The sequence below is a fragment of the Cnephaeus nilssonii genome (assembly GCF_951640355.1).
Source record: "Cnephaeus nilssonii genome assembly, chromosome: 13".
Taxonomy (NCBI): Eukaryota; Metazoa; Chordata; class Mammalia; order Chiroptera; family Vespertilionidae; genus Cnephaeus; species Cnephaeus nilssonii.
This window is the reverse complement of record NC_137084.1, coordinates 31,023,082-31,311,439: the sequence shown is the minus strand read 5'-3', so window position 1 is coordinate 31,311,439 and position 288,358 is coordinate 31,023,082. Positions and strand designations below refer to the sequence as shown.

Sequence of the window (288,358 nt, the reverse complement as noted above, 5' to 3'; positions counted from 1 at the left end):
TAATTCTATATTTAATCATGCATCTTTTTTTGGTATAATATAGCCTCTGTTGCTAATAATTTCAATTAATCACTACAAAGCAATGTCCTTAAAATATCTATAAAATATTATAATTCTAAAAGTAATATTTAGAAAATAAATGAGGACAGTATGTGTGTATTTTTAAATGATAAAAAAATAATCTAAAGACATATACAACTTACTCTTCTTGATAGGATTAAGAGGACTTCAAAGAAGCATTTAAATCCCCAGTTTTCCTAACAATTAGCAATGAAAAACAGATGTTTACAAAGCTGTTTCGTACACTGTCTTAAAAGATGATAAAAGATGGTTTGTGGGTAGCAAGAAGGAAGAGCCAGTTAAATGTTTGCTGGGTGTATATTTAAAAAGCATTTTCATTGGCTTAGTTATTGTTAATAGTGAAAGAAAACATTTTGTGCTGCACATACTGTAGGACTGTGACTATAAAAAACTGCCATCATAAAGTCCTCAAAAACTCTTAAGATGTAATTTACAAAGATAATAATAACACGGAATTATTTCACTTCACTGAATGCTACCCATTTGCATACCAGGACTGTGTACAATATAATCCTAATGCACATTCATAATAACAAGGACTTCTTAACGCCATAACAACAGCATAAGATCTGTGCATTACACAATCTATTCTACCAAGTTTTACTTATTTGGTGTGACAGTATAGTCTGAGCTAGCCAGGTGTTAGCTGTCTACACAATTGAAGCCCAACCACATTAACTACTAAATTACCATTGTGAGAAAATATAATGATAAAATTGAAAATTATGTGACCCTGCAAGGCAATAACAGTATTATCTAGTAGTACCTATCTAGTATTATATTGGAAAATGTCAAATAAATATTTTTAGAGTTGTATTTAACTGACCTATACTACAAAAGAAACCATAAAAACATAACTTATGTTTAATTGTTTTTTATATTATTTTTTCTTGAACCATAAATCATGCTAGGCATTTTAAAAACGTTTAATTGTTAAATATTAGTTTGGATGCTTTATTTTCTGAAAATGAATCTAATAATGAATCTTCATGAAGCATTTATCTCCTGCCTACCTTTTAGTAACTATGTATTGGTGTCCACTACAGATACTAGACAAATTCTAATTTTGTTTATTGTCCTGTTTCTTGTTCTTAGTCAGCAGAAAATAAATATAACCTAGTAAGAAACAGAAATACAGTATTTATGTTGCCCAGATGAATTATTTTCTAAATTTACTCCTGATATTTTTATAGTAGTCAAAATGGAAAAGATATTTTTGAAACAAAGAAAGGAGAAAGGTACAATATTGCAACAAGTACAATATGTAACAGTACCTAGATTGGCACAAACTGAGCAAAAATATCTAATTAGGAAAAATTCCTGAATATGTTAAAACATTTACATTTTTAAATTAAAATTGTGTTTAATATGAAATATGCAACAGAAGATAATTACTTGTCCTTAAAATTTTATTAAATATTCAATAACATATAGGCACTTATTTATGTAAATATTATTATTGAAATTGAACGTATTTTACTGTGAAGCTTCAATTATCTCCCAAGATTATATTAAAGTATGAAAAATATTCATGTAGTTGACTTCATTCAATTAAAAATGTTTTTAAAATGTAAGTTGATTACTTTCATGAACATTACAATTTATATTAGGAGCATGACACTAAAATACAAGGAACTGCCTTAAACCAGTTATATTTTGGTCCTTGGCATTATGTTAGTTAGAAGAATGTTCAAATCAACAGAGTTCTATTACCCTACCCTTACGACTCAAGTTTAATATATATTTTATAAGAAGGAGAAATATGTAAGATGACTTCAGTTTTCAAAATCAACACCAATAGGAAATCTCTTACACATTTTAAGTTTTATGAGTGAGATTACAATGTTTTTCCCCCATTCTCTTTTTAAAATAACATTTTATCCATTAATGTTTAAGAAATAATTTTGCAAAGTCAATAAGAGATTTAATTTTATCACTGATATTTTCTTATGAACATACATTATCTGTTTGGATGTGATGATAAAAATTGCAAGGACTTCCTGGGTGACAGGAAGTAGAATATACTATAATCGTCAGCAGTGGAAAACTCTTTAAGTAAAAGGGGTACTCAAGGTTTTCACCAAAATCAAATAATTATACTTAATATCAACAAAACTGTATGTGTGGGGGATAATCCAATATAGTTGTTTTACTTTTAATTTTTAACCTTTTAAACCAGAATTTTCGCAATTTTGTAACTTTTCCAAATATAGAAATGTAAAAATTAAGTACCAATACACCTTTCCTGAAACAGGGCCACATTGATCTAATCTGGGAATCTATGTATGGGGTGTGCTTATTTTATTTAAATCCATTAACCTTTTTGCCATAATTTTATTTGAGCCACATTAAGCATGACTATCACAATTTTGTAGACTTGTTCTTATTTTTAATATAATTCCCACTGTTTTACTTCTGCATAGTTATTAAAAATACTATTTCCCTTTTACCATTTGACAAATCTGAGCACCTGAAATGTGAACTTTTTCATTCTGCTTTCATCTGTGTGCCTATATTTGGAAAAGCATGCAATCTAATTTCTTTCTATTTGTAAGTAGTATTTCACAAACAAAGTTATACATAAAACAGCTAATACTCTACTGCTCTATAGTTACACAATGAGTACTCGTGTGCTACTTATAACTATGTTTGTGGTGTCCTTAAGTAAACTAAAAATCTTAAAATGAGCTAGGAGCAGTTTATCCAAACAATATCCAAATGTGCAACACATGGGTGCTAAGATCTAAGATAGGTAAAAAGAATTGTGATATCTGGATTCCATGAGCATACAGTTCACAATCACCACATCATTCCAATAGATGCATTAAAAGATGCATCAGACACATTAAAATGAAGGGTCATTCAAATGCCACAAAACACAGTCCACAAGTAGTAGGACTATCATCTTCGTTCTCCAGAGGGTATAGTATTGTACATAAAGATGACTTAGAGTATCGGATTGTCTTAATATTACAATTTTGTTTCTCGTTGACTATGTATACAAGTGATTAGCATATCGTTTAATAATCAGCTTCTAAAATAATTTATAGAAATCATTCAACTGCAGAATTTATTTGATTGCCAAGTTTATAGTACCCTTAACACATCTATCAATAACCCTGCATTTTAAGTCATTTCTACCTCCTAAGTACTACTTCTACATTTACTATTGAGAAAATTAAAGCATCTTATAGCAGATATCCTAAGAATGCCTATACACAGAGATTCCCATGAAATTTAATCAGAATGAAGTAAGAAATCTTCATATTTTAAAGCTAGTGTGATTTATGTCATTCTTTTTTTTTTCTTTTTGTCCAGGATCTGATTTCTTTTAGGCCCTAAGAATATACATATCTTCACTTATTTATGAAAATAACTGAAAGTATTTCTTCTGTTATTTAACTGCATATTTCTGACTAATGTGCTTAGTATATTTTAAGCTTTGTACATAAACTGCTTTTTAATTAAAATTTTTAAATTTTATACATTATCTATTGTCTTCTTGTTTTGGCAGGAGAGTATTTAATTCTTAAATATCATCTCTCCCATCCTCCCAATATAATCATATAACAATTCTTGACTAAATCAAGTCAGTGCTTACATTATCACACAAAGTAAATTTTGTTCATAGCTGAGCCAAGTAGTTTACCACAAATACGTGTCATTTCTTTTATAACATTTTTGTTTCTCCCTAATTAAAGCATAGTTTATAATAATTTGCTTAGTTTTTATTATCACTTTTTTCATGTTTTTGCCTATCAGTATTATTTTTCAAATTGTCAAATATGTAACATTTTTTTCTTGGAAACTGTAATGGTTAATTTTATGTGTTGACTTCATTAGAACACCATGCCCAGACAGTTGGGTAAAACGTTATTCTGGATGTTTCTGGTGTTTTGGGATAAGCCCAGCCAGTGTGGCTCAGTGTTTGAGCGTTGACCTATGAACCAGGTCACAGTTCGATTCTGGTTGGGGCACATGCCCAGTTGCAGGCTCAGTCCCCAGTAGAGGGAATGCAGGAGGCATTGATTCTCTCTCATCACTGATGTTTCTATCTCTCTCTTTCTCTCTAAAAATCAATTAAAAAATATATTTTTAAAAGATTAACATTTAAATTGGTGGAATTGAGTAAAGCAAATTACCCTCCATAATAAAGACCTGAATAGAACAAAAGAACCAACTCTCCTCGGAGTAAGGGAGGATTCTCCAGCAGACAGCCTTCAGATTTGAACTGGAACATCAGCCATTCTGAGTCTCCAACTTGCTGGCTGGCCAACTCTGCAGATCTTTGTACTTGTCAGTGTCCACAATCTCATGAGCTAATTCCTTACAATAAATCTCTTTCTGTATATATACACATCCCATTGGTTCTGTTTCTCTGGTGAACCCTAATGTAGAAACCCTGCCTTTCCTCTCAAATTCTAACTGATTGTTCTCTATGCCTTTACATAATAGTCATCCTGGTATTTGCCTTTATGCTTGCTTGTGTTGGATCCCATATCTTCTTTTTCTTGTTTTACTTAACTCATTTTATGGGAGCACATTCTCTAGTAACTTCTTTAACAAAAAGGATGCATAAGAAGCCCAGCTGGTGTGGCTCAGTGGTTGAGCATCAACCCAGGCACCAATAGGTTAACAGTTTGATTCTTGGTCAGGGCACATGCCTGGGTTTTGGGCTTGACCCCCAGTAGGGGGCATGCAGGAGGCAGCTGATCAATGATGTTTCTCATCTATGTTTCTATCTCTCTATCCTTCTCCCTTCCTCTCTAAAAATCAATAAAGGGGAAAACAATTATTAAAGGATGCGTAAGAAGTAAATTTTAGTTGCTGCATATCTGAAAATTTATGTCTCTTGTGACATTCACTTGAGAGCTTGGGTATAGAATTCTAGGTTGAAATCCTTTTCCTTCAAAAAATTTTGAGCATTATTTCATTGTATTCTAGGTTTCAGGGTTGATATTGAGATGTCTGTTTCCTGATATTACATGACCTGCATTTTTTTTCCTCTTTCTCCCTATGGAAGCTTTTGGGATGAAATATCTATCACTATTGTTTTTAAATTCTACAATAATGTACCTTGGAGCGAATCTTTTTTTCATTCATTGCCCTGGATAATTGGATGCTCTTTCAATCTGAAAAGTCATACCCTTATGTTCTGGACACTTTGCTTATTTATTTTTCTACTCTACTCCATTTTCTATTCTTCTTTTCTGAATACCTAACAGTCAGAAGTTGGAACTAAAATGATTCTCTAACATGCTTACTTTTTCTCTAGTTTTCATTTCTTTCACTTATTCTACTTTCTGGGTGCTTCCAAGAAAGATTTCTTCCCCTAATAAAATGACACAGCTTAAAAAAATTAAATAAAACAAAATGACACAGCTTCCTAAATAAAAGATCTTTTTGTCACTGCACCTCCCAGCTTTCTATTTTAAATGTGGCTGTGATGCCTGGAGTGATGTGGTTGTGATGCCTTAGTCATTTTATAATCATAAGGCAATACGTACAAAGATGAAAAGGTAACTAAACGATTTCAAATCAACTAGAACTGCTCCTGGCACATATCAAGTACTCCATAAATATTTGTAAAATGAACAAATGCTCAATGAATAATAACAGTAGTAGAGCAAAAAGATAGAAAAAGTCTAAGACTTTAATAACATCATTGCACTGCTATAACAGCCCTAAACTTCTAAACTCCACACTTCTTATATGAAACTAGAGGCCCAGTGCATGGATTCGTGTACCAGTGGGGTCCCTAGGCCTGGCCTGCACCCTCTCACAATTCAGGATCCCTCAGGGGATGTTGGAAGCCCGGTGCATGGATTTGGTCCAATCTCCACAGGCCAGACCGAGGGACCCCACCAAGGCACAAATCCATGCACCAGGCCTCTAGTATGTATAGAAGATCTTTGGTTAATCTCTTCCCGCCCTCCCCCTTCCCCTTCTCTCTGAGATTCATCAGTCTGTTCCATGTTTCCATGTACGTGTGTTGAGCATCTGCCCCATGGTGGTCAGTGTGCATCATAGCTACTGTTGAATGGTCGAAAGGTCACTTAGGCTTTTATAAATATAGATAATCAATAATTTTATAACACATGCTGCTCACGTCTCTGAGTTCTCCACATCCCTCTAAATTTGTAGATCCTGGAACTGGGCATTATTTCTAGAAAAAGATTAATCTGTGTTTTCACAAAATGTCACAATGGGAAGATTTTGTCACTGATTCTTTTTCATACAATATTCTTATTTATGCTTACTCACACCTGCTTGTTTGTTCATTTAACAACTACATTAAATGAACATGCTTAGCTTACATTATTCTGATCTCTGGATTATTTTCCTTTTCAATTTTATTTTATTAATTTTAAAAACAATAAGCGTGATAATATTCATTATAACTAGTGAAATAATATTGAAATTATTAGAAAAAAGTTAATAAAAGTAAACTTTCCACTCCCACATCCATAAGATAAGCAAAGTTAATAGCCTCCATGTTTTTTTCATATGTCTTCATGTTTATTCAAATATAAATATATATGAATATTGAATATATATATATTATATATTAGTTAGAAAAATGAGATTATGCCATTTACATTATTTGTAACTAGAGCCCAGTGCATAAAATTCATGCACTCAGGGGGGTCCCTCAGCCCAGCCTGTGCCCTCTCACAGTCCAGGAGCCCTCAGGGGATGTCCAACTGATGGCTTAGGCCCACTCCCCAAAGAGCGGGCCTAAGCTGGCAGTTGTACATCCTTAGCACTGCCACGGAGGCGGAGGCGGGAGAGGCTTCCGCCGCCACCGTTGCGCTTGCCAGCTGTGAGACTGGCTTCTGGATGAGCAGTGCTCCCCTGTGGGAGCGCACTGACTACCAGGGGGCAGCTCCTGCATTGAGCATCTGCCCTCTGGTGGTCAGTGTGCATCATAGCAACTGGTCATTCCATGATTTGGTCGATTTACATATTAGCCTTTTATTATATAGGATTTGCTTTCACAACACTGCATAAACATGCCTTTAAATTTAGATAAAATGCATTATAGTAGTACCTGCATATGTAATAGTTGGTTATTCTATAATAATTTATAACACTATTCCTATTAATGGGCATTCAAATTATTTGCAATTTTTTATTTACCATAAAAATGCTGCAGTAATTAACCTTTATTATTGTTCCTTTTTTTGCTCTAAGTGTGATTTCCAAAAGTGAACTCTGGGTATTCCAAAATGGCTGCAGAGTAGGTGGAAGCTACACCCTCCTGCTCCTGGCCCCAAACCAGATTTACAGCTAAATTATAAAGCAATCAACCTGAATAACAAATCCAAAGGCTGGCTGAACTGAAATATAATAACCAGAGATTAACTGAAGAAGCCACATAGAGCCTGGTAAGGCTGGTCCCTGCACTCAGGTGGGGTGGCAGCTGAAAAGCTGGAGGGAGATCACAACTACAAAACCCCTACCCCTAGGAGCATGGGGCCTCAACTCCATGCAGAGATCTCCAACCCAGAGCAACAGAGATGGAAAAAGGAGCTCTTGCAGCACCTGGTGGGTTCAGGGGATTCAGTCCACCCGGGAGACCCAGACCTCACCTTACCAGACACAAGCATTCCTATTATTACAGCATCCACCTGGGGAGTGCAAGATCCTGACTCTGCCTGCTGATGAAGCCACACTGCCATACTCGGGTCCTCCTGAGGGGTCTGCTGGCTACACCTAGCAGTGACTTTAAGGGGCCTCTTTTTTTCTGAGGAGGCTTTTGGCAGAGACCCAGACAGTGATTAAACTGTGTGTCTTGGAAAAGAGGGCCGGTCTCCCCCACCTTGATTGCACAGCTAGCAACCCTCTCCCCACCTGTTGAATCACTTAGTTGACCCCATCCTGCTGAGTTCAGCAGCACAGGGGACCAGAGTGCCGATGAGATTTTCAGACTGTGTCTCCCAGGGAAACTTTTGTTCAGGAACCAGATGGAGCAAGTGCTGAGCTGTGTGGCTACATTGCAAGGAGGCAAATCTAATCTCCCTGAGAGTTCAACCTGTGCTCCCCAGGAAGAAGCAGTGCCTGCCCCACTCCTACAAGGCTTGTGGGCACCACCCCCAACAGGAGACTGTTGAGGTCAGCCCTGCCAAGTCCCCATCCCACCCTCCTGAGCTCAGTTGTGTGGGGGGAAGGGAGTGGCTCAAAACTGGGACAAAGTGTGAGACCCTTAAGGAGGCTATTGTCTGGGACCAGGATGAAGTGCTTAGCCCCCTACTGCTAGATGGGCCAGTATCATCTCCAATGGGAGACTCTTTTGATTGATCCCCCAAGTTTAGGGCAGCTTAGCTTGCAAATGGGTTTTGTATATGTTGATTAGGGGCATGACTTCAAAATTTAGCCAGGCCCTAGCCAGTTTGGGTCAGTGGATAGAGTGTCAGCCTGTGCACTGAAAAATCCCCAGGTTGATTCTGGTCAAGGACACATGCCCGGGTTGCAGGCTCGATGGCGTGCAGGAGGCAGCCAATCATTTACAACTCTACCTTAGTCCTCACTTTCTACTTGCACAAAGCTTAAACATCAGCCAGAGGTGAGAACTTAGGCCCTTTTCGGGTCTTTTCTGAGAATGTGCTCAGCCTTATACATGTATTTGTCCTTCTAGATTCCCAGGAATATTTATGGTAGATGGGTACATGGCAAAAACAAAGGATTGATCCACAGAACAGTATTGTCTGAGGATTGTTTCTGCAAACTATATAATTTATTATCTAGTCAAAGTTCAGGGGAAGATAGCAAAGAGAAAGAAAAAGGAGCAAAGGTAGAAAGCAATGGAGAAACTGGGGGTGCTCAGTCTTGTTTGTTTTTAGACCTTTTATAAAGGAAAGCAAATTACAGGATATTTTCTTATTATATTAATGAGAAGTCATAGTCAAGAGAGAGGCAACTAAAATGAAACAGAGAAAAATGTCATTTTATTCTTGATCTGATTACATAAATAATAAATTTCTTAAATAAAAAAAACATATAAAGAAGCGGGGGGGGGGGGGATCATCACCCAAGATAACCACTATTAACCTTTTGGATTAAATCTCTCTGGTTTTTCTATACATTTGTAACCCAGATACACCTAGTTGGCTCTGGAGCCTAGAAAATATTTCCCCATTTACTTCCCTCTTCAAATTCATTTTCATCCTCCCTTTCTCTCTCTCTCTCTCTCTCTCTCTCTCTCTCTCTCTCTCTATTTCTCTCTCTCTCTCTCTCTCTCTCTCTCTCTCTCTCTCTCTCTCTCTCTCTCTCTTAAAAAAAACAAAAAACTTTAGTAATCAAGTAGACTTCACTTAAGACTTTTGATGGGCTTTCTCCACAGCTAACAACTTTAGAATGTACCTTAGTCAATTTTGTTCTCCCAAACTCCTCCTCAGAGCAGCCCACCCCAACCTCCTATGCAGCTCCCCTCTCCTGGCTCTGTTTTCACTCCTCCCTCTCTGTAGAGCACTTCTCTAGCTCCCACATTCAAACTTAACACACATACACACCCATTATGGAGATTACCAACTTTTGAAATTAAATATCCAGCTTGGAGTCTTAAACCTCACAGGATTCTCCCCATAATGTTTTGGTAAATATTTTCTTCATATCATTACATATATATAGTCATGCATATATGCACTTTTTTCTTTTACAAAATTAGTTTTATCCTATTATAACATTTTGTATCCTACTTTTACAGTCTATAGTGAGCATTTTTATTTAATTATGAATTCTTTATAAGCACTATTTTATAGCTACATAAAACTCCATCATTCAATAAACCATAATGTTATGCATTAGGTTGAATCATATGAAATCAATGTTTTTGTGTGTCAATAATAGTCAAATATCAGCATTTCATATGATTCAATCTAATAATTATTCCCTTACTATTGGGCATTTAGTGTGTTTTCCATTTTTCCCATAATAATTAATGCTACAATGAGTATCTTTGTACATAAGTCTTAGTTATCTCTGGCTAACATTTTAAGCCCTATTCCTAGATGTGGGATTAAACTAGGTCAAATTGTATAAATGATAATTTTAAATAACTACTTTCCATAAAGGTTGTACCAATTCTCTGGTAGTTCAGAAATATCTCCATTTTACTATAACCTGGACAGCATTATTGTTACTAAAAACTCGAGACTCAATAAATAGCATTTTATTATTATTTATCTTTGCAATTTTTATTCACTAATTACAGTTGTGTTTGTAATTCTTCTACTGATGTCCTATGGCCAGTTCTCCAATTAGTATTATTTTCTAAATAAGAATTCTAATCCTTTGTTTATAATTTCTGCTAGAAATACTTTATCACAAGTTCACATTAATCTTTTAAATTAAGGATTTCTTTGGTGTACAGAGCTTTAACTTTTAATGTAATCCATTCAATCCCAACTATCTTTTTATATTTAAACTAGAGGCCCAACGCACGAAATGCATGCAAGAGTAGGTCTTCCTTCCCCTGGCTGCTGGCACCAGCTTTTCTCCGGCACCCAGGACCCAGGCTTCCCTCTGGCTGCAGCAGGCACCCGGGACCCGGGCTTCCCTCGCAGCCCCGGCTTCGTCTGGAAGATCGTCCAGAAGGACGACTGGTCTAATTAGCATATTATGCTTTTATTATTATAGACTAGAGGCCCAGTGCATGAAATTTGTGTTGGGGGGGGGGGGGTGTCCCCTCAGCCCAGCCTGCACCCTCTCCAATCCAGGACATCCCTCTCACAATCTGAGACCACTGGCTCCTAACTGCTCACCTGCCTGCCTGCCTGATCGCCCCTAACTGACCCCTCTGCTGGCCTGGTCACCCCCAACTGGCCCCCCTGCTGGCCTAGTCGCCCCCAACTGCCCCCCCCCATCAGCCTGGTAGCCCCTAACTGCCCCCCCACACAGTCTGCTGCTCGGTCCTTTGGTCGCCCCTCACTGACGCCCCTGCCGGCCTGGTCACCCCACGCAGCCTGCTGCTCAGTCATTTGGTCGCCCCTCACTGACCCCCCTGCCGGTCTAGTCACCCCATGCAGCCTGTTCAGTCGTGCGTTTGGTTGTGATGATCACTCAGGCTTTTATATATATAGATAGTCCCTTAAGGCCAGAGTCAACTAGGCTTTCCTTTATCACAATTACTTAAACATAATAAAAATTATCTTTATTCTAAAATTGTACCCCCAAAGGTAAACATTATGATTCACAATATCAAAACAGATACACAAATATGATTATATCTATAAATTCCCTCATCATTAAAAAATAAAAAAAGGCCTATGTTCTAATAGTAGAGCAGAAGTATTGGTTCCATATATTATGAGAAAGACACTAACAATTTAATGAAGATACTGACATTCTCCTCCAACTCAAGTATTATTAATTTCATGGTCATGGTATAAGTTTCAGTATTTATTTCAGGATACATTTTGGTCCTAAAAAAATAAGTTCATGTAACTTTCTATGCTAGAAAAAGTAATTAATTGTCCTAGCTGAGCATTACTCTTTATTTTTTCCCAAACCAAATACCTAACTTGTTTTCAACATGAGTATGTATTTCACCTCTTTCTAACACAACAGATGAGTTCTACCTTTGAGAACCATTAATCAGTCCCCCCAAATCTCTGTCTATTCCGTTTTGTCAAACTTCAAAAATGAGAATTTAGTACCTAAAGCCATGATTTCTGTACTGTAGGAAAAATAAAATGCATGCTAAAACTAGGATACTTTACAACCTCATAAAAGTACATATATATTATTTACAACAAAATTTTAATTCTTTACATAATGATATTATATATTTACTATGTGAAAAGTCTTATTATTTATGTTGCCTTATATAATTGACAAGGAGTAACTGAGAATGGCGTGGATGAACCTACAAAATATAGTTCATCTACCACTTTAAAGTCACAGAGCTTCCCCAAAAGCAGCCATTTCTCTATATATAATTCACCAAGAATATGATCTTTAAAGTATATTCTCTGAGGATTTTATCAGAGATAAAAAGAAAACTTTCATCAATATTATTTCCACAGATCCCATGCACTGTTGTATAGAGATAGGTTAAACAAAGGTGAATTCTGCATTGTACACTTACCAAATCTAGAAATGAAGATAAAATTCTATTCAACACAAAAATAAGAAAAATTTACTTTAGCCTGGCCAAAGTTGCTCAGTTGGTTGAGCATTGTCCTGTGCACTGAGTGGTTGCTGGTTTGATTCCAGCACATGCCTGGGTTGTAGGTTCAATCCCCTGTCGGGGCAAATATGGAAGGCAACCAATCTCTCTCTCTCTCTCTCTCTCTCTCTCTCTCTCTCTCTCTCTCTCTCTCCCCTCCCTTCTCCTCTGAAATCAATAAAAATATATTTTAAAAAAGAGGTATTCCTTCATGAAGACATTTTGTATATTTATATATATTTAAAACTGCTTTAAATCTTAAGACCTGTCCTAGCTGGTTTGCCTCAGTGGATAGAGCCTCAGCCTGCTGACTGAAGTGTCCCAGGTTCAATTCCAGGCAAGGGCACGTGCTTGGGTTGCAGGCTCAAACCCCAGTAGGGGGTGTGCAGGAGACAGCCGATCAATGATTCTCTCTCATCATTGATGTTTCTATCTCTCTCTCCCTCTCCCTTCCTCTCTGAAATCAATAAAAATATTTTTAAAATAAATAAATAAATCATAAGACCTGGTAATCTAATAAGTCTCCTAGGTAGCAAAACTAAAATGTAAATTTAATATAGTAGAATAAAATGCAGAGAAACACATCTGAGTGGAGTACATAAAAATCTGAAACAATATTTTCAACCCCAAAGTAAATCACTAGGCATTTTAATTTCATTTTAATTTATATATTGGATAAGTAAGCGCTTTAGAGAGACAGGAAATATTATTATTTCCACCATTATTCTCCAAGAGATAGATTTAGCCCCTTCAATTAGCTTGTGAGTCTACTGTTCTAAGAACACATGATATCTGAATGCTATTTGGGAAGCACTGGGTCTCTGAGGTGATATTTAGAAAGAAATAGAATGCAACAATAACTACAGAGTCTTTTAGTTTTACTTTCTGGTTTACTATTTGTTGTTTTAATGTTTAAGAAGGGAATACTTTAGAAGTTACCACTGATTCCAAATAAAAATGTATGTCAATCTACTTACTTAAAATCTAAATGTAGCCCTTGCTGGTTTGGCTCAGTGGATGGAGTGTCAGCCTGTGAACTGAAGGGTCCCAGGTTCGATTCCAGCCAAGGGCACATGCCGGGTTGCAGGCTCGATCTCCAGTAGGGGGCATGCAGGAGGCAGCTGATCAATGATTCTCTCTCATCATTGATGTTTCTATCTACCTCTCCCTCTCCCTTCCTCTCTGAAGTCAATAAAAATACTTTTAAAAAATCTAAATGTAACCTACTAATCACAAATGGTGGTTAGACAAATCATAATGACCAGATCTTTATTTCACCCTTTAGTTCTGATGTCAGTTCTGCCACTAATTAGATGGTTAGATTTGTAATCTTGGATGAGTCATCTAACCTCTATGAGCTTTAACTTCCTAATATGTAAAATGAAGATGTTGGACCAGATTATTTAAAATGACCTTCTATTCATAAATATGATAATCTTATAACTATACGCCATTCACTTATCAAACATTCACTGAACATCAATTATTTTCTAGGCACCAGGCTAAATGTTGACTACCAAAAATCAATTATACTTTTACTGAAGATTTATATGACAGGCACCTTAATAAATGTTTTACATATACTTTGTCATTTATTTTAATCTCCACAATAGTCTTAGGAGATAGATGTTATTATACCCTATTTTACAGGAAAAAAAAATGAAAAAAAAGAAAGAGAGAGACAGAGATCTAGAAGGTTTAAATAATAGCTACTTAGTATAAGAGCCAAGATTCAGACTCAAGAATCTCTGAATCCCAATTTCATGTTTAACCAGAACATTATGCTGCCACCAAGGAGCTGATGGCCCAATATTTCTCAAAATGCAGTTCTCAAATCACCTGCATTGGAATTACTCAGGGTGCTTATTTAGAATGCAGATACTCAGGCTCTATTCAAGTTCTATAAAAATCAATTGTCCCTCGAGTGGAGCCTCTATTTTAAACAAGTGATTCTGCTCAGATGATTCTTATACATAGTAATTCTGAAACTTACTATCTATATATATAAAAGCCTAAACAACCATTACTACCAGTCAACTGAATGACCAGTTGACCAGTCGCTATGATGTGCACTGACCACCAGGGGGCAGACGCTCAATGCAGGAGCTGCCCCCTGGTGGTAAGTGCACTCCCACAGCCAACTGCCCGTGGCCAGCCAACCTCCCACGGTCCCTCTCCCTAGCCAGCTGGCCCCGATCAGCCCCAATCGCCGGCCAGGCTGAGGGACCCTACCCATGCACGAATTCATGCACTGGGCCTCTAGTATCATTCATAATTTGTCTACATTCATTAGTTAAATATTTAATGAATGACGACTATATACAAGTCATACTACACTAGATGCCATGTTAGATACATTGCTGTATGAGACATTAGTGTCTAATTGGAAGCAAAACACTTGACAGTAAGGCACATACAAATACCTACAGCACAGGATGTTTGTGGAATCTTTGCGATTTTGCCTTACCTGCTATAATTGCTGCTCCGTATTTGCTTTTATATTGTTTTATTTATGCATGTATTTATTATTTTTGTCAAAGAGAATATAAATCCCTGGGAGGCTTCTATTCATCTTTTACTTTATTTTGTTCTTCTGGAAAATATTTATTAAGTACCTACTGAGTACTAAACACTATGTGGACACTAGGACTATACTGGTAAGCAAAAATCAGACTCAGTTCCTTCATGGTGCTTTTGATCTAGCAAGGGAAAAATCCATTAATCTAGTAATCAGACCAAGGAAAACACAAATCACATAAATGTAGGAAAGTGTAAATTACTACTATAATGAATGATATAAAGAAAAGATACACTTGCCTAAAAGAACTTATTAGAAAGGAATTTGGTCTAGTCAGAGAAGTCAGGGAAAGCTTCCCTAAGGAAGCAACTTTTGAATTAAGGCCTGAAAGATAATATAAGCACTACTTAAGTGAAAGGGGAGGAAAGAAAAGGAAGTGCTCAAGAAAAGAGTACAGCATGTGAAAAAGTATTTGTGGTAGATGGCAAAAACAAAGGATTGACCAACAGAAAGTAAAATTGGCATGCACAGAACAAAAAGATGCTGAAACCATCAGGGGCCAAATAGTGTAGGGCTTTGTAGGCCATGTGAAGGATTTTGTTTTTATCCTAAAAGCAATGGCAAAGCAATGAAGGGATAAACTAGTTATTCTCTGTTCTACCCCACCCCCAGACTCATTCCCCACTTAGGCTCCTTGTCAGATGGCTTCTGTTTATATTTAGCCAATGGAAAGTACCTGCATGAGACTGGCAGGAAGAAAGAAAAGTATTTCTTCACTCTCGTTCTGCTTTGGAGTCTCAGCTCTGGTGGTAGTTGCATCCCTGAACACGGACTCCTGCCAGCAGGCACTCACTCCTCTAGGCCTCTGGGCTCCAGTAGTATTCACTGTTTCATCCTCTTGTTCCTTCAGGCCCAAGAATGGTAATGGCTTCCTCCTTTTACTGGTATCTGGGTGCCTCCGCATTTCATGTTGATTTTCTTAACCTTGCCCACATCTTTCATTAAAGCTTTTCCTCTGAGTGGAACATTTTGCTGCTGGGGCCACAGCAAGTGAGGTAGTCCATCCCTAGGGCCTAGTAAAAAGATCTGAACAAAGTGACACTCAATAAATATCTTGTAACCAAATGACCGAACTAACTTACTCCAGTCATAGGACACTCCATGGAATTTTCTTTTGCCTCTTATTTCCATAGCTTACTTTATTCGTAGTAGTTGGTCTTAATTGCTAAAAGATTCTTAGGAGACTGTAACCATTACTACTGACACCAACAGGTTTCTTGCCATCCAAAGGCTTAGGGTGAACAGGCCCTTGCAGTGTAGATACAGAAAGCATGGCCTTGGGTCAAAGAAACCTGCCACTTAATAGTATGCCTGTAGGGTGTTTTATAAACTCTCTAAATATCTGTTTCCTATGTAAAATGGGAATATTAATACTTATCTCTCAGGATTCTGGTGAAATTAAATAAAATTATGTGAAGAGAATGATAGAGGAAAGACACTTTATAAGTGATAGCTACTATCACTATTACATCTAGTTACTCTAAGATGAAAAGGAAAAGACAAGTTCTTAAAATGAACATATTCATGATCTTTAAAAACAGTATGGAGGACTATGAAGTATAAAATAAAAAGCCCCCATTTCTTTTCTTCATCTCCCAATTCCACTTCTCAGAGTGCTGCTATTAAAAGTTGTATATGTATCTTTATAGATTTTCTACACAGATACACTGCATTTGGAAAATGAAGAAGACAAAATCATACATGTTAGGAAGGTGAAGAATCAGCACTCCTCCTCTTCTTTCTGACTGAGATATTCAGAGGAGTGTGTATATCACAACAATCCCACAAAATTCAGACACCACCATAATATCAATGCAGTTCACACAAAAAGCACAATTTTGAAAATGGAATGAGCAGACTGTTATTTTTATTTCTCTGGTTGCAGAATCATTGGACTAATTTAGGACAGGATAGTAAATACTTCTGATTCTTAATACCACCATTTCAGGGAGCTGAAAGGAGAGGAAATAAAGTTGAATGTCCTTAAAGGACTGGTACATAAGGGAAAACACACTGTCAAGAATGGTTCTGATAATTCTACTCAGAACCTGAAGACTCAAGTATCTTTTATCGGCCTCTAGAAGTAAAGCATCAACTTACCATGAGTCAATATAGTAAAGCAATGTTTTTCAAAGTGCAGTCTGCAGACCACTTACTTGCATCAAATCATTCAACATACTTATAAAAAAGATACACCTCTAAATCTGGGGGCGGGAGGGGGGGGGAGCCCAGGAATCTATCCTATAAAATATACCCTAGGAGGCACTGGCCAGGTAGCTCAGTTGGTTAGAGTGTCATCCTGATACCCCAAGGCTGCAGGCTCGATCCCTGATCAGGGCACCTACAAGAAGCAACCCATGAATCCATAAATAAGTGGAACAACAAATCTATGTTTCTCTCTCCATCTCTCCCTCCCTCTCTAAAATAAGTAAATAATATTTTTAAATAAATAAAATATACCCTAGGAGACCCTTAAGCTTCCTAAAAGACTGAAAATAAATTCTTTAAGGTAAATAGAAAATAGTAGGGGTCAAGCAAATGCTACATATACATATAGTCCTTTGAATGTTTAGAGCAGAAAAAAAATTCTCTACTTTCTCCTTACCATTTGAATTCCTCCCTCTTCCACAGGACCCAAACTAATCAATAATATTATTTTATAGTTTCTTTCTAGTAGGTCATAAATCAATGCCTTTCTATTCCTACTGCTCTAGGCCAAGTCCTTGTCATCTGAAACTTGGATTATTTTTTCTTTTATAGTAATGTTTTCTCTTCCAAGTCATTCTGTATACTGAATTAATGTTTATAAAACCCTATTTTACCTTATCTTTCCTTTGTACAAAATTATTCAATAGCACCCAAATGATTAAAAAATAAAGTTCACAATGCTTATACTGTCAGTCAAAGTCTTCCAACTAAAACGGAGACCTAATGACCTACTTCCCTAATGTATAGCAAGGACAAAAATCCAGATCCCCTATTATAATTCCAGTGCTCTTTAACTAAAACATACTGCATTATCACCTCCTATATTATGAGTTCTAAACAGAGAATAAACTTTTCAAATATGATATGCACTCTTTGTTATTAACTTTTATCCTGATTTTTTAAATGTATTTTTATTGATTTCAGAGAGGAAGAGAGAGGGAAAAGAGAGAGAGTGGTAGAAACATCAATGATGAGAGAGAATCACTGATCAGTTGCCCTCTGCACACCCCACAGTGGGGATCAAGCCTGCAACCCGGGCATATACCCCAAGCGGGAATCGAACCGTGACCTCCTGGTTCATACCTTGACGCTCAACCACTGAGCCATGCCGGCCAGACCTATCCTGATTTTTAACAAGGGTCTTATGGCCTATGAAAACCTCAGAAATCAGGTTCAGCAAAACAAAGTAAAATGTGAACATTCAATGACAGGTCTACCTTAAATAAGACCAAAAGCTCATGTTTGGAAAAGGAAAGATACTAATTGAAAGTTTTATAAAATAACACATATTATCTGATTCCTAAAGGTAGACTAAATTCAACTATTTAAGACATTTTATTTAATTATTTTAAAGTGGTTTTGAAACTTGAAGGAAATATTTTACTAATAATTTGAGAAAATTTACAAATGATTAGCAAATTAGTAAAAGTTCAAATTGATGGATTATCTAATTGTATTTTAGTGTGTTAATTATGTATACTAATATTCATGCAATTTTGCTAGCCATTATACATATCAAAACTAAATTCCAAATCCTTGTCATCTAAGATTTTATATTCTAAAGAAAATCTTCCATGTATTTTTTCAATGTTATACTGGTATTTATCAGGAGAAGTAACTTTTCTAAATTGCTTTAACCTGTCTATGAAATAAAAGCATGTGTCCGCCCGGCAGGTATGGCTCAGTGGTTGAGCATCAATCCGTGAACCAAGAGGCCACTGGTTCAATTCCTAGTCAGGGCACATGCTGGGTTTTCAGGCTCAATCCCCAGTAGGAGGAGGCAGCCTATCGATGATGTTTCTCTCTCATCAATGTTTCTATCTCTCTATCCCTCCCTCTAAAGATCAATAAAAACATTTTTAAAAAGCATGTGTCCATGTACCAGCAAGTAATGAATATGCTACTTGGGGAGAACATGGGAACTGTGTAAATTGTATACTTTCTATGATCTCCTGAATCGACCCTCGGAAAGCACTTCTACAAACATCAGAATCCTCTTCTTACCAACCTTTTCTAGTCCAAGGACACTGGTTAGCTCTGAAGTTCAGTCCCCTTTTTCCATTACTATCCTTCATTCCTTCTGGACATGCAGAATTTGGAAAATTCCCCATTTCAAACCCAGTGGCCAGCATTCTTGTTTTCCTGAGTCCTAATCTTCTGAAGGTGTTTGATGTCCCAGGCACCTTCAGAATGCCTGTGTTGTACTGTAATGTTTTATGAACAAGGAAAGAAAAATCCTGAATATTGTATTTTACATCTCAACTGAAATAGTCCATGTGAAAGAAACTAGCTATGCAATAAATAAGTATATATATATATATATTTCTTCCCCACACATCTCTTTAAGGAATAGGTTTCGCTTGAACATTTAGCAAATAAATAAATATTAAATAAAACAATTATTATAAGGTCACAAATTTGAGTTTGCTTTCCTGCAGCATTAAAAATGTGCCTTTTATGTTTGTACTTTAACAAGTTACATAGTGTGTGCATAGAATGTGTTTTACTACATGATCAAATCACACTGATCAGTGTGATACAATACATGGAAAATATATAGCTCACAAATATGGATTAATGACCATGAGGGTATCACAAAATATTTCATATGCTAATACTAAATGATCAAATTACACTTGTAAACTGGTTAATGTAAGATTCTCAGAACACCTGGTAATAAAAACATTTTATTATTTTTATGAATGTATAATGTCTCACGACTGCCAGAAACATTCTCTTAAATTTTTGTTTGATTAAAAAATGGCTGGTGAATATTTTTTTATGAAAAAGACTATTCAAAATAGAAAGAGACCTCTGTGCCAACTTCCAGCCCAGAGGAATTTTTAATTACAAAGACTTATTTAAATTACAAAGATCTTTTTCACTTTTGAGTTTCTCAAAGTGTTTCATAATAATATAAACTAGAAATATAAGCTGGAAAGTAGAGGGGAATGCTAATGGAAATCTTGAGTGCTATAAAACAAACTTGATATATCTTTGGCTTTAACTTCTCTCCTCACAAAAACAAACTTACTTTTAAATTTTTATTTGTGCTTATTTGTTTATTTCATCTTTTTTACAACGTGCTAAACCTGATAGCTAATGTTTAATTTTTACCCTTGCAGTAACACATGAGTTACAACACAGACGAATTTGTATTTCTCTCAATAGTATCACTCTGTAATACACCTTGCAAATAGCTTTCATACACACATTTTTTTTCTATTTTTCTAACTAGTGGGTACTCAATAAATACTTGTTGAATGAATGAATAAATAAAGCTCAGTGTGGTGTCCTAATTTCTCTTACCAATTATACAACTTCCACCTTAACCTCTCATCTTTGAACAGTTCCAATGTCAAACCAATAAATCTAATCTGCTATTGAAGACACTGTCCGTTATACTCAGCATCAGTTACATAAAGATCACTGCAATAAATTCCTCTTAGATGTGAATGCTAAAGTGTGTACCATTTGATAAACAGGTATAATTCCCTTTTATTAGATAACAATACTTTCTATTTATTCTTGCTTGTCAAGAAGCCTGAAACCAAATGTGCTCAATTCAGCTAAATGATCTTCTCCAATTTATTACTTGAAAATAATTTACTTTGTTTCAAGAATTACAATGAGTTTCCTTTCTGTAAGTACATGGAAACCTACAATTTCAAAGTACTGTAATATATATGATATGGGCCCTACTCTTCCACTTACATTTCTATTGTTAATTATAAGACCCAAAATAATGCAAAAAGCCAAATGGTAGAAGAATGACAACAAGCTAAGCAAATGATAGCAACCTTAAAAAAAATAACCATTTTTAAAACATCTTTATATCAGGCACTTTGGTAGATATTTTACATACACCACCACAACAACTTTGCAATGTAGGTATGATTATGCTTAAGTTAGTGTGAGAAAACTGAGACTCAGCACAGGACTTGGCAAAACAGAAGGTATTTGATAAATAACTTGTTGAATGAATAAAGCCTCGCCTAGTGAAGTGCCCTAATTACACAGGTAAGAAGAAGGGATAAAACATTATATTTAAAACTTAAGTATTCTACAAAATATCCAAATTCACAGTTCATTGGTTAATAAATCTAGATTGGATTTTCCCAAATTTAAAGGTGGACTTTATGAAACATAGTTCAGGGTTCAACTCTTCTAAGGTGCAAAATGATAGGGAATTTTGGGGAAGGTAAAAATTTTTTGAAAAATGTTCAAGAATATTCCAACAGGCAGTGCCCTCGGTGGTCCCGGATCTGTCTCTTGCTTCAACAGTGTTTGGACAGAACAGACCCAGAGATTTCCCTTTTTCCAGTCTCAGGCCTCCTGCTTCTTATCCAGTCACCACCTTCAGAACCACCTCCGGGACCAGCCAACACACCGGTTTTTTGTTCTACCTTAACTCCTTATTGCCAACCAATCATGAGCTCCCAAATTCGTCAGAATTATTCCACTGAGGTGGAGACTGTGGTCAACCGCCTGGCCAACCTGCATCTGCGGGCCTCCTACACCTACCTCTCTCTGGGCTTCTATTTCAACTCTGACGATGTGGCTCCGCAGGGTGGGGGCCCTTCTTCCCTGAGTTGGGGGAGAAGAAGCTTGAGGGTGCTGAGCATCTCTTAAAGTTGCAAAACAAGCGCGGTGGCCGCATTCTCTTCCAGGATGTGCTGAAGCCTTCCCAAGATGAGTGGGTGGGGCAAAGCTCAGGACGCCATGGAAGCCGCCCTGGCCTTGGAGAGGAACCTGAACCAGCCCTTTTGGAGCTGCATGCCCTGGGTTCTGCCCATGCAGACCCTCATCTCTGTGACTTCCTGGAGAAACACTTCCTGGATGAGGAGGTGAAATTCATGAAGAAGATGGGTGACCAGCTGACTAACCTCCACAGGCTGGCCAGCCCCCAGGCTGGGCTGGGCGAGTATCTCTTAGTAAGGCTCACCCTGAAACATAACAAGGAGCCTTTGGCACCCAGAGGCCTTTGAGAGGCCCCTCTGCATTCCCCTGGTGTCTGGCTTTTTTACCTGAGCCTCTCCCTGAAACCACTAGCCATTCTCTTAACCACCCTGAAGCCCTCTCCCATGCACTGGACCAAGTAAAACAATAAAGCTTTTGGGGGGGGGGAAATATTAAAAACACTCTCTTGGCGGCTTTAAAAATATTACTTAAGCCCTGCTGGTGTGGCTCAGTGGTTGAGCATTGACCTATGAACCAGGAGGTCAGGGTTCAATTCCCAGTCAGGTTGTGGGCTCGATCCCCAGTGTGGGGCAAGCAGAAGGCAGCCAATCATCATTGATGTCTCTATCTCTCTCTTCGTAAATCAGTAAAAATATTTTTTTTAAAAAAAAAAAAGAAGGAAACATTGAAAAATCAAACTGACATTTGAAAAAAAAATTACTTAATAGAAAAAAATCTATTTGACATGAAGCTAGAGATCATCTAATCTTCCATTCCTTCTGCTCATATTCATAAAGAAATAGGCAGCTCCCTATATAATATGAAAAGAGCATACCCTTCTACCTCTTAAAGAAAAAGTCAAACTTTCTAATCAGATGTCTAAATTCCATCATTAATATATTGTGTTAAACAGTGCATTCTTCTTATTGTCCTTTTCAAATATAAAAAAATCTTGAAAGGAGAATAGCCTATCATTCCTAACTTCTTAGAATAAATGAGTGGACTGGGTAACTAATAGGAAAGGACTGGGTGTCTGATGGGATGGGGTTGCTGAAGGAAGATAAAGAACCAGAAAAGGAACCGTGAGTGCCTGAACAACTGAAAGCAAAAGAATAGGCCATTAACATTACTTCCTCTCGCTTCCCCTCCTACCCTTTCAATCCCTGTCCTTCTCATCTAGTTAACTCTCTTACTTATTTTCCTTTTCCTTTTACCACCTCCAACACCCAATTGTTTTCTTCTATTTATTCTCTAGTTTTTAACTCTCACTCCCACTTTCTTTCATTCAACCACACGGAGGACTATGTTAAAGTGAAATTTACCTATAGACTTTTCACTCTTCCTTTAAGCATCTGTTGTCTTCTTACTGCCAGTCCTTAACAACTTGTCTCCCTCATTCCCAGAAATTTCTTATTCAAAAGTAAGAAAGAAAAAATCCTTTTTAAACACTCCCAACTTGTCCTATTTAACTGCCACCTGACAACCCATAGTTTCTTCATTACATCTTCCCTATCCTCAAAATCTCTGATTCCCCTTTCCTCACTCCTTCTACCTACATCTTTCCAGAACTCTCCTAGAGTGCTTTGAAAGTATTTATATAACATTTGTATTGAGATATGATTCACATACCATACAATTCACCCCTTTAGAGTGTTAAATCAAAGGAGCTTAATATAGTCATTTCTTGCTATCCATGGGTATTGGTTCCAGGACCCCTAAGGATACCAAACTCCATAGCTGTGCAAATCCCTTACATAAGATGGTGTAGCATTTTCATATAACCTACGCACATCCTCCCATATACTTTAAACCATCTCTAGATTACTTATAATATTTAATACAATGTAGATAACATTACATTGTTTAAAAGTACAACTCTATGATCCAAACTGGTCACATCACTTCAATCAACTTAAATTCAGTCCCTGGTTTCTATAGATAAGGCTCAGGTTTAGTATGTACTTTGTTTTTCTAAAATTATAAAAATTAAATTAAACCAGTGAAGTAAAACATTTTTATCCTTGATGATAATTTAGCTGTTTTAAAATACTTTTTATATTCTTTCACTCTGTAGCATATTATTAGAAAACCATTTTTTTCCTACTACACTTGGATGACGATAAGAAGTTATTCTAGGCAAAAATTCTCCTGTCTGTACATCTACTCTTTGTCAAGTTTACTGTTGTTTGTTCCTTTCTCCATGTTACTGGTTTATGTTTGCTTTTGGATTTTTTTTTACTTTCAGAAAGACAAAATGCACATCGGTGAACAAATGTACTTTTCCATAATACTATTATCACTTTAAATAAGCAAAATAATAAAAGGTGATTCTTAAAGGCCATGTCCTACTTCCTGTTAATACCCTAGTTCTTTATTCTTTACAACTACTCCAAAATAAATGCCAATTGAAATACTTAATATGGAATTTCAGCTTAAATGCTCACAAGTTAAACAAAGTCAGTGTTTTACTTAAACTAAGTCACTTTTTCCATTTTTTGTTTCGGCCCTCAGAAATGAGATATAGTTCATTTTAAATGTAAAACTTTGTACACTATGCAAATCATGTCTGTGTGTCTAAGAAAAATAACAAACTTAATGAGGAATGTTAAAAAAAAATCAGAACCCATTAGTTTAAAGATACATAGGAGCAGCCAAAGATGACAAACACGCATAAAATTCAAAACATAGTGGGAAAGGGAATAGGCACTGAAACACATAAATCCGTGTTTTGAATTCTTTTTCTCTGTGGGTATAATTGTACCTTAGTTTCTTATAATGATTTATTGAGGTAAATATTCTGTATGGTTTAACAGCTACAGCTTCAAAGTGTCAGGCACAGGCTCTCCTTTATTCATGAGGCAGCTGAGAATTGGGATGTGAATTCACTTCTGTATTCTGAGACTTGGCAAAGTTTGTTTTTAAGGTCCTTATAAAGAATTCATGTTGATGCAGTCTATTCAAATGTGAAAAACACTGTGCTGTAATGAGTGAAATAGAAAACCTTTACAGTAATTCTGAAGAAAAGGTATATAAATTGAAATAAGCCACACAGAATTACTTTCAGCAAAGTAAAAAATTCCCCTGAGTTCATCTCAATCATTTTTTCAGGTTTCAGGATGCCTATACACCCCATCATTGGATGGGCTACTAAAATGGATACTGAATCTAATATCAATACAAAAAGGAAATAAAGAGAAATAAAATTAAGTCTCAGTTTGTAATATTCACAGTACAAAGTACTTTAGGTTGCTTTTCAGTTTGCACATGCTATTGCTCTGGGACCAAGGTATATACAACAGCAACCAGTGATACCAGTTACATAGTAGAATGTTAAAGCTACCATAAAGCAACTTCATAGCTTGGAGGGGGCAGGTAAGTAATTTACCAAATGCAGTATATTTCCTTTGAAAGCATCATACCAATGTAAGTTACACATGGATGCTTAAGGCACAGAGCCCTATCTTGGAACTCATCGATCTTATGCTTGACTACATCAAGACTTTCAGCAGGAAATTCAGATTTTTTCCAAGAATTCCATGTACCTTACATATGTAAGCTCAATTTCTCCTTCTTGAAGCACTGACCTATTGGCCTCAAAATACCATACTCTACTGATTCAATGCATGCTCACTAGCCACTACCTCTTAGCTTCCACTGTGTAAATCTAATTCTTCTACCTGACTTGTAAATTCTAGGTCCTCAGATTCAGGTCAGAGTTCTTTGCGACTTCTCTAATTCCCATGGATTTAAACACTATTCTTATGCGAATGATCCCCAAATATGTATCTCAAGCCCTGACTTATCTGAATTTCAGATTTGAATATCTAACTGTCTTCTTTTATTCCCAAAGAATTAAAAAATCAAATCATGATAACTACCCACCAAAATCTGTCCATCTTCCCCCATCTGAGTAGATAGAAATTTCTCCACATCTCTCCATCTCCACCACTACCACTTAACTCAGGTCCTCATTATTTCTCTCACCTGGACTATGCAACAGCTTCACTTCACTCCTAAACCCCCTCTAACCCATTCTGCATCTATAATAATAAAAGTGTAATATGCTAATTAGACCGGACAACCTTCCAGACAAAGTAACACAGTGGCGGGGGCCAAGCCCCTTGCACGAATTTTGTGCATCGGGCCTCTAGTATTTTAATAACAGTGAGTTTCTTTAAAACATCAGCTCAATCACTCTTCTGCTAAAAAATATCGAGTGCCTTATCATCGCACTTAGTATAGAATCCAAAATCTGTATCATGATCCACAAAACTTTGCCTTACCTTTCCAACCTTATCTCATGCCACTCTCCCCTCCTCTTTTCACTACATTCTAGTTCACACTGGTCTTCCTTTAGCACCCAGAATACACTTCCAGCTTTAAGGCCTTTTCAGATGCTGTTCCCCAACCTAAAACCCTTCCCTTTAATTACCTAGATGGCTCCTTCTCATCCTGACTTACTACCATAGAGAGACAGTCCCAAACCACACTGTTAAGTGTCCCTTGTTTATTTCCTATGGCACTTACTATATTTTGTAATTGTTTTATGTATTTTGGTTATCTACCAAAATAGAACATAAGCTCCATAGAGACAAATTAACTTATATATATTCCTAATTAATATTTCCAGTAACTGGCATAATATAGCTCTCAATAAATGCTTGCTAGAAGAATGAAAACCAGATGCATATGATTCTAAAACCAATGTTCTTTCCACTATATCATATTACCACCTTAAAGGATTTTAGAAATCATCTAGTCCAAAACTCTCATTTTAAAAATGGAAAAAATGAGATACAGAAAACCAGCAATTTGTCCAAGGACACCCAGTAATAATTGACAGAGCCACAGTGACCCCAGGCTTTCTGACTTCTGATTTAGGCTTTTTTTTACATACCACATTGCTTTATTCTGATAAATCACACCAAAAAAAAATATGCCTAAGAAGTTTTCTGGCCCTAAGCGGTTTGGCTCAGTGGATAGAGCATCGGCCTGCGGACTGAAGGGTCCCAGTTCGATTCTGGTCAAGGGCATGTACCTTGATTTCAGGCATATCCCCAGTAAGGGGTGTGCAGGAGGCAGCTGATTGATGTTTCTCTCTCATCGATGTTTCTAACTCTCTATCCCTCTCCCTTCCTCTCTGTAAAAAAATCAATAAAATATATTTTTTTAAAAAGAAGTTTTCTGCAAAAAGACCAAAAAATACCAGTAAAAACTTGCAACCATTTACAACTTCAGCTAATACAAGAAAGAAAGAAAAAAATTTAAACAGTATTATATAAAGCATTTGGTTATCAAAATCTTTTACATAATTGTTTTTTTAAATTTGAAAATATAGACAAATGGTTCTCTATTTTACATTACATAAATCATTTATTTTACAATATAAACAAACAAAAATTTATGTAATATGGATAATACATTTAGAATAAACTTTCTTAGGGAAATCATACTTTATTCATAAAAATGTACTCTAAGTTTTCTCAATAGCCAGTAATTCCCTAAAAATAATATAAAATATAAAATTCATGTAAGTTTGAAACTAAACAAGAACTAAGCAAAATATCTACAGTTAATGATAATCACAGATAAAAGAAACAATCAGACCCAGGAATTCTATACTACCTACTTCCAGAATCTAATCACTAGTCTGCAAAACATTTAGCCATGTGTCTATTTACTCAGTCCATGAATCAAAGTAGTCTACATGGCAACAACTGCATACTACCTCCAGGTCCTTCCATTCCTCCAGAACTCAAATCAAATAGTTTCTAAATCATTTTAAGCCGCTACTGTCACCTAATGGAGGAAACTTTGATTTAATTTTTCTTTGCCAACAACTTCTTACTTCCCTAATAAGCACATTTTATCCACACTCACTACCTGTCTACTTGTGTATATGTTTACATTTCCATAATAAAAAGCTAGAAAAATTAAACTCTGTCACTAACCATTTTAGTCCTTAAAAACAGCCATGTTTCCATCTATCTTCTTCCTCATCTTTTAAAGAATCCTATATAATAAAACCCTAATATGCAAATCAACCAAACGGTGGAACAACCAGTCACTATGACGCGCACTGACCACCAGAGGGCAGGCACTAAATGCAGGAGCTGCCCCCTGGTGGTCAGTGCGCTCCGACAGGGGGAATGTTGCTCAGCCAGAAGCTGGGCTCATGGTGGTGAGCACAGTGGCGGTGGTGGGAGCCTCTCCCGCCTCCGCTGCAAGCAGGCGGTAAAGGAGTGAGGAGTCCTGGACTGTGAGAGCCCCAGACTACGAGAGGGATGTCTAACTGCAGGCTTAGGCCTGACCCCCAGGGTGATTGGGCCTAAGCCAGGAGGCAGACATCCCCCGAGGGTATTTGTATTTCCGGACTGTGAGAGGGCGCAGGCCCGGCTGAGGGATTCCCCCTCCCCCAGTGCATGAATGTCATGTACAGGGCCTCTAGTTCTACATAATTTTTCAAAAGTACTATAAATAAAATACAAATTCTCTTATTTTTAGTATTACAACAGTATTTATTAGTGCCAATAATAAACATTTCCACTATATTACAGTTCAAATAGGATTAGGTAGACTATCCTAGTGAACGAGCCATTATTTATAACATTGTTTTATGGGGGGAAATCTGCTTCTATGGAACTTTTGTTTGATATCCAATTTCCCTAAAGTTACTAACAAGAATATCATAGACCGTGTGGTTTAAACAACAGACATGTATTCCTCATGGTTCTGGAGGCTGGGAAGTCCAAGACCAAGGTGCTGGCAGATTCAATGTCTGGTGAGAACCCACTTCCTAGTTCACACACAGTTGTCTTTTTGTTGTGCCTCACATGGTAGAAGGTGCAAAGTTCCTGTGGTCTCTTTTAAAAGAGCACTAATCCTATTCATGAGGGCTCTGCCTTCATGACCTTATCATCTCCCAAAAGTACCACATCCAAATACCATAACGTTGGGTATTAACTTCCAACAAATGAATTTGGGGGAGGGGATGCATAAACATTTAGTCTGTAAATATAATCAGTCCTGTTCTTTGTTTTGCCCTTATAAAGATTTCACAGTTACTATACCTTTGTTATTTACCTACCAGCTGTTCTGAATGTTCTGTCTTTAATTCTCATTAGATCTTTTTAGTCCATCAGATGTGACTCTTGCTGCTGCTCATTACTATGCAAATTACCTCAGAATATACTGAACTTCTATAGGTTTCTGATTTAAAAGTCATCATTTACAGTCTGGCAAAATAGTTCTGTTGGAAAAGTTTCAAAATATGAATTTCAGTAGTAAAGTTCAAGTTCTCTTTTTCTCATTTTTGAAACTCAAAGTCCTATACCTCAAATACAGGCTAACACCCACTATTAATATGCATTACAGTGGAATACTCCTAGAAGCATGACTAAATCATGTCCACTCTGTAAAGTATGGAACATTCTCCCATTCTATCATGGAAAGCCCCCAAACTGTGGTGTCCAATGTGGTAGTCAATAGCAACCTGTAAGTTAATGGGCACTGGTAATGTGACTAGCCTAAACTGAGATATGTTATAGTATAAAATACACAGTGGGCTTTTGAAGATTTAGTATCAATAAATGTTAAATATCTCAATCATTTTATATTGATTACATGTTGAAATGATACTATTCTGAATACAGTGAATCGCATAAAATACATTAACACGAATTTCACCTATTTCTTTTTACTTTTTAGTGTGACTACTAGAAAATTACATACATAACCCACATTTGTGACTCATATTTCTATAGAACAGCACTGGTCCCACTGTAATAAAGAGTTCTACTATATCTAGAATGTTTATTCCTCCTCCTCTTACAAAAAACTAAATTCACCTCATCATGATGATGGTGATGACAATAATACCTTAAATTTTACCAAGTACTTTCAAATCTATGACCTGATTTGATTCTTTTGATCTTCTACTTGGAGTTAGTTCCTCTCTCCACATCATCTCAAACCATCACCATCTAAGACCCCTGCATTTTTGTAATGCATTAATTGGAGAAAATCTATTTTCTAGAATTGAATTAAAAACAGAACAGAAGTCCAGCCCGTGTTGCTCAATGGTTGAGTGTTGACCCATGAACCAGGAGGTCTCGGTTCAATTCCTGGTCAGGGCACATGCCCAGGTTGCAGGCTTGATCCCCAATGAGGGGCATGTGGGAGTCAGCAATCAATGATTATTATCACTGATGCTTCTCTCTCTCTCTCTCCCTCTCCCTTCCTCTCTCTCTCTCTCCCTCTCCCTTCCTCTCTCTGAAATAAATAAAAACATTTTTAAAAAAAGAACAAAAAATATCAGGACATTAGTAGATAAAAAGCCTTTGAGGACATTCAGATTTCTATAGTAAGTTAGTTTTTGGTGTTTGTTTTTCCCCCAAAGAAACAGCTTTTGATTAATATATTGTGATGAGTAACACATAGAAGCAAGGTCCTTAAATGAAAATGTATACTTTAAATGAGAATTAGGAAAAAATACAGGAGGGACAGAAACATCATAGGAATAAATAAATACTGATCTCATGTCTGTCCAAAGCAGAAAGTACTATATATTCAAAAACATTACAACAGCTAAAGAAGTTTATTATTAGAATACTGCTTACTCAAGGGAGTAAAAAAAAAAAAAAAAGAAAAAAGAAAACAATAGTTCAATGATTTTGAAGTTTTACTTTTTCCCATCCACTCTCAGTTCTCTGGGGAAACAAAAATCAGCCCCAAAAAATCCATTGTTTTTCCATGTATCAAATGATAGGTAGTGAGAAATTTCAGAGTCCTAATTATTAAAGTGTAGCATTAAGACATTTTCAAAAATAAGTATTAGTAAGCTTAATCAGTATCCTATCTAATAATAGACAAATATGCAAATTGACCATACCTCCGACACGCCCACAAGCCACACCCACCATCCAATCAGAGCGAGTATGCAAATTAACCCAAACCAAGATGGCTACAGCCACAGAGAGCAAGGTTTCCTAGGTAACAGAGGAAGCCAAGCTTTCCGCCTGCCCTGGCCAGGCCTAAGCCTCCACTCAAGCTACAAAGTTTCAATTATAGAAGGTAAACAAATTCAAACAAATGGCGGCAGAATGGAGCTTGAGAGAGCAGGCCAGGGTTGCCGCTGGCAACAGGGGAAGCAAAGCTTTCTGCACACCCTGGCCGGGCCCACCCGCTTAAGGCAACAAAGTTTCAATTATAACCCCAACACAAAAAATGGCTGCCGGCCTCCTCAGAGGAGCCCCAGGCTTGGCTCTGCTCCAGGCTACAAAGTTTCAATTGTAGAAGGAAAATAAATTCCAGATACCAGGGCCTCCCCTTGGGTTGCCGGGGGTGTGGCCGGCCTGCAAACCACCACAGGCCCCTCGCTCAGGCCGCCCCACACCCCAAGGGAACCCCTACCTGATCCGGGACGCCCTTCAGGGCAAACCAGCTGGCCCCCACCCCTGTACCAGGCCTCTATCCTATCTAGTAAAGGAGTAATATGCAGATTGATCATCACTGCAACACACAATATAGCTGCCCCCATGTGGTCAAAGATCCTGCCCCCATGTGGACACAAGATGGCCACCACAAGATGGCCAGCAGGAGAGGGCAGTTGAGAGGCACCCGGCCTGCAAGGGAGGGCAGTTGAGAGGGACCAAGCCTGAAAGGGAGGGCAGTTGGAGGTGATCAACCCTGCAGGAGAGGGCAGTTAGGGGTGACCAGGCCGGCAGAGGAGGGAAGTTGGGGGCAAACAGGCTGGCAGCAGAGTTGTTAGGGGGTGATCAGGCTGGCAGGCAGAAGCGGTTAGGGGCAATCAGGAAGGCAGGCAGGCAAGCAGTTGGGAGCCAGCAGTCCTGGATTGTGAGAGGGATGTCCCATATTGGAGAGGGTACAGGCTGGGCTGAGCGACAACCCTCCTCCGTGCACGAATTTCATGCACCGGGCCTCTAGTCCATATATAATTTTTCTAGGAAAGTTCAAATACTTCATATTGGAAATCATTTCATTTCAACAATCATGAGGAATGTACAAATAGGCATATACACTTTGGAAAACCTTTTGGCATTATTTCCTACTATACTATGCATATACCCATACATGCATCAACAAGTAACTTCACACAACTAAATATTATATAGAAGTAAAATGAACCAACCGCTACTACATGACAGTGATGATTCTCATAAATATGACGTGTAAAAGAAGCTAGATATAAAAGAATACATATATGGTTCTATTTAAACAAAGCTCAAAAACAGTGAAAATTAACTTATGTTCTTAAAAGTCAAGATAGCTATCTTTGGGGAGGAAGAAAAGGTAGTAACTGGGAGGGAAGGAAAACTCAAGGGACACTGAAAATGCTTTATTTCTTGACATGGGCAGTGGTTACATAGATATGTTTATTTTGTGACAATTGAACTTATACACTTATTATTTGAACACTTTATTGTAGGTGTATTATATTTCAATTAAAAGTATTTATTCAAAAAATTAAATTCCATGACCATACTAATTTTTTTATATTACTAACTAGAGGCCTGATGCACGAAATTTGTGCAAGGGGCTCGGCCCTCGCAGCCGTGGCGGCTTGCCTCGGCCCTCGAAGGCCTAGCTTCATCCAGAAGGTCGTCCAGAAGGTCGTTTGGCAGTCCAGTCTAATTAGCATATTGCACTTTTATTATTATAGACTAGCCGCCCAGTACACGAATTGGTGCACCTTGAAAGGAACTGTGGGCCACGAAGGCTGCAGTGGGCATAGAGGCGGGTCTCAGCCCATCCTCCACACCCCTGCCCAGCTCCTCCCACTGCAGACCCCCGGGCCCCTGTCTGCTGGCAGCCCTGCTCCCACCGCTGCCGCTCCTGCTGCTGCTAGTGCTGGCCCCGCTTGCACCCACTGACTGCACGGAGCAATTGGGGCCGGCACCAGCAGCGGATTCAAGCAGGGCTAGTGCTGTCAGCATCAGCAGGTGCGAGCAGCGGCTGCTGCCCCAGTCGCCCCTCAGGAGCAGGTGGAGGTGGAGAAGCCCTGAGGGGCAATCGGGGCCGGCAGCCACCACAGAACGTTGTAGTAGCCCGATCGCACCACATCAGTGATAGGAGCAGCTCCAGTCTTGCTTTTGGCAGCATTTACCCGTGTCTGCTCACTGACGAGGGTCCACAGTTTATCGAGGTTGACAGTTGGGCAGAAGCTCTGGTTCCTCTTTAGGTGGTGATGCCTCACACCAACTTTCCCAAAGTAACCTGGTGATATTTGTCGAAGTTGATCCTGTGATGATGCAAGCCACCAGCATTACCGTGCCCCCCCGGGTGCTTCCTGTGCTTGCCGATGCGGCCGTGGCTGTGGCTCACGTGGCCCTGAAGTTTTCGGGTTTTCCTGAGTCTGGATGGCATGTCGGTGACCAAGCTGCAAGAGCTGTAGTGCATAAGTTTTAAAGTTAATTTAAGTAGAGTTAGAATGCATTAGAGAGACTTGAAATTCCCTCTACAATCTTGATGTTTAATAATGCTAAAAGGACAAAAACTACAAGTCATTGTATGTCAGTCATTCATTCCTCCACTTCAGTTATAATAAAATAATGAATAAATCATAAAAAAGGGAGGAAAATCACACAGCCTTTTCGTGAGGAACTTATAAGAATTAGCAATCCATGTCTTTTTTAAAAAAATATGTTTTATTGATTTTTAGAGAGAGGAAGGGAGAGGGAGAGATAGAAACATCAATGAGAGAGGAACATCATCAATCAGCTGTCTCCTGCACACCTCCTACTGGGGTGGGAATTGAGCCCGCAACCTGGGCATGTGCCATGACCGGGAATCGAACCAGTGACCTCTTGGTTCCTGAGTCATACTCAACCACACCAGCCAGGCATCAATCCAAGTCTTTTGAACATATTTCAAAATTTACTCTTTATGAAGATAGATATAATATTGGTGTTCAACCAAATACTATATTAAAAACAGAATAGTCTCAATTCACATTGCCTTTTTCTCTTTTACTTTTTGAAACTTGTTTGTAAACAAGTTTAGGAGGGACAAAGTCAAGAGGTATTGATTCCTCTTGGAAATGCATCCACATTTGAGCTACTAGCAATTCACAAGGTTAAAGGTTATAACCACTTATTCTCTTTGTTTCTTTCAGACTTCCAAATATGGTCTCTCTCTCTCTCTCTCATTTAATTTTAAGAAGAAGCTATTCTTCTGGCCCAGATATTTAAAATAAGCTATTGTAGCATACTTTTAGCATACTTTATGTTTGCTCTTTTCTTGCTTAATTTCTTTTTCTTTTCTTTCTTTCTTTTTTTTTTAACACAATTTTGTTTTGGAGGAAGGGGAGGAAGGAGAGTTCTAAGAAAAGCTTTCATAGCAGGTTCAAAAGTATAAAAGCCATTTCAATCTCCAGACATTTGTACCCTTTATTTCTTTGGTCCTTGAAAGGGCTTTTTAAATGTTAACAGCTAGGATAGGACTGCTTTCCTATTCCAGGCCAGGCTTCATTTCCTTTGTAGTCTTGGGTTCTTCCCCACCCTCGACCTCCCAGTAACCTCCATGCCAGTTTCTTTTTTTGAAACAAAACAAACAAAAATAGTAAGAAAAAAAAGATTTTATTCATCATGATGTGTATATAGACAGACTTATAAGATCACATACCTCTTGTAATTTAGAGTATTAAAACGTTTTTGCTTTAATTTATTCTATATTTGGTGATTTCATATGCCTATTTAATATGCTTTAATTTTAAAAAGGACATGTCACCTGCAAAATTAGAGCTAAAAGAGCTAACAAGAATCTTTGTACACTCCCTCTCCTTAGAAATACTTGAAATATAATCTTCAAAAGCTAAATGTCAAAAAGGTGTTCATTTATATACGCAAGTTAAAAATAGGCTTATATCAATACTAGAAGCCCAGAGCACGGATTCTTGCACTGGTGGCGTCCCTCAGCCTGGCCTGCGCTCTCTCGCAATCCAGGACCCCTCGGGGGATGTAGTAGTGCACAAAGCGGCAGGCAGCCGGGGAGGAGCCCAAGCCCAGCTCCTGCTCATCCTGGCCCCGCTGCACCTGCTGCCGCTGCCACTCGATAGTGCTGCCACGCAGGTGGGAGAGGCTCGCACCACTGCAGCTGCGCTTGCCAACCCTGAGCTCGGCATCTGGTGCCCATTGGTCAGCTGAATGATGCTCCTACTGTGGGAGAGTACTGATCACCAGGGGGCAGCTCCTGCGTTGAGCATCTGCCCCTGGTGGTCAGTGTGCGTCATAGCGACTGGTTGACCAGTTGTTCAGTCATTCAGTCGCTTAGGCTTTTATATATATACTAGTGGCCCAGTGCACAAAATTTGTGCACAGGAGGTTGTCCCTCAGCCCGGCCTGCACCCTCTCCAATCTGGGACCCCTCGAAGGATGTCCTACTGCCGGTTTGCAGGGATCGGGCCTAAACCGGCAGTTGGACATCCCTTTTGCAATCCAGGACTGCTGGCTCCTAACCACTCACCTGCCTGCCTGCCTGATTGCCCCTAACCACTCTGCCTGCCGGCCTGCTCGCCCCCAAATGCCCCACCAGCCTGATCACCCCCAACTACCCCCATGCCAGTGTGCTCGCCCCCAATTGCCCCCCCTGCTGACCTGCTCGCCCCCACATGCCCTCCCCACTGACCTGCTCACCCCCAACTGCCCCCCTGCTGGTCTGCTCACCCCCAACTTCCCCCCCGCGCCGGCCTGATCACCCCAACACCCTCCCCACCGGCCTAATCACCCACAACTGCCATCCCATCCTGGCCTGATCACCCACAACTGCCCTCCCCTCTTGGCCTCTAACTGCCTCTACCTGAGACCCGCCACCATGGCCTTTTCCAGAAGAATGTCTGGAAGGTCTCCTAGTCTAATTAGCATATTACCCTTTTATTAGTATACTAGAGGCCCGGTGCACAAAATTTGTACACAGGGAAGAGGGTCCCTCAGCCCAGCCTGCACCTTCTCCAATCTGGGACCCCTTGGGGGATGTCCGACTGCCGGTTTAGGCCCGATCCCTGGGATCATCTCAACTGGCAGTCGGACATCCCTCTCGCAATCCAGGACTGCTGACTCCTAACCACTCACCTGCCTGCCTGCCTGATTGCCCCTAACCCATCTGCCCGCCTGATTGCCCCTAACTGCTCTCCCCTGCCGGTCTGATTGCCCCTAACAGCCTGTGCCTGATGCCCCTAACTGCTCTGCCTCAGCCCCCGCCACTGTGGCTTTGTCTGGAAGACATCTGGTCTATCCGGTCTAATGAGCATATTACCCTTTTATTAGTATAGATAGGCCTGGTGCATGGGTGGGGGCTGGCTGGTTTGCCCTGAAGGGTGTCCTAGATCAGGATGGGGGTTCCTTTGGGGCATGGGGCGCTCTGGGCGAGGGGCCTGTGGTGGTTTGCAGGCCGGCCACACCCCCATGGGGTGAGGGTCCCCCCTGGGGGGGCATGGCCAGCCTTAGGGGCTGAGGGATGTTTTCAAGCTGGCCACACCCCCTTCAGGGTGGGGGTTCCCGCTGGGGTGCCTGGCCAGCCTGGGTGAGGGGCTGATGGCTGTTTGCAGGCTGGCCATGCCGCCCAGTGGGGACTCTTACTCCATGGGGGTGTGGCCAGCCTGGGTAAGGGGCTGAGGGCAATTTTCAGGCTGGCCACATCCCCTTCAGGGTGGGGGTCCCCACTGGGGTGCCTGGCCAGCCTGGGTGAGGGGCTGATGGCTGTTTGCAGGCTGGCCATGCCGCCCAGTGGGGACTCTTACTCCATGGGGGTGTGGCCAGCCTGGGTAAGGGGCTGAGGGCAATTTTCAGGCTGGCCACATCCCCTTCAGGGTGGGGGTCCCCACTGGGATGCCTGGCCAGCCTGGATGAGGGGCTGATGGCAGTTTGCAGGCTGGCCAAGCCCCCCAGCGGGGACCCTCACCCCATGGGGGTGTGCCCAGCCTGAGTAAGGGGCTGAGGGCCATTTTCAGGCTGGCCACGCCCCCCAGTGACCCAGGCTCCCAGCTCCTCCTTCAGTGGAGGCCAGGGCAGGCTGGAAGCCTGGGTTGCCCCCGGGAAACCCAAGCCTCCTGCTCGCTCCAGCTCTGTGGCCACCACCATCTTTGTTGGGTTAATTTGCATACTCACTCTTGATTGGCTGGTGGGCGTAGTGGAGTGATGGTCAATTTGCATGTTTCTTTTTTGTTAGTGTAGATAGGTAGAATACAGTATTATTCTATTTTAGAAAAAAATTACACAAATACAAAAAATAAGTCTGAAACACTGTATTCCAAGGTCTTAACAGTGATTATTACTAGTATTTCTAGGTGGTGAGATCATGTGTTTTTACTTTTTAATTTTCTTCTTGCTTATGAATGTAGTTTAATTCATCTTAAATAGACATGCATTGTTTGTGATAAGGAAAATATTACTTTTAGTTTTAAAAACAAGTGCTGTTTTATTACTCCTCAGCACATCATATGGGTAGCTCATATATATATATATATATATATATATATATATATATATATATATATATAAATATATATATACACATATATACATATATATTTATATTTAATTATTTATATGAGCATTATATAAGAAGATAAAATTCTAAAGGACAACTTCCAAATGGTAAAATAATGGCTCTCATCTATACTAATAAAAGGGTAATATGCTAATTAGACTGAACAACTTTTGGACAACCTTCCGGACAAAACCATGGTGGTGGGGCTGAGGCAGAGGCAGTTAGGGGCTATCAGGCCAGCAGGGGAGAGCAGTTAGGGGGATCAGGCTGGCAGGGGAGACCAATTAGGGGCATCAGGCCGGCAGAGAGAGCAGTTAGGGGGATCAGGCTAGGAGGCAGGTGAGTGGTTAGGAGCCAGCAATCCCAGATTGCAAAGGGATGTCCGACTGCTGGTTTAGGCCCGGCAGTCGGACATCCCCCAAGGGATCCCCAATTGGAGAGGGTGCAGGCTGGGCTTAGGGAACACCCCCCCCCCCCGCACAAATTTCGTGCACCGGGCCACTAGTATAAATATAAAAAAGAATCAAAATGTTGTGTCAGAGATTTTATTTAACTTATTAATTAAAGAGGAAACTAGTGGAAAGTGAAAACCAATTCAAAATAGAATTTGATTTACAGAGATTTCTATTCATACTGCACAAAATACATTTGAATTGCCAAGGACAGGAATCATTTGCACTGTTATGAACAGAAATATTTGCATTGTTTTCAGTTTTCTACAATTTAACTTTTATCCCTACAAAGTTGTCAAACAGCCTAAACAAAGATGATCAAAGTGCACACTCATTTAGAATCAGATAAATCTGCAGGTCCCTAGACATTAGCATTCCCTTGAAAATAAAGCCAGTAATCATTTCTGTCCATTTCCAATTCATTGACAAATTTTTATGACATATTTTATTAATTAGTAAACTGAATTAAAACTGCCACAATTATGTCACAATTAAAACTTAAATTCCCGGAATGCAGAAAACATAGTATCTTTTTCTTATGTATCCCATGAAAATGTTTAGTAAAGTGTTCTGAATTTAATATATCACAGGTATGTCACAAATATTTGGGGTAATACAAGCATTAGAAACTTCAGACCAGTTTAAATGATGGAACATTAGTAAATTATAAAATACTAGAGGCCTGGTACACAAAATTCGTGCACAAGGGAGTGTGTCCCTCAATGCAGCCTGTACCCTCTTCAATCTGGGACCCCTCGAGGGATGTCCGACTGCCCGTTTAGGCCTGATCCCAGTAGGATTGGTCCTAAACGGGCAGTCAGACATCCCTCTCACAATCCAGTACAGTTGGCTCCCAACTGCTCGCCTTCCTGCCTTCCTTATTGCCCCTAACCGCTTCTGCCTGCCAGCCTGATTAATGTCTAACTGCTCCCCTGACAGCCTGATTGCCCCTAACTGTCCTCCCCTGCAGGCCTGGGTCCCCCCCAACTGCCCTTCCCTGCAGGCCCGGTCACCCCCAACTTCTCTCCTCTGCTGGCTTGGTCATCCCTAACTGCCCTCACCTGCAGGCTTGATTGCCCCCAACTGCCCTCCCTTGTAAGCCTGGTCCCTCCGAACTGCCCTCCTCTGCTGGACATCTTGTGGTGGCCATCTTGTGTCCACATGGGGGCAGCCATCTTGTGTGTTGGAGTGACAGTCAATTTGCATATTACTCTTTTATTAGATGAGAGTAATATGGTGCACGTGTGGGGGCTGGCTGGTTTGCCCTGAAGGGTGTCCCGGATCAGGGTGGGGGTTCCCTTGGGGTATGGGGTGGCCTGGGCGAGGGGCCTGTGGTGGTTTGCAAGCCGGCCACATCGCCCAGCGACCCAAGCTAAAGCCCTGGTATCTGGGATTTTTTTATCTTCTATAATTGAAACTTTATAGCCTTGAGCAGAGGCCAGGGCAGGCGGAAAGCTTGGCTTCCTCCATCGCCGGAGAAACCCAAGCCTCCTGCTCGTTCCTCCTGCTGCCGCCATTTTGTTGCATGAAATTTGTGCATGAGGGGGGTGTCCCCTCAGCCCAGCCTGCACCCTCTCCAATCCGGGACACCTCAGGGATGTCCGACTGCCTAATCCTGGACCACTGGCTCCTAATCACTCGCCTGCCTGGTCACTCCTAACTGCCGCCCCCTTGCCGGCCTGATTGCCCCTCACTGCCTCTGCGTGCCAGCCTGATCGCCCCTAACTGCCCTCCCCCCCCCCCCCCCCCGCTGACCTAGTCGTCCCTCACTGCCTCCTCTGCCAGTCTAATCGCCCCCAACTGCCCCCCTACCAGCCTGGTCGTTCCCAACTGCCCCCCTGCCAGCCTGGTAGCTCCCAACTGCTCCCCCCTGCTGGCCTGGTCGCCCCCTACTGCCCTCCCTGTCGGCCTGGTTGCCCCTCATGGCCCCTCCGCCGGCCTGGTCGCCCCGCGCAGCCTGCTGTTCAGTCGTTTGGTCATCCCTCACTAACCCCCCTGCCAGCCTGGTCGCTCCACGCAGCCTGCTGTTCAGTCGTTTGGTCATCCCTCACTAACCCCCCTGCCAGCCTGGTCGCTCCACGCAGCCTGCTGTTCAGTCACTTGGTTGTCCCTCTCTAAACCCCCTGCCGGCCTGGTCACCCCATGCAGCCAGCTTGTTCAGTTGTTTGGTCATCCCTCACTAACCCCCCTGCTGGCCTGGTCATAGGCAGCCATCTTGTGAGGGTGTGAGGGTTAATTTAAATATTACCTCTTTATTATATAGGATACCACTCTGTTACATTGTATTATTTTTATTCTTCCTATATTAATTAAAAAAAATTATTAACTACTCTGTGTCAGGCATTGTGCTAAAAGATACAGAAACAAAAAATAAAGATGGAACAGTCCCTATCCTGAGGATGTTATTTCAGAGTTCCACTGGGTATAGAATATCTTCTTGTTTTTACAAGACAAAGAAGAGTATTACTGTTTCTATGCCATATAAGCAATTCTATTACACTGTATAATTTCATTCTTACCTAAAGTCTTCTGTATATGAAGCAGAGTAAAATCTGATTAAATTATCCAGTTTTCATTATCTCTTATGTTACTTTTAGGCTTGTGACCTTGTTTTATAACTTAAAAATTTAGCCTTACACCTAGGTGCCAACAATTCTGATAAAGAAATAAGACCAGGTTGCCAGTTCATTAAGCTTTTCTAGACTTTCACTAATTAAATTAAAAGTATTTAGTAACTACTAGCCTTACTGATTGTCCTTTTTATTTCAGAATTCTTTTAGCAATCTAAATTACCTATTCAGGCATCACATTGGTTTATTGGTATTAAAGCTAAGTGTTCTAAATGCTTTGGAGAACCACAGTCCACCCTAGAAAATTCTGTAACTTAACTGTAATTTCATTGTAATTTTCACTTATAGAACTTTTGTAGACTCGTAGTTAGTAGGCAAAATATTTTAATTTATAGTAAAGAGCAAACAATCACTTTCAAAAAGTACTTTTTCTCCTCATGGGTTTACTCTTCTCCAACTTGATTTATGGTTTATTCTTCACAGAACTAATTGATTAAGGTGACCTTGCTTGGTTATAAAAATTATCCTATTTGAGTATGTGTGTTTTTTCATATTCGAATTGGTATTGTTATCCCTTTGCTTCCAAAATAAAAGAGTAGAATTTGGATATATGACTGCATAAAGAACTATATTCCACTGGTGAGTTCTATAAATGGTGATAGTCTGGAATCGAGGAAAGTGATACTATTTCTACAGGGGCAAACTAAAGCAATTGCTGAGTTCAGGGGCTAATAGTGAAGCAGTTTCACAGGCCACTTTCAGTACCAAAATGCAACTGTTTCTGAACTGTCATCCCACTTACTGATTTTTGCTTTAAAAAAATCAAGTTTTTAATCAAGATCAGAAAGCTTCAAAAGTAAGGCCATGGATCCTCACAGAACGCTAGGGTTGAAGGCAGACAAGTTCAGGCCTGGTTAAAAATTCAGATACCTTGATACTGCATGAACAAATGTCCAATCTTACCTAATAATAGACAAACACGTAAATTGACCGTGCCTCTGCTATGCCCACAGCCAATCAGAGTGAATATGCAAATTAGAAGGCCAAAGATGGTGGCCACCCAGCTGCTCCAGGCGTGGAGTGGCCAGGCGGGGCAGGACACCTGCTATGAGAGGGAGGGCGGGGGAGGGGGGGCGAAGGGATCTACAGGAGTGGAGTGCCACAGGGAAGACAAGACTGCAGACTCCAGAGTCTGCAGCAAAGACAAAGACAGCAGTCTGCAGCAAAGATGGCAGACTCCGGCTGGAGTCTGCAGCAAAGATGAAGATGGCAGACTCTGGCCATAGCAAAGGCCTGGGTCACGAGTGCCAGAAGAAAACTGGTGCTGGAAGCCAAGGGAAGGAAGGCCTATTGCATGAATCTCTTCGTGCATCTGGCCTCTAGTATCTATATAAAGCCTTTAGATGCAGCGGTTTCTTTGGAGATGAGTGGTTGCTAGGGAGGGACTGCTTAATGGGCACTGAATTTCCTTTTGGGGTGATGAAAATGTCTTAGCACTAGATCGAGGTGATGGTTGCAGAACATGAATGTACTAAACACCACTTAATTGTACACTTTAAAATGATTAATTTCATGTTATGTGAATTCCACCTCAATAAAAACAGCAAATATATATTTTTAAGGGGAAAAAAAGATACATGGCTTTCTGGCAGAAATTCTGGATTGGGGTTGGGGGGCTTCACTTGGTGAAGACCCCCCCCCAAAAATACAATGCCTACACACCAGCAGCCAGATCACACAGGGTCGCTGCCACTTCACACAAAGTCATGTGGAAAGCTCACAAAATTCCCTCAGGGGGGCCCTAGTTTCAATAACTGCCAATAAAACTGGTACACCATCCTTGTGGACTCCTCTCAGTGAAAAAGAGAAAGCAGCAAAATATCCCTCAGGAACTTCCAGAAAGCTGCACCGCTGGTCACCTAGAAACCTCTACCAGTCACAGAGAACACCAGGGTGGAAACAGTAGAAGCCATTTTTTTCTCAAAGGTTTTTGTATTGGGAGTAAGCTCACGCGTGAGGACTCAACAAGCCTCAAACATTACATTGAAACCTAGGTGCTTAACGATGACGGACACGTAGGTCAACCGTGCGGCATCTTAGTGAAAAGCGAAAACCCACTCTAAGTCTCGTTTTGTGCCAAGGAAGCTCTGCCACAACGCTCACCGCCATACCCATCCGCGGGAAAGCTTCCTCCACCAGCCGGAGAGGGCGGGGCCTCAGAGGACACTCCCGCCACAAAGCACGAGGTGCGCCGCTGGGCTTCCTGGGAATAGTAGGTTCCGTCACCCCTCTTTGTCTCTTGTTCAGGCTGTATGGAGCCAGCCAGGAAACTACAACTCCCAGGGTGCTCTGGGGTGGCAAGCGGCTGCGTCGTGACGACTGTGGCAGAGAAGGGCCGACGGGCTCCGCGTTCTGGAGTGGCGCTGCTTGGTCCGGAGGCAGGTTGCAGGCTGCTGGTGCCGGAGCTGAGGAGACCAGCGACTCGGTTTGGCATTTGCTGTCGGGGTCCCCGCAACGATGAGTGCTGCCAGGGAGTCCCATCCGCACGGGGTGAAGCGTTCAGCCTCCCCAGACGACGATGTAAATAACAATGGCGGAATGGATGAGGGTTGAGGCCTACTGAAGGTTGGGGTAGGCCGGGAAGGGTGGGTGTAGATGGAAGAAGCGCCGGAGGTGGCCCGAAAAGGAAGGGAAGGCGGGGGGGCCCAGAGGAATGGGAAATGTCTCCCTTTATTTAGGGTCGCAAGGTTTTAAGAGGGCCGCACGCTGAGAACCAGAGCCTGCGTAGGAAGGGAGGGGGATCGAGGGAGGAAATCCTGTACGGTCGGGAGGTGAAAGAGCGTAGTCAAGAGGTCATATTTGCCTCTTTGGGGGCTGATGAAGCCTCTTGGTCGGGCCTTTCCACTCGGGATAGAGACGGCAAGACCCGCCCTGTTTGAGGCTTAAACTGCTCCTGTGACAGCGTCGAGGTGTGTGTGCAACTTGGGCAGATTCTCCGGCCGGGATTATTTTTGCGGTGTATTGTTAACAATTAGTCTTAACTGTACTGTTAAGGGTAAACTCAGAACAGGATTGAATGGAAAAATTGTATCCGGGGAGTAATTTGTGACTGGCGCAAGGTGGTGCTGAGGTCTAAGACGCTGCGACCTAGAAGCCCGTTTTGATGTCAAGTACCTCCCTCTCCCCTCCTCCCTTCTCCCTCTGCCTTCCTCCCCCCAGCACGTCAGTTTAAATAGCAAACCATTCATTTCTTAAAGTAACACATTAAATATTTACTGCTGTGCCAGGTGTTGGAAATTCAAAGATGAATAAGTATGTGCTTATCGTAGGCCTTTTTTGTATGTCTGCCCCAGCTCCTAGCGCATTGTCATGGAGACTGCAGTAACCCGTCCACTTAAAACTAGGTCCTCTTTCAGTGGGTAAATGAATGCCCACTGAGAATGTTGATGGGGCGGGGGAGCATGGCAGGTCATCTTTAAGGATGGTGAAGGAACATCTAGTTTTCTTCCCGTTATTGTTTAAAGCACTGTCAACTACTGAATGTGTCGTTTTTTTATTTTCTTATACTTCAGTTCAGTGCCTTTCATAATATCTTTATTTTGTGAATCATAAAAGGCTCACTGAATACTACTAGTGTGTATCTTTTGTAGCAAATGAAATAATGGTTAAGACCCACCACTCTATGGGTGGAAGGGTTAGGTCCAGAATAGTAATGCTCTTTGAGCTTTGCAGAAAGATTAGCAATCAGTAAAGATTTGAGGATGAATAGTTATAGTGAGCTTTATTCATGCCCTCTGTTCCTCCCTACAAGAGGCGTTTAGATCTTTTCTTGTTGATATGGTAATCCAGTTCATGCTGTGAATTTATCTAGGCTTTTAAGTAACCTGGGTGCCATTTCAAAAGCTATTACACATTGTTTCCCTCCTGGTATTTAATTGTGACTTGATTGTTAGAATGTTAGGTACCTGTTTTGCTAAACTCAAGAGACATACTCTTTTAGCTTGACAGAAAATTCTTGGTGATACTAAGTAATTTAACACAAAGTTAAGGGGATTAAGTAATTAAGACTGGGATCAGTTTAAACTAGATGAACTTTAAGACTTTTTCCAATTCTACAAGCATTCTCTTTGAAGATGATGGTTATAGTTACAAATCAAATCAGGACTTAGCACCATCACACATTCCCTAAAATTGATTATGTTGTTGATTATATATTATAGTGCAATACAATAACCTATCCCTTATCCCTTGATAGTGATTTTTTTAAGGTTCCTTCATATGAATTTTATTTTTGCTGGTAATTGGGAGTTATCTTTTAAGTACTTGTTTGTAAAATATTTTAATATATGTAAAACATTTTAAAATGTTTTTAAATATACATATAAATTGTAGAAAATCAACTAATTATAATATGTAGTTGGTCAATAGTTTCTAATGAACATCCACTGCAGGTAAAAGATAATTGAAGTTTTTTTTGCCCACTGACCTCACATATTAAATGGGGATTATCAAATATTTAAAAAGATATTAAAAGTAGATATTAAATCACAGAATCCAACTCTAGGAAAATGCTGACAATTCCAAAAGTTACTATGGTATTATTGGAGGTAAATTGATCGCAGTTCTATAGAATATCGACAGCTTTAAAAAATATTAGGATTATAAATTGTAAATGATAAGGTTATTTATATAAAGACATTGAACATTTGCTCTTTTTATATATTTTTATAACTAGTTCATAAACTATTTCCACATACTCTATCTCATTTGGTTGTGTACAGTATAATGTGGAAAGAACAGAGGACTTAAGGCCAGAGGATGGAAGCAAGTCCCTTAGCCTCTTTGCCTCATTGTCCTTATTAATTAAATGGACTCTTGAGAGAATGTAAATGAAAGCGGTTTGCAAGTTGTAAAACACTGTGCAATTTTAAGTGTTATTAAGACAGAGTTTTAAAGAAGCCTTGCTATATAGATAAGGAATGAAAAGAAGTTAAATGTCAGTCTAGGAGGTTAACAGAGAGCAAGTAATTTGGTGGGATTCAGAACTTAAGCTTCACTAGTACTTTAATTTTTTTTAACCATATTGAACCAGAAATAGTTAAGAACTAACTGGTCTGTGAAAAGATGAGCTGTCAGATGGAAAGAAGCAGAAATTTGGAACTTAGCCAAAATGATGAGAGCATATAATCCCCCTACCAAGAGGAATTTAGAAGAGCCATGGTTGTCCATGTAGTACAAATAGTTTTAACTCTCATATGCCCAGAAGAAATGGCCATCATTGTTTCTTTTATATTCTATTAGTCTTTTTTTTACAAATAATTTTCATAAGTAAGGAGAATAGTGAAAATCGCCTTCATTAGAAATTCTAATATGAATTTAACCATACCAAATCAAATTTGTATTCCACAGTTTCATGACATACATACCCAAAATGATGAGCATCCTCTGAATACAGCTAACTGCCTGTCAGTTGTTATGTGTGAAGCTGGAACATATAATTTAAGATTACATACCTATTTCTAATAGATTTTAGCTTATTAGGAAGTTATTCTAGTTCTTACATTGGCATCATCAAAATATAATACTACTTGAATTATTTTAAACATATGATTGCTCATAATTTTGTGTTGAGAAAGGGGTTGTCTGCTCCATAAGTGTGAAACATTTTCATTTTTAAACTATAAACTCGATTAGAATGATCACTGAATGTTTTCATTTCTACATTCATTCTACTCACCTTTGTATACACACCTGCCTTCATCATTTGTCCACTTAAAAACCATATCAAATAAGTTTTGGTGTACAGATAACATAAAAGTTATATATCATTTTAGAAAAACAGGATGGTCCAGGCTATTATAGCAAAATGTTGCAGGATGAAGTCCTTCCTGTTGAGTGACTCTCTGGATGAGAGTATTATATTTATTTTTTTCTTTGTCTATAATTGATTTCTGGTTGGAAAAAGTTATTTAGTTCATCATTCAAAGACTCATAGTCATAAGATTTTTGCATATACAATTTGCCATCACTTGACAGTTTGCATTCAACTACTTACTTGTCTAATAATTGTGCAATGCCTTCTGTCAGTTTCCAATATTTTACCCACTTGCAATTATGGGTAGAAATGAAAAAAAATCTGAATTAACTGTGTCCAAAGAAAGCTAGAAGTGACCAATAGAGGAGTGATGTTTTCTTAAAAGTAATGCAATACTTTAGACAACATGATGAGAAAACTCTTCTACTACCATTTTTCTATTTTCTTACTATTTTAGACATTTTTAGCATAGTTGGGAATAATTGGTGATTTAAAGTAATTCTTACATTTGTTTCAAGATGTAGAGAAAAATAGCATTAGGATTCCATAATATTAGATTTATAGCATGGTTCAATATTTGATATTGATTTGGCCCAATATTTGATAATTATAAGGTACTATGGGTTATTCTTTTTCTTGATTTTTTTTTTCGTTTTTAAAATTTTTTTTAAATATATTTTTATTGATTTCAGAGAGGAAGGGAGAGAGATAGAGAGACAGAAACATCAATAATGAGATAGAATCACCGATTGGCCGCCTCCTGCATGCCCCCAACTGGGGATCAAGCCCCGCAACCCAGGCATGTGCCCCTGGCCAGAATCGAACCCGCGACCCTTCAGTCCGCAGGCCGACACTCCATCCACTGAGCCAAACCGGCTAGGGCTCTTCTGTTCTTTTAAAAAAATAAGTAAACTTTCTCTTTATTCTTTGGAAGACCTCTAAGAGTAAATGAAAGTCATAACGTATCATTACAAAAACTAGAACTCCTCAAAAAGAAACTGATGCCCTAGCTGGTTTGACTCTGGATAGAGCATTGGCCTGCTGACTGAAGGGTCCCAGGTTCGATTCTGGTCAAGGGCACATGCCCAGGTTGCGGGCTCGGTCCCCAGTGGAGGGTGTGCAAGAGGCAGCCAATCAATGATTTTCTCTCATCATTGATGTTTCTATCTCTCCCTCTCCCTTCCTCTCTGAAATCAATAAAAATAAAATTAAAAAAAAGAAAAGAGCCCTGACCGGTGTGGCTCAGTGGATAGAGCGTCGGCCTGCGGACTGAAGGGTCCCGGGTTCGATTCCGGTCAAGGGCATGTACCTTGGTTGCAGGCACATCCCCGGTAGGAGGTGTGCAGGAGGCAGCTGATCGATGGTTCTCTCTCATCGATGTTTCTAACTCTCTATCCCTCTCCCTTCCTCTCTGTAAAAAATCAATAAAATATATTAAAAATAAATAAATAAATAAAATAAAAAAGAAAAAAAGAAAAGAAACTGAAAAACTAAAATTGGGTCCAGTAAACTCTGATGTTAAATTGTCCTAATATCCCAAAAGCCAGTTAGCTAACTTAAACTAACAACTTGGCAGCCCTCTGGGTTCAAAGTACTACATGCTCTAGAGTCCTATAAAGTTCTGGGGCAGTAGGTATTAACATCTGGTTGCCCACATGAACCGCATCACTTGAGGAATTCGTTAGAAATGAAATCTATGAGCCCCACCTCAGACCGACTGAATCTGCAATTCCTGGGGTGTTCTAACAAGCCCTTCAGATGATGCTGATAGAAACAAATTTGAAAACTAAGCTCTGGCTGTAAAAGAACTAAAAGCTTCTGCCTTGAGGTAACAAAAGGAATAAGATGCTCCTCCAATGTGTTTATATCCCAATAAACCCATCATAAGTTGAAAATACCATTAAGTCAAAAATGCAAACTTAAACCTACTGAACATCATAGCTTAGTCTGACCAGTTTCTACTAAATGGGCATCACTTTCATACCATCATAAAGTTGAAAAATCTTGTTTAACCATCGTAAGTTGGCTGTATATTTATGATACATGTGCTTAATTTCCTAAATAAGAATGAGCCCACAGTTAAAACTGACAGGGAAAAAAGAACTTAGAATTTACTGGTAAACTTAAAAATTTTTAATACTTAATATTAGGCAAAACAAATTAATATGCGAATTTCTTTTCCAGCTTGGATCTAGCAATTGGGAGGCAGCAGACTTAGGTAATGAAGAAAGAAAACAAAAGTTCTTGAGACTTATGGGCGCAGGAAAGGTAAGCATCAGACAGGATGCATTTTTTTCTTTTCTGTGAAAATAATGCCTTTTTCTGTGTATGTTAAGTGAGAAGTACTGAATATACTTGGATCCCATTTCCCTGTTCTGCATGATTATTTTAGGCTTTGGGGAATATAGCTGAGCAAACTGAGCGCTTAAAATTCTTACTATTTCTTAGGATTCTCATTGCCTCTAGGCAGTAGCTTTAGGAACTGAATAGAAAAAATTTTTGGTTTGAGGAGACTCCTACAGAAGAAAGAAGATGTTAAAGTTTATGATTTGCCATTTGTTAAAATAATGATTTGATACAAGGTATTACTGGACAGACCAATTGGTAGGTCATATCACTCCTTCCAGCCCTTGAAGAAGTAACCAAGGGAATAACCTTTATCTCTGATTTTTAAAATGTTCAATTTATTTTTGTGAAATTCCTTTGATTAACATAATAGAAGATATAAAATATAGGTGCCAGAAAAATATAACCTATTAGAAAAACTCTTTTCCTAGCAATTTATTTTTACATATAGTGGTAGCTAGGTATTTATTTTTTATAAGCAAGTACATTTATTTTTGTAACATTGTCCCGATAGCCTTCCTACAAATAGAATGTGAAAGTAATAGGGAAACTTTTCTCTCTTTTAAGATCCTTAAAATGAAATTCTTTTTGTTTTTGTTATTAATATGAGAATGTGCATTTTAGTTTTACCAACAGTTACTGACCACTATATGCCAGGTACTTTACAAGGTCTGGTGGGAGGTGGGGGGCATTACATAGAGCAATAACACATGTTTGGAGCCATCATGTAATAGAGGAAATCAGATAATAACAATACAGAATTATAATTGCTATGAAAGAGCTATACACATAGTGCTGTGGATTCAACAGACAAGGATTGCTAGCCCTGGCTTAGCAGTATAAGAAACCTTTCCAGAAATAGAATTGATCTGAATCTGAAAGGATAAGGAGTTAGCCAGAATACAGCAGTGGGGTTGAGGGTAGGGAGAGACCATGCAAAGCATGAAGATCTATACAAAGAAGGCATTTGTATGTCTCATTAATCCAGATTTTGCATAATTTGTAATTTGTCATAGAAAGTATTTTGAAGTTCGCCTAGGTCAGTGGTCGGCAAACCGCGGCTCGCGAGCCACATGCGGCTCTTTGGCCCCTTGAGTGTTCTAACGCCACTTCTTCAAAATAGACTCGCCCAGGCCAAAAACTGACTTCTGCGCATGGTCAACGAAGTTTCAATCACACTGTATGTGCGTGCCCGCGTGTGGTATTTTGTGGAAGAACCACACTCAAGGGGCCAAAGAGCCGCATGTGGCTCGCGAGATGCGGTTTGCCAACCACTGGCCTAGGTTCATGCAAATAAAAGATTTGCTAAGGATATATAAAATAATAGTTTAGAGGGCATGCTAAACCTGGTAGAATGAAAACTCTTCAAGTGCTTAGGAAGAACACCAACAAAATGTATGCATTATAGCTACCAATAGTGAATTATATCAATAAAAGGGGAGGGAACAAATTGAACATTTAAAAAAGAAATTTGGCTACCAGTAAATGGACTGTTTAGCATACATTAAATTCTTTGCTAGCAAGGCAAAATTGTAGCTTTGCTCAAATAGGCTGATTTGATTTGTTCTGGCTTGTTGCCACATTCCTAATCCTAGCCAACTACTATGAGTATTTTATTGGTCACGGAGAGAACTAGCTGAGCAAGTATGAATAGACCACTGCCATTATATATTCAGATCTTGTTAATGATGTATTTTCTGGAATTTAAAGAAACAACATATTGAATCATTGATTTGCTTATGTGTTAATGGCATGTAAAACATTAATGCTTGAAGCTTTCAGTAGTATCTTTGGGTATGGAGAATGTGTCTATCATCCTTTTACAATAGAAAGATTTGTTAACTATATCTTCACAGATGATTTAAGATTGCTTTGCAAAGTCACTCAGTGTCCTAGTGAACAATTTCTTTACATTATAAAACTGAATATGAACCATAAAGAGTGGATTGGGCCCTGGCCGGTGTGGTTCTGTGGTTAGAGTGGTGGCCCTCGCACCAAAGGATCATGGGTTCAATTCCCGGTCAGAGGCATGTACCTGGGTTGCAGGTTCAATCCCTGGCTCTAGTCAGGGCACATGTGGGAGGCAATCAATCGATGTCTCTCTTTCACATTGTTGTTTCTCTCACTCCACCTTCCTCTTACTCTATCTAAAAATCAATGGAAAAATTTGTTTTATAAAACTAGATTATTTTAAATTGTGTTCTTTTCGACAGTTTGAGATTGGGTGCTCATTGCCGCCAAATACTAATGAGCTAGCAATTTGAGGATGTTATGTCAGTAGTAATAATTATTTTCTTTTTTTATATTTTAAAGATCTATTAAAGTGCATTATAAGTCTGTTTCATTTTTAGCTAGCTAAATAGTCTCATTTGCAATCTCCATGAGATATGCCTGAGATACCAGAAAAAGAAGGTGGGAAAGTTAAAGCAATTCATTTAATTGGCCTTCTTAAAAAAGAAGATATTTAGATTGTCTTCATTTTTTAGTTATCTATCCTTCCCACTTAATCTTTTTTTCTGCACTGTATCCCAGAAGCCTGGAATTGTGTCAGGCATATAGTAGACACTCAATAATGATGTTAAACTAGAGGCCCGGTGCATGGATTCATGTAATGGTGGGGTCCCTCCCCGGCTGGCTGGCTGGTCCTTATTGGGACTGGGCGAGACGGGCCAGACACACCCTGGAGCCCTCCTGTGGTCCCTGGCCTGCGAGGATCAGGCTGAAACCGGTCCATGCACAAATTCATCTAGGGCATGTCTAGCCCATCTCACCCAGTCCTGATCGGCCAGACCCCAGCAGCAAGCTAGCCTACCATTCAGAGCATCTATCCCCTGGTGGTCAGTGCGCATCATAGCTACCGGTCGAACAGTCACTTAGGCTTATATATATATAGATTAGTGGTCTCAAATTCTAATACATTTTCTGCCTCCTTATAGAAAGAACATACTGGTCGTCTTGTTATAGGAGATCACAAATCAACATCTCACTTCCGAACAGGTAAGAAATTTAAAACATAATTAAAATGATATTTAAAATATTAGACTTGGAAATGTACATGGTATATGTAAACATGTTACATAATTATGTAATAATTAGTATATACTTTGATTTTTAAAAGATTTGAGAGTATAGAGTACACATCAATATGATATTCTAACCAAGAAACTGACCCTTTTATGTCTTCGTTTTTACTGACTCATATATTTTAATTGTAAGATTTTATGCCTCGCTGAAACCGGTTTGGCTCAGTGGATAGAGCGTCGGCCTGTGGACTGGAAGGTCCCAGGTTCGATTCCGGTCAAGGGCATATACCTTGGTTGCGGGCACATCCCCAGTAGGGGGTGTGCAAGAGGCAGCTGGTCGATGTTTCTCTCTCATCGACGTTTCTGGCTCTCTATCCCTCTCCCTTCCTCCCTGTAAAAATCAATAAAAATATATTTAAAAAAAAAAAGATTTTATGCCTCATCTTACAAACTGTAGTATGTATTGACTTTATATATTTTTTACTTTATAAATTATTTAGCATATGTTATAATTGGCATATTTTACTGGTTTATAGTTTATTCACTGTTTTGTTCTGAAATCTTTGAAGAACTAAAATTCATTGCAAAGCCTGAAAAAATTAACTTAAAAAAAATTGTGGGGGGAAAACTTTTAAATAAGAACTGGAAATGGATTTGAATTTGAATTCAGTCTGCTGAAAAGTGAAATTTTCTCCTACTTCAAATTGACCTTGATCATGGACATTAATATTAGGGTATAATGACCTTGGTATATTTAACAAAACAATTAAAGTATTTAAATTAGCTTTTTACTGACCTAGAATATGTAGCACATTTTAGAAATTAATTGGTATTTTATACTTACGGTATTAAACAATTTCTAATTAATTTGCATTGCTACAGAAAGTTAAAAGAGTCCCTGAGCTTTGCAGAATGGAAATATATTCAGCTGCTTTTTAAAACTGGGGGTTTTATGAATGACAATAATGAAAAGCACCAACATTAGTGATTAAAATGTGAAATTCCTATTTTATTTACAAATTAAAATGTCATGCACAGAAAGCTTTGATTGTATTGATAACATCGAGTTCTTATGTGGTAAATTCACATGTAGTTTAGTTTTCTGTTCAATAACTACATACAACAGTATTTATGTAAAAATATATATCATATGTTGCATGATAAAAACGTTTATGTTGCTTCAGTAAACTAATATGCAAAGGAAGTCATAAAGGAGAGCCATTACAAGGTCATTTTATTTAACCATCCTCTGAAAGAATTGTGTCTTTTCATTATTTTTATTCTAATACAGAAGGTTTTGTTTGGAGGTTTTTTTGTAACTAGAAGAAAACTTTCACTTTCAGGAGAATAGTTTTTAGACTATAAATAAGCTAAAACATATAATAGCCAGAGTTCTTAGTAATTAATTTCTAGAATATCTGAACTCCATGCACTTTTTCTGAGACTCTGTGTCTAGTGTGAATTACGTGGAAAAATATAAGCTGTTTATATTTTATAAACATTTTTATAGTTCGAAGGGTTGGCTATTAAAGAAGTAATCATAAGTATTTCAATTATTTTATGTCCATTAAGGTGTATTGTATAGAAACCCATCCACAAAATTAATTGTAAAATTAGTCACAGTTCAAGAAATCAGCCCTGATTATAATAGCATCTGTATTAAGGGTTTTTTTGTGTAATCAAATATTTTTATTAATTTGACTGAAACATAACCAAAGTACCCTGGACATGCAGGGGAAGAAGACAAGAAAATTAATGAAGAACTGGAGTCTCAATATCAGCAAAGTATGGACAGTAAATTGTCAGGAAGATATCGAAGACATTGTGGACTTGGCTTCAGTGAGGTAGTAATTAATGTATTTTCATTAAATGGGAAAATAATCAATTTGATAAAATTTTTAGTTACTTAAAATATTATTATATGCCGTACTAGATCTTTGTAGAGAAAAGAATTTTGAGAGATTTATTAATAACTTTTCTGATACCAGCTTATGTAAATTCTGCTTAGATAATTGCTAGGGCACATTTTTTCAGTATAGTTGACATAAAATACCATATTAGTTTTAGGTGTACAACATAGTGATTAAACAATTATATACCTTACGAAGTGATCACAATAAGTGTAGTACCCATCTGGCACCATACATAGTAATTACAATATTATTGACTATATTCCCTGTGCTCTACTGTACATCCCTGTGACTATTTTTGTAACTGGCAATTTGTACTTCTTAATCCCTTTCACATTTTATACCCATCTTCCCAACACCCCTCTCATCTGGCAACCATCAGTTTGTTCTCTTATCTGTGAGCTTGTTTCTTTTCTGTTCATTTATTTTGTTTTTTAGATTCCACATATAAGTGAAATCATATGGTATTTCTCTTTGTCTGGTTTATTTCACTTAGCATAATACCTTCTAGGTCCTTCCATGTTGTGGCAAATGGCAAGAGTTCTTTTTTTTATGGCCAAGTAATATTCCATTGTGTATGTGAACCACATGTTCTTTATGCATTCATCTGTTATCATCTGACAATTTTACTTTTTCCTTTCCAATTTGGATGGAAATTTTAAATATTTTTCTTGTATGATTGCTGTGGCCCAGGATTTCCAATACTTTGTCAAATAAAGTTGATGAGTGTGGACATCCTTGTCTTCCTCCTGTTCTTAAAGGAAAAGCTTTCATTTTTCAACATTGAGTATGTTAACTGTGGGTATGTCATATGGTCTTTATTATGTTGAGTTTGAATTATCTTTCCTCATGTTGCTGAGAGTTTTCATCATAAATGGATGTTGCATTTTCATCAGATGCTTTTTCTGCAACTGTTGATAAGATCATATAATTTTTATCTTTCATTTTATTTATCTGGTTTATCACATTAATTGATTTGTGGATACTGAACCAACATTGCATACCTGGAATAAATCCCACTTGATAGTAGTGTATGATCTTTGGAATTATTGCTGAATTCAGTTTATTAATATTTTGTTGAAGTTTTTGCATCTATGTTCATGAAAGACATTAGCCTATAATTTTCTATTTTTATAGTGTTTCTGTCTGATTTTGGTATCATGGTAATGCTGGCCCGATAAAATAAGTTTGGGAGCATTCCTTCTTCAATTCTTTGGGAACAATTTGAGAAGAATAGATATTAATTTTTCTTTGGTAGAATTCAACTCTGAAGCCATCTGGTCCAAGACTTTTGTTTTTTGGGAGTTTTTTGATTACTGATTCCATTTCATTACTAGTAATTGGTCTGTTATCAGTTTTGTTTATCTTTTCAGAGAAACCAGCTCTTAGCTTTATTGACTTTTTTCTATTTTCTTTGAACTATTTCTTTTATTTTCACCCTGATCTTTATTATTTCCTTCCTTCTGCTCAAGCTTTGGGCTTTGTTCTTTTTCTAGTTCCTTTGAGTGTAAGGTTAGATTGTTTATTTGAGCTTTTCTCCTTTTTTGAGTTGGACCTTTATTACTATGAATTCCCCTCTTAGAACTATTTTGGCTGTGTCCCGTAGATTTGGGGTATTGTTTTCATTTTAATTTGTCTCTGGGTATCTTTTGAATTCTGTGATCTCATTGTCAACTCATTCATTGTTTCATAGCATATTTTTAACTTCTAGGTGTTTGTGTTTTTCTGTTTCTCGTAATTTCTAGTTTCATATCATTGTGTTTAGAGAAGATGCTTGATATGATTTCAGTCTTCTTAAATGTATTGAAACTTGTTTTGTGGCCTAACACGTGGTCTTTTGAGTCCATATAGTCTAATGTGTCATTTAAGGCTGTTGTTTTCTTGTTGATTTTTTTGTCTGGATGATCTATCCAACAATGTCAATGGGGTGTTCAAGTCCCCTACTATTGTCTTATTGTCAGTCTCTCCCTTTATGTCTGTCAATAATTGCTTTATATATTTAGGTTCTCCTATGTTCGGTATGTAGGTGTTTATAAGAGTTATATTCTCTTGTTGGATTGATCCCTTTATAATTATGAAATGTCCTTCTTTGTCTCTTGATACAGCCTTTAATGTCTGTTTTGTCTGATACAAGAATTGTTTCCCAGATTTTTTTTTTCCATTTCCATTACATATCTTTATTAAATTGTTTTGTTTTTATAGTTCTCTTTTCCTTTTTTATTCTCATGCTCTCTTCTCTTGTATGTTGATGACTTTATATAGTGTTATGTTTGGATTCCTTTCTCTATTTCTTGTATACCTCTTATAGGCTTTTGGTTACCATGTATTCCATATGTACAAAATATAGCAGTCTTATTTTAAGTTGATGGTTGTTTAAATTTGAACACATCACTACATTTTTTACTCACCCTTTCTCCACATTTTTGTCATTATTTTTTTACCCTGTGTGTGTGTGTGTGTGTGCGCGCGCGCGCGCGCGCATGCGTGCGCACATGCGTGCATGTGTGCGCATGTGTGTGTGTCTCCACTAAGGCACATCTTAAATAGGCATGAAGAACATTCAAGTTAGATGAAATATATCATGTCAGTACTGATTTGGAAGAATTCTCTTAGTTGTTTCCTGAGTCATCTTTTTTGATATTACAACTACTGGTTTATTATTCCAAAGTAGTGTAATATGCAAAACATTGATACTGTAATATCCAAAACAATGTTTTCCACATTTCTATGAATCAGAAGTTAACTTGCCTTACTTTAAAAAAATTGTCTCGAGCTTTCAAACAGGGTAGAGGGTGGGACACGTAGGTGAATGAGTGGTCTTTAAAGCCTTTTCTTAAAACAAAATCCTACTCAAGTCCCAGTATATAAAACACATGAAGTCTTCAGTTCTTCCTTTGGCAGCCTGTGGTCATAGGACAGTCTTAAAACTATTAATTTAATGGCTATGAAATGTTTTTTCCAGTTTTTGTACTTGATTGTATTTATTTAAGAGGCTGTTGATTGTTGCTTTAGGTAGAAGATCATGATGGAGAAGGTGATGTGGCTGGAGATGATGATGATGATGATGATTCACCTGATCCTGAAAGTCCAGATGACTCTGAAAGTGACTCAGAGTCAGAAAAAGAAGAATCTGCTGAAGAACTCCAGGCTCCTGAGCACCCTGATGAAGAGGAGGATCCCAAAAACAAAAAAGATGCAAAAAGCAACTATAAAATGATGTTTGTTAAATCCAGTGGTTCATAACTCCCAAACACTTAGTCTTTGTATTAAAAGTAAGCCTTATTGTTATAATGCACAGTGGAGGACTGCTTATAGAGCACAGACCTTTGTATTATAATTTTTAAAAAGGCCCTTTTAAGTAATTACAAAGAGTGTTTGCTTTCAGATGCCATGGGTTACACTTTTATGGGCATGACTAAAATCAATTTTGTAAAGAGTAAGAGTTGTATAAAATAAGAAATAAATACAATACTCAATTTCCTTTCATATTAGCATTATCAAACCTCTAATCTCACCTTTTTATCCTTCAAATAGTTGAGGGAGACACTATTTTTTGTTTATGGTAGCTGTCTTTTTTTGTGTTCATATTTTTCTCATAAAAAGTTTATCTGTACTCTGATGTGTTCATGAAAAGAATTATTTTATTATACTTTGTTATAGTAGAACTATTCATCATGGATATTTCTGCTGCCAATAACAATCTAAATTAATGTTGGCATACGGTTAGGTACTTAGTTTACTCTTACTGATTCAGCTCTATTCTTTTGGACCAAAGCAACATGAGAGCAAATACTTTTCACACCTGCTAGGATGGAAATATAACCGTCATACATTTGGAATGCTGTGATCTCAAGCAGTCTTTATATAAGTTGAATTACATTGAATGTTAGATTTTTAAATAATATTTGGCAAGTTTTGCAAAAGAAATTATATCTCTGATCATTTGGTCCTATCTAGGAATATGTAAAAGGTTTTTTGTGTTGGTTTTTTTTTTTTTTTTGGCGGCGGGGGGGGGGGGGGTGGTTGTTGGTTTGGTTTTGTTTTTTTTTAGGTAATATGTGACCAAAGTTAATTTTCTTCCTAAGGCCTAAATAAAGAGAAAGCAGTTTCCCATATTTGGTTGTGATACCTTTATCCTCATTATCTAAAATTGAGGAACAGGCTTATTGAATAAGAAGCTGAAACATTCTCTTCATTGTATCCCAATGCTGCTATCTTGATTGTCTAATTCCTAAAAAGTAATATTGCTTTCTGAATTAATTGCTAGCTCTGTTAGAGTAAGATTAAACCAATCTACTGTTAGGGGGTTAGTTTGTACACCAGATTTACACAAACTGCATTATGGGCTAGTCAATGAACTTTGAGTAATTGGGTTCAAAATATCGTTTCTTAGTAACATGTTCAAAAGCTTGAATCAAACCTGTTTACTGAACTAGATACTTACGGGTTTGATGTGTTGGTTTTGTTTTTGGGGTTTTTGTTGTTAATCCTCACACGAAGATATTTTTCCATTGATTTTTAGGGAGAGTGGAAGAGGGAGGGAAAGACAAACATTGATGTGAGAGAAACACATCGATTGGTTGCTGCCTGCAACCAAGGTACATGCCCTTGACCCAAATCGAACCTAGGACCCTTTGGTCCGCAGGTCAACGCTCTATCATTGGATAGAGCGTTGTGTTGGTTAGGCTAGAGCGATGTGTTGGTTTTTAAAAATTATTTCTATGTCATTTTGAGGAGTATGGTAACTAGAACAGGTGATTTCTGGTTTATGCAATCCATCCTGAAATATTTTTCATATTAGACCCCAACATTTATCTTTTTTTTCTTAATTCCTACCTACCTACCTACATATATATATATATATAAAGGCTAATATTCAAAGTGTCCCCTCGGGAGTTCTACTGGGAGACTGGGAGTTCGATTACTCGCTATGACATGCACTGACCACCAGGGGGCAGTGCGGAACAAAGGGAGGCCCCAGTCAGCAGCCAGAAGGATCGCAGGCCAGGCCTAGGGACCGTACCCATGCACGAATTTCATGCACCAGGCCTCTAGTTGTTTTATAAAAGGTGCTACCCAATATAAGGTAGAGCAAAAGTAAATCTACAGATGTTCATATGAAAAACAACAATAAATAAGAAAAAACTCTGTTTGCATATTTACAACTGTAAACTTACTTTTGCCCAATCCTATAGTTAATACTGAGTAAATGGGTAGTAGACTAGATATGTGACATTTAACAAAATTTGTTTTAAACTGGTTGGGCTTTATTCAACAAATTTTACTTTGGCCACTGATTTTCAAATATCTGGTCTAGGGTGACATATTAAAACTATTTCAAGTAGAAAGTGAAGACTGATTCATGTTTAAGAGTGGAAGAGGGAGAGGCAAGTATTATGTTTTTTAAAGTATTTTCATCACTTGGTTGTTCAGATGCTAGGTTGTTTATAAGCCCTGGTTCTGATACGTAAATAGAAAAGCCTTTTAAAATAACTGCATTGGAAGAGCATTTTTCTTCATCCAAATAGAAATTCTTATTTCAGTTCACATATTAATGTACATTAACATAATCCAGGGTTGGAATAAATTTAAGTCTGTTGGTCCCTGTTGCCTCATATCCTAGCACATTAAACATCATGGCTGTCTTTTAAGCATGAACATTTAATTTTTTTTTTTTTCCCTTATCAAATTGGGCAGAAAAACATCAGAGGAGGACAGATATCCCTATATGAAAAGTACCAGGTGAGGAAATACAAAATATTTTTGTGGAGTGAAACACTATTCATTTTAATGGAAACTTTTTCCTATCATTGATAATTTCTTACCTGACACAGTCTTCTCAAGCATTTTAAAAATATTTTTATTATAGTTGACATACAATATTATATTTCAGGTGTACAACATAGTGATTAAGCATTTATATATCTTAAGTTGTGAACACACTGAATATTGTAACTATCACAATACAAGCACACTAGTGACTATATTCCTCTTGCCTTTTTCATCCATCCCTCCCATCCCCTCTGGCAACCAGCAGTTTTTTGTTTCTGAGTCCATTTTTCTTTTGTTTTTTTATTTTATTTTTTTAAAAGTTTAACATAATTGGAATTATGTGGTATTTATGTTTGGCTTACTTCACTTACCATAATACCCTCTAGGTCTCACCATATCACAAATGCAGGATTTCATTTTTTATTGGTGAGTAATATTTCATTATATACACACACATATATATTACATCTTTATTTTTCTTAATATATTTTATTGATTTTTTACAGAGAGGAAGGGAGAGGGTCAGAGGGTCAGAAACATCGATCAGCTGCCTCCTGCACACTTCCCACTGGGGATGTACCCACAACCAAGGCACATGCCCTTGACCAGAATTGAACCTCAGTCCACAGGCTGACGTTCTATCCACTGAGCCAAACCGTTTAGCGCTATATTACATCTTTATTCATTCGTCTGTTGATGAATACCTAGATCACTTCCACGTCTTACCTATTGTAATTAATGCTTCAGTGAATATAGGGGTGCATGTTTTTTAATTAGTTTTTGTTATCTTTGGATAAATACACAAGTGAAATTGCTGGGATTTATGGTAGTTCTATTTTTAGTTTTTTGGGGAATCTCCATACTGTTTTCCTTAGTGGCTGCGCCAATTTGCAGTCCTACCAACAGTACTGGGTCCTCTTTAACCCACATCCTTGCTAACACTTGTTTGTTGACTTTTTTATAATAGCCTAACTGGTATTTCATTGTGATTTTGATTTGCATTTTCCTGATTACAGATTTTGAGCATCTTTTCATGTATTGGCCATCTGCATATCTTTGGAGAAATGTCTCTTCACATCCTCTTCCCATTTTTCATCAGAGTATTTACTTTTTTGTTACTGAGTTCTATGAGTCATATTTTGGATATCAGCCCCTTACTGAATGTATCACTGATCATCATCTCCTATTCAGTAGGTTGTTTTGTTGATGGCAAAGCCTTTTGGTGTGTAGTCACATTTGTTTATCATGACTTGTTTCCCTTGTACAAGAGGACATACCCAAAAACAATTACTAAAATGTCAAATAATTTACTACCTATGTGTTCTGGTTGTATGGTTTCAGATCTTATAATTTAAGTCTTTAATCCACTTCGAGTTTATTTTATACTAGAGGCCCGGTGCACGAAGATTCGTGCAAGAATGGGCCTTCCTTCTCCTGGCGGCCGGCACCGCCTTTGCTCTGGCTGGAGCCGCCTTTCCACCTTCCCACGCTGCCTAGAGGCCCAGAGCAGCTGGGGTGGTGCGGACTGCCCTGCCCCCAGCCGCTCGGCGCCTACATATGCAAATGAACCCACCATCTTTGTTGGGTTGATTTGCATACTCCTGATTGGCTGGTGGGCATCGTGAAGATACAGTCAATTAGCATGTTACTCTTTTATTAGTGTAGATGGTGTAAAAGAGTGGTTCAGTTTTGTGTGTTTTTTGTTGTTTTTTTAAAAATTTTATTGTTTAAGGTATTACAAATAGTAGTACATATGTCTCTCTTTTTTCTTTTTTCTTTTTTTTCCCACTGACCTCCCCCTGGCCTCCTGTTCTGTGGGGTTTTTTTTTTTGCATGTATTTGTCCAGTTTTCCCAGCACCACTTGTTGAAGACACTTCCAATTTCTCCATTGTATATTTTTGCCTCCATTGTTTTTGATTAATTGACCATATAAGTGAAGGTTTATTTTTGGGCTCTCCACTTTTTTCCATTGAGCTATGTTTGTTTTGTGCCAGTGCCATATTGTTTTGATTATTAAAGCTTTGTAGTATATTTAAAGTCAAGAGGCATCTCATACATCCAACTGTTCTTTCTCAAGGTTTCTTTGGTTGTGGTTGTTTGGTGTTTCCATATTAATTTTAGGGTTATTCTTGTTCTGAAAAGAGTGCCATTGGTACTTTAATAGGATTTTATTAAATCTATTGATTGCTTTGGATATTATGGACATTTTCATGATATTAATCATTCTAGTCTGTGAGCTTGGTATATCTCTCCATTTATTTGTGTCCTCTTCAATTTCTTCAGGGTCTTATAGTTTTCAGAGTACAGGTCTTTCATCTCTTTGGCTAAAACCTTATTCCTAGGTTTGTGGGTTGTTGTTTTTTTTTTTTATGCAGTTATAAATGGGATTGTTAATTTCTCTTTTTGATCATTATTAGAGCTTAGAAAGGTGATGGGTTTCTATCTATTAATTTTGTATTCTGCTACTTCATTCTATTAATTTTTTGGATTCTTTAAGGTTTTCTATATATAATATCATGTCATCTATGAATAGTAATTGTTTTATTTATACCCTTCTAATTTGGTTGGTTTTAATTTTTTTTCTTTTTTTTTCTGTCTGATTGCTATGGCTAGGACTTCTACTATGTTGAATAGAAGTGTTAAAAGTGAACATCCTTTTCTTCCTGATCTTAAAGAAAAAGCTTTCAGCTTTTCACCACTGAGTATGATGTTAGCTTTGGGCTTATCATATATAGCTTTTTTTTAAAAAATTTTTGTTTAAAGTATTACATGAGTCTCCTTTTTTCCCCTCTCATATATAGCTTTTATAATTTTGAGGTTAGTTCCTTCTAGCCCCACGTTGCTGAGATATTGAATTTTGTCAAATGCTTTTTCTCCACCTATTGAGATGATTGTGATTTTTATCCCTCAATTTGTTGATGTGATGTACCACCAGGTTAGAGAAGTTTTTAGCTATTATTTTTTCAATCCCTTGTTCTCTCTCTTCTCCTTCTGGTACCCCTATGATGCAAATGTTGGTATACTTCAGGTTGTACCAGAGGCCCCTTAAACTATCAGTTTTTAAAATTCCATTTTATTTTTGCTGTTCCATTTGGGTGTTTTCCACTACCTTGTCTACCATATTGCTGATTCAATCCTCTACTTCATCTAATCTACTTTTTTCCCCATTTCATGGTTTCATCCTAAGTGCATTGAGCATCCTCATAAAGTGTTTTAAATTCTGTGTGATAGATTGCTTATCTCCATTTTTTTTTTTAGTTCTTTTTGTGGAGTTTTGCCCTTTTTTTTTTTCACTTGAGGAATGCTCCTTTTTCTCCTCATTTTGCTCATTCTCTGTGTTTGTTTTATGTATTAGGGAGATCTATGTATCCCAGGCTTGACATAGTGGCCTTATGTAGAAATTGTCCTGGGGGACCCAGTGGCGCAGTCTCCCTGGTCACCTGAGCTGGGTGCTCTAGGGATGTCCCCTGTGTGGCTTGTGTGTGCTTTCCTGTTGTAGTTGAGCCTCGATTGCTGTTGGCACACCAGTGGGTGGGGTTGACCCAGGCTGACTGGCTGAGGACTGGCTATAACTATAGGAGATGAGCTTTCTATTGGGGCTAACCCCATGGAACAGGAGTCACTTTAACTGGGCTCTAGTACCAGCGGAGTCTGACCTTCAGTGTGTCATTTGTGGAGCTGTTTGGTGGTGCTCTGGTGTGGTCTGAAACTGGCCACTGGGTGTGTTGGATATGGAACTTCTGCGGGGGGGCGGGGGCTCTGGTTTAGGCCAAGGTCAGCTTACCACTTATGCCTGGATTGGGGCCTCTTGGTAGGAGCTACAAAGTGATCTGTTGATTGCCATTTGTGCTGGCCTTGGAAGAACTTGGGAGAGACTCTGCTGCAAACCGAGACTGGCTGCCACTTGTTCCAGGCTTGAGGCCCTTTGGTGGGGACCACAATGTGAACTGAGTCCAGCTGCCGCTGTGCCAGGCTTGTGGTCACTTAGTGGAAGCTATATTCCAGACCAAGACTGGCTGCCATGTATGCCAGGCTTGGGGCCACTGATAGGATTACAATGCAAGCTGAGACCAGTCAGAGCTTGTGTTGGGCTTGGGGATGCTTAGTGAGAGCTACAAGGCACACTAAGGTCGGCTGCTGCTTGTTTGGCATTTCTGGGCCTTTGAGTGGTTTGGGGTAAGTCTGTAGCATGAGCTGAGGCAGGCCACTTGTGTGGAGGAGCCAATGGCAGAGTCTCAGGCCAGGCCGGCAAGATGGGTGGCATAGGGTCTTGGAATCACCAGGGAGAGGCAGATGGTATTAGCCAGGTTAATGAGGTCAGATTTGGTGCCTGCCAGTGCTTCCATCTCTGGAGTTTCCCCTACCTGTGCCCCTCCAGCCCTTGCTCTGAAGTTAGTCAATTTAGTTCCTCCCTTATCCCTGGCCCTTTCTGAGCATCTGCCTCTTAACTGGAGCTTAGAGTGAATGGGCTTGTGAGCAAGGGAGTCTGTGTGTGGTCCCTTTAAAAGAACCGCCTTGGTCTCTAGCAGTGCTTTGTCTTTCTCTGTCACAATTCACTCTGAATTTTGCAGCCAGATGCTATGGGGACTCCTCTTTTTAGCACTGATGCCCCCAAGTCGGGGAGTCTGGTTTGGGGCTGGGACCCCTCATTCCTCAGTGAGGACCTCCACAGCCAAGATATCCCTCCTGATTCTTAATGACCACACCATGGATATGGGACTTGCCTGTTCTGCCCTTCCCACTAGTCTTGATTGGCTTCTTTATATCCTTAGTTATAGGAATAATGTTCAACTACTCTTCAGGTGGTTGTCAGTGATGGGTGTTTATTATTTAGTTGTCATTTTGATGTGGGAGAAAGTGAGCACAGTGTTTCTTTAATCCACCATCTGAACTGGAAGTCCTCTAAAGTAATTATTGATAGGTATGTGCTTATTGATTGTTTTTGTATTTTTTCTTTGTTCTTTTTCTTCTCTTGATTTATTCTTGGTTTGCTGGTTTTCTTCAATGTTTTTTGTTTGGGCTTTTTTTTTTTTTTTTTTTTTTTTTAGGTTTTTGGTTTATGGTTACCTTTAGGCTCCTACATATTATATAGAACTAGAGGCCCAGCGCACGAAATCGTGCAGGTAGGGTCCCTAGGCCTAACCTGCGGTCAGGGCCATCTTCTGCCCGTTCAGGCCGAACGTCGCCTCTGCCGCCAGGGCAGGTAGGTTGCAGGCACGCCCCGCAGCTTCCGTCAGCGCTCCAAGCCTTGGCGGTGGCGCCCGTGTGAGCGGCCTCGAGGGGGCAGCGCGTTCTATCAGCAGCCCGCCCGGCACACGCACACGGAGGTGAAGTCGCTGGTGCCCGCTTTCCTGCCAGCCTGAGCCCCCGAGCAGCCAGGGATGAGCTGGGGATCCCAACAGCCTGACAGCCAGCCTGGTCCTCCCACCACCCACCCCACTTCCCCCGTTCACCATCGCTGATCCATCGGAACCTGCGGGCACGGGGGAGGGACCAAGAGGTCAGCCGTTCTGCCCACTCGTCAGTCCCCAGTCCCACCCCACCGCCACCCACCCGCTTCCCCATGGTTCCCCGTTCGCCTGTGGGCGGAGGTGGGGGAGGTGAGGGAGGGGAGGGACCAAGAGGTGGTCATTGTACCTCATGGTGACTGGTCGAGCGGTCATTCCACTTATGGTCCCTGGCCTTTTATTATATAGAATTCTATTTTAAGCAGATAGACATTTAAATTCAAATGCATTTTAAAAGCACTACATTATTACTCCCCCTTCTACATTTTACAATTTTGACAAAGTTTATAATTTTTTTGTTTTGGGTATCCCTGACAGATTATAATTTTGCTGCTTTTTTCTTTTAATCTTCATATTAGCTTTTTAAATGGTTTACTCACTGTTTATCATATTCAGTAGGTCCTTGGGTTACGTCAGAGATCTGTTCCTATGGCGCGACGAAACTCCTTTTTCGCCGTAAGTCGGAACCCACCTACATAAGCACCTACGTCACTCACACAGCACATACACAACAGTAATGAAGTGAGACAGTAAAAAAAAATTTTAAAAAGATAATTCCTGACCTTTACTTGTGGTAAATAAATAATAAAAAACATAAAGCACATATGTACATGTCGAAATGACGGAACTTTTTTTAATAAATAAATGGGAGATGGTGACGTAACCACGAAACAACGTACGTCGAGTCCGATGTAACCCGAGGACTGCCTGTAGTTGCCTTTACAGTGAGATTTTTTTATTTCCTCAATTTTCTTATTTCTGGTTATGGCCTTTTCATTTCTGTAGCAAGAAGCCCCTTTAACATTTCTTATAAAGGCATTTTAGTGGTGACAAACTCCTTTAGTTTTTGCTTTTCTGGGAAACTCTTAAGCTCTCCTTCAATTTTGAATGATAACCTTTCTTTGAACATTTAAAATATTTCCTGCCACTCCCTTTGGCTTGTAGAGTTGCTGCTGAGAAATCAACTGATATAGCCTTTGAGGGTTTTCCTTGTATGTGATTTTTTGCTTCCCTCTTGCTGCCTGAAGATTGTCTCTTTAACCTTAACTTTTGCCATTTTAATTACAAAAATTAAAATGGTGTGGGACTCTGGATTCTCTTGTTTGGAACTCTATGTTTCAGGGACCTGGATGTCATGTTCCCTTACAGATTAGGAAAGTTTTCAGCCATTATTTCTTCAAGTATATTTTCTGCCCCTTTCTCCTTCTTGGACCCCTACCATGTGAATATTAGAGTGCTTGATTTTGTCCCAGAGATCCAATCCATCCCTTGTACAATCGTCTTGTCTTTTTTCTTTCTTTCTTTTTTTTTTTTTTTACTATTCTGAATGAGTGATTTCCATTATTCTTTCAGGTTGCTAATCTGTAGTGTATTAAGTAATCTGTTGTTAATTCCTTCTAATATAGTTTTCATTTCTGTTATTGTATTCATCATCTCTGATCTTTGTTGTGCAGGGCTGGGCAAAAGTAGGTTTGTAATTATTCGTATGGAAAATAATACAATTAGTAAATACTCCTATATAATAAACGTGTAATATGCTAATTAGACCGGACGTCCTTCCGGACGAAGCCGGGGCTGCGAGGGCTGAGGCAGAGGTGGCCACCTAGGCGGGTGGGGGCCGAGGGTGGTGGGGCCAAGGCAGAGGTGGCCGCCACTGTGGCAGGGGCCAAGCACCTTGCACATATTTCGTGCATCAGGCCTCTAGTACAAGAATAAACTTTTGCACACTTAAAACTAAGTCTACTTTTGCCCACTCCTATATTTTCTAATTCTTTGCTGAAGTTCAGAGTTCCTCTATTCACAAGTTTGTTGAGCATCCTTATGACCATTTCTTTGATTCTTTATCAGGCAAATTACTTATCTCCATTTCATTAGAGTTTTTATCCAGTGTTTCTTATCTCTTCATTTGGGGCATATTCTTCTCCCTATTTGACTTTCTGTTTTGTCCCCATGAGTTCGATGATAGATATATTGCTTTCCCAATCTTGAAACAGTAGTCTTGTATAGAAGTGACCACTGTGTAGACTGTGCCAGCAGGTTGAAGTTGGGACAGGTGCACGCAGTACCTGGTGAGCCATGGACCAGGAGCAGGGTCCTGTAATGACAGCGTCCGTGTGTGTGTGTGTGTGTGTGTGTGTGTGTGTGTGTGTGTGTGGTAGTTCCCTATTGTTCCGGCTGTCCATGGTCAGAATGGAATCAGGGCAGGACAGCCTGATGTGTGTGCTCTTCCTTGCCATTCTGACCCAGTGTGTGTGTGGTGCCCCCTGTTGCTTTATTACCAGAGCTAGGTCTGAGCAAGGCAACCTTTAGCAGCAGCGCCCTGCTAGATTCTTTCTCTGGATGGAGTAGCCCTGTGTGCAACCGCACCTTGTACCTGCTGGATCAATTTTTGGGTGGAGGGGCCCTGTCCACTCGTGCTGTGGTACCCTCATGTTCCTGCTTCACTTAGTTCCAGAAGGGGTGGCTGGGGACACAATACAAGGTCCCTGCAGGAATACCTGGATAGGGCTCCCACCCACTATCCAAGTGCAGGGGAGACAAACAGTGGTGCTGTCCGGTTCCTCTGGTCCTGAGCCGTTCTCTCAGCTCCTGAATAGCTCTTGCCCAACCTTCTTTATGTGGTCTTTTTTGGTGTGGAAGCTATTCACTTGGCTCTCAGTTGTCTTGGGAAGAATTGCTTTATATAGAGTTGTATATTCACTGTGTTCTTGGGAGGCGGCGAGTTCAGTGTCCTATGCTGCCATCTTGGACTCACCTCAGAATGTTACATTTTTTCTTTCAGAAATCCTCTAGTCATGTGCTGCTTCATGTTTCAGTCATGTTGCATATACAACATTGGTCCCACCAGGTTATAATGGATTATGAGCAAAACGTTTGTATGCAATGCTGAAAGAAAAGGCTGGACCGGATGTTGAATGCACTGCCAGCTCTGGGTAGTTTAAATAGAAGAGGCTCAGCATGCTGTTTCCCACCTGTGCCCACCCAAGACTGGGACCCAGAGTTGACAGAGGAGCAAGAGGAGCAAGCTAAGAAGTGGGGGTAACCGTCTTGTGATTGAAAAGGTATTCAGGAACACAGATTTCAATTTTGTGCGTATTAATATATAAAATTCCTCTCCTCACATCTATACTTTTTAAATAATTTTTAAAATGTATTTCTTTTTGTTGATTTCAGAGAGGAAGGGGGAGATAGAAACATCAGTGATGAGAGAGAATCATTGATCAGCTGCCTCCTGCATGCTCCCTACTGGGGATCGAGCCCACAACCCGGGCATGTGCCCTTGACTGGAATTGAACCCAGGACCCTTCAGTCCGCAGGCCTACACTCTATCCACTGAAGCAAACCAGATAGGGCCAAATCTATAATTCTCTAAACCTGGGGCGTTGACAGTATAGAAGAAAGTCTGAAGTGATCATTGTGGATAAATGATCATTTGAGAGGAGAAAGGTCACATTCTTTCAGTCAATTTTGAGGAAATAAATTTCAGATATCTGATTGACATCAATGACCATTTACATACAGAGCTTTAGTTGTATTACTGTCTCCTAGGTACTTTCAGTATCCAAAACAACTTTACTCCGAAATCTCAAATTTAGAAATTCACCTCTGACCATAACAGCTCTATTTCTTTACACATAGTCATGTCAGGTTATTACTCATCTATCGTCACCTGTCTCATAAGCCCTGTTTAAATTTTTAATTGAGCTATCATTTCAATATCACTGTTGTCAGTATCCCAACTAACCTTTCCCTATGTGGTGCCTTCCTGGAAAACCCCTTGAATAATCCTCTACAGATTATTTCTAGAGAAAAACACCAAATGCACAAATCGGAATTATTAAAAGTTAATGTTAATTGATCTCAACACTGCATGTTCTTGGTGTTTTCTCTAGTCAAACTCTTTTCTCATTCTCCTAAATAACAATTTAAAACCTCTATTCTCAAACTTGTCTGGCATCAATGACCCTCTCTTTTCTCCTTCCCTCTTAACATGTCTTTGCCTTCCAGCTTACATAAGAAATAGAGATTTTATCAGACAGACGTTCTCTGAGCGTCCACCTAAATCCACAGCCATGGAAAAGTGTCTCACTACTCCAGGTCACACCCCAGTTCTACCACCTTAGCTGATAAACTGAGTGACCTTGGGCCTAACTAGGCCTGAAGCTCTAGTCCCTGGCTGTAAAATGAGTGTAGCAATAGCAACCACCCAGGGGAGTTACTGTGAGAATTAGATAAAACAGGTAAAAAGCTTTAGCACACCAATAGTTAATAAGTGCTCAATAAATGCTAGCTACTGCTAACCCTTTGCATCTTCTTGTGCAAAGATCTGCTTTACAATGCATGTCTTTGCTAAGAGGCTCTGTGTCAGATACTTGTTCCCCCCTTAATCTAATGAACTTTTTCTGTCTGCATTTATACCCCAAAAGATTTCACATCTTTTTAAAAAGATTGTTCCTAGATATCATGTACTTCAGCTGTAATCCTAATTCCACACCTTCTACATCCAATTTTAATAACTTGTTTCTATTACTGTCTCAATTTACTCACTGCCATCCCTTCCCTTCTCAGTTACTTCAATATGGTTTCACCCAACTTTGATATAACTGCATTGAAAACTACTTTCATCACATCAATGATTCCATTTTCCTTAAACAGGTATTTTTTTCACTTCATTCCTTGCTTGACCTGTTACTTGGCATTGTTAACCAGTAGTCTTCAAATGAACATATACTCCTGGTAAATGAGGGGTTCTACAGAATCAATTTCCCAACCCTGTATACACACACACACACACACACACACACACACACACACACACACACACACATACACACACACTAGTCCCCCACCTTGTCTGTGGGGGATATGTCCCAAGGCCACCAGTGGATGCCTGAAACTGCAGATAGTACAAAACCCTATGTAAAATGTGTGTTTTTCCTATACATACATACTTATTGTAAAGCTTAATTTATACAATTAGACACAGTAAGGTTAATAATAAAACAACTATTATAACAATATACTGTAATAAAAATATTGTGCTGTACTTACCCTTCTTGTGATGAAGTAAGATGATACAACGAAGTAAGGTGAATGTTGTAGGCATTGTGACTGCATTTGGCTACTAGAAGATTTGCCTGAACACAAGCACTGTGATGCCACGTCAGTTGACCTGGTAACCAAGACAGCTGTGGAGTGACTGTCGGGCAAGTAGCATATACGGTGCGGATATGGTAGACAAAGGGACGGTTCACATCCCCAGCAGGACAGAGGGGGATGGCTTGAGATTTCATTGTGCTGCTCAGAACAGGATGCAACTTAGAACTTACACATTACTTCTGGGATTTTCCATTCATATTTGTGGTTGACCCTGGGAAACTGAAACAACAGAAAGTGAAACTGTAGATACAGGGGGAGTTACTGTACTTCTCCCTAAATTGATGGATCCCCTGAAAACTACCTCTCCTTTCACAGCAGCCTTCCCCCCCTCTCAGAAGGTGTCCCACAGTTACTCCCGGCAATGGGGAAAGCAAAGGAGTGCTTCCGCATGCTCCTCCCGAGGTGGACCACTGCAGCTACCAAGCAGTGCCGTCCCCGTTCCCTCCAATACCCAACACTTCACTGCCCGCCCCCCCCCCCCCCCCCCGCCGAGCTGGAAGGACCCTAACTTGCACCTACTGAAAATGCTGCCTCTTGTGCCATTATCAGCACCAAGATATTGCCTCCTAAGGCTTTTGTATGGAGACATTTGCCTGCCGATCTTTTCAAATTATGTAGGCTGTTTTCTAAAGGACTGTTATATTAGACACTAGAGGCCCAAGCCAGCATGGCTTGCACCCTCTCGCATCTGGTCAAGGGTAACCCTCGGGGGATGTCCAACTGCTGGTTTAGAAGTTAGGAAACAACCTTGTGAGAGAGAAAAAAAAAAAAACAGAGGCCACTCCAGCAAGGGTGGGTTCTGAGGAGCTAGGGTTAACTTTCTGCCTGAAGATTAGCCAGGCCAGGGAAGAGCAGGGGGGGGGGGGGCGGGGGAGATGAGAGAGAGAGAGAGAGAGAGAGAGAGAGAGAGAGAGAGAGAGAGAGAGAGAAAGAGACAACCCCCACCAAAGACTCCAGACTCTTTTGTTCTAAAGCACAAAACTTTGCTTTCCCCATGTTTATCGCATGTCTAAACACAAACCATGTACTTCAAGCAACATGTATTAGGGAAGGAGAATGTGGCCTTAAAGCAAAGGGGGGGGGGGTGTCAGAGGTAACTCCTCTCATCCCCCAGCTGGAGCTCCTTGGGGGCCTGCCTCTCTGCGAATCCACATTTATCTCTTGGCACATGGGAGGTTAGGGAGCTGGGCGGTTAGGGAGCTGGGCGGTTAGGGAGCTGGGAGGTTAGGGAGCTGGGAGGTCAGGGAGCTGGGAGGTCAGGGAGCTGGGAGGTCAGGGAGCTGGGAGGTTAGGGAGCTGGGAGGTCAGGGAGCACAGCATTATCCTGGGATTGGAAGGGCACGGGGACTGCACCCATGATACTCGCTCCAAGTCTCATTTCCTCACTCTCCCAGGTCGCTTGCCACCCCACCACTGATCCAGTGAATGGGGTCGGAGGTCTGCAGCCGGATGCCTCCAGGCAGAGAGCGCGCTGGGGGCTGGGTGTCCAGCTCTGAGGCCCCTGTGTCCACGCCCTACCCTGGCCAGCTTCTCGCCTGCGGGCAGTGGCTCAGGGTGTTCCGCCCCACCGTGTGCCAGGCTCAATCTGACTGGGTGCAGGGAGAGATATTGGGCGGCTCCACGGTGGGCGGCTCCGTGGCTAGTGCCTTCCCTGTTTCCAAAAAGAGATTTTCCAAAGCCTTCAGGAACCGGGAGGTTGACCCGGCTGCTGGCAGCTGGCCCCACCCCCCGCCCACACCTGCCTTGTCCTGGCGCTGCCCACGTCTGCCGCCACCCACCCCCAGTTCCCTGTTCCCCATTGGGTGGTCGGTGCCTGCCGGCCAGAGGGAAGGACCAGAAGGTTGGCCGGCAGGCCCCGATCAGATGATCGGGTGGTCAGTGTGCATCATAGTGACCAGTTGTTCTGGTCATTCAGTCGTTCCGCCTGAACGTTAATGGTTCCTTAGGCTTTTATATATATAGGTAAGATTGGTCCTGAAAACTGAGGCTCACGTTAATGCAGTAAAGATAAAACTTAGCTTGAGCTTCCCAAAAAACAAAGTTAAAGGGAAACATACCGATGTCTCTAGTTAAACTGGCATTAGGCTCTTTTTCTTTTATATAACAGATTATGGGTAGTAGGGGAAACTTGCATGTGGGTATTTCTTGTCCTTAGATTAGTAGTTCTCAACCATGAGGAATTTTGCCCACCAGGGAACATTTGGCAATGTCTGGGTGTATTTTTGTTACAACTGGGAGGTGGTATTGGTAGGTAGTGGGGAGAGACAAGGATGTTGCTAAACATCCCACAATGCACCAGACAGACCCTCCACAACAAAGACTTATCTGGCCCCAAATATCAATGGTGTTAATATTGAGAAGCCCTACCTTTAGACCCAGGTAAAATCGGCTACTGCCTTGGGACCCATGTGTTAGAGGGCCCTGCGTGTCACAAATACATATTTATCAAAGGGATGTAGGTACCTCTGTCACTCAGAACCTGCCACAGAGGGCTGGCATAATGCAGCCTCTAACCTTAAGTATTTAACCTGGTGACCAGGAAACTTTCCCACATCTTTTGCCCCATGGCCTTGAAACACAGGTGACGAGGTCCAAATTCCGTGAATGTGGATGTTGCCACTGCCCGTGGCAGAGACAGACACTGCTCCAGGGTGTGGGAGAATTGAGTGGTAAAAGCATTTCCGTAAGAGGGAGGTTTCTCACGTGGACAGGATGGGTTCTTGCACACTGAGGTACTGTTTCCCCCGGGGGGGGGGGGAGTACAAAGTGCTAGCATTCATGTAACTGAAATCCATAAAAGAGAACACTGAGTATGGGCAAAATCAAATTTTTTAAAGAGATCTGAGATCTACAAATAGCAAATTGGATAAAGACAAAATCACATCCAGGCAACTTGCAGTCAAAGTGCTGTGAGCTGAAAAGAACAGTCCGTGCAGGAGTGGCCTCAGCGTCATGGCGGAGTGAGAAGTCCTCTCCTCTCTGTTTCTCTCCTTCAATTTACAAGTCAGACAAGTATCACTCAACGGAGGGATCCCCCCCCCTCAACAAAGAAACTCACCTGGAAGATCTATGGATGCATCAGTACAAGGAAAGTGAGCCGACTGCAATTAACAGGGGAGGCGAGTTGGCAGGATGGACTGACTGCCACATGCAGTTCAGTGCCCACCACAGCTCCAAGGAGTGCAGCAGCAGCGGGGAGTCGGCTGCCACCTTCACATCAGGCCTGGATTGTAAGAGGGACAGAAGTGGTGGTCCCCCCAAGAAAAGGCATCTCCCCACCTCCCTATTGCAGCAGGCAGAGAGGTGGCTGGGAAGCTTAAAACCACACAGCACTGCGCACAGCCATTACTGGGAGGGGGCAGAGCTTCGGATCTTGAACTTGGCCTCCACAGCCCCACCCCTCCCAGCAGAGCCTGGGAAAGAGCCAAGAAGCCCCAGGCAGGGCAGCGATGCTGAGGACCAGTGCTGGCAGGGGGCAGGGCCACAGGTCACCAACGTGCTTCCCTTGCCCCATCCGACCTGCCAAAGCCAGGAAGAGAACATTAAGATGCTTTAAACAGTATAGCAGGCTGAAAAAATTTGAACCTGACCCCCCACCCCCACCCCATTCATCTTGGCAGAGCCCTATAGAGGCAGTGGATACACGCCCCCAAAATACAGCAGGGCCAGAGACCATTCGTAAAAGAATAGTAAATCTGCGAAAGGCAAAATAAGGTTTCTAGAAAATACCATAGGAGGGTATTTTTATGGCTTAAGTATAGGAAGACTTTTTAAAGATGCAAACCCCACAAATTACAAACCGGATTACCTTAAAATGAGTGATTTCTATTCATCAAAAGACACTGACAAGTCAAGCTACGGGGTAGACATTTACAATGCATGTCTTTGCTAAGAGGCTCTGTGTCAGATACTTGTTCCTCTGCACTTCCTCTCCACCCCATTGTCCTCTGGCTGTTACTGCTGCGGGATCTCACTCCAGCTACACCTCTCATTGGATGCCCCAAGGCTTCTTAGCTGCCCCAGGGTGGGGCTCCTATGGGAGTCCCTCAGACATGTGGGATCCGGGGGCCTGAGGAACTTACATGCTGACGGGGAACCTTTGGTCACTGGGGGCCCTGAGCTAGAGGATACATGCTCTTCTTTCAGACCTCAGGTGAGTAACTCTGAGGTGCTTTTACATGGCTCTTCGTCTCAGTGAGACTGAGCCCCAAGTTTCACACATCAGTGGTCGGACCAACTCGAGACGTTACCTTTCTCTTGTTTCCCCCTCCTTTGTTTCCGCTTCTGTTCCACAGAGTCATTTCCCAAACATGCCATCTACCTGCAAGCCCCTGCCCGGCTCTGCTTTCTAAGGGTAACCCAGGCTCAGACAGGCTTATATCCAGAATCCCTACAAACCCACAAGAAAAAGATATACAACCCAATAGAAGAAGGATGAGACTTGACAGGCACATCACAAAACAGGAAATCCAAATGGTCCATGATCATTTGAAAAAATGTTCAAAGTCATTAATAAGGGAGATGCTAATACACCTGTACCATGCACATCAAAATGCCTTTAAAAAGGTTTTTTGCATATATCATCTATTGCTGGGTAACAAATTACCCCTAAAGTTAGCATCTTAAAGCGATAAACATTTATCTCCTAGCTCCTGTGAGTTGGGAATCTGGGCTTAGCGGGGTGCCTCTGGCCAAGGCTGTCTACAAGTTGTAATCAAGGTGTCAGCCAGGTCAGCAGTCATCTCAAAGCTCAACGTGGAGGAGACCCCACTTCCAAGCTCCCTCTCAGCTCTCAGATGCTCCCAGGCTGTTGGTCGGAGACGTCAGTTCCTTCCCCGGGGGCATCTGCATAGAACTCACAACATGACTCCTCACAGTAAGCAAGGAGAACGCCAGGGAGGATGCCAAGGCAGAAGCCACAGTCTTGTCACCTCATCTTGAAAGTGGCTTCCTGTTGTATTCCCTTATATCCTCTTCATTAGAAGCGAACACTTGGGGGGAGGGGCTTGTTCATGGGATCATTGGGGACCCTCTGAGAGGCTGCACCTCAGCAAGGATGTGGAGTAACTCATATACTGAGGGTAGGAGTCCAGATTAGGACGATTGCTTTGGAAAACAGTGGCATTTTCTACCTAAGTTGAAGGTATGTTTATCTTATGAACTAGCACCTCTTTGTCTAGGTATATTCCAAAAGAAATAGGGTTCACATACCCCAAGAGACATGTATACAAATGTTTGCAGCATCATTTATTTGTAATAGCTCCAAACTGGAAGCACCCAGATGTCCTTCAATAGTAGAATGGATAAATGATTGTTGAATATTCCTTCAATGGATACAACAACAAAACAAGCGAAACGTATAGTTACATGGATGGGTATCACATGGTAATGTTCAGTGAAAAAAAGCCAGACAAAGGAATGCATTCTTTATTATTCCATTCATATGCATTTCAGAAAATGAACAAAACTAAGTCCATTATTTGGCAATGCCTGCTTCCATAGTAAAACCATAAAGAAAAGGCCAGCCCTAGCCGGTTTGGCTCAGTGGATAGAGCGTAGGCCTGCGGACCAAGGGGTCCCGGGTTCGATTCTGGTCAAGGGCACGTACCGCCGTTGTAAGCTCTTCCCTGGCCTGGGCCCTGGTCGGGACACGTGCGGGAGGCAACCCATCAGTGTGCCTCTCACATTGATGTTTCTCTCTGTCTTTCCCTCTTCTTCCACTCTCTAAAAGTCAATGGAAAAATATCCTTGGGTAAGGATGAAAAAGAAAAGGATCCAAAGTGTTGAGTTCAGTTCAGGGCAACTTCCCTGTTGTGTTAATTAAACTTTGGGACATTGAAACACAGGCCAGGGGAGATGACCGGATAGAAAACATTGTTCTATTCACTTACCTCCCAGCCTACAAAAATGAAAAAAAAGAAAAAAGAAAAAAGAAAAGAAAAAGAGAAGGCCAGCAGGTGGTTACCACAGAAGTCAGGAGAGTGGTTATCCTTTGTGGGAAAGCTGAGTGCTTCCGAAGAGGCATAGGCATGGCCACAGCTCCCGCCACTTCTGGACTGAGGTGGGGGTTAGACAGGTGTTTCTTTTCTGATCATTTGCGGAGCAGCACATTGTTACTTTGTGTACCTTCTGTATGTACGTTCCATGCCGCCATAAGGAGAGATGTCACAAACCTGCACACAAACCCACATCCTATCATCCAGCCACACACAAAGGCAGACCCAGGGGCTGCCCGGGGGAAGCGTTGGCTGTATGTGAGCCAGTGTCCATTTTCGGGACCCCTTCCAGTGGGAACTCCGTCTGCCTCACCTCTTGATGGTGCCAAGCACCGGAAGGAAAGGAAGGCAGCGGGGCTGTGCCTCCTGGAAGCCCTGTTTGCAGCAGGTTTGGCCTGGAGGGGCTGAGACAGGGCCAGTCTCCTGCAGTCATTGCAGGAGGGGAGTGTGGTGGGCCCCGGTCAGCAGTCAGGCGCAGGGAGCCCTTTTGGAGCCGTCGCTGGAGCTCGGCTCTGAGACAACCGCCCTGCCCCACATGACTTCAGTGAGAAGACGCGAACGCCCTCTCTTACCACCTCCCTCCGTCCGAACTTCAATGGAAAGGTCAAGGGAATTCTCCTCTCCTTTAAATGGAGCGCATCTTTCTTGGGCCCAGAAAGAATTATTTATCAGGTGTTGGCGGCGCTCCGCCTGCCTTTACAGGCCCAGCCGTGCTCCGAGGCACGACAGATGACTCTCCTGAACCTCGGTGGATAGGCCGACTTCAAAGCCGGGGCCTCAGACCCGGCGCGGGCCTCCGGTTTGGGAGCTGACATCAAAGGGGGCGCACAGGCGGATCTGAGGGCCCGTGGGCGGCTGCAGGCTGCCGGGAGGCCTCAGAGGACTCCCCCGTCCTCCGTCCCCATCCCCGGAGGGCTCAGGGAAGCAGCCTGGCAGTGGCGCGGCCCTGCGAACCCCAACTTCAAAAGCGCAGCCATTGCTTCGCTTGCTGCAGGCAGCTGTGTAAAATGGCAGGCGGAGGGCGGAGGGCAGAAGACCCTACACCTGTTCATCCCGCCGAGGCAGGTGAAGAAGACGGGGTTTGACGGTGGAAGAACCCCTGGGGCCCTGGGTTCATCATAAGGATCACACATGAGGGCAAACTGGCAGTGGTCGTTGGGGAGTGCCCCATGCCAGGGACGGTGCCGAAGGTGACCTCAGTTCGTCCTCAAATCACACATGGAAGGAGACACTGTTGTTCCACTTTTCAGAGGAGGAAACTGACGCTTCGGGAGGCTCCGTGATCCGCCCAAGGTCAGTGTTCATAAGGGTGGGTGTGAATTCCACAATCCCTGCTCTTCACTATTTCTCAAGACACTTAAAAACAGGCCTAGGGATGCTCTCAGGGGCCGAGAGCAGCGGTTTTCAACCTTTTTCCTCTCATGGTACACATAAACTAATTCCTACAATTCTGACCAAACATATAGGTATAATTTTAAAAAATATATATTTTATTGATTTTTTACAGAGAGGAAGGGAGAGGGATAAAGAGTTAGAAACATCAGTGAGAGAGAAACATGGATCAGCTGCCTCCTGCACACCTCCTACTGGGATGTGCCTGCAACCAAGGCACATGCCCTTGACTGAAATCAAACCTGGGACCTTTCAGTCCGCAGGCCGACGCTCTATCCACCGAGCCAAACTGGCTAGGGCTAGGTATAATTTTGATTCATGCACACCGGTCAGCTATTGTTGTGTTGGCTGTTGTCATTTTTCAAATTTCATTTGACAATCAAAGGGAAAAGAGGTCAGTGCCCCTGACTAAATAGTCAGGTATCGCATGTTTTGTAAATGCTTGCGGCACACCAGTTGAAAATCACTGGGCGAGAGTATAAAACATGGGACAGGAGCGCAGAGGTCAGCAAAGTCCCCCCCGGCCCACAGGCCTGACTCCTTTCATTCATTCAACCCGTTATTTCTTAGCACCTGCTTCGTGGCAGACATTGTTCCGGGCACTAGAGATAATCCAACGAGCAAAGCAATGTTCTTATTCTCAGGAAGTTTATATTCTTCTGAGGGAGACCGGCAATCATAAGGAAGAGTATGGTAGGCAGTCAACGATTAGAACGTAAGAGCAGGTAAACGGTAGCTAATGTGTACACTTTTGCTAGTGCTTCCTGTGGGGCCAGGAGCCATGCTTAGCATTTGTATGTAATAACTCGTTTAACCCTCCTAACAGCTCCCCTGAGGGAGTCGCTAATATAAGCCCCTATTTCACAGGTGGGCAAGCTGAGCATGGAGAGGCGGAGTAACTCTCCCAGGTCACAGGGCTGGCAAAAGGGCACCTGAACTGGATGGCAGGCAGCCTGGCTCCGGGGTCCGCGCGTCACCTCCGCCTCCGGATGCCCCCTTTCCGCGGAGCCGGCCGTGGTCACATACAACGGAGACACCGAGGGGCCCTGCTGTCCTGCTCTGTCCCGAGAGGAAGCCCTCCCCAGGCCAGTCTTCCGGCTGCAGCTCTGGCCAGAGCACGGGGAGGGTTTGGCCGTGGTGCCTGCACCCTGGCTTTCCCAGCACAGGCCCCAGTCTCCCAGCTCCTCCCAGTGACCATGCGATCTCGGAACCCAGATTCCGGGTCTGAGAAGGAGGCGGTTTCTAGATCCAAGAGGCCTCTGAAGGCACACAGACTGGCCTGACACAGTCCACGTGGGCTGTGTGCCTCCGGGGGGCCGGGCCAGGGCCGGGCCAGCGCCGCTGCACGTGCGGAAAGCGAGACTTGGTGGATGTTTCAGGGCCCCGGGCCGGGGCGGCGAGCGGGACCACGGCGACGGCCCACACAACCAGCGAGGTGTCCGTCCGAGCTGCCCAATCAGTTCAGGGTCGGCCTGCGGCTCAGGGCTCCGTGGGAAAGCATCTGGGGCTGCTGAGTGCTGTCAGCCCAGGGCCGGGGACAGTGGCAGCTTCCTGCTGACTCCGTGACCTCAGCCAAGGGACCGCGCCTCTCATGCCTGCCCTCACGGTGCAGACTGCGGCCCGAGGCCAGGGAAGCGCACACTTCTAAACCTCCGAAGCTCAGCGCGAGAGACAGCGAGCCACGGGGCAGCGAGGAGCCCTCGCTCCTGAAGACAAAACCCTCGTCCATTCCACGGAGCCCCTAGCAAACCCTCCCCTGCTTCCCACAGACGCCTCCGAGGAAGCCTCTTCCCTGTCCCCGACGCTGTCCCCCGTGAGCTCAGCGAGGACCTCCGTGTGCTGCTCCACAGCGCGGGGCCCAGCCTCCACCCCAAAGCACAGCCCTTCCCGGCTGGTCCCCACCCCCCAACCACGACCCACAGCCTCCGCCAGGCGGGCAGGTCCACCCCCACACGCCGGCCTCATCTGCATCGAACACCCCTTGTTGGGCTGTGGCAGAGAACACTCAACAGACTCAGATTAAAAATGCCCTTTAAAATTCAAAAGCTTTGAACTGAAGAAACACCTCGAGAAGTTCTCCTGGAAAGTTCAGCCCTGCTGGCTCAATTCGCTGCACTTAGATGCACCTTTTCAAATAATAGGGGGAAATGTAACAGGGTCAGACCCAATCAATACGCTCGTTCAAACGGAATGGCGGGGACTCTGATGTGCGCACGTTTTGTACTCGGCCTTTGTAGCAGCCGCTCACGCTGAAGAAAGGTCCCTTTGCTCGGAGAGCGAGAGTGGTCGCCTTTGGAGTGGAGGTGGCCGAGCAATGGCATGTTTACTGGGCCGGGGGGTGGGGGGGAGCTGCCATTTTCACCCCCTCTCCGCCCCCCCCCCCCCCCCCCCCCCCCGTCCCCAGCTTCATCTCTTTGTTCTTTTCATAACAGCACAAAACTCACGTGGGCAAAGTCCCTCACGAGTCCCAGCATCTGACTCTGAATCGGAAGCAGAGGGCTCCCAGCGTCTGCCTGCCACGTCTCAGAAATGTGACTTGTAGGTTAGACAGGTAACTGGCTGCTTCTTTCCCACCTTGGTGCCCCCCGAAAAAGGACGCGCCCTGGAGTGCTGTGCCAGAGCCGGGGAAACGTTCAAAGCCTAAAACAGGCTCTCATCTGGCTGAGTCAGGCTCCGCACCACTCCGTCCACCTTCCGCCCCTGAGCTGACCTTGGGCAGACAGAGGGGTCCCTGGCCTTGGGCTGCAACCTACACTAGCTAGGAAAATCCTGCAGAACCCAGTGTAACGGAAGACAGCGGGGGAGGAAGGGGCTCGGGGCAGTTTGCATCCCACAACCAAACACGGAGCTCATGACGGGAACACACAGAAGGCTTGTTTTCAGCGCCCGCCTCACGTGCGCTCACAAATGTGCCCCCGCCTCAACTCCAGTCATTGAAACAGAGCCTGGGCATGCTGAGACCTGGGCGGTCAGAGGCTCCTTTGGGGGTCAGGAAAAGGTTTTATTCCCAGCCCCCATGTTTCTGACTAGATCCTAAAATGTTCTCGCTGGTTCTCAGGCCACTCATGAGCACACAGCCAGCAAGAAGCCATCTGGGCCCGGGTTGAAGTTAAAACTCAGGAGATGCCAACAAACAGATGCAGGTACCCCCTTTGTCAACTGCAATTCCATCATTAAAACTGCTCGGGCGCTGTGTCCCCTCTAAAGAGGCCAAGCTCACCTGGCTGGCGTGGCTCAGTGGTTGAGCATCAACCTGTAAACCAGGAGGTCACGATTCGATTCCTGGTCAGGGCACAGGCCTGGGTTGCGGGCTCGATCCCCAGTCGGGGGTGTGCAGGAGGCAGCCAATCAATGATTCCTTCATCATTGATGTTTCTTTCTCTCTCAATCCTTTCCTCTCTGAAACCAATAAAAAATATATATATACACACATATATATATTTTTAAAGTGAAACTGGTCAGTGGACTCTCCCAGGGCTGTCCCCAGGGGAGGGCCCCTGGCCAGCCGGCACTTCCCCTGATGGCCCCACCTTACCTCAGGAAGCCAGAGTCCTCCACGGGGGCTGGCCTGCTGCCTGCTGCCCCCGGACGCAGCTGGTGCTCTCCATGCAGCCTGAGCGGGGGCCCACCACGCTCTCTGCAGGTTGGAATGTGGGCCATGCTTCTCAGAGAGGTCTACCCCTCCTTCCTGCGGGGGCTGGAGAGAACAGTGAGAGTGGCCACGCTCCCCCTCGGAGGACCTGGTGTGACCTGAGACCAACAGGAAGGAGACCCTGCCCTGCGCTCACCACGTGGGGGCATGGCGCCCGGACCTTTTATTTTCCTGGTCCTGGAGGAATCCTCCTCCCGCAAACCCCATTCCTCTGTTACGGAGATAGCTCCAAGCAATGCTTAAATAGGAGAGGATTTTTATTGTGAAACGCAGAAAGAGACCAGTAGCTGAAAGACGGGCAGTGCCCCCGGTTCAGAACGCCTTGGAGTGTATTCCCCTCCCCCCACCCCCCAAATAGCTGGAAAGTCACTCAAAACCGCGGGTGCTCTTCTTGGCAAGAGAGAAAAACGGCCGTCACACCAGACTTGGAAATACACACATCCCTACGCGCAGCTGGCCTCTTGCCTTCTGTTTTAAGCGTATATCGCGAGTCAAAAGGAATTAAATGCAAACCCACTCTGCAACGGCCCTTCACTAACCCACCTCACTGGACCGCGGGCGGGCGGTGTGTGGGCTGGAGGGGAGCCGGTGGAGTCCCTCCTGCTATCTTGGATTGCAGTCTGCCTGCCAAGCCAGCCCCACACGGAGTCCACGGGGGTCGGGGGGGTCGGGGGGGGGGGGCTTGAGCAGCTGCTGGGCCGGGAGCGCAGGCCTCCTTCCCCCAGGCCTCCTTCCCTTAGGGGAGCACAAGCAGGACCAAGAGCCGCCGGTGCGGATTTCCCAAAGACCGGGGAGGAAAACTAGCCCAGGCCCCTCGTGAGGACACAGCCAGCGAGAAGCAGGAAGTGTATCAGGTTAATATTTTAATCTGTACATCACATTGTTTTTTTTGCAAACCATGACACTTTTATTTAAATTAACTTTTTCTTGCAAAATATTCATTTCATTTCTCCAACAAAATCTTTATAAAGGCAAAAATAAAATCTTATTTTGGCAATTGTCATGACGTCGATACTGGCAGCATATGGAGTTAGTTAAAAATAGACGGCAACTCCTAAATATATTCAAGACGTTTTTTCTGACCACAGTCAAAGACCAATTTTCAGGGAAAGTGTGGCTCCACCGGATGGTTTGTTTTGTTTTCCTTTAAACATCGCTTTCTGTGTGCAGAATGCCATGAGCTCGTGACTCAGATAAAGGGCCACCAATACTTCACCAGGCCCGGCAGCCCCCTCCTCACTTGGGGCTGGAAGTCAAGTCAAGGTCCTGCCATTGTGCCCTGCCGGTTGGCAGCCAGCAGGGACGGCGGGGCACGCTGCCAGCCCTCTCGCCCCCCGACCGAGTCCTGGGAAAGTTGACTTCGGTTCTCCAGAGGCAGCCGGCGAAGGTCCCGGATTCCGATCCCAGCCTAGCCTGGGGTCAAGTCGTGTTGGGTAGATGCCACCCAGTGTGGAGTTTATTGCTTACGATGCAACAGAAGGTGCTTCCTCTCACCTTTTCTGTATTTCCAAGTATATTTTTTAAAGGAAAGCAAACCCCTTTTTTCTTTCCGAGAAGAGCCCTTCGCTGAGAGAACCTCATGGGGGGGACCGGGAGCCAAAGCCCTTGAACTCATGGTTTCCCGAAACCAAACCCAAGGGCCAAGGCACAGACCCGGGCTCCACGTGACATCCTGGTGGAGTCTCCGCTCCAGAGCCGGGGACAGCGGACTCTGCAGCCCAGGCCCCTCCTCCCCCGGGAGCAGGCCCGGGACCCGAGGGCAGAGCCCACGGGGGCTCATTCTCAGATCCAGCCTTCACCTGAGTTCATCGGTGTCGGACCTGCCTCCCCTCCGCACCTACCACCCCACAGCACCTGAACCTGCGCGTGCAGCCCCCACATCCTGCACCCTCGCCTCCCCAGCCGCTCAGCCCTTGAGGTGAACATTAGAAAATACATCCCGATTCTAAAATACAGTGTCAGTATTTTACAGTGTGTATCCAAAGTGCGTCTGTCATGTCAAAAGGAGTCAACTAACGCAAGGCGGGGGTGGGGCACCCAGCCCTGTGGGGGACGCCCCCAGCGGGTGGGCTGCCCCCTCCTCCAGCCAGAACCCCGGCTCAGCCGGGAGGGGATTTCTTGGGGGAAGAAAAGTCCATCTTCTCTCGGAGCAAGCTGGTTCCACGGGACCCCTGGCTGCCGACTTCTCCTCCGCACGCTGGTCACGGGTCAGTCGCTGCCTGGGCTGCAAACAGCACAGGAGAGCGTGAGAACCTGGCGGGCCCTGGCCCACGTCGGGGGAGCAGGCATGTCTGCGCACACACGGGACACGGGATGACAGACAGACAGACAGGCAGAGCAGCAGAGCGGCAGGAGGAGGCAATGCGGCGGCTGCGGCGGGCAGGACCCTCGGCTCCCAGGACTCAGGGGTGCTTGGCCCCACCCTCCCCCAAACTCTACCCCTTCTAGGAAGTTGGCCAGACACATCTTGGTCCCTAAACTGGGTCCCTGCTCCGAGAGTAAGAGGCCTGAGCAGACCACTCTGGGGCCCAGTTCTGGCCCTGCCTTAGCTTCCCTGAGCGACGTGGCAGCGCTCTCAGCCTCCATGAGCCTTAATAGTTCACCTAAAGCCAGGGTGATAGGGGCCCCCCTCCCAGGGCTTCAGCGAGGGTAACAGGAAATGTGGGTGTGCTCGGACCGGCGTGAAAGGCCTATTCACAGCCGCGGGCACGGGAAGCTGCGAGGGGAGTGGGTCCCCCGCCTCTGCATGGCCTGGGCGGTGTCGCCACACCCCGCGCTCCAGGGAAGCCACGCACCCTGCCTGGGCCCCGCAGGTCCTGCCGCCTTTACACGGGGCCGGCTGAGCATCCCCTGTGTGGTTCTTCATTCTTCCCCGAGAGCCTGCCCGCCTCTTCCTTCTACCCCCAGACGAGGGAGAGGGGAAGCCGGTGGGCTCTATGCCCCACCCCTATGCACACACTCTCTGTCCCCCAAGACCCTCCTCCAAACAGCTGGAGCTCCTGGGGGTGGCCCGGGGGGGACACGGGAGCTGTGGGAGAGCAAAGGCTCTGAATCCACCCTGAGGGGTTCAGGCTCTGGCACTCACAGCTGCGACTCCCTGGGCAAGTCCCTCAGGTTCCTCGTCTGTAAAATGGGGGCGGATACCTTCACAGGGTTGTTGCGTGGGTCAAAGAAGATGCTTACAATGCCTGGAGCAGAGTAGGTACTCAGCAGTGTTAACCATAAGGACATAAAAAGGAAAGAGGGGAAAACCCTACAAGACGGTGGCAGGGGAAGGACTGCCGAGACGTTTGCTCTGACCCCTCCGTGACCAGCTGAGGCCACCGGGCTGGGAAGCAACTCACAAGATTGGACCAGACGCGGGCCCTCTGCCCCCGGTCCCGGGCTCCTTCCCTACCCGCCCCCCCCTCACCCCACCCCACCGTGCTGCTCATCACGAAGTGCTCCCACGGGGAGGACTCAAAGCACTGGTGCGGAGCCTTCTGAATGGCCGAGGCCCACTTCCCCGGGCCCTGGGCAGCCTCCCGGGAGCTGCCTTCTCTCCATCCCAAAGTGCTCAAGTGACCGAAGGCTTGGCTCAGCCGCCAATTCTGTGTGGCACGGAGGGAGCCCTCGTCCGTTCCCGGGGCCTCAGTTTCCTCATCTGTAAACTGGACTTTCCCATCCTCCAGTTCTTCGACTTCTTTGGCCAAAGCCCGGCGCGGCCAGATCTAACTTCCTTTGCAGCCTGCCCTCCTCCGGCCAGCCCAGCGGCCTGCACTGGCCCCGTGGGGCGTTCTCCGGCCTGCGGGTTAGCTCTTGAGATTTCTAAGCGTCAGGGCCTTGGATCTGACAGTCTCTGTTGTATGGGAGCCACTGAGGATGGAGTTTCCCAAAACCATCAGTCCCCGCCTGCCCCCCGGCCTACCCGTCCAGGGCGGCCTCCCCAGCGGCCGCTTTGCCAAAGGAAGGAAGCAGCAGGCGCACAGCAATCATCTCAGCAGCAGGGTGAGGGGCGGGCATGCTCAGCACTAGGCGAGGGGCACGCCGGGCGAGGCTCTTACTTGGAAGGTGTTAGACAAAGGTGTAGTGAAGTCCGCTGCTTAAGGGGGGGCAGGGCGGCACCGTCCTGGAGGACAGGGGGCCTTTAGGCGGGAGGAGGGCCAGCTGCTGCGCTAGACGGGCACAGGGATTAAGCGGTGCGTTAGGCTCCTCGTCGGCTCCCGCAGCAGCACAGACGCCCCGCTCGGCAGGGCTGGGGGGCGCAGGCCTCACCGCCCACCATGAATGGCCTGGGCTCAGGGGGCCACATCCACGGGGCCTGGCTGGGATTGACCTGCGGATCCGGATACGTCTCTGGGATGGGGAGAGGGAGCAAGTGGGAGGAAAGGCTGCGGCGAAGGCGGCCACTCAGCGGGGAGGCGAGGGGGCCCTGAGTGAGCAGGTGTTAGCTCTGGGGCCTCGGGTGGTAAGGAAGCGGGGGGCGGGGGGGTCGATCCACAGAGCAAGCACAGGCTGGAGGAGAGTATCCCGGCCGGGACCTCGACACGGGGGGAGCTCAGAATGGCTGAGGGGGGTCACAGGGAGCCCCCAGGATCACGAGGAGGAGGCTCTGAGTGAGCCAGCTGCCCCCCCCCCCCCCCCCGCCCAGAAAGCCACACCGACCACCTCTCAGCCACCCAGTATGTCCCCATGTCCCCGGATGGAGTCAGGGCAGCAGGGATTCCGTGGGGACAGAGAACGGCTTCCATGAGATCTTGGCCCTCTGCTTGCCCCGGTCACTCCCATGGCTTCTCGAGGCACCAGGAGGGCTCTGCTCCCAGACCAGACCCCCCAGGGCCAGTGTCCCTGGGCCACTTCCAGACCCTTGGCCGGGGCGGGAGGCCTGGTGGGGCCTGTGCACCACGTCGGCTGTGACCGCCCTCTCCCCAGAAGGCCGAGCACAGCTGCCAAGGGCACTGCCCGCCACATGTGGGAGAAAGGGCACAGGGAGGGGGGAGGGGGCCGGGCCAGGAGCCAGGGGTCCCTTTCCGGCTGAGGGAGCCTTTACACCCGCACACACTGGCAGGCACGGGTGTGCACCCACCCTCCGTCCCAAGGTGCCCTTTCCCCCCATTGGCCCCCAAAGTCCCACTTCCCGAGTCCTGCTTTCAGACACAGGTCACTCTAAGGTGAATGGTGGCTTTGATTTGGGGACCAAAGCAGGGGTCCCAGGGACGACCAGAGGGCCCCATGGTGCCTTGCCCCAGCAAGACGTCCAAGCACCCTCAGTTTTCCTGTCCCCTTCTTCATGAGGCCAGAAACCTCAGCCTCGGGCCCTGGGCTCAGGGCCCCGAAACACCTGTTCTTAACCCACAGTCCCCGGGAAAGCTGAACAGCAGCACCCCCGCCCCAATCTAAGAATGAGTGATGGCCCCCCTCTCTGGGGCCTCCTTCCTGACACTCCCGAGCTCCCAACCCCCCCAATGCTCAGCCTGCCCCACGTCATCTTCCCAGCCCTGCGGTACCTGTGGGGCAGAACACACCACTGGCCCCCAACCACCATGCCTGACACTGGCTTTCCACGGAGACTCCCCGACTGGCCCCGCGTTCCAGGGGGCAGCGAGCGGGACCCGGCTTCCACGGCCTCACCTGCCACCTGCTTGCTGCGCTGGGAGGCCTCAGAGGCCAGGGCGTAGGAGATGTTGATGATGCGCTCCTGCTCCTGCATCTGCGAGTCCAGGTCGGCCACGCTGTTCCTCCGGTCCTGGCCCGGGGCGGGCTGCAGGTTGCACATGCTGCGGGAGGGCCATAGAGCAGGCGGTGGGCCCTCGCCACCCCAACCGTCTGCCCCCGGGGGAGGGGGTCTCCTAGCCTGGGGCCCCCATCCTTGTAGGGGGCATTGATAGAAACAGTGCACTTTGGCCCAGCCGGCGTGGCTCAGTGGTTGAGCTTCAACCTCTGAACCAGGAGGTCTTGGTTTGATTCCTGGTCAGGGCACACGCCCAGGTTGTGGGCTCGATCCCCAGTGGGGGACATGCAGGAGGCAGCCAATCAATGATTCTCTCTCATCATTGATGTTTCTCTCTCTCTCTCTCTCCCTCTCCCTTCCTCTCTGAACTCAATAAAAACATATTTAAGAACAAACAAACAAACAAAAAACAGTGGACTTTCTCTCTAGACAAAGGTGCGCGTGCTCCTCCGCAAATACCCCCAAATCACAGCTTCGCTCTTCCGCTGGGGGACCACAGAACTCAAGATCAGAGCCCCAGCTCCAGGCTCCTGCTAAATCCAGATGTGCAAAGGCTACCTTAGCTCCGACAGGGAGGCCCGCAACGCGAGGTTTTTGGAGGCCGAGGGAACGGGGTGCCTGGCTCTGGTCTATGGTCTGCGTGAGGGTACACGGGCCCCAATGCTGGAGCTCCAACTGTGTCCACGTCACCGCCATGCTTGGCTCCGCTCCCCACGAGCCAGGGTCACGGGACACAGGGGAGGCCTTCTGTTTCTGGACTGCACGGGTGGCCCAGGCCAGCTCCTCGATGAGCACCAGCCAGCCCTTGCCAGCGGGGAGGAAGCTGGCGAAACACGCACCCTAGCCGGCCTGGCCCAGGCCCACTCCACTGAGACACCACGGCATGGGCCTGGCGGGCCGTCAGGACGCGGGCAGCGGGAGGGCTGACCTGGACCGGGTGAGGATGCTGCGGATCTTCTCGGCTTTGCGATACCGGGCCTGCAGCTCCTCCAGGCTGGGCGGCTCCTCAGGATCCAGATCCACGTAACGCTCAGGGATGGAGACCTTCTCTGGTTTGGACAGCTGAGGAGAGGACCAGGAGGCCATGGAGCGGGGGCGGGGGGGGGGGGGCGCTCAGATATTTGCATTCAGGACCCACGCCCACACCCTGTCCCTCACCACAGGGAAGCATGCGTTGCCCACAGAGGTTAGCTTGCTAAGATCCCAATGTCAGCCTACTATGGAGTCAGGATTGGAAGCCGGGTTTGACTCCAGAAACCATGTTCTTTCCACTCCACCAAAAAACCTCCTACGGGAGAGGCGGGGAGGCAGAACAACTGGACTAGAAGCCCTCAGGACAGAAATGGCCATCCTCGGCTGGGACGCTCTTTCTTCGCTCCACTGACCCTGCCTCCTCGTTCCACCCGCACCTCGAGAAGCCCTCCGACCCTGCCCGTTCCAACCTCCTGCTGTCCCAGCAAGGACCTGGTGCTTAGTAGCCCCTCAGCAAATACTCCTCGGATGGCTGGTGGGTGGGGGAGTGGGTGGAGGGGAGGGTGAGTAGGTGTGCGGATGGAGGGATGGCTGGTGGATGGGTGGGTGGATGGGAGGGTGAGTAGGGGTGCGGATGGAGGGATGGCTGGTGGGTGGGTGGGTGGGTGGATGGGAGGGTGAGTAGGTGTGTGGATGGAGGGATGGCTGGGTGGATGGATGGGAGGGTGAGTAGGTGTGTGGATGGAGGGATGGCTGGGTGGATGGATGGGAGGGTGAGTAGGTGTGTGGATGGAGGGATGGCTGGGTGGATGGATGGGAGGGTGAGTAGGTGTGTGGATGGAGGGATGGCTTGGTGGGTGGATGGGAGGGTGAGTAGGTGTGCGGATGGAGGGATGGCTGGTGGATGGGTGGGTGGGTGGATGGGAGGGTGGGTGGATGGGAGGGTGAGTAGGGGTGTGGATGGAGGGATGGCTGGTGGGTGGATGGGTGAGTGGGTGGATGGGAGGGTGAGTAGGTGTGCGGATGGAGGGATGGCTGGTGGATGGGTGGGTGGGTGGATGGGAGGGTGAGTAGGGGTGCGGATGGAGGGATGGCTGGTGGGTGGGTGGGTGGATGGGAGGGTGAGTAGGTGTGTGGATGGAGGGATGGCTGGTGGCTGGTGGGTGGGTGGATGGGAGGGTGAGTAGGGGTGTGGATGGAGGGATGGCTGGTGGGTGGGTGGATGGGAGGGTGAGTAGGGGTGCGGATGGAGGGATGGCTGGTGGGTGGGTGGATGGGAGGGTGAGTAGGTGTGCGGATGGAGGGATGGCTGGTGGATGGGGGAGTGGGTGGATGGGAGGGTGAGTAGGTGTGCGGATGGAGGGATGGCTGGTGGGTGGGTGGGTGGATGGGAGGGTGAGTAGGTGTGTGGATGGAGGGATGGCTGGTGGGTGGGTGGATGGGAGGGTGAGTAGGTGTGCGGATGGAGAAATGGCTGGTGGATGGGTGGGTGGGTGGATGGGAGGGTGAGTAGGGGTGCAGATGGAGGGATGGCTGGTGGATGGGAGGGTGGATGGTAGGGTGAGTAGGGGTGCGGATGGAGGGATGGCTGGTGGGTGGGTGGGTGGATGGTAGGGTGAGTAGGGGTGCGGATGGAGGGATGGCTGGTGGGTGGGTGGATGGGAGGGTGAGTAGGGGTGCGGATGGAGGGATGGCTGGGAGGCGATAGTGCTTTCCGTCCCTACGAAAGCTCCTCTGAGCTAGACAGGAGGCAGCCATGCTTGTCTGCTTCCTTCTAGAGGAAAACGGCCCGACCCCTGCCCACCAGCCTTTCACGCGAACCCAGGAGCGGCCTCGGCTTGGACCGTCTCGCTGGGGCGGAGACCGCTCAGGCCGGGGGTGCACACCCCGGGGGGGTCCCCTCCCTGACCTACAGCAGCACCTGAGGGCGACAGCACAGCTGCTGCCAGAGCACTAACTGGTTCTGAGAGCCTTCAGCGGGGCTCGGGCCGCACGTGGGAGCCCTGCTGTTTTCGTCTGTGTGTCCGTGTCCGGCTGTAAAATGTCTATTGTTAACGATAAATAAAAATGTGTCTTCTTAGATTAAAAAAAGAGTGGGGTTGGCTGAAGCTCCGAAAAACAAGCTAAATCCAATCCCGGGGCAAATCTGGACTTGAATTTAAACCCGGGCTGCCCTTTCCTTCTGGGGAAAGGTGGCAAGAAACAAGCTCTTCTCTGTGGCCTCCAATGGGGGCAGATCCGGAGGAAGGAAGTAGATTACATTGAGCGGAGGGATTTAGGTTAGAGATAAGGAAGGACTGTCTCCCCTGGCTGGCAGGCAGCGAGGACACCACAGAACGCACTTTCACTGCCCGGCCGCGTGCCGAAGCTTCTTTTGTGAACCTGAGAAAGCACTGACCTTCGGCTGTTTCAGAGGCAAAGGGTCTGAGGGCGGGGGACTCATCAACCCCTGGCGCTCCAGCGGACCCCAGAACTCATCCTCCGGGGCGTCCGTTTGCCCCCCACACTGCTAAGCCTACCCTTCGTGTGGTGAGCGCATTTCCTCATGCAGCGTCAGGGCTGGCGAGTCCTCGTACAAATGTTTCTGGGGTATCTGTGGGCCCCTGTGTTTCATTCAACAGAGTCCTCATTCAGCAAACGGTTACAGAGCACCATTATGTGCTGGCCCGGAGTTCGGGGGGCAAAAGTGAACCCAACAGCCATTAGCATCTGCCCTAAAGAGCTTACAGATGACGCAAGAGAGGTCACCGGAGACCGCCCTATGTCTTGAGGACTGCATCTGTCACCCTCTGATTCCCTTTCTCTTCTAGGTAGAGACATTCCGAATCTGTACGTCATCCCCACCCGGGATGTTACTTGGTTTCCCAGGCCTGCCGGTCATGATGCATTGGGGCCACCAGAGGGCGCCAAAGGAATTCAAACCAGAACTATATGCAGGTCTAGCTTCTGCCTTGGCTGGAAATGCCACCTGTGCTTTTCAAACCCGCCCCCATCTTCCTCAAACCTGATTGCCCAAGTCGGCCTGAGAGGCCAGTGGCAAGGCCAATGCTGAGTTTTGCAAGGAACATCTCCTAACAATAACTACCTCACTCCATGCCTGCGCTGTGCCGGGCCTGGTGCTCATGGCCTTCTGATCACTGCTAAGCCTCCAGGCCGCACATGGAATCCGCTAATCCTCATCACAACCCACATCACCACCGAGGAAACCGAGGCACAGAGAAGGTACATGACTTGCCCCAAACTACAGAGAGACAGAGATCTGAACCTGCATCAAAACACTGGGCTCCTTTTATTGCCTCAAGCTGCTATCCATCTTGTCTCCTGGGCCACACGGAAGCTGAGCCTTATCCCCACTTGAGGACAACACCCCCCGCTGCCCCTGGGAGGGTGGGTCAGGCTGGGAGCCTGAGGGCCGTATCTCCTGGGGGGGCATGAAGGAAGCCCCTGCCCTCACCTCTCTGCTGATGTCCAAGTCATAGTCTTGCGGCTCCAGGTCCAACTCAGTGACAGGCACGGCCTGCACTTTCAACCAGCCGTTCTCCTCCTCGTCCTTCCTCTCCCCTTGCATGGCGCGGTCCAGCAACTGCAGGTCAAAGTCCTGCTCGCGCTTCCACTGGCAACAGAACAAGAGGGTTAAGTGTAGTCGCTCCCTGATGACTGCAGGAGCCAGCCGGTCCCCTTCTGAATGGTCTTGCAGGCCCTGGGGTCCTTGGGAAGCTGCACCTGTGATCCAATCGGGTGGAGCTATGTGACCCTGGTCCTCAACCTCATCTCTAAAGAAGGCAGCCGTTTTACGACACGGGGCATCCCTGATGTATGCTGTACCTCTCCGAGGAGTGGAGAATGGGGCCTTTGCCCCTTTTAGATGGCCTGACTCCAGACTGCTGATTTCTTTCTGTTCTAGGCCCCCCCGAGGGTTCAAACATGATCCCCGGGGCACAGGTCCAAGACCCATGACTTTAGACTCACATGGTCCCCAGGGATACAGGGGGCTCCCAGGTCCAAGAGGGTGACACCTACACAACCTGGGAGAATTCAGGAGAAGGGATTTGCCTCTCCTGCTGCCCCACGATCGGGGGAACATTCGGGTGCAGGAGCCATCCGTCCCAGCTCAGCAATAATGGAAGAAACAAGCCCTTTGAGGCCTTGGTGAGCAAGAGGAATAGCCATGAGCCTCTGTAAGGGGGATTCTCAACAGGATACCTTTAGGGCTGGGCCTTCAGCACCCACAGCGGAGCTGGGGAGGTCCAAGCAGGAGAAGCTTGGGACAGATAAACTGCTGTGTATCAAGGCATCTATGTGGGGCAAACGTTTCCTTTAACTTAGAAAAGAAACAAAAACATGTAAAACCGAAACGCTAAATCAAATGCAACCTTTTCCAGGCTGTTCCGCGGTATCAACCTTTTAACAAGTGTCTCCTCACAGAGGGAAAACCAAACTGGCCATTTAAAGATCCAAGCACAACGGTGTGCCTTGGAGGCAGCCCTGTGTGGCCCGCATCCTCCCAGGCCTTTGACGCTGAGCAGGTTTTGAGAGGAGGGAACAGGCTCAACGCCTCCCTTCTCTCGAGCAGAAACCAAACAGATGCTTCTCCATCCCAGTCATCTCCTCCCTCCCACACCACCCGCCTCACCGAGCCCCCAGTGGTCAGGATTGTCTTTGAGGACGCTTCAAGTGCCCCCCCAAAAGCCCCAAACCCATAGCCAGTATCAGCACATTTCACCCATTCATGCACAAGCTCTCAATACGGCTGCCAAGCCAATATAATCGCTCTTAGGTTTCCAATCACAGTATGAAAGGATTAGGCAGTTGACATGTCAGGGATGAAAAAAATTAATTTAATGATTCACAAACGAAACAAAAGCACATTTCTTTACAGGCGCCCGTGTGCCCCGGACAGAGAGAAGTCCTCATTTAAACCCGGCCTGATTGTTTCCACAAACAGAGAAAGGCCACTAGGCTCTGCGGTGTGTCCTGGGGAAGAACCACGCCAATCCATTATCATTAGCAACACGTTTATTGGCGTCGATACAGAGACTTACACAAGTCCTTTCTTTTTTTTTAAGAGAAAAATTACAAGGTATTCAAGTTACGATTTTTAGATAACCTTCCTACATTGGAGACATTAGTTTGTAAAAGGTCAGTGTTCCCCCCACATGACATTTGCTTATAAAGTTTAAAAGTTACTGGCTTTGTAGCTTTTCAGGAGGTGAGTTGTCCTGGGACTTACCCCTTTGGTGTCTGAGCTAACAGCTGCAGAGGGACCCTCTAAATACAGAACAGACTAGAGCTCGCTATCTGTTCCAGTTATTAAGTACTAAAAACACAAAAAAAGCTTTCCGTTAGAAATTGTGCCATGGGACTGAAGGAATTAAAAGCAAACCAACTTAGACTTGATAGGATTTATTCAAATGTACAATCTCTGAGGTCCGTGTCTACTGACCGGATGAGAGACACGGACTTTGGTTAAGTTCATAATGCCCAGACCTCTGCCAGTGACCGCGGCCCGCGGGCGGCAGGGCGGCTCAGTCTCGCAGGGCAGCTTCTGGGGCGGGCGAATTAATGGCGAGTCAGCAGGCCTGCACGAAGGGGGCAGCGGAAAGGTGAGTCACACACGGGAGGGCTCGCTAGGCTATGGAGACAAGAGCTGCTATTATAAGCCTGGTAACAAAGAGCACAGGCCAGTTAGAGACTGTTCGATGCAAATTAGAAGCTTCTGTAAACACAATCAGGCAGGATTAGAGAGGCAATGAGCGAGCGGTAACGCTAAAAGCAAAAGAGCTTGTGCAATGAATTAGGGAAAGGACAGTCAGGCTAGAGGTCTAGGGAAACACTTGATTTCAAACAGGAAGAAGTCAAATGGGAGGTATCCAAAACGGACCTAAGGCGGCTGTGGGTGGGATGCAGTACCGGGAAGCACCACCAGGGGCAGCACACACTCCCCGGCTCTCAGGGCACCGCGGGCCTGTGAGCACCACAAGCAGCAGGAGATCACAGCCCTGGGTTGGGGGGGCGTGACCCTGCGCTCAGCTGCCCCATAGGGCAACCGCGTGGGAGTTTGGGAGGCCGGCGGGCTTGTGCTCCTCCTCATCAAAGCGCCTCCCCATCTTCCTCCTCCACTCCTTGAATCCTCAAACCAAGTACCTATTCCCAAGTCCTTGATTACGAGACTCCCGATGCCCACAAAGGCCTCGCTCGGTCAAGCTCCACTCAGAGGACTGACTGGACGTTTCCTCAGGCTCCCTGACGCCTGCCGTGACATCCTCACTCCAGCTCTGCTTCCCCCTCACCCTCTTGGCCCGGTCACACCCGTGTCCCAGCGTGTGAACACAACAGCCCCGAGAGGTGCCCTCGGAATCCTCTGGGTCACCGGCCCCCTCTCCCTGGGGTGTGACGTGCTTGTGTGTGGGGGACTCGGGGAAGCTCTGCTCCCTGTCCCGGCCCCACCTGCCTGGACCCTCCTAACATACTGAGCCAAGATCTCCAGGGAGCGGGTGGCTGAGGTAGCGAGACGAGGGCAGGCTCGTCCTCTCCCCTTGGCTCAGCGTCTTCTTGCGCTCCCGGACCAGGGCCTTCTGGTGCCGCTTCATGCGCTCCAGCTGCTCCTCCGCACTCATCTTGCCCCGCTGGTGGTCCCCTGAGTACAGACGCTCCAAGGCACTCTTGGGTCTCTGAGGAGGAAGAGGCGAGAGACAGGGCGGCTGGGCTGGGAACACACAGGGCAGCCACACGGCGGCTTCACTCCCGTTCTGTGTCCGTCTGTCTCTCTCTCTCTCACACACAAACACACGCTTATCTAGTTGGGCTCCTCTCGGCCGTGGAGAACCACTGTCTCTAAGCATACTCATAGGCACGACGCCCCCGGCCCCTCGGGCTTCCTGGGCAGCAGCCCATTCTGCAGATGCAGACACTGAGGCCCAGGCCTGTCCAGTCAGGCACACAGGCGGCACGTGGTGGGGTCAGAACTCAGGGTGCAGACTTCCTGGGCGCCCTCCTTTGAGCCGGAGAGGCTGGGGAGAAAGGTGGGGGTGTCCTCAGGAAACAGGAAGGGCAGCGTGATGCCCTCTTGGTGGACTGTGGGGGGAGACATCTCTGAGCACATGGTGACAGGGACCCTGAGCTCAGGAGGAGCTGAGACGACCTCAGAGACCATCCCAGGCCTCACAGGATCGCAGTCACCGTCCACCGTGGAGCCCGTCCCTCTGTGCGTGAGGGAGCAGCGAGCTCCTCGGAAACTTCTCAAGGCCACTCACAGGGAAGGTCAGCTTGCTGCTTTCGGCATTCAGACCCCTCCGGAGGGTGACGTAGGGCGCAATGGTGGACGACTGCTGGAGCCTTGATGTGGACCCCGAGAGCCCTTAGTGAGGAAAGAGAAAGGCAGGTGTATTGGTGGGGGGTGGCCAGGCCACCAGCCCCTCCCCAGTCACCTCCCACTGCCATGAAGGGACCACGGGGGCTCAGCCCACAACCCGCTCTTCTTCCTCCCCAGGGCCTGGAAGAGCAAGGCCCCAGGGAGAGGATGAGGGGCCAGTCCAGGGGTGCCCTCTGTCCCCAATGGGGGACAGTGCCCCTAGAGATCTGTGGACGACCCTAGTCTTCCCGCACACGCAGAAGATGGAAAGGATGGAGAGGTGGGTATTCCTTCACCCCTTCCTGCTGCTGAACTCGACCCAGTTCCGATATCCTCCTGTGTGCAGGCCCCTGAAATGCCGAGGCAGGATCAACTATTTCCGAGACCCCTCAGTGTATTCACTGGTTACTGACCACAGAGAGTGCCCACATACCTGCCTAACGAGATTGCAAATTCACCAATGCCTGGTTGACTGACTGAACAAGCAAATGCATGAAGGGATAGAAGAAGGCACCAAACGTTTACTGAGCACTTAGTCTCTCAGGCACTGTTATGTACGTGGTCCCTCTGGCCCTACAAAGTAAGCATTACTTGACCATGGCAGAGCTGCCGATCTAAGGCTCACAGGGGTTGAGAGATTTGTCCAAGGCACATGGCAGGGGCCTCACTGCCATGTGCTTCCTGTGTCTGGGTCCTATGGCTCTGAGGAGTCATCTCACCCTGGCCGGCTGCTGCCACGCCTGTGCTTTCTCCACGAGCCATGATTCTTATCAGGGGTGGTCCTCGACACCCTGACGGAGGACACCACCGGCACACCGCACGTGGGAAAGAGAGTGATGAATGTCCTACAATGTCCAGAGACTCCCAAGCAGCAAAGAACTGTCCTGCCCACAATGTCACCAATATGGCCACTGATAAACACCTCCAGGCCATAATGAATGAAGGCTGCAAGGCCTCCGGGCACAGCGCCAAGGGCAGCCATGGCCCCAACTCAGCAGGGACCAGCCCAGGCCACGGCAAGCTCAGGCCACAGCCAGCCTAGACAGCGTGGTGAGGTGGGAGTCACATAACCCCACACGGGCCGGAGCCCAGCTATGTGTCCGTCCACCTGGCCAAGGGGGGAAGCAGACAGGAGGAACAGAGGCGGGAGCACGGGCTGCCTGCTCAGGGGTTCCAGGAGGCCTCCCTGGATGGAGAGTTCTGAGGAAGAGGGTCTGGCTTTGGGGAAAATGAGCTGCTAGTGAGCCTATGGGCCTAAGTCTGTTCCCATCCCCATCTTGAAGGGATAGGGAAGGACAGCGAGAAGAAGACCCAATGGAAGAGAACAGTGTGTTTGTTTAAAGAAAGGATTCACTGAGCCCTAGAGTGACACCGAAGAGGACAGAGCCCTCTAACGGCCCTTGGTTACCGCTCTCCCAGCCTACGCTGCAGCCAGAACCCTGGGCTGGAATCCGGCTCCATCGCTCTAGCTAATTAGCAAGTTAATTTCTCTGAGCCCTAGTTTTCTTATCTCTAAAATGGAGATAATAATAGTACTTCCCCCGTACATTATGAATATTAACTAAGTGATTACAAAGTGCTTAACACGACACAGTGCCGAGCGTTACAGCAATTGCTGTCAGCGTTGTGCCCAGGAACAGATGTAATAAAGAGAAAGGGAACCAGCATGTGGGCTGGAGAAAGGACGGACAGGCCCTCCCCGAAGCCCAGGACCCGTGGCAGCTGGGGCCCAAGGCCCAAAGCTGCAGGCAGAAGGGTGCGAGGTACCGGGTGAGGGTTGGGGAGCAGTGATGGGCAGAGCTGGGGTTCCCAGAAGCCTCCGTGGAGAGGGGTGACTTACCTCTGCTGGGCAGCGTCTGGTACCTGCTCTCAGAGCCCCCGGGCCCCAGGGGAGGCTGAGCCACGTCCCCACCGAAAGTCGTCAGCTCGGGCTCACTAACGTAGGACCGGAGCTCCACCTGCGAGCAGAGTCAAAGGCGGTCATACCTGCCCAGCGTCACACCACCTTCCCTCTCCCCGCCCTCAGTGGGCAGCCCCAGGGTGCTCTCTGCTCACCCTCGAGTCCCCGTTCACACACTGCACCTGCTCCCGATCTCGCTTCCTCTCGTCCGACTGCCGCTTGAGGCCCCGCACAGAAGTGTGCCGGATGACGGTGGCCTCCCTGGGCAGAGGCGGCACGGCCGGGGGCTGGTCGTCCGGGCTGTAGAGCTCAGGGAGCGGGGGCCTGGGCGGTGCCTCGTCTTCCTGCTCAGGGAAAGCGCCCAGTGAGGAGCTGGAGGGAGGAGGCCCGGTGGCCCCACCCCAGAGGTGGCCCCAATGCTGGAACAGGCCCCCCCAGGCCTGAAGAGCACAGCCACTTCAGCCCAGAGGTGCCACCATTCCCCCTGGCAGAGCCATGAAGAAGGTGACACCCTGGCTCCAAATCCTTTCTTCCCTTTGAGTCACATTTTCTGTTTTTCCAAGAGTTGCCAATACTGTGTCCCCAAATCCAGAACTCAGGTCTCTACTCGCCTGGAATGCATCATAGGGGGAGCAGGCTGGCAACCTGGTAAGTCTGTGACAGCCGCCCCGCCCCCACGTCAGCCCCCTCCAAGGTGCTTAGGCTGAGCGCACGGCTCCTGCCTGGTCTCAGGACCCCTCAGCAGGTGGAGCGCTGAGTAAGGACAGTCTACCTCCTCTTGCCCTCTCTATCAGAAATGCGAACGGTCACAAAACATTTCCTCCTTCCTGACGTGGCGGCTGAGCAGGCGGTCAGAACGGGTGACTCGCTGCCTGCCCCACAGCCCACTCCCTGGGGATGATGAATGTCACTATTTCCCTTGACATCGCCCCCCCTTACCCCCCCCCCCCCCCCCCCGGCCCGGCCCAGGACACTCTCTGAGGGCTGTGGCTTCTCCATGGATCAACAGCCTGGCTCCCAAATGCCAGGGACACCTACTCCCGGGACACATGACCACTGAGACCTGTTCCTCCCAAACTCCCCCTTCCTTAGTCTAATTTTGCTTTGTTTTCCAGAATTTTGCAGAGTTCGGGAAAGGGCGCTGCAAGCTTGCCTTGCAAAGCGTTAGCGGAATTCTTCGTATGCAACACATTTCATCACTGTGTGAATGTTCTCTCCACAAGCTCTCTGAGCAACCCGGTTTCCAACCCTGACAAAGGTCTCAGAATCACCAGTTTCTGAAAAGCTCCCCAGAATGATAAACACAAAACACTGATTGCCCTTGATAGAAGGCAATAGAATGCCTGGAGGCAGAGGGTAGAGGGAGGCACTTTATTATATATTGTTTCATATCTTTTGATTTTGTACCCTTCAAGAGGATTATCTAATAAAGAGGTAAGTGACATTAAATTCAAGAAACGAAGCCAAATAAAAATAAAAGAACCACAGCTACATGCAATAATGGGGATGGATCACACAAGTATAATGTTGAGGAAAAGATGCAAGATACAAAAGAATAAATACAGGCAAAACTAAGGTATTTAGAGATGCAAATGTAGGTAGAAAAACTAAAAAAAGGCAAGGAGATTATCCCAAATGTCAAGCCAGTGGCCACCTCTGGCAGCAGGGCCTGCACTGGGAAGGAAGCCGCAGGCCTGAGGGCTCTGGTCGCTGCAAAGCTCTATTCCTTAGTCTGGGTGTTGGTATAACACGGGTGGTCTCTTTATTAATGTGTTAAATTATATGTTCATGTTTTACATCAACTTCAGGTTGTCATTATTTCACAAATATAAATATAAAAAGAGCAAACAATAATAAAAATATGGTGAAACTGGTGAACACACATGCAATCCTAGAGGAGGGGAGAGAAGACCCCATTGGCTGTGATGCTGACCCAACTGGAAAAGCCCTGCCCCCGAGCCACAGAGGACCACGCTGGGAAGATGGGCCTCTAGTCAGAGCTGGTTGCTGTGCATAAGGGGAAACTGAGGAAGCTTAGCGAGGACCCAGAGAGAACAAGGGCTGGAATCCAGCTGGTCCAGCTCCCGGCTAGCACCCTCTCCCTCTGCTGCTGGTCCTGGCGGGCAGGTCCCTGCCTCATGTCAGCAGCCGTCCTCCCCAGCCATTCCTGTTTAAGTTGCTATTTCTACCTCCTGGCTTGTGGCTGGTGCTCCGGGCCCCTTAGATCTGGGATGAGGAGGGAGATCTTAAGGTAAAGAAATTCACAATGAGGCCACGCGCCCCGGGGCCCGGGTGATGCTGGGTCCTGGGTCCGGGTGAGGCCGCGCCCCTGGGTCCGAGCGAGACCAAACCAGAGGGAGTTGGACCTGCATTACCACCATTTGTCCACCATCCAGAACTGAAAAGTCAGTGCTGACATGTACACATAAGGAACTGGTAGACATTGAAATTGGGTCTCAAAAGAACTGTTGGTCCAGAAAGAAACTCACTACAGACTGATTCATTTGCCTGTCAGCATAACTATTATTGCTCGTCTCACATTCGGTTCTTATAAGTATATTTCTAGTAACACATGATCTCACTCATCTAGGGGAAATGATGAACAACATAGACTGATGAACAAGAACAGACCCAGAAACAAGGAGGCATCGATCGGACTGTCGGGCCTCAGAGAGAGGGTAGGGGAGGGTGCGGGTAGCAGGGAGAGATCAACCAAAGGACTTGTGCATGCATACAAGCCTAACCAATGGTTAAAGACAACAGGGGGGTGGGGGCATCCGTGGGGAGGGGTGTGGGATGGGAATGGGGGGATGAGGACAAATATGTGACACCTTAATCAATAAAGAAATTTAAAAAATAAAATAAAATAAAATAAAATTCTATAATCAAAAACAACAACAAAAACAATAAAAAAAAAAAAAAGAAATTCACAATGACCCTGGGTCCTGGCACCTGTCTCCCAGCTCTGGGCCCTGGGCCCTGCCGGTAGATGGAGAGGAGGGTATGGGAACTTGTGTGTTTAAGCCACTGCTGTGCAGTCGTCAGAGGTACTAGGCACACATGGTGCCCCGGCAAAGCTCCTCCAAGCAAAATCCTGGAGGTCCCCCTTCCCAGGGCCCCTCTGCTATGGCTCTCCGGTCACTTGGACGACCCCTCGGGTTCTCCGGCCAGAGCTGGCCTGGCCTTGGAGACTTGAGCTATTCCGGTACCTGACGACATCTTCTGTTTCTTTAAAGTCTCCTGCTGTCCCAGACTCTGCCAAGGGCTTGGACTCTCTCTATGCCAGGCAAGCCAAGGCATTGGCCTAGGCAGTCACAGGGCCACAAGTCTGACCTGAGGACCTGGGGCGGATGTCCGGTAAGATGGCAGATGGCACAGGGAATGATCAGGAGATGTGGACTGACTCTACTAACCAATAATGAGACTGTAAGCAAACTGAACACCTCTGGGCCTCAGTTCTCTTACCTGTGGCATGGGGATACTGGCCTTCCTGTCTGTACTCCATGAGGCTATTTTAAGGCTCAAATGTACCTACTACCCAGCAGCATGCTCAACTGTAGGGGAAGATAAGAGAGACTCTTCTGCTGAGATGAGCTGATCGCCCACAAACGTGTGTAACTGTAGATTTGCAAGGAGCAGCCACACACCTGTCTGCACGGTGCAGACCACAAATTCTGCCTCCTCATCGCAGTCACTTCCTCTTGCTGGGCCTCAGTTTTCCCAGCTGCAAAATGGGAGGGTTGGGCTAGCTTATATCCAGGGAATTATATCCTAATTCTGGGAGTCTGAGGTCCAATGGCAGGGCCCTTCCGCTCCTTAACCTCTCATGGCTCAGGACTTTGGCTGGTTCTATCTCCCCATGTTTCCCTAAAAACTTTTCTCCCGAGAGAAGCTGACCTGCGGACAGAGAGAAAAAGACGGTGCTCGGCTCCTGGTTCTGGTCATCGTACTTACAACTTTGGGCTTCGTCTTGGTTGGTGACTGAAGAGGAGACGTCACCTTCCTCAGCTGGGGCGGGTGAGGTCGGTAGGGCAGGTAGGTTTGCAGCTGAGGGAAGAGCCGAACCTCCAGAGGGGTCCGCACAGGGCTGGTGGGAGGGCTGGGCTGCGGGGGCGGCTTGCTCTCAGAAGTCGAGAGTGAAGGCACAGGCGGGTGAGGAAACAAAGGCACTGTTTTTCTCTCTAAGGGGCATGCATAGAGGGAAGCAAAGGATAGGATGGAACCAAGACCTGCTTCCCGGAGGAGTGACACACAGGAGGACCTGCCCCCCCCTCCCCGAGGGCCACCCCTCCTGCCTGGGCACTGGCCCCCAGGAGACGCCCCACTCACCAGGATTTTTGACCGATTCCACCAGGATTCTGAAGTTCTCCTTGTTCGCACTCAGGCCTGCAGTGACATCCTCAATCCTCCAGAGATCCTTCTGTATCTGCGACTTCTCCTACGGAAGACGAGCGGTGGTTCACTTCCTTCTTAGCTCCTCACGAGACGGTTTCCCACGGGACTTGTGCTGTCATTTCAGACAGGGCCCCGCACCCTGGGCGGGTAGCATTTCCTAGGGAAACCCCACCCGGGCGAGAGCCCAGCCTGCTCCACGGCTTCACGGGGAAGCGCAGACGTGAAGGATGCTCAAGGCCCGGGAGAGAAACGTCAGGGGCGCTCTCGCACGTCCGCCTCGCCTAGTTCCACCTCATTTAGGAACAGGCTGCCTTGGACGCTGTAGGACTCCACTTACGTGAGGCATGAAGGCTGTCAGATTCAGAGAGAAAGCAGAGGGTGGGTGCAGGTGCTGGGGGAAGGGGAGGGATGGGGCTCTTATTTCCTGGGTACAGAATTCCAGGTCTGCAAGGCAAAGAGCTGTGCAGACAGGTGCACAACAATGTGAATACACTTAACACTGCCCACCTGTACACCGGAACGCGGGGAAGGTGGTCAACTTCACGTTATGTACGTTTTGCCACAATTTTTAAAAACAGGCCATCTCAGGCAACTTTGGCATAAGGGAAGGAGAGAAGGCAAGGACTAGAGGTTACGCCTTCCCTAGACTATAAAGAGCACCGTTTAAAAGACAGTTAATCCTGGGATGTGACGTTTAGTTCAGAGTACAATGGGCTGTAGAAATTTTTGGCAATAAAAGGGAACGAAGTACTGACACATGCTACGTGGACGAACCTTGAAAACATGACGGTGCATGAAAGAAGCCAGACACAGAAGGCCACGGATTGTACCATTCCATTTATATAAACGTCCAGAAGAGGTAAATCCAGGAAGAAAGAACATAGATTAGTGCTTGGCTAGAGCAGGAGTGGGGATTGAGGGTGGGGATGGGGAGTGACCGTTAATAGGTACAGGGTTCCTTTTGGGGGATGATGAAGTTGTCATAATATTGTGGGGATGGTTACGCAACTCTGAATATTCTAAAAACCAATAAATTGTATGCTTTAAAAGGGAATTATATAATTAGTCTGTTATTTTTTTTATTTTATTCTGTTAATCCTCACTCAAGGACATTTTTCCATTGATTTTTAGAAAGTGGAAGGGAGGGGGTGAGAGAGAGAGAGAGGGAGAGAGAGAGAGAGAGAGAGAGAGAGAGAGAGAGAGAAAGAAACATTGAGTGGCTGCCTCCTGCATCAGCCTCGACCCTCGACAGGCCAGGGATAGAGCCTGTAACTGAGGCACATGCCCTTGGCCGGAATCAAACCCAGAGCCCTTCAGTCCGAGGGCCAACACTCCATCCACTGAGCCAAACCGGCTACGGCAAAGCTGTTGTTTTTTAAAGTAACGGGGAGAGAGCCAGGCTACAGGACCACAGGCACACTTGGGAAGTCACAACCAAAACCGGCTGGGAAGAGGCCCTAGAAAGACGTGAGCGGGGTCTGCAGTGGTTCAGGGATGGCGGGCATCTTTTAAGAGAGTTGTTTAAACATCAAATAGAATATTCTTTCAGCTTTTAAATGACCACGGACAAGCCAATAATGACCACATCCCCGGCCACACTCAGCCAGAAGAGATCCCGCATGCGCCATGCTCATGGCCACGTCTGATTCTACACCTAGACTATGTGCTCCCTGATCCATCCTCCAGAGGCGAGTTTTCAGCAGATTCTTAGTACATGTATGTTCAATGATCAAGGACCAATCACATAAAAGTTCCGGGTCAAATACTGTCCAACAGCCATGACAACAGATGTCCGAGGCCTCCCTCCTAGCAGCTCAGCCTCCCACACTCTCCCCACCCCTAATACACCAACGCACATCCTCAGGGCGGACAAGCCGATAATGAACTTGAGGCCCGGCTCCTCACTGAAGCACACGTGTCCTAAAGCAGACGTGTCTGTGAGCCCAGAGTGTGGGTACAAGCGAACAGGGTTATCTCTAGAGCGGAGGCCCCAGGCAGAGTGCTGGCAGCAGGTGAAGGGGGAGCACGGGCTTAGAATCAACTCCCTCCTCCCCTGGCAGTCTCCCTGGCACACTTCTCCTGCCAGTTAGTTCACAAGCCTGCCCCCACTCTGCCCTTCTGCCACCCCCACCCGTAAGAGAAGAGCAGGCCAGAGAACCTCAATCTTTCTCCAAGGGCGATGGAATTTCAGAACTTAATGACGAGGCGAAGGAAGCTTTTGGGGAGCAAGGCAGTGGGGTTTCATTCCTGCATCCTCACGCCAGGCTGGGCAGGATGGCTGCTGTGCACTCCACGCAGCAAAGGCTTGACTCATCGGACACCTACAGAGACCCTCGCCGCTCACTGCCTCTCACATGGCTACCCAGAGGCGCTTTGATCCTCTGGCTTCCCCGCCCAGGGGGCCATGAAAATCTTTATAAACAAAGCCACGCATCTTCCATAAAAAGGCTATGGCTTTTCTCACCGCCAAACCTGGCTGAAGGGAGGCGAGCTTCCAGGCTCCACTCCTGAGAATGTGTGCATCTCCAGTGTTAATGATTTATTCAGGCCTCTATTCAACAGCTTGCCTGGCCTTGAATTACACCAAAGTGGACACAGCGTCTGCTCAGAGAAGGGCTTTGTGAGCTTGCGGTCACTGAGGCATCAGGGAAAGTGTGAGCAGGGCCTCCGGGTAGATACATATCAAGCAGCAGGGACCAGGCTCCAAACCGGCCTATGTTTCAGTCACTTACTAGGGAGTCTGTGACAAGACCTGTGCATTGTACCCATTTGTTCTGTGGAGGGGAGAGAGGCTCTGGGCCTGCCCTATGTTACGTCACCGTGGAATGAGCTGCAGTAGGAATACAAATGGCCCATAATCACCCGAAGAGATGTCTAACCTACTGGGCAAGTAAATAAATGCAAATTAAAACAAGATGTCCTTTTTCAGCAAGTCGACTGGCGAAAACTAAAGAGAGCGATAACATCAAGTGCTGGCAAGGATGTGGGTAGACGGGTTCCGGACTTTCATTCATGTGGGTGGGAGGGCAAATGAGAACAGCCTTTTAGAGAGCGATCCGGCAGCATCCAGCCACACGAAGATGTACACTCTTTTCAACCCACTGAGTCTGCGCCTAGGGACCTGTCTTAGATTCAATGTCCCTCAGAGGAGGAATAGCTAAGCAAAGGATGAACTGTCCAGACTACAAAATTCTATGCAGCAGTGAAGAACTACTTTAATTTCATTTACTTAGACCAGCGATTTTCAACCTTTTTCATCTCATGGCACACATAAACCAATTACTAAAACTTTTTGGCACACCGAAATATATATATTTTGCCGATCTGACAAAAAAAAATAGGTATAATTTAGATTCATTCACACTAGACAGTTATTGTTGTGTTTGCTGTTGTCATTTTTTCACTTGACAATCTAAGGGAAAAGAGGTCGGTGCCCCTGACTAAATTAGTCAGTGTTGCATGTTTTAAACATTCTTATGGCATACCTTTTGAAAATCGCCAAATTAGACCAACAATGTTCAGTACAACTCTCTGAGGTTATGGAAATCTTCTATCATCTGTGCTGGCCAATCCAGCAGCCACTGGCCACATGTGGCTACTGGGCAGCTGAAATGATTCTAGTGTGACTGAGGAACAAGTTTTTAATGTTCGTTCGTTTTAATTAAGTTATGTTTAAATTTAAGTAGCTACCGTATTGGGCAGCATAAACTTGGGGGTATCTTTCCTAGAAAGATTGCCACAACATAAAGTTATGACAAAAAAGTGAGTTCCTGGACAAGGAGTTAGAATGATTCCTCTTTAAATAAACGTAACGGTCACCCTCAAATAAATTAAATCACTCTGTATGTGCACATGTTTGGAAATGCAAAGACAATGGTCAGAAGGCGACTTTGCAAACTGAGGCACTCATTACCCACAAGGGAGGTGGTGGTCTAGGGCAGAGGGAAGAGAAGCTTTTATTTTTTGGTTTTGCTTCTTATTGTTCGGACTTTTCTGAGAGATGTAGTCCCATGTGATTTGTATAATCATAGAAATATAAGGAATAAAGAGCTAAAAAAATTACTGCTAAAATTAACGTGGCTCATTGAAGTCCCAAAAGATATGTATAACAGGACAGGACAGTTTAAGAAACTAGTAATCAGAAACAATCGTGCGAAGGACTTTGTCAATATTCACCTAGTATTTTCATGCCACTGGGCTAAGTGCTGGGAATACAAAACAGAGTAGGAGGATGTTAGTCAGCTTGAATGAAGGGACATTATAGGAAAAATACAGCAGCAGCAGGAGACAGACAAGCGGGGGACCGAGCAGGCCAGCCCTGAGCCACAGGCAGGTCTCCACCTGGCCCTGGATTGGGCTCTCTAGACCCAGTGCCCAGTGGTGAGTGGGGGGACAGCAGGACCTGGGAAAAGCCTCCCAGTCCCGAACTTCCATCTCTTTTTGGGGTGAGGCTGATGTCAGGAGAGTCAACATGTTCATTCAATCACTTGAGTGAGAAGCCTTCGCTAGAACTAGTCCATCCATGAGCAAGCCAAGCACCCAAACTGGCCTAGCTGAATTAATGCTCGCTGAACTCAAAATCGAATTCACAGGGCCCGAAAGGGGAGATAGAGACCTGAAGCTGGGTTCAAAAGCAGGTTACTTTCCATTTTTAAAACGTCGAGGGGGGAGCCTGGTTGGGCACCACAGTGAGGGAACGAAGGCTGGGCCTGTGAGGACTGGACCGGGAGGAAGGAAAACCGCACAGGCCTTCCTTCTCTCAGCTCTGGGGGCAGAGGCAGTTGTCACCAGGTGGCCTGGTTTTTAAGGACAGAGGAAGCGGGGCCCTAAGGTGCCTTTCCTGAGGAGGGCAGGGGCCACAGCGACGGGTATCTCCTAGCCTGGCACCTCCTGGATTCACACTACCTCCTCAGGTGAAGGCTCGATAGCATCTATCTTCAGGAATCAGAGGACGGAAGGAAGGGGGTGGGGCTGTCCGCTGCTGTCTCCGTGAAGAGCTAGGACCCAAGATGGGCCAAGAACCAACGAACACAGATCACTCTAGGGTCTCTGTGAGGGTCTCAACGTTGGCATTTGTCTCCTCTTGGGGCCGATTTTCCAAATGTAAAACCCTTACAAAACACGCCCCAGAATCTGTCTAAAAGCAGAGAGGCGGGAACTGTGGGGAGGCTGGGCATCACAGCCTTGCCGGGGGAAGGATCCCAGAGGGAGAGACCTTGGGGAGGTGAGCAGGCTGAGCCCCGGGAGAGGAGAGAAGGCCCTGGGTGGGGGTCTCCCAAGGAATCAGGGCCCAGGACGGAGAGAGAGCCCCTGAGCCACCTGGAAAAAGAAGGCCCTTCGGTGCTGCTCCTGCAGGGTGTGCTTCAGCTGCGCCACGTCGCTCTCCAGCTTCAGGTATTCGTTCCAGGCATTTTCCATCTCCTGTTGGCCAAGGAAACGCTCTGCCTCTTAGCCGTCCTTGCCCCCAGAAGCCCCATGCACACCTGTGCTCCCGACCACAGCCGGCCCGCCAGGGGCAGAGGAAGAGGCCCCGCAGGCCTGGTGGGGCTGGTGAGAGAGACATGGGCTGTCTTCTCACGCACGCGCTGACCTGGCCATCTGCCCTGCCCCCTCCTCCACCCTTGGGGACACTTTGGTGCCCAGGCCTGGCAGAAAGGGGCCTGCACCACATCAGATGGACAGATCAAGTGGAAATTCTGACATCTTGGAATTAACGCAGATCAGGGAAAAGCCTTGCAGGCCGCTCTGAGGAATCTGGTCCCTTGGGTGTCACTGCAGTCCTGCAGGAGTCGCTGACGGAAAGGACCCTAAGGCACCTCTGGACACGTCACCCCTGGACACGGTAAGCTACTGCCAGGAGGCAGCCTGCTACCCCAAGCCTCTGGCCCCTGGCGGCCGATTCAGTTACAGCCGGGGAGCTGAGGAGAGCAGCCCCCTGCCCCGCCCAGCCGGAGGGAAGTGTGTGCCGCCCTCCCCGGCCTCTACGCACAGTGGACTCTCTGCAGAGCTCCGCCCGGATGTGGACCAGGTCCTCCTGCAGCAACCTCTGCTGGCAGGCGATCTTGTCCAGGTGCTGGGGCTGGTCTCGGTACTGCTCCATCTGTCTGTGCAGCACCTCCAGCACGGACTCCAGCTGGTCCTACCGGGCAAGGGTCCAAGAGCAAGGTCATAAGGACAGTCCCCGGAGGCCTCCCATACACACCAGAAACTAAACAGAGCTGCAAGACCGAACCGCTGACTGAGGGCCAGTGTCCAGCTGGGGCCTGAGAGTCAGGGTCTCTGAACCCCGCTCTGACTCTGCCCACTGGGTGGCCTGGGGCAAGTCACCTAACTGCGCCTCAGTTCCCTTGTCTACAAAATGGGCACAAGGCTATCAACCCCTCATAGGATCAAGGATGAGGATAAATCAGAGTCAAGGAAAACTCTTTAAGGTCTTAGGACAAAGGGCATGTTATAAACCTTCAACATCACAAATATAACACCTGGTAAAATGCAATAAAGAAAAAAATTCACACTAAGTGTCTAAGAGATCAAACATTGGTGCCCCCCAACTCTGCCCGGCCCATTCCTGCCCTTCCATCCAGACTTGCTTCCTCCATAGCCCAGATCCTAGGGGGCCCTCCTCTCCCAGGCTCACCTCACCAGGCCTCCAGGGAGAGGTGGGCCAGAGCAGAATTAAGGGGGTGGGAGGAGGAGGGCAGTGGTATTAGGTCAAGGTCTCCCTAAAAGGTTTCCTCCAGGTTCAGAAAGAACCCCCACCCAAGAAACACCCTTTAAACCCAAACACATTGTTCTGGATAAACGAACACCTGTTGTTCAACACCATCCTGTCTATGGCTGTGAAAAGACAAACCCCCTACCCCACCCAGCCTAAGATTATGCAAAAGTGATACATACCTTGTTCTCCTTGAGGGCGCGTATCTTGTCTTCCAAGTCCTGGAGGATCCTGTCTTGTTCACAGAAGATGCTCAGTTTGACCTGTGAGCAAGAACAGGTTGGAGAGGGCCTGGGATGATGAGGAAAGGGCATGGCCTTGGAGTGCCAACAGGAAGCCTCCGGCTACAGAACCCTCCAAACCCTCCTGACGCTGCCCACCCCGGGGCTGGGGACAGCAGGCAGCCGAGGGGAGCGAGCGGTCAGCTACCACTCAGTTCACTCACGTCAATGTCACTCTCGGCAATCTTCATTGGTTTCAGGCTTCGATCCTTGAGAAGGTCCCGGCCTGTCATCTGTGAGGTGAACAAGTTGAAGGAGATTTAACCACAGGGTTTGGGATCCAAACTCCAGAAGGAAAGCGAGCCCCACGGTGGATGGGTGTAGAAGTCTTGACAGCGGCAGGGAGGGTCACAGCACAGGAGGGGCAAAACTGAGGCAACATCTGCTTCATTTTCATGCCCATTTCATTTTAGGAAGAAACTGAAACCTTTTCAAGGTTCTAGTAGCACTTGTAAATTCCTCAAACTAAAGGGAATGCAGATATTCAAATTATAGCATCATCAACTGCAGCAGTTTCTGTTTGCTCAAAATCAGTATGAGTCTTGGAAGATTTGCCCCTGATAAGAGAGCTTTCCTACTGAATCTGGAGTCAAACACAAGTGACTGAAGTCCAGGGCAGTGGGGTGGGTGGACCAGGAGGAACGAGCAAATCCCCGGGACAACGTGAAGCCTTCGTTTCAGGAAGTGTCTGAGTAGCCCACCTCCCCATGAGCAAGGTCAGCCTTCCCCACTCTAACTATCGGGGAAGAGGACCCGGCCAAGGGAAGAAGGAACCTGGATAATTCCTGGTTGGGGTTTTCAATGGATCCTGAAATAACTGGTGTTATTACTTGTATATTACCCCGTCCTCTTAAGACAGGAAGCCACAAAGCAATAAACAAAAATCACCCAAACTTATGGGCAGGTAGAATTTCACATTTCCCATCCCCCCTTGACCCCACGTGGGCAACACGTTTCCCATCCCTCCCTGACCCCTACAAAGCTAAACCTAACTCTTTAGCCTATGTTTTCATTTCTCTAAATGTCATTTCTTGCCAAAAGCTGTGTGGGAGTGGGGGGGGAGGGGAGGGTTTAAACAGGTGCCCTCCCCCTATGGCCAAGCCATGGGCAGGAACTGCCAAGTTGAATGTGCCCCCGTAGGGAACTCCATTTTGCAGATCTACCAGGGAAACAGGGAGTAGCTAACCATGGCCAAGACAGGTGGTGGTGTGTCCCAGTGCGGATGGACAGACAGCTGCTGGGGAGATGGCCCTCGCTTCCTCCCTACTCCATCTGGGAGGTCCAGTAAGTTTGTGAATGTGAATCAGAAGCAGAAATATATTGGCAAGCATTTCCCTCAGAACTCAAGCCCTGTTCCCCCCCCCCCCCCCAAGATGTCCAACTGTCCTATATTCCCTTCTTCTTGACAATCATTATCAGCAAAGGTCAAGGTCTTGGCCTGAGGACTGAGTCTGGCTGCAGACCTGCCCGCACTCATCCCCAGGCTCCCTTTGGTCACACAGCAGAGGGCAGGGACCACTTATTTATCTCAGTGAAGTCAGCCCTGAATACAAGGCCTGGCACTGAAGGGCCCTCAGCAAAGGCTCCTTGCATTCCAAGTAGGCCAAAGGGAAATACTTGTACATCAGTGCTGTCGAGTTCCTAGGGGGAAAAATGGATCTCCAGCCAAATTCTGCTCTTCAAACTGACAGGTTATGTGTACATACATGTATACACACAGTCACGGAACACACCGACTCCAGCAACAATCCACAAACAAACAGGCAGAAGGGGAGAGGGAGGCGGTGGAGTTAATCCTGGTGAACCACAGACGGCTGAACTTCCCGGGCAGGACGTGGGCCTTTAAACTCAGGGGAACCCAGCAGGGGATGCAGTAGAGCCTTCACTCTGCGCCCCAGTCCTTCGTCAAAGCAGAGGGCAGAGCTTGTCTACCCTCCACGGGGCTGACACTCGGCTCATTTCCCAGGAAGAAATCATGTTCAAAGTGAGATATGCTTTGGGGACTTTTCCTCCTGGCAAAACTCTTCCCCGTTTATCACTGAAGCTTTTTACAGATGATATCTTTTCGATACTGAAAGAGCCAGGCAGAGAATCTAATTGAGCGATGCCTCGTTTATCCAGCACCGCCAGGAATTAAGTGAGGGATTGCACACAAAAAGGGCATTTTGAGGAAGCCAAGCTTTTTAAATTTTTTTGGTGGAAAGCTTATGAAAAGTATGCCCTTCACTGCCTTCACAGAATGATGAATATATAGTCAACCTTTTATGGGGGGATGATCAATCATTATAAAAAATCAGCAATATAGAATTTCTTAGGAGCTATTGGCCCTTGATTAAGTGCTCCCAAATTCCTGTGACTTCATGTCCATTTTAGATTGACATGTAATGTTTCTTTTCTCTCTTGGGGTATTAGCACTCCTTCTTTTCAAAGAAGTAACCTTCCCCGGTCCCCTTTCCATGTGCTGCTCTTCAGGTGCTGGGAGTTAGGAATGCGAACTCGGACCGAGTCTCTCAGGATTAGAAATTCAATGCAGGTGACATTCTTGCTGTTTTCCCCATCTCCCTGCCTCTAGCTGGGTGTGGCGCCCTCCCAGGGAGATGCTCCACACCTGGTCTCTCCCACAACGAAGGGCCTCAGTACAGCAGATGGAATGTTCTGTCTCCCCTCACTAGGAACTAACCTAATTAGGGGGTAACTGTCAGGACTGTGACCCATTTTTCTCTGCATCCTCAAAGCCCAGCCAGGGCCCGTCACACTGAGGATCTTCGGGAAATGTTTGCCTCGTGAGTCTGTGATTGTTACAAAACAAGGCGAGCTGGCTGTGCCCAGGGCCCAAGCCCTGAGTCAAGGCCACCGGTTTTAGAGCTGGGCTTTGTGATCGTGTTCACACAGCTCGGAGGCCCTTTCAGCTTCTGAATGAGGCTGTCCCGAAGCGCCGAGGCTACTATGAAATCCCCACAAGAAGTGTCTGACATCTACTTTTCCTTTTAAAACTGTGCTTTGTGTTAGCCATGTCTAAATCCACCGACAGCATCAAGCGTGGGCTGACACGGTGCCTGCATCAGAAAGGCACTGCAGGTGGCCCGGCCATCCTGCTCCCTCCCCCACCTCCCAGGACACCTCTTCTCAGGGCTCAGGATGACGAGGCGTGGCCCCTGCTTCCCAACCTGCATCCTCCCTTGAAAGCGACAAAAGCTGGCCGTGTTCCAGGCACAGATTCTGCATCAGTTGACGCGAGGGGTGGGAGGCCCTATTTTGTTCTAGCCCAGCTCCAGACCTCAGCACCCTGCCCCGAGGAAGAGCCACCGTAATGCAGGCCCACGGTGGGAATCTGAGGACACCCAGCGCCTCCAAGATGACCCCGAACAACCGCTCCCTCCCAAGGCTCATGCTCGACTACCCAGGCCATGCCGGTCTCTGTCTAGGCCAGGCCTCGCTGTGGAGGCAGGTGAGGGAGGATGGGACATGACACAAGCTGGAAGCAAAGCTGGCGAGCCCCCCCACCCACACCCCCACCCCGCCCCCCTGTGGCAGCACAAAAGATGGAATCACAGGACAGGACGGATGAGAGGCTCAGCCTGGTGCACCAGCCAAAATGCTGACAGGAGCTTAACAGAAAGGAAAGAAACGGGAATGACTTGCAGGAAGCCTGGGGTGGTGAGGAGAGCCCCTGGTTAAGCACGTGATGGAATCGGCGCTGAGCCGGAAGCATGGAATGGCCCCGCCTGGAGACACGGGTCAGATCATCTTACGCGTCTCCTGGGCCGCCAGCCCTGTGCTGACTTCTTCAGCACTCTGTAAAGCACGTTGATCAAAGGCTCGTTATTTTTTATCTGTTCCAAACAGAAAGGCAAATACAACAAAACGTCACAGGTGAGACATCAAACAACACTTGAAGGAGCCAGAATTTGGGGAACGGGCAATGGGGACCCTGAAGGAGGATGTGCTACGTGTGGTCCAGTGACTGGGACTCAGTCCTCGTGCTGGCTTCCCAGCGGGCGGGCCTTTCTGGAGTTCAGTTCCCTCGTCTATAAGACTGGGGATGATGAGCTCTGCCTGAAGGACCTCCGTGCCGGCTAGCTTACGTGAGAGCCGAGTTCAGTGCCCACTTGAACCCGGGTTCTGCCACAGAAGGCAAGAGGCAACTTTGCTTTCTCCTCCGTCCTCCCTCACCACAGACTGTCATTTAGAGCGGTGCCATCGTTAGTCCCGCAGACCTTCGCCTCCACGCTGCGCTGCATCTGCATCGAAGTCACTAGTCTCACCCACGATCCCGATGCCTGCAGCCGCTCTGAGGGAGGACTGTCCTCACCGGCTCAGGCAGTGGGTCTCAACCCTGGCGGGAGCACTCGAATGACTCAGAAACTTGAACGGATACTGGTGCCCGAGTCTCAGTCTAAGAGACTCGAAGGTAGCTGGTTTGGGGTGGGGCCGGGGCATTGGGATGTTCAAAAGCCCTCCTGGGGGATTCTAACGTGCAGCCAGGATTGGGAACGTCTCCAAAACAGTGGCTCTTAAACGTTATGGTGCTTCAAAATGACCCGGAGGGCTTGTTAACACAGGGGTGGGCACAAGTAGTTTACAGCTGTGAGTAACCTTCTGTGTTACGAAAGCTATAACCTGCCTTTCTCCATACGAACAACTGTAAGCCTACCTTCCTCATCCCTGTACACAGATTTGCTGGGGCCCACCCCCAGCGGCTCTCACCGAGCTGGAGCTGGTCTGGGGTAGGCCTCGGGCCTCAGGATTTTGCATTTCCAGCCAATTCCCAGGTGTTGCTGATGCCGCCGGTCTGGCATCACACTTCCAGAGCCAGTGCTTTGAAACAACATCCCTCAACCGTGGCTACACATTAGAAACATGGAGGGAGATTCTGTTTGTTTGTTTTTAAGAGCAATACCTTAGCGCGATCAATTCAATCAGAGCCGCTGCAGTGGTCGGCAAACGCATTAGTCAACAGAGCCAAATATCAACAGGACAACGATTGAAATTTCTTTTGAGAGCCAAATCTTTTCAACGTAAACTTCTTCTAACGCCACTTCTTCAAAATAGACTCGCCCAGGCCGTGGTATTTTGTGGAAGAGCCACACTCCAAGGGGCCAAAGAGCCGCATGTGGCTCTCGAGCCGCCGTTTGCCGACCATGGCGCTAAGGGATGGGACCCAAGCAGTGATGCTCAATTAAAGAGCTCCCCGGGTTGTTCTGGCTCAGGGCCAGAGTTAATAATCTCTTCTCCAGAACAACGGACCTCAGACTTCATATGCACAAGAAGTGCCCCAAAGCTTGATGCTTAAAAAAGACAGGATTCTGGGCCCCATCTCCAGAGATTCTAATTCAGCAGACGCCCAGACCTGCGATGATTTACCAGGCTCCCAGGGGGCCCTGCAGCAGGTGGTGGCCCAGGCCACACCGTGAGGAACTTTGCTCTGGACGCTGACTGTGGGAACAGACCTGAACAGGGAGGCCCTGATCACAGGCTCAAACCGTCAGGAAGGGCCTGGGGGCCGGGCACCTGGAGCCACTGGTGACATGCCCCTCACCAGGGACAAGCGCCTCTCTGGAGCTGACTGCTACCTACTCTCCCTACAAAGGCATCAGCGGAGCAGCTGGCAGACACCCTCCCCGCTGCTCCCCGTCCCAGCTGTGCTTCACGGCTGCATAAAAACAGTTCCAGCTGCCAACAACAGGGAACCCCCACGCCCCTGTGCAGACCCAGCCGGGGGGTAGGGTCTTGAAGTGCAGAACTTCAATGCCAGAAGTACAATTCGCGAATACACCTTTAGGGCAGGTGAAGTGCGTGGTGCACGGAAGGAAGATGGCAGGTGTGCAGTGAGTCAGTGGGTTTGAATCCCAGCCGTGTGACTGCAGAAGCTACTTCTCTGATACGTGCGTTCCTGGTTGATAAGGTGGGGATAGTAATTCCTATGGCGTTGCTCAAGGATGCTGAGTGGATTGAGATAAGAACACCAGGTGCCCAAACACTGCCAGGCAGAGGCAGATGCCTAATCTACGGGGAGCCCTTTCCACCCTGGCACCGCTAGGGAAAACGCCAGAGAAGTCAACATTTCCCAAAAGAACATTAAACAAGGTGTCTTCTAAGACAGTGGAGTGCACCTTCGTGGGATCGCTTGGCACCGTAGCAGGAATGCTCATTTCAGGAAGAAAAAAACTCCACGTCACCACACCCTGATTCCAGAAGCTGAGCATCGCTGATTTGGGGGGGGGGGGGGGAGGAGGATGGGCTCTGGATCCTTAAGGCAGAGACGAGGGGGACTCTAGGCCAACCTCCTTCCTCTCCCCGAAGGACCCAGGGGGACCTCTCACAAGGAGCCGGTGACAGTGGGGACTGTGCCTGTCTGATCTCCATGCCCGGGCTCATTCAACTGTGTCCACAGAGGCCCTCATCTCAGGGGCCCCCGCCGGACTCAGCGTCCGCCCATTTTGGCTAGCACGCCACAGAACCTCAGGAGCCAGCGGCCTCAGGGTGCTCCTGACCCAGCCGCTCATCCCACCCAGTGCTCCTCTGGCCCCAGCTGCGCCGTGGTGGAGAGTTCACCGTGAGCTGAGGTGGCCCTTTGAGAAAAGTCTTTCTCCTACTAAACGGAAACCATCTACTGATAGCTACTCTCCACTTGTCCTAACTCCCCCTTAGGGCCACAGGAGACACCTGGTAATATTTCTCTCTGTCTCCCCTGGTTTGACCTAACCTCTGACCATTCTGCACTGGAGCTGTGCTAGCCGCTGTGTTTCTTGCTTCTGCCCAGCATGCCCTCCCTGAGGGACCTCGCCTTCACCCCGAGGGGAGGCGAGGCCGGGAGGAAATGAACCTGGATTTGCAGATGGCTACCTTCCCTGGCCATGTGGAGGCAGCCTGCACACTAAGGAAGGTAGACCAGTGACAACATGGTCTAAGCCCGGCGAATGTAACCCCTGTAACGTATATTCCCTCTTTGGCTTGGTAGGTTGATGTGGGTTTCAGACACTTGCAAACGAAAGCATCCCACCTATACACTCCTCAGCCATGGTTTGCAGGTCCTCAGCACCTCTCCTTTGATTCCAGCCCTTCCCTCGTCTGGGAACCCTGTACCCCAGCGGGGTCAGAGTAGAGCAGGCCTGCTGCCTCCCCGATATGGGCACCCCGTCCCTTGGAGGCAGGCCAAGGTGGTGCCTGCCTTTCCCGCAGCCACGCCAGACGGATGACTCACACGCAGCATAAACCCCCTCCCCCCCGCCCCCCAGCATCTCTTCCCACACAGGCTTCTGGTCCATTGATCGGGGGGGACTAGTTCTCCGAGAGGAGCCAGCAACTGGAGCAACATCCACAAGACCAGGGAAGGCCGGGCATCAACACAGCTGTTGTCCATGACCAACAGCGACAACTTCCAATTGCTAATGTTCTGGGCACACACAGCTCCCAGCCAGTGAAACACCCCAAGGACACACCTTGCCTCCATCACATCAAACACATTTCCTGGCACAATGACCCCCAGTTCGGTTCCATAAAACACTTAACTCCTCCGGGTGCACAGTGGTAGACGGAGATTTTCAGGAAAGTCTGGGAGGAAAGGTGATTAAGAGCATGAGCTCCAGAGTCAGAGCAACACGTAAGTACTGACTCCCCAGTACCTGCTCATGTGGCTTTGAGAAAGTCATTTCCCTCTCAGAGCTCCAGTCTATACGAAATAATCCGCCACCTCCCTCCCAGGACTGCTGAGGGGCTCACAAACTTAATCGGAGCAAAGCACAGTGGCCGGCACGCATGACACCCTGAACTGTCTTTTAGCTTCTCTTGTGAGTCAGGACACACAGGGCCTCCTGGCTTGGCTCTGCTATCCCGTGCCTCAGTTTCCCTCTCTCTAGACCCCCTTTAACACCAATCCTACAGTCTGGGCTGGATCTTTACTCCAGGACAACTGTGCGTTTCGGCTCTCCCCCACAAACAGGGGTCAGAAGACAGCTACTCCCAGGCTTCTGGCCCAGGCACTTCATTAAGTTCCTCTCGCCCTGTGCACTGAGCGTGGCGAAGGGTGTCTCACACACACCTGTGCGGCTGCCGGGCTGAGCCTCTGCCACAGGCCGAGGACGTGGATGCTCTACGAATCCTTCTGTGCCGATGGCACGGCCCCAGAACAGGGGTGAGAAGACACAGCGACATGGTGGCTGGCAGTCAGGAAGGCCAGGGACCAGGGATGTGGGGGCACACGTGGCAGATGGAGGCCAGGGGCTGTGGACCGCCCCCGGTCAGGCGGGGGTGGTGGGGTGGGCGTGGTGGAAGGACTCTGCTCCGTCCCATCAGGGCACGGGAGCACGGGCTGGGCTGCACGGTTATCCCACGCCCACGTCTGAGCACTCTACCCTGAGGCATTACTGCCACACTTAGAATACTCGTTCACGCCACGTGCACTAGAAGATGCCCTGGTTTTGAGAGAACCCTGTTTTGCTCGTGTCCAAAAACCAAGTCAGACTTCTATTCACTGCACCTTCCTTCCGGACGCCTGAGACCGGAGCATGAACGAGCTACCTCCACTTCCTGAGGCCAAGGCCACACCACCCTCCCTGGCTCTCCTTGGCTCCCTCCATCCCCTTCCCTTTCATCTCAGCCAACCCAAATATTCTGGCTCTTCCAGGCTCCACCCACATGCCACCTCCACTGGGAGCCTTCCCAGCACGGCAGCCCATGGAGAGCCTCATTATCTCCGCTCTGAGCACTGGGCCACATCTTTGTACATAAGTCTGTTATTTGGGGATGTTTTCTTTCCCCAACCCAGAGGGCCTCGATTTTACGCTTGCACCTCCCTTCTCCAGAGCCGAGTACACAGCAAGTGCTCACTAGATACAGAAGTCAATTAGTTGATTTCTAAACAGGCTGCCATAGGGCCTGGTGTTCACACCCTGCTTCTCCAAGGCTGGATGACAATCCCCGTTAAAAATCTCTCAAGCCAGGGACCCCGAAGACTGGAGGAGGTGTGCCCCGTGGCAGTCACCTGGGTGCCCTCCACCTCCCTGGCCCGCCTCTCTCGCCCGCAGTTAACTAAAGGTCACATTCCTTCCATCTGTTTCACGTCTGTTTACGGCTCAGCCATAGGAAGTGCCGTCACAGTGGGAGCTTTCAGAGAGCCCGGTGAATGCCACAGCAGCAGCTGCCAGGCAGTGCCTCTCGGTGCCACGGAGGTGCTTCCTCGGGCTCTCTGTGCCATGGAGGCTGATTGGAGCCCGGAGCTTTATCACCAGTGACGGTCTCCTAAATGGGGGTGGGAGAGACGGCACCCCTCAGAGCCACGTAATTCCACGTGGAACCGTCTCCCCAGCAGCGAACAATCCGCCGACCTACTTGTGACCAAAAGCACACACCAGGGGCTTCTCTGAACCAAACTCAGCCCCACGGCAGGCTCTGAAGCAGCAGCCGGTGATTACTTGGAGGGACCTTTGGGTTCTGACCAAGGACAGGAAGAGATCCGAATCCTGTGGTCTCATTCGGTAAGACAGACACCTCACGGCAGAATTCACAAGAAACTAAGCGCAGAATCTGAGGCTGTAAGAAATAAAACGCCTCTGATTAGACAGCAGCCGTCTCCATTTGGGACCCAGATTTGATCAGACCTGCACTGTCTTTGGCTTGGGCTTGGCTATGATGGAGCGGACACGCTCAGTCAGGTGAGTGTCCAGGGGACACGAACCCCTGATGTGGCTCACCTTTAGGTCCAGGTATTCCAGGTCTTTCTTCAGCTGGAGGTAGGTATCATCGGCCTTCAAAGGAAGCACAGAGAACCCAGTTACGAACAGCAAGGGTTTCCATAACTCAAGGCTTCATGAATGATTTACATTGCACAGCATCGGGGACAGAGACCACAGCAGACCAACTCTTCCCGGGCCACAGAGGAAGCACAAATGTCTTGGTGCAGCTTGGAGCCCGCTCTCAGCATGATGGATCTTGCAGGTCGCTGTGGGGAAAGCCAGCTTGTCCCCTCATCAGCTGAGGGGGCAGTTTGATGGCAAGGAGGGGGACGGCACACATCCCACCAGAAGGCTAGGACAGCATGCCACGGAGGCGGAGGTGATCTCCTGAGACAACTACAGAGGTCCACCTGGGAGAGGACACGCCACACCTGAGCTCGGGGCCCATCGATGGCCAGTGCTCCAAATTTTGTCATCAAACCTTTGCACTGAGTTATTCACATGCATGAAGCAAAATGACCCATGACTGGTATGGGTAAATGCCTGGAACAGATGGCCCAGAGATGTCCCCTTTTGACCTTGGCTTTCAGAATAATAAACACCAGTAGCCACTGAAAGTTTCCTGGAAGTTCTGGCTTCCTTGCTGAGCGTGGCGCCAGAGTGACCACCTCAGGAGCTACCTGAGGGAGGGCCAGTGTCAGACCTATCAGCTCGCATTGCCTCCGACAGGGCTGAGTTCTTCAGAATAATTACCAGGAAAAGTGAGAATAAGGAAAGGACTGCTCTCCTAGGACTTGTGCTTCCCATGCAGTAGGTCACGGACGCTAACTGGGAGGCAGAGAGGTTTCAAAAGCAGCCCAGGCACTTTCCCGGCAGACCAAGAGGCCTCCAGCAAGCCGAGGCGAGCGTGGCTGGGCAGATGGTCCGTTTACAGCTCTGACGTAAAACACACACACAAATGAACAAGGCGACACATTCGGGCAGTGCTTTTAAGCATGAGAAGGCCTGAAGGACCATTGCCAGGGACACTAATTAGCAAGATCTTATTTCTGTCCCCAAACCTTCCTTTTCCCCTTCCCCAGTTCCTTAATCAGCCCAGTCCCTACACACTTCCTTCTTTTTTATTGTTGGTCCCTATACACTTTCCACAGCAGTAAGAAGCACAGAGCAATGCTATTAAATCATTAATAAATTATTAATAAATTAATGTTATTATAATAAATGCTATTAAAAAAACACACCCACATTCTCAACTTAGGGTTTTTGTAAGTGTTCCCTTACTTTCCTTCTTCCAAGTACATTTCCTGAGTGCCTCAGGTCCCACTGAAACAGGACAAGGAAGGAAGGAAGGCGACAATCCCGTCGCCCTCTGCATCTGTCTTCTGCCGACATCTGTGCAACTCAGGGGGACCGGTCCTGTCTGCACCAGCATCTTCTTTAAGCTGCTCCAGACGCTGGGAGGGCAAGTGCCTGGACACTGTGCAGGCAGCACCTGGGCTTTGGATGTAACCGAGGGATCCCGGGCAAGTGACTTCCCTTCTTGATCCACTGCCTGCTGTGCGCTAACAATTCCTGCCCACCTACCCTCTCCCAGGTCACTGTGAGGCTCACCAGGCTAAGGGAGGTGAGGCTGCCTGGTCCATCGGCTGGGCACTCTGCCTTCTCCCTCCAGGCTGGCACACACCTTCAGGCACCCAGGAGTACCCACGGTGGTAACAAGGACGACAGCCAGCACAGCCCCTCGGACATGGCCACACACCAGCCTGCCAGCCACCCCTCACAGCCAGAGAAGCCACAGGTCGGGGCCTCACACCACATGCAGCCTCCTCCCCGGGGCCCGCGCACGGGGGCCCCACCACCGTGGCGCCGTGTCCGGCAGTCGCATCCAGAAGCAAACAGGCAGGGAACGAGGGAGAGAGCCAGACAGCAAGTACAGACCGGAGCGCGGCACGAGGGAACACGGGCCAGCACGTCACGCCCTTGCCTACGGGGTGGCCCCCGGCCCCCAGAGACCTGGGGTGCTGACCTGGCAGGCGGGAAAGGTCAGCTGGTGCTGCAGTAAGTGGCCCACAGCGAAATCTCGCACACTGGCCAACTTGGCCTGGTGCCGCCGTAACCGGGTGAGAAGCAGCGAGAGCTCCTCCAGCTGCAGGTGTGCAGACACATCACGAGGAAATTAGCCACCGCAGGAGCACGCCGCTATAATTACTCTTCGCCCCGTGCTGGGACAGCACTGATGTGACACCATTAGGTAATTACTGCATTAATTCTGTCAGTAGGACAAATAAAGGCACTGGCGGGAAAGGGGCTGCAGGAAGTGCTTTTTTTCAGAAAACAGCAGCCGCAGTGGCCCTCACCCAGACTCACACTTTGAAGGTGGTTAACCAATCAAAGCCAAGACCAGCAGAGGAGCTAACGAGAGAAGAGCAGGTGGCTGGAAAACGCTGTCCGAAAGGGAAGAGCCCACGGTCTCTTCCACTCCCCCAAGCTCTTCATCGCGTCTGGGAAGGACCCAATGCTGGCGGCGTGACCCTGAGCAAGTCATTCGACTTCTCTGAGCCTCAGTTTTCTCATCTCTACATTGGGGGTTGATAACTGCCCTGCAGACTGCATTGGACTGGCTCGGGGGGAGGAATCAGACGAGATTAACCCTTTGCAGGCTGCTCTATATCATTCGCCTGGAGGGGGGGGATGAAGCCCCGCTTACCGATTTTCCGTGTAAACTGGGAGCGCTGACAGTGTGGGTCATGTAACCCATGGAGGGCATGGAGCGTCGGTCCACGTGAGAGGAGTTCTGCAGGTGGGGAGAGAAGAAGTCACACTGAGGGCCGGGCAAGGGGGCGGGGCTGGGGCCAGAACCTCTGCCACTCACTGCCAGGGCAGCCTACCTCAGGCACGTCACCGCTCTGAGCCTCACTCTTCATGTGTAAAATGGGGATGCACCCCTTTCTCACCCGGTTATGACAGTGACAAACTGTGAAAGCCCCTTGACGAGTTAACACTTAAGTTGATTATACACCAGAGGCCCGATGCAGGCAATTTATGCAAGAGTAGGCCTTCCTTCCCCCAGCTGCCGGCGCCGGCTTCCCTCTGGCACCCGGGGCTTCCCTCGCAGCCCCTGCTTTGTCCAGAAGGACATCTGGTCTAATTAGCATATTACGCTTTTATTATTATAGATGATTAAACTGAACACTGACAGCTTTTCCTGCCTTCCAAGCTGCAAGGAAGCAGACTTTTAGTTGTCTGGCCCTATGCAAGTTACTCATTTCTTAATGCCTCAAGAGTTCTTATCAGTGAAATGGGCATAATAACAGCCCCAACCTCTTTGGGCTGTTGTAAAAATTAAAGTAACTAAGTAACTCCTTTAGCCCTGCACCTGACACCTAAAATTACTGGGTAAGTGTGACCTATCATTATTGCAAATTGCTCCAATTTGTGTTCAAACCACGTGAGGCTCCTGGTGCCTTAATGCTGGCCCCCAGCAGCCCTGCAGGACTCCAGAGCCTCACCTTGGTGGTATGGCCCCATGTCTTCCTGGGAGAACTGCCCAACGAGATGTCCACACTCCTCCTCTGGTCCGGCGGCCTCACGGTGACCCTCTCTGCTGGTGTGTGTGGCCGCCGGGGTGGGAAGGCCCGCGGGGGCCCCGGGGGAGGGATGTCCGAGGGAGATGGAGGCACGGAGATAGAGCGCGGCACCTCCAGCATGCTCCTGCTCCGGCCCTGCTCGGGGAACTCCGGGGAGATGGGCGCCGTGGGGCTGCCGTGCCGGAACTGCTGGCGCTGCTGCCACTCGTAGAGCTGCCACACGGTGCCGTCGCGGTGTGCCCGGCGCTCCTCGCTCGACATCTTCAGGTGGCTGGCTCGGTCCTGCGCGTACTTGTAGTCGCTCGGCAGGTTGCGGGGAGGAGGCGAGGAGCTCCCGGAGGGGTGACGGGTGCTCCTGGGAAGCGTCTGGTAGTTTTCCGGGAAGGACAGGGGCTGGCTGGGACCGTGGCGAGGAAGGGTCTGGTCCGGGGGGAGGCTGAGGAGAAAGGAGGACAGGTCAGACGATGCCAGGGTCTGCAGGCATCTGGAAACACAGCTACGTAAACGTGCAAGGCCAGGCCGGCGAGCGAGCCCTGTAAGAGCCCCAGAGGACAATCAAAGCGGACATCCAGGACTTCCGTCTCTTGGCAAAGGACTCCAGAGCCATTTCCCCTGTCAGCCTCGGCGTGTCAATCCTCTACCAGGCCGACGTGGCTACCCCACGCCCATCACGTCAAGGGAGGGACCCTGCCTTCTCCTCTCCCACTTAACCCCCGTCAGCTCTTCTGAGACGCTGCCTGTGTCCGGTATCGCCGCTCCAAGTCCTGCAGGGTCCTAATGGACGTGGCTGACATCGGTTCCTTTCTTTTTCTACTACTCTAGTCCCGATACTGATTAATGAACCCCCCGCCCCCCAAGACAACTTTGAGACCTTCCTCACTGGTTTCCAAGCAGTATGCAGTCAAGTGTTCAGATCCAATCCCTGCCGTGCTCCCTAAACTTCAATGGCCCCCCACTGCCTATGAGATCTAAATCCCTGCGCCTGGTCCTCATAGCTCGCCAGCGCCTGACCCCAACCCACTCTGCAGTCCTGCTGTCTTCTCACTGCTCCTCCTACTGGGACCAGGACTGAGCTGGGGCGAGCCGGCGTCTCGGGCCCAACAGGCCAGGAGGCCCCCCTCAGATGCGGCCCTGTAATTACTAGAGCCTGAGAGTGAGAGCTTCCCCCTAATCCCGCCCAGCCTCCTACACCCCTGGGCAACGTCTCACGTGGAAAAGGCAGAGGCCGTCTGACTGGGGTCGAGTCCTAGCTCTGGCATCCACTGGCGACGTGACCCTAGGCAGCTTGCCCACTGCTCTGAGGCTCAGCTTCCTGACCTGGAACGTGAGGACAGAATTTCCTGCCTCATAGGCTATTCTGAAGGGTCCACGGGAGAATGCAGGCTCCATGCCTGATGCATAGAAGGCCCTTCACCAGCAGGTGCTCCCTTCCCAGCTATCCTCATTCTCATATTGTTCTTCCCTCCCCCACCTGCATGGGCTCCCAGTGCCCTGTGCACCCTAACTCACTCATTCTCCAGGACACTGTCCGTCCACAGAGGCCTCTCTGCAATGCCGCAGCCCTCGGGGCTCTTGCTCTGCTCTGACTTGGTGACTATACAGTCGGTAACTGTTCTGGGGTCCTTGTCATACTTGCAAGACATCTCTTTCCCAGCCGAGCTGCACAGCCATGCAGGGCAGGGCCCGTGTCTTACATTCTGTGGGATTGCCCACGGTCTGAGAAAGTCTTCATGCATAACCAGCCCTTTAACGAACACGCCAGCACACAAAAGCCGGATACGATTGTGAAAACTACAACCAACCTGCCGTCTTATTTTGCGAAACAAAAATTCAGCAAAGGGCCAAGTGTAGCGATTTATTCGGCCTTAAAAGTCAAACCGGAGAGGCGGCATGTTGTCAAAAGAGAACAGGTGTTGGGATCAGACAGGCCGGGTTGGAGTCCTGACCCTGCCTTTATCTATCAACTTTATCCAGCAAACTTCTATACAGTGCTCGCCACGAGCAAGACGTTGTGCGGCAGCATCAGCACCACCAGGCAGTTAGATGGGCAGGTTACCAGGTTCCACCCAAACCTGCCAAGTCAGAAACTCTGGGGGTGGGGCTTAGCCACCTGTGCTTTAACAAGGCCTCGGGTGGCTAACATTATAATTGTTCTAAAAGCATTCTAGTTGTTTTAAAACTCATTTCATCTCTTCCTTACTATATGCACTCGGGTGTCACGTATACCCTCATTTTCCTCACTATAAAGTGGGAATACTAAGAACCATTCAATGGATTGTTGTGAGGATTAGAAATAGTTGTCATACGCCGGGCCAGTGTGCTCAGTGGTTGAGCAATGACCCATGCACTAAGAGGTCCCTGGTCAGGGCTTGATGCCTAGTAGGGGGCGTGAAGGAGGCAGCCGATCAATGTTGAATGTTTCTCTCTCATCAATGTTTCTTCCTCTCTCTCCCTCTCCTTCCCTCTCCAAAATCAATAAAAACAGATTTTAAATAGAAATAGCTGTCATTCAAAAATGGTAGCTTTCTTCTCCCTTTTCATCGTTACCATTGCAATTAACAAGAGGTAATGTTGAGATCTCTTCAACCCAGGCGTGTCTAGTGTCTGTGTAGCTTGTCTCCTTGCCACTAGGTGGCAGGGTTTGCTGCTGATTTCCCAGCGTCAGAGGGGACCCTGTCTAAGGAAGGGGCCTGAATCCTCTAACAGCGGTGATAGCAGTGGCACAAACCAGGCTGGGCTCCCCCTGGGGAGCTTATGACGTTACTAACCACTGTTCACTCTGCCTCAAGCAAAATGCAAACTATACAAAGCATGTCCTACCTGTGCTCCCACACCCCTTTGGTGTGGCTCTGCAGCCCACCGGCGCCTGCCTATGTGTCCCACGGTCAGAGACCCCACTGGGCAGTGCCCCAAAGCCCTCAGCTTGTCCTCTAGCCTGTCACTCCCCACCTCCCCGCCCCTAGCGCTGGCCATTTGGAGGCAACCCCAAAGACCCCAGTGCCATGGTGAGCCCTGGTTCCAGAGGAAGGACCAGGAGGTAGGCAGGGCTGTAAGGTGACATAAAGGTCACCCTGGGAGCAGCTCTGTTCCGACAGCAGACCCATCTGCTGGCCCCCAATTCCAGACTGACCCCAAAAGAGTGCTCAGGGTCTCTTGCCCTCACACCCTGCTCTGTGGCTAGGGGGCCTCCCTGTTCCAAAAGGCACCAAAGCAAACAGGCTATTCTGACACAGCCACTATAAAATGGTCGCATCGGAATGTAAAATCAAATTTTATCACCAATTCCTTATCCAGCAGACCGTCCTCACCTCACTTCCATATCAACTGTGTAGGACTTTCACTTCCTTCTCTGCTCCTCGCTGATGTCTGAGTCCCTGATTCCACCCCCACCCCCACCCCCGCCTTTTTATTTTACAAGTCTGCATTCATTTAAACACCAGGGGATAATAGAAGGCTGGCATTTCAAACCAACCTCTTAGAATGTGCTAAGATTCTAAGGGTACGTCAGTCTGTTCTCCACAAACCATCATTATAAAGGAGTGTATTGATGTGAAATATGTATCTCCAAATCCTGAAAGAACAGTTATAAACAATTTCTTGTGGTCTAGAGCCACGAACACAAGATCCTAATACAGCCCAACCCTCCTTCCAATGTCCAACATGCTCAATCTAATGAGATTAGCAAAGTCTTAATCATACACAAAGCAGGGATATCCATTGTCTATATTTTCAAGTGGAGAAAGTTCCTGCATTAAGCAGCCAGCTCAACTTATTTCTTTTTTTTTTAAATATATTTTTATTGACTTTTTACAGAGAGGAAAGGAGAGGGACAGAGAGCTAGAAACATCAATGAGATAGAAACATCGATCAGCTGCCTCTTGCACACCCCCTACTGGGGATGTGCCCGCAACCAATGTACATGCCCTTGACTGGAATCGAACCTGGGACCTTTCAGTCCGCAGACCGACGCTCTATCCACTGAGCCAAACCGGTTTCGGCTCAACTTATTTCTTGACAGTAAGAGATTCCAAATGTATCTTTAAGAAAAAGAACAAAAACACCCCACAACTCTGGGAATGCAAGGCTCACTCAGTCCTTTCAAGACAGCAGTGAATGATCAGAGACCGAGCCCTTTGCTCACTCAGAAACTGACAGCTTTCTTCCCAAAAGGGTAGTTCATACTCTGCCTTCAATTCCTCACTTTTGCTTTTCAGCCCACTGAGAAGGGCTTCTACCACTAGTCTGAAGCTCTTCTCACCGCGTGCTCAATGACCTCCAAGGTCAACGGACTGTTTTCATCCCCAGACCTGATGTCACCCTGCCCCTAAGATAAGAACGGCTCGAACTCCCATCTCACATCCTAGGGACAGGCCAACGCCTTCGCCAGCCACCTCTTATCGGCTGGTGTTGACTTCTCATCCTCCAGCTCCCGATGTGCACCCTACCCCCAAACAGACCACTGTGTGTAGCAGAATAATGTGGGTTTGTGGGCTGCCAGAAACAGTTATGTGGAGACATTTCACAATGAATAACCTGTAACTGCATAGCAGTCACTCAGCTTGTGGAGTTCCTTCTGCCATACCGCCTCTCTGCCAATGCCTTGTGAACCATTCTCAGTAACAGTGCCATGCCAGGCAGCTGCTGGAAGTCCACCAATGGCTTTCACGGGCCTCAGGCTTACATCCAAAGTCTCCATCAGGAAATACAGGCTCATCGGGGTCCATCCTTGCCCTTCCTATCTACCCCAACGTCTGGTTTCTCCTGCTTTTGTCTCCCCCAGCCAGCTCCATACAGACTTCAGTTCCTAAGAGCTGCATAGAAGAGGAAACGGCTAACTTATCATGAGTTTCCCTTTGACCACAGTCTTCGCTGCAGGATCTCTCTCCTGCTGCTAACTTCTAAGTATTGGGGTACCCTTTACACGCTGATTGCCCCCAATTGGCATGTCCAACCAGCCCTCAAACCTCAACATCACCATCCACATCTAACTGCCTACATGACATCTGGCCTTGGGTAGCTAATAGGTTTCTCAAACTTATATGTCCAACATGGAAACCCTGGTTTCCCCCAAACAAGTTTCTAAACCCTCCCCACATCGGAACCACCCAGTTATTCAAGTAAAAATTCTAGGGATCCTCCTTGTTCCTCCCTTTCTCTCATCCTGAACTTCCCATTCATTGACAAGTTTTGCTTTTAAGCCTCTAAAATGCACCTCCAGTCTCTTTCTTTCTGCTTCCATTGTCACCAATCCCGGCCACTACGACAGCCTCCTTCCTCCCCAGGCGCTTTGTGGATTATTAATCACATTATATCACTTACCTCTTAAAACCTTCCAGTGGTATTCCTGTTTGTATTGAGCAAGTAAAACTTACCCTGACCTTTAGCGCATTATATTTAGCTTTTAAAAGTGAGTTTTGCGTATGTACTGGAAGGAAAAGGTCTTAGTCTTAGGCAGTTTCTTTGTGCAACAACTGGAAAGGAGCAAGGTCGTTTGTTTTCATTCTTTTTCCCCCCAAAGCACAGTCTGCTGCAGTGTACTTTATGTCTGACAGAGATAATTGGGGGGAGTGGGGGGGAACACTACAAATTATTTATAAAATTTGCCTCTAAAACATTTCTTTGTAGATCTTGTTTTTAATTGAGGCAAATGTTTAAAAAGAAAAATGCAGACTTAAAGCATTGAACTTTTTTTTTAAATGGTGTTTTGTTTTCATCTATTTTCTATCAGACAACATTTTATTTCTAAACTAGAGGCCCGGTGCACAAAACTCGTGCACTTGGGGGAGTGGGGGAGTCCCTCAGCCTGACCTGCGCCCTCTCGCAGTCTGGGAGCCCTGGGGGGATGTCCGACTGATGGCTTAGGCCCACTAAGCCATCAGTTGGACATCCTTAACATTGCCACGGAGGCAGGCGAGGCTCTCACCACTGCCGCTGTGCTCGCCAGCCGTGAGCCCAGCTTCTGACTGGCTCCCCCTGTGGGAGCACACTAACTACCAGGGGCAGTTCCTGCACTGAGTGTCTGCCCCCTGGTGGTTAGTGCGCATAATAGTGACCGGTCATTCCACCATTTGGTCGTTTGCATATTAGCTTTTTATTATATACGATTGGAGGTGGTTGGCACTCTTCAGATGGGTATGTACTTTTATTGTAGAATCTTCTCAAAATTAAACTGAACTTATTCAGGTTAAAGCAGTAGATACTGAAGCAGCATACCCTCATAGAGCAGCAGAAAGAACTCTGGATTTAAGGTACTTGTGGCTCATAGAAAATAGTCTCCTAAGTTTCAAAGTCCAAATCTGAGAATTACCAAACCCTGTGATTGTGGGGTCCCCTAGTGCTTTTAAATCTAGGAAAAAAAACTATCACCAAAGCCTTGTCTTAATTTTTATTATGTATGTAACTGTGGAACCAGCCTTTAAGGATGGGGCCCACAAGTAATTGATTTGTAACATCGAAACGAAGAATAGAATATTATTAGATCATTTAATCCAGCCTTTTGTCTCCTAAAACCTAATGCCCATTGTAGAAAAGCATTAGTATATTAGGACCAACAGAGTTTGGGTTAAAAATAATGAGTGTTTACTCTTATTGGAGCATAAACATGTCAGTATTTTTAGATTTCTGTTAAATCACTCAAAATATTAATTTGAACGTGAAGGGTTTAAATGCTAGAAATCAATCTATCCTTTACTCTCCCAGTATTGTTCATGCCTGTCTTTCGTTGTTTACATGCTCTTCTGCCCAGACTGTTAATACTATATATAGGGGCCCTTTCGGGGCTGATAAATGTAATAGTTCGGCTTTTTCCTCTAATATTGATCATGACTTCAACATTCCTAAGAACATGGTTCCTTCCATAAATTGGAAGGAATTTTAATTATATAAAAACATAATGTACTAACTTTCTGCCTACTCGGATCTCTTCTCTGTCATGCCCTTATATTTCTCATTAAGATACATACTACTTTTTATGCTACTCCTTTTATTATTTTTTATATATATTTTATTGGTTTTTTACAGAGAGGAAGGGAGAGGGATAGAAAGTTAGAAACATCGATGGGAGAGAAACATCCATCAGCCGCCTCCTGCACACCCCCTACTGGGGATGTACCCGCAACCAAGGTACATGCCCTTGACTGGAATCGAACCTGGGACCCCTCAGTCCGCAGGCCGACGCTCTATCCACTGAGCCAAACCGGTTAGGGCTTATGCTACTCCTTTTAGAAACTGAAAATCCTAGTTTCACTCAGTTTTTGTGTTAGTAAACATTTTGAATGTGTACCCCTGTATATGTGAACAATTACATCTTGACCTTTCAAAGTCATAGCTAATAACCAACTTCAAGAGTTCATATCTTTTGACCATTTATACGAGGGTTGCTACTGTATTCTGTACATGACTGTAAATTACGTGCATTTCCTCCGTGTTTATGTTAACTGGCTGAATTTTATTTAAATCGTGAAAAATTTAAAAATTAAAATATACTTATAAAAAAAATCCTTCCCGTGGTTCCCCCTGTTGCTTTCTCAAATAAAACCCAAATTCCTTACATTAATCTGAGGACCTGCACACTAATCTGAGGACCCAGCTTTCCCAGCTCATTCAGCAGGAAAGTCACTTACAACCACCTTGTCCAGCACCGAGCATAGCAGCACCCTCCCCTGTGTCCTTGAGCAGAGCTTCCGTTTTCCATAAGACACCAAATGTGAACAAACCGACACCTGGTCAGGCCCAGTGGGGATGGGAAAGCATCTCAGCTATGACACAAAAGGCCCTCCTCCTGCTCCTCCTCCTCCTCCTCCCGGTCTGGCCCACAACCATGTCTACCAATTGCTTAGGGGGTTCCACTGTGACTTCTCCACCATCTACCCTCACGACCATCCAGCTGTACCAGATTAAAGAGGTTACACAACCCGCACATGTGCTCCACACCCACACGCTGGGAAGCAGGCCTGGGCTATTCCCCTAGGAGCGCTGCTGCCTGCAGAGCCTGCAGGTGGAGAGCCGGCTCGCCAACAGGGAGAACGAAGTGTGGCAGTCAGCTCATGTTTACCAGGCCAGTGGCAGACTCGGCCTGAGCTCTGGTGCTTCCCCGGGTCCTTCTGGCGCAGGGGACACTTTCTGAACGCACCCAGGCCTTGCTCTCACCTCTACAGTCGGTGGTTTGTTTCACAAGCCTGAGGACAGGGAGGGGGGGTTTGCCATCTTTGCAATGAAGGCAAAACACAGGGGCTTCTGGGCACAATGGAAGCTGGGTGACCCTGAATTCTTCACGTTCATAAACGTGCCCTAATTAATCTAAAATTATAATAAAAGCCGAAACAGGTTTGGCTCAGTGGATAGAGCGTCGGCCTGCGGACTGAAAGGTCCCAGGTTCGATTCTGGTCAAGGGCATGTACCTTGGTTGCGGGCACATCCCCAGTAGGGGGTGTGCAAGAGGCAGCTGATCGATGTTTCTCTCTCATCGATGTTTCTAACTCTCTATCCCTCTCTCTTCCTCTCTGTAAAAAATCAATAAAATATATTTTTAAAAAAAATAAAATTATAATAAAATACAGACAGTGCTTTGCAAATAGCAAGGATTCACGTGCTCTAAATCACTGAAAACTGCTTCTGGAAGGAACGGGCATGGTGAAGCCCAAGGCAGCAGTGCCCAAGTGCCACTCTCCGTGCTGGAAGTTAAAAACGGGCCTGCACTTACTCTAGTTTCTATAACTACTTCCCGGATGCAGAGAAGGAGCAGGTAAAGGGAGAAGAGGAGTTACTGCCTACAGGCTGACTGTCTCAAAGCGCGCTCCCCGGGGAACAAAGAAGCCTCCTCGTGCTATCGCGTGTGGCTCGGGAGGCCTGCAGGCCCGGGTCTGAACTCTGGCTTTGCCACGTATCTGTGCGCCCTGGGCAGGTTCCTTCCCTTCCCCCAGCCTCAGTCTCCTCATCTATAAATTGGGACTATTCCCCCTCCTTGCAGAATTGTTATGGGATTTTTTTGAGATAATGGAGGTAGGGAGTTTAAGGCCAGCATTACCCAGTGCATGCTGGGTAAATGACGGCGACGGTTCCTGCGTTATTGTGCTCAGAGGCAGCAGCGACTGAGCTCTATTACTGACCTCCTGCCATCGCCCTTTTGGGACTTTGCCCAGTGCTCCACGGGGGCCAGGCTGCTCTTCCTCTGGCTGTGCTTTTCATGGTTGGTCCTGGGAGGAAAGGCCCGCTGGTATCCGCCAGTCCCATTCTGCTCTCCTGGGCCATATGCGATGCCATTCTTCTCTGCCCTCTGGGGCTGGGCCTGCTGGCCTCTCAGGCCACTGGGCAAATCCACGAATAAGGCATCCTCCTCAGCTGGCGAGTACGGGGACCTGGTCTTGCTCCTGTCCCTCCTGCCCTCGGAGGGGTGGGAACGGTACCGTTCTTCCTCTGGCTCCCGCCTCTCGTAGCCGTAGGAGTCCTCGTGGCGGCGATGAGGACAATCCCTCGCATGTCCGGGTCCCACGCGGCCACACTCACGACAGGACTCTGCGTGGTTGACCTGGGGGACTGCCTGCCGCTCCAGCTTCTCCAGGTCCCTGCAACGACAGCAGTACACTCAGCCCGATCCCGACAGCACAGCCGGCAGCCAGTCTCCCCAAAGCACACCCCGGGCACTCACACTACCTCCAGACCTTTGCACGGGCTGTTCCCTCTGCCCGGACCACCTTTTATGCCTAGTCCCTCACTCCACCCACTTAAACGTCTACTCCTTGGAGATCTGACTAAAATGTTACCACCTCCTGGAAGCCCCCCCAGCCACCTGTACCCAGTCTAGATCAGCACCTTCACCGACTCCACGGTCACCCTGGACCAACTGGCCCAAGTAGACTGAGTTCCATCAGGCGAGAGGCCCATCCTGCCAAGCATCATATGCCCAGAACTTGGAGACTGTTACAGAACAGGCGCTCTGTAAGCACTCTGAATGAGTAAATGATACAGTGACAGTCTCATACCTTGCCATATTGCCATCTGCCTGAGGCGGTCCCGCTTGGACAGAAAGGCTCCCGAGCCCACTGGCTGCCAACACGGCCCCAAGAACAATGGCAGCATAAGGAACATTCCCACTATCTGGTACCAGGGACACAGCAGCGGCTCCGCAAGCTTTGCAGAATTTAGACTGGAGAGGCAGGGAGGGGAACACACTCCATCCCAGAAGGACCAGGAAAATTACCAGAGACCCTTGGATGGGGCAGCCAGTCTACGTGTACCCCATGGTGAAAAAGTCCTGGCCTTGAGATCCATCACTCTTCAAACGGCCAAGCCAGAGATCTCTCCATTTCAGCATGAAAGCATACATTGGAAATGCTGCTGCATTTACATCTGGGCGGCCAGACCCAGGTGGCCTTGCAATGACCACATAACCTCAGCTACCAATACTCAGCACAGGTTCAGGCCAAAACCAATCCAGTCTGGGAGCTAAAACGGAATTAAAATGTCAATAAAAAGTGAAAATACACCCCCTAACACAGGGTCTGCTTCTTAGTGTGTACTAACAGTTGGCCTTAACTTGGGCTTGGAGAATAGGAACGCAACCCCACATCCCACCGTTCATGTGCTCATGACTTTTCCATCAAAACCCAAAGCTTTGTGGGAAACAACAACAAACTGTGAGCCATCTTTTATCCAACACTAGGGGACCTCTTTGCCCCCACCTCCTATACCTTCTGGTAACAGCATTTCAATTTTCATTTGGGGATCACCCTCCTCCACTCTCAGTCCATGTGGTTTGGAAGCTGCCCACTGTCCTAGTCCCTGCCCAGCTGAGGCTCCAAAGTCTCGGTGACTGGTTCAGGGGTTGACACATGACCTAATCCAGGCCAATCAGAGTTAGCCCTGGGACACTGGTTGGAGCTGGTCTTGAGCTGCTACAACTGTATGGAAAGCAACTATTTGAAAATAAAACCAACACCAAGGAAAGCAGATGGAAAGAAACAGGATCCTAAATGCTGGACCTGAGCTCCTAGATTTAGCTGTACCTAAACCAGATAAATATTTGGACTTTTTGTTTGTGAACCAATAACTTCTCTTTCTCATTAAGCTAGTTTGAGTTTGGTCTCTGTTACTTATAGTGGAAGGAATCCTGTTATATCATTTTATAATGACACTAGAGGCCCGATGCTCGAAATTTGTGCAAGGAGCTCGGCCCTCGCAGCCCCAGCTACCTCGGCCAGCCCTTGCAGCCCCTCACAGCCTTGGCTGGCCCTTGCAGCCCCGGCTTCATCCGGAAGGTTGTCCAGAAGGTCGTTTGGCTATTCGGTCTAATTAGCATATTAGCTCTTTATTATATAGGATATTTAGAGGATGATCTCTGAGGGCCTTTCCATTACTATAACCTCCAGCAGTGGGAACATACAGGAACTATTCAGGTTCTACACTTTTAGAAAAAGCAATTCTTTCAGTAAATTTATGAAGTGACAACTCTGTTCCACAATGTACACATTCTAGGTTTTGATTTCATCTTTCCTTTCTTCCTTTAATCCTCCATAACCACATCAGTGTAACCCCAACCAGAAGCCTTCACGTTGCTTAAGTTGGCCTTTATCTTCTTTGCTATTCCTCAAATTTGAGAAACCGTCCATGGAGGATGTGCTAAGGCTGCTGCCTTAAGATTAAACTCTGGCCGCACTCTGGGTCAAGCCCCGGCCAAGGAGCTTTATCACCTGGTTACTCTAATTGTGAGGCCTAAGTAACTGCACCTCCCGTTACTCACACCCAAAGATAAACCACCCTTTGTCATACAAGCTACATTGTGAAGCAAAACCACCACCTACATGTATGACGTAAGAACTGAAGGGAAAAGGTTTCCTCAACTACAGGACCCCAGGATTGTGGTACAGTGTCTCAGGGCAACCAACTGTAACATGGACTTTCCTGATCAAGTACCATGCATTTACTGAGTACTCATACACCCACTGGGATAGGCATTTGGGTGCATGAGAGAGTAGTATAGAAAATAGCTTCTGCCATCAAAGCCAGACGATCCTAACACCCCATCTAATAAACTGTTCCCATAAACTGACTTCAAACTGTGCAGTGTGCCAGGCTTTTCTAACTTATAACTGTCAATCTTAGTCCTACTGTACGTGTACACATGACATACACACCCTTGTATATGTCAGTCCTTTCTGAAGATACATTTGATAGGGAATGACAAATCCTTTTCTTCAGATAAACACCAACATTTACTACAAAACAAAGCTTTCGAGAACCCCTAAAAGAATGGTAGTCTGGCAGCATTCTAGGCCCTACGACTTGGGGTTATGAACAACTCCTAGTCCCATGGCTGCTGGGCCATAGGGAAAATGCCTTTGTGCCCAAAATGTTTAAACTCTAGCTCTACAGGTAAGAAAGGGGAGGCAATGCTCCCTACTCCCCCACCTTACCCGACTTCAACATTGAATTTACTAAGTTATAGGCTTGAAGGCAAAAATGTTTTTTGGCTTTCTCCCTGTCTCCTTATATTCCCAACAATTTAACACATGACTTCTCAAATCAGGAGACCTGTCACAAAATAGATTTGCCATGCTCAGTGGAGCACAGTGATGGGAAAGAATGAAGCACCCTCGCTGTCAATGATTGTGTCACTCAGACGCTGGCCGTGCAGGGCATAGATGTGTAGCTAAGATGACACAGCCTTTCCTGTGCAGGCCACTGCGATCACTGTAAGCACCTGGAGTCAGACACTGTTCAAAACATGGGAAATTTCTGACATCTGGTAACCATTTGGACCATATATATCACTTCCCGAGCACAACAAACCCAGAGGGCATAGGATTTTGAGCTAGTCAGGCCTGGACTCAAGTGCTGGCTTCACCCCAATATACGCTGGGTGCCTCTGGGCAAGTCCCTGACCTCTCTGGTTTCAGGTTCCTCTATGCAAAATGGGGACACCAGCCCCTGCCTTCGTGGGTTGCTGGGAGGATTAAAGGGGACAATGCACAGAATAAGCACAGCGCATGTCTGGCACACAGTGTGTCTTCACATGCCAATGGGTTGCCTCCCAACATCTATTCTCCCCTCCTGCCTTATCCCAATATTTTTTAAAGCAGCAATGTACCCAGCAAAAAAACATACATTTCCCAACCTGCCTTGGAACGGAGGGTGATCATGTAACTAACACAGATCTGGCCAATAAGACGTACACAGACATCTTAAAGTCTTTAAAAGAAGGCACCTTAGCTGGCTTAGCTAACCTTCCCTTCCTCTTGCCTGGAATGTAGGCTCTGTGCTGGAGAGCAAGGTGACAACAATGTGAATGAAAGCCACCTGCTGAAACCTGGGTAGAAAGCAAGAGTCGGGCTCCTGATGGCATCATGGAGCTGGTATACCGGCCTGGATTCCTGTTCTGTGAGAAAACGAACGCCCAATTTGAGTGACCATCCTGAATCGGGTTGTTCCATGACTAGCAACCGAATGCAATCCCTGAATTAGGGGTGAAGCCTTTTATTTGCAGGGGCTATGCTCTCATTTTCAGCAGATCACAGCAATGCTCTCTGTCTGCTTTCAGCAGATTCTTATTTCCACTACAAGTGGGAAGAGAATGCATCTCAGACCAGGATACTTCTCTCTCATCCTTTTTCTTCACAAGAAGTTGGAAGGTAACATCATACTAAGCCACTATGCACTGGTTATCATTTTATTCTGATCCCAAACTCTTATCTCACCAGGAAATAAGGAATAGCATTTCCCTCTATCTTAATGCTAAACACACACACTAAAACTCATCCGAAGACTCGGGTGGGCAGAGGAATGACGACATGGAGCGACTTGGTTGGACCTTGGTCCTATTGTTGGATACAGCCCCTCTGTTGCCGTCCCACTGGAGGATCCCTGCCCATTCACCTCACCTAACAACCAGATGAGCAGCCGAGAACCAGGGCCAGGCCACTGACATTCTTGGAGAGTCTGGTCTGAGCCAGGTCAGTGGCAGAAGCCCTGTCCTGGGAGCCCAGCTTAGCCTGTGTTGACAGATGCCAAGTCCCAAGCACTGACCCTCAGCCTCAGGAGGACAGTGAGCTCCAAAGCAGGACCCACCCTGGACACCGTCCACAGACTTGCACAAAAGGGTGAAGAGAAAGGGACTCGGAGTCTCTAGGGAGCCCTAAGACAGGTTTGCTCGCTTGAATTCGCTCCTAGCATTTGAGGGAGAAAATGGCTGGAAAGGAAGACAGGAGTCGGTTTCTGCTTCTCCCCGGAGTTAAGTAGGTCAGTCCCCCTGGGAGGGGAAAAGGTATCTGGCTACCTTTCATGTTCTGCTCTGAGTGAACAATAGAGGGCCTGGCAGCTCGGAGCACACCCCGCAATCCCCAGGCTGCCCGCCCCTAGAGAAGGGCAAGAATAAATGAACCTCCAGACTGCCCAGCTGAGGTGCCTCTTGCCTCGGCAGAATGGCTATTGGCCAAGTCCCCTGTGAAGATTTAAGGACTGACAAACCAGACGAAGAAAGGAAAGGTATCCTATGCCGGCCAGGTCTCCTCACTCTGCTCATTCCCGCCTGGAGAATCCTTCCCTCTTCCTTCTACCTCAGCAAGTGGTGCTCCACGGCCCCAGCTCAACCCGAGCTCGTCTGCAGGCCTGGCACAGGCCACACCTACTCACCTCCCATCGCCCCACATGGCAGGCACAGTTCTGGCCCATTCAGTATTTGTGGCCAATGCTTGGTTATTATTACCAAATGCTGGGTCCTACTGTGTGCCACAAACTCGACATAGCCCATCTCTAATGCCTGCAAGGTTAGTACTGTCAAGTCCAGAGAGGCTGAGGGCAGTCAGGTGAGTGCTGGATTACTTACAATAAATTATCTCTACTGGGATGGGGATGATGGCAGCAACGGCCATCACTGACTGCACTCGGTAAGTGCAAAACCCTCAGCCAAGTTCATTACATGCATGACCTCTTCTTAGCATTGTACAAACCCACAAGGCTAGAGACAGCCTTACCCTTTCATTACAGGTAATGAAAGTGAAGCTCACAGAGGTTCACCATCTTGCCTTGGATCATGCAACCAGTGACACAAGCAAGACTCAAACCCCATCTGGTCCGACCCCAAAGCCCTGCACCTGGCTAAGTATTCATTACTTCTGCCAAGGGACCCAGGGGCTTGTCCAACCTCAGGTATTCCTGCTACACTTTACCCAAAGTGATCAGAATTTGGAAGGTCAAATATTCAGTTCTCTGAAGAGAGCGCAGAGAGCCATTTCTGAGCAGGCTGATTCCCCACACACCAGTCCCACAGCACCGCTCAGATTGCTCTGGGACATCCCAAGTCCTTATCTGAACATCTCACAGGTGGAGTTTCTATAGATGTTTGGTTCATCTATCCACCCACCCACCTGCCCAGCCAGCCAAACACCCATGCACCCATTCAATAACTGAATGCTTGCTACGTGCCAGGCACTCTTCTCATTTTCAAGGAGCTTACAGTTTAGTAGGGGCGACAATCAGAAACCAGGCCAATGTAATGTTAGTGTGAAAGTTCTATGCATAAGGAATGACAGAGCGCTACAAGCAGGGGCATCGAACACACGGAAGGGTCAGGGAAGGAGGAAATAACATCTAGACTAAGACCTGGAGGATGTGCTGAAGTTGTCCTAATAAGGGTGAGGGCTGGGGGAGCAGCTGAGCAAGGCCCAGAGGGATCCTACTGCCTCCAGAGATGGACCACTATCTACCTTCCAGGTGCCACCACAGTCTACTCCACACCTTGCTCTCTGAGTCAGCCATACTCCCAAGCTCGTTTCTTGAACAAACCAAGCTCATTCTTGCCTAAGGTTGTTTGTAAGTGCCATTCCTTCTGCCCAGAACATTCTTCCTCTAAGTTTTGCATATGGGACTTTCTTGTATCAATCAGGCCTCACACCCACATCTTCTCCATATAGAGAAGCCTCCCCTGACCACCCTACTTCCTGCCCGCTAGTCTCCCCAACCCCATCATCCTATTTTACTGCATCTTCATGAACAGATCATGATAAAAAATCATCTTGTTGATTTGTTTGCCTGTTCATGGTCTGTCTCCCTGACCTCCACCCAAGAATGCATGGGACTTTGCCTCCCTCTTGAACACTGTTGTATTTCCCAGCATCTTTAACCTTTTGCACTCGGATGTCGAGTGTGACTCGACACAGTTAGCATCGGTAGCAGGAATCGAGAAAAAAGCAAGCGAGTGCAAAGAGTTAACACTGTGACCCAAAATATGCTCCCAATAAATGTCCTATATAATAAAAGGTTAATATGCAAATTGTCCCCTCGACCAGGAGTTCGACCAGGGGGTGGGGCTAGCCAGCCAACCACCCACGTCTCCTCCCCCCGGCTGGCCAGACCCCCCACCCATGCATGAATTCATGCACCGGGCCTCTAGTTCATAAAATAAAAGACTAAATGGATGAATGCATGAACAAATGCACCCAACTCAAGAACTTCAGTGTGGTTGGGGCATAGAGAATGGGGAGTGGCAAGATATAAGCCAAAAGTGTCTGTGGGGACCAGACCCATGCATTGCTCAAAAGCCCTGTTTTAAGGAAGTTGGATTTTACTACAATGGCAACTAGACTATAAGTTCCTTCAGTCCCAAGACAGGACTATAGTTACACTGGAGACCACAAAAGTTTGGAAACTGAGAAAAGAGATAAGTTGCCTTCTGATAGGCTCTCCTATCTGAGTCACTTGTCAGATGTGAGCTGTGAGGGCAAGCTGACCTCCCCTGCTTAGCTTGCTAGAGAGGACAGGCATCCTATGATAAGAGAGAAAAAGCAGTCCATCAGGGAAAGTTGGGAAGACAGATTTCACGGAGGTGCAGGGAATCTAAAACTAGAGTCCACAGTTTGACAAGTCGAAGAACACGGGAACAGGGGGAAAAACTATGAACAGGAGGTAGCTGGCAGCAATGCTTGGTGCATGCCCCTTACAGCTTGGGGTGGGGGTGGAGGGTCTCGAGAATACGTGAATGAATATCTATCAAGAGACCCTGAAGCCTGTGTAGGAAAGAAGAGGGCAAAGGGAAGAGGTGCAGTGAGGGTGCTCAGCTTGGCTCCTGGGAATGTTGTAGGAAAAGGCTGGGGGCGGGGGCGGGGAGGGGGGTTGTAAAGAGCAGGCTGAGGGACAGAGCTGCAGGACCCTGGGTTGTTGAACTCCAGTTCACACTGCTAGGGGAGGGGCACATCCTGGTGAGGGAGGGAGTGAAATTTGCTCACAGGAAATTCATCATCCATGTGATCCAGAGGAAAAAGCCAATGATATTGTTAAACCAAACCCTATGGAAGCCAGCCTATGTGAAAGGGGTATCTACTACGTCTTAGGCATCATGCTCAGTAGGCACTTTATCCATTCATTTATTTAATACTTGCAACAATTCTAGAACTAAGGAAAGCCGAGGTTTAAACAGCATACCTAAATGTACAAGTGACACAACTAGAAAGTAGTGGAGCTGGGATTTGAACTAGGCTTATCTGACCTCAGAGACTACGCTCTGCGAGGAGATACTGAAGGTAAAAGAGGTCAATATAGTAGGAAATAAGGGGTGAGCCAGCTGCCCTGGACACTGGCTGTTCGCGCCTCCTTTATCTCATTGCGCACATCATTTTACCTTCCTTTGCCCACAGCCCTAATGCTACTTGGGCATCCACCCCGGCCTCGCTCTTAGGCCCATGGTCTGGTTCTCAGCAATGGAGCATGTATCCCAGGCCTGTGCCAATCAGCATGTGTGCTCCCTGGCCATGGTGCATGGTTTAGTGTGTAAATGTGATCTAAGCCTGTTTAATCATAATGGATCTCAGAGCTTCTGGACACGACTCTGCTCCTTCCTGCTAGACTGAACCTGGAGGACATTAAGTCTGGGGCTACTGCAGCTATTCTGCCACCCAGATCCGCCAGGGACCTCCATATGGAGTCCAAGAATGAATCCAGAAGTGGGCAGAGCCCAGAGGATGACTTATAAGGGTATTGACTGAGCCTTAACCCAGCTGTTTCTAAAGCTAGATCTATTCTGAACTTTTCAGTGGCAGGAACCAATACATTCCCCCCTCAAGGTAAACCTGTCTGCATCTTCTGTAACCTTGCAATCAGGAGTCCTACTATACCACAGTCATAGAGAAAGCAGCTGCCCATATGGCTAAGCATGGAGGCATTTGGGTGAGAGTCAAGGAGAAGAGAGAACAAAGCATCACTACTGGGCCACCCCCTTAACAGTGACGCAAGTTTTCCCATGCAGATCACCAAACCGAAGGAAAGGAAAGATTTAGTTCTGCCTGAAAAATAATTCTAACTAACCAAATGTCTGAACATCTCATTCTGAAAAAATAAGATAAAAATAAAAAACACAGAACATTTACTAAAGTCTGGATTTGCTTCGCTGACAATTTCATCTCTCATAAAATTAAGAGGAAATGCTATGCTGCCTGTTATTCTGACTCAGAAGGTAGAACAAACTGTGTGGGATTTTTTTTTTAAGTATATATTTTTATTGATTTCAGAGAGGAAGGGAGAGGGAGAGAAATAGAAACATCAGTGATGAGAGAGAATCACTGATCAGCTGCCTCCTGCACGCCTCAACTAGGGATCAAGCCTGCAACCCGGGCATGTGCCCTGACTGGGAATCGAACCGTGACCTCCTGGTTCATAGGTTGATGCTCAACCACTGAGCCACGCCAGCCAGGCAAACTGTTTGTTTTTTATTTTTATTTTTTAAATATATTTTATTGATTTTTTACAGAGAGGAAGGGAGAGGGATAGAGAGTCAGAAACATCGATGGGAAACATCGATCAGCTGCCTCCTGCACACCTCCTATTGGGGATGTGCCCGCAACCAAGGTACATGCCCTTGACAGGAATCGAACCTGGGACCCTTTAGTTGGCAGGCCGACGCTCTATCCACTGAGCCAAACCAGTTAGGGCCAAACTGTTTGTTTTTTAAAAGGAAAACATGATTATGGGAGTTTAAGAGTTTATTAAGAGCATAATAAGAACAAATCCTAAAAGTTCAGAGGAAACCTAGGGACAATACAAAATCTAGGGCCTGAGACCCTAAAAGGGAAGGCAGCCTGAGAGAAAACAAATAGAGCCCTCTCAACCCAAAATCTGGTAGTTAATTATAAAATTTTCAGGTAGGGTACAGTAAAATACAGGTTGGGGCAAAAGTAGGTTTACAATTACAAACAATACAATTAATAAATAATAATACAAGAATAAACTCTGTGTTTCACATACAACTGTAAGCCTACTTTTGTCCTACTTTGTATATCCAAATCTCAGCTAGCAAATTAATTAATCCTGAATGGCTCAAGGCAGACAAGATTTACCAATCACAGCGCCTTTTCTTGTTAAGCCCAATTTCATTCTCAAGTTCTCTCTGACCCAGTGCCCTCGTCAGCCACGAAGAATTGACCCAAGCTGGGACACAAGAATGAACCTAGTCTCCACTGCTGGTCTAAAGAAACCAGCGTAACAACACAGGGTGCTCTCAGAGTCCATGTTCTAAAGGGACATGCCAGAGAAATGAAGGTGGGGACAACATCAAGCACAGATCCACAGTGGAATGGGCCATGAGAACGTGGCGAAAAGGGTAAAATCTAGAAAGAGCTAATGCTTGCTCATTTAAAGCAAAACAAAATAAACTTTCTATTTTTTGAAGAATTAAAATAAAGGAGGGGTGGGCTTAAAAATATGAGACATAGGTATCTCTGCTTGGGGAGGATGACACAACTTAAATAAAGCTGGATTCTTCAACTTCTAGACTTAGTTCCATGTCTTCATTAAGAAAGAGGATCTTCACCATGAAAAGGAGAACCACCTTGGTTAAGAAAGACCGAGAACCCAAGATGGGGAGGAAGATGGATGAGGCCCAGACTCCAGGGGCTGAGCTCCAGGCCCAGCCATCAGCATCCCAGGGCCCTAAGGGAAGGCGGAGATGGGCTCATCTGATTCAGGTGACCTCTGAGGAATCAAAGAGAACAGGCAAAATGCTGGAATACTGGAGACTAGCAGACAGCATCCCGATTTTCAAAAGAGGGGAAAACAGATTTCGTTAATCACAAGACTGGAGAGCCTACCACCAACCTCTGCAAGGAAGTAAGCTGCCTTCTCAGCGAAGCAGGTTTCAGAGCATGTAGGAAAGGAAGCTCTCCAGAAAAGCAAATGCAGTAGAAAAATGGGCAGAAGAAAAATTATATAAATGCAGTAGAAAAATTCACTGAAGAGGAAACACAAGTGGCCAAAAATAGAAAAGATACCTCAAATCATGGAAACACACATTAAAGTAATCAAATACTATTTACCTATGCAGCAGCTCAGCAAAAAATTTTAAAAACTGATAATATCAAATATTGGCAAAGGTTCAGGGAAATGAGCACTTGTTAGTGAAACATACAACTTTCTTTAAATGGCATTTTGGTGATACTGATTAAAAATTAAAATACACTGTATTTTGACCCAAGAGTCTGAAAGACTCACACAAGCAGAGGCTTGTAGAAAGTTTTTCATTAAAAGACTATTTATTACAGTAAAAGATTGAGAGAAAAACTATCCCAAGTTTAACACGTGCTTAAATACATTATGGTACTATGAAATACCATACAAGAGTCAAAACATAAAGTCGATCAATATATACTGATATAAAATGATTACGATGTGATCATTCATACTTTAAAAAAGCACAAAAGAGCCTGGCTGGCATGGCTCAGTGGTTGAGCGTTGACCTATGAGCCAGGAGATCAGGGTTCGATTTCTGGTCGTGGCATGTGTGGGCTCGATCTCTAGTGTGGGGTGTGCAGGAGGCAGCCGATCAATGATTCTCTCTCATCATTGATATTCCTCTCTCTTTCTTTCTCTCTTCCTCTCTCTCCATCTCCCTTCCTCTCTGAAATCAATAAAAATATATAAAAAATAAATTAAAAAGCATAAAAGGAACATATATATATATATATATATATGTATATATATATATATATATAGTGTGTGTGTGTGTATATGTCTATAAAAGAATAAAAAATAGTTTAATAGAATACCCGTTAACCTGGTAATAGAGATGACCCTGGGAAGGTGATTAGGAATATCTTTTTACCTTTTTGCATTTTTTTAAATAATAAGAGATCTTCATTTACTGTATAGTTAAATATATATATTTAACAAACAAATATATATATATATATATATATATATAACAAAAAAGTAGGACACAGTGAGTATTGGGGACCAGCAAGTGCACTGGAAGATGTGTCAAGCCCAAAATGTGTCATCCCTTCTCCTGGGATGACAAAGGAAATGTCAATGGCACTGTGAATAGAGTGCCCACAGGCTAATCCTGGACACAGAATACCTCAGGCTAGATGACAATGCTAGAGGTACAGTCAAACTTGACCGTAGTTGAGAGTTACTGATTCAGGACCCACGTGGAAACTTCCAGGACAGTCACTGGTCCTGTCCTGTCCAACATATTCATTCATTCTCTCAGCCTCTCACTCATTCACCAGACATTTGTATCATCATGCAGAAGACACCAAGATGACCTCTGCCTGTAGCCTAGGAGACTGAGAAGTCGAAGGGAAAAATAAAAAAACAGCATGACAAACGCTCGACTGAGGTGTTGTGGAAGCTTCAAGGGATGGGGTCTGACCCCAACCTGGCCTCTTGAAGGAGGTCACCATCTATACCAAATGTCTGTTCACCTAAAGAAAGAGAGCACGAAGCTAGGAAACACCACTAACACCCCTAATCACATACGTGTGAGTTGGAAAAGGTTGACAAGCTGTAACACACCATGTGAAATTCATTTGCAGCCACTGAACAACCCTACCTTTAGGCTGCTGGAGGTCCCTTTTGTTCTGAGGCCTCACCAAACAAAGACCATTGCCAAAGAGGCCTCTAAGCAGAGCAAGGTGTCCAGGTGGTGAAGAAGGGAGCCCGTATCACATGAGGACTGGTGAAAGGCGCACCCTGAATTTTCCAAGGCCACCCGGCTCTCTCCGGGAGCCAACCACAGCCAACAGGTTCAGGAATTCCAAGATCCCTGATTGTACCCTCGCTTTGCCCACTGGAGGGAAGGGACGGCTGGAAGACAGCATGGTGGGCAGTCTGTGGCACAGTTTGCAAGATCTTTTCTGCCCTCTCTCTCCTCCCCAACTGGCGTCCCAAGGTTGTCCCGTCTACCACACAGAGGAGAAGAAAAAAAGGAACGCACACCAAGTTCCAAGGCCGTGTACCCTGGGCAGGCATGTCACTCTCCCGGCCTCTGTTTACTGAGAGTGGACTAGCCCACTCCCAGGGGACCCCCCGGCTGGGACAGGCAACCCGTGTGGCATTCTCCTCCCGGAAGAATTCACTGTTGAAAAGGACTTCACAGAGAGGGCGATGCTTAACACCAGTGGGTTAATGGTGAAACGGGGGGGGCGCTCAGGAGTTCTTGTTTGGGTCCCCATCCTAAGGCAGGAAGCACTCTCCCGGGGACCTTCCGCTGGGACTGACCTCTTCAGTGACGACCGAGACAGCAGCTGCGCAGCCTGGTTCATGGCCCTGACCCAGGCGTTCATGTCCTCCTGGGTGTCGGCACTGAAGTAGTAGGTCCTCATGCCCGACTGCTCGGCCTGAGAGCCCCCGGCGGAGGTGTGATAGATGAGCGCTCGCATCCCCAGGTGCACAGCCTGCAAGAGGGAGACGGAAACCCGGGACAGAGAGGTTAGCACGCCTTTCACCTCCAGGAGCAGAAACAAGGAGACACTGAACCCCGTTCTCCCCTCTTCCGGACTGAAAGCCCCGGCACCAGCCACTTGTTTCCACACCTGGAAAACGCCACAGCTGGAGTGCCCCCTCTCAGTGCAGTCAGGCCCAGGGACCGCTGTGCCTACTCCCCCACGGGAGAGCCGTGCAGGGGTTACCTGTTTCTGACTTATCTTACTCAGGCGCGTAGGGAGGGACACGCACCCAAGGCTTACGTGAGAAAGGCTTTAAATAAACCCTCATTCCCTGGAAGCCGATTCTCGGGAATCCCTGTTTTGGTTCTTCTGAAGCACCAAACAATTACTGGAATCGAGTCAAAACTCAGCCGCAACAGCAGGCAGCTGGGTGCAGCTCGTCACTGCGCTTTGCGGCTTGGGCATGAAATGTGCTGCGTGCCAAAGAGGCTGCTGTTCTGGCTCTCCCAAGAGGCACTACAAAGCTGAACAGAGCGAACATCTGACTGAAAATCCCTGTGTACCTACTATGTGCTAGGAAGCCTCGGGGTGCTTTCACGGGTATCCTTGCAAAGAGCCTGTGAAGAGGCATCAGGAATGACCTCTGAGAAGCACCTGGGACAGTTTCCAAACCAGGGGCAAGAAATGTCCTGGACCTTCAGGCCATTGCCTATGGCTGGAAGGAACGTGTAAGATGGGAGTGGCTAAAAACGGGCTGAAGAGACAAGCTGGGGCTTTGTAAACCAACACTGGGCTTTAGGCTGTAGGCAGTGGGGAGCCACTGAAGGGCTTATGGAGGGAGCACCACCTAAAACAGATGTGCAACTTAGGAGCACTGCGGAGGATGGACTGGAGACTGCAGAGGGGACCGGGGGCTGGAGCCAACACTCCGGAGCACTGGCTATGCACTAGGCACTGTTCTGGCAGGGAGTAGGTTACCTAGGGGAGGGGTGATGGCTGCTGACACAGACCAGTGGCCGCAACAGGGGAGAGGAAGAGATGGATGTGAAAAAGACGCAAAACAAAATTGAAGTGGGAGAGGAAAAGGGCAGCTTTCATGTTCTCTTCTTATTCCCTAATAACCCCCAGGCTGATGATGCAGAGTCTAGAATATCAGCCCCAGGAAGGTGAGGACTTTGTCCTTCGCACTGTTGTATCTCCAGGATCTACATCCTGCCAAGTGAAACCACGGACAGACAGAACACAAGATGGTGGAATATAAATCGGTGAAAACCTCATCTCTTGGCTGGCGTTCAGCCAGAATTCTGAGGGGGTCTTAATTTGGGGGAGGGCACATGAAACCTTTGACAGTTTGATGAATCCTGTGAACTCTTCTCAGAATGCTTTTAAGAATACAATTAAAATAAAGGAAATATGTTATGCTGAAATATAGTTACCAAATATTTTTAACTATTGTGAGGTAGTGATACAGGTGCTTCTTTAATAATATACCATAAAGCAAACGTAGTAATAATTACTGTCATTTCAAAGTAGGGATGCTCATAAATGATATCTCAAGATATTTACATCAATTATAATGTGCCGTGAGCATCCTTCTGATTTCTAGTGGTGACCAAGGCACAGGTGCTGCTGATACCTATGAAGGCCTACTTCCTTAACCAAAGGAAACGCTATAGGTTAAAAAGGGAAGATACGATTTATCCACTGGCACTATGGGGTCTGCAGACTCAGGTCAGGTGCCCTTGGTCTTGAGAGAGGGAGAATGGCTCAAAGGAGACGGTGAAAGCATTTTCCCAGGGAAGTTCCTTGGACCCTGGGCTGGGTGGGGATGTTTTGTGCTCCAGATCCTGGACCCGAAGGGCCAAGCTTGCTCAGAGGTGACCAACAGGCCGAGGGTGGCCGTGTATCCAACAGATCTTTGGGGAGGTGCCCCAGCTGAGCCAGCAGAGTAGGGCGGATGTCTCAGAGAGCCTGGCTTGGCTCACCCTGCAGATCTGGCTGTATTCAGGGTCCATCTAGCATCTAGCATCCCTGGTCATGAGTAGGGGCTGCCAGGCTGCAGGCACAGTTGCGGGGAAAGACCAGTAGAGAACCATAAAACCTTTCAGTCTGTGCTTATCTACCACTACAGATAAAGCTGAATGATCTCAAGCAAGGTGCCCTAGCAACACTCAGAGAATTCCAGCTCTGGAAATAGAGAAGAACTGACAGTAGAAACAGGCATAAGGCTCTTGACACCAAATACTGTCCATTCTTCAGTATGCCCAAGAACATGGATCCTGCCCTACCCAGGGGACACCCCCTCTGACCCCTAAAAAGGACAGTCGGGGAAAGAGATGCTGTAACCCAAAGGGAAAGGGTACCTTTTCATACTCAGGAAAGCACAGTCCTTTCTGGAGAACCAGCTGAATCCCACCAGATCTGCCGGCAGTAGCTTTTCTCTGCTCTCAGACCCTAAGGGTCTCCCTGAAAGTCCGCCCCCACCCCCACACCCCGCCCAGCACATGCATGTCTTCCGTCTCCCAGACAAAAAGATTTTTCTTAGTAGAGTCTAAGAAAAAAAATTTAAAGAAAAGAATCTGACACATAAAAGATGTTTTCCTAGAATCTATTTTCACAACTCCTCAGAAAGTGTTAAGATGGAATATAAATAGATATAAGTTATTTCAGAATATTCCAAATGCTACCCGCCCCCCCCGCAAAATCACTTACAACATCATTACCCAGATTGCTTGCCCCAAAGCAACACTTGACCCTAGGAAGGAAGGTTTTCTGAGCAAAAGACCAGCCTGAAACCTATTGAACAAACTGGTCTCAGAGCCCACAATAAGCAGGAGAAACTTCTGAACGATTAAAGAGAAGAATGTTGCTAAAACAATAACAATGAACATTAAGTCTAATCACCTCGAATCCCTGACCATGTGCGTGCAGGAGGTAACCAAAATAAGAGGAAGAGAAAGAAATTGCCTTCCCTCCCTGGAATTCAATTGAAAGAGGACATAGTTCAGGTTTGAGGTCTGTCTCCATCATCTTCCAGCCCTGTGACTTTGGGCGAGTGTCTTCAGCGCTCCAATCCTCATGTCCCTGACCTATAAAATGAGGCTAATAATACTGACCTCACCAGCTCCCCCACAAGCACTCAGTGAGCCAACATGGATAAAAGCACTTCTCAAATCATCAAAGGTCTTGCAGATATAAGGCAATACCATATAATGCAACACGAAGTGGGAGAGCATCCAAGAATCAAACCACTGCAATTCTGGAGTCATGAGGAAAGTGACAGTCAGGGGAGAGAGACAGACAGCTCACACCTGTCGATGAACAGAGCTGAAGCATAAGCTCGGGAAGGAGGTGGAGGAAAATGAGACTTGACTTTCCAACCACCACAGTGGACCCCAGAGCAAAATGCTGATGCAGACAATCACTTGCCAACGATGCCTTTGGACACTACATACCAACACTTTCCTTTAACCCTCCCAGAGAACAGAAGGTGTTTTTTTGTGTGCCTTCCATGGTCCTTTAACTATCTGTGGCTGGGAAACTTGACTTTTTTTAAAAAAATACATTTTATTGATTTTTTTTTTTTAAACAGAGGAAGGGAGAGGGATAGAGAGTTAGAAACATCGATGAGAGCGAACCATCCATCAGCTGCCTCCCGCACACCTCCAACTGGGGATGGGTCCGCGACCAAGGTACATGCCCTTGACCTGGAACCCTTCAGTCCTCAGGCCGACGCTCTATCCACTGAGCCAAACCGGTTAGGGCTTGACTTTTGTTCAACTCCTCTTTAGTAGCTACTGCCTAGTACTCATCTTGTACCCTCAACATGGAAATAGCCAAGCTATATAAGTAGTGTAGGCAGGAGCCCAGACCCCAGCTTGAATGCATGTCATTGCCTCGTATCCTGAGCAGCGTGAAAGGTGTTCCCTGTGGTTACTGGCACCAGCAGCCACTTGCTTCAGTGAGACTTCCACTCCAACTGCCAATAACGTTTGACCTTCAACCCCTCCACCCTCACCATCCCCAGGAGCCTAAGAAATATCAGCAGTGGAGGAATTGTGGAGGCCACGGAAAGAGAGGGCCTCAAGGTTCCCCAGGTTTGGGCCTGACCACACCTTCCCGGAGCCTCCGCACCGGGCTGTGAAGATGCCAGAGGCTGACAAAGGATGGCCCTCAGTTATCCTGGCACCACGCACTCCACACGGCATGGCGATGAAGGAAATAGAAAAGGGGTTTTACGGGGAAAGGGATTTCCCTAGGAATCTCCAATGATCCAGAAAGTAAACCAAATTTGATTCTAATTGCTTTGCGGCAATATACTAATAAACAAAATGGCCAAACCTGAAAATATCTTCGAAAGGCAGGCCCCCTAACCCTGATTCTAAATTTTCATAATATAATTGATATAAATCCCTTAGGCGGGACCATCCTTTGCACTAAATGGCTGGAGGCTAGTTAGACTGGCTGATTACAGGGATAAGAAAGCAAGAGAAGGGCTGTGTCCAATCTGCAATCACAGGACTAACAGAGAGAGGAAAAGAGGGGTCTAAATATTTGAGCAAGGCTGGGGACTCAGCAGCTCAGATCCAAATGAAAGCGCTTGTGATGTGATATTACTCCTGTGTGAAGAATTTATAACTGTTAACATGAGTGAAACTCTCTAGCTTAACTTCTTCCCCCTCCCCACAAAAAGAACCGCTTTTAATAAAGCCTTATTTGGGAACACAGTTTCCTAGGATGGCGTGTGAGCCCTAGAGGAGAGGGGGCAGTACCTTAAAGGAATACTTGCGACTTATGCGGTCCTCCGGGCCCACCGGCGATATGACGTAGCTGGGCAGAGGAATGCTCCCAAGGACCACTTCTTCTCGGCTGTCTTTGAACGGAAAAACACATCAGAATAGCCTTCTGTGGCACCTCCCTCGGGCTGGTCCACCCCACTGCCCTCGTTCAGGGCTCCTTCTCTCTCCCCAGGATGACTGCCTTCACTGACAGTCCACGCAGCTGTTCCCTGGGACCTTTGACTCAGACAGGGCCCCCTCCCTAAGGGCTGAAACAGGCATGTAAACACACTCAACTCAACTGCTAACTCCTGAAATACAACATATGCCAAGTGCTGCGGGAACAGAGGCAGGGGCGACACACAGTTTGAGGATGTCGAGACTTCGGAAGGTAATATGTAAAGTGTCTTCAAGGATGGGGAAGGGCGTTCTGGATGGAGCAAACCTCACAGGCAGTTAGAGCATGTGTGAAGCATCCTACCTTTCACCTCCATCCTCCTCCTCCTCCTAATATCGTCACACCAGAGGCCACTTCCTAACGACAGTGGTCCTGTCTCTCTCCTACTCAAAGGCACTTTGGACACATACTGCCCACTGGACACAGAACGAAGCCAACTTCCTCTACCCGGTCTCACAGCCCTTACCCACCTCCTGAGCCTCATCTCCTGGTACAGCCTCCATGTGAGACTCACTCTGGCCTCACAGGTCTGTCACTCCACCTACTTCTGCTTCTAGAACTTTTACTCAAGTTATTTCCTCTGCCAGCAATGTCCATTCCCCGCCTTCCCCCTGTCCCCCCAACACAAGCAAAGCAGTACCTATCCTTCAAAGCCCAACTCAAGTCCTATCTCTCCTAAGAAGCCTCCCCAAATGCTCCGACGTGCACTTGACTCCTTACGTCCCCTAAACTGCCTAAGCACTCCGGATGCCTTCTAAAGCACCTATCACTCCCAATCTTGTCTTTAAAGTAGGCTATCTCTTCCTCCACACTTTGAGGCATACCTTCCTTCTCACTGCTGCACAGCCTACCTCTATGTACTGGGGCTCCATAAATGTTCATACGGCCAACTCAATCCACCAGCTGTCCATCCAATATCCCAGTGGATAAATCCAGATAACAGGTTACAAAATACAATGGTTTACCTATACTTCCCACCTCTCCAGATTACGTCAAAGGTGTCCTTGTGTCCTGAGCGGGGCAGAAACGGACACAACTCCAGATCCTGAGACCCTAAGTAGTAGCACACTAGATCCTGTTTATTTTAACTCAATAAATGGAACTTCCAGAGCCGGGACTTGCAAACATGATGTCACCAACCATCCATATATGTAAAAGTGAACAGCTCGGCAGATTAGCAGGTTACTAATTAGCTCAGTCACTGAATCTGGGACAAGCACCATTTGCATCACCTCACCAGCCCCTCCAGCACAGAGCCCATGGTGGCTTGAGCCTCAGCTCACCTTTATAGTAAAACAAGCAATAATCAGCAAGCACAAACCACCTCCTTTTCCACAGCCTCATCCCAGAACTGTCCTGCAAAGCAAAGAAAAGGAATCAGGACAGTGTCTGAGCATACTGTTCCCCTTCCCCAATCTTGACTTGCCCATATTCACTCTCTCTTTCAAGAAATTAATGAATTTTTATTTCATAGACATTCTTTCACTAGGAAATTAAATTTTAGATTCAGTGATGGTTGAGCCCCAGGAAGTTTGTTGTTGTTTTTTTCTTTTCCTGGAAACACATTCATATATTATAAGCATCCTTCTTTTAGAAAGAAATACATGGATTCAAAAATACAGTTCTTCCTTTAAGAATGAAATCAGCTTTTAAGAAAAAGTTTTGTTTAATTAAATGCTATGCTGTAAAATGCCTTCACTTAAGCTGATTAGAAAACTGATTTACACATTATGGAACCAAGAGTTTAAGTTAGCAAATTAATCAATGAAGCAAAGTTCTCATTTGATTAAGTTCAATTCTCCACCACAAGAGACTGATTTTTTTTCTACCGTAAGAGACTGTACTTTTCTTCCATTCAATTAAAACAACCTGGATTTTCTTGCTATCAAATTGTTTCATAATAAGAATCTGACTTTACTCTTCTAAAATGTAAATCATTATATTTATGAAAGCCATTTTAGGTGAATGTGAAAATTTTTAAGAAGACATAATCACAGTAGGAAAATAGTAGTGTTTTAGGATCAGTTTATTCCTAAACCTAGGAAAATTCCAGAGCCTTTTTAGCTGTTAAAATTGTGTTCCTTCTGCAAAAGTTTTTGACAGGTTTAAATTTTTTTAAAAAGCCCAGCTGGCATGGCCCACTAGTTGAGTGTCAACCTATGAACCAAGGGTTCATGGTTTGATTCCCAGTCAGGGCACATGCCTGGGTTGTAGGCTCAATCCCCAGTGTGGGCATGCAGGAGGCAGCCGATTGATGATTTTCTCTCTCATCAGTGATGTTTCTCTCTCTCCCATCCCTTCCTCTCTGAAATCAATAAAAATATACCTATTTTTTAAACTAGACAGTTTCTAAACCTAACAACATGAAGTCTGTTCATTCTTTACTTACTGAAGTGCTAAAAACAAATTTAATTTGCTGAGTTCACACATTTCTTGGTTTTATTTTTTGCATTGACCAGATAATTTCTAAGCATATGATAGTTGCTTTGTTTGGAAAACTCCTCTCCACCCTTCCATACCTGGTTCAAACGTCACTTCCTCTGGGAAGCCTTTCAGGATTCCCCCAAGCACAGCTACATTCTCTCTGCTGTGTCCACAGGGCTCCACACAAACCTCTGTTACAGTCACAGCACAGCCAAGGGATTAGGGGGTGGGGCTTGGGGAGAATTATTTATAATTCCTTCCTTTTCCCTCCACATTTCAAAGGACCATTCTTTTATTTAATGGGCACAGAGATGCAAATGGAAAAAGTCAGAGGGTTAAATTACTCTGGGGAGAAAAGAGATGAGCAGGAGTAAGAAAGCAGAGTGAGAACAGAGCTGTGAGGGGAGGGGTATCTTTAAGAGTGGGGTGGTGCCAGAGGAGTGGTGACAGAAGAGGCTGGAGAGCTGTGGGAGTTGCCATGGGGATCAGAACTGGGGAGACAGATTTCATGGGGACTTTTATGGATTTCTTCTGTGTGGTGTGCAATGTAATGCCCTCCTGTCTTCCCATAAATCCTTTAGTAAAAATTTACATCATTGCTTTTGGAGTTGGATTTCCTTTTTTTTCAGGTAACATGATATATGAGAGAATGTGCTGAGTGAGGGGATGACATGGGAGACATGTGTCTATTTGTGTCTCTCCCTCCCTCATTCCCTCCCTCCTGCAGACCTTTAGTTCCTCAAGGGCAGGAACCACATGTTATTCATCTCCTTATACCTGCTGTGAGAGCATTGAGAAATGGCAGGATGAATGGATGGATGGATGTATAGCAAGAAGAGAAGGAAGGAGACAAGAGGGACATGGTCTCTGGCCCTGGGTGCTCACAGACACTCCATGGCCAGAGGGCCAGAGGCAGAGCAAGTGATGGGGAGGACAGAGATGAAGGATGGCCTCGGGGCGATGGAGCTGACTGGGAGGGCTTCAGTGACTGGATGGATGTGGGAGGAGGAGGAGCTGGTGGTAGTGCTGAGGTTTCAAACTGAGACCCAGAAAAGCAGATTTGGGGGGTGGGGTGGAAGAGGTGAGGGTGAGGAGACGAAGAGCTGAGGTTGGCTGATTTGGAACTTGAGGTGCTAGGGGGCTAGACTGGAAAAGAGGAAAAACAGGGATTTTTCGGCCCAATGATAACGAAGACTCTAACATCAGGAAGGCAAGTGCTGGTGGGAAGGCTGGATTCGTGTTGGCCCACCCACACCAGCGCCTGGGTCCCAGCGCAGCAAAGAGCACCAAGGGCCAAAGTGGGCAAGTGGGTTTGGGGAGGGAAGCTGTAGCCATTGAGGGGCGAGTCTACTCATAAAAACGAACAGCAAATTGCTCAGTGCAGTCAGTGGGCAAAAACTACCTGCTTCAGACAAACTCAGGAATAGAACACTAATTATGAGCCTGTCCCCAGCTCCCAGGAGCCAGGGTAAGGAAAGAAATCAGCAAGAGCAATCCTATCCTCCCCGCCCTCCCTCCTCGGCCTCCTCACCTGCTTGTGCAGCCAGCCCCTCACCACCACCGGAACATTGGGGTTCCTCCGAATGGCTTGGTCCCTCTTCCCAAAACTGTGGACTTTATTGCTGGACTTGATGATCTAGGGAAAAGCAGACTTGAACTCTAGCAGCTGCGAGGATTTAAGGAGGCACCAAAAAAAGCACATGTGTGATGGGAGAGCTGCAGGCTCCCTCGGCCTAACTCTCCGTGCCAGCGCCCTTTGATCAGAAGAACAGCGAGGAGACATGGGCCAGGCATGCACATGGCCACAGCCCTCTAATTAATAGGCGAGCCCCAGACCTGGCAAGCTTCCCATCTGGGTCACAGAGGAAAAAATTTAAAGGGATATTTCAATCAACTTCCACCAGCAGCTGTTGGCCCCAATATGTCCTCCAGCTTTCTGGAAACAAAGCTACTTTTTGGTCCCAGACTTTGCCAATCACCAGCTATGTATCCCTGCTAGCCGGGGGCGGTCTCAGCACCTCTCCCCTGCAAGGCTGGCTCCTTTCCCTGCTCCTCAGTCAGTGCTCCCAACAGCTCGAGCACAGAAACCTCTGGGCCTTACTCAAGGGCCCCCTTCCTCGGGGCCATCTGTCACAAATTCCTCCAGGCCGCCTCTAACACACATGTCCCCTTTCCAAGATACGCCTGGAAAATGAAGATGCATCCAAGGGCCTAGATGCCAGTCCTGGTTCTGTCAACAATCCCCTGTTTTCTTGGACAAGGGACACGCCCCCAACTGGCCTCGATTTCCCGATCTATCGTTGCGGGAGAATACTTCTCATGTGTCTCCTTCACAAAACTAGGGTCAAGGTCAAATGGGCTTCTGATTACAAAGGGGCTTGGCAACTCTAAGAGAGGGGAGAGAAGGCGTGAGCAGCCAGGAGCTCACCTTGGGGCCCGGCTTGGCCTCCACGGTGGACGTGGTCCCAGTTGTGGACGTTTCGCTGACCATGCTGGACGGTCTTTGGTTTCTCTCTTGCTTCGACATATGTGGATTTGGCCTATGAGGGAGATAGGAGAATCTAGTGAGTAAGTGCCAGACTGCGGTAGGAAGTGGAATCTGAGATTTATTCCTGCTTAGAACTGGTTGATGGGCCTTAGGCAACCTAGGACCGACCTTTTGGGGACCACTTGACTCCAGATTGCAGCCTGAGGGCCGCGATGCCCAGCCTACCCACGTGCTTCATGGAATCAAGAGGATGATAGAGGGTCTCATCTCCACAGCATGACACCCCACAAAGGGGCCAAGCAGTCTCCCTGCCTGCTGTCCTAAGGTCCCCACATTTACTCTTACTCGCGTGTCTATGGCAACTGCCTCATCACACGGTCACACACCACTCTTCACAACAAGAGCAATCCATACCCCCCCCCCACACACACACACCTCCATTTCCCTGGCTCACAAAAGAAGCTGCTTATAATTAGTAACAAGAAATCACTTGTGAGCACATCCACACCCCCAGATACACACAGAGACGCACTTACATAAACGCCAGTAGGGCCTGCCTCCCAAAATAGACTACTCAACAAAGAGTCCTATTCTGGGAACACTCTAGTCACCCCAAAATAGAGCCATTGGAGATATTAACCCCTTGAGCCAGGCCTGGAGAGCAGGAAGAATGAAGCATGCCTGGGTCCCCATGAGGACCCGGGGTACATCCCAATCAGCATCCAGCAACATCATTCTTCCCTCTTGCCCTGGAGGACCAGCACTTTAGGGACAACACTCAAGAGACGCCTTGCAGAACCCTTCTCACCTGCCTCCACAGAGCCCCAGCATTTGCCAGTTTTTCAAAGCAGCGAGGCCGCAAATGCCTCCCCACAAATTCAATATTATCCTTGAACGGTTCGGGGCTGATGCCCAGATGCTGCTAACTATGGGACCAGTGTGCCTTCCTCAAAGCGCAAGTCCCAGAGGAGGCTGGGTTTTGTCCACTGCTCTGCCAGGCAACAGGGTCCAGGCGGCTGCAGGAAACTGAGGCTCTTTGCCTGAGGAGTGGAGAAAATCGGATCTGGAGGCTGGGCCAGGACCCCTCAGAGATGGAGATGGAAGATCCAGGCAGGACACAGCTGAAGACGGAGCGCTCTGATGGCCTTTCTCCAGCCTCCCCTTTACAGAGGTGCTACGAGGGAAAATCCTAGTTTCCACCTTAGAGATAAAACAGGCGGCTTCCTTGAAAAAACAGTGCTGCTCGAAGAATAAGCGATCCTTCCCACGCCCCAAGCCAGAGCCCCGGGACCCTGCACCATCAGGGAGGTTCTTCACAGAAGGACCACCAGCTTTCCAAGGGGCTGGGTCCTGCCGGATGCTTGGCAGCTGGAGATGCAGGTCCCTCAGGCAGAAGGCTCACTCACTGGCTCCTTATAGGCTCAGGCACTCACTCTAGATTCCCCGCCTCCATCCCAGCCAGACTTTTGTCACTGCTCCCACTCAGAGAATGTCCCCACACTCAGCCCCACTCTGCTGGCAGAGGCTGTGTCTCGCTGCTGGCAGAGGCTGCGTGCAGCAGGGATCCTCGCCGGCTGCTGGTGGGCAGGGGCTCTGAGAGGCCGCCTTGTCTCGGCCCTGCCTCCAGAAAGAACTATGTCCCTAACGCCTTCCTGGAACCTGGTCTTGCCTGACTTTTCAGATTTCTAAGGTGTGAGTCAAGAAATCTCAGGTCACCTCCGTTATGGCACCCATCTCTCTAAGCCAGGGGTCCTCAAACTTTTTAAACAGGGGGCCAGTTCACTGTCCCTCAGACCGTTGGAGGGCCGGACTATAGTTTAAAAAAAACTATGAACAAATTCCTATGCACACTGCACATATCTTATTTTGAAGTAAAAAAACAAAATGGCAAAAACACCCGCATGTGGCCCATGGGCCGTAGTTTGAGGACGCCTGCTCTAAGCTAGAATTCAGCACTTAATGTGTAACAATGAAAAGGGTTTGGCTGAGATTTTATCAAGTTTAATTTGCTCCCACTTAAGACTTATTCAAGACTTATAGAGAATATTTGAGAAATATTAAGAAAAAAAATCTGAAAGAAAAAAAATCACCATAGTCCCATTACCCAAAGGAAAATCATTTTTCTAATACTTGTTATATTTACTTTCATTGGTTTTTATATACCTGTTTGTTGTTTGCTTGGTTTTGTTTTGTTTTTGTTTTTTTGGGGGGTTGGCTTTTTGTTTTTATATAACTGTGATCACACTGTTTGTGATTTTGCATCTTTATTAAGAAAACTTATTATAAACATTTTCTCCATTCCTTTAACTCATCCACATCATTTCAAATGACTGTACCGGATTCCATCCATTAGATGCAAAAACCACTCTTCCACTGTGGGGCAGAGAAAAGAGGATCTGGATTTGTGACTGCCCAGGAAATCCAGGACAGAGGGCCACTTGGCCATTTCTGCACCTTACCTCTGGAGCGCTAACTTTAATCGTCTTCTTGCATGCCACCCCCGTCTCCTCCCCACACTGGCTTCTGAAATGCTGGCTGAAATGTCGAGGAGCTCCCAGGCCAACAGCACAGGAAAAAAGATGCCTGCCCTGCAGCGCCGGGTGAGTGAGGACAGAGGGTCCAACCACCACTCAGGGAGCCAGCTGCGAACATATTTCAGCCGGAGGAGACGTGGTTGCGGGCCCAACACTGAACATCAGTGAGGGGCAGGGCGGGGAGGGGGGGTGTCGCATGAAGACAACTCCATTCTTCATGCCTACAGAGACCTCTGCTAAGCCACACCCAGAGAAAGCTGGCTTGTAAGGACATATGACTGAGGTCCACACTAAATCTTCCTGCAGGGAGGGGACCATTGTTGTCTCTACAAGTAAAGAGTGTGTCTTCGCCAGGGCTCCCTGGTATCCAAAAATGAGAATATAAAAAAAAAATCTCAAAAACAATTTTCTCACTTGGCTGAAAAGCTGGTTCTGTTGGAAACTTCTAGAGGGTGTTCACCACACCGTTTTAAGCAACGGGAACATCAGTGGCGCCCGTGTGAAGCCTCCAGAAGAGACAACACTGAAGGGATCATCACTCAAGTGGAAGTACGCCTTCTGGTACATTTGCTTCAGTCAGTTACATCTTAGGGTGTGTCCCCACTTTATTTTTAATTTTTTGTTAATCCTTACCTGGGGATATTTTTTTCCATTGATTTATTTTATCTTATTTATATAATTATTTTTAGAGAGAGAGTTAAAAGGAGGGGGAGACACACAGAGAGAGAAACATTAATATGAGAAAGACACATCAATTGGTTGCCTCCAACATGCGCTCCGACAGGGGCCAGGGATCAAGCCTGCAACCCAGGTACGTGCCCTTCACTGGAATCGAACCTGCAACCTTTCAGTCTGCAGGCCAATGCTCAGCTAGGGCGGGATACCCCCTCTTTAGAGCCTGGTGGGAAGACACTGATTTGTCCTCAACTCCTCAGACCAAAGTATACTCCCGGCAAGTTTCACCCAAGAACCCTCCACGTCCCCCAGAGAAGTGCATGTGCCCTGAGCTGAGCAGCTGGGAAGATGGCTCGGTTCCCAACAGCCTGCCCTTAGGCACGGGAGTCACAGATCTCTGGAGAGGAGACAAAACCTTGCACATGCTGTGGGGAGGCAGACTCTCGTGTCATTAAATAAAACCTATTAACTTAAAAGCCTGTTTGCCAGGTTTCTGAGCTATCTGGATTCCCAAAGTACAGTGGGATGAGGTGAACAAAGACTTTTTCCTGGATCTGGGCTACACGAATGCCGGTTATTTTGCTGGAAGGCTCTGGGCTGAAGCTCAAAACAGTGAGCTGGAGTTGTAACTCAATTGCCTCCCATCTGAAGGGAACAAATGAAATTAGGACCAGACAACACTCAGTCTGGAGAAGCTCAATAGGAAAATGACTCCATTGTACTCTGCACTTCCTCAAGGATGTGTCAGGTGAGCCTGGGCAGAGAATTACTCTCTTGTCCTTCCGTTTCTCTGTCAGTAAAAGGAGCCGCTGCTGCTTCCTACGTATAAATGCACACAACACTGACAGAGGGGGCAGGAAAGGGAGGCTCTAATTCGGAAGCTATTTCTTTCTGTTGGGTCTGAACTTAGGTGGGTTTGGTTGATGGGATCCTCAGCTGCCTCTCAGTCAACACTGAGAAGAGGAGCAACCGAAGTGGAATCACAGCAAGACCCTTCCCTACCTACCGCCATCACAACAGGTAGGTCACCAACCCTTAGGGGCAGGTACACAAGGTCAAGCAAGCAGAGGGGCTGGGCTATACTTGTCCAGCACCTACTATGTGTCAGGCACTTTGCCCACATTATCTCCCTTGACCTGCAAAGCCAGTTTTACCATCTCCATTTCATAGAGGAGGAAACGGAGGCTCATAGATACATGATTTGCCCAAAACAGAAGTTGGACTCCAAAAACCTTGGGCCAGAGACACCAGCCCACAGCCAAGTCCCCAAGTCTGACAGAAGCAGGCTTTTGCTCTTCTCAGCTACAAGACTAATCCCCAAACCCAGAGGATCCTGGGATGCTGGAAGGACCAGGAGCCCAGAATAACTGGGTCTCAACAAAGCTCTGCAGCTGACGACTCCTCCACCAAGTCACATCGCTCCTCTGGGCCTCAGTTTCCGTTACTGTAGAATGGGGTGAAAACTACTCTTATCTCACAAGGCAGTTGTATGAATTGAAACACTTAGAAAACCATGAAGAATTACTCTAAACGAAAAGCAACTTGTGACCGTCCCCAGTGGATACCCCACAATTTAAATCTTATTTTTTATTTCCAAGGCACTTCTCTCTAGAAAGCTCAAGATGCCAAAAAATTAACTTCTGAGCAACGATCATTTCCTATAAATGCCCCTATAAACACTTGATGTGGGGCTTCTTTAAAATGTAGTAGCCTTGTGGCTGGGGGACTGGACTCCCATCCTGTCCCCGGGGGAATAATAATGCCAGGAGTCTTCAAGGTGAGGATAGGAGGTTAGAAAGCTGTGGGGAATCGGGAATCTCTTACTGAGAAGATATCATGAGATGATACCTATATTCCATTAATTCCTGGAAAAATAGGCCCCCAAATTCATGCTCTGTCTTCAAGGATCCTACACAGAGAACTCAGCTAAAACTATTGCTATGAAAGGAGGCACATTCAAAAACAACCAGCAAATTTTTTAAGATGCTGACACCCACCACCTAAGGGGTATGGAAAAGCAAGAATAAAAGGAAGTTCTTGTCCCAAACAGGCAGACTCCTCCACACCCCCTCTTCCCAGAGAAAGACACACACAGAGACAGACCGCCTACCCTTACTGTACACTCCCAACACCCTGGGGAGCTGTCTGACACGGGTTTTCATTCAGCAGCTATGGCCTCATTACTCAACTATGGCTTTGTGTGTTCTTTCCCCTTCCCCCACAATCCTCTCTGGAACACAAGCTCCATTTCCCTCCGCCTCTCCACCCGGGGAGCTGGAAACCAGCCCAAACAGCACCCCTCATCTGTCATGAAAATAATCCAGTGAGTCTCTGGGCTCCCCCCACCCTCGCTCCCCAAACCCCAGCACTTCCCTGAATTCGGCCTGAGTCCCGCTCGGCCAAATGACCCTGGGCCAGTCCCTTCCGCTGTCCAGGGTGCACGTCTGTCTATGGGAGAACCAGACCTTGACCTCTGCCATTCCTCCCGCCTCTGCTCTGCTGTTTCGGACGTGCTGCAATGCTAGCAAGAGCCTCTGGCGAGCCCTCTCCGGCCTGTCTGCTCCTCCTGGCTCTCCAGGCAGCCACTTCTCTCCGTGGGAAACAACCTTTCTAATGGAGATCTGGGCACATCCCAGACCAGGGGAAGGTAAAGGAGAGGACAGGGAAGTCACAGGAGGAAGCAAAATGCCTGTTTGCAAGCGGCAGCTTCCTTTCCACACCCAGGGAAGCCACCATGCAGCATTTTCACCCAGCACAGACAGAGCCGGAGACACGGTGGCCGTGTGGCAGTGACTGCAGCCCGTGCCAATGTTCCTCGCAACATCAACATCAAAAGCCAAGCCAACACCCAGATGTCTGAATGAACTAAGGACACTATCACCACCTCTTCCCCTACCTGTGACTGTCGCCAGTGCAGTCTCCTAGTCCTAGACCAAGAAGGAAAACTGAACAGTCTAAGTTTCTGTATCTGCTTGCCAGGTGTTTCCCTTTTTCCTCCTTTTCTCTGCTGTCATGGCAACCAAATGCAACAGGCAAAGCCAGCCCAAGACTGTCAGTCCAGAGTGACGAGGTAATGGCTATACAGCCACAGAGCAACACGTAGGCCTCACAGCCCAGGGCTCAGCTGATGAGCAGCAGGACAGATTCTGCCTCCCTGCTCCATAGTACACCCCCACCCCATCCTGTGCTCCAGTCTCTCACTATCAGCTTTTACCAATTTGTAACTGCAGGAGGGAAGGGAGACAGCCATCTCCCAGCAGCAGGAGATACCCCACCCCCAGGCCCATAATCGGCACCCACCTTGGAGAGCCTGCCCTGCAGCCTGCAAAAGGAACCCCCAGAGAGGTCAAAGGTAAGGAAGGTAATGCTTACCTTCAGCAAGACAGCCTTTTAAGTGTTATTCTCCCAACACCACTCATAACATTCCAGGCGATCCCAACTTGTAGTTCTTTTCCAAACGATCCAATGAGGAAAGAGAGGGCCGCTCGGACCCCAAGGGAAGGAACAAGCTAAACTCACTAGGATGCCCTGAGAGGCAGGCTAGGCCAGAGTCCTCTCCTTGTTAGGAAACTCCAAGGACATCTTGGGTGCCTGGCAGCTGGCTTCTGAGCACAACAGCAGGCATGTGAACTTCCGGAGCGCATACTCTCTCAGCGAGGCCCCCCCTCCACATCAAGAGCTTGACAGAGCCTGGGGATCAGCGTGCACAGCCTGCCGTCAGTCAGCTGCCAGCGTCAAGGCTCCGGAATGCTTCTCTCCTCTTCACCGAGAGCTGCAGAGGCGTCTGTCAGCGGCTTCCCGGGCAGACCAGCACCGAGGAGAAAAAGGCTCCCATGCAGATCACCAACCACCAAAACCACAACCTGGAAGTTCCTTGTGCCAAGGCTTACCCCTCCAGGAGGGCCCCTGTGTGTGGCCCTTTAAGCCACAAAGGGGCAACCACAAGCTCCCAATTTGAAAGAATCGCTGAGAATCAGGAATGAAGCTTAAAAAGAGGAGCCCAAATGATCCAATCACTGGAAACGAGGCCCTGCAAAAAGGCCTGCTAACGTTTTCTGAAGAAAAGACTACCAAGGAGGCTTAGCGATTTCCAAACAAGCGTGAAGTTATTAGATCAAATGTCATTACAATTTGATACAATTACAATGAAAATCTCTCAGCAGCCGTCCCCTACTTAAGTTACCACATCAAGGCCCGAGCACAGCCAAGGAAGGGGACTGTCTCTTGAAGATCACTGAAATGACAGGCAGTATGTGTAGTGGTCAGAGGCACCGCATCTGGGGCCAGACTACCTGGATTCAAATCCTAACTCTCATTCATTGGCTGTGTGACTTTTGGCAAGACTCTTAACCTCTCTGTGCCTCAGTACCCATGATAATAATGGTATCTTCCTCAGGTGACTGTTATGGAAATTAAATTCATATATGTGAAGCACTTAGAAAAGTACCTGGTAATAAACAGTAAGGGCTATACGTGTTAGCTATAAAATGATAACAGTGTTATCATTCATGAAAAAGCCAACTCTTAGACTCTAAGAGGCAGATTATGTCATTTAATGTTAAAGATGAAATTCCAGATCCTGAAACAAAGGATGCTGGAAAATCTCTTTCCTAGAAAATTGTGACTGAGCTGAAATTGGCCTGCCTGTAACTTTTACTCATTGATCTGATGCCTGCCTTTGGCAGCCACGCAATCAATGTTCCCCACTTCCACTAGCCAGTCCTTCTTGAAGACTTACAGCCCATCCTCCTTCATCTTCTCTCCTACAAGCTAAACATGCTAGGCCAGGGCTTCTAGACCACTCACCATGATGGTCCCCCTCCTCAGGGGAATCTCAATTGCTCAACATCCTCTTGAAATTTATTACCTAGAGCACAGAGTTTATGGCCTGGCACAGTGGTCGGCAAACTCATTAGTCAACAGAGCCAAATATCAACAGTACAACGATTGAAATTCCTTTTGAGAGCCAAATTTTTTGAACTTAAACTTCTTCTAATGCCACTTCTTCAAAATAGACTCGCCCAGGCCGTGGTATTTTGTGGAAGAGCCACAGTCAAGGGGCCAAAGAGCCGCATGTGGCTCGCGAGTCGCAGTTTGCCAACCATGGGCCTGGCATATCCTTGGAGCTCCATAACTTGAAATGAACAAATGAAGTAGTCCACAATGCCACGATACACCAGAACTATTCTCCCCTTTCTTTATACGTTGTACTTTTCCTAATGCTGCCTGGGCTTATATTAGTTTCTCCAACAGAGATTTCCACATGCCTGTCGGCTTGGGTGTGTAGGGGTGTCCCCTGGGAACAAGGCTGGAAGACCTGTTGAGTGACAATGAATTTGGTTCTGACAGTGAACTCGGTAGCATAACAGAAAACACTCTAGTCATGTAGTAAACTAGTCATGCAGCAAAAGAAGCTTGTCAGTGACAGATTTGAAAGGTCCTGCTTCCCTTAATAAATCTTGACTGTGGATTAAGTGTAGTCATTGGTGCTGACCAATAAATATTTCTAAATTCTAAACTAGTGGCCCGGTGCACGAAATTCATGCACGGGAGGGGGGGGCGGGCGTCTCTCAGCTCGGCCTGCACCCTCTCCAATCTGGGACCCCTCGGGGGATGTCTGACTGCCGGGGGTTGTCCCGGTGGGATTGGGCCTAAACCAGCAGTTGGACATCCCTCTCACAATCTGGGACAGCTGGCTCCTAACCGCTCACCTGCCTGCCTGCCCAATTGCCCCTAACCACTCTGCCTGCTGGCCTGCTCACCTCCAACTGCCCCCCCTGCCGGCCTGCTTGCCCCCAACTGCCCCCCCTGCCGGTCTGATTGCCCCCAAATGCCCTCCCCTGCCAGCCTCATGGCCCCCAACTGCCCTCCCCAGCCAGAGACCCTCCGCAGCCCCGTGCCTGGCCCGGCCAGAGGCCCTCTCCGCGGCTGGGTGCAGAGCGTTTGCTTCATCGCTGGAGCGACGATGCAAGCATTCCGCGCTATGGGTGCCGCCATCTTTGTGGCAGAGTGATGGCCAATTTGCATATTCCCTCTTTATTAGATAGGATCTCTTCCCAGGTGCATGGTAGAAATGCACTTCCCTGCCCCTTTGAAGTTAGGTATGGTCATGTGACTTGCTTTAGCCAATGAAATGTGAGTGAAAGAGCCAGTGCACAATTCACTAAAGTTCCCTTTGGCGATCATGAAGCAAAGAGATGGAGCTTCCCTCAGTAAAGGTGACAATTAAGGTTTCTTTCTTAGTAAAAGTGAGAATAAACCTTAATTGCTTTAAGTCACTGAGATTTTGTTTCATATTGTTATCATAGCAGACCCTAGCCTATCCTGACTAATTCTGTATTACTGACACAGTAACTAGAATACTCAGACCTATGTCCTTTGGATCCACCAAAACATAGCTTTCACATTTTCTTCTCCATGCTTCTAATATGCAAGATGAAAAAGCATCTTTTAGTGGGCATGCACCTGTTACACCAACCAGCCAGGTGAGTTCACCTGCCAACAGTAGGGGAGATGTGTTATCTGTTCACATCAGTAATACTCTAAAGGAAGTCACAATGGAGACCTTTTTCTTTCTTCCCATAGAAAAAGAAACTGTTTATCTGATTCAAAGCCCTCTAAGATTATCACTGCAGCCCAAAGAATGATGGGTATCTGGAGGAGACTTAATGATGAGTGTAAGAATCTGGGAATAATTTAGGAGGGACGAAAACCTGAATCAGAATCACCTGAAGGTGTGTTAAAACTCAGGTTTCAGGGTCCTACTCCAGAGTCTCTGATTCAGGAAGTCTGGGGTAGGCTCGAGAATTTGCATGTGTACCAAGTTCTGCTTCAGAAACCACACTTTGAAAACCACGGCTCTAGAAGGATTCCCACCAAGAAACCAGGGTGAAGGCTTTGCAAGTAGAGAAACTGTGGCCCTAACAGATCCTCTTTGAAGAAGAAAAAGAGCCCTATTTTCCTTTCCACCCAACATAATCTGAGCTGATGTGTGAAGGACAAAAATGGTCCTCACCTTTCTTTCCTCCCCACACAACACACTACACAACAAAGTCAAGCTCCTCTTTACAAGTTTATAACAGTCATCTTATTCGTTGGTACTTTTTAAAAATGGTTTCATGCCTCACTCGCCCTCCAGAGCAGCGGTCGCCAACCTTTCGGACCTCACGGACCACCAGTGTTCTGCAGACCACCGGTTGGCGACCGCTGCTCCAGAGCTCCACCAGGAAGTAAATCCGAGTGTTTCAGGAGGAAGCCATTTAGATAATGGGCTGCAGCCTTCTCTCCAACCTTGTCTCCACACTCCCTTTCCCAAACCCCCACTACACATCCATTTTCTCACCCTCTGACCCCACCAAGACTGGTCACGCTTCCTTCAGCTGTGAACCACCCTCATACACGTGCACACTGATTCTTACTTATCTAAATCCTCCCCCTTCCTCCTGTTTAGGGCCAGGCACTTCAATAAAGTCTTCCCTCTCTTTCATCCCCATCACAGACAATCCATCACCATGTCCTGTCAATGTTACCTCCCAAGTATCTCCAGAATCCATCCAGTGCTCTTCAGTTTTCACTCTAACTCAGCTGGTACAGACCCCTCTCTCTACACTCACCCTCTCTGCCCTCGAGGGCTTTGTCCACGTTGTTCACGTGGGACTGGACAGGTCTCAATTTAAACAACAGACCTTCCCAGGATGGAGCGGCCTTCCACGATCCCTAAGCCAGGTTAGAATGGTCTTTTATCAACTCCCATTTAACCCTTTGTTTCCTTGGTCATGAACATGGATCACATTTGTGATCTTCTGTTTGATTATCTATCTTCCCTATTCAGCCGTCAGTTCTTCACAAGACAGGACCACATTCGCCTTCCTTGCTGCTGTGACTGCCGTCGGGCATCGCCCCTGACACAATGTAGGCATTCAGTAAGTATTTAGTGAGTAAGTGCAGGGATCACCACATCAGCTCATAGGAATCCTCCCTTCCTCTCAATGCCTGAAGCACTTTCTGCCTCCTTGAAGGAGTGTCTGGCCACACCGGTGCACCCCCACCACTCCAGATAAGCCAGCACTCCTTAGGACAGCCAGGAAATGGACTCTACAGGGAAACAGTGACCCTTGAAAAGAACATCCTTTCCTTGGAAACGGAAAGGAATTGAGACTAACTACAGAGATATTTTGGTAGAATACAAGAGGCTACCTTCCCAGAAGTAATCGGGGGACAAAGTCTTTGTTAACATGAGGAAAAGGAGGTATGTGTGACTGAAGTACTCAGTGATAAAAGTCTGCATTTTTCTAGACGTTGGTAACTTCCCAATTTAAGCATTCTGATGGATTCCCTATCCAGACCTTTCATAATGACAGGTGCCCAGGTCTCCAGGATGCCTAAGAAAGGGGGCTGAACCCAATGACCTCTCAAGAACTTCTGACCTGCAGGGTTCTATAAACAAATTCATTCCAAGCTGGAGTTCTTTACACAGCAATTCTTTCTCAAATTAGAAGACAAGATAGTCTTTGTCTTCCACTCATTCTCTAATAGTAATGCTTTCAGAGTCAGGCCCCAACCCCACAGTTTGGCCATCATGTCCCCTAGGCCACCAGCATAAAAATAATTTAGCAAGCAGCATCTGACTAGGGCAAGGTTAGACCTGACTAAAGAGATCAAGCTAGAATGACATCTGGCTTTTCTACTTCTAGCCATGCAACTTGGGGCAAGTGACTATTTCTCTGAGTCTCAGTGTCTTCATCTCTAAACGATGATGATGACCTACTCCTCAGGATTACCGCAGTAAATGAGGTATGCATGTAAAATCCCCAGCACAGAGTAAACATGCAAGGAATTACTGTAATTCAGGCGTCCTCAAACTATGCCCCGTGGGCCACATGCGGGTGTTTTTGCCGTTTTGATTTTTTACTTCAAAATAAGATATGTGCAGTGTGCATAGGAATTTGTTCATAGTTTTTTTTTTAACTATAGTCCGGCCCTCCAATGGTCTGAGGGACAGTGAACTGGCCCCCTGTTTAAAAAGTTTGAGGACCCTTGCTGTAATTATAGAATTCTAATTTTAAAAGTTCTGTAAAATAATTATTCTATGCTGAAAATACTACAGAGATAACATGATGTTTGGAATTTGCTTCGAAAGAATCTGGGGGGGAGTGCATAGATGAAATAAAATCAGTTGTGCTTTGAAAATTATTGAAGACGAGCAATGAATATATTGGATTTATTACTGTATCTCTCTACTTTTGTATATGTTTGAAATTTTCTATAAGAGAAAGTTTATACGTGTTAGTATCAAGGGAAATGCTGTAAAACACGAATACTGATAATTTATTTAAAGACCATATTTGGTCTAGGCCCGTGGTCGGCAAACTGCAGCTCGCGAGCCACATGCGGCTCTTTGGCCCCTTGAGTGTGGCTCTTCCACAAAATACCACGGCCTGGGCGAGTCTATTTTGAAGAAGTGGCGTTAGAAGAAGTTTAAGTTTAAAAAATTTGGCTCTCAAAAGAAATTTCAATAGTTGTACTGTTGATATTTGGCTCTGTTGACTAATGAGTTTGCCGACCACTGGTCTAGGTGATTGAACACAAGAAAAATAACTTGAAGGGAAAAAACAACGACACATAAAGCCAACATATCTATTAGTTTCTCAAACAGAATTGTTTTCTTGGAACAGAACGGCCTCCGATGAGAAGGGAACACAGCCACCTGCACAGGGTCTCTGCCTTCGTGTTTGGTTGAAGAACGCATCCTGCTTGGGCTGCGTGTGCCTTTGAGGTAGATGGCCCTGGGTGGGAGACCCATCTCTGAGCTCCCCCGAGGCCCTGCTGAAACGGGACAGAGGAACAAGAAAGTTCCTGTGTTGGGAAAAGCAAGCATGAGCTCCAAATGTCCAGGGTAAATGGGTGTCCCCGTCCTCCTTTCTTCTAAGCCCTGGCTTTGGGCTCTTACTTAAGGCTTCCTTTAGAGGCTGGTTCCGCTCAGTCTGAGGTGTATTTAAGGTGCTTTCACACCAGATGAATGTGTTAGATGTCACTTGAGGAAAAGAATTAGTTCAAGGGAAAGAGAGCTTTTAAGGGGCTCTGACAATACCAATCACAGGCATCCCCATGTCATCTCCCCCTTCCACCTCTTCCCACTGAGAGAAGTTCAGAGACTGCAGAACAAAGTTCTCCCATTTCACCAACCACTCCATGCCCCTCTAGCTGAGAGAGAAAATAGTCCAACAAGCTTTGTTTTGAGCAAATGCCTTTAAGCTCCCAAGCTCTGCCCGGGAAAGAGAATATTTAAAGTACTTACTCTTCTTGAAGAATAAAGTCACTGTTTTCTGGAGAAAACTGCCCACTCACAGGATGCCTGAATGCTGTGGTCTGCTGGTTATGGCTACGGAGACAGAAAAGGAGATAATGAAGGAACAGTCATATGAATGAAAAGGATTATAGACACAACAGGTCAGGAATGTCTGAGGACGCCTGATCATCACAGACGCCTCCCAGGGTGAGAAGGTGGGCCTTTCTGCTGAGAGGCACTGAATCTTTTTACAACCCAGCTGTATTCAAACACCAAGAACTTCCGGCTGAGCCCTCGCCAGGTAGCTCAGTTGGTTACAGCATCGTCCCGATACACCAAGGTTGCGCGTTTGATCCCCAGTCGGGGCACATACAAGAATCAACCAATGGCCCTGAGCGGTTTGGCTCAGTGGACAGAGCGTCGGCCTGTGGACTCAAGGGTCCCAGGTTCAATTCCGGTCAAGGGCATGTACCTTGGTTCGGGCACATCCCCAGTGGGGTGTGTGCAGGAGGCAGCTGATCAATGTTTCTCTTTCATCGATGTTTCTAACTCTCTATCCCTCTCCCCTCCTCTCTGTAAAAAATCAATAAAATATATATTTTTAAAAAGAATCAACCAATGAATGCATAAATAAGTGGAACAAACAAATCTGTGTTCTTTCTCTCTCTCTCCCCTCCCTCCCATCCCCTCCCTCTCTAAAATCAATTAATAAATAAAAATGCTTTAAAAAAAAAAAAAAAAAGAACTTCCAGCTCAGGTGCTAGAGGCCACCTAAGACGCAGGGACTTTAATTCTAGGGATGTCTTGGCTCCAGGAGAGCACTGCATCTCAGAGAGACATTCCACGAAGCACCGACTCCAACAAACGGAGCGGCTTAGCAAAAAGTTGCTTCAAGACGGCACGAGCTAAAACAAGAATGAAGGAAAGCAGACGGCCCTTTCAACAGCTCCCAAAACCCATGAACCAGGGAAAGAATTCTAAGAATTAACCACCCACCCAGAAAAAAAAAAATAACTATCTTCTTAAAATTCTTCTCCCTACTACAAAATGTCTTCACTTCAGTGATGGATATAAATGTATGGGCATGTCTCTGCAACATGACCTGCACGATTTCAACACTGCAGAGTTTCTACCACCCTTTTGAAGTTAGGAGGGATCAGCTTCCACGCCAAGCTGACAGGCACAACCAAAGTGTGTAGGTGTTTTGTGTATCCACAAAGCCTGCCTGGTTCTTTGAAAGGAAGGAGGAGCTGGCTCTAGAGACCGCTGGTTTGTTCCCTGAATAAACTAACCTAACCTCCTTTTTAAAAGTATGATTTGTTTGAAAATGTTTCCCCCAGTCACAAATCAACCCTTTGACAAATTTTAGAAAATATAGACAGAAAAAAGGTCACCCATGATCTCACCACCTCGACATATACCTTTGTATATGCTCCTTCCTAGCTTTTTAATTTTTTTCCTTCTATTAAAAAAAAAAAAGCTGTGATTTTACTGCATTTAGAAATCTGTATTCTGCTTTTATCACATCCTATGAACACAGAAATTTTCCTGTCATTAAGACTTCTTCATTTGAAACAGCTGAATAATAGTCTCATCATACAGATACAATTTTTTCTCATATCGCAAATTGTTCAAAAACTATTTCCTGGCCGTGTGTGTGCCATGCTCTGCTTTAGATGCTGCAGGGACAAGTGAAACCTTACCCGACAGCACTTTCGCTGTAGAAAGATGAACATTCTTCTAACGCTGGACATTTCAGGCACCCTCCCTGCCCCACTGTTATAATAAACTAGAGGCCTGGTGCATGAAATTCATGCACAGGGGATGGGGGCGTCCTCAGCCCGGCCTGCACCCTCTCGCAATCCGGGACCCCTCGGGGGATGTTCGACTGCCAGTTTAGGCTCGATCCCATCTCTTGCAATATGGGACTGCTGGCTCCTAATCGCTCACCTGCCTGCCTGCCTGATCACCCCTAACCACTCTGCCTGCCTGCCTGATCGCCCCTAACTGCTCGCCTGCCTACCTGGTTGCCCCTAACCACTCTGCCTGCCTGCCTGATCACCCCTAACTGCTCACCTGCCTGCCTGATCACCCCTAACCACTCTACCTGACTGCCTGATCGCCCCTAACTGCTCACCTGCCTGCTTGATCGCCCCTAACCACTCTTCATGCCTGCCTGATCACACCTAACTGCTCGCCTGCCTGCCTGATCACCCCTAACCACCTCTGCCTCAGCGCCCCCCCCCCCCCAACGGCAGCTTTGTCCAGAAGGATGTCTGGAAGGTCGTTCGGCTGTCCGATCTAATTAGCATATTACACTTTTATTATTATAGATACATCTTTGAGTATAGGCTTTTTCTGCAATTCAAATTATTTCCTTGGCTTAAAGTCCCAGGGGTAAGATGACCAGAGCATGGTCTTAAGGCTCCTAACACAGATGGTTAACATGTTTTCACTGTCAGAGTCCATCCATCATCTCAGTTTGTTGGTATTAAAGTGTTAGCCTCACCTCCAAGTTGAGCACTGAGCCAACCCAGAAACTAGTAGATTTAAATGAGCATAGCATAAAGGTTTATAAAGAAAAAAATCTCTAGGCCTACAAAGTTTTTCTTACTCTGCCCTGGAGCCTGGTTAGAGCACCCTGCGTGCTGGTGTCTGGGGTAAGCTGGCACTGAGGCTAGAACAGCCTAAATCCCAATAAGCCAAAGGTGAAGCAGGCAGAGCCAGGCTGCTCCCTGGTCCCAGACAAGCCCTTAGACTCCTATGCCCTCATCTGGCAGGCAGCATCCTGGTCTTCCCAAGACATGAGCATCTGAATAAGGGTGGGAAGCAGGCTCCCTTAACTAAACCTGTTTCAGAAATCCTTGCACCACGTAAGAGAGCCATCTCCATTCACCAGGGAATCTGGAAACACAAGCTCTAATCTAAGCCTGCCTCCTTTCCACCTGCAGGAGAAAAAGGCCCTGCTCATAATGGGAATAACAATAAAGAAACACCACCACTATCCACTCTCACTGCTTAAGGGTTCTCCAGTCCTAAAGCCTTTCCTTACCCATCTCAGCTATTAACACCGGCCACCCCATCTTATGAATGAGGAAAGGTGTCAGAGAGGTTAAGTGACTTGTTCAAGATAACTTCGTCAATCTGTGACAAGACTGGGACATGAGTCCAGGTCTTCTATTTCTAAATGGCATTCTCTTTGCATGATAACCTGCTGTCCCCTTCCCTTAGGAGTCTGTGGGGCTGGAAGCTTCCTGGCTGGTGATCACCCCTAAGGGTGACAGAAATCCCTAAAGACAAGGCATCAGGAAAATAGCACCATCCACTGCTCTCCCTGTCCTTCCCTCCTTCCCTCCTTCCCTCCTTCCCTCCCTCCCTCCCTCCCTCCCTCCCTCCCTCCCTCCCTCCCTCCCTCTCTCCCTCCCTCCCTCCTTCCCCTGTGCCAGGGCCAGGGTCTGACTGACAACACCAACGTGGCTCTCAGTAGCCCCCAAACAGCCTCTGGTCCTATCACAAAGTCAACTGGGTGGAACTCTGGTGGAATCAGACAAGAGCAAATCTTCTATGTGCTTGGAGCAGCATCCAGCATCAGCAACCACTTCACAGACACCACACAACCTTCATAGCAACTCCTGGGCTCCCCACACCCAACCTGTACAAGCTTGACAAAGCCCAGAGTCTTGGGTAAGTAAATCCTGAGCTGAACGGCGTAGGCACTAAGATGAAGTTTACATTCTAACGTTAGAAGGAAGATAGTTTTTTAAAGTGGACAAAAATACAGCTGTCATTTCACCAAATATAGAGGTAGCTTCCTAACGTTTCCTCCCTAATATGAATGCTGCCCTTTTTGCCAAAAAAAAAAAAAAAGGTATCAACCACAGCATCATTAGCATCATTCCCTGCATTTACACGAAGCCTTAAGTGTAGTCACATTCGTCACCGCATTGGACCCTCCCAAGTACCCACTGAGTTAGGCAGGGCAGGCATTTTTATCCCCATGTTACACAACAGGAAACAGGATTCGGGTTATGGGATGGTATTGAACACTAAATTTAAAGGGGAAAAAAGAGACTCATATGTTGAGAAAAGAGATGAACCAAAGTAATGCCTCCGAAATACTGTTTAAAATTTGATCATTTCTGATCAGACTCACCCAGCTTGCTAATGGCAAAGCTTCCGGTTCAGCATTTTTAGAGCAAAGGAGGAAATTTAGGTCCTTGGGCTATTTTATTTCATTTAATCTTCCCAAGTACCCTGTAGGGCAGGCTGTGTCTCATCACACCACGCCACGGGTGAGGAAAGGGAGGCGCGAAAAGGGTAGAGGACTTGCCCACAAGGACAGTCAACTCCTGCGTTCCTGCATCTCAGTCAACCTCCTCCCGATCTCTTTCTGCTACTCCAGACTCGCCCTTACAAACCAAGGCTGCCTAGTACATGCTGGAGCCCTCCACCCCTCTGGAGATTGCCAAGTGTCCTCACCTTTCCTGGTGTCTCCCCACCCCTTGGCCCAAAAGCCCCCCTCCTGTCCATTTCCTGATTTTCTAAAACTCACGAAGGATCTCATGTACTATAACCCTGTCGCAGGACGCATTTAGCAGGCACAGACAAATCCCCCGAAATACCTGTTCTTAAACCTGAATTGCCACCTTGCTCCTTGGTAGTGATGGAGATGGCCCGGCTGGAAGCCAGGTGGCTGGTCTCAGGGGAGCACAGAAACTCTCTCTCCTCCATACAAGGGCTTCAGTTTCTCGTTAGGCCACTGAGATAGTTAACTTGGCAAATGAGGCCAAACACAGCCCTCGCCTTTATTCTTCTATCCCGCTCTTCTCCCAGGAACAGCCCCTCCGCGCTGAACAGCAGCCAGTCTCGCCTGGGAGAGGACCAGGCAGCAGGATGAAGGTGGCAGGGAAGGATGATCCCCGAGAAGGCGGGCCACAGGTAACCATCCACGTAAACCAGCACGTCTTCACAGGCCCCGGGCTGGGAAGGGCTAGGGTTAGGCCCTGGAGAAGCCCGACGGCAAACACGAAAGAGAAGAGAGTGAGGACCAGGGAGAAGTGGAGACCGGCTTGAGCTCAGTGTAAGGAAGAGCCCACCTGCAGCCACAGACGGGACCAGTCCAAATGCACACGGGTCCTGTAGTTTCTTGCAACGTTTTTGCAAGATTGATTTTCCATGCATATAGACTTCGACTACAAGGTGAGCAGTGACTCAGGTTGGTTAAGCCTAAAGGTTCCAATTCCTTAGCATGGCAATTTGGGGGGCATGGCAAGAAGCCATGGGGTTATGTGAACGGTGCTGGGGAGTGGAGGTCAGAGCCCCCTGGTGCACCTGGCTTTCTGACAGCGGTGGTATTGGTACGCTGAGAGGGGGGCAAAGCTGCCCTGTCAGCTTTAGCTCTCACCTGACCCAGGTTATAAAGAGAAGAAAGGGCTTCAGATGTCAGAAGAGCATCCGGCCTCACAGCCTCAGGAGGAACTCTATCAAGGCTCTTCCCATTGGCGTGCTCGGCAGCATGTGCCACGCTGGGCCTCCTGGCTCCTCGGTGTGGCCCCCAGAATAGTGCAGAAGATTCACCGAAGCTGCTTTCAGCACTGCCTCCAGGCTAGTTAAGGCACTTACTATCTTTGTTCCAAAGCCCAGTGACTCAAGAAAACCAAGGATTCTGGGTAACCTAATGTACTCTTACCTTAGGTCCCAAAATCAGTAACTGAAACTCCAAGAACAAAACGAATTGCCTCCCCATCTTCTTCCGTTTCCACTTGGGCTACAGAGTCAAGGGATACAGCAGCCAACCGTTGAAACCGCTTTCCACATTTCTTAAGCTTCTTTTTGTTTTATTTTACTTAACACTTTTTTCAAAATTGCTCGTTTAGTGCAAAGTGTCAACATGGTTCATGTGGCATTTCCTGAGAACCCTACCCAAGTGGTCTTCGGAGCTCACACTATTTTGAAAATGTCAAGATTTTCAACAGCTCGCTGCACACGCGAGTTAACTCTGACAGGCCCTTCTTCCAGAAGCATGGGAATCAGGCCTTGATGAGCCAACACATGGTCCCCATACTCTCTCCAAGTGGAAACACAATACTAACCAGCCTCCTTCAATATCTGCCCTGAGCAACAAGTCAGCCCAGAGCCGTGGAGTCAGAAGATCTGGGTTCAAACCAGAGCAAGCCACTTCACCTCTCAGCCTCAGTGCTTCCATCTGCAAATAAAGAATAATAATATCCGCCCGGCCGACATGGCTCAGTGGTTGAGCATCAACTTATGAACCAGGAGGTCATGTTTCCATTCCCGGTCAGGTCACAGGCCCGGGTTGCAGGCTCAATCCCCAGTGTGAGGCATGTAGGAGGCAGCAGATCAATGATTCTCTCTCATCATTGATGTTTCTCTCTCTCTCTCCCTCTCCCTTCTTCTCGGAAATCAGTAAAAATATATATTTTTTAAAAAAGAATAATAATATCCTCCTAAAAGGTTGTTGTGAGGATGAAATGAGGAAACATACATTAAAGAGCCTTGCACAATGCCCGACCTACAGAAGGTATGCAATGAACATTTGCTAAACCTGACTGTGCCTTGGTTATGGTAATGGCTACTGGTGCCTAAATTTTTACAGGGCAAAAATAGAACGAGCCTCCTCCCCCCACTCCCTCCAAACCTGATACTCCTCCTCCAGGCGTCCTTATTTCCATTCACAGCATCAGTCCAAGCTCCTAACCTTGGCTTGGAAGATCCTAGATGACTTGACCCCTGCCTAGCTCCACCTCTTCTGTATCGCTCTCCTCCTTCCCCAGTCACACTGGCCTCCTTTCTACTCCTTGAACGCCAAGCTCTTTCCAACTTAGCAACCTCTGTACCAGTCGCTGTCCTTTCAGCCTGGATGCTCTTTCCTCCCCTCTCATGACTGGTTCCTTGTCATTCAGACTCAGCAGAATCATCACCATCTGAGAGCCCTTCCCAACCACCCACTGAAGCAGGCTCCCAGTCACGTCACAGCACATCACCCTGCTTTAATTATTACTAACTGTTCTTTTTCTTACCTAGAAATGTTTTTGCTATTAGCAGTCTCCCTGACTAATGTGTGGTCCCGGAAAGCCAGGACCTTGTCTGTCTTTTCACTGCTATCATCAGTCGACAGCAGTGGGTGGCACTATTCTATCTGCGGAATGAGTGAGTGAGACATGACCAAGGAGACTCCGACCTTAAAGTGAGGCCATGCCTCCCAACAGGCTCGCTAACCCCACAAAAGTCTGGGCTCAGATAACAACGAGGCAAGAACCTCAAAGGTCAGAAGCCACAGAAGGCAGTGGCTTTCTGCTCTGGCTGCCAGAGGAAGGAACAAGGAGACGCTGACATGCCAAGAACGCTTCGTCCTTGGCTCCCTCCCAACTGTTACAATATAATTTGGAGGCATTAGCCCTCCTCTGCAACATCCCCCACCTCTGCCAGGGAAGGCGAGTGCCCTCGGAGAGAATCAAAGAACGGAATGCAAACACCAGAGAGGAAATTACTGAGCGATTAAAAACACATACAAGGACAACACAAACATTACCTGGATCTCCCTTTGGTGAACTGGGCGAGTATTTGGTGTGAAACCTACAATTTGGTGACTTGATTATATACTCTCTCATAATGCTCTCTACTTACTTCAGGTGTGTTTGTTCTCCTCCCCCCTCCCCTATCTCCAGCAAGATCCTAAGTGCCTGGAGGGCCGGGAGCAGTGCCTCACTTGTTTCTCCTCTCTCTCCCGCAGCACAGAGCAGTGATACCGTGGAGCAGGCACTTGAACTCCTTTATCTCAACAGCCAGAGCACAAACATACATGGCCTTCGGGGAGAGGCTGTGCAGAACCCATCTCATTTTCTGAGGTCAGCAGCCCCGACCGATCACAGATTCCTGAGAGAGAGCGGGCGAGGCAGGGGCCCACGGGCCCTGATAAAGGATCCTACACCCAGGCGGAGACTCCACCAGCCTTGGGGTGCATGACGCAGACCAAGGAAGAGCCTTCCCCTCTCCCACCACACCTGACGCAGTCGCACACCCAACTAGGCAGAGACACTGAAATCCAGCCAAACCCCAGACCCACCACCCGGACGGCCAGTCTGTAACTGTTCTCCTCACCCAGAGGTGCCAAAAGGGGCAGAGCCTGGCACAGACGGGGCGTACGAGAGTCGCAAAATTAACTGAGATAACGTAAAGCTCTCACATCTTATAAAGAGGGAAGTTCTGTCCTTTCCAAACTCCGAATTCAACCGACAGAAAGCCCTCTATTGCATTAGGCTCTCCAGGTGTTTTCAGATCCACTCTATGGCCAACGAAGTTCCTAAATCACCCCTTCTGACTCAGTGACCCATGCTGCAAACCTACCTGCTTCCCGAGTTCCCACATGGGGCCCCGGTACTTAGGGTCGCTACTTGTTAATAGGATGTTTTAATTATGGCTTCATAGGACCTCGATAATCATGAAAAGATTAAAGGCAAACGCCTGATAGAATGAGGAAATCAAACCCAGATAGCCTCCCCTTTCCTAAAGCTCTTTATAAAATGTGTCAGGGAAGCAACGTAATAGGAGCTGAGGTACAGCTTAATTACTACCAAACCAGTCCCAGCACCCCCGTGAGTAGCCTGCCTGTGTCTTGGTTTCCTCATCTGTCCAAAGAGGGGTTAGTCTCCCCATGTGGGGAGGCCACCCAAGGCCTGCAGAGCATGAACCCCCAGATCAGAGTCCGAAGTTCAAATCCCAGCTCTGCTGCACAATGGCTGTGAATGACCCTGAAGGGGTTAGTGATCTTTCTGAGAGTCGGTTTCTTTATCTGAAAAAAAGAGAAGACCATTGCAACCTGACAAGATTGTTTGAAGAGTGCCGGTCATGTGTCTGGCCTACAGCAAACACTCAACCTCCAGTGCCTGTTAGATTTTTCTTGTGCTAGCTCTAAAACTCTTCTCTCATCGAGTTGTTTTATTTTCTTCCACGTTGCCAGTTGCAGTATCATTAGCCCTCCACAGAACAGCAGCTCAAGAACACATTCTTCCTTTTGCGTTAAGGCACAGCACAGGCCTCCTGTTTAAACTTCTATTTAAAGAACTCGCCCGCCCGGCAAAGTAGCTGAGGATCAGGAGGCGCCTTCCTTCAGCCACACCTCTGTCCCTCACTGGGCTGGGTCCCACGGTTCAGAGAGTGTGGCCCAAGAAGAAAAGCCTGCCGCCAGGCTGTGCGCAGCTAGGAACGCACACCCTAGAGAAGTTTTGAAACCGCACAGACCTCAGAGAGCACCCAGTTTTTTGCTTCTGTTTAATACGCTTCAGTAAGTGAGGTTCGTTAAGTGTCAAGTGAGAAGGCTGGACCAGGTGATCTTCTAGCTACAACGTCTGAAGGTGCTGAGGTTCGTGTCAGACTCCTGCCAGAGCCACAGACCGAGAGGTTAACAACACTACACACAAGTGACAACACACAGGAACCAGGCGGGCAGCTGACCTCCCCCGTGCCACTTGCCAACAGAATATCCTTTGTAACGACATCAGGGAGGGGTAGCTGATGATACTTTTGTCCTACTTATTCCCAATTAAAGCAGATTATTGTTTCTTAACTGTAGGCACTCCCAACTAAGCCACAGAAAACTCCCTTTCTCTCCGTCGTGACTTGGGTTTTCAGGCATCAGACTACACAGCAGCAAACCGAATCCTTCCGAAACCAGTACAGGACTAACCTGCTCTCCTGTTCTCGCTGGGAAAGGCAGCAGACACACTCTTTCCTTGAGCTTCATGTTGGCCTGATGAAAACCCCAGTCCAGGTCAGACAGGGGGGGAGGACCTGGGCCTCTGCAGAGGTAAAGCGCGGGCTCCCGGTCCACCTGCTTGCTTTCAATTTCGGTTCTGGAGCAGCTGCCTCCCAAGGTGTTACACATCTAGCAGCCACTTGCTCCTACTCATTCATTCTGTTTCCTCCCCGCCCCTGATGCAAAATCTGGCAACGGTGCAGGAACTCAGTTCCAGCTCTGAGTCACCACCCCGCGGTGGCCCCGCGGAGCGCTGCTGGGGGTGAACTGCGAGGCAGGTGCTGTGTGTCTCCAGCCGTGATTCTTCTGTTCTTTGAGACTGGGGTTGGCTGTCCCTCTAGAAATAGGACATAAGAAACACCCCACCTAACAAGGAATTGCTCTGTTCTGCTCTGCCACACTGGCTGAAATCCACCCCACGGCAGAGCCTTTGATGGAGATATGACGGCTCCCATATCACTACAGGTGTAGCCCCCCCTTTTCGAAAGGTCAAGGTACACCTCTCACTTTTATGAAAGACCGACATTAATTAGTACCTGTTTCTGCTAACTGAAAGAAACCCAAAGAGGATGTTTGCTTCTACGGAAAAAGGTGAGAAGCAAAAATAGCGTTCAGCATTTGTTTTGCAGGGAGATGTTACAAAGGCAGCACGCGCCCCAAGTGAGAACCTGTGCTGTATTTCGACTTATATTGTGCATTACTGCTTTTACTATATGGTAGTGCTATTTCAGGTTTTATGTGTTATTTAGTACTAGAGGCCCAGTGCACGAAATTCGTGCGGGGGATGGGGATCCCTCAGCCCGGCCTGTACCCGCTCCAATCCAGGACCCCTCGGCGGATGTCCAACTTCCAGTTTAGGCCCGATCCCGGAAGCTGAACATCCTTCTTGCAATCCAGGACTGCTGGCTCCTAGCCACTCACCTGCCTGCCTGCCTGATCGCCCCTAACCACTCTGCCTGCTGGCCTGATCATCCCTAACCACCCTCCCTTGCTGGCCTCATTGCCCCTAACTTCCCTCTCCTGCCAGCCTGATCTCCCCGAACTGCTCCCCTGCCAACCTGATCGCCCCTAACCACCTCTGCCTCAGCCCCCGCCACCGTGGCTTTGTCCGGAAGTAAGACCAGACGACTGGAAGATGTCTGGTCAACCCCATCTAATTAGTATATTACCCTTTTATTAGTATAGATGATTTGATAAGTTATTTGGGGGGGTCTTGGAACACCCCAAAAATTTTCCACATAAATTAATGGTAATTACTTCACTTTACACTATTTCATCTTACAAAAGGTTTCATAAGAAAGCTCTACTCTTAGAGAGCAGGGGAAACCTGTATTTCACACAGTGAGGGCCAGGAAGGGTTGAGCAGTTAAAAGCCACTGTACCTCCTCCCCCTCGTAACAATCTATGGCTCTTTCATCACTGTTTGGGATGGTTAAGGTCCAATCAGCATCGACTTAACCCTGTGGCTCTCATTCCCAGAAAAGGCCTGGAAAGGAGAAAGTGAGAGGGATCAGAAGGTGAAACTAAGAAACCAAAATGCCTTGACTGCCTGTGGCTTTATCGCCACAGCCTAGTATCAACACTGTGGCTCTTTGCAACCTAGGTCTAGATGCAAGCACATCGCAGATTTTCACAGCTACATTCCAGGGGTAACATAGTGCCTGGCACACAGCAGGTGCTCAATAAATATTTGTTGAATGAAAAAAAAGACAGGCAAATTTTATTCTGAGTCTACTTGGAATGACAGGTTTACTAAAACCTGTACCAGCATTTTTTCCCTTTTAGAAAGCTCCACCTCCTTCATAACTCCTACTGCTGCCTGTAGTGAATGTTCTACGAGTCTCTAAATGCTCAGGTGATTTGCTGTGAAACTAATAAAGCTCAAGTTCTAGGGCCCTCACTTTCACAATCCCCTTCTGAGGCCTCTGGAAGGGTCCTGGCAATGTGTCGGCATACCTTCTGCAACTTTATACATTTTAAAAGAAGTCCTCCCAAAATACATAAACATCAAGCGCCACAAAATATAGATCTGCATAGCAAAATGATCACGCGCCAGCCTGACATGTCAGCCGAACAACACTTGTTTTAACCGCGGAAGAGATAGCCCCAGCCTGCAGACACATCCTCCTCAATCACAAGTCAACTGCTGTCAAGACTGGAGTAGGTTTGAGAACACAAACTCCATTCGTCCAACATGTATTCAGCCCTATGATGTGCTTAATACTCAGTGCTTTGGGGTAAAACAATGTTTAGAACATAATTATCCCCACTGAATAGGAACTTACAATCCAATAGACTAGACCAGTGGTCGGCAAACTGCGGCTCGCGAGCTGCGGTTTGCCACTCTGCTGACTAAGGAGTTTGCCGACCATTGACCTAGACTCTCGATTCCAATAATTACAGGCTGTTGTTGTTCCTTGTGATTAAGCCCCTATCCCAGTGGTCGGCAAACTCATTAGTCAATAGAGCGGCAAACCGCGGCTCGCGAGCCGCAGTTTGCCGACCACTGGACTAGACTAACATGGCCATATACAGATACAAATAAATATGTATTTTACATACTGAGCATAAAGACAGGTGTGGGCAAAAGTAAGTTTACAGTCATGAGTACACAAAACAGAGTTTATTCTTGTATTATTATTTATTGTATTATTTTCCATATGAACAAGTGTAAACCTACCTTTGCCCACTCCTGTAATATCAATATACATAACTACAGATCAGAGGTGTCATCATAGAAAAGTAAAGTAAGGCACACCTACTTGCTAAGTGTCAATCTGTTAGCTCCCACAACCCTAAAAGGTATGTCATTTTACCTTCATTTGCAAACGAGGGCATTGAGGCCCAAAGGAGTCAAGTGCCTTCCCAAGGTCACATAAGCAGTAAGTGGCAAGGTCAAAATTCACGCCCAGATCTGCCTGACTCCCAAGTGTGGGCTTGTTTATAGTGACTACACTTCAGCCAGTGGCCAGTTGCCCTACAGAACCTCCAAAATGTCTGGGGAGACCCTCATTGCTGGTTTCAGGGGTACAGGAACCACATTGTGCACCAGCAGAGGTCGGAAGCTTCCAAAGCCCACACGCCTGGGAGTGGAGGAACAGAAAGTGCCATGAGCTTACTCATCAGGTGGATAGGTATTACCTTTGTTCACCAAGCAACACCCTAGCAGGAATGGGTGACAGCCACCTGGGAGCCAGAAGAGGCCACGTGAGAGGCTCCCGCCCTGCGGCCCTGCCTCCACACTTCCTGGTCCCCGCTGCCGAATCAGTCATGCTGGGGCAGAGCTCCAGTCCACTGTCTCCGTCACACACCCGTTCTGGCTCCTACAGCCTCCTTATCGCTCACCACCTCCCTATACCCTTGGCTCCTGCCATACTTAATTATTCACGAGTCCCCAAGTCACCCTGTCTTCCTACCTCTGGGCTTGGGCTCCTGCCATCCTTTTTCCTAATGAAGTCTGCCCGCCCAGCCAGTGTGGCTCAGTGGTTGAGTGGTGATCCATGAACCAAGAATAACCAGTTCGATTCTCAGTCGGCGGGGGGGGGGGGGGGGGGGGGGGGGGGGAGAGTACATGCCTGGGTTGTGGACTCAGTCCCCAGTAGGGGGCATGCAGGAGGGCAGGTGATCAATGTTTCTCTCTCATTGATGTTTCTATCTCTCTATCCCTCTTCCTTTCTCTCTCTCTCAAATCAATAAATAAAATATTTTAAAAAATAAATTAAAAATTCTGCTCAGCCTTCAAGGCCCCTCCTCTTCCCAGTGGTCCTTCCCGATCACTCCAGGCTGCTCTGCTTTTCTTGGTCCTCTGCACTCAGCATGGAAGGCTTACACTCTTCATACAGCAACACTTCCCAGCAACTCTTTGCATTTTACCTCCCAAAACGAAGCACTGCGTGTTACAGAAGGGCACAGACTAAAAAGGCAGAAGCTCATTTCTTGTCTCCAACTCCGTGTCCATCTCAGAGGCAATGCCTTTACCAGTTGCTCGTGAAATTTTTACGCATTTAAAATTTTATCTATACATCTTTTTGGGAAAAAAAATTACGTAAATAAAGTAAGACTGTATATATCATTCTACCACTTGCTTTTTACGTTACACATCTTGGACTCTTCCACGTCTGCATGCACGGATGAACACAGCAGTCTCCTGCACACACAGCTCTGCGAGGACCCCCAGGCCAGACCAACCAGAGGGAGATGACCTGGGAGCCCATCCCAGGTACTAATCTTCACCAACATGTATCAGAGATTTCAAGTTGATATACTCGGGGGACGGGGGGGGGGGGGGGGGGGGGGGGGCGGGATTCTCAAAATTAGTTTTATTTGAGCCATATACATTTTTAAAAATTGAGCCAAAGTTTATAAATAGGAAAAGTTCCTATAAAAATCCAGCTTATCTTGGAAAAATGAAAACTGGCAACACTGGGACCCCATGAGAGGTGGAATGGCACCTTCAGCTCACCTCAGTCCCCACCGCTCCCTACTGCTTCCCACGGGTGAGGGTGTACGCCTCGTGCTACTAGTGTTTATCATCACACCTGCCTTTCTAATTTTCTTACCAGAAGAGAAATTTCTGTGCACCGCGATCTCAATCAGAATTGGGAAAACAAAAGATAAACAGAGTGAGCTGAGCATTCCAAAAACAAATTGGAGGTCATAAACACAGTCTGCCTTTCTGTTAACGACGCCTGTACAGACATCTGAGTTTGCAACCCCTGTCTTACACCAACACCACTGAGTCTAGAGAATAGCTTTCCTTTTAGGAAGGAGACCTGTTTTACAGAAAAGATTTTTTACGTCAGAGTAAGAACTAAAAGAAGATGGCAAAAAATAGGCCAAAATTCTCTTTCTCACACAAAGAATCTTAGGAGAATCTTCCCAACAACCATGGAAGTAGGCCTCGCCTCAGCCTTCCCCGACTGCTCTCCTGAACAGGTACGCCCCTTCGCAGCCAGCACTGTTCCCCACCCCCCACCACCACACACACACACAGTGACAATCCAGAGAGGCACCACCAACTGTGCTGTCCCTGAAGAATCCAAAGGTAGAGAGGCGCCAGGCGGACATCCACAGGGTCCGCTGACAGCAAGCAGGGGCTCCTACAACAGAAAAGCACCTGACCAGGTGCCAGCTACCTGGGACAAGATCACAGACCTCCCACCCCAACCCGAAAAATACCCAGTCCACTGTGGTGTTCAGATCACAGACCCTGGAGTCCAGGCCTTGACAGCCGCCCACATCACAGATAAGGAAACTGCTCCAGAAAGCTCCTTCGACGCATTGCCACCATCTTTTAAAAATAACTGCTTGTGCTGGGTATTCAGGAAGATTCTTTAAAAAGCCCACAAGTACCAGACGATCAGACCTGAATGATATTGTATTATTCCCCTCCCCACAACAATGACATAGAACATAGTATATGCATTCTTTCCATTCATGTAACAACTATTTGAGAGCCAACCAGACGCCAATCACTAGTGTCTTGCACTGCCTAAGTACCCAAGAGGGTGGGGGATGTTCAACAGCATAGTCTCTACATCCTGTCAAAGGTCAACAAAAGGACAGAGTTTTTTCAGATTTTTAGATTCGTGAATGAGACTCTGCCTTCTTAATCAGGAGCATAAATTCTCAATCAGTTTATTAAGCCAACTTGAGATCTGCCATCAGCTTGAGACCTTTCATCGTAAAGGGTAACCCTTGCTTTCCAGAAACCACAGGATTAGGAGTTTCAGAGTTGAAAATGGCACTGAGCTCACCTCACCCCATCTCTGTGTTTTACAGATGAGGAAACCAAGGTCTGGGAAGGTTAGAGAATTGCTCACGGTCATAGTTATTACTAACCATAAATTAATGCTAGTTCCTGGAAACAAGGGTTATGAAATAAATCATACATTGTTTTAAAACTAATTTCCTGCCTTAAACAAAATCCATTTCCCAGTGACTAATTTCCACTAACAAACATGAAAAATATATTTGAGAGCCGGGAATCTTTTTGTCCAGTCAAAACACCTTGCACAGAATTCCAGGGCTGTTGGTCTGGATTCAAATGGCATATGAAACACATATGGGGGAGAAGGCCATTTGAAGAGAATGGCAAAGACTGGACAGGTGCATCTACAAGACAAGGACTACCAAGAATTGCCAGAAACTACCAGAAACAAAGAGAAGGGCATGGAATGGATTCTCCCTCAGAGCCTTCAAAAGGAGCCAACCCGTCCAGCACTTTAATTTCGGACTTCTGGCCTCCAGAACGATCAGAGGACACGTTTCCATTGCTTTAAACCACCGGGCTTGTGGTAACTTGTCATGGCAGCTCCAGGAAATAATATAGAATCTGTATTACTTTAGTGGCATTGATTTATTACAAACCCAATTAGTCAAAAGTGTGGAAAAGCTGTCACCAAGCCAGTAGGACCTTGGGACTCACTTAATCTTACCTTATAATAGACAAATATGCAAATTGACCGCACCTTCGCTACGCCCAAGCCATGCCCACCAACCACGCCCACCAGGAAACCGTTGCAGGGACGTTGGGGTGTGGCGGAGCCCAAGGCTGGGAAAGCCTCGGGCACCAGCGGGGAGCCTGCACAGATCACAGGAAACCACTGGGGGTCGGCTCCTGCGATCCTTAGCAGGGACACTGGGTGCAGCTGAGCCCAAGGCCACCGCCCGGGGCCAAGCCCCGACCCTGAAAGAAGGCAGAAGGCGGTGGCCATAGCCAAGGCCTGGGTCCCCGGTGCCAGCAGAAAACTGGTGCAGGCAGCCAGGTGAATGAAGGTCTATTGCACGAATCTTCGTGCAAACGGGCTACTAGTAGTAGTATAAGGTCCAAAAGAAGGGAGGTAAGAAAAAAAAAAAAAGTTCTATTTTGAACTGATCGGACCCCATTCAAATACTGTGTTCACCTCTGGTGACCACACCTACAGGCCAGAGTGGAAGCTGGAGCACGTCTAAGAGAGACAAGCCCCGACTGTGAAGGGCACCCATGGGTCAGAGCCTCATCTCCGAAGGAACTGGGGTTTCATGGCCTGCAGACTCGGGGCGCATGAGCGCTGTCATCATTGCAGAAGGGCTATCATGAGGAAGAGTAATTTGATTTGTCCCCTGAGGTCCAAGATGGTAGGACTAGAATCGGTGGGTCGAGTCACTGGGAGACATTCTCAAAGAATTATGTGTCAACCATGTCACAGCCAGAGTGGCCTCTGAACATCAGACTGGCTGGCTGCCTCCTGTTGGTGGAAGTTTCCAAGCTCAGGCCAGAAAAATATTTGGCAAGATGTTGCTGAAGAACGAACACAAACCCCAGGCCTGAAGTCTGCCAAGAAGGCGTTATGGTCCTCTCCAGCTCTGCGATTCTATTAAGCCATGAAACACACCACTTAGCAGTTGAGTCAAGAGATTTCTGAAATACCCATGTCTTAGGAGAGCATTAGGAGACATTTTGGTGGGAAAACAACAAAAAAGGCCCCGTACAGACCTACGACTTAGAACCGATGCCCATCTCCCAGGAACCTGGCTGCAGGAGCAGGTGGTCAGCCCCATAGTTAGGTCCCTTAAGCCCTTTCTCACAGGAAGTTTACGCTGAGGTTGACAATACCTGTCAAGCCTTTTCTTTTAGATACGCAGTGTGACCAGTCCAGTGTGACCAGTCCCATTAACAAACCACTGGGTCCATTTCCTGAGTACCTGCCATTGGGAGTAACTACTTGAGGTGCTTGCACATACTACCTCGAACGTCCCTTCAACACTGAGAGGGATTATCATCTGAGGGAACTGTGGGTAAGAGGGCTTAAGCCATTTGTCCAAGGCCATACATTTCCGAAGGATTTAGGATTCCCTTTGAAATCCAAGTCCAGCCGAAACCAGTTTGGCTCAGTGGATAGAGCATCGGCCTGCGGACTGAAAGGTCCCAGGTTCGATTCTGGTCAAGGGCATGTACCTTGGTTGTGGGCACATCCCCAGTAGGGAGTGTGCAGGAGGCAGCTGATCGATGTTTCTCTCTCATTGATGTTTCTAACTCTCTATCCCTCTCCCTTCCTCTCTGTAAAAAATCAATAATATATATATATATATATATATATATATATATATATATATATATATATACTAAAAAAAAAGAAATCCAAGTCCAGAAGCCAAACTCTTTTCCTGCATCACGATGTCTCCTCTGCACTGTACTCCAGGAATGTACTGTTTCTAGATTAAATAACAATTCCAGGCCACTGGGAAGCAAACAGGTGGCTTTCCCTCTCTGGGCCTCAGTCCCCTCATCTGTAAAATGGGAACAGGTTGGAGACATGCGCACAGGGAGCCCTTCCAGCCCTGACACTGGGAGCTGCTCGCCTAGGTTCATTTCTCCATGTCGCCTCCACACTGGCAGGGCTGAGAACGTGGTGACAGGGGAGGGGGGGGCACTCTCTAGTACCAACCACAGGGGAGACCACAGCCAGTCCCTTTCCCCGTGCTGCCTCGAGGTCGGGGCAGTAATGGAAGAAGGAAACCAAGACCAGGCACCGAGTCGGCGGTACGCGCTCACTCACAGGTGTGCAGTGTAGAATGACCCACATAAATCCTGACATTTAGCACTTCACTCCATAAACCGTGCTGTGCTGTAAAGTATCCGCACGCAGATCTGAGGGCGGGCGCTGCCAGAGCCCGGGGGACAGCGAGAGGAATTCAAGCGCAGGGTCTGTGTCTGGGAAAGATGGGGCTGTCAGTGGGGTGTGAGAGGTAAGGCAGCCCAGACACATTCCCGGGGGAGGAGCCTCCGGCAGCTGCTCCCACACCCGCTCAGGACCTGCTGCGGCCGCTGTTTCCCAACTGCCCCGCGGAGGGGATTCTAACAGTATTCACAGACCCACCGCACAGGCGCACTGGCCCGGCATCCCTCCACGACCTGGGAAGGGGGGCCACCCCACCCTCAGGGCTGGGGTGGGAGAGGACATCCGGGCAGGGAGGGGCTCGCTCTGCCTGGCTCACTTCTAGGAAAGGGTCAAGTGAGATGGTTTCGGAAACCCCCTCCCAAGCCCATTTCCTTCTCCATTTCCTACCGATGCCCATGCCGGAAGGGAGCCCCAGGCTGAGGAGCACACCAGGAAGAAAGTGCCTGGCCCGCAGGACCCCGAGTGCCCAGACCTTCCAGGGAGCAACCACCGAGCCCAGGCGCAGGATCCCGACGGCCTGGCCTGGTTTTCGTCCAGCATTTCTTTCCTTTTTCTTTTTGGTTGGATGTGGGACAAAGCAGGACGGGAGAGGGGACGGAGCAGGGGAAAGGCATCAAAATGAGAGAAGGAGGGTGGGTTTGGAGGCAGGACTGGGTCCCAGTCACAGCTCCACTGCCAGGGCGGGCTTTGAGCAGGACTTCTAAATGCTGCTTGGCATCGAGGAGGTGAACAACGAGGGTAGCTGTCCTAATCGAGGTCCCCTCTCCCTAAAGAAAACCGACTAGCGCTTCTCATCCTAAATAGAGTGCCCATCATGCCAGTGTGCCGGGCTCCTGGTAGCTCGTGAAAATGTGTGTGGAAGGAGGGTAGTGGATAAGGAACTATCCTATATAATAAAAGCCTAATAAGCTAAGTGTCCGGTGGTCCATTCAACCAATCAAAGCATAATATGCTAATGATATACTAAGGCCACTCAACTGCTTGCTATGACATGCACTGACCAGACACTCCAACGGGTAGGTTAGCTTGCTTCTGGGGTCCGGCTGATTGGGACTGAGCGACATGGGCCGGACATGCCCTGGAGCCCTCCCTCGTCCTTCCCTGGTCCCAATCGTGCACCAGTGGGGTCCCTCGGCCTGGCCTGTGCCCTCTTGCAATCCGGAACCCCTCCGGGGATGTCGGAGAGCCGGTTTTGGCCCAATCCCGCAGGCCAGCCCGAAGGACCCCACTGGTGCACAAATTCGTGCACCGGGCCTCTAGTATCAGATAAAGAGAGATATCTGTAACCATAACTTCAGTGAGCATGTCCTATCATACTCCAGACACTCTGCAGGCACTGTCTCCTGCCTGGTTATAATCCCAGGGGGTAGGTACTATTATCTCCATTTTACAGATGAGGAAGCTGAGGATGAGAACTATTACAGGGTTTGTGCAAGATTACACAGCTCGGTAGGGGCAGAGCCAGGATTCAGACCTAGGTCCTTTGACTCCAGAATTGGAGACAAAGGTTGACATATTCCCCATGCAGGTAACACGGCAAAACTGTATTTCCAAGGCAAGAAGGAAACTTTGGTACAGGGTAAGGGCTTCATAGAAGGAGCCGTTCTTTGGACTAGAGTTTCCATGTTCTGAAAATAAATCACCAGCTTTCCACATCCCTGCCTGGAGGTCACAGCTCCCCGGTGTGGGTCCTCGCTGGAAGCCTGAAAATTAGAGCCCAGAACTTGCTGGTGACCTTTAACCCAGAACGACGCTCACTTTTGAAGAAACGAAAGGAAATCGAAGTGCGAAGCTCCTTGGCTCCTCACCATCCACCTCTCCGCGCACCCCTTACTCTGCAGACAGCCACAGTCTCTGACTCTGAATCACACATTTAAACTACACTTTTCCAGATCCACACTCAACTCCCCAATGTCACACAGTGTCGCCGGGGGAGGGATGCAGACAGCAGAGAGCTCAATGAATCACCTTCTCCGCTAGTGATGGTATCTGATGCATGTTAAACGCTTCCCTGCAAATCCTCAAGTGCCTATTAATCAGTGAACCGAGAACACAGAGGGCGCCAAGGAAAAAATCTGCCATTGCGGGGGATAAAACAAATTGTGAGGCGCCTCCTTACTGAGGCACAGAGACTTCTAAACCCAAGGTGAGGCAGGGACGGTAACCGCCCCGTCACTGGGACACTTGGTCCTCCTGGCCACAAAGCAAGACATTACAGAGCCTGCAACTAAAAGAGGCAAAACCCACCTCTCCCCAGCCTCAGCTGGGCACTGGCTGGGCCGAGGACAGAATTGGCCAAAACTGATGGAAAGAAAAACTTGGAAAAGTCACTTGCTCTTGCAGCGCTTCACTTTCCCCTTCCCTATAAAACGGCCCTAGAATTCCATCAGCGCCCCCCCCCCCCCCGGCTCTCTAGATGAAACAAGGTATGACAAAGTATGTACGTACATGATGGTCCTGCCCCTTCTCATGCTGCAGACCCTCCCTGGGAAAGCTCAGGGTCTTTCCCAGCTCACGCACGGCCCTGGTGACGACTCCTGGGCTGTATGTCCTGCGCTGTCCACTCTCGGGCCCTGGGTCCCTAGATCCAACGGCCTACAGGACACTCAGGGCACCACTGAATCAACACACTGCAAAATGGAACCCTTCCCCGCCCATTTCCCTCCTTTACTCCCCACTTACTAAAACCACCGTCTAGTGATCTTCAACCAGGGGCATGTGGACAAAGAGCAGTGATATTTTTGTTGTCATGACGACTAGGGGCACATTTAGTGGGCAGGGGCCCCAGGTGCTAAACGGCACTGTCCTCCCAAATCGGTTCCTCCCAGAATGCTGGAAGACATCCCTATCTCTTCCCCTCAGTCCCTATCAGTCGCTGAAACCAGCCAACTCTACCTCTACATCACCAACGCAGCCCGCCCTCTCCACCCCCACGGCACCCCCACTCTCACTGGAGTGGCCTCTAGGTCGCCATCCTTTCCCTGTACCCACTCGCCACCTACCCCTGATTAACTTTCGACAGTCCTCCACACAGCTACCTGTAACACCCCTCAACCTACAAACGGTGACTCCTTGCCTTAAGATCATCCAATAGCTCCCCTCACTTTCTGAGCTATTGGATGATTTTAAGGCAAACACCACCCTTTATCTGTTCCCTGCCTCATGGCTCCCCTCTCTCTCACAGATACCCCTGGTGGTACCTCAGTGCCTGTGCACACACTGTTCTATTTTCTTTAAGGCTGTCTCCCTGTCTCTCTGACTAACTTCTATCTATCCTTCAAGACTCAGTGCGAGGGTCACCTCCTCCGAGAAGCCTTCCTAGACGTGAGGTGGAGTTAAGTGCCTGCTGGTGGCCCCTGGGATCACAACAGTGACCATCTTATTCTGATTGTCCTGCTTGCCCTACCGCTCCGTCAGCTCTGACTCTCCAGCACCGTGCCAAGTATACAATAGGAGTGTGAAAAATAGCCAGTGTGTTAGAATTTACAGCTGACAAAGCAGCCTCTCCTGCGATATAATGACCTGGAGAGGTAGTTACTGTCATCATTTCCAATTTACAGAAGAGGAAACCAAGGATCCGAGAGGTTAAGTTCTTGTCCAGGTTCACATGGCTGAAGCCACCCTTGAAACCAGGGTCTCTGAAGGCAAATCCTTTGCCTACTGCCATAACATGAAAGGTTATAGAACAGATATCCAGTCGGGTGTGGGAGGTGTCATAAGCCTGCCTTCTGTAGACCCCGGGGGTAACCTCACCTGTAAAATCTGAGCTCTGGAAAACCATCCACATTATGCAGCTGCACAGCACCACTGGGAAGGAGGGGTGTCACTGTCCTGTGCTCTTCGGGCCTGGGTGGAGGTAGGGTGCGGGTAACTTAAAAACCCATCCACATTACCCAGTTGCATAACATCAGTCATCCCCCATCATCTAGCCTTCCTTCACCCCAGTCACACCATGCAGTACCCCCAGAGCCAGCAAAAGAGCCTGGTTTTACTACTGGAAACAGCCGCTCTCTGCCTGCATGCAGCATGATGGTCCAGGGTGGGTGCAGGGAGAAACAGCGGAGGACTGGAGTAAGTGGTAGCATTTAAAATTGCCTTCTCTTGCTCACAGAGAAGGTGCGTCAGCAAGACTTCTGAGTGGCCGGGAGGGGGCCAGGAGAGCTGTGCGCGGGAGGAGGCCTCCCAGCTGTCCGGCAGTGCCACCTGAAAGGCTGCTAGTTCCTAATTACTCTCCCAGAGTTTTCATGAGCACCTCGCAGATGCCATTTTGCCCCAGGAACATAAAGCAATTAGAAACGGGGTTTCAGACTTTAGAACTCTAACCGCGGCCGCAGTGGAGAGCGCTGCCTTGTGCACACGCACGTTTGGCTCAAATGGGAATTTCAAAGGTGATTAAGGAAATGTGCAGTTTGGTTCTGCAAGCCTCCCACAGGGCCAGGAAAATGATAAATGCTCATTCCGGGGCTCTGATGGCAATCACTACCCACTTCAGCAGTGTCATGGAGATATCACCATGACAACCACCAAAAGGCTTCCTTCCTCCATGGCAAAGACAATAGAAATTTTAACTAAGGACATTCTTTCTTTTTTTCTTTTCTGACCAATGGAAGAAAAACATCAACAAAACGTTACCCAGAAATACATGACCAGGAACACTTTCAGAATTCAAATATACTTCTTGCGTCTTTTCAGACTCATATGACCTGCCCCTACCTTCCCAAAGCCCACCCTCCTGCCCTCAAAAACTCCAATTTTACAGATCTCACAAATTTACATTTGTCTAGATCTTTTATCAAGCATTATAAAACCAGGTAAACACTCCAATGTAATTTTCTGACTGAGAAGAGGATGTTCGTCGTTTTTCTTTCAGTCAAAAAATTCAAAAGGTCTGACACGTTTTTATAAAGTGCTTCCAATAAACTCTGAGACAAACCAAGATTACATGAGTGCCTTTGGGCAGAGGCAGATCTAGATTCGAACGCGTGCTTTGTTTTCCTGGGTGACTTTGAGTTAGTTACTTAACCTCTCTGAGCTTTAGTTTCCTCATCTGGAGGAGAGGAGTACTAATGCCTGCTTGGGAGCACTGCCAAGGAGAAGCGGTGACAGCCGAAACACGCCAACACTTTGCTATCAATAAATGGCGGCGAGCATTATTATTACTTTGCCTTGTTTCGCCCTGAAAGAATTGGGAGGGCCTTGTCCATTCTTCCCAGGAAATGTCTCTGGCATGTGCTGGCTGCTGTCCCTTCTCACAGTCCTAAATTCAAGCTTCCATCCCCTCCCACCTGGCCTATTCCAACAGCTCCTAACGGACTTCCTTGCGTCTAGACTCTGCTCTCTCTAGTTCACCAGCCTCGTGGCCACCCAACCAATATTCTAAATCCAGATACGTGTCGGTCACTTTGCTCTGTATAAACTTTTTTAAAAATCTATTTTATTGATTTTTTACAGAGAGGAAGGGAGAGGGATAGAGTTAGAAACATAGATCAGCTGCCTCCTGCACACCTCCTACTGGGGATGTGCCTGCAACCAAGGTACATGCCCTTGACCGGAATACGAACCTGGGACCTTTCAGTCCGCAGGCTGACGCTCTATCCACTGAGCCAAACCGGTTAGGGCTCTGTATAGGACTTTTATGAAGAAAAATATGGCTTTACTGAAAAACATTTTAAAGGCCTAAATGAAAGGAGAGTTAGAAAACCCCACTATCAAAAAGATGTTGATTCTTCCCTAAATTAATCTATAAATTCAATGTGAAACCAATCCAGATCTCGCAGGATTTTTTTCTGGATCTGGCAAACCACTCTTAAAATCTAAGTTTAAGCGCAAAGGGACAAAAATAGCCAAGAGCATTTCATCGTCGTAGAAAGTGTCATTCTAGATTTAATAATGTTTTTGTTTCAATGGGTTTATTTTGGAGTCGTGTGGTCAATATAGACTAAAATTTAGCAGAAAAATAGGTAAGTGGAGAGAAAATATTTCAATAAAAATACTGACAGGTGGCCTCAGACTAGAGTTGAAGAAAAATGGGTAAGTTTCTCTACCACCCCAGTGTAGGAAGAGGAGGCAGAGGAGAAAAGTGAATTGGGAAAGAGGCAATAATCTTGATCAAAAGCCTAATGTGTCTCAGGCACTGTACTATGTGCTTTCCGTAAGATTTTCATTTAACATTCACCACGAGCATGTAAGGTAGGTAGCATTATTTCTGTTAAAGACTGGGAAAACCTTGGAACGGATGAGTGATTTGTCCAAAGGCAAAGAGCGTGTAAGTGGTAAAGAACCTTGCCCTCTGGGATTTCGCTCTATTCCACACTTGTGAGCTGTTCCAGGCCTGCTCTTAGCAGTCCCAGACGTCAGCCGAGGAACAGAGCGCCCGGTGCCAGGGGTGTCCAGAAAGTGCTGGGGTGAGTGGAGGGTAGAGGGCAGGCACCTGGTAGACCTGATCCTCCCACCCTCACTGCCCACTCCCCCTTTAACCCGGAAAGCACCTGGGCCTTACTTTCAGACAAGCACGCGTGCACACAGTAAGCAGGAAGGCCCCAGAGGCCAGAGCTTGCCACTTCCAGCATGAGAAATCCAGGTCCTGCTCCAAGTTGCCAACCTGATGTATGATGGGGAAAGAACTTCCCACATCTCAGCCTCTCACAGATGTAAATCCTCAGCTTTGCTCTAATTGCTTGACAGCAAATTCTGCGCTCAAGCATACAGTCGGAGCTCAATAAATTTAACTCCGCTGATCCACAAATCCGGTTAAAAAACAAAACACACACACACACACACACACACACACACACACAGGGTCCAGCCAGCCCTTGGCTCAGGTGGAAAGCTGGGGGCTCCCGTGAATTCCTGTTCTGCGAAGGCCTTGTAACTTTCATGAGGTATTTTACTGGGTTACAAGTAGACCATGAAATGCTGGCATCGGCAATTATTCTTGGATAAGTAAAATGGGACAAATTATCTAAGGGCACAGTCAGCCCTCTACATTTCTTATTTCATTCACATTCAATTTAACATAACTATCCATCACCACCCACCCACCTCCAATCATCTTTTCCTTGTAAATAAAGCTGAGTGCAAAACTGTTGTGCACAGCATTGTGATCAGTCACCGCCGGTGCTCCCTGGACAGACTCAAAGGGCAAGTAAGAAACGAGAGGGTGAAAAGCAGGAGGCTTCCAGGAGTGGCTGGACTCGGACACCAGCTCAGTTCAGGGACAAACACTTGTAATGCCTCTCGGTTTTTCCAAAAAAAAATCTTTTATCTAGAAAAAAATTAAAACTAGTTCAGGGGGCACAGCATGTGGAATTCATGATGTTCTTTTTGATTAACCCAATGGAACATGTATTTTATGACATAGTTTATCTTCGGTTCCCTACTTATAAAAAATAATACACACCCCTTAGAGAAAAACAGAAAAACCTAGAAAATTAGATGGCTGAGAAAATATACTTGGCTCTAGGTTCACCAACCAGACAGGCAACTGGGACCTAAATACTTAATTTTGTGCTAAACTAAACCCATTTTTTCCCCAATCAATTCTAGTGAGGATAAAGTAAGAGTTGTATTGGATTTATCTACTATTCCCAAAATTCCACCATTAGCAATTCATTTATTTGGGTAAGTACTGTCCTTCCCAGCCTGGTTTCTCTCTCTTTCTCTTTCTCTCTCTCTCCCTCCCTCCCTCTCACCTTTGAGACATAGTTCATATGTCAAACAATTCACCCACTTAAAGTATATAATACAATGGCTTAGTCACACTTGTGCAACCATACCCCAATCAATTTTAGAGCATTTTCATCACCCTAAAAAAAAACACACCTTTAGTCATCATTTCTCACCCCTCCTCCAGCCTAGGCAACCACTAATCTACTTTCTACCTCTATAGATTTCCCTATCCTGGACCTTTCATATAAATGGAATCACACACTATGTCATGTCTTGCGATTGGCTTTTTCCATTTAGCATAACGTTTTCAAGTTTCATCCTTGTAGTATGCATCAGTATTCCAAATAATATTCCATTTATCGCTAATTAATATCCCATTGTACAGATATACCACATTTTACTTATCTACTTATCAGTTGGTAATTTCCACTTTGGGGATAGTACTATGAATGCTGCTGCCATGAACATTCATGGATGAGTTTTTAGTGGATATGTTTGCATTTCTCTTGGGTATATACCCAGGAGTAGAATTCATGAGTCATATGCTAACTACGTTTAACCTTCTGAGGACCTGCAAACAGGTTCCCAAAGTGGCTGCACATTCTCACCGGCATGTGTTAGTACCTAGTTCCAGTTTCTCCACCCACACACTTACCAGCACTTTTTAATTATCTGTCTTTTGGGATATGAACATCCTAGTGGGGGTGGAGTGGTATCTCATTATGGGTTTGATTTGCACTTCCCTCGATGGCTAATGATGTTGAGCATCTTTTCATCGGCTTATTGGCCATGTGTGTATCTTCTCTGGCCCGGCTTTTCTTTTAAACTGCAAGTACCGCTGGACAGGAATCCTGCCTGAATTCAAATGTTACTCACCAGCTGACGTATCATGGAGAAGTCAGTTAACTTTTATTAACTTCAAGTTTCTTATCTGCAATGCAGAAATAATGCAACTACCTCACAGAGGGTTTAAGAATTGAGATAAGGCATATAAAGGACTTAGCACCCAGCGGGACACTCAGTAAAGGGTCAGCAAGTGACAGCTATTACTAACAACACTCTCGAACATTAACACTTTACAGTCCATTAATTCTTTGAAACAGTTCTATCCCATAAGCAGAGAGCCTAAGATCAGGGGCAGAGAAGCTGGGAGCAGGAGGCAAGAGGAATACAAAAAAGGAAAAAAACAAACAAAATTGCCAGTGGATCATTCTCAGAGTCTTGTTTTAGGAGTCACTGCCCAAGGCCAGTTTGGACCCTGCTCCTCCACCCTTCCAATGATGAAGCACCTGGTTCACTGTAGTAAATCCGTTTCTGTTTAGAATGGCCAGTTTCTCATTACTGCCATTGAACCCTGGCTGAAACAGGAATGAAGAAGTCTTAGGCACAGCTACGTTACCACTACGGCCTTGGACACGCTATGCTATTGAACATCAGGAGATCCATAGCTGAAGTGAACCAAGCGGAACGAGTGAATGGGCAAACAGGATGCGTTTGGGATACACGGGCTCAGCCAGGTGGAGGAGGACCGCCTTCCCAGAGGATCCTGGGAAAGGTGAAACAGCGCTAGGACCCAGCAGCCGGGCTTCTCGCTGCCTCGCCCTCTACATTAGAATATCTTTCCTTTCTTTGTTGCCCACACTCAGGGATTATAGATCCTAGAGAATGCTGCTTTACTTTATTTATTTCTTGAATTCACAGTGAGAGGGTGAAAAGGCCTCCACTTATGCTTTTTGGCATTATAAATAGCTCACAGTGGAGAGAAAGGGGGAGTCAATGGTTCCAAATTCAAAATCAAGACAGGCTGTTCTGACAAGCTCCAAATTACAGAGTGCTCCAGGCACAAATAAAAAGAGACAATTTCGGAGAAATTCTATTTTCCTATTCAATTCCGGAAGAGAGAGTCAGGCCAAGAAAACCCCAACGACCTTCCACAAATTGATTTGGTTTCAGCGGCCCCTTGGGGTGGGCACGCAGTCAGACAACAACAACCCATCCTTCAGGCCTTGTCCTTCTTGCCAGCTCCCTTCCTGCAGAGACGGAAAAGGCACCGCTGCCACCTGCTCCTTCAACGTGGCGAAAAGACAGTGCACGCTCCTCACGCCCGCTGGACGGACAAAAGGGCCCGGCCAGAACTGCAGAATCCTCCCGAAGACCTTGAAGCGGTCACGGTACGACAGGTTTGAGCTTTGCAGTCCATTTTGCAGGGTCTCTCCTGACAGCCCTTCATTGCCTTAAACCATTTTATTCTTTCATGTTATCATTTATCGAAATTATTCACAGAACACCCCACTCCTGCCCCCTCATTCACTAAGCACAAGCAACTGCTGAGCGCCTGCTGTGTACCCACCCACTGGGGTTACAGCCCCTCAAAGCCCCAGACTGACCTTTTCAGGGTCGACCCTTGTAGCTGCTGTGTTTCCTGAGCTGTTCATTTGGCACCATTTTAACAGTAGAGCACTAGAAAATACCTCATTGTCATGTAACCAACAAAAGGGAGTGGTTAGATAAAATACAATGTTTCTACTTGACAGAATATGGTACTGCCATTAAAAACGAAGCTTAGCCGACACCGGTTTGGCTCAGTGGATAGAGTGTCGGCCTGCGGACTGAAAGGTCCCAGGTTCGATTCCGGTCAAGGGCATGTACCTTGGTTGCGGGCACATCCCCAGTAGGGGGTGTGCAGGAGGCAGCTGATCGATGTTTCTCTCTAATCGATGTTTCTAACTATCTCTCTCCCTTCCTCTCTGTAAAAAAATCAATAAAATATATATATTTTTTAAAAGTTTATAGAGAACCTAAGCTTAATAAATGCTTATGTTAGATGAAAACCAAGCAGGACCCACACCGATATAAAACATATTCCGACTACATTTATAAAATGCAAAGCATGGATACAGAATAAAAATAGGCCAAAATGTTAACTCTAAGATTACAGATGACATCTCCTCTGCATATATCTCTGAATATTCCTGTTCACTTAAGAAAATTCAACAAAATAAAAAGCATAAAAATGTTTTTTTAAATCACCTATAACACACCACCACTGTTATCAATATGGCATGCTGTTCATTATTTGTCAGAAAATTCATAAACATATTTTGCATATATTGCTTGCAAAATTTTTAAAGAATCTTTAAAATGGGAAAGAATCAGAAATGTTTTTAAGACATATGAAGATAATGTAATGTTAAATGAGTCAAAATCATATGTACACTATGAATAAAAAGTGCTCTGTAAAAAGACTTAATTTTCCCTGCTTTGTATCTTGTCAAATTTGTGCCATGTCATGTCTATCTATTTAAGATAGATGAAAATTATTATTCTCTTACCTTCCCCCAAAAGTCCAGAAGAAATACATTAAGGTGAAATAAATATGGGTACTTTTCTCCCCTTATCTATTATCTGATTTTTCTTTTTTTATCCCCACCTGAGGATATTTTTTGCATTGATTTTCAGAGAGTGAAAGGGAGGGAGGAGGGAGGAGGAGAGAGAGGGAGGAGAGGAACATCGATGTGAGACACATCGACTGGTTACCACTGGGGGCAGGGAGCAAGCCTGCAACCGAGGTACATGCCCTTGACGGGTAATCGAACCCGAGACCCTTCAGTCGGCGAGCTGATGCTCTAACCACTGAGAAAAACTGGCCAGGGCTATCCATTTGATGTAATGTAGTTATACCACCTTCAGGATGAAAAAAATAACTTTAAAAATTCTATGCTTTCCTCAAAAATCACCATAACCCAAAGTATCTACTGTATTAGCACTTTCCCTTTCAACAACCTGAGTGTCCCCCTACTCCATCCCCCCAGCAGCCTTCTTGGCTGCAGAGGCCCAGGGAAGAGCAGGATGGGCCCTCTGGCAACCATCTGCAGCCGGGGACCTGCAGGAACCTCTCACCCCGCATCAGTGCCTGGGAGCCTTCCTCCAGAGAGCAGAGGGAAGCAGAAACACCTCCACCCACCCACCCACGGTGTCAGAGTGCTGCACGAAGGTGAACGGCTGAGTGCGAGGCCTTTGAAATGACTGGCCAGGGAGATGACTTGGCTTCTTTTTCCAGCTGTCCCTGTCTTCCATTCGCCAGGCGCCCACTCCTCCTCCTCTGGGAATCATGATGGTGATGGACTGGGCACTGGGTGATCATTCGTCCCACAATCCCACCTAACCTCAGAGTCTGCAAACACTTTCAATATGGAGCGTTTCATTTAACACTAGCAGGGGGCGGGGGGGAGGGCGGGGAATTGTGAGACAGGAATCTCCTCCACTTTACAGCTGAGGAAGATGAGGCTCCAGAAGGTTAAGGGGCCCACGCAAAATCCAGGCCTTCGTCTCTCAAGGCCGTGCGTGCGTCCCTGGACAGGGGACCTCCACGTGGCCGAGTCAAGGACAGCTCCTCTCATTCAGGCTCTTGGCACAGCCCGAGAGGAAATGCCCAGGGGCAGGTGGTGGCCTCGCAAGCCGGGGGCTGCCCAGGTGAGGCAGCCCTAGGAGTTCAGACTGGCCATCTGACCAACACCAGGCCCTCGGAGCCCCGACTTAGGCTGGAGAGGAGGAGCTGGCTGGTGGCGTTCACAGTGGACAAACCTACTTAAGCTTCACAAATTGGAGGGGTTTGAATCTCAGCTCCCCCTCCTACTCTGTGACCTTGAGTAACTTACTTAACCTGTTTCGTCGTTTTTTCAAAACAGAGACCTTACAGTACCCTCTGTGTAGCGTTTTTGAGCGGATCAACTGAGATGAGTATTGAGGTAAACGCTTCACGTGCACTGGCACACAGGAAACACTCCATAAACAGCAGCAACTACTGACGACACTGACGACTCATATTGGTGGGGATGGTGCTACAGGAGCAATCTCAGTGCGAGAAAATGTGCAGCAGGGACTGTGTCAGAGGTTATAGACGCAACGAAAGGAGCTTCAGTTTCTCAGTCCTTTTCCTCTTCAACATGTTCATACAGAAACTGGGGCCCCTTTTACGCTCAGGGCCTTTCCCCCTCAAAATGTCCTGCTGTAAAAATCAGTAAATAGCATGCAATGTGCCCTGAATTCTGGTGAGTTTTCATCCATAAATTATTGAGCAGAAAGAGATGATTTCACAAGACCTACAAGGCAACATCTGAGGTACAAGAGAAGGCAGCCATAGCATCCTGGATACGGAGCGGGGGGTCTGCTCCCCACACCACCACCCCCTGCACCATCCGGGCAGCAGCGTGGACAGGTGTGAATACCGCAGCAAGAGCCTCCGCACCTGGAAAGCTTGGACAGTAACCTCACCCTGTCACTGTGACACCTCAGACATGTTCCTTCTCTGGGCTCAGTTTCCTTGTCTGCAAAAGAAAGAGCTGGACTAGCTGAGCTTTGCTGTGCCAGGAGCTCAGAGACCTTTAATCTCCAAGTTCATCTGCATGCATCTCCTTGCCGACAAATACTGGCTTCAGCGCCCACATTCAGGCCTCACGTGTCCATTACCGTGCATCTCTCTGAGTGCTGGCAAGGAGGCCAAGGAAGGTGGCGCTGGTTTTGATTTTCATAAAATATTTGACAGCCCTTTGGAAATCTCCCCATAAAAAGACACTGGCTATCCCGTCACAGGTAATAACTAACGACCAATCTTGCAGAGACAGTGACCCAAAAGAGGTATCGCCCATGGCCACCAAGAAGAAAGAGATTAACTTTACAGGGAGAGAGGGGAAGATTAACTTTATGGGCAGAGAGATGACAAGGGTAATATACTTGGCCAAATGCAAGTCTAGAATTGCTGTGCCGAGTTCTGCACTTTGGAATTTGAGAAAAACCTCAAGAGCAGTAATTAGATCTGTATCGTAACATCGCCACTTAATAGATGAGTAATGTCTTATAAACACTTCCACATTCGGGGTGTCACTTAATTCTCATTCACAACAAACACCTCTCTCTCTCGTAATCAGATGAGGAAAGGGGCTAATGATGGTGGAGAGACTTGCCCAAGACCCCACAGCTAAGAAGTGCAGGGCTGGCAGGCAAATGACGACGGGAGTCCAAACTCAGCCTTTCCAAGCTTATTTACGCCTCTCCTCCGCAGGCGAAAACAGAGGAGGAGAGAGCTTGTATTCAGCGTGGCTTTATTGATGTGTGTAACCCAGCACAGTAGCCAAGTTGGGAAGAAGCCAGCTATGCAAAATGTAAAAGCGAAGTCCCCAAACAGGAAAATAAATGCCATAGGATGCCATTAGGGAAACATCCCTGACACGGGGCTCCTGCTGCTGAGGCAGTGGTTCTCAACCAGGGTGACGCTGGCCCCCAGCGGACATTTGGCAATACGTGAAAACATTGTTTATTGTCCCAACTGGGTATGCTACTGGCATCGGGGGTGTAGAAGCAAGAGATGCTGCCAAACACCCTATAATGCACAGGACAGTCCCCACCCCAACAAAGACTAACTGGGCACTGGGTGATCACTTAAAAATAAAAAATAGTCGATAGATGACACTCGCCATCTTAGCAAACTAGAGGAGCAGAAAGATGGGCTATGCTTTCAAAAAACAAAGCTCGCTACAAATATAAGGTGTTATTAACCTCTGGATGTGGCTTCGGGTTCTCCCAGACTTGGCTCCAGCCCTAAAATTCACTGTGCGGTCCTGGGCAAGTCACTTAACCACTCTCTGTCGAATTTCCCCTGTAAAACAAGAGTTTTACAAAGTGCTGATTCTCAGACTTTCCCGTACCTGATAGTGGCCTGGGATGCTGGCTAAAATGCAAATTCCTAGGTTCTATTCTCAGAGATGAGTTTTTAACAAGCACCCCAGGGGAATCTGTTACAGATGGTTGGCAAATTTCAGTTTGAATAGCATGAGAACACTTTACCAAATAAATAAATAAAAATATGTGTAGCTTCTTCTAAGCAGGATTTGTGAGTTTGAGAAATGGTGCCATCAGCAGCCCAGGGGCTAAATTATTGGGGGCTGTCTCTCAAGGGAGCGCCGATTCTCCAAGGGCAAGAGAACCAGGGAGGTGGCCCAACCGTGAGACAGAAGCCAAGGAATATCCGAAACCAAAAAAGCAACCCCTCCACCTGAGAGGATGCTCATGGAACAAAATCCCAGCGATGAACACCCCAAAGAAGGTGGGGAGAGGTGGCAGGACTTAGGACATCAAGGCAAATGCATTAGCCAACAGGGAGCATAACTATTCACAAATCACTTAAAGGAACCCACAGGCAAACCCAAACACACTTAGTGAAGGGACGCTCTCACTCGTAGCAATCATTTGGTCCCCGATTAACTCCTCTGGGAAGAGGTGTCTACAACATTCAAGGGTAAACGAGCAGAAGTGGGGTCTTAGGGACCCCCAGCCCACAACGGGTAACTGAGAGCCACAAAGGGTTGAACATTCACTACAGGCACCTGCTATGTTGAGCTGTCTGTCCTCTAGACCCAATGAAAGCCATCTTCTGCCGTTCACTCACAGCCCCGTTCCCCACTCTTCCATCCTGCGCCCCATGCTCCAAATGTTTGAGAAAAAAGTGAATCCATGCCCTGGCTAATGACCAAATATAAACAAATTCACATCCATTTGTTCCTTTTTATCTTTCACCTTCCCCAAGACATCCTCATCCTCATCCTCTCGAGGTCCCCTGCTTAACCACCAGGCAGAGTGACACAGCCAGAGCACACACTGGGAACAGTACTAGGTACCCCCATAGGGGGTTCCCACCGAGCCTGACACGACCCTCTCATTTGTCACTTTATCCTTTCTGCTTCCACAAAGGATGTGGAGCAAACTTCCCCAAAGGTCATCACCGGCTTCTACACACATCGTCCCATGAAAGGAAATTGCTGATAGAACATGGCAGGCACATGTTACTCCCCATTAGGGGAGAATCGCTGACCACTAGAATCACCTGTGGGATGTTTTTAAAATGATGATGCCAGAGCCCCATCCCAGACCAAATAAATCAGACTGTGGCACTGGGTCTCGGGCATCAAAAATGTTTTCAAGTTTCCCGAGGAACTATAATATGCAGCCAGGGCTGGCATTCACTCGGATAAGGCCTTGCAGTGGGGATGTGGGCTCCAACTAATAGCTAGAAGTCCTGGTGACATCCAGCCCCAAAATGAATTTGGGGTAACAATAAAGGGAAGTTCTCCCTCTTCAAAAGGAAGAAAACGCATGACATGTGAAATTTAAATGGGGGCTAAAGAGCAGAGAACTAGCTGGGTTTTGTCTCATAAATTATTGTTTCATTTCAATTGAACATGAGCACTGTGTCAGGCGCTGAAGCAGGGAACAGCGGTTATAAAACAAGACCCTCTGCGGAGGTAGCATCCAGGGCACCCAGAGGGGTATTAAGGCCGTACCCCTGATGCAGGTGTGGAGGGAGAGCAGGAGCTGGAGGAGGTCAGCCAGCCTGGGCCAGGCCCCAGAGACGCTTTGGGCTCCAGCCATGGTTAGATACTCCCACAGGTGCCGCAGGACTCAATTCCCAGTCTGTTTCCTGTGCGACTGGCTCCTCCCTGCTGGCCTATCGCCAGTCAGCTCTAAAACGCCTAAGTGCGGGCCTCCCTGCTGCCCACAAACTTACAGCTATCCTCGTTTCCCTTCCAAATTAATATGCCACTGCCCCGTAATAAAGCTGTCAGCTCCCGACAAAGGATGCTGGCTGAGAACGGTGGCCAAGGCTATTTGGGCAGTGGCTGCTTGATCCCACGGTGGGACTCCTCCCACACTGACAGCCGGTTTCCCCTCACCAGAAGGCACCCCAACACCCCTCCCTGCCCGGCCGTCCTCCTTCGCCGCACATTACCACTTGGCCATTGATTGCACATGGGACTGAAACACAATTAATCCCTGCTCCAGCCACATTCCTTTTTTTTTTTTTTCTTCCAGAGAATGAATCTGACAGACCCGCAGTGTCAATAGGAGAGCACCATTCTGAATGCTAATTGCCCCCACGAGTTCTGCAGAGGGCACGGGAGAGGCCGGGATGCTGGCCTCCATGGCGTGGGCACTCTCGGGTTCAGAAACCCTACCTGGCGTTATCAGCAGCAACTCGATGCAGGGACCGCCCTCCCAGTCGCGAAAGCAGTAGCCAGAGACCCTCAAGTTTCCTCCAAGGTAACATAAGGCTGGTGGCGGAGCCGGGTGCCCAGGCGGTGGGGAGAGGCGAGGGAGCCGCCTGCAGACCGTGCAGCTCGGCTCCACTCCGCTCCACTCCACTGAAGAGAACCAGCAGCGGGGTGAGGATTTAAAATGCAGAAGATGAGATTTAGGTTAGATTCAAAGACGAACTTCCTGACAGAGGGAAGCACTGGAAAGGCTGACCCATTACTTAAATTTCACTGGAGAGCCCACAAGGGGCCGATTGTACTGTCCGCCAGGACGTGAGTGAGCAGCCTCTGTACACAATGGTCAGAAGCAGGGCCCTCACCCAGGTGGCCCGCAGCCCCTAATTGAGTCATAACTTTTTCTGCTTTTTCATATAAGGTAAGTGGGACAGTCTGATAACCCCACTAATATGCACTTTTAAACGGACTTATCCTTTGACCAAGGAATTTCAGTTCTAGGAACCTAAGAAAGCGGTAAGAAACAAAAAAGTCAAATATTTATATGTACTGTAGGTGAAAATATGTGTTTACGTATTTTAGTGGAAGCAATCTAAATGCCCAACTAATGAATGGGGAATGATTAAGAATAGTTTGGCCCGTGTAGCAAATGAGTATGTTTTTAAGGAATATGTGATGATCTGGGAAATGCACGTGACATCATGTTAAGTGAATAAAGCATATTAGACTGTGTATTTTGAAAATAGTATATGCACATTTCAAAAAAGAATGAAGAGAAATATACCAAAATAATAGCAGTGATCATTTCTGGGTGTGGAAGTAAATGTTTTTCTTTTATTGATTTTCCAAATACTCTAAAATAAGCACATTACCTTAATAATCAGAAAATGTAGACATTTAAAAAAAGAGAGAGAGAGCAGTCTGTCCTCTGACGTACCTCAGCGCCATAAATCTACTTTATCTGCACGGCCATTATTCCCAGAAAGCAAAACGGTGACACTTAATCTTGTACTTGGCAAGACAAACATATTCTTGCTTCCAAAATGGCTCAGCAAACCCACTGCAGCCACCTGAAAACCACTCGTCACTATTTCCCGCTGGGAAGCACAGGGTCTTCCCCTCAAAGATGCACGAGGCTCTCATTCTGCAGCCAGACCCTCCCCACTTCACAGCCAATGACAATGTGTCTCAGTGAGTCTGAAAGGCCAAAGAGAAAGGTGGCATCCTGCAGAGAACTGGGGTTGATTGGATTAACCCTGAGAAATCTTGCACTGCCAGATTTAGAATGGTCACTACTTACTGAATGTCCCCTCTATCCCAGGAACTGGGCAAGATGCTTTCACATACTTTGCAAAGTAAGAGTCATTAACCCGATTTTACACAGAAAGAGACTGAGGCTCCAGAACTCACATCAACTTGCCTCAAATCACAGGCAGTAAGTGGCAGGGCTGGGCCTAAATGCTGCTCCCCTCACTCCAAGACAGGAAAGCTTCCCTCCTCAGTCACCTCTAGCATCAGCGCTTTTGCAGGGAGCGCGACTCAGACCCCACTTCTTCCTTCCACACTTACACCCCTCCTCTCGGTACCGAGGACAGGCCACTCACTATTTCTTGCCCACTTGCTATCTCCACCACTACCCATGGATGGATGCGAACACACGAGCCCCATGTGGACACCCAACTCCCCAACCTGCTCCCTGACCTTTAAGGAGGCCCAAGCATGGAGACTAAGCCCTCTCTGGAGGCGTCTGAAACTCTGAGGTCCTCTAGTTCACAGCAAAGCCAGCTTTAGGATCTCCTCTTTGCTCACAGCATCTCTGAAGCAGCAAGGACCAGAACGCAGGTCACTGATTACCGGCCCAGCGATCTCTCCATCACAGAGACTAATACTAAGAACTTGGGCTCTAAAGCAGGGGTCCTCAAACTTTTTAAACAGGGGGCCAGTTCACTGTCCCTCAGACCGTTGGAGGGCCGGACTATAGTTTAAAAAAAAAAACTATGAACAAATTCCTATGCATACTGCACATACCTTATTTTGAAGTAAAAAAACAAAATGGCAAAAACACCCGCATGTAGCCCGCGGGCCGTAGTTTGAGGACGCCTGCTCTAAAGTCTGAAGGTCTGAACTCAAATCTCATCCCCACTACGTACCAGCTGTGTGGCTTCGGGCCCATTACTTCACTTAAGTCTCATTTTCCTCAATCACAACATGAAGAAAATAACAGTCCCCAGCTGGCACAGCTGTGGTGAGGATTAAGTGGGATCATATGTATAAAAAGTTAGCAGGTGCCTGGGATGTTGTTGGCTCTGTTATCACACATCCCCGAAGGCATAGCAGCAAGACTCGTCCATCTTATCTCCCCACTATGCAAGGCCCGAAAGGCTTTAGCCTGAAAACAGGGCCATAAGGGCCGGCACCAACTTAGATGGAACCAACTTTCTGCCTTGCAAGGCCTGGTCAGTAGCCTCCACCTAGTTTTCAAATCTTATGGACTTGACGTTGAACATGCTTTTCTCTCTACCAAAAAGGCTGTTCTCTGCCCCACTTCATCCCTAACTCAGTGGTCGGCAAACTCATTAGTCAACAGAGCCAAATATCAACAGTACAACGATTGAAATTTCCTTTGAGAGCCACATTTTTAAAAAAATATATTTTATTGATTTTTTACAGAGAGGAAGGGAGAGGGACCGAGAGCTAGAAACATCGATGAGAGAGAAACATCGACCAGCTGCCTCCTGCACACCCCCTACCGGGGATGTGCCCGCAACCAAGGTACATGCCCTTGACCGGAATCGAACCTGGGACCCTTCAGTCCACAGGCCGATGCTCTATCCACTGAGCCAAACCGGTTTCGGCAAGGGAGCCAAATTTTTTAAATTTAAACTTCTTCTAACGCCACTTCTTCAAAATAGACTCGCCCAGGCCATGGTATTTTGTGGAAGAGCCACACTCAAGGGGCCAAAGAGCCGCATGTGGCTCGTGAGCCGCAGTTTGCCGACCACGGCCCTAACTCCTCTCCTTCAGTGGCACCTCTGCGGTCAGCTCAGCTAGGAAATCTCCCCTTACCTCCCTGGCTGGATTAGGCCCCACAGACTCCTGGACTTTCAGCCCTATCAGGGTGCTCACCACTGTTATCAAAATTGGCTCTCTACTTTCCTCTCTCCCCCACCAGCACGAGAGCCACTGAACACAGGGGCTGAGCTATATTCACTGTTTGATCCCTACTACCCACCTGTATTGGCTTCCTACTGCTATTGTAACAAATAACCATACATTTAGTGGCTTAAAATAACATACATTTGTCATGTTCCAGTTCTGGAGGTTAGAAGTCCAAGATCAGTTCTGCTGGGATAAAATCAAAGTGACGGCAGGGCTGCATTCCTTCTGGAGGCTCCAGGGAAGAATTCATTCCTTGCCTTTTTCAGCTTCTGGAGGCTGCCCACATTCCTTGGCTCATGGCCACATATCACTCCAACCTCTGCTACTACCATCATGTTTCCTTCTCTTCTCTCTGACGCTCCGATAAGGATCTTTCTGATTATACCGGGTTCGCCCAGATAACCCATAACCATCTCTCCATCCCAAGATCCTTCACTGCACAGTCCCTTTTACCACATAAGGTAACATATTCACAGGTTCTGGGGATTAGACCATGGACATCTTTTGGGGAAGGGGTGACCATCACTGAGTCTACCCCACTACCACAGCACCTCATGCATAGCAGATGGGCAGTGGCTGCCTACCTCATGAAAGAGACCATGCTCCATGTGGTCCTAAACCACTGAGAAGTAGAACCTCTTCAGATGGTTTAGGAGGGCCCCAAAGCCTAGACCACCTGTTCTAGCCAGAATCTCCCAGAGGGGGTGCGTTCTCTCCATAACCTGCAACTGGGTTTCTTCCGCTAACTTGGAACAGCGCACACCTGCATATAGCTTCATGCTCCCAATCTAGGTAAACACCTACTAGTTGGTTCTCTGAACATTAAAAGTATGGATAGATGGATCAGTCCTGAAAATAATCCAGTAAGTGCCCTTTAGAAGACTTGACAAGCACAGTGTATGTCTTCCTGGAGCTCACAATTCACATGGCATAATCACTATGTGAACAGAAGCCAAAACGCAGCAAGATAAGGGTTCTACCGCTTACCAGCATGAGTCAGATTTGATAAATAGCACATATTATAAATACAGCACATTCTTTGAAATTCTGTCAAAATGAAGCTTTAAATTAACAGGCTATAGAGGCAACCTAGCAACCTAACCACATTCATTTCCACTTGAACCTGGTACCTGAACAAGAAGGTATCAGAAACCAAGACAGGGGCAGACTGGGTCCAGGGCTCACCTCCCTTGTGAAATGTGGCAGGTGGCTAGGAGGCGCAATGGAAAGAGCCCAAGCTGGGATCTGAACTCTGACTCTCCAATCTAGCCTGTGTGACCCACCTCTCTGAGCTTTCTCAATAACACACCATGAGCTCATTAATACTGACCCATAGGTAAAATGTCTAGCAGGTAGAATGTCTCCATCAGGGGATGGCCCCCTTCTTCGTGTCCCTGAAAGAATAAAGCTGGCAGGGCAAGTAAATCCTCTCGGAGAGCGCAAATTGGTCTACGTGCACCGTTTCCCTAATGTTATCCACACGTCGCCCACACACCGCCTCCATGGTTTCTGCCATGTCCCTGTCCAACCTGTACTTCCACTTTTTCCTTTAAATAGACCGTGCAGACTGTAGCCACATCCTAAGCAATAACTGCTGCCAAATGATGAGTGCGATGTTCTAGCTGTATTTCTCTCCAAACACACGTGAAAAAGTTATACAGTGCAGAACCCGAGTTCTGGTCCCAGCTCAACTAAAATCATGAATGTCCAGGTCACTTCCCTTCTCTGAGACTCAGTTTCCCCCCAAATAAGAAAATAAAGAGGATGGTCTAGACCAGCGGTCGCCAACCATTCGGACCTCACGGACCACTGGTTGGCGACCGCGGGTCTAGATAAACTTTCCATTTCCTCCCAGTTCCGATTATCAAGTGGTCCAAATAAGCAAAAGAATCCGAGCAAGGAACTTTGTCAAAAGGTAATGAGCCCCAATAAAAATAATTAGCATCGTTCATCTTAAAACCAGGTAGAGGAACGGAGAGAGAATTTGCTTAGAGTGATGGGCGTGCGCAATGCCGTGTGCAGATGATGTTTCGTTGAGGTGTACACTTGAAACCTGTATTGTTTTGTGAACCAAGTCACCCCAATAAATTCAATTAAAAAAACAACAGCAACAGGTAGAGCCAAAAGAGAACAGCAAAGCTGTGGATGCTACACGCTTTTCCTCATCTTGAAAGACTGACTTTGTGCTTCTCTCTCCTGGGATCAATTATATCAGCAGTTTTTCCTAAGAGAGAGAACTTGGTTTTGTAATGGAACAACCTGGATTTCCATCTTAGCTTGGGTGGCTGTTAATTTTATCACCCGAGGCAGCCATTTAACTTCTTCATTTCACAAGGTTGTTTGGGGATTAAGTGTGAGTAATTTGTTTAAAGCACCTGGAACAGTGCTGGACAAGATAGCTGTTTGCTTCACAATCCTGCCTCGACTAAAGCAAAGAGTGACTGCTCTGCCTGGCCAGTGTGGCTCAGTGGTTGAGCGTCAACCTATGAACCAGGAGGTCACGGTTCGATTCCCCGTCAGGGCACATGCCTCGGTTGTGAGCTCGATCCCCAGTGGGGGGCGTGCAGGAGGCAAGCCGATCAATGATTCTCTCTCATCATTGATATTTCTATCTCTCTCCCTCTCCATTCCTCTCTCTGAAATCAATTAAAAAATATATTTTTTTTAAAAAGAGTGACTGCTCCAAGACAGGAAACCGGTTATGCCCAGAGATGTATAAAGAACACACAAATCTTCCCTGACAAAAACAAACGTTCCCTCTTCCTTCCTAAAAACAGCCCTTAGAAATCCACCAAAATATAAACAGTGTTTGTCTGTGGTGCTTGGGCCATGATTCCTTCCTTCTATCTTCCTCAGTAATATTCTAAATTTTCCACAATGTGTACATGCTAGGAAAAATTATTTAAATTATTACAAGGATAAATGAGACTGCCTGTCTCGGAGTCAGACAGTCAGAGATCTGGGGTTCAGGCTCCACCGTTAACATTTGGCCACCCGGCCTCCGGCAGGTCACTCCTCTTTCCAGTAAAATGACAGGACCGATGCTCACTCTGAGGGCATCACCAGGCTGCCGTGGGGGCCAGGGAGCCCGGTCGGTGCTGTGAAAACCCTACCTTTATTCCTCTGTTCCACACCCTCATAAACATTATTGTTGTCATAAAAAGAACGAATAACCCACAAGCTGCAGCCTTTTTCTTATCCTATAAACCTGCGGCACCAGTAATGAGAACGCATTTGAGGCTGGGCTGGTAACCCTCCGTGAGTGACCACCACCCCTGTTGGTGGAGCCCTTTATTCACAGGGTGTTTGCTTCTTTCTTCATTTTTTTTTTTTCTTTCTCCTAACACATGTAAAACTTCAGACCTGAGTGCTCACTGGCAGACTGTTGGGAGCAGAGGGAAGGAGGCAAAACAGCTAACAGAACCATCAGAAAGAAAGATGGGTCCTTGAAAATGCCAATCCTCGTGGTCGGCTCTCAACCAAACATTCCCGGTCTAAAGTCAAACTAGCCATCTTTCTTAAAAAGGCACCATTAGGTGAGAGCATATGAGGGGTGCAGCCCTACACAAATGACACTTAAAAGTCCCAGCCAGGAAGGTGCTGTGTCTCTTAAGCCCCAATTGAAGGGCCAAAGAGAAAGGAAGAAAGAAAGAGAAAGAGAGAGAGAGAGAGAGAGAGAGACCGAGACCAAAAGAATAAACTGACCAATAAGAACATCTTTTACTCATTTTACAAACTTATATCCAGAACTAGCCTGGGGTGTTAGGTCAATGGAAGAAATGCAGTGTGCAAACATATTTGCAGAAACTTCGATTTATTCCTACTCTGGGAGGCAGGTTTTTCTTCAGATGTATGATATCCACAGGAGGTCAGCTACCCAACAATAAGAATTACAATTCCTAACAGTGCAACTTCCTCTTCGAAAAAATGTGGGCAAGAACTGACTGCATCCTCCATTGTGTGAGAATTAAATGAGCTAATACACAAAAGCACTCAGAACAGTGTCTGGCACGCAGTGAGCTATCAATAATGATTTGCATGCTGCTTTACAATTTTGCATATATTATCCCACTTGACCTTAAGAACTGTGTGAGGGAGGTTGTGTTATTCTCACAAGACACAGGCAGTCTCATTTATCCTTGTAATAATTTAAATAATTTTTCCTAGCATGTACACATTGTGGAAAATTTAGAATATTACTGAGGAAGATAGAAGGAAGGAATCATGGCCCAAGCACCACAGACAAACACTGTTTATATTATTTTAAAGAGATAAAAGGACTTGTCCAGAGTTGTGCAGCTAAAAAGTGCTAGGTATGACTAACATCCCATACTGGACCAGGGACGGCTGCTTTAGCAGGAGTCTGAGCATGCCGCATTCCAGTCCAACTGTGCGGTGTGCCTGCAGTCGGGGACGCTGGGGTCTCCAGGGCCTCTCTGAATACCTGAGGCTGCAGAAGAGGTTTGACATGAAGGTCGGAAGAAACTCTTCCAGGACAGCTCTCACACCTGACCCTAGGAGCCCGGTATGGCCTCTGAGGTGGGCAAAAGTGGCATTTGTGACATTTTTATTTTTTACATAATAAAGCAACTCACAACTGCTGCTCCAAGGATCTGATAGTTACCTTTAAGGAATAAAAAATAATAGCTGCCAATTAACAGGCACTGTGTTAAACCCTTTACAAACACCTCATATAATCCTCAATTAGAGGGGGGGAGGGGGGGATCCGGTGAAGAAAGGCACCTTGATCCCTACTTAACAGGCAGAGAAACAGACTCAGAGAGGCCCCAGGACACAGCATTAGTAACAGCAAATCTGCAGAGAAGGTGCCACTCAGCACTGGCCTCAACCTCTCCTTCTCATTCCCCTCACCACGGCACACAGGCCTGGAACACAGAGACAGTATAACCCCGAGGGAGGAAGTTTGTGCTTTTGCAAACCAAGACTGCGAAGGCCACCAGGGTCTTTATTCTGTTTCTCTTGCGAGCGTGATTCAGGGCAAACCTTCAGAGCACCTCTCTTCGCCCGGGGCCTCTGTCCTGCTGCCCCCGAGGGAGCGGCTCCCTGCCGCAGCTGCTGCTGAGGAGCACAGAAACAGCCACCCCCTCCACCCTCCCCCCCCCCAGGCCTCCGTGAAGAGGGGGGAGAAGACAAGCCCCGGAGCTGGTACACCAAGAGGCTGCCCCTTTGCCCAGGTGGGAGGGCCGTCAGGCCTCAGCGGACACAGGACTCACCACAGCCGACTCTGTCCAGCACAGACCCTAGGAACAGGACACATGGGAAAATCTCTAAACCAAACCTGCTCAGTTCTCTGGCCCTACCACCCATAGCGACCCTGACCCCCTCCTTAGCCCACAACCCCACAGCCTTCCTGATAACTGTCTAGCTTTCCCCATAACACTTCATGTCCTCCTGCTCATCTCTCGGCGCCCCAGGGACCCTACTACCCGCCCACTCTTTACGGAATCACCGTGAGTAGGTTCCCCAGGCAGTGGTCAGGCCATGGTCAATGCATATTCAGTCATGACCATCAGGCTGCAAGGAAAGCAGATAGCAAGTAGATTGCAGCCTCGGGCAGATTTTCCCATAACAGAAAAAACTTGTTCCTAATCAGGGCCATCTCCAAACCCTCAACTCAGATCACCGGGGCTGCCCGCAGATCACCCGCAGCATGGGGCACTGCTGGAGAAGGAGGCACTGCAAAAGCATGTGTGTTAGGGGAGGGTCCCACTAAGTGCACAAACCCAGGTGGGAGGACAGGTGGGCGCCGATGCCCCAATAATCCAGGTATTGGGATCAGCAGCCTCTCTGAAGTCCAGCTCTCCTTCCCTCAGTTCCTCCCTGAAGGCTGGGTGGGGTGAGATGGGAACTATGTGACCCTCGGAGCCATCAGAACAGCCCAGCCTTGTAGACAAGGAAGGTGACTCCAGCCAGTCAGGTCACTGAGGAAGGAGACAGACGTGGGGTAGGGCAGCAGCCTGTCTCGGAGAACCTCTCTGCTACAACGCACAGCACACAGACAGCTTAAATCTCCCTCCGTGCACTCCTCGGTCCCCCATAAGCCCATCCCCCCCGCTATACTCACTCTGGACCCCAGAAGTCCTTTCCCCCTTTCCAAACTCCTCCCAAGAGTGTCAACTTTCAGGATGTGCTCATCTTCTCTTAACACTCACTATACAGACCCATCAACCCTTTAGGTTACACGGCTGAGTCCTCTATCCTAAGCTGACAAAAACCAACAAACAAAAACCAGTTTCCTCAGTCTCTAAGGCAGGACACTGCTGGGGAGACTGACTTTGACCACTGTCCTCTGGCCCAAGCTGGGGCAAAACCTCAAGCCTACCTCCAACCAGCCTCTATCCAAGTCACACACACACACCCCACACACCCCACCCCCACACGCCCCCCAAAGCCAAGCCCCACCCACAGCCCTCCATTTAAGCCGGGCCCCTTCCATTCCCTCTCAACAGGAGTCTGCCCGGAAATAGGCCAGCACACAAAGAGCGCACCTGTGACACTGGGAGTCTTAGAATCCACCTCCTCCCAGCCAGCGGGGGAGGGAAACTGAAACCAGCTGAGCAGGAGCTGCACTCCACCTTGACCTCCTCCTTCCTCTCTGCTCCGACGGCGGGCCCTGGCAGAGACAGGCCAGGTGACCACCTGGCAGAGACTCCTGCCTCTGCCCACAGTCTCACAGACCAGCGCCTTGGCAATACCCGCGAGGCCACTTGTTGCGCAGGTGCGGAGGTGTCCGGGCACTGGGGCTGGGAGCAGGCAGCGCTTCCCACGCCGCCCGGAGCTAGCTGCGGACCCGGGCCTCACCCCCAACCTAGAAGCTTTATCAAAAAACTGCCCCGAGGCAGGGGAGGGAGAGCAGGGTGGTTTCGAAAAGCAAAGGAGGAAAGGTAGAAACTGGTTAAAAGTAGATGAAAACCCAAAGGCCCCCTCCCTTTCAGCCCTCGCAGGGGCGACAGGGCAGTCCCACAGGTGGGAGGAGGGGACCCCTTCCTTGACCAGAGAGCGGGTCATGAGGAGGAGGGGGGTGCCAACATCCTTCTCAGGAAATAGGCTGCAATACCATGGGCTTAAATATTGTCAACGGGGAGAGAGGGAGAGAGAGAGAGAAACCTGCAACCCACCCATCTCACTTCCAGATTCCCTCTCTCCAGCCTAGACACATTAATAATTAACTTGCCTACCCGATAGCTCGCCGGAGTGGCCATAAAAGATGAGTAATGGCACGGAAGTCCCGGCCCCACGCCCACCGGCTTCTGGGCTTCTGGGCTCGGGGCTGGGGCTAGGACCGGCGCCGGGAACAAAGCCTCCGCATTCCTCCGGGAAGGTGTGCCTGAAACCAAACCTGTCACCGGCGAGAAGCTGACCCTTTACCTCCCCCATAGCCGGCTCCCCGGCTGCAAGGAGGGGCGGACGCCCGGGCGCGCGGGGTGGAACCGGTGGCTAGGTCGCCTCTGCCCACACCCCCACCCCTGACCGACCGGGGCCCCCAGCCACAGCCGCTTTCGGGAAGCCGCGCAGCCTGCCGGGCGGTAATCCTGTTACCATGAACGCAGGCTGTCCTCGGCCGATTCTCAAAGCAACAAGGCAGCTCCCTCGGCGCCCTCCCCGGTGAGTAACCAAAGCCGGGCGCCGGCTCAATGAACACACTCGCTGAAACTCCAGTGGCGCGTTGCGGCTCCCAAGCCGACTGCCCGGCGGGGACAAACCGGCTCCCGACACGCCGGCGCACAGGCACAAAGGCACCCCCAAATGCAGCCCGTGCACCCTGCGCCCCGCCGACCCAACAGCCCACAGCCACCCGAAAGTTACCGCACGCGGACCTACCTGCAGGCCCCCCGCGGCGGCCCCTGCCTGCCCCCAAGGGCGGAGGGGCACGCGTCCCGGGGCGGGCAGCTCCCCCACTCCATGCGCCCGCTCTGCGAGCCCGGGGCAGCCGCTGGTCAGCAGCGCGCGGCGACGGAGCGCGCTCGGGCCTCAGCCTGCCCGCGGCGCATCGCGCGCCCTCCCCGTCCTCGCCCGGGCCTTCCCGAGGAGCCCACACCCACTTGACATCAGCACGAATCAAAGCACGTGGCGCCGCGCCAGACGGCGGCCCCCAGCGGTCCAGAGCGCGCCTCAGGTGCAGCCGCTGCTCCAGGACCGCGCGTCCGGAGAGCAGCACATGCCTCTTCTTGCAGAGGATGCTGCAAGCTGGACTGGGGAGGGGGAGGGAGAGGAAAGACGGGCGGAGGGGACAGGACCTGCAGCCTAACAGCAGCGCTGCTCTGGCGCCCGGCCAGCCACCAGCAGATCTTACAGCCGGTGCCGCACGTGCCCATCGACCATGAAGACCAGGCTGCAGGGGACCCGGGTGCTGTCCTCTCCCTGCCATGGAGTGCCCTGACCTTGAATTCTCTTCCCCAGAAGGACTCAAGGAGGCTCTTCTCTAAGCACCCCTACTAAACTGCAGGGGCTCATTTTGCCAAGCCAGGAATGAATGCTTGGCTCCATGTGGTTGCTAACCCCATCGCCCAGGAGACTGCTGTGGGGCACCCAGGAAAGCAGACCATACCTTCTGGCTTGTTTCCATAGAAGCAGCGTTAGCGGGGTCTCCTTTCCCTCCCTCTTCTCTCAATGCCCTTGGCCATAAGGGACAACTCTCCTGGCTCTGCAGGCAATCAGAAACAGCACCACCCAGCAGCCCCCACTTCTAATTCACTCATTAGCATCCATCCAAATAGTCAAACATTCAAGCATTTATTAAGGCTTCGCATGTGCCAGGAGAAACAGAAGATAAACAACATCCCTACACTCATAGAACGTTTAGTCAGGGAGAGTGAGATAGTTAACACAAAGCAAGGTAATTTAATTATGACAAGGGTATTAAAGGTAAGCAGTACTGAGAATGCACACTGGGACCCTAACCTATGTTGGCAGTCAGGAAAGGCTTCTCTGAGGAAGTGCCATTTGAACGGCTGAGGCACGAAGAGAAGTTACCCAGGTGGAGGGAAAGTTCAGACAAAGACCCTGCTATTAAAGTGTAAGCGCACCCCATTCACAGATGGAGATGATCGAGCAGAAGTGAACCGCCATGCTGGAGACGCCTGGGCCTTTGTCCAGGAGGGGCCCTGGGGTCGCTCACCGGGCCTAGAAGAGAATCTGGACGTCTGTCCAAAGAGGCCTTTCTATCCTTTACCTCCTCCCCTGAACCATGCTCTCCGACCTCAACAGAAGAGCTGTGAACAGGGCGTGGGGAGACTTCACTTCGAGCTCCAAGTCCATCATCCATTTGCTGTGTGGCTCTAGAGAAATCCCTTCCACTCTCTGGTTTCAGTTTCTCTACCTAAAATGAGGGGTTGGGTTACAACAGTGTTTCTCCACTTGTTTTTTAAAACCCATACTCCCTTTTGGATAAATATACAAATGTCAATCCTATCCTATAGCATCTATGGCAAGCCATCAAATCATTTTCCAAATCAAAAACTATAATATTGAACAAGCTTTTAAAACTATATATGCCTTGCCAGCTGGCATGGCTCAATGGTTGAGTGTTGACCTGTGAACCAGGAGGTCACGGTTTGATTCCAGGTTAGGGTACATGCCTGGGTTGTGGGCTCGATCCCCAGTAGGGGGTGTGCAGGAGGCAGCCAATCAATGATTCTCTCTTATCATTGATGTTTCTATCTCTCCTTCTCCCTTCCTCTCTGAAATCAATAAAGAAATATATTTTTAAAAAATAAAAAACTACATATGCCCTTTAAGTACTAAGCAATATTCTGTCTTTAGATGTCTGATAAAGATAACTTGGAGACAAGAGTAAAAAAAACAACAACAACAAAAAAGGTTTCCAAGCTTATCCTTTTCCTGTTATTGATCACTCTCCCTCCCACATGAACCCCTGGCCACCAGCACTTATCTTTAGCCTCCTTTCTTTTATTCTTTACAGGATAAATTGGCCAGACAATAAACAGAAGCCTTGGATCATCATAAAAAAAAAAAAAAGACATGCTGTGGAAGATTCCTTTGAATGATAATGTCCAGTGTTGCTGGGAAACAGATAATTTGAAGGAAGTGTACACAGTTCCTGAGGACAATTTAGCAATATGAATTAAAAGCCTTAAAAATGTTCATCTCCTTTGAACCATTGATTCCACATGTAAGAATCTACCCTCAAACATAAGTATGGATGAACACAGAGATTTATCCACAAGGATGGTCACCTCACCATTTTTATAACAGCAAGTAATTGAAAATAACCTGTTTCTCTACCTAAAATGAGATTGGTTACAGTGGAATATAGGCAACTTTAAAAATGATATGTAGGATATTTACTATATTGAATAAAACAAAACCAAGGTTACAAAACAAGTGATTCCAACTGTGTGTGCATGTGTGTGTGTGTTGGGGGACAGTTTAGGCACCTATGATGGAGTCGCAGTGTTCCTTTTTCTTACTGGTTGACTCAGAGCCTACCCCCTAGAGCAAAACACGATGCCACTGTGATATGTCATCCTCACAAATAAATCTATTAACCCATATTAAAGTTATAGAAGCTCAATATTAAAACAGAATGAAATAAACCTTACAGGCAGGCAGAAACAGAGTTCAATTCTTTACCCCCATCTACTCACCATTAATCTTACAGGTGGATTGGTTTTCCTGCAAGACTTTTCATTTCTTATAGATTTTTCTGTTGTTCTTTCCTGAGTCTAGTTCAATGGTTTCCAAGTTTTAGAGTGCATCAAAATGACTGTCCATGGTGGTTTGGGATAATTTTGACTTAATAAGATTTTTTTTCCCCTCACATTCTGAATTTAGAACCTAATCACTGTATGAAAAAGTAAAAAAAAAAAAAAAAAAGACTACCAGATGGATATTTACCAAAATGTTAACAATGTTGGATTTTTATTTCCTCCCTTGGGATTTTCAAGTTGTCTGACAATAAACATATATTAGCTTAGTCATCAGAAAACAAATGCTGCCTAAAAATAAGTGGGTTAGCCTGGCCAGCGTGGCTCAGGGGTTGAGTGTCAACCTATGATCCAGGAGGTCACGGTTCGATTCCTGATCAGGGTACATGCCTGGGTTGTGGGCTCGATCCCCAGTAAGGGGCATGCAAGAGGCAGCCAATCAATGATTCTCTCTTATCATTGATGTTTCTATCTCTCTCCCCCTCTCCCTTCCTCTCTGAAATCAATAAAAAATATATTTAAAAATATATATATAATATTTTTTTAACTAAGTGGGTTAAAAAATCTCCAAAAAATAAAAACTGTCTTGACTTTAAAAAGGGATGACTCTGACCATGCCCTTCATATCACTACCTTCTGCAAGCTCTGAGACTGTCCCAGTTGGTGCCCCAACATCCAAGGACAGGCTGTACATCGTCGCTAGGAAACCATGCAGGAAAACTGGCAAGAAAATTATTTTTACATTTACCTCCTGGGCTGTGCTTATAATAATGCTTAGAAGCTTAGACTAAAGGGTCTGAAATGAAGCAGCCATGACCATCAGCTAATGGATCTGTCCCCTACCTCTGAAACTCTCTACCAAATATCTATATATATATAAAGAGGTAATATGCAAATTAGGCCGGGACGCCGTAATGGGTCATGACCGGACAGGAGGAGGTTGCGCAAGCAGGTGAGGCCCGGAGTAGAGACAGAGACAGAGACAGGGGGGCCTGCCAGAGCCGGCGTGGCGGCTCGGGCGGCCCTGGAGTGGACACAGGCAGGGGGGCCGGGGAACGCTGCGTGAGTCAGGCGCGGATCCCAGCCCCCCGTGGGGTGCCTCCTCACACGGCGGGAGGCGGGGCGCCTCCTCGCATGATTTCAATCGCCCCCTGGGCCTCTAGTTCTTAATAAGCTGAGAACATGTAAGTCATATACCCTTGGTCCTAAGGAGGTTGAAAAAACTATTCAACCTGCTTTTCCAAGACCTGGTAGTGCCACCAAACACATTGGCAAGGACCACAAGGACCAGCAGAAAAAGAATAGGCCATAAATCAAACTGGGCTCAGCCAGTAACTAGTTGGACAATCTGTGCCTCCATTTCCCTCTGAGGAAAATAGCCTAATAAAGGCTCTACTTTTCTTTTAAGGGGTGGATACAAAGGCACTAATATAACAATAGGAAATTGTAACCCACCCCACCATTCTTTTGACATTGTTTCTGTAAATGCTGACTCTGACAAATATGTAGCTTGTAGATAAACAGCATGTTTGTATAAGAATCTTAGGAATTAGTTTCAGAAGATATAGACTCCAACCTTCAGTCATCCCAGTTCTGGGAGATTTGCTGACCTTCAACCATAGAACCAGAATGACGTAGAACCAGGATGATGAAGACCAGCATGATGCACACCAGACCATCACTTGACCAGTTTCGAGATCATTATCGGAATGGACCGTGCTAGCCTATGCTAGCCTACACGTAGAGAACTTTTTAGTTTCTTTTTTTGTTTGTTTGGTTTTTTCATCCTCACCAAGGATATTTTTTCCATTGCTTTCAGAGAAAGAGGAAGGGAGAGGGAGACGGCAAGGGTGGGGGCGAGGACGAGGACAAGGGGAGAGGGGAGAGGGAAGAGGGGAGAGGGAGAGGGAGAGGCAGAGGGGGAGACAGAGGGAGAGTGAAAGGGAGACATCACTATGAGAGAGACACATCAAGTGGTTGCCTCCTGCATGCACCCTCACCAAGGCTAGGGATTGAACCTGCAACCCAGGTACATGCTCTTGACTGGGAATTGAACCCATGACCCTTTGGTGCTTGAACGACACTCTAATCGTTGACCCATACCAGCCAGGTTGTAGAGAACTTTTCAACCCCCTCTCCTTGGTTTCTTTGTTCTGCGTTCCCTCTCCCTTCTTATAAAAACCTCTACCTGCACAGAGATGTTGAGATGGGCTTTGCGACAAGAGTCCCCCATCTTCTCAGGTGGCTAACACTTGAATAAACCTCTTTCCTTTTTCACAAGCACCTGTCTCACTAGCTTGGCTTTCGTGGCAGCAGGCAGCCGAACCTCGGTTTTGGTTCATTAAGACAAAGTGAACAGCATCATTTCTGTGTAGGGTGTTATTTGATGAAAATATATGCTGGGATTTGGGGGGTGGGGGTGTACTGGTTAGTTGTGGGTCCTTTGGTACAAGGCTGGTAAACAGCAATTTGCCTCATACCTCAAGCTTTCCAAGAGCCTAGAGTGGTCACAAACCAGGGGAGGGAGCTGAGGTGGCAAAAAGAACTGTGCTGACTTCCTCTAGGGGCATAACTCAGGAACTCCTAAGGACAGAAGGAAGGCGAGATTAAAACTCCAAGCTGGGGACCCAGGTTCTCAAAACACACCACCAGGGCAGGATCAAAGGATGAGGGATGCTTGTCTTATTTGCCACTCTAATTCAATCATCACGTAATCCCCTACCAGACATTGCAACTTCCCAAATTCTCTGCTCAAAATAAAACACATGACTTCCAGGCGAGCCAGAGCTGCCATTAGGTTACAATTTAAATCCACCTAGAGTCTAATAAAGCTAATTTTACGGTTATGGTGTCTATTAAAACATGGGGCCTTTGTTTAGAGTGAACGGCGGGGAGGAAAGCACAGACATCAAGGGCGAGGAATTTTGATGATTCCAGAATTATTTCTGGGAAGGAAGTCGCAGGAACAAACATGATTTTTTAAAATAACAGGCCTCATGCATCAGAAGGTCCACTCTTGTACAACTATCCAGCCCCCCTGAGAGCAGGCCAGCCCTCCACAGCCAGGCAACAGCTTGGGGACAGATATGAGGCACCTGCTTCACATCAATGGGAAATACAAACACACTGACCAAGGAAACCGACTTGGGCCTGGGACTTGGAACTTAAGGATCAGGATGGGAAAAAAGCCTATTTGCTCCACAGTCGGAGACCAGCAAAAGCCACCCACATGAAAGCTTTGAGAAAATGAATAGTAAGTAAATATACAGGGGTGGGCAAAAGTAGGTGAATAATAAATAATACAATAATTAATAAATAAAAATACAAGAATAAACTCTGTATTTCACATACTCACAACTGTAAATCTACTTTTTGCCCACCCCTGTATTGAGTTACAGAATTTTTTTTTTAAAGCAAGAACAAAACACCCAATTAGCTAGAGCACATGTCTATGACCAGGGATCTTCAAACATCCATTTTAATTAGAAAAACTTCAGGTGATTGTTTAAAAAAAGCAGAGTCCAGGGGTCCATCCCCAGAGACTCTCCTGACAGAAGTCTAGGGTGAGCCCAGGAATCTGCATTTAGCAAGCACCCAGGTGTTTCGGCTGCTTGTGTCTGGAGCCCACACTGTGAGATATTCAAAGCTAAAGGGTCAGGAGGACCTAACACTTTTGTCTTCCTTTACCGTCTAGCAGGCCTCACCCAAAGAGGCTTAAATCAATTCATAATCGTAGCAGAGTGAATTCATTTGATACCTCTTGTGAAAACTCAACAAAATTAAATCTCAACAAAATTACAACAAAACCAGGGCATGAAGAATGCCAGAAAAGGGAAAATACAAGTAAAGGAACCACTTAGCACACAGGAAATCCTCTAAAACTGGAACCTTTTTTTACAATCCTCACCTGAGAATATGTTTTTGTTGATCTTAGAGAGAGAGGAAGGGAGAAAAAGAGAGAGAGAGACATCGATCGGGGGCCTCCCATGAGCACTCTGACTGGGGATTGAACCCACAACCTACATATGTATCCTAACCACAACCTTTTGGTTAATGGGACAGCACTCCAAGCAACTGAGTCACCCAGCCAGGGCAAACTGGTCTCTTTTAAAAGGATTAGAATGGTATACTTTTTTAATATTATTATTTTTATTGATTTCAGAAAGGAAGGGAGAGGGAGAGATAGAAACATCAATGATGAGAGAGAATCATTGATTGGCTGCCTCCTGCACGCCCCCCCTCCTGGGGATCCAGCCCACAACCCAGGCATGTGCCCTTGACTGGAATCGAACCCAGGACCCTTCAGCCTACAGGCCGATGCTCTATCCACTGCGCCAAATCGGCTAGGGCAAGAATGATATACTTTTGATACCTGTCTAGTCTCACCTTGTACAGATACAAACTAAAAACGTCATGGACTCCACCAGACCTGAGTTAAAATCTGGGCTTACCCACTTACCAGCTGGGTGGCCTTGGATACGTTTTCTCTTCCCGGAGCCACTGCTTTCTCAGTTCTCAAATGGGATTAAAAACATCTACCCACAGTATTATGAAGATGAAGTGTATGAGGCACAGCAGGTACTAAACAAACGGTGGCTCTCATTCATTCAATGAATCAACATTTATTAGGGCCTTCTACAAGCCAAGCATCGCAGGCACAGGACATACAGTAGTAGCAAAAGAGACACGGACAAAAATACAGGTAGTAGACAAACAAACAATTTTAGAGATTGATGTGTGTTCTGAAGAAAATAAAGCCGTCATATAGCATGATATGGAGTTTCAGGGTATTTATAGAAACCGGCTTAGGTTTAAACTAATGTATTTAAACTGAGACCTAGGGGAGGAACATGTTAGGCATGAGACTAGGTAGGAGCAAACAGAGTACACTCCTGCAAAGGAAGGACGGTGAGGCTAGAACTCAGTGACCACTGGGGAGGACAGTAAAAGGTGAAGCCGGGGAGTGAGATAGCGAATATTAAGTAGAGCCGCGTAACACCTGGCGAGAATTTAAGATTCTCTTCCAAATGCCATAGGAAGCCATGGAAGGTTTTAAAGAAAAGACTGTGTGATGGAAGAGCCGTGATCTGATATGCTTTTTAAAAAGACTTCTGTGGCTTCTATCAGGGGTGAGGGAGGGGGGCGGCGAAGGGGGCTGAGGATCAGGGCCAAGAAAATAAAAACCTAATATTTCTTTAGTGCCTAACTATGTGCTCTTAACTATCCTAAGAACTGGATATGGATGACTTCCTTTGATCGTCATGGAAACTTTTGATATGAGTACCACTACTATCCCGATTTTAGAGATGCCAAAACCCAGGCATAGAGAGATTAGATAACTTGCCCGTCACGGTAAGTGGAGGACCCAATATGCCAACCCAGAGGGTCTGACTGCAATGCCTTTAAGAAGAAGAGGGGAGACGAGGCAAAGAGACCCCTGCAGGAGAACAGGCCAGAGAGGGTGGTGGCTGGCGAGATGGCGACAGTGACAATGCTGATGGGGATTCAGCTGTGCAAAATGTCTCGATGGCGGAGCCAACAGGATTTCCTGATGGGATTTATTTATGACTGGGGTAAAGGGAAGAGAAAAAAAGCTAAGATGACTCCCAAGTTTTTGGCGTGAGCAACAGAGTGGGTGCCCGTGCAATTTCCTGAAATGATTAAGCCTGCGGAAAGAACAAATCCAGGGGAAGGGAGGCATTAAAATGAGCCAAGAACTCTGTTTTGGCCCTGGCTGGTGTGGGTCAGTTGGTTGAGCTTCATCCCGTACACGGCAAGGTCACAGATTCAATTCAGGTCAGGGCACAGGCAAGGGTTGTGGGCTCAATCCCCAGTAGGGGGCATGCAGAAGGCAGCTGATCAATGTTGATGCATCAATGTTTCTCTACGTAGTGATCCTCCCCCTTCCATCCTTTCTTTAACAATTCTTCTTTTTTTTAATTGATTTCAGGGAGGAAGGGAGAGGGAGAGGGAGAGAGAGATAGAAACATCAATGATGAGAGGGAATCATTGATCGGCTGCCTCCTGCACATCCCCCACTGGGGATCGAGAGCCCCAGCCCAGGCATGTGCCCTTGACTGGAATCGAACTCGGGACTCTTTAGTCCGCAGGCCAATGCTCTATCCACTGAGCCAAACCAGCTAGGGCTAACAATTCAATAAAAACATAGTTATTTTTTAAAAGAACTCTGTTTTGGACACCTTAGGTTTGAAGTGTCTATTAGACGTCCAAGTGGGAGGTCCCGAAGGCAGTGAGCTGAGGCAGTCTCCACTCAGGGGAGAGGTCAGGGCTGGAGATGTGATCAGTGGTAGCTCACCATCACGGGATCCTACGTAGTGATCCTTACTTAGTGTAGGTGAGTTAGGGGTTGGGAAGGAAGACTCCCTCTGATTAGCTATAACTAGCAAGAACAGAACTGCATCCCAACACAAGATTACAACTTGCCCCGAGGCTCAGCACCCTGCCCAGCCCACCCTCTGCGGTCCAGAAAAGTCTGCCTCCCAGCCCATCCTCTCGGCCAGCTTCCTGGGAGCCCCTGGGAGCAGCATTCTTTCAAGATGACCTCCAGCATGCCAGGTCTCCAGGAGGCAACACAGAGGCTGGAGGTCCCGGAGGAGAGGCTGGAAATAGCAACCACAGAAGGAAGGTTATCGGACATCCTGCCGGCTTGTGAGAAGGGGAGCTTCTGCCCGACTCTTCCACTCAACACTCCTTTCCTCAGTCCCCCTCTCATCGAAGCCTCTCTGGTGTGAGTCCCTGGAACTGCTCACTGAGCAATGATAATGAAAGGGTTTCCAAAATAAGCCTCCCACATTCAGGCTCCCCCAGTGCCCGGATGGCGTCCAGGCTGCAACCTTTCCAGAAAAATAGCAACCTCGCTTGATAAAATACTTTCGGTATTGAACCTCCTTGGCTCTGAGGAAGTGGGTGTGTGCGGGAGGTCGGGTAGAGTTTGGGGGGGGGGGGGGGGGCGGGTGTTGACGGTGGGGGGGAGAGGCAATTTTTATTTAAAGTTTAGCTGAAATGTCAGGAACATGAAGCAGCCGTGTTTACACAGAGCTTTCCAAACCCGAGAACAGCTTCCAAAGGGGCTTTAAAAAAATGGCTACATCAACTTGTCCAATGAAACGGCTTTTCAGCTTAACAGAAATAGTACCAGGCTGTTCTCATTCTCCTCGTCTCCTTAGGCTTCATCTCCTAACATAATGTATACTCTTGCTGGTGCTGATTGTCTTATTTCTTTTTTTTATTTTTTATCCCTGTCCCATAAGCTGCCTCGAATCCACTGGGGACTAGGATAAAACACAGTCTTGGCATTCCTGTATATGAAACTTCCAGATCCATCTAATCAATAAAGGTTTTTTATTATGGATATTAATCGGAAGAAATACCCTAAATAATCGTGTAAAACACTTTAAATTTTTGATCTCCTATATTTAAAAAAAAAGAGTATAGTAATAACCAGCACCTTCATTTTTCATATTTTTCTGTCCCAAATTGCCTAAGTAATACTTTATAGGGAAAGTGGGTGAAATCTTATCTCCTACCTGTGTGTGGATGACTTTGTGGTTCTTACTGTACAAACCAGGAAGGACAGGGCGCCAGTTCAATAACTGTGCTACTTCATCTTCCACATCAGACTTGTCAAAGCCACAGAAGGAAATCGGAATATGACCCAATGGAAATCTACCCCCAAACTAAGCTGGGGTCTGTCAGTCCTTCCTGGGGTGGGGAGGCCCAGGCGTGCCAGAGCCCACTGCTCTTCCCAGGTGTCCTTCTACATGCAGAGGCAAGCTTAGAGTATGAAACGGCCAGCAGTTCGGGAATACAATTTTAGAGGCATAAAATGATTAGGTTTTCTAAATCACTGACAGGAGCCAAAATCCTTACTGAGACTCGTGGGCCAAAGATAGAACCAAAGCCTTATCACATTTACAAATAGCCCCTCAAGTGCCTTCTTCCGGAACACTCTAACATAAACCTGAAAGCAGCAATTATTCAGCTCCCTGTGTGTAGGCAGCAAATGCTTTTGAGAGGGCTCATTCTCCAGGGAGCAAAGGAAAAGAGGTATTTCTGACTAGCATTTTCCATCACCAGAAGTCACTGGAACCAATATCTTGGCGCTCTGGAGCAAGCAGAGATGACAGATGCTTATAATGCTCACCCTGAGGACTTGCAACCTTCTGGAAGAACAGGCAGATCAAATTATGCCTGGTTGCAGTTTGAAATGTGTTTCATCGCCTCCTTAGCCTTTGAAGATTGACACTCCATACAGTACACAGTAGGTGGCAACACTGAGCCACGGGACTATCCCATTTGCTGGTCTTGCTGAATAGAGAAAGTTTAATATAATAATAAACCCCATTCTAAATATTAGGTGTCTATTAAAATAATGACAACAGGCACAAAGTAATTAAAAATACACGCCTGACAAATTCGGAATCAAATGCACCATCAAAGTACTTCCTGGCATGTTGCCATGTCTCACCCCCACGCCCCCAATCACTGGGCAAATCCCATTATTCCTTGAGACGACAGAATTGGGTCTCCTCTCCCTTTCTCCCTAGTGGCTTTTATGAAAATGATATTCAACTTTCATCCGCCTGCACGTCAGGATACAGTGGGACAAGAGCAATAAACACATTCTCTGTGTGCAAAACACAGGGAAAATGAGTTCTGGGACGGCCTGGGCCAACCCCAGGTGTGGGCTCTCTTCCCTCGGAATGTAACAGCTGTCAGAAAGCAGCCCCGGCCTGTGCCAGGAATACCCTTGCTGCGCAGCTCTAATTGCCAAGAGATAAGAAGCCATAATTCACACAGACACTTGTGGCTCAGGTTCAGACACTGCAGGCACCAAGGAAAGAGCATGCGCTCTGGAGTCAGGCAGACCTGCATTCCGACTCTTACCAGCTACGTGACCTTGGGCAAGCCGTTTCTCTCCCCCAGCCTCAGCTCCCTCATCCGGAAGGACCAGCAGCTACGTGTCCCAAGTGCCGACTGCAGGATGGGACTTAGAGCAGGTGCACAGACACTGGAGTTGCGATGATTATTATTAACAACTTCTGAAGGGTACAGTGGAGTAAAATGAACTTGGAGATATCCCGAGAACCCTGGGGTTCAAGGTCTCTGGGCAAGACCCAGTTTGTACCCTTGAAGGACCTCATTGTCTGCGAGAGTTCTACAAGAATCACATAAAATCCCCGGCTACTTCTGCCTTATTTATTTGTTCAAACGACCCTGCCCTCCTGAGACTTATAATCTAGTGGAGAAGATGAGCTTTCAAAATAATCTCCTGAGTGGATGCACATGCATATCTGTGGTAAGTCCTACAAAGGAGAGGTGCATGGCCGTCTATAATATGCCACCTAAAATGAGGAAATTGGCCCAGTCTGAGGAGACGCAGGATGGCGAGGGCTTAATATGACAAAGAAAGCTGAAGAGGACTTTGTTCTCCACACCTACAGGGGGCGCTATATAAGAAATTTAACTTAAAGGACCAAACTAGAAAACATTTAGCTTCCTCTTAATGACCAGAATGTTTTTCTAGTAAAATCCAGAAAACCTACTCTGTTCCCTTTTTGGTTTTGCTGCCAGGAAGCTCCAAGTCAAATGGGAAGCTCAGCAATAGTGCATGTATATATCTACTAGAGCCCCATGCACAAATTTGTGCATGGGTGGGGTCCCTCGGCTTGGCCGGCAATCAGGGCCAATCAGGGCCATTTCCCCCAGTCTGGGGGGAGGGACTGCGGGAGGTTGGCCAGCCAGGGGGAGGGGCCATGGAAGGCTGGCTGTGGAAGTGCACTGTCCACCACGGGGCAGCTCCTGCATTGAGTGTCTGCCCCCTGGTGGTCAATACGCATCATAGCGACTGGTCATAAGGTTGCTTAGGGTTTTATATATATACTAGAGCAGTGGTCGGCAAACTCATTAGTCAACAGAGCGGTTCGCAAGCAGCGGTTTGCCAACCACTGTACTAGAGGCCTGATGCATGAAGATTCGTGCAAGAATGGGCCTTCCTTCCCCTGGCTGCTGGCACCGCCTTCGCTCCAGCCAGAGCCGCCTTTCCGCCTTCCCACACTGCCCAAAGGCCCTGAGCAGCTGGGGCGGTATGGAACACCCCCACTGCTCAATACCTGCATATGCAAGTTAACCCGCCATCTTTGTTGGGTTAATTTGCATACTCACTCCTGATTAGCTGGTGGGTGTTGCGAATGTACGGTCAATTTGCATCTTACTCTTTTATTAGTGTAGATAGAAGATTCTCCCCATTCCCCTTTGTCTCCTTCCTCTTTTCCTTTCCCTAGTCCTGATTTCAAACCCCTAGTTCTATCTTATTGCATCCAGGGTTCGTGAAGCTTCGGTGGAAGGATACAAATAGAGACTTACTAATACTCTTTCTAAGGCTAAGGGGCTGAGCTGGAAAGAATTAACAGAGTGCCCTTTGTGTCTCTGCCCAGTGTGCTACCCCAACAGCAGAGAAAGACACGTGGCTGCTCCAGTTTTATCCAAGCAGAGCATTCCATGTGATTTGTGTGATCTACACAATCCTGCTTTCCCACCAGAGCCACTTTATCACGCTATAGTTCTGCCCTAACAAGCAGTTCTCTTTTTGCTCATTTTTCTCTGAAACATTCACTGACCTATATTTACAGTGAACCTACATTCTGGATATTCCTGGACAGGTGTTCCCACCACTTCCCCCTCTTCCCCCCACCCCCCCGCAACTGTCTCTGTTTAGCAGGCAACTCATTAAATATATAACTGGCATTTTCCTTTTGTACCTCTGAAAGGCACAACACATACATACAAATCCTTCATCAGACCATACAACACAAAGTCACTCTCCTCTTATGATGAATTAAACGTCCACAGGTTGAAGGTTAAAGCAGAATAGAGATGAGAAGGAGATGTGGAGAGGCCATTGCCTTTTTTCCCCCCTTCAATTTGCAATTTATCTGCACCTCATTTAAAAAAAAATGTTCTATGAGTAAAAAGTCCATATCTTGTAGAAAACTCCATCCCTTTTCCCAGGAAAATGAAAACTTCGTAAATAATTATTAGACGTAATTCCAAGAACTGCAAATGGTGGCTCTTCTTTTTTAGCCCTGGCCCCCTTTACAGGATGAAAACTGTCTCCCCAAGGAAAAAACAAATACAGAAACACAATACTGGCCGAAACCGGTTTGGCTCAGTGGATAGAGCGTCAGCCTGTGGACTGAAGGGTCCCAGGTTCGATTCCGGTCAAGGGCATGTACCTTGGTTGTGGGCACATCCCCAGTGGGAGGTGTGCAGGAGGCAGCTGATCGATGTTTCTCTCTCATCGATGTTTCTAACTCTCTAGCTCTCTCCCTTCCTCTCTGTAAAAAATCAATAAAATATATTTTTATTGATTTCTTTTTAAAAAGAAACACAATACTGGACATTTTTAGGGGATTCAAGGACCTCCTGAAAGTCCAGTCATGAACTTCACAGGCAGACTCTCCCTAAGAATGGAGCAAATACCTGAGGGTGCCCAAGATGGCGGTGTGGCAAGAACACTTGAAAAAAGATAAATGCCATAAATAATAGTTATCTATAATGTAGATAAGAGCTATGAAGGCTAATAAGAATGAACATAAAATTCTTTTTTTAAATGCACCTTAGTGGGGTGTGTTTTTTTTTAATGAGTCAAGTTAAAGAAAAATACTACATGGCTCCTAAAAAATGTAGAGGTGGAAGGAATGCCTAAAGTTTAGGGAACACTGCATAGCATAGAAGAGTCACAAAATCTAGATTGAAAACCCTGCAAAACCATCTAAAAGTCATTATATATGTGTCCAAATGGGGGAGGTTGTGTCTAAGTGGGGATAGGTTACATGGGGAATCTCCTCACCTTCTGCTCAGTTTTGATGTGAACTTAAAACTGCTCTAAAAAAACATGAATTTTTTTTTTAAAGTCACTCTCATAAAGCAGCTCATTCAAGGCCACTGTTTATCCCCCTTTTCTTCCCTCGTGTTCCCCAGGCTAGCCAGCTTGGCAACACCTAGGCCCGTCACTCTTATTCCTCTGGGCCTGCCTTCTGTCAGGAGCCAGAGGATTCCTGGTTTGCTGCGAAGATTATGAACGGGGAAAGGCTGCCCTGGCACACAGACGCGTGTGGGGTGAAGGGCTGGGGATTTCCCTGAGCTGCTGGGCAGAGGTTCACTGACCAGGACGAGGCGACAAAAACAGGCTGCATGTCCCTGACATCCAGGATCTGATGAGACCCAGACATCCCACAGGAAGTGAGCCAGAAACCCAGGAGATCCGACAAGGGTGCCAGGTTTGCCAAACCAAAGCCATGGCCACTGGGGGCTGGGCAAGAAGGGTGGGGAAGGACCAGCACGCAGTCTGTGTGGGTCTGTCCCCCCTTCGCAACCAATCAGGACCCTAAAGTCACTTACTCAGCACGCGTCTCCCCGTCTGGGCTAAAGCTTCTAGGAGGAGAAGGACTACTGCGTCGTCTTCCCAGCCCTGCATCTCCAGGCCCGAGCACAGTGGCCGGCACATAGTAGGCACTTTAAGGGAATGAAAGAACTGGACTACTATCGGGAAAGGGGAAGCAACATCTCATCTCTTCTGCCCTCTGGTGGCCAGCAGGTGCTCCAGGCTAGTAAATGCTCGGGAAATAGTTCTTTTAAAAGCAACTAAATTGCCTGACATAACCAGGATGTTGTTTGTTTTTAAGATAATTATCATTAAAAAAAAAAAAAGAGCAAATAAATCTAGTAAACACAGTGTCTTTGCTTTTCACGTCCCATAGGCAAGTCCAGGTGGCAAATGAAGCTGGAGGAGCGATTGGGACCATCATTAAAAGCTGGGCGTGGCTGCACACTCCTCCACCAGCCACCTCACTCTGGAGTCATTTCAGTCCACTCCATCCCCGAGAAGGAGTGTAAGGATGAGTGTGGCACCAACACCAGGTGCCTGACTCTGGATAAACAATGTGATGAAGGAGTGACATGCCTCTCTCTAACTCAAGCCTGGCGCCCGCCTCCAAGAAATAACTACGCTGGGGAGAAGGAAGGTTTTAGAGCAGGGGCCCTCAAACTTTTTAAACAGGGGGCCAGTTCACTGTCCCTCAGACCGTTGGAGGGCCGGACTATAGTTTTAAAAAAACTATGGACAAATTCCTATGCACACTGCACATATCTTATTTTGAAGTAAAAAAAACAAAACGCAAAAACACCCGCATGTGGCCCGAGGGCCGTAGTTTGAGGACGCCTGTTTTAGAGGCAATGTCAAAGTGAGTGCCCCACCTGGTTGGGTGGGGCAGCAGCCTCTGAGGTCACCAGCTGCCCTTTACACATGGGTGCCCCAAGGTGGGGGGTTGTTAGGGTGCCATTCCCTAGGGTCTCCTTGCCCAGTTCAATCAAATGCTGATGACCAAACAGAGGCTCCAGAATCTCACAGCTAAAAGCAATCCTCAACACCACAAACCCAGGCCCTGCCCTTTACAACATCTCTGCAGGCCGCTTGGACACCCTCAATGATGAGGGACTCCCTACCTCTCAAGGAAAATGACTCCCTCTTTGGGCAGCTCTATGGAAAGTCCGGCTCTCCGCTGTTTTTCTCTAAAAAAGAAGATGGTTTCCAAGGCACTCATGAACAGCCTAGCCCGCGGAGAGGGGCACGACAGGAGAACATGATTCGGTTTCCCCGTCCTCCAGGCTGGGCAGCTTTTAACTTAAAACCACTGATGGAGACTCTCTACAACTAGAAGCGATGGCAATAAAAGCTAACGTTTACAAAACACTGACTATGAGCCAAGCATATCTAAGAGCTTTACAGACATTATCTCATTTAATATAACATTTAATAGTCACACTCTCCTTTGAATGAGATATTATTTATGAACTTTTTTTTCCCCTGAGGAAATGGAGCTACAGAGAGTTAATATCATTTGCCCGAAGGCACAGGGTGAAGAGGCAGGTGGGCTAGGTTTTGTATTTGCTTCCTTTTGTTTAGCAGTGGAACCCTTTTCTAAAAATTAGAATCTCACCATCAAAACCCGATGGGTAAAATACAGCAGCACCGTGTAAAGACCCCTGCGGTAGGGCACATACTCTGATAATTACCGTATCATGAACAAACGCATCTTGAATTCCTCTATGAAAGGTGCCTCTCTCGAAGGGAGATTTGTTGCTTTGTTCACTGCTCTGCCCAGTGCTTAGAACGGCACCAGAAGGCAAGGAACAAATATTGCCGACCGAATAATCCAACATTCACAACGTGTTTACTATTTTCCAGGCACTGTCCTACGGTATTCGAATGATTAACCTCACAACAGGTTCTATTATCCCCATTTTACAGGTAAGAAACTGAGGCACAGAGAGGCCAAATAGGTTTCCCAAGATCACACAGCTAGTAAGTAGCAGAAATGGAATTCAAATTGGGGTCAGGCTCTGTGTCTTTTTTAACTACATAGAAACATTCTATTCCCTTAATTCATAACAGGAGAAAGATCTGAGGCCTCTACAAGAGAGACTGCAACAGAAACAGTTAATGGCAGGGAACCTCGATCTTCAGCTGGGCTTTTACTATGGACTATTTCTGAACCCCTGACATCCATCCTGCCTTTTTGCTCCTTTTTATTTCTCATTGTCCCACCATGAGGTGGACCTGAGAATCTGAGCACTGCCACTTTAGAGATGAAAAAACTGCTCTCAGTTCCCAGGAATGCTGCCCTTTGGGGAGAAATTCGGTGACCGTGAGGCAGGCTAGTAAGCCAGGACAAGCAGAATAGGGAAACTGAGACAGATAGTTAAACAGCACTTTGCAGCCATCTAGTGAATCCTATCTTCCCTAAACGAAGGATACTTAAGAGTAAATGGTTGCACTACTCCCCAACTAGAGGGCAAATAGCTTAAATCATCTACTCAGGGAGATAGATGGCAGAAATCCAACTAGTATCATTTGCCACCCACCCAAGAACAGATGAAGTTAAGAGAATAAATTTCATTTTTGGTATGTCAGTGCAAAGCTGGTGAATTTTCTATTGAGATCCTCCCCTAAATGCCCAGCCTTTAAAACCCCTCAAAAGGAGAGTCCCAGCATGCTCTCCCTCCCAGGAGCACTCCCACACCTTCCCCCGTCCTCCCTCCCCCACGTCTTCCCCCACAGGCATGCATCTCTTAAACTCTCCGGGACTCCATGAGGCTTGCAACCAGGGCAGCAATGGGCAGTGGCAGTTTGTCCCAGGCAAACCCCGAGTCTGTCCCAAGGCCCCTTTCCCCTGACTTCAGAGTAGACCAGCGTAGGCTCATTTCCCCAGCCTTCCCTTGTTTCCTTGTCCCCGCTTTAATGAAGGTCTCTAACGTTCACCTGGACCCGTTGTGAAATTTTTCCTACATGAAGTCAGGAACCCACACAGCACCAGCAGACCCCTCAGAGCCAGGTCCCCTTTCCATGAACGACCAGTGGCCACTCCCACTTGCCATTGCTTTGGGAGCTAAATCGGCCTTTCTCAGCCTGGCCATGCGAGTGCCTGGCTGGACCTCACACACTGTAATCTCAAAACAACATCAGGGGAGAGAGAAGGCAGAGGGCTAAGGAGAGGCCAAAAATGATAAGGAAAAAAAAAAATGACAAGAAAAAGGAGTAAGCAGAGCTCTCATTGCTGTTTCATAGCAGTTTCATTTCCAGCCCACAGTTAGAAATGAATTGCAGTGTCCACTGTAAACTGGTGTCTTCTGGGCTTTGCAATAAAAATCCAATCGAAGCACAGCAATTTCTCCACTTGGGCTTTTTTCTTGCCCCTCCTAGAAGTGCTGAGAGACTCTTTTAAACAGTAGAGAAGCCCCGGATGCCCTTCAGAAAGAATCTCATGAAATTCCCACTTTTAAAAAACACCATGATAATAAGCAGCCCTGCAAACATCCAAGGTGGAGTGCAATGACGCAGAATAACTGTCCTGGAGGTAAAAACCTAGGCTTTGAATTTGCAAATGCAAAGTGTGTGCCCTTTTGCAAATGTAAAACCTACCCTTTGAATTTGCAAACAAGTAAACACTGTCAACTTCTGAACTGGCTTCCAAGACTGACTTAAAACCTAAAGCAGCACTGTGATGAAATATAACATAAGCTGCATCTGCGATTGCACACGTTCCAGGAGTCGCGTGGAAAAGGGTAAAAGAAACCAGTGAAATTAATTTTAATAAGACACTTGAACTCGGTATATCCAAAATACGATCGTTTTCAACATGGAATCGGTATGAAAGTTGTTATTGACACATTTTGCATTCCTTTTTTAGCATGAAGTCTTCTAAATCTGTTATTTCACATGCACAGCACGTCTCAATCCAGAATCACTGAATTCCAAGTGCTCAAAAGCCACACATGGCTGGTGACTACCACTCAGGACAGCACAGACCTCAAGCTGTCAGGCCCCCGATCACACATGCCTGGCGCAGTCCCTGCCTCCACCTCACGCAGGAAAGTGTGCAGACAGACCACTGCTGGGAATCAAAGGCTTTGTAACGGCAAAGAGTTTGCTGCCAGGCCAAAGCACAGGCTCTGGCTCCTTATTTTACCACATTAAGTCCTATCAGAATCAACCACAGGCTTCAGAGATAAATGGTGGGAGGTGGTAACTCTGATTACATCATTGGGGGAAGGAATGGGACTGGGAAGAAAGGATTATTATCACGAAAAACTAGGGGGGTAAATGGTGATGGAAGGAGACTGGAGTGGTAGACACACAATACAATACACAGATGATGTCGTATAGAATCGTACACTTGAAACCTGTATCATTTTATTAACCAATGTCACCCCAATAAATTCAAATTTTTTAAAAAGAAAAAATGGGAATGATAATCCCTTACATCCACTTAGCACCCACAGAGGTGCTCACACTCGTCACCTCCTCCAATACGCAGGCCTAATAACCCTGGCACTCTGAGAGCCAAGTGACCAGGAGGTCACCCAGGTAGACGGAGGCAGCAGCAGGAGAAACCAAGCCCAGGACTGGCCCCACGCCCTGAGCTCTGTCCTGGGTTCCCTAACTGAGCCACAGAGCAGAAGTGCCTGGAAGTCCTTATTTCAACGCGGACTTCCAGGCCTTGCTCAGATATACTGGAGCGGTTTGGGGGAGGGGAGAAAGGCAGGACCCCAGGATCTGCATTTTTAAGACATTTCTCAGGTGATTCTGGTGTTGCCTCTCTTGGGGAATAACCACACCAAACCACTTTGCAAGTATTAAAATGCTTCTCCTTAAAAAGAAAAAAACATCCAATGTGCAAAAACACACACTTGACAACTCAGGGCGTTAAGTCTCCATGCAGTCGATTTCTTCCGCTAAATTGAGCTGTTGGAGTTCCTTTCAATGAGGCATGGTACAATAGACAGGTTTTTAAGGCTTGTTGAATTCACGCTGAGCAAATTGTTGAAGATGTTTTTCTCTGCATCAGTGGCTTCCATCCAAGGATCCTAGCGAAAATTCCTTGTCTGACTTTGATAATAATTACATAGCCAATATTTATTGAACAGGTACTATGTTCCACAAATACACATTATGTCCTTTAATCCTTAACAACAATCCTATGAGGTCGGCGCTATTATTATGCCTTACCCAATTTATAGATGAGGAAGTTTGAGGCTCAGAAGAGTTAATATTTTTCATCGAACTTAATTTGAAGGTCTGTATAATGCAAAAAACTTCATTATTCTTCCTAAAGCTAAAAATCACTGCGTTTCTTTCCAGCACCGAGTGTGTTCTGACAAACACTGGGTGCCCGTTAACGAACCCAGCCCGCCTTCACACAGGTGCTCCTCCGCTGTTATCCCACAACCCACCACGCTTGCCCTGTCCTTGACTGTTGTCCGCCTTCCCCAACGGCCTGAGAGTATCTTAAAGATTGTACGTCTCTCTGTCGTATGTGTCTCTGTATCAGAAACTTCACAAAACCCTACAGTGCTTGGTAAGTGTTGGATGGATGGATGGACAGATGGATGGACGGACGGATGGATTCAAACCTGATAGGAGGGGAGGGAGATCTAGATCAGAGGAGTTTATCAACTAGATAAATGCAAGTTCCATAAGATTTTCTAGGAGGGACAGAATAAGAACTTTGGGTCCAGGAGTGCCTGGGACTGTCTGGGAGTGAGGGGCTGCAATGTGGCATGGTGTGTGTCTGTGTGTGTGGGGGCGGGGGGGGGGTGTTAGAAGGCCCCACAGACTGTGATCTGAAGGGAAGAAGGCACAGCACCTGAGTGCAGCAAAGGCCAGATTAGAAGAAGAAACAGAGATCTGGGCCTAGGGAAAGGCTGGACCATGTGCCCAGTAGGCACCTGATCGGGAACAAAAGTCCTACAAAGTCTCCTGGTCTCACTCTCTGGCCTCAGAGGCAGGCCATCACCCTTTGCTCTTTCGTTAAGTCACTTGTGCTTTTGTTTTTGTTCTTAAGGGAAACGAAGATTATCTGCCTCACAATCGCAGTCTGCTCGAGACCAAGCCACAGACAGGAGCCCCCCAGGTCCCCTCCACTGTGGCGTCATTTAGGGTACGCCAGAGAGGCTGGCTCCATCTGGAAAGGTCCTGGCCTTCCCAAGTCCTCCTCACGGGGGCAGCAGAGACCGCCTGCGGCACCACCCACACTTTCCCCGTCAGTCCTTCTCGACGAGACTGAAAAGTGGTCCGAGTCGGCTGGGGGAGTCAGTACCCGGTGCCCTGTCAGCCAGAGCTGAGGCCTCCGGGTTGCTCCCGACCAGTCTAGTCACTGGATAACCAGCACTAAAGAGGACTGGATACCCCCGGCTGCCAGAGCCCCCAACCCTCAGACACACCCCCCTCCCACCCCCCACTGAAAGTGTGAACCCTCCTTCCTCATTCACATCACAAGGCAGGATTACATCAACTTTAAAGGGAGGGGGAGGTGGAACTTTGAAATTGGATGTGAATATATTTAGGGCTTGGGAATCACTGAAATTTCTGTTTGTTGGTGTTGACTTTTTTGATGTGTTCAAAGAATTTCACTTCAAGTGTCTCCCAAGAGGTTCGCAGATCAGGGATACACAGAGGGTGCCTCAAAGCTGCTCACAATGCGGACTTCAGTGCCTAATTAGAATAGCAAATCAGGGTATTTGAAGGCAAATCAGGTGTTGAAATGAAATTTCTGTAGCAAACAGCAAAGCGTATTCATTACTGACAGGCCCCAACTTGCTGTGGGTCTTAATGAGCATTCTGTTAGACTCGGCTCTGGCAACACTCACACACACACCACCGAGGAGACCTGGCGGAACATTCCCTCAGCCTCCTCTCTGCTCTGTGAAGTATTTTCCTCTCTGCTGATCAAAGCAGAGGAAGAAGGAGTCATTCTCAAGTTTAAATCCCCCAGCCCAGCTGAGGAATTCCTGGGCCCCTAATCCCACAGTGAAAGGGCAGAGGGATTGGGTCATCTGGGCTACCTCGGCATCAGCAGCACCACCACCCCCCTCCATCCCCCCAGCAGGCAAGCACTCCGCCTGGGCCCCCGCAGCGCCTGTGAGCTGCAGCGTCTGCAGGCCCCTGTGGCTACCACTGAATGGGCTCCTCTTCTCACCCTGGGGCTGTAAAACCTCCTGGGAAAGTATCAGAATGCCCTGCTCGGCCTCACCCTCCATTTCCCTCACACCAGGAAGGGGACAACAGTCACAGCAACCAGTAAGGAAGGACAGGTAAGGCGGTACCTGCACAAATAGGTATATTCACACACATATACACACATCACACACATACATACCGATGACTGGGCGAGCTGTGAGGCAGGATGAAAGAGGGACACATACACACATACACACACACACACACACACACACACACACACACACACACACGCACGCACTGCACAGGAGCTGGAGAAGGTTAGAGGAGGGTGGGGGAAGCACAGGAACTTGAAAAGATACTTTCCCACATCAAATATGGGACTTAGTCATGAGCTCCAGGACCCCCCAGCCCTCTCCACAAAGCCCTTCCCCAACTCCCCTGCTCCCCAGGGAAACCTCAACACCCAGAGAACAGCAGACCCAGCAGGGACAGGTCCACACAGATGCCCCGCCTCCAGCCTCCTCGGCGTCATCTTTAGGTCAGGAAGCATGGCGCCCAAGCCCTTGCCACCCGAGTCTTTCCTCGGTTTCCCCTCATGCATTCCATCCAGATCCAGCCAACCCAGACCCCTTGTCATTTCCTCACTCTGGATTGTCATGTCCTCATCGCCATGCCTTGCTCATGTTGGTTCCTCTTCCCAGAAAGCCCCCCCCCCCCAACTCCCCCTCTTTACCCTCTCCCCATCTCTATTTAGCGAGCCATGTCTGTCCATCCATTTCCTGGTAATCACACCCCCACCCCACCTTTGTGCTCTCTTCCCATTCACCATTGCACAAAAGCCACGCCTTCCCCCCAAAGCCCCATCTTCCCTGCAAGAGGAGAGGGGTAGACAGGGGGCCTGCTCCCCTCCCAGGCCTCATCCAGAAGACTTTTGATGCTCAGCAGCGGAAATGCATTTACACATTTATACGGTTGGCTCATTGTCCCTTTAAACCAGGACTTCTCAGATTTTCATGTGAGATCACCTAGGAGAGTGCTTGCTAAAGATTCAGACTTCAGAGATTCTGGTTCAATAAATCTGGACAGGGCCCTGACACCTGCCTTGTTAATAAGCACCCCATCATATACACACCAATCCTATGACGACAGTCTGTGGGAAACACTGAGAAACATCACTAAGCAGATAACTTACAACAATCCCCAAATCCCAGATCATTCATTGACTCCAATGTCTGACGGCCCACTGTATGCCTGTACTAGGTAGTTGGGGGAATAAAGAAGAGAATTAAGAATCAGATCTTGCCTTGAGAGTCTAGCAAAGGAGTTTAAAAAGGATGAACATAAATCACCAAAGTCAACCAAAGTACAAAAAGAGAGTAGCAAATGCCATCAGAGTACAGCAATCATGAGCCACGGAAATTCAGAGGAGGGAAAGAAAGCAAACTGGAGACAGGAGGGTGAAGGGAAGGGGAAAGACCAGAACAGCAGCCAAGGTAAGTTTTTAAGAAAGAGACACTGGTTAATAAATGCTACAAATAAGGGCGGGAAAGGGGGAATCGGGCCTGAATACCCAGTGAGGGAAAGAAGTTGGGAAGAAGGTGTTCCATGCAGAGTAGCCCTGTGTGCATCGCCCTGGAGGTGTGAAAGGCTACTTGAGGGACTGGTGAGATGGTGTGTGGCTAAGGATAGGGGGGTGTGAGGCTAAAACTACCTGTGGGGCCACAATGGCAAATTCCCCTTGAGAATCTATGAATAGCCCAAGGTTGGGGACCCACTGCCCTGAGCCACACAGGGAGGTTAGAGAAAGCTTCCTAGAGGTTTAGCCTGGAAGGCTGAGGATTAAGTTGTCAGGTGCATAAGAAGGGACAAAGAAAGGGCACTCTAGGGCGAGGGAATGGCAAATGTAGAGTCATGGATATGATACTACTAGATCCCATTGGATTATGTGGTCTCACAGACCAGTTTTAAACTTTGGTTTTCTTCACAGAAATCAGCTAAATGCCTTTATTGGTTGATTAAGTGAATATAAGAATAAATGACTATGAAGAAACCAGAGAAAGATCTTACATGAGTGCTCAACTGATATAATCTACAAGAAGCCTTCAAGTTCTTTTCTTTTTTGAGAAACCTTAAAGTTCTAAGATTTTGTATTTTTTTTAAAAAAAGGACAAATAAGAACAATCATGAACACCACCCCAATCTAAAAATTAAATAAGCAACACCAAATGGAGAGGACCAGGGCTTTTCAGAATGGTAATAAACTAAGACCCTTGATCACATGTTTGAAATACAAGATTTCCTTTTATACGTGACATATTTTGTACTGAAACAGAAGAACCTACACTGACAAAGTTTACATTAAAGCCCTTATTAACTTTTAATGTGTGACTAAATCATACTAGTATTGTAATTTTTTAGTATTTTTTTATTGATGTTAGAGAGAGGAAGAGAGAGGGAGAAAGAGATAGAAATATCAATAATGAGAGAGAATCTTTGATCGGCTGCCTCCTGCACCCCCCTACTGGGATCAATCCCGCAACTCAGGCATGTTCCCTGATAGGAATTGAACTATGACCTCCTGGTTCATGGGTCAATGCTCAACCACTAAGCCACACCAGCCAGGTGACAGTATTGTATTTAAAGGCAGAACTTAACCTACCTACTAAAGGTAAATTTATCTGGTTGATTGGACAATGTTTTTCTAGTTTGTTTATTTTATTTTATTTTACTTTTGTTGTTCAAATAAATGAAAAGTCCATTATTTACTCTGCAGGAAAACACAAAGCAGACTTTGAGGGTGCTTATGTTTTTCTTTCCTTTCCCCCTCAAGAAACCTTGTACCAGATTCATAAAAGAATAATTTGGCCTTTATCATGATTAGAAAGTTGACTCACCAAACAGAAACTTATATAAAGTTCAGAAACTAAGTCCTCAGACCCACAAGGAGCTAAACTGAATCGAGGAGTCAGAAAGGAAGTTCAGGGCATTATTAGCTAAGAAACAAACTTAAGATGAAGATGAGGAAACTCCACAAGTTTTAAGAGGGTTTTGTAGGGCTTCTGGCTCTATATAATTTCTTAAACAATAAAAAAAATCATGAAACAAAATAAAAACATCACCATAAATGTTCTTACCCAGCACTATCAGAACACAGAATAAAACTAATAATATAGGATGCTGTAGTTATTTGAAAAGTCATAGAAATCATCCAAATAAATTTCTTGAGAAGGGAACTAAATAAATACAGCTAATGAGAGTTAAATATTAACTACACACCTTACAGTTGTCTCGTGTTTTATTGTCATATAGTTTCATTTGAAAGTCAGTTTCTATAAATGTCAGGTGGATTTTTTAATCTACTCAAATACTTCCCAAACAACTGTTGTATACAAAGCACTACGTTAGGCACCCTAGAGAATAAAAAGAAGAAAATCTAAACTCCTAACAAACCATGGGGCCTAGACAGCAGCAGGCTAAGAAGAGAGATCTGCTGAATGAATGAATGAATGGTTTTTCCCAGAATACTCTTCTGCTACCCATCTTTAAGACCCAGTTCAAATATTGCTTCCTATTGAGCTTATCCCATGGAATGGATTGCCTCTCCTCCCCTAATCTGTGTTCCTATGGTATCCTATACAACTTCAGTATCCAGAAACAAGGGATTAGTTAGGTATACCCATAGAACACTTGTCACATTACAGGTGTTTGTGTATTTAATTGTCCCCACTGGACTGGGACATCTTGAGGAACCATGATGGGCTCATCTTTGTTTCTCCTAGCATCTAGTTTCTCCTAGCATCTTTGTTTCTCCTAGCATCTTTGTTTCTCCTAGCATCTACTGCCTGGCACGCAGTAGAAGTTCAGTTAGTGTTAGAATCAATTGAATGTGTCAATTGCTTACAGAATAATAGAGGAGATAATATAAACACTTAGGCTGAGGATCAATGAAGCTTAAAGAAATTTACTATCTAGACAGAGTTCTATGTTTTTGTTTTCCTCCAGGCCATGTCAAACATGAGCCAGCAGTCCATAATTTCCATAAAGAACAGTAAGGACTACCTCCAGAAAGCTGTAGAATGGAGGGGGAGAATGGGATTTTCAGGACCGATCCCAGTTATCGAAAATGAAGGTAGGCTTAGTGAGTCCACACAAGGGATCTAAAATGACTAGAGCATGGTTAGAGACCCAGTCGTTTAGAAAAGGGGAGATTTTAAAGACCATACACAGCCACTTAGAAAGCAGGGTCGGGGGAGGATCACACCCAGTGATCTAGCTTGAAAGAAATGTGTTTGGGCAAATTCTGTTGTCATAATGGAGCAGCTCATAGGAATATGTGTGGGTGTGCATGTGTGTGCCCACACATGTGCCTGTTGAACTCTCACTCTTGTCCCAGACACGTACTAGGTTTGGAGGGAAGAGTCATCAATGGTGGCCTAGCAAATGCAGTTCTGAAGTGGGGCACTAACCCTAAAGTACCGACGATCTGATTCCGAGAGGAAGAAGAGCTTTGCCCAAAGTCAAAGCAAAGATTAGACTGCACTCCAGCGTTCCTGCCATCGGCCAGTTCTGTGAGAATCTCCACCTCTCCCAGAATCAGCTGATGATCTTTAATGATCCCATGCCCCATGCCCGCAGTATGAGTCAAAGGTAGCTCATGTTTTAATAACCCCAAATCCAGGTCTGTGACAGGGATAAAGAAATATCCCGTCAGCCTTGGATTTTGCAGGAATCCTCTCCAGGAAGCCTGTTCCTGGCTGTGCCCTAATCCACAATCTGTCTACACAGAGCAACTCGCAGTCTTACCCTGGCACTTCCTGCACCTGTAGAGAGACAGGAAGCAGCAAATCACTCTACCTGGGGCCTCTGGCGTTACAAGTTCCGCAAGCACCAGGGAGCCCTTTCAATTCGATCTAAAGCAGTGTAACCGGCCTCCATAAAAGTTATGCTACCCTTGAAGAACAGAAAGATTAAGCAAAAATAGCCCAGATGATCCCAACGGAAGTGGCAGGTTTAAGTGCTACCTTCTTAAATGCTAACTTGGAATAATGTGAGCTATTATCACCTTGAATGAGGCATTAGTCACCCTTGCTAAGGAAGTGCTTTTATGGGAAGAGATAAGATTGTCAAAAAAGCAACAAGGAGGCCAAAGGTTGGAGGCAAGAGTGTTTCATTCAAGGAAATAAAAGAGCGTTTACTTCACAACCACATTTAAACTAAATTAATAGGGATACATACAGATTGCCAATAAACATATGAAAAGATGCTTAATGTCAATAATCACCCGAGAAATGCCAATTAAAGCCACAATAAGATATCACCTCACACCCTCACACCTGTCAGAATGGCTATCATCAATAAATCAACAAACAAGCGCTGGTGAAGATGTAGAGAAAAGGGAACCCTCATGCACTGTTGGTGGGAATGCAGACTGGTGCAGCCACTGTGGAAAGCAGTATAGAGTTACTTCAAAAAATTAAAAATGGAACTGCCTTATGACCCAGCAGTTCCACTTCTGGGAATTTATCCAAAGAAACCCGAAACAATAATTCAAAGAATAAATGCACCCCTATGTTCATTGCAGTGTTATTTACAATAGCCAAGATTTGGAAGCAGCCCAAGTGCCTATCAGTAGATGAGTGGATAAAAAAAGCTGTGGTACATGGAATATTACTTGGCCATAAAAAGGGAAAATCTTACCTTTTGCGACAGCATGGATGGACATGGAGAGTATTATGCTAACAAATAAGCCAGTCAGAGGGACAAATACCATATGATTTCACTTAAATGAGGAAACTAATGAACAAAATAAATTAACAAACAAAATAGAAACAGACTCATAGATACAGAGAACAGACTGACAGCTGTCAGAGTAGAGAGGGTTTGGGAGCTGGGTGAAAAAGCTGAAGAGATTAAGCAAAACAAAAAAACACAAAACTCATAGACACAGACAACAGTATGATGAGTACCAGAGGGAAAGGAGGGTGGGAGGAGGTAGAAAAGGGTAAAGGGTAAATAAAGGTGACTGAAGGAGACTTGACTAGGGAGAGTGAACACACAATACAGATGATATATTATAGAATTTTATAATATAAAATACTGAACCCTATATAATTTTATTCACAATGTCACACCAATAAACTCAATAAAAAAGAAAGAATACATGTCCTCACTAATCTGAAATACAAAAAAAAATGCATGAAGATGTGCAACACATTATTACTTATAAGGCATTAAAAAACTGGAAACAACTTCAGTGTCCAGAAACAAGGGATTAGTTAGGTAAATTATGGTATACACATATGACAGAACCCCAGCTCCTTGATGGTGGGACCTTGTGCTGAAGACAACCAGGGCCTGTTCCAATAGATCATAAAAGCATACCACACAGCTTTAAAAATGTTTCATGTATGACTTCATTTACATTAAATATCCAGAATAGATCAATCTATAGGGACAGAATGCAGATTGATTGGTTGCCAGAGGCTGGGGAAAACGGGAGAAACTGCTTAATGGGTCAGGAGTTTCTTAAAGAAAAAAATGTTCTTATTGATTTCAGAGAAGAAGGGAGAGGGAGAGAGAGATACAAACAGGGCAGGAGTTTAACTTTTGAGTAAGAAAATAATCTGGAACTAGACAGAGGTGCTCATTGCATGACATTATAAATGTACTAAATTCCACATAACTGTTCACTTTATGTATTTTTTAAATTGATTTCAAAGAGGAAGGGAGAGGGAGAGAAATAGAAACATCAATGATGAGAGAGAATCATTGATCGGCTGCCTTCTGCATGCCCCACACTGGGGATTGAGCCCATAACCTTGGCATATGCATGCCCACACTGGGAATCGAACCGTGGCCTCCTGGTTCATAGGTCAATGCTCAACCACTGAGCCATGCCAGCAGGCCAAACTGTTCACTTTAAAATGGTAAATTTTATATTACTTAAGTTTCACGTAAATAAATTATTTTTCAATCATGTCTAAAAGAAAATTTCATGTCATGATACACATTTGTGGGATCTTTTTAAGTGAAGAGTGGAAAGAAAGGATGCCTGCCTATGCATGCTCCCAAATTGTGGTGAGAGAGAATGCTATATGCTTAAGAAAAGAGAGATTATCAGTGTGTACATACAAATAGTCACAAAGAGTGGTTATCGCCAAATGGAGAAACAATTAGTACTTTTCCTCTCTGTATTTTCCAAATTTTTGCAATCAAATATGCATGATTCTATATAATAAAGAGGTGATATGCAAATTGACTGTCACACCATCACAAGCTGGTGGTGCCCACAGCAGGGGCGGGGCCAGCTGCTCCTTGAGCTTGCTGCCGGAGTCCCCTCAGCCCCGCCTTGGGTCCTCCTGCACCCCCCACTGACTGAGGTTCAGGCAAGCAGGGCCGGCCCGAGGCTCAGGTAACCAGGGCCAGCCGAGGTTTGCACTGCCAGCAGTGGCAGCAGCAGAGGTATGATGGGGGCATCGCCTTCCTCTGATCACCAGGTTGCCTCCCGCCCCTGAGGGCTTTCGGACTGTGAGAGGGGGCAGGCCGGGCTGAGGGACCCCTCCTTCCCCTACCCTCCCGCTCCAGGGCATGAATTTTCATGCACTGGGCCTCTAGTATCTGTAATAAGAAAAAGAACTATTCAGCAAGCATCAATTATATAGTCTTAGAGAGAGAGTGTATAAGACCTCAATAATATTTTTTTAAATGCCTCCAAAAATCTAGAAGGAAATATGCTAAGATCTTAAGTATCCGTACCTTGGGGTGGTAGGATTATGGGTGACTCATTTTCTTCTTTGCTAATTCCTTAATTACATAGCACAGGTAAGGACCGGAAAAATATCGAAAAGGCAGAGAAACATGAAGGCTCTCACCCAGAAGCACACACAGTGCCATTGCAAGAATGGAGGTGTCAAGGTTGGAGGGTGGGCCCAAGCCAAGAAGCGCCCCATCTTTATACTTGGCGACCGGCCGCCAGCCACAGGGCCCTGTCCTTGTTTCCTCCCGTCTTCCCGGTCACCACCGTCTGGTTTACTTCCAGTCTCTCTCCAAACGGTGGGAGCTGACGGAATTATTAATAAACACGACAACTGGAAAGACCATTCTCAGCCCATCTTGTTTGTGTCAGATGACCTCAGGAACCGGAGAAAACACACTGGTTAATGTTTAACAAATCCACAGAGCCAAGAACCATGCGTGCGTGCTTGGGGTATCTTTTTCCAGGCTCAGCACCTACGAGGGTGATGTCTGAGGGAGATGCAGGCCAGTAGAGAAATTGAGTTTGAAAACCCGGACCCCGGGGGACCATAAGTAATAACATCAGGGCTGAATACCCGGGCGGTCACGGAACAAAGTAATGAACCTGAATTGGCTCAGTGAAACCACAGCAGCATTGAGACTACCTTGATGAGAAAGGCTCCTGGAACAAAAGGCCCACTCAGTTGAAATCTAATCTGTGTTAATTAACGCCCCCAGGATGAAAACACCTCTTTATCGGTGTGCGGCTCCGGGCTCCAGCTCGCCCATAAACATGGCTCCTGGGTGGAGGGGACTGAGGGTTCCCCTCAGAAGCCATGGAGGCCTGCACCCCCATACCTGGTTCACCCCGGGCCAAACCCAGGAGAAGGAGCCCAGGTGACAACAGTGGATTTTCAGAGCTGAAACCTACTCTCCCCCAGGGACCCATTGATAACCGGAGGATGAGTAACAGCCAGGACTCCTAGGCACTCCACAACCCAGCCCTCCTCTGTCCCACCCGGGCGGAGCGTGTGCACACCGCCCTTCACACTACCCCCCGGCTCCACCAACCAGACCCTTTACTGTGAACTGACTTCTTTACCCACCGTGGGCCATGCCTCCTTTCAGTCCCTGTGGTCCCTTCACTCCTGGACCCTTTTGTCCCGAATGCACAGCCCCTGGCAGCCCCCTCCTCTCTCAGCCACAGAGCCCTGGAGAAGCAGGCATTGCCCCCAGGAAACAGAAGCCGCTGAAGCCCTGGCTTCCAAACCCCCCTGGATTTACTCAAATATGTCCCGAGGCCTGGGTGCCAGGGACTGTGAGGTGAGGAACAGGGAGGAGGACAGGGAAGGGTGGGACAGGGGACATGCACACCAGCCCGGTAGAAACAAGCCCTGCAGGAGCCCAAACGAGGGGGGAGAGCTTCCCTGGGGGTTCCAGGAAGGCTCCCCACCTCCGTGACTGACCCAGGTAAGGCCCTGGTGCAGTAGGTGCTAACTACAAACAGGTGAGCCCAGGGTCCAGCAGAGAACGGAACCCACACCCTAAGGTGACACTCCACCCCAGGCCCCTGCCCAGCCACAGGAGAAGCGCTTAAATAATACATACCAGCAACAACGACTGTGTAACAGCTACACCCCAGGCCCAGACCTCCCAATGCTTCAGCAGGAACACCTGCCAAGAGGGAGTTTCACCCCCACACTACAGATGGGGGCACTGAGGCACACAGGGGGCTGGCCCCGGGCAGGAAAGGAGCTCTCACTCCAGTTACCCATCAGCTCCTCAAACCTGTCCTCAAACTTCTGGCTTCCTCTCATCCCCTCATCCCACCCCACGCCCATGTCTCCAGTCTGTCCTCATGACCCAGCCAGCAGCACCCTGTACCCCTCCAGAAAGCCCACTCATGGCTGTGCCCTCGGTCTCTGGCTGAAGCTTTTCCCTCCTCACTTTCTGGCTACAGCTTTTTCCAAACCTAGAACAAAAAGCCCTCAAGTTTGAGGAAAATCAGCTCATGCAGCAAGTTTCCTCAGTGAGGTTCCCAAGCCGCCCCCGCTCCACGCCGACTTCTCGGCCACTCACCAGGATGGCCGAGGCGCCAGAAAGAGGAGGCAGAATCTCGGCTACTCAGCCAGGAAGGGCTGCAGCCAGTCCCCCAGCTCCCGGCGCTGATCCCAACGCCAGGCTCCACACAGCTCATCGGAGGACAAGTCTCGGAGGGGGAAGAGAGCCTGCTTCTCACACCTGCCCTGGCCCCTCTAAGGCCTGACCCACCCTCGGCTTCCCTCGGCCAAGAGCTCCGGAGAGTTTACAGTTACGGGCTGCAGGCAACCGGAGAAGTGGCCCAGAAAAGAGGCCCTCAGCCCTGCACCCGCCTCTGGCCACGCCCGAAGGGGCATCCTCGCTGTCAGTGTCCCCAGGGCAGGACTGCAGGACCCTCCTCCCCCATCTCTGCCCCCAGCATCTTTCCTAGAAAGACACATGTTGACTCAACCTTGGCCTTCACACCTACCAGGGCATCATCAAAGCCGGAGACAGGGTTTTGGCAGAGCCAGGAGTAAAGAAGGTCACGGCTGCCCCGCATAGCCTTTTGGAAGAGGGTGGAAAGGCCGTGGATCTTTGAGTCAGATGGTCCAAAGACCAAACTGAGGTTCTACCACTAACTAGCTATTTACCTTGGCCAAGTCGTTCACCTCTCTGAGCCTCCATTCTCTCCCCTGTAAATGGGGAGCCGTGATACCTCACTCCTTGGCTGTTACGGGATCCTGGGAGTGAAGCACCAACTGAAAGGTTGCACAAAGTAGGTGCCTGATAAATACGTCCGTGCTGGACTGGACCGAAACGCACCAGACGGAAAACAGGGGCCTGTGTGCCAACGTGGGGTGACACCACCCGTGACCAGAAGGAAAGTAAGCGGGGGGGACGTTGGGGAAACTTTTATTCTGTCCTTTGTCCCAAAGCAGGAGGCAGGGGAAGGAGCAGCAGGGTCCTGAGTCCCGACACTGTGCCTCCGGGGAGCAGGCAGCCCCGTGGCTGCGGCAGAAACGGCTGGCTCGCATGGTAGCTAGGTGCACAGGCCCTGCACACAGACTTCTGGGTTCCAATCCCGTTTTTACCTCTTGCTGGCTGTGTGGCCCTGGGCAAGGTACTCTAAGTTTTCTCACTCTAAAAGGGCACGACTACAATACCCACCCCACACTGCTGTTGTGGGACTGTCTGCATGGAAACCCTTGGAGACAGGCCCAGTTCTTACACGGTGGTCTTACCGTCTCCAGCCAACACTTACTCCCTAAAACAACCCTAAGTCCCGTCTCCTGCAAGCTCAAGTTCGGCCATGGCAACAGGCACCCGGATGCGGCCCTTGGGCAGCCTCCCTGGAACCTGTGTGTCTGAGATCCTCTCATACACCCTGGTCTGCCCAGCACCCAGGAGCAACAAGAAAAACCACAGCGCCTGAGATACGGGGGTTGGCCCCTGGAGCCTTGGGAACCAGGGAGCACTCAGCAGGGTTCTGAGTTAAAGCGCCGTCCCCAGGAACGTCAAGGTGGGGAAATGGGGTAATGAGGAGCAGGGGCAGCCACTGTGACCCCTCTTGGCTTCAGCAGCCGCATCTGCAGAACAGGTGGCCTTCACCCCCCGTCCCAGGGAGCGCGCACCAGGACAGACAGGCCTCTGCACGGTCTCCGGGGGATGAGTGACACCCGCCCTGTGCAGCGCCAGCACTGGGACAGGCGGTGGCGAAATAGGCGAGCAGGGAAGCCAACGCCTGGCCACGCAGCCCTCTTTGGTCTTTTCCAGATTTCAGCACCTTTTATTTTTAGAGGTAGGTGTTCCAGTTTGGTGGAAGTATCTTCGGGTTCTGTGTACCTTGCTTATTTTAGGGCATTTTTCTTCTTTTTTTGGTGGTGGGGGGTAGGAGCTAGATACAGCTTCTCTCATCCACCTCTGGATTCTAAGCCCTAAAAATAATTCCACAGAAACCGGCCTGCCCTACTTCATGACTCCAACTCCCAGAGAAAAACCAACTAACCATCACCTGCTTCTGAAAACTAGAGAGAGTTCTGACAATGGAGCACCCTCGGGAGGTGTGTCCTCGATCACAGGGTGCCGGGCTGCAGTACCAAAGCTGTCGTCAGCTGACTGGGGAGAGGGGACAAGAAGGGGACAAATGGCCCTACTTCACGGCCTAAATCTTGATGATCGTTCCCCTGGGGAGGCCTGGAGAGCTATTTGTACAGCCAGGCAGAATGGCCAGGGTGTGGCCACAGGTGCCCCATTCTAGCAGCCCTAATACCTGGCACAGGTGCCCAGGGATAGGGACAGTCTGGCATCTGATCGGCAGCTGCACCACATTCAGACAAAAGAATTAACCTCCCTCCACCCCGCCCCAGCCTCCTCCCCTTGTTTCCTCCTTTTTCTTTAAAAAAAATTTTAAAAAGGGAGGGGGTTTTCTAATTTTATTGTATCCACAATGTTGTACATCTTCACCACTATCTATTTCTAAAACTTTTTCATTACCCCAAACAGAAACACTATAACCATTAGTTAGCAATGACTCTTCATTCCCTCCACCTCCCAGATCCTGGCAACTTCTAATCTTTCTGTTTCTATATATGTGACTATTCCAGGGTACCTAAAATAAGTGAAATCATACAACATTTGTCCTTTTCTGTCCGGCTTATTTCACTTAGTATAATGTCTTTGAGGTTCATCTATGTTGTAGCATGTATCAGAATTTCATTCTATTGCACAAACAAACAATATTCCCTTGTAGGTACCTACCACATTTTATTTATCCATTCATCTGTTGGTGGACTCCTGAGTTAGTTCTACTCTTGAATAACGCTGCAATGAACATTGGTAGACAAGGATCTGTTTGAGTCCCTGCTTTCAATTCCTTTGGGTATATACCTCGCACCTACTTCAGAAGGCAGCTACAGGGGTAAGTGAGGCAACAGACATAAAGGGCTAGTGCGATGTCAGCCCGGCAAGGTCTTCTAATAAAACAGGGGGGAGCGAGGACACCCAAGAGGCCAGGGAAGAACTCCAGTGGAGCTGGGAGAGTGAGGACAGACTCGGGGAAGGACCAGAGAGTGTGTGTGTGTGTGTGTGTGTGTGTGTCCCACCCCATATGTTCCACAACCATCCACTGATCCACTGAGCAACCACCAGTGTCAGGGACCTTGAGAGACATAGGTACAAGCCAGACAGAGTCCACTCTCTGAGCTCATTTCCGGTTTCACTGCCACCCGGGCACCAGAGAGCTCGCGCAAGGCACCGGGACGCCTGGAGTCGCCAGCCAGAGTGTGAAAGGGAAGTTGGGAGCCTCGGCTGCAGAGGCCTGAGATCCAGGGCCTCTGACCAAAGGCCCCGCTCTCCTGCAGTAACACACACCACTCGGAATCCAAGAGGGGCCTTTGTTTCCGTTTCCCTAAATTTTCCATTCAGAGATTTTTATTTTTTTTTTTAACCTCTCTTCTTTCCCAAAGCAAACTGCCAAAGGACTTTGTCATCTCAGATGCTGAGGCAGAAGCCACACCCTGCTCTAATCCTCGGTCACCCACGCCCAATGAGCCATGTGGATTGTACGGCTGTCGTGTCCCTGCAGCAGCTGCCTGTGTCCGGATCCTGAGACTCCCTTCTCTGCCTCGGCCACCTTCACTGGGCCGTCCACAGTGGGAAGAGCAGCCCCGGCAATGTGGCTGCCCACAGCGGCTCAACTACAAATGGGCTGCTCAGGAAACTACTTTTCAGGGACAGGGAGCCCGGCACCGGGGCCTCCTGGAAAAGCCAGAATACAGGGTCACCAAAGCCCCGCCCCCCGTCAGCACAAAATCGCTTATTCCGACAGGAACACTGAAATCATTTCAGGACACGCATGCTCTCATGTCCTATTTTTTAAATTCCTACCTTGTTTTCTTAAACTGGCTGTTAAACTTCAGCTCAGCAACTCACCGGGTACATTATTAACTGGCGCACACGTCTATGGCTTTGCTGGTTAAAGTTTAGAAAAGAACATTCCCATTAAAATATCATTTCTGCCGCAACCCCCAGCACAGCCCAGAGAGCATTTCATTAGGGCAAACCGCGACTAGCACTGCCCGCTCTCCTCCAGGCCCCACACACGGAGTGTCCTACCCCGGACTCCACGCTCCTGGAGCAGAGATCGGGAAAACTGGGACAGCTCCCGTCCACGCCTGGCCTGTAGCTGAGGTCTGGGCAGAGCTGATCAAGGACGAGCACTCAACACCGGATGCTCCACCAGGCTGGGACGGGGAGGGCAGCTGCCCCTTACAAGCCACAGCATGGACACAGTCCCCTCCTGTCAGGGAGTCCAGGACCCCACTGCACCCCGACTCCAGGCGAGAGCAGCCCGCCAGCTCTCACTCCTGCCTCGCCTCCTCCACTAGCTCCCCTTCTCCAACGAGAAACGGTCCACAAACCCAGCTCCTCGGGTGTGAGAGGCCAGGAGCCCAGGACAGACCCAGCATTGGTCTTGTGCGCCCCAGTACTAGAGTGACTTGGGCACCCCCCATTACACACACAGACTGGCCAGCTTGCTGCCTCAACCATCTGTCTCCTCAGCAGCCAACTGCAGCCTCGGAATCTAGACCCTTCTTTGGACCACGGCCCCCAAAGAGGGGCTCATCTTAATATGAGGAAGTCACTCCCTGTCTAACCAAACACCTCCTTTCGCGTGGAACGGAGGCTCAGGGCATGCAGGAAAGGGGAAAGAAATGATGCAGACAAGGAAGGAGGGAGGGCGAGGGAGGGAGCAAGAGGACAAGCAAGCAGACAGAACTCCATTCTGCCCAAACCAAAACTGAAAGTCCCACAGGGGCCCTGTGCAGGCCGAGGGAATAGAGAGCCACCAGGCTCTACCGACAGGAAGTCATCTGGATGTCCAAAGGGACAGGCTGTCAACATATTGAGTGCTTTGGCAAACCCACGTGGAGGTGAGGCGGCCCCAGGCACCCACGATGCTCATCAGCAGAGAGACCCACCGCCCTCTCTTCCCGGACAACCGCCGGGGAAACTGCAGTTGGACGGAAAGACACACGCACAGCACACATGCAGCTCCATCAGACCCACAGGGCCAAGGCCACTCTCCAGCCTCCGTCCTGCCCAACTCACAGGCGAGCCAGTGCCCAGGTCAGTCCTCCTCCCGCCATCATCCGTGGACGCAGGGCCTTCCAGGGCAAGGCTCCCCCCACTGCCCTCTGTTCTCCAGGGGCCCCCCGGCTGCCGCTGTCCAACTCTGCTTCTGCCAGGCCATCTGGGGTGCTGTGCCCTGTGCTGCGTCCGATCAGCGCAACATGCTGCCAGCACGGCTGCACGCCCACCGGCCCCCTCTGAAGGGCTGCTTTGTGTTTCTTGCTTGCAAAGGGAGAGAACTGTTTTTGCAGCTGAGCAACACAGTTTGGGGCCTTCAATGGAGCAATGGAAGCCAAAAGCCACCAGCACACGAATGCCACACCCCAATACCCAGAATGCCCGCGTGCAGAGGCTGGACCATCGACCTGCGCCTCAACAAGGCTCAGAGGGACGTCGGTCCCCTGCTGGCCACCCTACACCGCCACAGACTTCTCTGGAAGCTGCTGGTGCCTCACCGCCTCTGGAAATGGACCTACTGTTTCCTCCAGTCTACCTCCCATGCCCACACATGCCAAGAACTTCTTAAGGTCTAACCTGGATCCTTCCTGCTTCAGCTTAGACCAGCTGGGGCCTCCGTAGACAAGCAGACTACTTGATGCCATTCCTGGTGACCTTCCACATACCATGAACCCAGAAGGCTGGCTTCACAGGTCATGAAAAGAAAACTGTAGAGGTTTGCGGGGACAGGAGAGGCGGGAGAAGATTCAGACTTTTTTGGTGCAGGTGATTACCTAGAGCTAGCTCACTCCCTCTTCTCTCCCGCATCACTAACTGTCAATCACATCTATCACCTGACTGCAGAGTGCACTGATCTGGGAAGGAGACAGACCAGGATGCCAGATGACAGAATTAGGGCTAACGCATCTCACAGGCTGATTCTCTGGACTCAATACCGCCGTATGAAATCTAACAGGAATAGGCTTAAAGACCTAAATTTGAGTCCAAAATCTCTCAGCAGAGGTAGCACAAGAGGGGAGAGAGACTGAGCAGCAGCCCTTGATGCACTATGATAACCTATTAATAAGGGACATATTTTGGTTGTAGGTTACATTAATCAAAGTATAATGTTGAGAAAAAGAGAAATGATGAGCTGTCTAAACACCTGACACAGTGTTCAATGCTACACATCACAATATAATGGGCACACACTGCTGACACAAATCCCTTCATTGAAGAAAGCCATACCTCCCCAGAGGGTCACGTGGCAGCTGTCAGTGGCCATGCCCCGCCCCCATGATCTGAGCAGGGCCAATCAGAATGTTCTATAAGAAGTGAGATGCAGATCCTGAGAGAATGAGCATCTCTCTTCCTGGCAAGAGGCTACTGGCCAAACTGAAAGAAGAGAGAGCCAAGCCCTCAAAATGCCTTGTTAGCACTGGGGTCCGACAGTGCCAAGGCCAGGTCAGATCTGCCCTTGAAGTTCCCGGTGACTGGAGTCAACGTATGTCTTTCTCTGTTTAAGCTAGTTTCCCTATCATTAGCTCACATTTAACAGCACCATTTTATTTTAAATACTTCTTATGTTTTTATTGATTTCGGTGAGAGGAAGGGAGGGGTTCTTTGAACCATTTGGGATTCTGTAGGAATCAGCAGGCACCACACTGTGGTCGGCACGGCTCAGTGACTAAGGAAAACCCCAGTTCCTTGGTGTGGGATTTGGGTGGAACACTCTTTCGTTTTGGTATTTGGATTTTTGGATATTGTTTGCTTTTCTTGTTGCCTTCATCATGTAGGGTCTTAATAAGTGTGTTCTTGATTTGAGATATTACTTAGAGAAATTTGCATAGGAATCATGCTATATTGTTGCTTGCTCCTTCCTGTTTGTCTAATTGTTATTTTGTGTGCAACCCTTGACTCTTCAGCATGCGGGACCTCAGCTTCAGTACCCAGTGGCAGCCCTCTGGGTCACATTCTGGCCAACTGGTCCACCTGCGGTTATGAGTCAATGATCAAGAAAAAGATGACATTTTATTGTCATACAGCTCGACTGATATATATTTTGGGGACAGAAGAGAGATGGCCCCTAGATGGCTCTTTGAACTACTATCCTATTTTGCAATTGAAGTTGTTTTGCCAAAGGTCTAGTAAAGGGGATAAGATCTCTTCTGTGAAAGCTTTCATGTTGTAATCAAGGGCTAACTGCTATGATTAGAGCAAAAAGACATGTGAGGCAGGGAGACTTTGAGAACCAGGCTACTTTGTTTTTATACTACAGCTCTTCACAGTCCGTAATAGGGCCCCACCACAAGACCTCTCTCACTGCCTGCCCCCCTGGACCTGGATGGCCCAGCCCTTGGGTTGGGGGTGCGAGAGGCAGCACTTAAGAAGGACCCCACACCAGGGCCTGTTCGGCCAGAGTCCCAAGGCTCAAAGGGAAGCCTCTGGAATTTCTCAGGTATTTGGCCTTCTGAAGTGAGTGACCTCTTGCTCCCTACCACCTGGGCCTCCAGGAACAAGCCCTGGGAATGAGCTACTGAACCTTTGAACTTCTGATTTGGGGCCTCACTGGCCCACAGGGGCAGGGAGGCTGCTCCTCTGTGGCTTGTCCTGTTTGGAAAGTTTTCCTTGTTCCATTTCTAATGTCCATCCTGTCCCCTGTTTCTCCTCCAGCCTTTTCTCCCACCCAAGAGCAGAAATGAGGCTGGAAAGATTGGCTCAGAGAAGAGCCAGGTGTGGGGCAGGAGAGCTGAGAAGCACGGAGACTTACAGGAATGTGCCTACAGCTCAAAGGAATTCCCCTAACCTCTGGGAGGCCCCATTGTTTAACTCACCCCCTAGTAAAGGGGGCTGTGTCTAAAGCCCCACCCTTCTCAGCAAGCTCTTCCCGGAGCTTCCACGATGAGATCCACCTCTACAGGGAGAAGCAATGTTTTCACGCGGGTGGAACAACCACGTTATGGAGCAAATTGTTGTCTTATAGCAGCTCAGCTGTTTTCCCCGTCCCTCTCTTTTTTTCTCACATGACATTTACTTTCAAAGCCAGACCCAAGAAGGGGATCACGTCTGTTCTGCTAACGACCATATGCCTAGCTTAAGTGCCATGGTTGACACTCAGTAAATCATTGCTGATGAATGTACACATGCACACGCACCGTCAGTGTGCGGTCGCACACACAGCTATGGCTCTACTGTCAGAACCATCACACATCCATGTCAAAGAAGACTGACATGCCCAGTCCACCTCAACAGGGCACCCCTCCCTCTCCCCCCACCACTATTCTTGCAGATGGGTACACGTTCTAGAGAAGGGAGGCATCTCCTCCTCCCCCTCCCAACCCCCACATATTGCACCATGGCCAGATGAAACACTCTAGAACTGTTCCGAAAGAAAGAAAAGAAAGGAAGGAAGGAAGGAAGGAAGGAAGGAAGGAAGGAAGGAAGGAAGGAAGGAAGGAAGGGTACCCCCCCCATGTCAATTCTCTGTTCAAAATCTTTCAATAACTCCCCATCCCCCAGACAATTAGGTGCAACTCTTTGATCCAATGTACAGGGCCTCCCAACCCTGTACATTCCAACAAGCTCCCACTCTCTCCTCACTCCCAAGAAACCCCCCTTCAGCCCAGACCCGCCATCTTTACACCATTGCTCACATCCCCCTTCTCTCCTCCTGCCTATCTCAGTCCCTCTGGCGGCCCCCTTTCTGACTTCCTCCACTTCTTATTTTCTGTGCCCCTATTTACCCTTCACAACCCCCTGCCTTCTCTCTGCAGATAAGATAGAATAGCTTCGACCAGATGGCAGACTCTACAGAACAGTGCCATCCTAGCCTCTTCTCTGTGTCCCTCAGTACCCAGCATTGTGCTGAATACACAGCACATCTATAATAATAAAAGCGTAACATGCAAATCGACTGAACAGCCGAACGACGGAACAGCAGAACGACCATCCGGACGACCTTCCAGTCGACCACACTATTACACGCACTGGTGCCAGGCCAGCAAAGGCAGGTGCGATGCGATTGGTCAGGTAGCTGCTCCATCACCCCACAATCACCCTGTAGAGGGAGGCTCAGGCCACCCTTGGTGGGGTGATCGATGAGGGGGCCTCCACAATTGATCGCCCAAAAGAGGGAGGCCCAGGCCAGCCAAGTGATCGCACCCCACGCCTGTCGCCTGCAGAGGGAGGTGACCGGTGGCAGGGGAGCAGGGGGAAACGCTGCACAGATGGCAAGCAGTGGCAGCGGCGGGGGTGGGGCCAGCTGCCAGCAGCCGGGGAGAGGGGAGTGGATGGGGGAAGGAAAGCCCCGATAGGCCCTGATCGCCAGCCAGGCCTAGGGACCCTACCCTAGGGGTCCCAGATTGCGAGAGGGCGCAGGCCAGGCTGAGGGACACCCATCCCCCTGTGCACAAATCTCGTGCACCTGGCCTCTAGTGTGAAATAAATACCTGGTTGGTTAACACTCATCCCAACTCCGTGTCCCACCCCTGACTCACTACCCAATGCCAAACCGACAAGGCAGCAGCAGTGCCTACCTGTCCAGACCATGGCCCAGTCCCTGCTCTTGGCTCATTGGTGGTTAAGGCAAAACACGCAAGCTCGAGGACGGACAGACCTCTGGCCAAATCCTGGCTCTACCAATTCCTCACTGGGCAACCTAAGCCAGTTAGTCAACCTCTCTGAGCCTTGGTATCCTTGTCTGAAAAATGAGGTAGCATTTCCTTCATCTTTAGGCTGCTGTGAGGAGGAAACAAGATAACATAAGATGCTAGCACCCAGTAGATGTAAGCCACAGCTCCCCCCTCGCCACCCCAATAAAAACACACTGGCTCAGATGTGCATGAAAACCGGTCGGACGGCAGGCGCACCTCATCTCCCCTCACCTCCAGTTGGCTCCCGAAGACAGAGGAAACAAAGCCTGAATTTACTCTCTCCCCTCAAGCAGGGAGGTCTCTGGAAGAGGTCTTTGTTAGCACAACGTTAGTTTAAAAGCTTCTTTATGGGCCAGACACACTGTTTCTGTTTGTAAGAGGGAGGGGGACTCAGCCTACAGCTTAATATCACTGAGTGCTGATAACAAGGCCTTTTGTTCACATCCCTCAATTAAGCTCCACGGTAATTAGTGGCCACCTACTCCTGTTGCTTAAGGGAAACAAGGGAGCACGAACGAGGCATGGTCCTTTTTCATACAGACCCAGACACCAAACCACTGTCAGTAACCTAAGACAGAAAGTCACACACCAGGGGAAAGAGCAAACCCAACCTTGGTGGGCTTTCGAATCGTGGAAAATAAGGGCAAAGGGATGGCAGCTAAATGGTGCACATATGTTCTTCCCTCCTTCCATTGAATATACGTGGATCTCTCGCTGTGTGCAGAAATGTAGACATGCAGCATCACTTAATGGTTGCATGCTCCATACTGCAGTTAACTGATTCCTAATTGATGGACAGCTAGGTTGTTTTCAGTTTCTTAGTATTATAATCAAGGCGGCAATGAACATCTCTGTGATCTGACCACTTACCAACCTGGAAGGATGGAGCCTAGCAACAGAACTGCTGGGTGTCTGTACGTTTTGATTATCTCAATAAACAACGAAACTGTCCAATGCGCAGAGAGAGAATTTTATCCTTTCCCAGAACAGGCACATAGGAATGTGCAGACACGTGTACACACAAATGTGCCTCGTGACTTTCTCCATGCCCGCATCCCTGCCTCTGTTCAGGCCTGAACCATATCTTACTTAGATTATCACAGGAGCCCTCTAGCAGTTATCCCTGTCATGGGCCAGGTCTCATACACACAGCCACCAGTGAGATTTGTAAAATACCAACCTGGTGACAGAACCAGGATAAAGTCCCAGCTCTCCTGACTACTGAGCCCAAGAATCAGTGAACCCGGGTGTCATGAACCATACAGCACCACAGCTCCCTGAAATTAGATCTTCCACTCTTTTTTCCCTCACTCTAAGGGGGAAATGGCCTTTCACCATTTTTTTTAACCTTTTGCACTCGGATGTCCAGTGTGACTCGACACGGTTAGCATCGGTAGCAAGAATCGAGAAAAAAGCAAGCGAGTGCAAAGGGTTAAAAATCCTCACCCAAGGATATGTCTCACTGATTTTAGACAGAGAGAGGAAGGGGGTGGGGGGAGGAGGAGAGCGAGAGAGACATCAATCAGTTGACTCCCCGTACGCACCCTGACCGGGAACTGAACCCACAACCTTTTTGGTGTATGGAACAATGCTCCAACCTACTGAGCCACCCAGCCAGGCCCACTGTCTTAGTTTTCAGTGAGAAGTACTTGCAATCTAATCTTTGAGAATTTGGCCCTATAACGTCAGCAAGATGATAAAAAGACACATTTCACTCTCTTTGAGCAGAAATTGGTTCTCTGACTAATCTCAAGGCAGAGCAATTCTCTTTGGTCCATAAACATTTGTCCTCATTTGGGTACCAAGTGTCCCATTCCCTGACAGGCAAGGCCATCTGTAAGCAAGGGTCCTCGCATCTTGGGAGGCTACCTGTCTGTTACCTGGCTGTCACCACAGGCAGTGGCCACACCAAGGAGTGCAGTCAGTGGCTGAGAAGCAAGGGGTCCTGCCACGGACAGACCGGAGTGAGGCCGAAACGGCCCCGACCCACAGCAATGGTCAGTGGCCACAGACCACTGTACCTCTTCGATTCCTGTTTCTCCCCAAGAAACGCAGCCCAGTGTTGAGCCTAGAAAGAGAAATGCTCCCAGCAGAATAAATGCTACATCAGACCTTCGGAAAGAATTGCAATAGCAAGGACAGCGAATGTCGGTGGAACACTCACAGTATGTCAGACATTGTTCTAAATGCTGCATGTGGATTAACTTCTCAAAACCTATGTGACAAGTGTATTATTAGGGTATGTCTAGGGCAACACAGTTAGTGGTGGAGCCAGGATTCAATCAGAGCCATACCCCCAGAGAAAGCCTGGCCAGGGGGCTCTCGCACAGGCTGGGTCTACAGCGGGAAGGAGGGGAGTCCCTAAACTTGGTCCCAGGCCAGTCTATTTCCCCAGGTCCACCCACAGGCATTCCACACAAAGGTGTGGAAGATGAAAGCCAAAGAGACATCAGAGAAAACCAAGCCATTCTTTGAGGTAGAGCTATGTAGGGGAGAAAAGATAGGCAAGATAGGACCAAGTGATGAAGGGTCTTACACATCAGGCTAGACTTTGGACTTAATCGAAATGAGCAGAGGTGCGTCAAGTGTCCAGTACTTGGCACACAGTAGGGCTTCAACAAACTAAAGTTCCTCCCTCCTTATGCAGAGAGGTCACGGGGACTCGAAGGAGTGACAAGATAGAATTTGCATTTTATAAAGACTGCTGGCTGCTCTGTTCCTCTTACAGTTTTAGATGAAGCCCTTCAAGGGTGAATATAATACTGATGATGAACAGGACATAGTAAAATGACATAATATAATGGTAAATGTTTTTAATGAATGTTTTCTGTATATCCAGTATTATCTTAGCACTTTATGTGTTAAATTCATTTAGTTCCCACCACCAATCCTATGAGTTATGACACTATTCTTTATCCCCATTTTGCAGATAAGGAAACTGAGGCCCAGAGAGGTTACGGTGGGACATGTTACCCCTGAGATTCCAACCCAATCGGTCTGACTTCAGAGCCAATGCTCTAAAGCCCAGGTGAGCTTCCTGGAGCACCCTGCCCCGCGATGACACTCCAGGCCAGGGACAGGCGCACTCCCGGCCACCTCAGCAAACCGCCCCCCCCCCCTCACCTGTTGCCAAGTCAGCCAAATGCAAACTACACCCAGGCTGGAGACACCATCCCTGCTCCTCCCCCCACCCCCCAGGCTGCTGGTTTTAGAGGGAAAAGGGAGCTGCAATAACTTGGCTCTTGAGTTGCAAAGAGAACATGAAGGAATGAGGAGGAGTGGGCCACCAGAGCCCCACAGGTTTCAGGGTGGAAAGTGCGCAATTAAAATGCACTTCTGCCGGGGCTCAGCAGCAGCATCTCAACAGAGCCACCATTGTCTCCGTCTACACTGCCGCTGCCCACAGCCCAGCGAGCGGCAACCAAACAGGCTGTCGTCATGGAACCGGAATGCGGGGTCCGGCCCTACCGACGCACCAGAAACGCCGCTCTGTTTACCCACACTGCCCCTATTTAAAAACAAAACAAAAAGCCCCACTCCACCCTCGGCCCTTCAGCATCCAAGACACTGGGGACGGGCGGGCGGTGGTGGGAGGACACTCCACATGCCAGCCCGTGAAGCGGATCTGCCAGAATACTCCCAATGAGCCGCCCAGGCCGGGAGGGACAGGCCTCCCGGAATGCTGGGAAAGTACTTTGGGAATATATAAAAATCAGACACAGAGAGCGAGCCTGTGGGGCATAAACAGAAGTCAGTCCCTGGAAGGGCCCCAAGCCCCTTTAGAAAATCTTTACACCCAAAGAATCCGGAATGTTTGGCCAAGGGCTCGGAGTCCAGGCGCTGGTCGTGCAGACTCCCTGCATAAATGAGAAACCCTGCAGGGCAGAGGCAGGCCTGCGTGTCCAGCCAACCCTGGGACAAGAGGTGAGGCCGGCCGGTCAGCCATGGCTACCGTATCCCGGGCTCCCCCACAACCCAGGGCGGCTGCTCCCAGAGGCGGGGCCTGGAGCCGGACTCGCCCAGTGCGCTGAGCTCAGAAACAGGAGGTCCAGGATGACTGGCACGGTCCAGGTGCTGACTCGCCCCCGCTCCACTCCGCAGAAGTCCCAAGGGCAGGTTTAATTAGTAACCTCAGACCAGAGCACGCAGGAGAGTTGGATATGCTCGGAAACCCACTCATGACTTCTAGGGGAATGTGAAACCCATGGTACCTGGGTCCCCCCACAAACCCACTGTAAGCTTCATCCTCCTAGGCAGCCCTCTGACCTCAGGTCCATGGCCCTCAGCAGGTCACAGGTGGCCCTTCATGTTCTGATTCAGTCTCTACCTCCCCTGCCTCTCAGGACTCACCTCCTACACACACACACACACACACACACACACACACACACACGCTCCCTATGACTCCAGGGACACTGAGCACCTAGACTTCCTGGACTCTACACACCATTTGAAGACACTGCCTTACCTTGTGCCTCAGAGGTTTTCCTTCCCCTCCTGATCTGGCTAATTCCTCAACCTCAGGACCCCATGCCAGCATCATGTAGTTTACAAAGCTCTCCTTGACCTCCCCAACCCGTCGGTCACTCTGAGTAACAACAGCAAGAACTGCAGAGCCTCTTGGGCCACTAGCAAACTCTTCCCTAATTGGGGAGAAGACGGTTGGAGATAGAAGGGGGCCAGAGATTCCATAACTGACCCCCTTCCCCTATTCCAGAACTAAAAGCAATGGGGGGAGTCAGAGAAGAAGAGATTTCAACTCAAGCTCAAATGGAACTTCCTAACAATGAGGATGCGACAACTCCAGGAGGGGCTGCCTGGTCGGGCAGTGAGCGCTTCCTGTTGGGCAAAGGAATCATGCAGAACAGTTTGACCAGCGCTGCTGCCACAGGTGTCAGGGACCCAAGACCTTCCGATAAAGGCCTGAGACTCAGGGCGTGAGGGCAGGCAGGAGAGACGCTCCTGGTGAAATCCTGGAAGGAGGGGAGCAGTTCTGTGGATAAAGCCTCTCCTGGGAATCTCAGGCAACCAGGGGAAGGGAGGAGCAGAGATGGAGAAGAGACACATTTCGGGGGGCAGCCAGCGTGGCGTCCCCGGAGGGGGCTCTGTGACTGCCTGGCAGCTCCTGATCGCCAGGGCAGTTCCGGTTGGTGAAGGCTAAGGCTTTCCTCCTGCACCATTGCCATCACCATGCCTCCCCGTGACTACCAAACAAACAGAAGATGGAACAAAGATTCTGACACCTTCTCCCTCCTCATCCCTAAGCCCAGGACCCATCACTCGGCTCCTCGGGGAGAAAGCATCCTGGGTGCCTCAGCTCCTGCAAGGGCAGAAGGTAGATGGGATGAGGGCCCAGGCCTGAGATCAGCGGGCATTCAGGTCAATCTTTAATAATATTGTCACCAAGGTCAAAACTACTATGGAATGAAGCCTTATTCCATGCCAGACGCTGTGCTAAGCATGCTATACACATGGTCTCTGATTAGTCCATTCTCTGCACAAAAGCCAGAATTATCCTTCTTCTAAATCAAAAGGCAGATCACGTCAACTCTGTTTAAAACCCTCCAAGTGAGAATTGCCACCTCCCTCAGGGCGAGAGCCAAAGGTTGAGAACCGCTAGCAGGGTCGCCTAAGACCATCGGAAAACACAGATATTTACATTACGGTTCATAACAGTAGCAAAATTACAGTTATGAAGTAGCAACGAAAATAATTTTATGGTTGGGGGTCACCACAACACGAGGAACTGTATTAAAGGGTCGCGGCATTAAAAAGGTTGAGAACCACTGCTCTAGAACAAAGTCTAGAGATCACCCCAACAATGAATGAATGAACAACCGTATAAGGGCGTTGTTCTTACTAGCTTCTTATCACAGATGTGAGAACTGAAGCTCAGAAAAGTTGCCTCAGTTCTCCAAGGTCACACAGCTAGCAAGGGACGGAGATGGGATTAAAATCCAGGCCTGTCTGATACCCTCCTTAACTCTGTGGTGCCATGTTCTTGGACCAAAAGGAAGGGTCTGGGCATCCTACACCACAAGTATCTTGGGTACCAGGGGACTGGGCCCCTCCTCACCCTGTCCGCATGTTCCTCTCACCTGGGCTCCTCCAGGCAGGTGCCTCTGCCTCATTCATCTTAAAATGCCCAGCACCTGGCCCAGAGCTGACACACAACAGGTGCCCACCAGACATTCATGATTAGATCAGCCCACCTCAAGGCACTCAGTCTGTCCTTCTATGTTTATTTATTCACACACACTTCACATATTGCTCTTCATTTCACTGACTATGAGGAAGGGCAGGAATTCTAAGTACTACACAAAACTGAACTAGAAGCAAACCCTGCCTTGCAGAAATTTACACCAGGTGAGAGAAAGAGAAGATATAGACACCAAAAGGTGTAATCCGAAGCAGGACAGTCATGTGAGCAGCACATACAGAGCCAAGAGTGCAACGGGGAAGACAGCGGGGGGCGGGGGGGGAGGGGCGGAGGGTGTCAGAGGGCATTCACACCATAGAGGTAGATTAGAAGGGAGAGGAAGGTGGCCTGTTCATTCACTCATTCAATCAGCATTAACTTTTAAGGTTTTCTTTGCCAGACATGTGCTGAGTGAGTGCTGGAGATAAAGAGATGAGTGAATAATGCACGAGGAGAACTCACAGGCTAACAGAGAGACATTAGTATAAACTAAGGTAATATGTGGCAAAATAGGATGCTAGAGGCAAGCTCCATGGCACGGACGTTGTTCCACTCACGGCTTACTCCCCAGCACGTACAACACTGTCCGGCTGACAAAGGCTCCTCGTTACAAATTGGTTGAATACACGAGTAAAAGCACCGAAGAAGGGATGTCACAAGCCTCGGTGAAGGGTAGTGAGGGCAGGCTTCCTGAGATCATGTCTGAGTCCTAAGGATGCTAGGCGTTGTCTGGAAAGGGAGCATGCCTGCAAAAGCGAAGGCTCAGACGGGAGAGAGTGCTTCGAGCAATCTGAAGTTGCCGGGGTGTGTTCCGGACACGGTAAACGGTGCGATCTGACAACACGGACCGCAGGAAGAGCAGCCCCTGGTCGGGAACTTGTGGGGAGGCTGTGGTTAGGGAGCACATTAGATGGGGTCTTTGGGTCCCTGGGAGAGGACAGAACTGAGGCAGGACAACCAGCCAGGACCAGCTGCCCAGTGTAGGTGAGAGCTGGTGAGGGCAGGGCCTTGGCAGGCACCAGAGAAAGGCACTATGCCAGAGCCCTTTATCAGTCACAGGTGCCAGCCCCACTGAGAAGGGAGGCAGCCAAGATGAGCCCCAGCATGCCTGTGAGCCCGCAGAAGTGCAGCCCCGACAGAGCTCCCAGAAGGAATGCTGCAGAGCTGTCCGGGAGGGGAGGGGAGGCGGGAGAAGCCTGTCACACCTGTCCACAGTCACCGGGGCAGGGACCTGGGGACTGGCTGCGGGCAAGGGGGAAGCCAGGGGAGAAACCAGGAAAAGTGCTCGCTGTTTACTTCACTTTCACTTTGAGCAAGTTGGTCCCGGGGAGAAGACACCCTGGGCCAGGAGTGCAGAAACCTGGCTGGAGTCCCAGCTATCGCCCATGGCCTGAGTGACCTTGGGCAGGTTACCTCACCCCCCTTCCCTGCCCCCAACAGCTTCCTCATCTATAAACCAGAGCTGCCACCAGGAGTCCCGCCCCACCTCACCCCTTCATCCTGGAAAGATTCCAATCAGATAAGTACCAGCTCTGCATGACTCCCTAAAAGCACCTACTGTGTGCTCTTCCTTGTACCAGAGGGGAGGCACGAAAAGGACATGCCCAGCTCCGGCCCCCAGGGAAGGAGCCCAAGCAGGCAGTATGAGATTCCAGGAAGGGCATTCTCTCAGGCATATTCTTGGCCATTCTGAGTGCCCAGCCCAACCCAGGGACAGGAGGGGAAGTGGTGAGCTGTTTTACAATCCATCAAATTAATTGCCCCAAATGGGAAATTTACAGGCTTTCTGCAGCCTCCTGGGTATCCCATAATCTCCCATGGTCCTAATCTCCTGAGAAAGAATGTGTGGGCTGTCCGGTTTCCAGCCCACTGTTCTCAGGGGCAATGTCTTTGATAAACCTCATTTCCTACCAGGGGTCACCCCAACCAAAAGCCCCCCAGCTGGTGACCAGCCAGGGCCTGACTGCTCCCACCCCCACCCACCAGGAGCCAGCCCAGCCACCCTTGGCCTAGACTCTGGCCTCAGAGATACCTGTCCAACCAGCCCCTTGGGTAAATACAACTTTTGCTCTCACCTCCGTTTCCTCAAGAGGAACAGCCTGCCAGGAGGCAGAACCAGGAAAAATGGCTTCTGGGCAGACGCTCACCCATGGGCACGGCGAAAACAGCTCCCAGTGAGGTGTCGGCATTGGTTCTACCCTCGGCTCGCCCTTCGCCTGCTGGGAAACCCTCTTCCCATCTGGTCCTCACCTTCATCTGAGAAATTAGGGGAATGTAAACAGGGGTCCTAGGACCCCTCACCCTGCCTCTTTCTGACCCAGGTTCCCCATAAGCTGCAGTAAACCTAGATCCCACCAACATCAAGAGCTGCAAGCTCTGCGTCCCTCTGAGTCCAGAAGGGAAGAGGCTTCCAGCTGGAGGGCTACCCCCCACTGCCAGCAAGGAGACGCCCACCCACTCCAGCATCTGATTCTCTCGCTCCACGTCATTTGTTTCCCCACACACCCTGCCTCCTCCAGGCCTTTGCCCTTTCCCTGCATAAAGAAGTCTTTGTAGCCCTGGCTGGTTGGGCTCAGTGGATGGAGTGTCGGCCATGGACTGAAGGGTCCCAGGTTCGATTATGGTTAAGGGCATGTATCTCAGTTGCAGGCTCGATCCCCAGCCCTGGTCAGTCAGGGCCTATGTAGGAGGCAACCAATCGATGTGTCTCTCTCATATCAATGTTTCTCTCTCTCTCTCTATCACTCCTCCTCCCTTCCACTCTCTCTAAAAATCAATGGAGCCCTAGCTGGTTTGGCTCAGTGAATAGAGTGTCAGCCTGCGGACTGAAGGGTCCCAGGTTTGATTCCAGCCAAGGGCACATGCCCAGGTTGCAGGCTTGATCCCCAGTGGGGAGCATGCGGGAGGCAGCCAATCAATGATTCTCTCTCATCACTGATGTTTCTATCTCTCTCTCCCTTTCCCATTTTCTCTGAAATCAATAAAAATATATTTTTAAAAAACCAACGGAAAAATATCCTCGGGTAAGGATTAACAAAATATATACCTACATACATAAAATAAAAACATCTTCTCCTTGTTCCCAGGTGATTAATAATAAGAAAAAGAAAAGCACACCCGTTCATATTCAACAGGCCATCTCAAAACTGTCTGAGCCATACCTGACAGAGCACTCCTGTCTCAGCTCCTGTGCCAGTGCTAATGCCGCCCTGTCCCTGTGACTCAGGTCCTAAGGCCTTCACAGCCTGGTTGTGTGTTCCCCTCTACAGCCTTTACCAGTTATTCCTAGGGCTTTGCCGCCCATCACTTCTGAGCCTTCATTCCCCATCCCATCAAATGAGCAGACAATTATAACACGGTTAAGTGAGATAACTGTATAAACACAGTGGGATGTACTACACACAACAGATGTGCATTCGGCCATGGTTTCTTTCCTTCTGGCGTAGGAGATCCCAGAGCCCGAATCACTGTTGTCCTGAGCACAGCTCAGCTCCAACTCTGCGGGGAGAACCTCAAGCACATGGCTGGCATCTACTCTGGCAAGAATCTGTATGACTTTGAGAACTCAACGGGCATTCACATGCTCCTGATGGTCAGCTGGTAAGCCAACCCATTTTAATCTGCTGTGGCCATTGTGGATAGGTTTGGTAGAAAATGTCTATTTTCAGATAATTCCCAAGAAGGGGAGACTGGAAGCCATCAGGGAGATACATAAGGGTGCTGTCTGGTCTCCAGACTGGAGAGGAGTCTTTGGGGACACCGGAGCCACAGTACCCAAAGCCAGGCCCTCCGCCCCTGGGACTCTCCGTCTACAGCTCGCTCGGAGGCAGGGGCACCACGCACTGGCTGGCTGGCTTCTGGGGCAGAGTCCCAAGAAGAGGGTATCACAGAGCTCACCAAATCATAACTCCTGCAATGGTTATTTTCTCTCACCACCAAAAAAAAGGTCCGCATGAGGTAAGGTGATGGATGTTAATGATCTTGACTACGGTGATCACTTCACAATGCATATGTGTATCAAAGCATCTCAGATACTTACAATTTGGATGTGTCAATCAGACCTCAATCCCAGAATATAAGAAATTCTTTTCTGAGCAGGTACTTGTCCCAACTACCATTCTAGGCACTAAGAGTACAACCTTGAACAAAACAGGCACTGTTGCTTATCTTCATGAACATTAAATTCTAGTAGGAGAAACCACAAAAAACAAGTTAAAACATACTATGTCTGGGTCGGGTTGAGAACTCTAAAGAACACAGGGTTAAGGGAACAGAGAGTGCTGGGGGAGAGGAGTCAAGAAAAGCCGCGCTGCCCTAGCCGATTTGGCTCAGTGGATAGAGCGTCAGCCTGCCGACGGAAGGGTTCGATTCTGGTCAAGGGCACATGCCCGGGTTGCAGGCTTGACCCCCAGTAGGGGGCATGCAGGACGCAGCCAATCAATGATTCTCTCTCATCGTTGATGCTTCTATCTCTCTCTCCCTCTCCCTTCCTCTCTGAAATCAGTTTTTTAAAAAAGAAAAGAAAGAAAAGCCGCACTGAGAAGGTGACATCAGTGCAGAGACCTGCAGAAAGGAGGGAACAGTGGACCATGGGCTTACCTGAAGGGAAACATTCCAGACAGAGGGAACAGTCAGTGCAAAGGGCCTGTGCCTGGCTATGCCTCACGTGTTGGAGGAACAGTAAGGAGGCCAAGGTGGCTAGAGCGGAGCAGGAAGAAATGAGGTTGGGCAGGTAACTGAGGATGGCGGGGTGGGGGTGGGGGTGGGGCAGATGTCAGGGCCTCCTGGGCCACTGTAAGGACTTTGAACTCTGCTGTGTGTGAGATGAGAGACCTTGGGTGGTTTAAGCTGAAGAGTGACATAATCCAACTCCCACTGTAGAACCACCTCTGGCTGCTGCACCGGGAGGGGCGAGAAGCTCAGGGACTAGTTAGGAGGGAACTGCAACAGTCCAGGCCAGTGGTCGGCAAACTGTGGCTCGCGAGCCGCGGTTTGCCGCTCTGTTGACTAATGAGTTTGCCAACCACTGGTCCAGGCAACAGACGACAGGGCGGTAGCATGGTCTGATTTTGGATATATTTCGGAGTAGAACCTGTAGGATTTTTAAAGATCCCTGGAAATGTGCCAGGCAGTCCGGACATCCCAGGTGTTCGTACTGGGTAGTCCAAAAGACAAACTGAATTTGGTCCCCTGGGCCCAGCCTGGCATACCAGTGCAGAAGCAGGAAGCCATGTGGCTGCTGCTGCGTGAAGGCAGGTGGGGAAGCTCTCACAGGGCCGACTCAGCACCCTCACCGCCTCACCATTCTGAAGAGCTGGATGGCTAGAGTCACCAGGAAGCCCTGTGAGGCAGTTTAGTGATCTGGGTCCAAGCCCTGGCTCTACTACCTCCTGCTGTGTGACTCTGGGTCAGTCATCGAGTCTGGGTCTCAGTTGCACATGTGTAAGTGAGAAATGAAATATACCATCTGTGGGTTCTTGACAGGCTTAAATGAATTAATATACATACACCATCCTGTGCACAAACTGACCAACAGGCTTTAAATCAGAATATACCAACCGTTCCTGATTGTGTGACCTTGGACTTACAGCCTCTCTGAACCTCTACATCCTGATCCATAAAGTGGTGGGAATAACACCTTTAGGGCTACTGTGAGGATTAAAGCAAATAATCTGTGAAAAGTGTTGGTCACAGAAAATTACCTCGATGGCTGGGAGGGCCTCTAGGCCTCTAGGTGATGCTCGACCTGATCCTGTTGACTCCTCCACGCCATCACCTCTGCCTGCCAGCTCTGTCCACCTTCCCCACCTGCCCAGCCTGGGAGGAAGCTGAGGCGCCAGGAAGACCCTTCGCTCACACGATTCCGTCCTCTCAGCTCAGAATCGGCAGCCCACTTCTGCAAGATCCTGGCAGTTTTAAAGGTGGCCTCAGGCGCCAGTCCACCAGACACAACCAGCACCTGTGGGCCATCCGTGGAGACTGCTGCTCTCTCAGTTCCAGGGGCTCTCCCTGCTGGTGGCACTGACCTCACAGCCCGTGCAAAGAGCCAGTGAGCACACAGTAGGTGCTGAATAAGCGGTGTTACAGAAACAAGCCGGGGGCACCCTCCCGAGGCTGGACTGCAGACCAGAAAAACCACCAGCAGGTGCAATGCTGGAACCCGGCTCCAAGTCACATGCCTGCAAGCGTCCTTTTCCGTTTCTGTCAGACCCACAGCCTCAGTTAAAGTTTAAAAGCCCTGTGCAAGGACCTTTGGCAGATTCTGCATATAAATGATTAGCCACAGAAGTAAGTCCCGAAGGCCTTGGAGAAATCAGGACAGACTGAAGGAGGAGAAGGCAGTGGGCCTAAGAGAAAAGTCGAAGTCTTCTCCATTTTTCCTCTCTCCTACTCTCTCTGGGTGGTATTTAAGGGCATTGGGAAGTGAGAGGAATTAGGAGTGCAAAGTATTATACTATCTGTCAGGAATTATGTGAGGAATTATGATACACTGTGGGGGGAAAAGCCTAAACATGGAGTGTTTCCTCAGTCTTCTTCTTTTCTTTTCTAAAATACATATTTTATTGATTTCAGAGAGAAAAGGAAAGGGGGAGAGAGAGAATCATTGATCGGCCGCCTCCTGCACTCCCCTCACTGAGGATCAAGCCCCCAACCCAGGCATGTGCCCTTGACCAGAATCGAACCTGGGACCCTTCAGTCGGCAGGCTGATGCTCTATCCACTGAGCAAAACCAGCCAGGGCTCCTCAATCTTCAGTTGGACTTACCAAACACATAGGTCCGTTCCATCAACGTAATCAGTGTCTTCCCCTTCCCTTCCCCGCCCTCACCCCTCCCCTAGAAGCACTGAGCACACAGGCCTGGAGACAGACTCGGGGTGGGGGGGCCGGGAAGGGAGGGGGAAGACACTGGATTCCCAGCAGAGGCCACCGGCAACAGGACGTCTGCCCATCGCCCCGAGCTGGGGAAGGACAGTGAGGCCGCCTGGGCAGTGGCCCCCTGGAAGGCCGCGGTGTTCACACGAGGGAGAGGGTGGCTCCTGCCCTCACCTCCAAGGGGGACAGGTTTTAAGTAGGTCACCCCTCGGACACCTACACCACCCACTCTTTATCTCTGTCTCTTCCATTTTAAGGCAGGAGTGCTGCCAGGCGGTGGTGTGGGTTACCCAGCTTCTCCTTCGGAGGCCAAACCCCTCACCTGCCCGTGCGACCTCTCCCAGGCTCCCAGGCTGGAGTCTGGGGTAACGACGGCCACCCCCCCACACACCCCCACCCCACACATCCCACTTTCCTCCCCCACCCATGGTGGGGCCCTAGTCACACCCCTGCTTAAGCCCTCGGTCCACATCGCCCTCAGGACAAAGCCCCACCTCTCCGAGCAGCCCTTTCCACGATCTCCTTCCTCTCTCCATGTCCTTGAACAGGTCACCCTCTCACACAGCTCTGTCCACGCTGCTTCCTCTCTCTCTCTTTTTAAAAAAACATGTTTTTATTGATTTTTTTTAGAGAGAGAGGAAGGGAAAGGGATAAAGAGATAGAAACACCGTTACCAGAGAAACATCATTTATCGGCTGCCTCCGGCACGCCCCCTACCGGGGAGTGAGCCCAAAAGCCAGGCATGTGCCTTGATCTAGAATCAAACCCGTGACCTCTTGGTTCCTGGGTCAATGCTCAACTGCTGAGCCACACCAGCAGGTCTACTTCCTCTTTCCTGAACATCCAAACTCCATCTTCCAGTAAGTCCCTGCTTAGCTTTCAAGGCCCAGCACAGGCCCCACTACTGCTCACCCGAAGCCCTCCCTGGGCACCCCTCCTCCGCACTCTCCAGTCCCCATGCGTCTCTTATCAAAGCATTTCCACAGTACCCTTCAGTTGTTGACCTGTCCGTGTCCCCACCACAGCACAGGATCTTTGAGGACACCAATGACACTTTGATTCATTAACTGAATGCCAACTGTGTACCAGACACCTCTGGGAGCCAGTGACACAGCCGTGAACACGACAAGATGGACCTAATACTCTAGTGCAGTGGTCGGCAAACTCATTAGTCAACAGAGCGGCAAACCCCGGCTCAGGAGCCGCATGTGGCTCTCGAGCCGCAGTTTGCCAACCCCTGCTCTAGTGGTAATAACAGCCAACACACAAAAGTACTTTCTATATTCAAGACTGTACTGGGTACTTTATATTAACTCGCTTAGTTCCCACCACAATTATTATCATCCCCATTTTACAGATGAGGAAACTGAGGCTCCAGATTACACAACTTGCTCAGGAGCTAGTGAGTGGCAGGGCTGGGACAATCCTGTACTAGACCATGCCCCCAACCACTGGCCCATCCTGCCTCTCAATGCTGTTTTCTCTACTCTGCTTTACTCACTTTGATATCCACAGTGCCCCAGCCAGTGCTTGGCACTGACTGAGTGCCCCGTAAACGTCTGCTAAGTGAAGGGACCCTTGAATTATGAAGGCTGGTCCCCCGCCTGAGGCACCCACTCTGCCTCTTGCCCACCCAATCCCATCCAGCCCACAGGACCCTCCACGTCTCCCCTGACTCACCCAGCCCCGGAACTGTCTCCTCCTGGACGGTACTCTGCATGCTGCACCTTCACTACCTATCCCGACCCCTACTCACACACCACCTGACCATCCCGGCGCCTGGAGCTGTGTGGGCATCTTGCTCCGCCAGCTCCCTGATAGCCCCCAGAGTATAACCAGTATGGTGCCAAGTACACGGCAAAAATGGGTACAGAAATGCTAAACTGAACTGGGCCTCCCCTCTCCATTTTCCATTCTCACCGGAGCCACTTTTCCTCTTGCCCGGGGGAAGCAAGCCAGGGCTCAGGTGAGACACGACCTCTGCTGCAACTATATCCACACCGCTGACACCTGTGAGCTGTTCCAGCCCAGGTCATAACGCAGGTACAGCTGTGGTTAAACACAGCAAGCAGAGCTGATGTTTTTAACCCTTCCCGATGGTCAATGCCCTCCATTGGAAAATGCCCATAACAGAACCCAGCTGGGCAGGATGTAAGACAAGGAATTTGCCACATATGTTTGGACCAGCAGGGCCATTACAGAGAAAGGACTAAATACCTGGTATTAAGGAAAATACTTGTTAAAATGTAGTGAACTATACTACGTTCTGGGAACCGAGTACTTTACATGTTTTATTCTTGTTACAATCACTGCAACAGACCCATAAGGGCAGATACCAGCGCTTGCCCCATTTTATTTAGAGGTTAAGTAACTCAGCTGGGTCCCCCAGCCACAAAGTCGGGCTGTGCTCAGTCTGGATCCCATAGCTGCCCTATCCTATCTAAAGCCTGGAGTGGGGCCCGGCCAGTGTGGCTCAGTGGTTGAGCATCGACCCATGATCAAGGAGGTCACAGTTCAATTCCTGGTCAGGGTACGTGCCCGGGTTGCGGGCTCGATCCCCAGTGTGGGGCATGTAGGAGGCAGCCGATCAATGATTCTCTCTCATCACTGGTGTTTCTATCTCTCACTCCCTCTCCCTTCCTCTCTGAAATCAATTAAATAAATAAATACAGTCCTGTGTGGGACCAGCTGAAGTGTGTGTGAGGCTGAGTCTAGGGGCAAAGATGCTCAACACCGAGTGGTGGTCCCTCCACCCATCCCACCTGATAGCACACACCAGCCTGCAGAGCTTTCCAGGAAGGTTTCCAGTGGGCAGGATGGGAGAGCCAGGGGGGTGTTACCAACCATAAGGTTGGTCACTGGTCATCAATGCCTCCTTCAGGTTCATTTATGACCAAAAGGGGGAACTGTGGATGAAAAAAAAGGGGTTCTGTGGAAAGTAACCTCACAAGGTGACCTGATCATTAATTCCTAACTGGGCAGGTCATGGTGGGTAGTCACACCCCAGGCATATAATTTCTTTAAATTTTTAAAAAGAACTTAAGGTCCTCAGCAAGGACAAAGTACCCTGGGCCACAGAATGCTTAGTGTAGGTTAAAAGCTCACCTCTTGGCTCTGTGCCAGGAGGTGCCAGGCCCCAGCTCCCAGGGCCTCCCCGGCCTTAGCAGGTGGTGGATCTGTCAGGACCCACTGCCCGAGGCTCTGCTTCTGAGCCAAGGACATGTGTACTCCCTCCCCAGGTGGCCATGGCTCCCATCCCCACACCCCTCACAATACCCCAAGGCACCTGTGGGGACAGAAGGGACCAGCCACCTTCTCCTGCTTAACCTCACAGACTACCTCCCTCTCCTCCACCAGGAAGGCCAGGGACAAGGACCTGAGGCAATTACCGGAGGCCGCAGGAAAGTCAGAGCGAGGCTTCCATGCTAACTCTCCTCAAAAGGCCAAATCTTTTCACTGTGAAGAGTTATTTTCAAATCTTCTTTCCACTTTAGGCGGGGCCGCCTCAGCTGTCTCTGAGCTCAGGGTGTGGCCCTCTGCAAGGAGTCTGGGAGAGCCAGCTCCAGGCGCATCCATTCCACAACCTCCCCCGCCCAGCGTGAAGTCCAGGGTACGTGTGTCTTAAAGGCAGACCAGCCAGGGCTCTGTCCAGGAGCGGACTCCACAGAAGGCCTCACTCACGGGGTTTGTGCCCAGTGAGTCCTAGGCCAACAGTCCAGGCTGTGCCCTTCCCTCCCTCTCTGTGGCCACAGTCCCTGAAGTGACCTGTGTAAAATGTGAGCATTTCCCTGGAACAAACCAGAGCCAGCCTCCGCAGCACAGCCCACCAGAGCGCAGGGTGAGGGCAGGCCAAACAGGGCACAAAGGGACTGTGAGGACCCCAATGAAGGACCCACTGGGGCTGATCCTGGCCCGGCCACCTAAAACCTGTTCGGCAAGTCCCGTAACCTCATCTTCCTTGTCTGTACAATGAGGATCACACTGGGACCCACCTTACAGGGTTGATAGGAGGATTAAACCAGCTCAGGCCTATTAAACTCTCGGGACGGTGCACACGGTGAGCACCACACAAACCCTTGTGCAGCAAACAAATCAATAAGGACTCGACAAAAGCAACTGGCCTCTCAGGGCGACAGTCCCTCTGCGCCGGCGCTCAGCTTACTGCACCCCAACACCCAGCAAAATCCAACACAGACGCAGAGAAAATAATTCTTCAGCCTTCCCACGGACTCAAGGAGGCGGTAAACACCAACAGGTCCTCCCTGTCGACAGGCCCAGCAAGACCACGGCATACCAGTTATTACTCCTTAACTCACTGGGCTCCTCAGACACATGGAGAGTTTGAAATAAAAAGCGTGTGCTTTGGAGTCTAATTTAAATATCTATCTATACACAGAATAGGAAGCCAATTACTTTCCTCTTCCCCAAAGAGTTAATATTCCTTCTGAGTTTTAAAAATCCTCTGGTGCCAAACACCACAATCACGTCTACGCATTTGCAGGTGAGAAGGGCTGGGGGAAAATCGAAGCGGAGGCCGACTGAGCTCTCTCCAGCTCCCTCCCACACACCAGGGCTAAAAACACACCACGTATTACACCCAGGCCTTTCTTCCCGCTCAGGTGTGCATCTTCACTTTTCTCTCCTAAACTCTAAGGGTGCCCACGAGGCTTGCAACCAGGGGAGCAACAGGCAGGGGCAGCTTGTCCCAGGCCACCCCCTGACGCTGTCTCCAAGTCCCCCTTCCCTCTGACTTCTCAGTGAGCCGACAGCAGCCCCGCCGTGGCTCCCTCCTGTCACTGTGACTTGTACTTGTCAGTGAGTGCACACCGTCCAGCATGGCCCACTTCCTTCCTGTAACGTTTCTAGAGAGCCAAGCCCCGCCTAGGCTGTCTCCTGTTGCTTCCTCTCCCCTAAGCCCTTCCTTTGTTCACGTTTTAATAAACCCACTCTCCAAATCGCCCCGAGTGGTGCTGTGAAATTTTTCCTGCGCAAAGCCAACAACCCACACATGGCCCAGCCAGTGTGGCTCAGTGGTTGAGCATCGACCTATGAACCAGGAGGTCACGGTTTGATTCCTGGTCAGGGCACATGCCTGGGTTGTGGGCTCAATCCCCAGTAGGGGGTGTGCAGGAGGCAGCCAATTGATGATTCTCTCTCATCATTGATGTTTTGTTTCTATCACTTCCTCTCCCTTCCTCTCTCTGAAATCAATAAAAATATATATATTTTCTTTTTAAAAAGCCCACACATGCCCGAGACAGACCAACTCCCTTTCCAGTGACAAGAGAGCCCAGGCTTAGCCTGCAGTGTGCACGGGAGCCACTGGGGGATCTTGTTAAAAGACAGATTCCAGCTCAGGTCTGGGGTGGGGTCTGAGAGTCAGCAGTTCTAATCAACTCCCAGATGACAGGATGCTCATGATTCCCGGACCACACTTTGAGAATACGGTTTCCAAATAAAAGTTTGATCCTGTCTTGCCTCCACTGATTTTCCAGCACTCTCAGGGGAGAGACCTCGCCGTGTCCTTTAGGCCCCTGTGACCTAGTTCTCACCTCATTTTCTAGCCCTTTCCTTCCACTCTCCTGCCCTCTCTTTCCCCCTTATTTATTATCAATTTATTTATAATATAATGAAATGAAGTGAAATAAAACCGCCATCCCACCCAAGCACGGGGGGGAAAACTTGTTTTCAAATCCTTGGTAAATGGACGTAATTTCAGGTACTACCAATTCCACTTAGAAACACATTAATGGGTGCAGTGATTGCAGATACTTAGCTTCACAGCATTCATCTGTCTGTTCCTTTGAATCCCCAGGTCAAAATGTGTTGAGAAAAAGAAAATCTTTCCAAACACTTTCACGGGCAGGGAAGCGAACCATTTTCCCTCCCTGGTACCCTGACCGCTGACTTCGTACCTCATCAACCCTTTAGCTTACTAACCCCAATTCACCCCCAACTCCAATCAACCCTCTCTTCTTGTACGCCTGCCAGTGTTGAGAGGGTCGTCCCAAATGTCAAGTGAAATAACCTGCATCGATTTGGTTGAGCACTGATTCTGCACCTGACACGGGTCCTGGCACTGAGTCCCAATCCTGCCCCTGCCCCATCTCCCCCAGGACCCGCTCAGGGAGGACTGCAACGCCGGGCACCTCTGCAGCTTATCATCCCCACTGTCTGCCGGGACGCATTTATTCCCGCACACAGAGGGAGAATTCCCATTTCTCAGTTAACTGCAGCCTGCTTACCTGCTCTGGCCATCAATGTCAATCATTCAGAACAACCCACCCCTCGCCCGAGCCTCTCCTCTGCCCTCAGGAGGACCTTGGAGTGGTCACGGGGTTCTGAGATGTGGAACAGCCGCCGACCCCCCAGGAAGGCACGGTCCCCAGTCAGTGGTCACCTACAAGACCAGCCCCACTACCAACCTGTGCAACTAACAGCAACACCTGGGCGGAAGAGAGGGCAGAGCATTCCCAAACTCTGTGAAGAAAACCGGAGGCCCATCAGGGAGCCTGGCTCTCTGGGATCTGCCCTGGGTAATGGGGTGGGTGGGTATTAGACAGCTGTACCCTCCTGACACTGTCTCCAGGCCTTCCCACAGCCCCATCCATCAATTCTGACAAATGTCCTCCTGTAAACGGAAGGGCTCACAATGCCTGAGCACCTACTACGTGCCAAATAGCATGCTAGGAGCTTCACATAGGCCATCACATTTAATTCTCAAATTGTGCTGTCATTATTGCAGTTAGGGAAGCTGAAGCTCCAAGACAGTTTCACTTTCAGTGCCTGTAGTCACCCATGGCATCTATACTAATAAAAGGGTAATATGCTAATTAGGCCAGATAGACCGGACATCTTCTGGATGTCATTCCGGACGTCCTTCCTGACAAAGCTGGGGGCGTGGCTGGCCTGCAAACTGCCCATGGCCCCTCACCCAGGCTGGCCCCATCCCCAGAGAGGACTCCCACCCTGAATTGGGGCGTGGCTGGCCTACAAACCCTGTGGCCCCTCGCCCCGGCTAGCCCCAACCCCTAGCAGGGACCTCCCCCCCCATCCTGAGCCAGGGCCCCCTTCAGGGCAGGCCAGCCAGCCCCCACCCATGCACCAGGCCTCTATCCTATATAATAATCCTATAAAATAAAGGGTAATATGCAAATTGACCCTAACGGCAATACAACCAGAACAACTGCTGGGCCAATCACTATGAGATTCGCTGACCACCTCTTGGTCCCTTCCCCTGGCCATCAGGCACCGATCACCTGATGGTGAACGGGGAACCAGGGATGCGTGGTGGCGGGGGGCATAGCTGGCTGAGGGCAGCTGGGGAAGATGGCCCTGATTGCAGGCCAGGCCTAGGGACCGTACCCACACATGAATTTTGTGCGCCGGGCCTCTAGTTTGTAATAATGCTCATTCCCAGTCCTAACCTCTAGACGTTCCAACTGAGCATTCTAGAACACTGCTTCTACCTCAGGTCTACCCTCACCAACTACTCTAATACAGACACATTGGGTATTGCAAAAAAAAAAATTAAAAAAAGGCTAGGTTTCCTGCCAGGCAGTGCAAACCTAATACTGATACCTAGAAACCCTCCCACTGGAGGAGGGGATGGGGAGTACATCAAAACTGCCCGTTTGGAAAATGTGTCTGTCATACACATGGGAAGCCTCTGCATTTCTCTCTGGTTGGACACAGCCACAAGGGGCTTTGCAGATGAGGAACCATCGCTTTGATATCTAGCACCAACCATGTCCAAGTGGCCGGCTTCCTTTTAAAGGCGTCTCAGCAGGAAAGCCCAGTTCCCCCGCGGCCTGCCCGACCTCAGGTTTCCCCAAAGAGAGGCACACAGCTCCTCTGCGGGGGGTGCCACACGTCACCGCAGGAAGGGCTTTGGTTCTAGGAGGGGTCACGATAATACTTAGTGCTTACATGGCATGTGCGATACAGCAGGCACTGCCGACGGTCCGGTCATCGCCCCCATTTTACAGGCGAAGAAACATCCGAAGACCCAGTTTAAGTGACCTGCCCAAACCAGCACAGAGCCAAGATTTCAACCCAGATACCTGGACTCCAGGATTCATGTTTCATAACCCCATGTGGCACCACCCCTCAGACACAGGAGTTGGAAAAACCCCTCGGGCAATATTCCCGGTTACGCCACCCTCCTGAAGCCCAGCTATCCAGCACCAGACCCTACTCCTCAGCTTAGCACGAGCCTCCTCCAGGCGCAGACGGCACACACTCACTCTCCACGCACTCACCCCGCCCCCAGCTCCTCCCCTGGCCCCTCCCGCCTTGGGCTGGCCACGGGCTGTCCACGCTCTGCTCCACAGCTGCCTGGCCTCCCTCACTCACCCTCAAAAGCTCCCTCGGGTTCCCTGCTCGGGCCCCCAGCCCCAGTCGCCCATCTGACACGGTCCAGCGTCTCTCTCTTCTGGACTGGGCACTGCTGGAGGGTGGAGACTTCTACTTCTCCACATCACCCGGTGTGGAGACTGGCATATAGTGGTAGCTGCTTCATCAGAGTCTGGAGATTGAATGGATCAATCCCAAACCAAAGGCCTCTGAGTAAACTGCTCCCCCTCTAAGGGGCTCGCCACTCCGTGAGGCGATGCACCGATGCCATTGTGGACGTGCACAGACAACTGAGTTTGCAAGTGAAGATGACTATTGCAGAGGTTACTGCATTAATCTAATACCCTCGTCCCGGCAAGGAGTGGTCTCATCTCCCATTTCATGGCGGGGAGGGGGTAATCAATGAGGCTGTGCAGCCAGGGGCTGGGTACCGGGATGAAATGGGCCCACTGCTGCCTCCCTCCCCCGAGCACATGCCCACCCTCCCTGCACTGCCCTGGTCCAGGGACGCACAGGAGGCTCTGGAAGAGCTGCACGCTAACTCCAAGCTCTCAGACCTCGAGAGGGTGAGGGCTCTGCCTCGGCAGGAAAAGCCCGAGAAGCCCTGAGAACGCTGGCCGTGACGCTGGGAGCACAGATGGGCACACGCTCACGGTCCACGCACTCACCCGTGAAAGAGACAGTCTGGCTCTAAGCAGGCTTAAGAGGCTCATCAGCCCCTTAGCTGTGGTCAGCTGACATCCAGGGGCAGGTTGTGGGGGTCCACTTCCCCAGAGCACCAGGACCCTACCCACTGCCCCCCCCGGGGGGCCATCCACCCACCCATCACCCTTCTATCCTTGGGGGACTTTCTGAGGGAGGTGCTCCGGTGTCATCAGGAAAGATTCAGAAAACCAGGTTTGCGAACAGACCCTGTAAGAGGATTCAGGACAGAGAGGGTGGCCATGGGAACCAGAGAATACCTCGTACCACATCACACAAACTCGTGTTCACGTCCCAGCTCCCTAGTGATGGTCCCTCTGGCCGTGGGGAGATCAACTGCTTGATCTGTAAAATGAGGACAATAAAAATACCTGCCTCTAGCCTGGCTGGCATGGCTCAGTGGTTGAGCGTCGACCTAAAAACCTGGAGGTCACGGTTCGATTCCTGGTCAAGGCATATGCCTGGGTTGTGGGCTCGATCCCCAGTGTGGGGTGTGCAGGAGGCAGCCAATCAATGATTCTCTCTCATCAATGATGTTTCTATCTCTCTCTCTCCCTCTCCCTTTCTCTCTGAAATCAATAAAAACATATTTTTTTAAAAAATACCTGCCTCTAAAAGGAATATATGTGTTTTCAACTAGTACACAGCACCATGATGATTATCACTGTTGACATCTGTGGCCCAGGCAACACCAGACAATAAGCCTGTCCTTCAGCGGTGAGAGTCGATAGCCAGGTGGCCACCCAGATTAAGGAGCGGACATCTGTGCAGCCCTCTAAACGGCCAGGAAGCGGCAAACCGGGAGCCGCTGTCACACCTCACTACCCAGGCCTCTTTGCTCCCAGGTCCCTGCGGCACGGATAAGGTGCCCGCGGCCTTGGGACGGTATGCCCTTGACGGACAAGGTTAAATGGTGTTATTTTTAAATTAACTTTTTATTTGGAAATCATTTCAAATTTACAGAAAAGCTACAAGAACAGCACAAAGAACTGCCATGCACCCTCTCACGCAGACTCACCCTCTGGTAACATTTTGCCCCGTCTGCTCCCTGTAGATGCGCATACACACAGGTTTTTTTCCCTCAACCACTTAAGAGCAAGTACTTCAAGGACATCTTTTTAATAACCATTAATAGTTATGCATTTTTATGGATCCAAACCAATCTCTGAGTAGTTCTACAGTGCGCATGCTCCCGACCCAGGCAACCCCAGTTCAAGGGCACCAGACTCGTCCTGCAGCAGCTGAATGAGATTAGGGGCCAGAATCACGTCTCCACCCCACCTCCTACCTGTGTGCATGTACGAAAGAGCAGCTCACATTTACTGGGCATTTACTAGGTGCCAGGTACTTGCTAAGCCCTTTCCCATCAGTTAATTCATGGACTTCTCACATTCATCCCCATCTTACTGGTGAGGAAGTGAGGCTTAAAGGGCGTGGGTAACCTACCAAGGTCAGGGAGCGGTACGTGGTGGGGCTGGAATTAGAATCTAGGAATCCAGAGCCCATGCGCCTACCCTCTGCCTCCTTATATGCGCTACCACCACATACACAACCCGGTGTATGTTGGTGCATGATGAAGTGGCCTGGCTGTGCTTTGGGCTTCCAGAAAAACCCACCCTGCTGCCAGGCCAGCGTCCGGGTGACTGTGAGCAGGCTGCATGCAAAAATGAGAGGTGGCCTGGCCATGGGCCGAGGTCAGCACAGCTGCAGATGTTGTCTTCCTCGTGGCCTGTACATCGCCCTTTGGATGCCCAGGGCCCTGGGAGGCTGGAGAGCCAATGAGCAGTCTCCCCACACTTCCCTGTCACTTAAAACTGAACACGGCAGTCCCAGGTGGCTTGGCTCTGTGGTTAGAGCATCAGCCTACATACTAAAGGGTCTCGGGTTCGATTCCTGTCAAGAGCACATACCTTAGTTGCAGGCTTGATCCCTGGCCCCAGTCAGGACGGCGAGGGAGGCAACCAATCGATTTGTCTCTCTTACATCAATGTTTCTCTCTCTGTCTCTCCCGCTCTCTTCCACTCTCTAAAAATCAATGGGAAAATATCCTCAGGTGAGGATTAATAACAACATCAAAAAAAGACTGGATAGGACAATTGGTGCCTCTAAGGGCACATGTTTCTGTTTAGGAAAACACAGGCCATGCAATAAACATGATGCATCCGTGCCCAAGTACTGATCTTACTGGAAGGTATGGAAGGGGGTTTGTAAGTTAAACTGAGGACAGAGTTCACATGAGTTTTTGGACATTTTGAGGACATTTTCCACCATCCAGTCTGCCAGGTGAGTTGAGCTTCACCCTCTTCTGTCATTAGGGCGGTGGCCGAGAAGTCTGAGAAGCTCTGATCTGAGACACCACATGCCCATCCCCTTCTCTGAAGCCTAAAAAAGCTGAGCGAATAAGGCCTGGGGCTTTAGGAAGTCACTCCATCACTCTGAGCCCACATGTCTGCACTAATTGTCAGCCTCCAACCAGATAATGTTCATGAAGCACTCTGTAAACAATAAAACATTAATCCAAAACACTTCTTGTTCCAAAAAATCTAAATAAAAATGTTTTGACAGCCATTTAAAAACAACAGGCAAATAAAACCATATTCCTCCATGCTTTTCCCTCTGCCAATATTTACTGACGACACCATGCCAGTCTACTGAGACGCTGCTGCCTCACGCTGAACAAAAAGATGCAAACCAGGCTCTCTTCCGAAGAGGCAAAGAACTGGAGCAGACTCCTCATTAAGTCTCCCAACAGTCCGCACAATGAAGTGCTTTCTCAAATAAGCTCCTTTCTTTGTGGTGCATAACAAAGTGGAATAATACTCGGCCACAAACAGGATGAAATCTTACCATTTGCAACGACATGCTATGTGAAATAAATCAGACAGAGAAAGACACATACCATATGATTTCACTTATATGTGAAACCTAATAAACAAAATGAACAAATAAAACAGAAACAAACTCATAGGTATAGAGAACAAGCTGATGGTGGCCAGATGGGAGGGAGGTTGGGGGACTGGGTGAAAAAGGTGAAGGGATAAAGAAGCACAATTGGGCCCTGACCGGTTTGGCTCAGTGGATAGAGTGTCGGCCTGCGGACTGAAGGGTCCCGGGTTCAATCCCAGTCAAGGGCATGTACCTTGGTTGCAGGCACATTCCCAGTAGGGGGTGTGTAGGAGGCAGCTGATCGGTGTTTCTCTCTCATTGATGTTTCTAACTCTCTATCCCTCTCCCTTCCTCTCTGTAAAAAATCAATAAAATATATTTTAAAAAATAAATAAATGAAAGAAGTACTATTGGCCTGGCTGGTGTGGCTCAGTGGTTGAACATTGACCTATGAACCAGGATGTCATGGTTCAATTCCTGGTCAGGGCACGTGCCCTGGTTGCCGGCTTGATTCCCAGTGTGGGGCGTGCAAGAGACAGCTGATCAACGATTCTCTCTCATCACTGATGTTTCTATTTCTCCCTCTCCCTTCCTCTCTGAAATGAACAAAAATATATTTTTTTAAAAAAGAAAAAGAAGCACAATTGGCAGTTACAGAATAGTCATGGGGATATAAACTACAGAATAGGGAATATAGTCAACAATGTTGTAATAACTATGTATGCTGTTAGGTTGGTGCAAGACTTACCAGGAGGACCACTTTGCGAATCATATAAATGTCTAACCACTATGCAGTATACCTGAAACAAATACAGTATCTTTTTTTTTTCAAAATGTATAAGTAGCTAATTTGTTATAGATATTGTAAATTGTTTTTCCAGAAAGTTTGCATAAATTTACATCCTAATCAATAATGTACAAACTGCTCATTTCCCAATATCTTCATCAACACTAGATTTCATCCAACATTTAATTTTTGCTGACCTGATATGAAACTAATACAATCTTGAATGTCAACTGTAATTGAAAAATAAAATTGAAATAAAACAAGCTCCTTTTTCCAAAATCTTCCATTTAAGAAGCCCAAAATTCTCTGTAAATAGTAAGAGAACAGAAAGATGGCCATCGGTGCACAAGAAACCTACACCCACCCTCGTCACACACACAGCACTGCGAACAGGAGCTGACACCTCTTCCCCCCACCCCGCCTCCTGTCTGTCTCTGAAAAAAGAAAGAAGAAAAAAAGGGCCTTCCAGAGCAACTGGCCACCAGTTTCTTAAAGAGGTTTCCCAGATCTTTCCCAGGGGTGGGGTTTAAGACCTGGTACAAATCATGGCCCTTAATCCTTCCTCCGGCTTTCTGCACAACGCCGCTCTTGTTCCTTCGGCACAGAACCTAACATTTCAAGCCGTGAGTTAGTTTTCACTCTTGATAAAACAACCAGGAAACGAAACACAAAGTAGGATTACGCCAAAACTTGCCAAGCTGGGAGAACCTTCTTAACTTGCAACAAGAGGTCTCAGCATTTCCCTTTTAAATGCATGTAAAGCTGTGAGCTTCCCAGAAATTCTTTGTAGAATGGTTGCTCTCTGGTTTGAAATTAAGAGTTTCTGGGACTGCGGTTCCCAGAATCACTTCACTGAGAAAGATGACAACTCAATGAACCGACAGGCTGGCACTCTACAAGACAAATTTCACTACCATAAAGTTCAACATTTGCCTGGGGAGGAAAATGCGGCCGTCAGGACGGACTTCTTCCTGGGGTGGCCCGAGAGACCGTGCCTTGGCTGACAGCATAATTAAACCTAAAGAGGGTGGCTTCCTGGGACGTCCCGTGTTCTCGGGCTTTCCTGAAGGCCTGCTACACTTACTTGGTGTCTACAGCCAGGTGGGGTCCCGAGCTGGACATTCTACACCCCTGGCTCAACCTTCACTCCCCAACTCTTCCTCCCTCCCTTTAACGTCAGGCTCAGAAATGGGCTTGCTGAATGCAAAAACACACTCTAGATATGTAGCATTATCTCTAGAAGGGTAACCCTTCTGAAGGAGGCGTGACGTCTTGGCTCACGCCAGTCCCCACCCCCTGCCTCCCTGGGACAGGTTCTTAGCTGCCCACTCCCAGCCTCCTGGAGCCCCACGGCCCATCCAGCCTCCCTGCTCCTCACCCTCGTCCCAGGGGCCTGAGCACCGCACTCTTGCCCTGTGGCCGCTCAGCGTGGTGCATGAGGTGGTGATTCAGCCTAGGAAGTCAATGCCCTGATAGTTGGTTTACAATGGTATAGCCCACAATACAGAGATGAATCACAAGATTTATGCTAATAATTAAAAACCATTTTTTTTTTACTCAGAAAGACATTAAACAGCAAAGAAACACACCATGACAAGCAGAGGGAAAGACTGCAGGAGAAAGGGACAGTTTTATATTTTAATACCCTTGTTTTTCTGGCTTTTTGAACAAGTGGCCCTGCACTTTCCTTTTGCCCTGGGCCATGCACATTCTGAGCCAGTCCTGTCCCCAGGACCTGCGGTGGTGACAGGGCTGGGGAGGGAGTGGGAAAGCAGCCTTAGTCCAGCCCTCAGAAATGCCTTCCTAACAGCCTCACGGCCCTCATTGGGGGATGTGCACCCACAGGGGACCGACGCCTTCAATGGTGGCCCTGCAGGCTCCAAAGCTGAAACTAAGTCACAGAGGAGAGGACCAAGACCTGGCAACCAGGAGTGAGGGCAGCCAGGTCCAGAAGCCAACAGACGCCCCAGATACAGAGCATGAGGTCGTGAGGTTAAGAAGCCAGAGGCCAGGTTCCTGCTTTGTGTGCTGTTCTTGACAGCAAGAAACTACATACAAGAAGCCTGGGCTCCAGGCGCCAGCCTTGGCAGGCGCCGTTCCTGGCTGCTTCGCTTCTTTTCCCTTGCCTGGTCTCCGCTACACCCCCATCCTGATCTCCTCCCCAATAAGTTTTCCAAGACCTGGAATACCTACTGAACTCCCTGGGTCCCTTAAACACGGCTGCTTCAATACATACCAAGTGCCTACTTAGTGCCCAGTGCTGGGATGGGTGCCAATCTCAGAGGCAGATGACCGGGTTCTGCCTTCAAGAAGCAACCTTGGCACAGGCAGGGTAGCAAGAACCCCTCCTCTCTGCCATTCATTCTCCTTTTTGATGCAGGATCTATTCAAAACTGCTGTAGGGAGAACCCAACCCATGGGGTTCCACGAAACCCCTGAAGCCCAGTCCAGCATAGCACTCTAGTTCCTGGGGCCCCTTTAAGAATTTCTCCCTCAGGAGGCTCCTGTTGAAAAGGCTGTGTCTGCCAGACTGTTTTCGCTAGGTAATAATTAATGCCTTCCATTCCTTACTAATCAGAGACATGCCCATCACCAATCAGCACAGGAGACCAAGGGCCACTGCCTTCCCAAGGCACCTCAGTCCCCAGCAGAAACAAAGAAGGGGATGGCCCCTGAGCCTGAGGCAGCCTGAGCCGACTCAGTACATGGCATGGCGCTCCTTCAAGTATCGACGCTGGCTCTCACCTGTGACCTGGGGTAGAAGCCACCGTGACTACCATGGTTACTACACGAGAGAAAGACCACGGTTCTGACATTTTGGGCAAATCACTGAGCCTTCATGGACCTGAATTTCATCATCTGAAGAACAGGACAACCCCAGCTCTGCGGCTTCTAGGGGCTGTTATAAGGATCGAGTAGGAAAAGGTACCAGAAAAAGCCAACTGCCTTTGCTGCTGGAATGACTGGGATTATTACAGGTTTCCACGTAGGAAAAATGGAACTAGTAACAATTCCTACTTCATCAAGTTGTTGCAAGAATTAAATCAGGTAACAATTATAAAACAGCTCCTGGCATTTTTCAAGGACTCGAAAATATGATGCTATTGCATAATCGTTACTACTATTATTGCTGCTGCTGTTAATGGCACAATTGCTATCATATCCTGCTACCTGGCTAAGGGACTCATGGGAAAGCAGAGAAGTCTTGAAGTACAAGTCAGCATCACCTAGTCTAGAACTGGGAGGACCCGGAGTAGAGTCCTCATACATTTTGTCCCTAATTAACCCACAGTTGAATGCAAAGTGCAAAAACAAAAACTAAAATCCACCTGCCTTAGCTCCGGTGTTCTCCTTCAAGAAATGGATTCTGGAGAGTATTCAAATATCTGCTAACTATCAGGAGCAACTGATGCACCCTGAGCCCCTCACACAACTTCCAGGCAAGGATCCACTGGCGAAAATAAAATCAGGGGTGCCGACGCTTTGTCCCTCTAAATGAGCCATATTAGAGAACTCCCCACACCAAAAAAAAAAAAAAAAAAAAAAAAAAATCAGAAATGCTCATGGTAAACCCAAAAAAGTACCCTTGAAGCAAAATATTTTTATGTGTGTGTGGGGGGGGAGAATAATTACTCCCCAAATCTTTAAGTCTTCAAGAACCTGCCCCAGAATGAGGTGGAAAATACAGTCAGCAGCCACAGGTCCCAGGGGCACTGTCACACTGCTTTCCCCTTTGCCTGGAAGGACCGGGCCAAGGCCCCGTAGGCAGAGACCAGGGCTTGCTGAAGGATAACCATGAGGGACTTCACAGAGTTGCCACAGAAGAGACAACAAAAGGGATGAAGGACAAGAGGCTGTGAAACTGACCTAGGATCCTACACACCCCTCAGATCCCTCAGCTCAAGACTTTGCCTAGAACTTCATGAAAGAGACAGAAACAATAAATAGGAGAGGTGGGCCCAGGCGGCGTGGCTCAGTGGTTGAGCCTTACACCATTTAGCTCCGTCCTATCTGTAAGGGCTTCTCCTGCCACCATCGCCCTTGTTCACCACATCCCAGCCACGCTGGCCTTTCTGCTCCTTGAATTTGAAGCTCTTTGTCGCCTTAAGCCCTTGCACTGGCTGCTCCCTCTTCCAGAAATGCTTTGCCACCTCCTCAACGTTAACAATGGATCTCTTTTTGTCATTCTTCTTTTACCTTAAAAGTCATCTATTCAGAAACACCACGTCTAACCTCCCATCCAACCAAACCACTCATTCACTTTATATCACCTTATTTTAACTTTCTGCATAGTAGTTACTGCTCACTATCTGATATTATTGTTTGTTTATTTACTTACTAGAGGCCCGATACACAAAATTCGTGCACTGGGGGCAGGGGGGGTGGGGGGGAGTCCCTCAGCCCAGCCTGCGCCCTCTCGCCGTCCTCAGATGTCTGACTGCCCTGGAGGTGGGAGAGGCTCCTGCCACCACTGCTGCTGCCAGCCGAGATCAAGGCTCAGGGCTTCTGGCTGAGCAGCACTACCCCTGTGGGAGCGCACTGACCACCAGGGGGCAGCTCCTGCATTGAGTGTCTGCCCCCTGGTGGTCAGTACCTATCATAGCAACCGGTCATACGACGTTTGGTTGATTTGCATGTTAGCCTATTATTACATAGGAGGATTTTCTGCTCCCTCCCCTCCCCATTACATTGCAAACTCCATGTCTGCCTCATTCACTTCTTTTTTTAAATAAATTTTTTTAAACCCTCACCTTAGGATGTGTGTTTGGTTTTTCTAAATTGATTTTAGAGAGTGAGGAAGGGAGAGAGGGAGAGAGAAGCATGGATGTGAGAGAAAAAGAAATATCAATGGGTTGCCTCCTGCATGTACCCTGAGCATGCACCCTGAGCAGTGATCAAACTCACAACCCGGGCATGTGCCCTAATGGGGAATCGAACCCAAGACCTTTTGGGTGCACAGTGTCGACAACACTCCAACCAACTAAGCCACACCGGCCAGCCGCTGCCTCATTCATTTCTGTACTCCCAATGCCTAGAACAATATGTGGTACACAGGAGATAGCTAATAAATCCCAGCGGATGCAGTTATGAGCCAGAGAGGGCCACTAATAAAAGGTCCTAATGATCCCAACCAGCTCCCCAACTCTCTCTTTCTCACTCTGTCTCTCTCTCTCTCCCCTCTCTCTCACACACACACACAAACACACAACAGCCAACCACACCCACAGCCTTAGTGCTCACTTCTATTCATCTCATTCATCAGGATTTCAACCTTCCTGCCAGAGCCCAAGCAAGCCCAAGAGAGAGAGGGGCTCCAGGACTTTATGGGACCATCTGATCTTCCAAAATGCTGGCCCACGGCCGACTAGCCGTTTTCAAGTTGGTGAAAGAAAGGATTTCCGACTCACAGTCCCCAAAACTACACCTAGTATTAGTCAGACCTAATATTAGGTGTATCCAGACGGGCTTGAAGCTAGCTCATTCATTCAGTGAACAAACATTTGCCGAGCGCCTACTCTGTACCAGGCACTGGGGCAAAGGACCAGAAGCCGTGTCTGACCTCGTGGAGCTCGGCGGCGGCAGGGAGAGGCAGAAACGCTGCAACCCGGGAACAGCCCGGGGCGGGAAAGGAAAAACTCTGCTAGTGTTCGCGTCTGAACGGCGCCTCGATTTCATTCCCACAGACCCAGGTCGGGGATAACTTGGCTTGGGGGGCAAGGCTCTGGGTTTTGGAGGAAAAGCTACTGCTTGACTACGCGGAGGCAGCGTGAGCGTCCCCTTTGAGCTGCGGCTGAAGAGACGCGCAGCGTTCAAGTAACGTCATTGGCTAATCGGTTCCCCTCCCGCCCCCACCTCTGCCCCGCGGGTCGGCGCCGGAGGGTGGGGTGGGATGCGGCTGCACCTCTCCACTACCATCGCAGAGAACGGGGCTGCAGAGAAAGCCACCCACCCCAAAGAGAGTCCCTTCGTCTCTTTCCCTCCCTCCTCACCACCCACTCTACCCCCGGTCCCCAGAACCAGGACAGAACTTTTAATCCTCTCTCCCCACCCCTGCTCATCCCGGTCCCAGCCCAGTGCAATGGGAGACCCTAAAAGGGAGGCGTATCCGAAGCCACCCCAAATGCCAGGTCCAGGGAGCAGTTTGCAGGCCGACCTCCCGCAGCGGGCGGGATCCCGGACCCCCGCCCGGGTGCCCTCGCGGAGGTGTGCGCCGCACCCCGCCTCCCTCCAGCAGCCCGCCTCACAACTCGGGCAAACAAAACCGCACGCGCCTGCGGCCGCCGCGCTGTGCGCGCCAACTCGCCCGGGACCCGCGCGGGAGGAGGGGGCGCGGACGCGCGGCGGGAACGCAGGGGACCCCCCACGGCCCCGGTGCGAGCGCGGCGGCGGCGCGGTCACTCACTCGATGAAGTAGCTGGCGCCCTCCTCCGTGAAGCCCTCCTCCCAGCCGCGGGGCAGGTCTGCGGGGACGCGAGAAGAGTTAAGGTCAAACTTGGCCGCCCAGGCGCGCCGGCCCCCGTGGGCGCCCCATCCCGCCGCCCCCGCGCCCACCTGAGCGGATCATGTGGCCGGAGTTGACGGGCTCCCCGGTGCGCGGGTGCAGCCAGGTCGTGCGGCGGAGCTGGTCACTGCGGGGAGAGGTGCACCTGTTAGCGCGCCGCCGCCCGGGGGGCGCCCGCCCGGCCCCGCGCCCCGCCCGCCCCGCGCCCCCGCGCCCCCGCGCCGCACTTGATGAAGAAGACGCGGCCGTCCCGGCACACGCCGTAGGACCAGTGCTCAGGTAGAGTGTCCCGCCCGACCGCCGCCGCCGCCGCCATGTTCGCCGAGCTCGGAGCCGCCGCGGGGCGGGCGGGAGGGAGCGGGGGCGGGGGAGGGGGCGGCGCGGGCGGCGGGCCGGCGGGCTCGGCCTGCGCGGGACCGGGCGGCCCCCCGGGGCGCTCCATCGCCGTGCGGGCTCCCCCGGCGCGGGCGCGCGGCCAGGTCCCGGCGTCCGCAGGTCCCGACGGCCGCAGCCGTTCGCCGCCTCCCCGGCCCGCCCGACGCGGCGGCCGCGGCCTTTGTCCCCGGACTTCCCCGCCCCCAGCCCGCCGTGCGCCCCTTGGCCCCAGAGACTCGGGCGGGGCGGGGGCCG

The 288,358-nt window shown here is 47.8% G+C and overlaps 2 protein-coding genes and 1 pseudogene across 5 annotated transcripts; 2 read left to right on the top strand and 1 right to left on the bottom strand.

The window, feature by feature from the left end:
• The first annotated feature begins 21,467 nt into the window (after nucleotides 1–21,467).
• Nucleotides 21,468–22,024, top strand: LOC307109668 (ferritin light chain-like; annotated as a pseudogene). The gene has a single exon. The product of its transcript is annotated as a ferritin light chain-like (transcript).
• Nucleotides 22,025–42,627: 20,603 nt separating this feature from the next.
• On the top strand, nucleotides 42,628–57,341 carry LOC307109741 (small acidic protein). The gene is made up of 5 exons (XM_079788613.1): nucleotides 42,628–42,822; nucleotides 48,242–48,325; nucleotides 51,340–51,400; nucleotides 53,161–53,270; nucleotides 56,349–57,341. The coding sequence occupies exons 1-5, from the start codon at nucleotides 42,760–42,762 to the stop codon at nucleotides 56,577–56,579; spliced, it is 549 nt and encodes a 182-aa protein (XP_079644739.1). The 5' UTR covers nucleotides 42,628–42,759; the 3' UTR covers nucleotides 56,580–57,341.
• Nucleotides 57,342–81,661: 24,320 nt separating this feature from the next.
• PLEKHA7 (pleckstrin homology domain containing A7) lies at nucleotides 81,662–288,114 on the bottom strand. 3 transcript variants are annotated; one of them, XM_079788148.1, is made up of 28 exons: nucleotides 287,956–288,114; nucleotides 287,779–287,855; nucleotides 287,630–287,687; nucleotides 167,422–167,505; nucleotides 153,856–153,967; nucleotides 152,959–153,063; nucleotides 150,287–150,359; nucleotides 148,820–148,920; nucleotides 143,881–144,056; nucleotides 130,509–130,964; nucleotides 121,324–121,837; nucleotides 120,522–120,608; nucleotides 117,833–117,886; nucleotides 108,305–108,373; nucleotides 108,042–108,122; nucleotides 107,134–107,283; nucleotides 106,464–106,565; nucleotides 101,079–101,187; nucleotides 100,704–100,930; nucleotides 96,905–97,093; nucleotides 96,690–96,807; nucleotides 94,752–94,855; nucleotides 93,969–94,169; nucleotides 90,953–91,111; nucleotides 87,455–87,588; nucleotides 86,427–86,572; nucleotides 84,860–84,970; nucleotides 81,662–83,040 (listed from the first exon to the last, which is right to left on the bottom strand). In XM_079788148.1, exons 1-27 carry the CDS (start codon nucleotides 288,042–288,044, stop codon nucleotides 84,870–84,872), a joined length of 3,876 nt encoding a protein of 1,291 aa, XP_079644274.1. In that variant the 5' UTR covers nucleotides 288,045–288,114; the 3' UTR covers nucleotides 81,662–83,040; nucleotides 84,860–84,869. The 3 variants fall into 3 exon arrangements, with proteins under 3 accessions (XP_079644274.1, XP_079644276.1, XP_079644275.1); XM_079788149.1 differs by lacking the exon at nucleotides 84,860–84,970 and having other exon boundaries at nucleotides 81,664–83,040; nucleotides 287,956–288,089; XM_079788150.1 differs by lacking the exons at nucleotides 287,630–287,687; nucleotides 287,779–287,855; nucleotides 287,956–288,114 and adding an exon at nucleotides 213,561–219,677.
• Between the last annotated feature and the right edge of the window lie 244 nt (nucleotides 288,115–288,358).

Bases quoted from the DNA above. Each gene is read 5' to 3' on its own strand.
- LOC307109741 (XM_079788613.1), top strand. From the start codon at position 42,760: ATGAGTGCTGCCAGGGAGTCCCATCCGCACGGGGTGAAGCGTTCAGCC. The intron at 42,823-48,241 runs GTAAATAACAAT...TTTCTTTTCCAG, and splicing joins CAGCCTCCCCAGACGACGAT to CTTGGATCTAGCAATTGGGA. The intron at 48,326-51,339 runs GTAAGCATCAGA...GCCTCCTTATAG, and splicing joins GACTTATGGGCGCAGGAAAG to AAAGAACATACTGGTCGTCT.
- PLEKHA7 (XM_079788148.1), bottom strand. From the start codon at position 288,044: ATGGCGGCGGCGGCGGCGGTCGGGCGGGACACTCTACCTGAGCACTGG. The intron at 144,057-148,819 runs GTACTGCCCCCT...TCCCTCTTGCAG, and splicing joins GTCGCAAGTATTCCTTTAAG to GCTGTGCACCTGGGGATGCG. The intron at 120,609-121,323 runs GTGAGGCTCTGG...CCCCACCTGCAG, and splicing joins CATGGGGCCATACCACCAAG to AACTCCTCTCACGTGGACCG.